The following is a 288,358-nucleotide window of genomic DNA, read 5'->3' as shown; positions in this document are numbered from 1 at the left end:
GCAGTTGCCATGGGCACACTTTGCACTTCTCATTTCCAGCATGTGCGTTTTATGTGCAAAGTTTAAGGGAGACATTTTGTGGGGTGTGAATGTGTTGGTGGAGGCTGGAAAATTACTTTGGCACATTTTTGGACATTTTGGAGTGTCTTTTGGAGGAGCTTGGTGGTGTTGGTGGAGAAGGAGGATTTTAACTACAATAGTTGTACTGGACCATTTAGAGCTAGAGAGTTGGAGTGGCCAAGGTACAGTCTAGTTCCATCTTTTGGATTATGCTGGGGGCAGAGGAGAGCTTTGTACAGTACAATACAGTAGTGTGTACAGCACATGCAGCATTTACATTTTAAACGGAGGGTGGCCATTACCTGGTATCCCAGTATACCAGGGCTGTTCAGCTTTGGCCCTCCTGCAGATGTTGGCCTACAAGTCCCATAATCCCTGGATATGGGCCACTGTGGCTGGGGATTATGGGAGTGGTAGTCCAAAAAATGCTGGAGGGCCAGAGTTGAGCAACCCTGCAGTATACCTTGGTGCAGCCTGTCATCATTTGCACAGGACACATTCTGACCTAATTAATATGTGATGCGTTTCCTGAATCACCACTTAAGACTGGACTATACTGTACTGGATTCTGGGTCATTATTCTGTATTGTTCTGGGGCAGGGGGGCTGGTATGGGAACAGTGCTTGCACATTTCCCCCCTCTGCAGTCAAGATAGACAAGCGTAAGGCAGGGAGCTTTGCTGAGGGGAGTGCTAAAAGGCAGTGCAAAGTTATGTCCCTGCACAAAAAGGTGAAGTTGCTGGATATGTTGGCTTGAGGGGACAGTACAGCTTCTGTTGGGCACCATTATGGCATTAACGAATCCACTGTGCGGTACATCTGGAAAAATGAAGCCAACATCTGTGAAAGTGTTGTAGCAAGCACCTCAGAAAGCACAAAAGTGTTATTCCATTATTGTGATTCCAACATGGAGAAGGCTGAATTGAAGACCAAGCTCAGACCAAAGTGCCACTGAGTGGACTGGTGATAAGGGAGAAAGCACTGTGGCTCTACAAGCATTTGCGGAAGAAAGTCAAGTGGGAACAACTGGTCATGCTGGGCATACTTTTCTGGCACACAAGAGCTGGTTCGAGAAGTCCAAACACCATTACAGCCTCCATAATGTGCAGTTAGCAGGGGAAGTTTCATCAGCAAACCATGAAGCAACACACAGATTCCTGACAGAGTTTCGGGAGCTGTTTGAGGCTAAAGGATACAGGCCTGAGGAGATCTTCAGGCCTGGGGAGTATGTGGCACTGTTGCTGGAGACTGCGCTATGAGACCAATGCTGCTGTACCTTATGAATTGATCCATCTGGGACCAATTGTCCCAAATCGATATCACTCTACTCCAAAGTGTCCAAAATTGATCTGAGACAAAATATGAGGCTGGCCCCCTGCAGCCTGCCTTCTTCTTCCTAGCACCAGACTTTTAGGACACATTGTTCCTGTTGTGTTCATTCTGTGCAGATTAAGCAATTCATTAATCCTAACAATGGCAATTTGATCAGATTAAGAGCTTTCTTGAGGCCCCATTAACTACACATTTTTTGGAGTTCAATCACGGAGTGGAAGAGCTAAGGTTCTTTGCTATTGAAACTTTTTTTTTACATCAAGTAAGAAAGGTATAGATCCATCAATTAAATTACTTCACCGTGAAGCCTTTTGAATTTTTTTATTTAAATACTGTAGCCCCTCATGGACTTAGTGAGAGATTGGAGTTTTCTTTTCTTTTTTTACAAGGTATTGTTACATATACACGACTGTAGATGTCTTTTATACAATATTTAATATTGGGTAACATTTTTCAAGCCATGTCAGTGTGTTCTAGCTTGCTATTGATAACATAAGCATCATATTCTATATCTTTTAAATTTATTCATTTCCATCTCAAATGGCTCTTTTGTAAAATTGTTTATTATTATGCTGCTTACCTGGGTTCTGGCATATGTCGAGCATGACAAAACCAATGTTTTCAACCATTGTTGTAATTTGTTTTGGGATTCGTACCTACTATACTAGCCACCTTAAGTGGCGCAGTGGGGAAATGCTTGACTAATAAGCAAAAGGTTGCCAGTTTGATCCCTGCTGGTACTATATCGGGCAGCAGCAATATAGGAAGATGCTGGAAGGCATAATCTCATACTGTGCAGGAGGAGGCAATGGTAAACCCCTCCTGTATTCTACCAAAGAAAACCACAGGACTCTGTGGGCACCAGGAGTGGACACCGACTTGACGGCACACTTTACCTTCACCTTTACCTACTATACCACAGTCAGCTCACCTTCAGTCTTGAATTACAATTGATTGTTACTAGCTATATAAGCCAAGTTGCAAGAGACTGGTGTATGAGCAAGTCTTGGACCTACTTTTATAAAATAAATTTCTAGAAGTAACAGAAGAAGTAGCATAACAGTAAGTACCACACAGGTTGCTGACTTTTTGTGGTGGTTGTAATATAGTTTTTGACAAGGTGTTTTTATGTTGTCCTATCTTTATATTCCTCACACTAGTTGAGTGGTTTTCCAACTCCAATATCTCTTTGCCTTTGGGATTGAGACAAGAATATGTTTTCACCACATGTGGCAATATAACCAGTCAATTGCAAGTTTTGCTTGAACTTCCTGTTTAATTTATCAATATGATAATGGGTACAAAGTATCCCTTGTGGGAATATATTGGGGATGTATGCTTCTTGAAATATGTTAAGAGGTTTATATAATGACTGCGTTTCATTTCTTAGAAGATCAAGACATTTGAGTAAATTGACCAATGTCAATTTACAAGACCTGTGTGTCCATGGGCACTTGACAAAGAGGTATCTCAAAATGCAGGTCACAGTAGTGTCTGGACTTCTTCCCTCACATTTTCATCTTATGGACTCCATTGTTCTATTTTAATATATAGTTTGTGGACTTCATCATCTATGTGTTCATTTCTATTATGGATTCCATTGCTTGTTGTTGATAATACAATTATTTTATCCATATTCATCAACTGATCCGTACTGAATAAATTTTCTAACATAATAACTCCCTTTCATATTGTGGTTATTCTTTTTTCCCCCCATTGGATAGTTTGGTGGGGATGGGTTTGGCTCTTTTTGCATTTCTTTTTCAGAGAGGCAGGAGGGGGAGAGCAAAGAACAACTGTTACCCAGCCAAAAACCCCATCCCAGGGGCTCAGGGAAATTTGTCCTCCTGCCCCTTGTTCAATTACAGCTATGCCCCTGTACCAAGACATCCCCCAATCTTGGATTTGTGGTTCCATTTTTGGGCAAGCAAAGCTGCCACTTAGGAGATTATGCCTTGAGGTTGCAAGGTGGGAAAGATGGAAAGTGCACCCAGTGCTCCTGCATTCTTAATGAACAAAATTTACAGCCTCGTCCTAGGACAAAGAAGAATCTGAATGGACCCACCCTAATGAAATCAGAACTCCTTCTTTCTGATGAGATTTGGTACATCCTGAGTCCCATCTGCTTTGTTTCACTATCCAGTAGTACTGCACCACCCACGTGGTTCCCACAACTCACAATACAGAATATTCAGATATGTTCTCTGTACATGCAGGCAAAAAAGTTGGGATTTATATGTATACACATAGTCTTTGTTCTTTCCACTGATGTATTGTATGTATATCTGTGTTGGATATCTGTGTGTCTGTACTGGATGCTTGAGACTGTTTTTTCTGTTAGGATGATCTTTCACTCAGAGTAGGACTGTTTATGATTTGGTAATAGTTAAGTAATAGCCAACGTGGTGTAGTGCTTAGAGTGCTGGACTAGGACCGGGGAGACCTGAGTTCAAATCCCCATTCAGCCATGATATTAGCTGGGTGACTCTGGGCCAGTCACTTCTCTCTCAGCCTAACCTACTTGACAGGGTTGTTGTGGGGAGAAACTCAAGTATGTAGTACATCGCTCTGGGCTCCTTGGAGGAAAGCGGGATATAAAATGTAAATTAATAATAATCATAATAATAATCCTCTGTAACTTGGTTCAAGAAACTTAACAAGCATCAGTTTCCACTTTGCTACACTCGTCAACAAAGAATAGGTATAAGAATATCTCTGGCAGAAAAATAACATGTAAACAAGAAATGAGAGTGCTAACAGAACTCTTGAGGAATTCAGCACTTTCAAGAACAGTAGAGTAGTATTATCTCAGTAGGTAGCACTGCTGTAATCATGACTGTTCTAAGGATAGAGCTTTCACCTGTGTTCTGAAAAAATGTGGTGTATGTTCAAAAAAACCACCCATAAGGCTGCATTTATTCACTTTGAATGAAAGAAAGGGGTCTTTATAGCTTGTGATTTTCAGCCCAAAGGCCCAGGAGCAGATTATTTCTGAAGCTCCTGTGCCTGCATAGCACAGGCAGTCTGTAACTAGGAAAAAGCCAGCTTTCTACTTGTTCAGACTAGCAAGCACATCCAGGGCCATCCCTAGTGGGGTGCAGGACTGGGGGCGAATCAGCATGTGCAGGGCCTCCTTAACATTTAATATCATTACAGAATTATACTGAGTGATGACATACAGTGTAAAGAGTCTGAGTGAGGTTTTTGGACATGTCCAACCAGCTTGGACATATAATGCATTTCTAAAGAAATAAAAATAAAAAGAGCAACACATGCTTCACAGTTCTCAGACCTTCTGGGTTGCAAATCAACTTGAGCATAGTGCATTCATAAATAAATAAAAAAAATATATTCTTTGTTCAAGACGTTTTTGTAATTTTCTGCCATGAAACAAGCCACATAGGACTTTTTGGATGGGTTATTTGTTTTTGTTTTAAAAACTCAACAATTTGTCCAATCCACTTCAACTTAAATATACATATTTCTCCCACCCTGCCCTACATCTTTGCTCAGTACCAAAGCCCCATGCCAAGTCATTCCAGGACAGGTAATCTAAAGGCTGGGGCTGAATGGGGGGTATTTTACCCTTTTTTAATGAAGGCAAAGGTCAGATTCTTCCATATGGGGGGTGGAATGATGGTCTAAGGCAGGGATGTCAAACTGTGGCCCTTCTGCAGATGTTGGCCTACAACTCCCATCATCCCTGGCTATTGGCCACTGTGGCTGGGGATTATGGGAGTTGTAGTCCAAAAACAGCTGGAGGGCCACAGTTTGACATCTCTGGTCTAAGGGGTGGGGGTGGGGGCTTCAGTTCTAGAAATTTTTGTAATTTTCTGCCATGAAACAAGCCCCTTATAGGACTTCTTGGATGGGTTTTTTTAAATTTTAAAAAATTAAAAACCAACAATTTGTTCAATCCACTTCAATTTAAAGATACATATTCCTCCCACCCTGCCCTACATCTCTGCTCAATACCAAAGCCCTATGGCAAGCCAATTCCTAAATATCCAAGGCGGGGGGTGGGGGGATAACCACAAAAAGGAAATCACATGTGTTTGAAGTGAAGGACTATACTCTGTCTCTTGTCTCAATGACATAGGAGGACAGGCTAGTGAGTCAGAGGGCTAGAGGGTCAAGACATTGGTCATCCCTTCTCTACTGCTCTGACACTATCCCTTTGGAATGTAGATTGCTACTCTCAGGGACACTTCCTTCCTTCCAGCTACTTCTTTCCTTTCTCTTCTATCTTCCTTTCCTTCTACCTTGCAACATGCAAGCTCCTCTCTCCCTGCACCATATGTGAAGAGATGCAGTATCCATATGCATCCAGCTAGCTAGCTAGCTAGAGTAGAGATCCCATCTCCCCAGATTGGAGTTCTCTAATAAATACCATTTATAGTTATTTGAAACTATGAACTGGCTCCAAGTTACTTTACTCTCAGCATACACGCATGCCCAACTAAATACCGCTGTGTTGTGCCTCTGTGCACTCTGCTATAATGAAAAAGGGTTTCTCCTACCAGAGAGAATTCCCAACAACATGATACCTCTATTACTAAGGCTGGGCTTGGCAGAGGGTCTGCAGAGAGCTCTGGTGCTGGACACTCTCTGCCTGCCTGCCTGCTTCCTTGCTTTCTGAGCTTCAGGCTTCAGCGAGGCCTGCATGGAGGCCTCTCTGGAAGCCCCACCCATCTGCCGAACAGCTGAGAGGCAGGAAGAGAGAGAACTCTAACAGCTTGCCTGGGAGCCTTTCAAGCTGCACACACACTCAAAAAAAAATCTGCTGCAGGGAAGGATAAGTGGCTGGGACTGGGGGAAAGAGCAGGGCAGGCTGCACTGCAGTGTGCCAAGAGTGGGGCCTGTGCCAGCGCGGGGCTCAGGGCAATTTCCCTGGTCACCCCACCCTAAGGACAGTCCTGAGCACACCTGATCCTAAGTTTCTATAGGAGCTTGGGAGTATCGCTTGACCTGAACTTTTAGTACAAGGAGGATATCATGGCTAGTCTCCCCTCATTTTTCACCTTTGGCCAGAGCTATGTCATGACATGCAGCTGCATCCGTAGCGAAATCCCTCCACCAGTTCAAGATATGTGATGTAGTGCTAGCATGATGTAGTGGGTGGCATGTTGGACTTGAATCTGAATCCATGCTCAGATGAATCACAATCCATGCTGGCCAACTGTGGATGCTAGTTGGAAGGGAATTCCTGATCCTTTTTTTTTTTTTTTTTGCCTTTTGGCTTATTTCATTTATTTTAATTCAGTGTTTTATTTATGTTTGGGTGGGTGGGTTATCTGTCCTCCCACTGGCTGTGAGTGCTGCTGAGCTGGGCCTGAAACCCCTGGCCAGGGACTCCAGCTGAAGGACGGTGAAAGAAGAAAATACCTGAGGGTAAGTCCATTCTTTTTTTCCTTCTTAACCCCTTACCCTGCTAGATTTGCGTTTTAAATAGGGCTGGCCTGGTTTTTGGGAAAGGGTTGTTGTATTTAGGACTGCCAGTTGCCAGTCAGGGCTCTGTTTGTAAATTAACTAAAAGCCCCCAGGGACTGAGTGGACTGAGTCCACTCGTCAGGTGCCAACCAAGGCTTGGACCAGAGTGGTGGGCAGAGGGAGAGATCTCCCTGCTGGTTGGGGGGGGGCAGGGGCAAGGAGGGGCAGCCACCTACTCAGCTCTTTACCCCTTGCAAAGCCTGGCCCTGCACTGCATGTACTGCCTGTGGCACCTGCTGGGAAGGGGGGATGCTACCCTGCAATGCAGTCCCTCCTGACCAGCTGCCAGAAAGAGGGACCTCCGGGTTCAACAGATTGGAGAGGTGGAGCAGAAGAGGCTTTATAGGAACCAGGAGGAGGGTGCTGGTGTACTTACTTCTAGTGCACGGTCCGTGCCTAGCAGCAGTGGTACATTCCGCCCACCCACCCCAGTCCAGCAGCACCAACACAGCCATCAGCTCCACCCATTTGTTCCACTCTGTGATTCAAACGATGGTGTATTAGCACCTTACAAGGGGTTTGGGTGGTGCCGACCAAGCCCTGTAGTGGTGCTGAGCAGAATGTTCTACAGTAACTTCAAGAGCTGGTGGAGGAGGACCTGCAGATGGGTCGCATCCAGTTTGGGGCAGCAAAGTCTGGCTTGGCTGTGGTTGCTGGATGCCTCCTTTTGTGCCTGCCAACCAGTGTCCAGAGCAAAAGGGTGTTCTCCATGGCCGAGGACGTGGTGACACTCCATCACTCATGGTTGGATGCTGGCTTGGTGGAGCAACTGGTCTTAAGGTCAACCTTCCCTTGAGCTTGGCTGCTGGGCTACCCTGAGCTGCAAGTGGAGAGTGAGGAAGTTATTCATGGGCTCCCTCACCCACTTGCAACACCACTGCCAGCTCAGAGCTCATCCCACCCTGGCCAAACAAGCTATGTCTCAGCCTCCTGCTAGTGCTGCTGACACATGCAGACATGCACACACACACACACCTCACTGGCACCACCCATGCTGCTGATGAACTGGTGCCCCTGCCCAGCAGCACTCAGGGGCCGTGGCAGAGTAGGAGGTAAGTACTGTAAATAGTTAATGTTTATAAAAGTTGATATTCTTGCTGTTAGCTGCAGCATGCATGCTCATACCCACACACACTGCCAATGATGAATGAGTCAGTGGTCTTTTGCTACCATGTGTCTATCAGCCTTGCAGCAAAGCTGTGGTAGCACTGCCAGTCTGAGGTGGAATTATTTTTAGCATGCAGACATGAAGAGAAGATGACTTCTCACCAGGTATATGATTTTAAATTTCTGTCATCTCTGTGTTTTGTATGCTTGCTTTTTTCTGCTTCCTTCCACAGGAAGAATGTTTTTGCACCGTGGTGTGTAGTCATGTAGATCTTTCTTTAGTGTGGGTTCTTGGTTTGTTTGTAGTTTGTGGTGGTCTTGGGTTGTGGTTTATAGTTTGGTTTGTGGTTTTTTGTGGTTTGTTGTTCAGTTTGCGGTTTGTTGTCGTCTTAATTTGTAGTTTGGGTAGCGCCTAGGTACTCTGAAGCAGGTTGGGTGGCAGGGCACCATGGGTGCTACCTACTTTCTCGGTTTGTAATGACTTCATAGGGAACCAACCACACTGTTCCCTGTTAAGTCCTTACAAACCGAGAATCCACACTACAGAAAAATTCATTTAATATCACCCCTTTGCCTGATTGCTTTACGAGTTGAGTGGTAGTTGGCACCCATGGGGCCCTACCAACCAACCTGTTTTGGTGTCCAAGGCACTAACTGCAGGGAATTATGGGCCAATTCAAATCCCCATTATTCTCTATGGAAGACTCTTTTAGAACTGGTTTGAGTATGTTTTGAGCTCAGACCACTACTCGAACCAGGGGACCCAGTTCAAGCCTGGTTCTAATTCAAACCAAACCACAAAATCCGGTTTTGTGCACACCACTACCTATGAAAACACCCTGAGGTTTCTGGAGTTTGGATTTTAGATCTTGCTGTTTTTCATTTCGGTTTTCCTGGTTGCTGTGAAGCTAAATCACTGCTCTTAAAAGGGCAGAGTATACAGTATATGTAACCAGAAAATGCTTGAATCGCACAAAGTATTTTATTTGCAGTCACATAGTACTGAAATGTCTTCTTCACAACACACTGCCAGCCTTGATACTGCCACCCACAACAAAACTCATTCCACTCACTGATTTTAAAAAATAATAATATGTAGAGAAGGGTTGATATTGAGTTAGAAGCTGAAATAAAAGTTGCAGATCCAGAATTGCCAAGGAAAAGATGAGCTTTAATGGTAGAGAAGCTTCAAAACCTTTTAAATAAATTCTTTGAAACTGCCCATTTAACCTCACGTGGCAGCCCTACGTCCCCGCTTGTAGAAAAATTGTGGGGTCCATGGGATCTGGTTCTATTTTCTCATGGATCCTGAGAGTAATAAGAGCATGGCAGACCCATAACATGTCTGTTTCAGATGTAAATGTTCTGGCAATAACATGTGCTGATGAGACTGTGCATTCTTTCCTGTATTCCAGTTAAGTGAAAATAATCTTGAATGCTGGTTCCAAGAATGTGCAGGGGTTCAGGAAATGATTTGGGTGGGTTTGGACAAAGGACCCAATTAAATGCAGACTTGAAGTTTTGCAAATGGAATACATGAGTAGTACTAGACCAAGCATAGAGAGTAGCAGGAAACATGTAGATCCCTGACTTTGGACAGGAGAAGTCCTAGATGTGACATAGTGTACACTGTGGTTTCCACCAGGACCTTGGGAGTGAGAAACACAAACTATCAGAACCAACCGGTTACGGTCCCACTGAGATAAAATTATCTCAGCAGCATGTAATAAATGTGTATGGATATCTGAGGCATACTTCATGTCCATAAAGGCGAAATCAGAATGCATTTTGTGGGTCATGACATCTTCAATCAGGCTAGTGCCAAAAATAACCATGGCATTTTGGAGTTTTGAGCATTAGATGGCTATGGATAAATTGCCACAAAACATGGTATATATGGGTAAGGATTTTTTTAAGAATGTCTCCTTCAGTTTGGACCCAACGTGGCAAAAGCTTTTGCTAGGTCCTTGTCCCCTGCAGATATGTGTCAGGGCATTAGATACCCCATCAGTGACCCCTTTCATGTGAGATCCTACGAAAGACAATTTATTAGCAATGACCTCCTTTCTACCTAAATGCCACTATCCTGACTGAAGATGCCATGACCCACAAAATGCATTCTGATTTGGCCTTTCATCCACTTTTGTATTAGGTGGTTCCAATGCAAGACAGAACTGATTTATTGAGTATGGTGCATGGACAGAGCCATGCTGGGGTAGATTCTACATATGCCCATGTCTTAAGAGGGAACACTTTTGGTGAACAGGAACGGCCAAGTCGCTGCTCCACCCAGCCTGGCAATAGCGCCTGCCCACTGAGCACAGGCAGCACATGACGCATCATGCACACATCTGAGCCAGCCTTATTGAATAACAGTACAGCCGGATACTATCAAAGAATTCAAGCAATATCAGTTAAGTTTATACTCAGCTAAAATTTATTTTATTCTGTTTGTTTAATTAAAATGTACATGTAGATTTGAAATACCCTGTAAACACTGAAGCCTGATATATTTTTGTAATATCAAATATTAACAATTGTTATTGTTACTACTCCACTGATATTGACATAATAGTAAAATTTACTTTTCTGAATAAATCTGGTGTTTCTAAAAATATCATTCAAATGATTCACTATTTCTATTTGTTTGTTTCATTTTCCAGCAATGTATAGGAAAAAATAAATCATATGGGGCAGAATATTGAAAGAGAAGAGCCGAAAAGGAATTTGCCATGGAAAAACATAAAGGCAGCCTCACAACATTTTTAGAGATCAACCAAAGCTTGAAGCATCCACCAGTAAAACAGCAATTAACTTGACAACAGTAGACATAAACAGTGATGGAAGCAGCCCACAAAGATTAGCTGTTGAATGTGAGAAGGCCATTGAGAATGTCTCCAGCGAAAATATTTCATATGAGAAAAGTGATGCACCTGACTCAAATTCAACTCAGCCAATAACTGACTGTTCTGATATCGCAAAGTGGCCCCAAAATACACAATCCATAACCAATCTGCTGGTAAGAGTAGGTCCCGTGCAAGTAATAGACAACTTGAGTTGTTTTAGAACATGGCATTATTGAATCAAGTAACTGAATTACCATTCAACAATAGATGAAATTCAGCAAAAACAAATTGATGAAAATACCAGACACTGAAGAAACATTCTAGAACATCTGTTTTCTATAATAAAATTACATGGTTCTCAAAATATTGTCTTGTGAGGAAATTCAGATCAATTATATAAGGATATTATAAATATCCTAACAATATTTCAATTAAGGAAAGAAGGAAATATGCTAATTTGGATATGGGGGAAGGCCTCCCGCATCCTCCTTAGTAAAAGAACAGATATATCCGTAGCCAGTCCAGATAAACTTAGAATTTGAGAGACAGGTAGGAAACCTTCAGGGAAATGGAGATTCAGAGAAATGGAAACCTTCAGAGAAATGGAGATTCATGGGGTAGAGGAAACGGGCTGAGGCAGAAGCCTAACCAACTAATGGTGGGCATCAGCATCAATTTTCTCCATTACTGGATAGTTCTGGAGATTCCCAGCCCGAAAAATGATAGAATCCATTTCTGGCTTGCATTGAGTCTGCCTGCATGGTACTGATTTAGACATTGCAGGTGGATATCTTACATTTTTTAACCGCAAATCGGAAAGTGTCATAGATGATATATTCTTTTCTAGGAACTTATTATCTCAACTAGCATGTTATAATCTAGATAGACCATATAGTGCCCATCTCCTCTTAACACTGTCTTTCTCCCTATCTTGCCCTCATATGTGGAATTCCCCAGTGGATATCACAGAGAGTACTATTGTTAATGGTCAGCAACTGAAGTGGTCTACAACTGTATCTCAATCAATCCAAGAGCAATAACATAGCCCTCGTTTGATGGAGCTGCACTCACAAGCTGTTGAAGGACATGCTAATGCTAGGGACATATTTTCAGCTGTTGTGGCTACTCTTAGACTTTTTTCAGTGAAGCCTGAAAATTTGATCCCTCTTAAGATTGATTGGTATGATAAGGACTGTAAAAATGCTAAGAAATTGCTAGCTCAATGTACTAGAAAGGTTTGGTTTTCTAAATCTGAAATAGGATAAGGACATTGGCTTCACAATGAACCGCATATAAGAATCTTCTTGGTGGGGTGGGGACATCTTAATAAACCAACAATGGAAGGAGTTGGGACTTGCAGTTGTAGAAAAGAGAGAAACTAAATTCAGGAAATTTTCTATAGGACTAAAGAGAAGGAATCTTGTTCTGGAAGTTCAAGTCCCTGTCAGTACTTGGCATGGCTATTTTGCTAACATTTTTGGAAATACCCCCAGCATTATAAATAAATGTGATATTTCATTCAAATGTTCCTTGCATCATGTCCACCATGGTCTCCCGTGACATTACAGGAAGTATGTAGATTAATTTCCTGTTTAACGAATTATAAAGTACCGGGAGAAGACATGCCCCCCCCCCAGATCAATTCTGACTGTGGGCACCCCTGTGTCGTAAACCTGTCAGGCTAATCTAGAGCTGTATATCAGCAGACAAAGTGTGAAGTAGGCAAAGAATCAAAAGGAGAATGTCAGAGCCAAGCAGTAAGCAATTTCCATGAAACCAGAGCTAGTCTGAGTTGTTACAATACCCAATCGGTCAAACCAAGTCCAAGTTGAATTCCATAAACAGAGTCCAAACGGTCCGGAGTCAAAGCACAGTCAAAACAAACAGGAACACAGCTGGAAAACTCACCAAAGCATGACGTTGCTACCAGCAATGTGGCTGAGGCAAAGCTGACTTAAATAGGCTGAAGCCATGTGCTTTCGATCATGGGTCCCTGACTCAGCAACTCTTCTTGTTAGTCGAGCTGTTCTGTGCATGCATCTCCTTATCTCCTCCTGCCCCTTCGACTGACGCCTCTCTACAGCTGAGATCGGCTGTGCCTCCTCCACAGGAGCTGTTGTACTAGGTTCTGTTTCTTTTTCAACGTCCCGGGAGTTGGTCCCGCTTGCCTCTGCAACTTCTTGCCTTTGAGGTTGCTGCCACACTGCCTGTCTCCTCCTCATCCTCGGAGTCCAATTGCATGCCCATGACACCCTGTTGGCTACACTATTAACTTATATTAGTGAGAATGGTATAATTCCAGAGGATTAGGGTTAATTGAGCATAATTTTTCCAATATATAAAGATAGGCCAAATCCTTCTATCGATTTCTCAATATTGGATGTCTACTCTAAAATCTATAATCGTTTTTTGCTCCAGAAATTAGCAGAGTGGAGGGGAAATTTCATTCTTCATCAAGAACAAGCTGGGTTTAGAAAAGGACACAGCACAATAGACCATATTTTTGTGTTATATCACTTAATATAGAAGTATACAAATGGAACTCCTGGAACATTGTATGCAGCTTTATAGAATTATCCTCAGCCTTTGATTTGATAGGCATAGTCTTTGGGACGAACATGCCCAAACTAACATAGATAAGAGATTGTTCCTGCTGATACGGGAACTATATACTGACACTAAAATAAGAGTCAGATTTTTTTTAAAAAAAACATTTTATATACCGCTCTTCCTCCAGGGACCCCAAAGCGGTGTACTACATACTTAAGTTTCTCCTCACAACAACCCTGTGAAGTAGGTTAGGCTGAGAGAGAAGTGACTGGCCCAGAGTCACCCAGCAAGTATTTGGCTGAATGGGGATTGAACTCGGGTCTCCCCTGTCCTAGTCCAGCACTCTAACCACCACTGGCTCATAAGGGTTACTTTCAGATGAAATACAGACAGCTTGAGGAGTTAAACAAGGTTTTAAGCCCCATTTTAAATAAATAAAAATGGGGCTAGTATTTTTATTTCTATATAAATAATCTTGTCACAGAATTGACCTGTTTGGATCTAACGTATTTTTATACCGCTCAAAACTTGCGACTAGGGGCATAGTTTTATATTTAGATGAGACAGGCATATGGAAAATACAGTTACAGAATATAAAACTGACAGCTCTAAAGTAAGCTAGAACTGTCTTGAAATTCTACTATTATGGGAGAGGCAGATTAGTGGCCCCAGCCCTAAAAGTCTTTGGGAAAGTTATTGCCCAAATTCTATATGGGATTGACATCTGAGGGGCAAAAAACAAGTGTTTTGAAATAGCTGGAGGTTTGTCAAAATAAGTTCCTACAGAGTGTTTTATCATTACCTCCCGGGACCCCAGCCGCCTGCCTTAAGAACGGAGAAGGAAGCTTCAGTAGAAGCTAGATACATAAAGGCAATTTTAATGTACTATAAGAGACTCTTGGAAATGCCTGAATGTCATCTCCCCAAACTCTGTTTTAGCAAGCAAGGGAAGAAAGCTGGTTGGGCCAAATTTGGTTTGGATTTGTTACATTCCAGTGGCCTGTCACAAGAGTGTCTTGATAATCCTGGATAATTAACATTTTCATTCTTAGGAGGGATCCCTCATCTGACTCTAACCAGATTATAAGGGATGCAAAAAGACAGTATAAATCACTGCTGGGCAAGAAAAAAAATACTAGCTTTAGAGCAATCCTGGCAACAGCTGATAGAAGCAGCTAGACTTGTTTATTCTTCTTTATTCTATGTTTCTTCTTCTTTATTCTGGTGAATTATTTCGGGTTGGTCTGATCGGGACTCGACATCCCTGACTTGTTGCATTCCAGCTACAGTGTGGGAGACACATTTTAATGCACTTTCTGGTAGTGCCAATTATCCCACCCCTGAGTCAGAGCTCTCACTAGAAAGTATTCAGAATTGGCCCCCAGGATCGACTGCAGAAGTCATACAACTTATTGACCAACTTAAGAGTGACAAAGCACCTGGAAATGATTTTATTCCAGCTGAGATGCTCAAGGCTAATCGCGAGTGGTGGGCACAAGTGTTGGCAGCCTTATTTACCTATATAAAAAACTAGGGATGTGCACGAACCGGTTCGGAGGCCATGTTGGAGGCCTCCGAACCGGTTCAGAACCGGACCTGTCCAGCGGTCCAGCACTGAGGGGGGGGTCTACCTTTAAGGGCAGGGGGGTAGTACTTACCCCTCCCGCCACTCTTCCCCCTCCGGCGCTGCATTTAAGATCAAAGTTTTGGGGGCGGCAGCGTTCTTCCCTGCCGCCCCTGCCGCCCCTGCCCCCGTCGTTGCCCCGAAGTTGCATAAATAAGAGCACGCATGTGCCCGTTGCGGCGCGCACGCACCTGTCGCCGCCATGCGCGCTCCGCATACCTCACACGCACGCTGCACGCTAATTGCCCCAGGAACACAACTCAGGCAAGGAATTGGGCGATCTTTTTATCCAGCAATGTGCTTTAATCGCCTGCGACCATCTCACAAAAATTTTATACCGTTTGGAAAATAAACTTGACCCTATTAAATCAATGTTTTTGGAAAAGACTGTGGCATGCTCTTCTGTTTCTCCTGAGGCTAACTTAACTGAGGGAGACCAAAGTGAAACCTTGCAGTCCGCTTGTTCCTTCGCTTTCCCTCCGATTGCTGACTCAGTTAAGCTCCAGTTACAGCCTTGTAAAATTCACCTCCAGATAGCAGACTCACCATTAAACAGGGGCAATTGGTCAAACAAAACAAAGATCCTGAACTCCTTGAGGCAATTAACCAGGCAGAATGTCCAATCTGGAGACATTGTTTCCTCCTATTTTCTGCCCAAGGTAAACGGCTGCCAAAGATTGATGCTTATTTGTAAATCATCTTGGCTGCCGAATCTGCTCCTTCGCGTTCAGAGCTGCTTGAACCGGTTCGGCATAAGACCTTTGAGATGTTTTGAAACTTCCAATGTGCTGCCCCTGGCTGTGAAGAGGCTTAAAACACAGCCTGCTAAAAGGCATTCTCCAAAGCCCTTAACCCATAAGGAAAACACTCCAAACAAATGGGACTAAGCGTCAAGGTCACTTCTCCAGTAAAGACTCACCCAGCGTTTCAAAGCCCTTTTTGCAATCAGTGGCTCTAAATATTCCTACCCATCAGGAGCCCTCTAAAGCTAAAGCTGTGGATACACAGCATCGCCTGACTCCCTTAACAAATTCCCTTAGGAATCTCCATGATACCCTTACAACTCTTGCAGATGATCTTATAATTCTGAATGAGAGCTCTGAGTCCTCCCTTCTCAACTTAACCCCTGAGATGCCTGAGAAAGCGAATAACAACCCAGAGCACTTTAATGGGGGATGTACTCAAATGAGCTCTCAGCCCCCTTCTGAGCTGCTGAAGGACCCCGATCTTGTGAAGCAAGCTACTTTGGCCTTACAAGAAGCTGGCCAAATTTCATTTGATACCCTCGCCGGTTTCTCTTTTGATCCTCACTTCGATTCGATTTTGACTCTCCTAGCTCCACCTGCCCCAATTCCTTCCCATATCAAGCCTCCCACCTCCCAGGTTCATTTCCAGCTCATGACGATTTACCCTCTACACCAGTAGCTGCTCACCCTCCCCTTTCTCGGGAGGATGTCTCCAATAAGATGGAAGATACTGAAGAGGATTCTGGTTGTATGGACATTGTCCTCCCTCCTGAGGTTAGCTGTGAGAGCGTGCAGAGTCCAGGTGGCATTAGTATAGTGCCACATCAAGAGAAGAAGGCAGTCATTGTTATCAAATCCGAGGATGGAGTGCCAGCATCCAACGAGAGCTGCCAACGGCCCTTATTTGATACAGTTGTTCCTTCAGAGTTGGAACCCGCATGTACTTTCTCCTTGAGCGAGGGCCCCAGGACGGATCCCATAGAAGACACAGATCCTCCAACTTGTACTCCCCAGGAGAATTCTATCGCTGTATCTGCCAAATGACTGCCCCAGAGAAACCCAAACATTTTGAAGATCGCCACGTGGAATGTGGCGGGCCTCAAGGCCATGTTGGCTGACCCATCATTTATTGACTATGTTTCCAAAATAGACATTCTTATGTGCCAAGAGACATGGATGGTGGAAGATGTGTCCCTGGAGAGATTTTATGTATATATGGTCCAGGCATCTTTGGGGCGGGATGGGAGCGAGAGAAAGGGGAGACCAGCTGGTGGCCTTGCAGTGTTTGTGTCGACATCACTTAGGGCACAGGCTAGGGAAATTGCATCTCTGGATTCCATTGCTATGGCCGTTTATATTCAACTGGGTAATTTATCCCTTATAGTGGTCAATGTATATATACCTCCGAGACGCCAGAAAGCCGATGTCAACCAGACCTGGTTACGTCTTGAGCCATATCTCACGGAATTCCAGATTAAATTTCCCGATGCCTCTCTTCTGATAGTGGGTGATAGGGATGTGCACAAAACTGGTTCGCCCGGTTCAGTTCGGATCCGAACTGGGTCCGAACCGGACCGGGGTGGTTCGGTTTTGGTTTTGTCCGAACCACCCCCGGTCCGGTTCGGATCTCAAAAATAACTGGTTTTAAAGGGGACCTTGTGTTCTACCTGCCACCCAAATTTCAAGTCGATTGGACCTTCCTCTGATTTTTTACATTTTTTAAAAAAAAAATTCAATTTTTGCCCATAACTCCCTATGTGGAGCACTTAGGGGCAAAAAGCTGGGGTGGGTGGTAGCCACCCATGGGTGTCCTCCACCCCAACAATCCCAAGGCAATTGGTTGCTCCTAGTATTATTGGTGAATTTTTTGGGGGAAAATTCCCATTGGCTAGAATGGGGGTTTTGGGCTGCCCCAGACCCGCCTCTGTGGGGCGGCAGCACCCCCAAAGTGGGTCCGGGGCCATGGCAAAAATGGCCTCAGTCCCTCCCATCAATCCCCGGAGAGATAGGAGTGATGGTTTTTTTAATTAAGATTTTCTAAGGCATTAAATAATATCTAATTGGAAACAATCGAATGTGTGTCAGTGGGTGAAAGGTAAAGCCACATAGAGAGACAGTTATTTAATGCCTAGGAAACCCTAATAAAAAAACCATCACTCCTATCTCTCCGGGGATTGCCGGGAGGGACTGAGGCCATTTTTGCCATGGCCCCCCAGACCCACTTTGGGGGTGCTGCCACCCCACAGAGGCGGGTCTGGGGCTGCCCCCCAAAACCCCCCAATCTAGCCAATGGGATTTTTTTATCTTCTTTTCAAGAAATCCACCAACAATGCTAGGGGCAACCCAACAATTGCCACCCCAGCTTTTTTGGCCCTCTCTCTGGGCGCCCTAACATGTAACGCCCAGTCAGTCCACCTTAATGCCTACCTTCTACCACCTATCCAAGCAACTAAGATGACACTCAGAGAGACAACACCCACTCTCTGATCTAACAAAAAGGCCACTGCTGTGCTGCCTGCCCGCACAGCAGCAGCAGCGGAGAAGCACACTAAGCACAAGAGCGGCACACACAGAGAAGAAGCAGGAGGCGGAGCAGCAGAGCAGCAGACCTGCCGCTCTGCATGATGGGTGATGTGATGCCCAAAGAAACCACCGCCTCACTCAGTGCCTGCCACTGACTAGGCCCGACAGACAGAAGCCAGCCAACCTGCTCTGCTCTGCTCTGCTGCTCCCCATGGATGATGCACACACATCTGCATCCAAACCAGACCAAGTGTGCAGAGTCAGCACAGGGGGCAGCAGCCACCAGCCCAGCAGCAACAACAACAACTACTGCTACCACCACAACCAGTGTTGCTGCTACACTAACATTCCCAGTCCAGTCACGCGCGCCACAGCCTGAGCCTAGCACACAGCCAACAGCTGCTGCCAGTCAGTGCCTAGCAAGCCAAGCCAACATGAGGAGAGAGCTAAGTAGACGGCACACGCACACCAACCCATCACGACGCAACTGCAAGGGGAGAGGGTACAGTTACAGGCAGGAGGAGGCGGCAAGGCAATCCTAGCACAGATTTGAAAGTTTAAAATCCACCAGGACATCTTCTTTCTACCACCAGCTGTAGTGTCTAGTTAGTGAGTGCTGTGCAGCTGAGCTGAGCTGAGCTGCGTGTGAGGATGATAGTAGTTAGTTAGCACCAGCGAGGATGGAGTGAACAATCTGGATGGGAGGGGGCAGGGCAGGAGTGGAGGTGGCGGTGGGGGGAGTGGGTTTCTGGATGGGAGGAAGGGGGGAAGCTAGGAGCAGGGCCACACAGAGGGGAACAATCAATGAATCAAACCAATCAATATGCAAAGTCAAAAAAAGAAAACCTTGGACCAAACTGGGCAGAAAGTCTCGGGGGGGGGGGGGACCAACAACAACCAGCAGGGAGGAAGGGAGTGGGACACACATAGCAAAACCAGAACCAAAAGAAGCTAATTTCGCAACAAAATCCAAAGGAAGGCAGGACTCAACAGGCAGCAGCACCAGCAAGGATGGGGGAACAATCTGGATGGGAGGGAAGGGGGAAGCTAGGAGCAGGGCCACACAGAGGGGAACAAATTAACAATCAGAATCCAATGAATCAATTGCAACAATAATATAAACTAAATCCTCAGTCTGAACAAAAAGAAACAGAACTCAGGTGGCCAGCAACAACACAGGCAATGGCACAAATTATTAATTAACAATCAAACCAACCAAAGCAGCAAATATATGAATTAACACAGAAGCAATAAACAATCAAATTGAATGAAAATCAAAAAGTGGAACAAAAACAAGACAGGCAAGGCACAAAACAGCAATAAATGAAAGCAATGCAGATGGGTGGGGGTGGGGGAGGGGAAGCCAAAACTTTTGGAGGAATGAGTGAGAGAGAGAGAGAGAGAGAGAGAGAGAGAGAGAGAGAGAGAGAGGGTAAAGGGAGGGAGGGGAAAGGAGAAGAGAACAGAAGAAAAAACAACAGGAAAAGTTGGGGAAAGTTGAGGGAAAAGTAAAGAAGGTAACTTTGGACAGACAGACAGACACAGAGGGCAGATGGACAAAAGAAGGTGCCACACAACAACACACAGAGAGAGCAGAGACACACACTAATATAGGACACAGTCAGGGACTCACAGACACCAGCAGCAAAAGAGCAAGGGTCTCAGATGATGATCCCACAACTGCAGCCAAAGAGAAGTTTCTAGGCAAGAGGCTTGTGTTTATATAGCAATAGCAATAGCAATAGCAATAGCACTTACATTTATATACCGCTCTATAGCCGGAGCTCTCTAAGCGGTTTACAATGATTTAGCATATTGCCCCCAACATTCTGGGTACTCATTTTACCGACCTCGGAAGGATGGAAGGCTGAGTCAACCTTGAGCCCCTGGTCAGGATTGAACTTGTAACCTTCTGGTTACAGGGCAGCAGTTTTACCACTGCGCCACCAGGGGCTCTTTATATATAGCAGGTTTGAAATTCCCTCCTTTGGGAGCCCCCACCTTTGTACTCCTGGTGGCGCAGTGGTAAAACTGCCGCCCTGTAACCAGAAGGTTACAAGTTCGATCCTGACCAGGGGCTCAAGGTTGACTCAGCCTTCCATCCTTCCGAGGTCGGTAAAATGAGTACCCAGAATGTTGGGGGCAATATGCTAAATCATTGTAAACCGCTTAGAGAGCTCCGGCTATAGAGCGGTATATAAATGTAAGTGCTATTGCTATTGCTATTGCTATTGCTACTCCCCCCACGGCCAACAGGGTGCCAGCTCTCAACAGTACACAGCCAAGCAGCCTACCAGACCAAAGGACTCATTCTGGCCAATCAAAGGATCAATAGCACAGCCAATGCAATGTCTGAAAATAGCCTCACAAAATGGATGCCAGGAGCAAAAGTTTCAGAAAGGAGCCACAAAATGGAGGACACACTCTAAACTTAAAATAAACACTCCAACCAGTCAATAGAAGCCTATGGGACATCCGAACCGGTTCGGATTCGGTTCGGATCCGGCCTGAAAGGGCCCGATTCGGTCCGGATTTGAACCTCTGAATCCGAACCGGTTTGGAACGAACCGGTCCGGATCCAAACCGAACCACACATCCCTAGTGGGTGATTTCAATGCCCGAATGGGGCATGATGATAAAACACTATTCAGCAGATTCCATCTTTATCCCCCTGATCAGTCAGTTCCTGATGGCCACCTAGTATGCCGATTTAAGGATAATGGGGTCTCTTTTGCTGGTCTAAAGTTAGCCCAGACCATCTATGATCTAAATTTGTACATATTAAATGGCACCAGTCCCCATGACTACCCAGCAGAATTTACCTTTTGGTCAGGTTCTAGAACATCGACAATCGATTATATGATATGCTCCCAAGATCTGCTAGATCTGGTTGTGGGATTTAGTGTTGTCCCTAGATTTGATAGTGACCATCTTCCACTGGAGTTATGCTTGTCATTCCCAGTTAAGATTCAGAGACATGAATACACAGCCTTTGATGCTGAGTCTCTAGAAGTTATGCCCACCAGATTAAGATGGTCTCTAACCCAACAAGAGAGATTGTCGCTCCTCTTGAATTCTGAGTCTGCTATTACCTTAAGGAACCTAATATTGATGGGCGAGGAACCTAGGGAATGTATAGATGCCTACCAAGGGCTAATCGAGTTACTCCGCCCTACCTTGTGTGTCCAGCAGGGAGCCCACAAGAGCATGGGCCCTCCCTCTTCGAGAGCCTGGTTTGATGACGAGTGTAGCAAGCTGAAAAGGGTCTTGGTTAATGACTACAATAGATACCGTGAGTCATCTGATCCAGCTCGTGCTACCAATTTATTACTTCTGAAGAGGGCATATAAAAAACTTATCAGAGCTAAAAAACTTGAGGCGGACAGAGCGGACTGGCAGCAGCTGATCTTTGCTGCCCAACAAAAAAACCACTCTTATTTTTGGCGTTTGATTTCCAAATTTTTGGGAAGGAGAATATCCAGAGTCGAACCTCAAATTCCAGCAGCTATATGGGAAGACCATTTTTCCAGACTGTATGGCTCGGATGAACGGTCTTCTTGTAATGCTGTTAAATCTGGAGGACTGTCCAGTCTGGCCGCTGGTTTCATGCTCTGATATAGTATCTCTGGTAAATCAATTTAAAGTGGGTAAGCCCCCTGGGCCAGATTATATTTCAGTGGAGTGTATTAGGAACAACTTGGAGTGGCGGGCCCCGATATTGGCAGCCCTCTTTTTGCACATCGATCAGACAGCCAGATCCCCAAAGATTGGGGGTCGGCGATTATTGTTCCAATATATAAGAAAGGCCAAAGGGACCAACCAGGGAACTTCTGCCACATCAGCCTTTTAAGTTTTATAGGCAAATTATATGCCAGGCATCTCTTGTTCGCTTCATGGAGTGGCTTGACAACAACCAGATCCTTGCCGAGGAACAAAATGGCTTTAAGGCGGGAAGGTCGATTATGGACTCGATAGTTGTGTTACAACATCTGGCAGAAAAATATTCGGGGAAGGCCCCAGATGCATTATATACAGCATTTGTGGACTTAAAGTTCGCATTTGATTCGGTCCTGAGAGGTAGGTTATGGGAGAAACTTGCTGCAACATCCATTGACAGGAGACTGCTTTACCTGATACTTAAACTCCATGATGATACCTCACTAAGGGTCCAGCTTAACAACAGAGACAGGTGACTAGGCCGATCAGCACGAGACGGGGGTTTCGGCAAGGGTGCATTTTGGCCCCTATGCTTTTTAATTTTTATATTAACTCCTTAGTCACTCACATGAAGAAACTAGAGTTCAATCTGCCTAAATTAGCTGGCAGACATGTCAATGTTTTACTTTATGCGGATGATGCTGCATTAGTTTCAAGAACTCAAATTGGTCTTAAAAGAGCGTTATGGGCATTGGCAGATTTTTGCACCACCCAGGAGCTAGCCATAAATTATGACAAAACCAAAATTATGGTTTTCTCAAATAGACCTAGAAACTCTGCCTGGTCCTTAAATGGCCATAAATTGGAGCAAGTGAGGCAATTTAAATACTTAGGATGGGTTCTGCAGGCAAATAAGAGCTTTTCTGCCCACAGGGATTATGTAAGTCTCAACGCCCAAAGAGTCGCCTCGGCAATTCAATCTTTACATATCAGAAAACGTGCCCAATCAGTACAGGTGGTCCTTGATCTTTTCAAAGCCAAAGTTTTGGCTCGACTTATGGTGGGTGCGCAGATGGGCGCTTACACTAACTTCCAGAGGATAGAAATTGTTCAAACCAAATTTCTCAGGGGTATACTGAGGGTTGCTCGGTCTGTCCCCAACGCATGCCTTAGACTGGAAGTGGGCTGGCCTACTGTTGAGGCTAGAATTTGGAAGGCCATGTTCAGTTTTTGGCTCAAGTTGTTTTTCTGCCCTGATGGGCTTGCCCCGTTAGTCCTAGAAGATTCTTTTAAGACTTGATGGAAACGGGCCATTGACAACAGATTAAGTAGGTTGGGTTTTTCATCTTCAGTGATAAGACAGATGGGCCTCGAGAAGGCCTCAGATGCCATAAACCAACGCATAATGGACATTGCCAGGCAGGAGGATGTTAGTAAAATAAGATCTGGGGTTTTTATGGGGGCCCAAATTGATAGTCAGCTCCCAGCTCGATACTTGACAAAGCCATCCTTCGTTGAACACCATAGAGCAATGACTGCGGCCAGGTTCAATGCCCTTCCTTCAGCCGTCCTGGAAGGGCGATTTCTGAAAATCCCTTATCTCCAGAGATTGTGCCTGTGTCATGCAGGAGAGGTTGAATCTACCGAACATGTGTTGTTGAATTGTTGTTTCTATAAGGAGCTAAGAACAGAATTAATTTCCCCCCTTTTTAGAGATTGCAGATTGACCTCAGGTCAGGAGAAAGTGGAGTTTTTACTTGCAGACTTGGATGATTTCATCTCGACAAAAGTAGCCAAGTTTTTTTGTATTGCAAGTAAACTCCACAGAAGACATGTTGAGAGGTTAGATGTGGGCATAGTATAGTAGGAGGGTGAACAGATTTTATCTAGACAAAATTCTTCATGTATGATACTCTTACTGTACTGTTTCTATTGCAGTTTCTTTTGATGTTTCCGAAGTGATGTGTAGTTTTGTGTGTGGTTTTGTTGTATTGAGTGGCCGTTGGCTGTAATAAAGTACTACTACTACTACAGAGCACTCCATCCCCTCCGCCCCTGTCATCTTCCATACCCTTTTTGGCCTTACAGGCTACAGCTCATGGCATACAATCGTAGTGGATAAAAACAGGATGACTAATGGAGAAGGGAAGGGGGCCCGAAAGAAACTTTTTACCCCCTGATAACATTCCTCTCAGAGGCCTTGCTCCTAGCTTGACCTTGGTGTGTGACTGGACTTGTCTCAAACTGCTCCTGTAGAAACCTAATCTCCTGGCCTTGATCTTTGACTGTGTCTCAAGCTGGCCTCTGCTCACTCCTTTGTACAACTGATTTCCGGGCTTGTGACCTCTGCTTTGTGACCTTGACTTATGCTTGGCTACCATGTGAGTCCTCGCTGGAAGACCAGCACATCTAGCTCTGTGAGGCTTGAAATAATGGGGATTTGAACCTGAGTCTCTCCAGTCTTAGTCTGACACTCTGAGCACTACATTTCTTCTGGCTCCTTAGGAACCTTGATTTGGTAAATCAAACCTTGATTTATAAAGTTCTTGAATTGCTTTGTAAAAAAAAAAATCTTTCCACTTCCATTTTGTAAAAACTAGTAAAAGTTGGACAAAAACCTTCATTGGGCCCCTTCATTGGGCCCCTTAAAAATAAAATCAGAATTATTAGTTTATCTTTTGATGGGACTGATGTGTTTAGTCTGAGAGACAAATGAGATGTGACATCAGAGATCAATCAATAGGATCTCTCCCACCACAGGCTTTCTTCAATTTAATAGCAGTTTCTGGGAGGAAGCCTAATTTGGACTGGGACTGCAGTCCTGAAGAACTGTTTAACCCTTTCCCCCTGTGTAATTTCTCCCAGTTAAAACCCTTCCAAAGCTTTATCTGCTCCATGGGGCAAAACCTACAAATATCCTACAGGTGCCTGCATGTTCTGTGCTCTATGCCAAATAGGAGCTCCAGAAAGGGACCCATTTAATCAGGGAAATTTCATAGGTGTCCTGATTCAAGTTCAATTTCCCATTAGCTGATTAAGGTTCACTGCCCCAAAGTTGCTATTAACACTTTAAAAAACCTATGGGAGATCCAATTCATAGATCTCTCATATCACATATAGCTTGGCCCTCACGTTCACTGCCCTTTGAGACCTATATAATAAACTCCATTTCTGTTTATAAACCTGGATCCAGATCTTATTTTTCAAATTCATTCTCCACTTGCAGAATGAAATGAATGTGTGTTTGGGTATAATTTCACTCTGTGAAAATCACCATGCAAGTACAAGCTGTATTACAAGTTATTATTAACTATTTTCTGTTCAGAAGTTTGTTCGTTTGTTTAAAAAGCTGGAACACCATAATTCCTGTTGAAGCTGCTTCCCCAAATGAATGCATTTTGCTTTTTCTCCTTTAAAAGCTAATTTGACATAGCCAAAGAAAGAGCTAGATATATGTGGCTCAGCATTCCTGGAAGGTGCTGCTGGGGAACTGTTGCACAACAAAATCAAAGGCACTTGGCGTGGTAGCTCTAGGACTACCCAAGCAGTAAACAACATCTTATATAGCCTCTCATACTGAGTTGCAAAAACTCCCTGCCACCATGTCTGAGCCAGCTCAACAGTTGAATTTACCTTATCGGCAGGGGCTGCTTTTAGGCCAGACATATATTCCTTTGTACTTTCTGCCAACTTCATACACCAGTCAATGATAGCACCAGTGGGTGCCACAGCCAATCTTCCTCTAACTTTTGCTCACTGTGCATGATCTAAAACAGTGAAATGTTATTACCAAGTTTAACATAGTCTTACATTTTCATTGCCAAGGAAGGAGCCTTTTGCAATTTCTTTCTGTTCCATCAGTAAGCCTATTCAGACATTGAGGCTATCATGCAAACCCTAACCCTGGCTAGGGAAGCCCAGCCTGGGTTAGGCTGAACATGCCCGATCCTGGTGGGGCAGCACCTCCTAGCCTCACTTTCAAACCCAGCCCTTAACCCTGGCTCTGGGGTAGTGTGTTTGCTGGGGCTATATTCAGCCCCAGAGAACACAGATCGGCGACTAGAGTGCCCATTTTCTGGGGAAATCCTCCAATGCACTGAGGGCATTACACAGTGCATTGTGGGATCTCTGGAGGATGGGACATGTCATCCCAGCCTCCGGAGCTCTGCGCTGTGTCATCTGGGAGTGCATTCCATGCTCCCAGCATGGAATTAACCCCTGCTAACTGGGCACAGAGGCACCTTTTACCATGGTGATTCTCTTTATTTAGCAGGGGGAAAGTAACTGGCCCTATCCACCCACAGCACAGTCCCTCCAGTGACTGTTGCTGGTGTCTATCTTGTGTTTGTTTTTTTTAGAATGTGAGCCCTTTGGGGACAAGGATCCATCTTATTTATTTATTATTTCTCTGTGCAAACCACCCTGAGCCATTTTTGGAAGGGCGGTATAGAAATCGAATTAATAATAATAATAATAATAATAATAATAATAATAATAATAAGCACCTCAACACCATAGGGGCCACAGAAATCACCATCAGCCAATTACAAAAAGCAGCTTTATTGGGAACAGCCTATATTTTGCGACGATATCTATAATAACCAACAGTATTGATGATAAAATTCAGCCATCCCAGGTCCTTGGGAAGGACTCGATTTCTGGATAAAACAAACCAGTCAATAACACCTGTCTGACTGTGTAAACAAGAAATAATAATGATGATGTCTGCAGTTGTCTAGGGGGGAAAGGGAGTATAACCAGCTTTCCCTACCACCCGCCTAGTCATGTGAACGACCTCATAATATTGTACATGCATACAGGGGCTTGTGTGAATGACTATACATGAATTCACTTTTAAAATGAACCTGGGCACAGGGCCCTTCAAATGCAAGGTATGGATAAGTGTATTACCATACATGTGCTGAACATAATGCATGAATAACTGTACATGTGGTCAGATCTGTATGTGTATACACTGTACTGAGATTGAACATAAAGTGTGACTAGAGCTAGTGTGTCAATCCAATTCAAACTCTCAATATCTTGCCGACAGTCTGTTCTAACACTTTTTGTGCAATATATAATCTGATGAACAATTATGTTTTTTTAAAAAAAATTATTTGTTTCAAACACTTGTTACATAAGCCACCCCTCATGTTCTTGTACTGAGAAGTTATTTTTAAACATCCAGTTTAGTTTTGCCATTGTGTAGATGCAGCTATGGTTTCCTTGACATTGCAGAGGCAGGCACAGTGGAAAGCACATGGACAGACACTGCCAGTCAATCAGCCTTGGTGAAGTAATTCTTCTAGGGGTGGGAGAAAGGGATATTTGTTTTGTTTTTAAATCCCACATGTCCGGATCAAACTATTTCTTCTCAGCAATATTTGTAATGGGGTTGAATGAAGACTAAGCATAAATATGTAGCAGAATGAGGTGGGAATAAGTACTAGAGCAGAATGAGGTGGGAATAAGTACTAGAGCAGACTTCCAGAATGCAAATGGGGAGTATCATCTCCCGTATTAAAAACAAAACTAAAGAAGGGTTTGGACGACACTTTGAACCTCCCTCTCAAAAGTGTGGGAATGAAGCATGCACTTGCTAAGTGGGCAAAGAGGCACCTTTTAAAAGTGGTGATTCTCTTTATTGGCTCTATCCACCCCCAGCACAGTATCTCTCCAGTGATGGTGGCTGGTGTCTATCTGATGTTTCTTTTTAGATTGTGAGCCCTTTGGGGACAGGGAGCCATCTTGTTTGTTTATTTCTCTATGCAAACCGCTTTGGGAAATTTTGTTGAAAAGCGGCATCTAAATATTTGTGGTAGTAGCAGCAGCAGCATGGTTGCACTGGTCTTTCCCCTTGCCCAGTGTGCTGACTTACAGGTGTCAGGACCCCCACCATAAGTTTCACCTCTGCACAGAGAGGACCAGCACTAAACCCAGTCCTGTGCTCTGACACTGGACCACAGCCTGAAACAAGTATCAGGAAACATCTCAGACTTGCCAAAATATTTCTTTCTGGGGGTGGACAGAGGCTCAACGTGATGCAGCACCTGCCTGCCTGCTTTCAGTGTGGAAGTCCCACACATATGAGAAAATATTGTGATTCTTCATGATGTTCTAAGTGCAGAGAAACAGGACATTCAAGGGCATTATGTACACGGTCAGTAAAATGTAATCTATGTTCAGAGGAAAGACAGACATGTCATCTGTGTCCTGAGACCCTTTATAATAAAATTTATCTGGATAGGTTCTAGAACTTATTAGGGCAAAAGGAGGAATGTAATAAATGCCACGCCCTAGACAGTCAGGATCCGCTGGAACAACTGGGGCAACAAGAGAGGATAAACTCCCTGGGAATGGAAATAGAGAGAAGGCAAGAAAGGAAACATAGTCAGGGAATAAGCAGTGTGGAGTCACAAGCAGAAAAACAAGGAACCTGACAAACACAGGATGGTTCAAGGCAGGAGTGGCAAGCGGTGGGTAAAAGGGGGGGGGTACTAAAAGATGTTATTATTATTATTCATTCGATTTCTATACTGCCCTTCCAAAAATGGCTCAGGGCGGTTTACAAAGAGAAATAAACAAATAAGATGGCTCCCTGTTCTGAAAGGGCTCACATTCTAAAAAGAAACATAAGACACACACCAGCAACAGTCACTGGAAGTACTGTGCTGGGGGTGGATAGGGCCAGTTACTCTCCCCCTGCCAAATAAAGGGAATCACCACGGTAGAAGGTGCCTCTTTGTCCAGTTAGCAGGGGTGTTGATGAAGATGTTGATGGAGGCCTATTTTGGACTATGAAAGCTCATACCGAAGAGGAACAATGTACCCAGAAACTGAACCAAATGAAGACAAAGGGAAAACCTAACATTTTGTTGTATACTATGAAAGACTCTAGCAGAGAGGCCATACTTAGGCTAACTTTGCTCAAAGAAAGGGTCTCCAAGCAAGAGAAAGGCACAGCTTGGGACTATTTAGCCAGGAAGTGCTTGAAGACAAGGCATCAAACAAATCTTGGGGTTACAGGTCTTGGAATGTATGTGAGGAGGAGACTGGAAGACCCATTCTATGTGCACCTTGTCAAGTTGGTATATGGTTCCTGGTACCTTATCCAAGAATGAAGAAAAAGAATTACAAGGCCTGATGGTAGCCATTAATTCAGGGAGTAAACAAGCCTTGTCAAAAAGTGTGGAGGGGTGGATTTTTGATGGGATCCAGATTGCATTGGTCACCACAGAATATTAGATTTCTAATAACGGTGGAAATGGGAACCCAAACAGCCAATGGGAATCTTGGGCTCAACAGGTGAAAATCATTCAAGGGCCTAAGGAGACAAAGGGGATAAGTTTGATTTTTTTAGGTATAAAATGAAAAGTCAGCAAGAAAATAGGAGGGAGTTTGTCTTTTTGTCCCTATATATTTTGTCTTCCCTTCTTGCAGATCTCTCTTTGTTTCTCTCCTCTTGATCCTTCCCTCTCTGTATCCAAGATGCTTTATTTCTCCCAGCTATTTTCTTTCTCTTCCCTTCTCTCCTTCACAACAATAGTTTCAAGTAACCTATCCTCTTCTAAGTATACCAGCTTCACCTATACAGTATTACATTCCTATTGACTTACCTATCCACTGAATCGCTAATTCTTTACTTAGTTTCTTTTAAGTTTTTTCTTCTGAATCCTTTTTGGAGAAGCCTAAAAATACCTCATGCTGCCAAATGGGTAAATTTAACTTTTATTCTAGGGGTATAGGTTAATGGGTTTCGATTCATTTCTTATAGAAAAGGGTTAGGAAACATTGGGGTGGATTTTATTATTAAAACAACATGGTTCTTAATAATGATGAAGGGAAGGGAAGAGGGAACCACTTGGGCAGGGCACTGATTGTGCTTTTTGCCTCTGCCCCACCTTCTCCAGGTGTGTATCATCTATGGGGCTGCTTCTGCTGCTTTAAAGTTCAGGCTGAGCCAGGGGCACGAGCCTCTTGGTGAGAGCCAAAGCGCGAGAGCACAAGGGCTCTCAGCCTTGGGGCAAGCTGACAGTTGGAAGATCTTTTTGACGTCTTTTCCATCAAGAAGTCAGCATGAGTCCTGGATCTGATTTTGTTAAGTAGTGGAGCTGTGGTTGGTTGGACTTAGGGATGTGTCTGGGAGAGCAGGAAAGTGGGGTTGGTGTTGGGGCAGCAATATCACTGGTAGCGGGCAGAGGGAGATATGGCAGTGAGAGTTGGGCTGGCCATTACAGGGGGAAATAGTCCAGTCAAATGAGGCCTGTTCCTTTTTCCAGCTCTTCTCCCAACCCTGAGACCCCTGGGAGCTCTGAGAACACTCCCTCGAGGATTAGGGTGCTACTGCTGAATGCCAAGTTGGTTAATGCTAAAACAGCTCTCATCCACGATCTCATCGTAGATACCAGCATGCTGACCTGATATGTGTGACAGAGACCTGGTTGGATGAGCTGGGCAGGGTTGGTCTCTCTCAGCTCTGTCCTCCAGGTTTCCCGAGCATGAAGCAGCCCTGCCTGGAGGGTTGGGGAGGGGGCGTTGCAGTCGTCTATTGAGAGATCCTCCCCATTTCCAGGTGCCCAGTCAGGCACTCTCAGAATTTTGAGTGTTTGTCCTTGAGGGTGGGACCTCCGAGATAGGCTGGGGATTCTGTTGGTGTACCGACCACCCCGCTGCACTTCAGTCTCCCTACCTGAGCTGGTGGGGGTGGTCTCGGAGGAGGCCTTGGGTTCCCCCAAACTTATTGTTCTGGGGGATTTCAATGTCCACACTGAGGACCCCCAGTAGGTGTGGCTCAGGATTTCATGGCCTCCATGGCAACTGTGGGCCTGTCTCAATTGGTATCAGGCCCTACCCACATGGCAGGACACACTCAGGGCACACACACACACCTTTCTCCAACATAATCAGTGTACTTTACAAATCATGAGTGTCCAAGGGGAGCATGTGCCTCCCTGACTGAGCTAGTCCCATTTAATTCAATGGGGCTTACTCCCAGTAAGTGGGTGTTACCAGTACGCTGATGACACCCAGATCTACTTCTCCATGTTAACTTCTTCAGGAGCTGGCATATCCTCCCTAAATGCCTGCCTAGAAGCAGTAATGGGCTGGATGAGGGAGAATAAACTGAAGCTGAATCCAGATAAGACAAAGGTACTTATTGTGTGGGGTCAGAACTCCAGAGACGATTTTGATCTACCTGTTCTAGATGGGGTCACACTTCCCCAAAAGGAACAGGTTCACAGTCTGGGAGTACTTCTGGATCCACACCTCTCCCTGATTTCTCAGGTTGAGGCGGTAGGCAGGGGTGCTTTCTATTAGTTCTGGCTGATACGCCAGCTGTGCCCGTTTCTCGAGATCAGTGACCTCAAAACAGTGGTACATTTGTTGGTAACCTCCAGACTTGACTTCTGTAATGTGCTCTATGTGGGACTGTCTTTGTAAGCAGTCCGGAAACTTCAGTTGGTTCAGAATGTGGCAGCCAGGTTGGTCTCTGGGTCATCTCAGAGAGATCACATTACTCCTTTACTGATGGAGTTACACTGGCTGCCAATAGGTTTCCGGACAAAATACAAAGTGCTAGTTATAACTTATAAAGCCCTAAATGGCTTAGGCCCTGGGTATTTTAGAGAGTGTCTTCTTCACTATGAGCCCCACCACCCATTGAGGTCATCTGAGGAGGTCCGTCTCCAATTACAGCCAACTGTCGTAAATCTGTTAGCTCGGCTCACCCAACAGGATTTACAACCCCCTTCAGCACTCCCCCTGTGAGTTAACAGAAAGCAGCAGCGAAGCTACACGAAGGAAAATAAAAGGCTCATAAAGAAAATAGTAAATGAATTAAATCCCCCTGAACTGAACTAGGTACCCCCGCTCTAACAATAACTGCGTAATAACTGAAAATAAAACACAGAGCAAAGAATGAAAGAGCGAAGGACACCAGAAACAAGGAATTAATGGAACAAAGCAGGAGAGCATAAACAAGGGCAAACTGGAATTTGGAAAAGTCAGGAATTCAGAATAGCACACGGACTGTGGTCAGCGATGTTGCTAACAGCATCTGAGCAATTGACAGACTGCTAAATATATATGGTTCAAGAGAACCAGCAGCCAATCGGGCTTCCCTGAGTCAGCACTTCTGCTTCCTCTCTTGTTATCTCCTGCGCCTGTGTGACTCCCACTGAGCCTGCCTCTTGAGACATCTTCTCAAGACAAGTGAAATCCCAGGCTCCTCCTCATCAGAAATCATGTCTGGCAGCTGTTGTGAATCCTCAGCTCCAGAATCTGGTCTCCCTGCCAAATCCTGTTGCTGTGCCTCTGAGCCCTCACTAGCAGGCAAATCCTCCTGCTCTGACTCTTCTGAGTCAGAGGTCTGAGCCATGACACCAACTCGTTTGGTGGCTACATGGAGACAGGCCTTCTCGGTCGCTGCCCCGAGATTGTGGAATGCGCTCCCTGCTGAGATATGATCCTCCCCATCTCTGGCAATTTAAAAACACACACCTGAAAATCCATCTTTTTGCCCAAGCGTTCTCAGCTTTTAAAATTTTTAGGTTTTAATCTCTGGTTTCTTTTTAAATTGTTAAATTATTTTTAGTTTTTGTATATGTTTTTAACTTGTTTTATGTTATTGCAAACCACCCAGAGACAAACGTTTGGGGCAGTGTACAAATTTGATTAAATAAATAAATAAATAATAAGTGGGTATAGGATTACATGCTTGGTGGCTGCTTCCCTCCTGCCCACTGCACACTCTGAATTACCAAGCAGAATCTTTCAGCAACAGAGCGACTAGTCAGAGGGCTATAGGCTACCTCCAGCCTCAAAGGCAGGATGCCTCTGAGTACAGTTGCAGGGGAGTAACAGCAGGAGAAAGGGCATGCGCTCAACTCCTGCTTGGAGGCTTCCAGGGGCATCTGGTGGGCCACTGTGTGAAACAGGATGCTGGACTAGATGGGCCTTGGGCCTGATCCAGCAGGGCTGTTCTTATGTAGAGTAGACAGCTTTCCATTAAATGTTCAGTCAGTGAAGGGGAAAGGGGATTAGAAATGTACCATCCTGAAATGAACGTGATACTTGCTGCTGCTGAGAGTGAGCTGATGAGCCTTGCTGCACTGCTGTGCTGCCTGCAGGCTCGTGTTGCCTGAGACTGAATCTAAGCACAAACACAAAGAGGAAGAAGAGGTGGAAGGCTTGGTGTCCCCTCCCTCAGATTTCTATTCTCACTCACACCACTAAGCGCGGAGGTTTGCCTCTTTTTTTTCTGGGCAGGCTGCTGTGTTGTGCCTTTAAACAGGCAGAAGTGAGGCTCCCTCAGCATCTTCTCACTCCTCTTCTTCTTGCCAGCGGCACTGCTGCTTTCCTCATGGTGATGGTGCCGGGTGGCATGTGTGCTGCTGCTACTGGCAGTCTGGCACGACTGAGATCACGTGGTGCCACGTAGTAGCATGCCACATGTGGCAGGCAGGGGGTTGTTGACTGCCCCAGTTGCTGCTGCGCCGCCCATGCGGAGGCCCATGCACATGACTGGTGGGCAGCACCAGGACCGAGCAGAGAGCATGCAGCTAGCAGCAGTGGTGCAGCCTCCCTGCCACCACTGGAAGCCCCCTGTCCACCCCGCCCCACAGCAACACAAGTGTCGGCAGCCTACACAGATGTCACTGGCAGCACTTAGATAGCCCTCCCTCATACTAGTGCAGACATTTGGAGGGCTTCCTCCCCCCCCCCCACTGGACAGGCCAACAAAGGAAAATGCAGCTGGCCAGCCACCATTTCAGGTGCACGGGTGGGTGGGCCACTGCAGAGACCCCTGGGGGGACTTTGGAGCCCCCCATGGCTGAGGACCAGACCTGGGCCCTAAGGTCTGGTCCTAAGTGTGCCCCTGCCTTTGCGATAACACAGGAGAGAACAGAATTTGTCAGTTTCCAAAGCCTCAAATAAAGGAAAGGAACCAACAGATTTAGGGAGGACCCACTATCCACTTGTGTAGGTCTGCACCTCAGGGAACTGAGTGGGCAGTATCAGTGATTTTGGAAGATATGGAACAGGGCTCATCAAATGGAAGGTGTCCCTCTGAATTTTTGCTTCCTTGTTAGTTAATTGGAGGATCAGATTAAACTGAATTAACTTAAATTAAAAGTAAACTAACCATTTTAAATATGGAGTTCTAAAAATCATGACATGGAACTGCAGGGGCCTTCAAGAGCCCAAGAGCAGAGAGGCAATATTTTACCAACTAAACAAATCTCAATGGGACATAATGATCATGGAGGAAACAAAATTAACAAACTCTAAATTGGATAGAGACTGCTGCTCAGATCAAAATGAATGTTTTTGCAGTTTATCCTATTGGAGTCATAATGAAAAAGGTGCTGGAGGTGTTGGAATCCTGTTTAAAGAGAGACAAGAATTGAATGTTGTGAGTACAATGGAGGCAGAACTGGGTCAACTTTGATTGTATATTTTAATCTGAAAGAAAGATCAGAACAAGGCAAAGACAATCTCATTCAATATAGGTTGTGTGGCCTGTATGCTAACTAGTCCTCAAAGAAGAGGCACTTCAAACCAACAGCAGACTGGAATATCTTCCCATTATTATTATTATTCCCATTATTCCATAATATCTTCCCATGATGATGATGATGAATATTAATGATGATGATGATGATGATGATAAATATTATTATTCCCATTCCAGCTTGCTCCCCAGCAGATAAAATATGTTCTTGAAGAAAGAGTAGGTACTCTAATACATTTCAGCAAATACAACATCATGAAACCTCAGATTTATGGGACCAGATGAAGGCTGAAGTCCAAAAGGTGGTCTCAACTGTACTCTGTAAATGGAAAAATAAAGACAATCAGGAGTACCAAAGGGCGGTACATATGTACCGCCAGTGTGGTTTGGTGGAGAACCAGCGTGGTGTAGTGGTTAGAGTGCTGGACTAGGACCAGGGAGACCCGAGTTCAAATCCCCATTAAGCCATGATACTTGCTGGGTGACTCTGGGCCAGTCACTTCTCTCTCAGCCTAACCTACTTCACAGGGTTGTTGTGAGGAGCAACTTAAGTATGTAGTATTTATTTATTTATTTATTTATTTATTTAATACATTTCTATACCACCCAAAACACAAGTTTTCTGGGCGGTTTACAAAACAATAAAAACAGCCAATAAAAGATTAAAACATTTCAACAATTAAAATTAAAAAGTTAAAACTATTGAAACACCACTAAAACAATTAGTACACCACTCTGGGCTCCTTGGAGGAACAGCAGGATATAAAAGGTAAATAAACAAACAAATAAATAAATAATATGTTTATTAGACTTCACGGAAAGCTAAACGCCAGGGTAACGATCAACCAAGTGGGACTAAAAAATGGTTTATGGTATTTGCAGTCATACCATAAGAAAAAATCAGGGGATAGATGGAAGAAGGAGCAGTGTAGGACTCGAGGATATATTACTGAAGATAATGAATGGGTATGAAAAAGAACCATGTCTTCGGGCAGTTATGATGAACCATGAGATATTTTGAAGGCAAAGACCTTTAATAGGGCTTTAGAAGAAGTGGAAGTAAGATCTGGATATGGAAAGGGGTTGACCTCTTCTGGCTGGGGCATAATCCTAAATGTACCTACTACCTAAATTATTGTTTTTGTTTCAAGTCTTACCAATTACTATATCTGCTAACATCCTGCAGAGATGGCAAAGAATTTTTCTCTCCTTTATTCACGCTAACAAAAAAACGAGACTTAGATATAGCGTTCTTTACACAGAAACAGCTAATGGCGGAATAGGAATTCCATACCTACCCGCCTATTATGAGGCTTCTAAGCGCCGAACTATCTTACGGATGCTGACAAGATGTTGAAATTAATTCTTGGGTTAAGATGGAAGTTTCCAATCAATACTCTTATAAAGTTAAGAGCTTGCCTCTATTACCAGATTGGAATATTATGTTAAAAGCAGCAGATAATCCTTTTCTAAGTGCCACTTTCAAGAGTTGGGGAAAATGGCATAAACATTTAGCACCCTTATATTTCCCTCTAATTCCAATTTTTTGCCACCCTAAATTTGATGGATTGTTTACATCTTCTCAACTGATGGAAGCTGCCGATCTGAAAGTTGCCAAATTAAGTAACTTTTACCAGCAGGGAAATCCTATTGACCTAGAGGCTATAGGGGAAATTTTGGGTCCATTATACTGTGCATGGTTACATCTTTTACAGTGCAGATCCTTTGTATCTACGCCAGAATTAACTGCACGAGCTAACAAATTGGAAGTATTAGTTTTGGAAGCCCTGGACACCCTCAAACGTGTGGTTCCTAAATTATATGATTTGATTATAAACCATTTATACTTGGAAAAATGATAAATGATACTTGGAAAAATGATACTTGGAAAAATGATATAACCATTTAAACTTGGGGAAATGATTTCCAACAGGAAATCAAAGAGCAGGAGTGGTTGAACATATGACAATGGAAGCCAGTTACTTCTTCTTCAGCAAAAATTAAGGAGAACTTTCTCAAGGTTTTCCATAGATGGTACCTGACCCCAGTAAAAATATCACACATCCAAAAAGACTGCTCTTTGCTTTGCTGGAGTAGTTGCGGGATGAAGGAGACCTATTTTCATCTTTGGTGGACCTATCCTAGGATCTCATCCTTTTGCACAGAGGTTTTCATGGAGATGTGCAGAATTACAAACCAGAAAATAGGATTATGCCCCAAGCTGGCATTAGTAAGTGTATTCGCTGGGGTCAAAACACATGTGTCATCCAAAAAATTATTTGTGTTTATGGTAACTGCCGCTAGGTTAATTATAGCCAAACACTGGAAAAATCAAACCTTGTTGATGGACATCTGGTACAAGAACCTATGGCATATCGTGATCTCAGAAAAGCTATTATTATTTGGTCTCGTGCCAACCAAACTACAAATAATTCTTTTTATATAATTTGATTTCATTCTCTACACTAATAGGGAAAAATTTTGATTGTTTTCCTACCACAGACAATATCCAAGTGTGGATGGGTTGATGAATTGAGGTTTACTGTGTTATATTTTGCTGTTTTTGTCTGGATCTATATTGTTTAGCATTGTAATTCTGTTTCTTTCTTTTTTATAATAGAAGAGGTGGAAGAATTGCCAGGATCGATGTTCAACTTGGTGTGGTGCTGTAACCTGCCTCACCTTGCTTCCTTCAAGACCTTGTGGGCTCTTGCCTGTGGGACAGGGTTGGATAGGCCAGGACAAGAACTTCCTAACTGTCTGTGGCATGGTTAATCGGAACTGTCCCCACATGATTAGAAAACAGCATGCCAGGTACACACGCATACAGCTCCTACATGTGTTTAAGCCAGGCCAGTAGTTGTATTATCTGTTCCAGAATAACAAAAAATAGCATAGCAAAAAGGAAAGAATAAGAAAAAGAAAAGCCTAGTCTTTTCCTTCAGTGCTGGTTTTCTATTTGCAAATTTTTGTTTTTATGTAGCATTCGAAAATAGGGTGCGTCAGCAGTCCATTCTCCTAACTAAGGAAATTACCTCCTCATTCTCCTGATGTAGATCCAGCCATATTTGTCCCTATTAAGGGACACTGGATGTCTCTATGCGATGAACTGCCCTTCTCCGAATGGAGAAACAGTCTTGAATGTTTAGTGGCCCCTCAGCCTCCACATCAGTGATGGCATCAATTGTCATCTGTGAATTCTGTGTGGCCCAATCAGTTGGCAGCAAAATGCTTGGCCCGCATGACCGAAGGTGGGAAAAGAGTAATACTAATCTCAATTAACAAAGCCAAGCCACCAAAAGCCACCTCAAAATACAGAGTTTTTAATATGGCACTTGTGGAAGGTACTGTTTTTTTTGCTTACTACATTTGGTTGTACAGTATTTTAAATCCTAGCACAATTTCAACCCCAAAGTGGGCTACAAACAAAGAAGCTAAGCAAGCTAAGCAAGCTAAGCTCTGCCAAAAAGAAGTTGTGGGGAAGGATCTTGATAGATAGTGGAATAGATAGATAGATATCTCTTAATAGACCATGCAATTCTGTATTTCACTTTGGACTGTTTTGGGCTAGGGATGTAATGAGCAATCTATCAGAAGTTCAAATTATCACACTTCTCTGCTCGTGAACAGGATCAAGGTAAATGCAACCTCGAACCACTCGATTGTGAACACAAAGGAGCTGGCAACACAGGGGTTGGAGCAACTCCCCCTTGCCCCAAAGCAAAGGGATGGATGCACTAGGATTGTGGGGTGGGGGGTGGGGGGTTGGGAGTTTTGAAACAAGCACGTCATTCTCAAATCCTTGAGGATTTCCTCATGTTTGCTTAGATGTGCACAAATTGTCAATTTGGGGGATGCTTATGAAGAGAGTGGCCCTTTATTATTATTATTATTTGTATTTAAAATGCTTATAGAATATTAAAAATGTGACTTTAAAAAGATCTCTAAGGTCATCTATCAGCCCATCCTCATTTCCACGGTAAGATTCTTCCGTGCTTTATCTTGTCTGAGAGACGAATTCCTTAAAGGCAGACATTTTTCAAAGAAAGATGCTAATCTCATGTCAGTCTGATATGGAATTTGACATAGAGATAAATGTTTGAAGTCAGCTATGCTCAGATCCATGTCATGTGCAGCCCCAGATCCAAATTTATCTTTTAAAAAATCGACCTGATTGTGCTAGCAAACCTTTACTGTAGACAGCTGACAAGAGATAGATTTCAGAGAGATTCAGATAAGGGGGCACAGGAAGAGCTGTATACATTCCATAATAATAATTTTTTAAAGATCAGTAGCAAAGGGGCCCTGCTCTCCCCCTTCCTTAAGGTTCCTTTGCTGTCCCATCCCTTTCCTCGGGACTCAGAGCAGAGTGGTTGCTGCATCAAAATTTCCATTTCTCCCTCTCAGCAGCTACTGGTGCTTTTATCTTCTGCTTTGGGTTGCCCTATTTCCTCAGGGCTGCCACCCCAACACCAAACAATTAGCTAACCTCATCACTAGCCTATAATACCCAAACCTCACCCTTGTACTTCTGTTCCTCCTTCCTTGCTCTTTGCAAGAGCTGATCTGAAGAAAGGAAGGTCAGATTATTAGGAAGATTAATTTTTGAGTCCAATGCCACACATTCATGGTGTTCTGCATTCCTACACAACTGACATAGACACACAGTCCTGATTATAAGCCAGAAATGACCTTATGTTGTGGTGGTTATTTTTAATCTGTTCTGTCAGGGCCCTCTGTGCATTCACACTAATAGGAGTTGTGCCTGTACAGTTGACTCTTTGGGAAATATCTTTAGTGCCTTCCTCACATGGCCAGCATGAAAGTTATGGAAACAGGGCTGTCCTTAGGGCATGGCAAGCAAGGCGACCACCCAGCCCTGCTCTTTTAACCCCCATTAGAGTTAACTGGAAGGGGGCCCACGTTGGCTGATTTGCCCCAGGCCCCGCACCCCACCAGGGCTCTCTAAGGACTCTCTAAGTAGAGTGTCGGAACCTCTGTTCCTTTCTGAGCACAGTGCTAGATTCACTCCTCATTAGAAGAGTTTGTAAAGAAAGTGAGAACTTTTATTAATAATTATTTCCTTCCGATTGTGGCTCTTGTGAGAGCATTAGGCAACCCGTGTCTTATGGACAGTAAAAAGCCATTAAAAAGTGAAGGTCCCATCTATTAACAGTCACGTTTGCCTTTTTTGTTGATCACAGGATTCATGAGTACAAAATCTATTTGGACTTCTTCAAATAAACAAGAGGAGTCGGGAGCTACAACTTACAACTAAGGGTAATTTCATATAATACAGTGTTGCAGCCTGCATCAATGTCAGGATCAATGTCAACTCCCTTGACATCAGTTTTTTCCTTTGCTGTTGACTCAGGATTTGTTAGCAATATTGGTTTTGCCTGCAGCTCAATTGTTGCTGATAAATATATTGCATAAGAGCTCTAGAATTTCCTCTAAACCTTCCACTGCATCAAAAGGTGATACAGGAGAGGCTCAAAGACATGTCCTACTTGATATTGAGGCAGTCAAGTAGAGATTTAGCAGAGCTTGCCACCAAGTAAGTAGTTCCATGATTGGAAGGTGGCACACACAAAAAATCAAAGTAGAAAAATTCTTCATCTTTGAGAGATCACCATATCATGCTCTCAACAGCATGCCTACAGCAGAAACTGCTTTGTTATCAAAGGCAACTCAATTGGTTATCAAAGGCAACTCAAGTGTTCTACTGCTCAGCTTAGACCTGATCCTGGATGCTCACAACTCCTGCTCGAGCAGCAGGTAGAGGCCATGGCCAGAGGTGCCTTTGCCCAGCTTTGGCTGGTCCACCAGTTGTGGCCTTATCTTGACTGGCACGCCCTGGCAACGGTAACTCATGCCCTCATCATCTGTTGTCTGGATTACTGTATTGCGCTCTAACTGTGGTTGCCTTTGAAGACAACCCGGAAGCTTCAGTTGGTCCAGAATGTGGTGACCCACCTGCTTATGGACTCTAGGAGATACGATAGTGTGACACCTCTCTCGTGGTAGCTGCATTAGTTACCTATTTGCTTCCGGGTCCAATTCAAAGTGCTGGTTCTCACCTTTAAAACCCTTCAGGGCTTAGCACCTGCTTACCTTCAGGACCACCTCTCTCAGCTAGTTCTGTCTCATCCTGTGAGATCTTCTCAGGTTGCCCTTCTTTTGGTCCCTGGTCTCGGAGAGGTCCGTAGTACTAGGTCCTGTGGAAGGGCTTTCTCTGTTGCCGCCCCTTCACTTTGGAATTCTCTCCCCCCCACTCCTGATTTGGTCTGCCTCCTCCCTTTCAGCCTTTAAGATCTTATTGAAAACGTTTATTTTCCACCAGGTGTTTGCCTTTTAAATCTGTCTGTCTCTTTTTTAAATCTTAGATGCTGTTCTTGCCTTGTATATACTGCCCTGAGTCTGTGGATTGGGCAGTATATTCTGTGTTTCATCACTGAATTGCCAGTTGTGAAGGACTAACATTTAGTCTCCATCTTGTGTTCTGTTACAGTTTTGTTTTATGTTTTTAAATGGTGGCCTGGGAAAAATAAAGGCTTCTTGTTGTTGTTATTGTTGTTGGTCATTTACAGGGATAAAAGTTTAAAAAAAGTTAGTCCAAAATATCAGAGATATATGAAAATGTTGCCTTAGGATTTGAGCCCCCTCCTGAGGTCAAAGGTTTAGTCCTAAAGGCAAGAGGTTGACCCAGGCCACCCCACAACAAATAGTTGGAGACTCAAAGATGCTGTGGGCTATTTGGAGCCAGCCAGGGAATAAAGTTTTCCACTTGGTGGCAGCAAGGAACTCTAAAAGGTGAGAGAAGCAAGAGCTTGGTTTGTTTGCCTTCTCCTCATAACTCACATTATCAACCTGGCCATGACACCAGTCCAAACTGTTACAAATTCCACAGGATGTACTATTGCCACTACTGTGATGGCTTGAACTGCATTGTCTTTACACAGGAGTGCCATTAGAACCACTCCAGCCAGCAGTAATCATTATATTGGATGCCTCCCTTAAGAGTGAAGGGGCTCATTGCCAAGAACAATGTCAACGGAGTAAGGTCCAGGAGAGAGTAACATTGCCAAAAACTACTAGTAATACTCCTAACAATGAAATATGTGAAGGGGCAAAGTAGTACGAATTGCTACAAACTGTACTACAAGTAGTACAAAGTGAATAACACTACAACAATTAGTTGCATAAACAAGCAGTGGGGAACTGTATCGAGGTCACATTGTAGGCCTGCAATACAGATTTGGGACAGGTAAGTACAACAGCAAATTATTCTTCAAGTGAGTCACACAAGCAGACTGTCTTAGAAGGCAATGGCTCATGGATATCTCTACAACTGTTATTCCGAGAATGGGGATTTTGAACAACAGACCTGTCTGCTACTAACTGGGATGTGCGAGCCGGTTCAACTTCAAGCTGTTCATAATTTGACAGTACAAGGAATAAAGGATATTTAGATGTGGGTCCCAGCCTCTGTTCTGTTCCAGCTACCTTACTGGTTCACAGTGCTGCTGTGATCCATATGCTCAGTTGTCATCTTCATAGCCAGTTGGGAGAGGGTTAACATGTGGATTGTGGAAAAGAGTATGATTCCCATCACCTCAAGGGAAGGGCTCGGTCCAGATTATTATTATTATTATTTATTTTATTGAGGGGTTTCAGGTTGCACCAAACCATGCCCAGTTCAGCTATAAAATCACTGGTAAAGAGGGATCCTCTTTACCACTAAATGAGGGGACCAGAGGAGCAAAAGAAAAATATTTGGGGTGGGAGGGAAGTAAAAAATTATCTTCAATTTGCAGCCAGTGACAGCTGCAGTAGTCTCACAGGTGGTTGGAGGGTGGTCCGGGATGACTGCAGGGAGTCTCCACTCCCCAACCCTGCCATAGTGGGCAGGCCCATTTCAGGCCTCCGCATCCGCGAGTGCACAGCAGCAAAAAAACAAGAAACAAAAAAAGGCTGCTGCACATGCGCAGAGGCCATTTACGTGACCATTTGATGGCAGAGGCAGCTTGGGTTTTCCTCTGCTACTGCAAATGTCCCAGGTGATTTACATAAACTTCTGCTATTCTAAGGTCTACTGTCACAGGATCAAGGCAGGATACTGCACCACAGAATAGAGCCCTTGAAGCTAACACAATGGAGAATTCAGAACTGACTCAACATTTTAAGTTACTGTCTGATATTCTGCCAAGTGCTAGGAAGGAGTTTACTAGAAAATCTTAGACACTGAAATAGAAAAGATTCAGTGTATATATACCAAAAGAATAATGAAGGAATCTGTAAACTATATTTTGTTGTAAATGTCCTGTTTGAATTCATCAGGCCTCTCAAACACCTTACTTAAAATACATCTGGCAGCTATCTGAGTATATTTCAGGATATTCTATACATCATATACTGAATATTATTATATATTATTCAGGATATTGCATATATAATATTTCAGTATATTATGTATATGTATGTTTGTATGTATATTCTCTCTCTCTCTCTCTCTCTCTCTAGCTGGCATTTTTAATAGCTTGCATATGCTTTCTTGGTTTTGTGTTTAAGTTTCACTTTGACAGTCTGTACATGTTTTATGCCATTTAAGTTAAGGTTACTATGTCTGATTATGTTCTGCCAGGTTTTTTTAGTTTCTTTCTTTCTTTCTTTCTTGCTATTAACAGCCTGGATATTTCTGGTTTTGTGCTCTATTTGACCACTATTAATCTTATTTAAGACTGTTTTACTTTATCAAAAGTTGCATGCTGAGCTTTAGAGTAGTTACTTGCTGGAGCAATTTAAATATCCAAAGTCACAAAATGTGGAAGAGCCAAAAACAATCACCACAACAAAACCCAACACTTTATTGGGGAGATGGGGTAACTGTCAGTTAAATGATTATGGTTGTACCTCCAAAATTTGAGTTCTGGGTTAATGAGTTGACTTAAGAGGCTTCATAGAAAGTCAAGGAAGACAAGTTAGGCTATTCCCTTATCTGTGGAGTGGGAAATAGGGTGATATCCCAGTGTTTAGTTTGGCTCAGAAGTTACTGGTGATGGGGGCTCAAGGGTACAGATGCTAATGAGCTTTTGATGAAGAGCTTGACCATTTGTAAAGTTGATGAGGAGGTTTGTGTATGGGAAATCTGTTTTCTAGGACAGCATAGGGCCAGTGGGTTGAATGGTTCCTCTTTAGTCCTGTGTTTGTAGGTTCCTTGAGCTTGAGAAAGGCTAGGCCCAGAATGGGTGTGGCGGACAACCTGTGGCAGAAACAGTCCGGCTAGTCCACCAAGTGAAGCTCCGCATGCTACTTTAATCCCTGCAGAAACTCATTTTGACTGTTTGAATGTATTACTGTTGTAGTGATCAGCCACCTCTCCCCTAAAGAGTTAACTGGAAGTGAGCCCTGTCCTGACTGACAGGCTGGTGAACTCTAGGTCTCAGCCAATCAGCACACCAGGTGTGTGGGAGTAGAGAGTCACTAGGAGCAAGGTGAGTTTTTTGTTAGAAGAAGCAAGCTGGGGGTGCGGAGAGGAACTCATGCGGCCAAGGAGAATGGTTGCAGGAAGATAACTGCAGCTCTTGGAAGATAGAACTGCAGGGGCTTGAATTCTCAACCAGGGTTTGGGTGAGTTCATAGAAAAGGAAGCCTGGGCTTTGGGTTTGGGAAGTTTAGTCTAGGGCAGGGGTGGGGAACCTTGGCACTCCAGCTGTTTTTGGACTACAACTCCCATAATCCCCAGCCACAGAGGCCAATAGCTAGGGATTATGGGAATTGTAGGCCAACATCTGCAGGAGTGCCAAGGTTCCCCATCCCTGGTCTAGGGAAAGTTTGTTTAGTCAGATTTTGTGTTAGACTTTCAGTTTCTTTTGTGTGTGCTTTCTATATCCCTGAAACTGTTCTATGATTGTTTACCTGTAACATAACAAAAGAAAACTAACCTTCGCCCATCCAGCCAGGGTGTTGCAAAAGACGCTGTACGCTTTTAAAGGTGCTTTTGTATTTTCCTACATACCTGTTCCTTGCAACTGGATAACCACAATTTTAAAACATCATTCGGGGTGCTTTTTGAAGTATTCTTGTAACCAACTGAGTATTTTTACCTGTAACTAAAAGCTGAGAGAGCCTCAGACGGAAGCAATCTGTAGTATTTGAATGAAACTGTTTTTCTTTTTGTTCTTTTCTTTTACAAGCCTCTCCGAGTGGGATTTTTAACTGGGGGGGGCACTGGAAGGGGGTCTTACTTGGTGCAAGCACATCCTCAGACATTCAGCAGATTACCAGTTTTCTCACCACATGTAGGCTTGCACGTGGAGGATTTTTGTGTACTTTTCCAATAGCAAGAGAAAAAGAGTTTCCTTGGGATTCTACCCCATGCCCAGGGAGGGTCAAGCTCTGTTGAAAAGCAGAGTGATGGTAGCAGCCATTTTTGAACCTACCAGAAATACAGAAGAGTTTTAGGAGTAGTCTTGGCCAGAAAGCTCAGCAGGGATGACTCAGCATTTTTCCTTCCCCACGCATGAGCTTGCTCTGAGACAAAGGCTTTATTATGCTGCACTGTTTAATAAGGTTGTGGCCATACTTATGTAAATTTATGCATTCTTTGTGTCTGTCTCTTCATTCATTTAACTCTGCTATAGGGACATATTTATTATTTATATATATTTACTACATTTTTATAATGCCTTTCTGCTTGACAAAGGCACCCAAAGAGGTTTACAATATTAAAAGAAGCAAATTACAGAATGTTAATAAAACATTTTCTCAGGCTGTTGGTCTTTTCAGGGGCTGAGGACAAGAGCTCCCTGGCCTGGGTGCATACTTTCATGCCTTCCTCTCAGGGCACACTGGTCTTTCCATACTTCTGGGAAGGTGGGGGGAGCGGCTGCCCTCACAGACCAGAGCTGATCTCTATGGGGGATGCCTTCCTCTCAGGGCACACTGGTCTTTCCATATTCAAAATCATAGTGGCTTTATTCAGAGTACACAACTAGTTGATAATATCAGGAGGATTTTGAACATAATATACTTCTGTAATAAAAACAAATGTCTTCTGTTTACTTTATCACTTAATGCAGAAAAAGCTTTTGATTGCCTAGAAAGTGTGAATCTCATAAGATTACTAGAAAATGTATATTGGAGATAACTTGTTGAAAAAATTGTGTTCTTATCCATTAGCACAGACTAATTCAATCCAAGGACTTCAAAGTCTTTACAAGAACACAGCAAGGAGATGCACTTTTGTTTATATTATCTGTGTAGTCTCTGGCAATGGGGCTGGCAATGGGGCTGTGAGGACACTGGTCAACCTATGGACTGTGAGCTCATGAGTTGAGCCAGCTCACCCATCCCACCCAAGGGCTGACAAAAAGAAGTACTTTTCCACACAACACATAATTAACCTATGGAATACCCTGCCTCAAGATGTGGTGACAGCCACCAACCCTGATGGTTTTAAGGGGGGGGGGTGTTAAATAAATTCATGGAGGACAGATCTATCAATGGCTACTAGTCTGAGGGATATAGGCCACATCCAACCTCAGAGGCAGGATGCCTCTAAATGCAGGGGAGTAACAGCAGGAGAGAGGGCATGCCCTCACCTTGTGTCTGTGGGCTTCTCAGAGGCATCTGGTGGGCCACTGAGTGAAACAGGATGATATACTAGACGTGCCTTGGGCCTGATCCAGCAGGGCTGTTCTTAGAATCCATAAAAAAATCAACCAGATTTTAATAACTTTGTAATTGGAAAAAGATTACATATTATTAGACGATCTGCAGATGATAGTTACCAAAACATCACGAGGTCTTGCAGAACTATCAACAGGTTTCAGATTTTAAAATTAACTATTCATAATCTTAGTTCTTATATTTTGCCTGCAAAATGTCAACATAAGAATGTCCTAGATATGCACCATTGGCTTATATCCAGGAGGATTGACTATGAACCCTGAGAGTCTAGGGATACAAACATTAAGGTGGTGTCATTGAATATTACAGGGTGGAGGAATAAGGTTGTATATTCAGATTCTTGTAGATTCAGATTTTATTAAAGCCTTGAATGGCTTGGGTCCGGGATATCTTAGAGAGCGCCTTCTTTTACATGATCCTCACAGCACGTTAAGGTCATCTGGGGAGGTCCGTCTTCAGTTACCACCGGTTCGTTTGGTGGCGACTCAGAGGCAGGCCTTCTCTGTAGCTGCTTCTGGGCTGTGGAATGCACTCCCAGCAGAAATTCATAATCTTAATTCTTTTCTGTCCTTCAAGAGAGCCCTTAAAACCCATCTGTTTGGCCTGGCCTTTCAGGGTTTTTAATTAGTTTTAATTGTTTTAATGTTAACCTGGTTTCAGGGTTTTAGTTGTTTTGATAGTTTAATTGTTTTTTAAGATGTTTTTAAATTGGTGCTTATATTTGTATTTCTGTTTTAATTGTTTTTAATGATTTCTGTTTTTTAATTGTAAACCGCCCTGAGCCAGCTTGGAAGGGCGGTATAAAAATTGAATGAATGAATAAATGAATAAATAAAATTAGCTATCTTTTTGCAGGAAACCTGGCTGTTAGAGAAAAATTCATTGTTTGTGCAGGGTTATAACGTTTGGGAGTAACCAGCTAGGAAATCCTCTAAGATGGAACGAGGTAGTGGTGGGGGAAGGTAGTTCTTCCTCTCTACCTCTATAGATATAAATGGATTGTTGCTGAGTGATTGGTCAGGCAGCTTTTCCAAGTGCTCTTAGTGAAAGGTTTTGGTGTTGGTTCTTGGTCTGTGTGAACCTTTTCCTGGGTACTTTTACAGGCAGTTCCAGACCTTCACAGAATGATGAAGGAACAAACATATATTATTTCAGTTCACTGGATTTCTATCTGTGCTGGATTTCCACAAAACGTGCTTAAGAAAAACATGAAACCTTTTACACCGTATATCTTGTTTCATCTATCTTTTTCAGTCTCTTATACTTTTCTTTTTTGGGTTGCAGCAACATTATTACATGCTCAGAACAAAGCAGCTCTTCTGGTCATCAACTAGTAAAGAGTGAAGGGAGAGAGTGTGGTCATTTGGTGGTACAGGAGGCATGCTTGAAACTGCAAGCCCTTATACTAGTTTACTATATAGGAATATATATCTATATCTATATCTATGTATGTATATTCTCTCTCTCTCTCTCTCCCTTTGGCTAGGCCAAATATTACCTTAGATCTGGCACAATAAGGACTTTTTCAAATGTGTGGCTAGTGTGCAGGTAAAATAGTGTGCGGGTGAAGAGAACTGAGAAGTTAGAAACCTAACAATTGTGAGCAACGTCCTGCTTGTGAAACAGGACTTTCCCATCCCTCTCTGGAATAGTGTTAAAGAGGTAAAGGGGGTGGCAGGTGGAGCGTAATCGGTAGAAATCAGAAATTCCCCTTAGGTAAGCAAGGCTCTGCTGGATCCAAGATATAGGTAAGTCACACAGAGACTGGTTTCAAATGTCAGCAGGTTACAGATCTGCCAACACTTTATCCCAAAAGTGTGCAGCTCCTGCTGACAGACACTCTTGAAGAATGCCACTCCTGAGTGCCATAGTAAACAATGCACCTGTTAAACCCGATAATGACAAGCTGCACTGGATGTGCCTGGTCCACTGCTCATGTTAATCACAGCCTGTTTAAGCTGATGACAGAGCCAGGCCTAAATATTGTCTCTATTACATCTACTCCTGTGTGCTGCACTCTCACATCAAGCCTCAAGAAGATCAGACAAATAAGATTCCCCCACACTTTGTATGCTGTTACTTAATGAAGACATCACATGACTAGATCTGATAGAATAATTGGGAATCTCTCTCTCTCTCAGTTGAAGTGGTAGTAGATTAGAACCAGCCATTCCAGGAAAAAGGAAGCTAAATATTTGAGGATCTCCTCCCTTCTGGTTTTTCTCCTCCCTGGAACCTTTTTCCAGCAGGGTTTACCACGGGTTTACTGGGAAGCTTTAATGCGAATTCAAAGTTGTCCCCCAAAACTGATACAAATATTGGATTTTTTTGCCCCAGATATACATCAGGCTCAGGGGTGTAACGAGGCTGGAGTGGGCCCAGAGACAAAATTTTAAAATGGGCCCCTCGCTGATACACACACACTCACTTCACATGTGACTTGCCTATGGGGGGCCCCTCGAGGCGTGGGGGGCCCCAGGCAGCCGCCTCCCCTTGCCTAATGGTAGTTACGCCCCTGATCAGGCTACATTTCAACATGCAGTGAAACACTCGAATTGTGTGTGAACTGTTCCTCAATAACTCGCAGGGACTTCGGGGTAAATCTAACAGATGTGTGAACGCACCCCTCCATTCCAGAGGAGAGGCGAGTTAAAGGGCTTTAAAAGCCCCTTGTGAAAATCTTCCTGATAATACTCTGGTTGCCTTGGCAAAGCCCCCCTATACACACACACAGTCTGAAAGTCCTGTGGCTGAGTTCCAGACTTATCAATTTTAATGAGCACATATAAATATGAGAAATATCTACAATCCATGTTTCTTGTAAAAAAAAAAAAAACCCACCCAAAATTAAAATCTTCAAATAATTTTTTAATTTCTGAATCCAAATTCTGGATAAGCCATTATGCTATAATCTAGCAGAGAGTTTTAATTCCCTGCACCTAAGATAAGGCAGGTAGTCAAGGTAACACATCTAAGAAAGTACTCCTACTACTAGAAAAATTGAAACTTGTATATAATATAGTTTGGAAACTTTTTTTTGATCTCTTTTTTATCCGTCTTAATATCTCTTTATTTACCATGTTCTTAATGGTAAAACTCATGGGGGTGGGTATAGAGCAGGAAATAGCGGGGAAAGGGTTATGCACTCATCTGTTCTCCTCTCCTCTCCCCTCACAATGAAATATAGGAGGCGATTACTTTCAGAATCAGACCACTGGCCAATCTAGCTTAGCACTGTCTACACTGACAAGCAGTTGCAGTCCAAAGTTGCAGATGGAAAACCCCATCTGCAGATACCAGGGACTGAACCCAGGATCTTCTGCATGCTCCTATGGGAAGCAGTTTTGCGATATTCAAAGGGCCTGTTTAATTACTGTTCCAGGTATTTTCATGTACCATGTAGTTTGGATCTCTGGTTACACTTTCAAAAAGAGAACCAAGAGGCCCCCCCCCAGCCAAGTGTGTGTGAGAGAGACAGAGGGGTGTGTTTGAGGACTGTGTGAGTGAGACACAGAACAGGCAAATAAGAAAGGTAGAAACGTTGCTAATTTATATGAATGTATGAGGTGACTGTATTTATTTATTTTATTAAAACATTTTTATACCGTCCAAAACTTACATCTCTGGGCGGTTTACAACAGAATAAAAACAAAGTAATACATTTGTTAAGACAAAAATGGTGGGGGGGGGGACGCACATTGCAACAATTTAAAAAATACACTCATCTGTAGTAGGAATGTGTGTTTTTAAAATGTTTCTGAACCAGGGGGATGCATGTGTGTAAGTATGTGTGTCAGGAATGTATATTATCTATCTGTCTATCTATCTATTTCTCTAAGGTGTACCCATCACTAATCCCATGCATGGCAGCTCTCGTGAGATTCCGTGAGCCGCCATCGAGAGAAAGTGGCGGTCAGACCGGCTGGCAAGAGGAAGCGGCAGCCAAGATGGCCAGCCGGCTACAAGGAAGCAGAGGCTAGGCCGGCTGTTGGTGGTGGTGGGGAGGAACTGGGGCTGAAGGAAGGGGGGAGAACAGGTGAAGGGATGGTGGGGAGACAAAGAGAACTAGGGGTGCAGATGCTCTGCACCGTCAGCTAGTTGTTATTCCCATAGGATTGAGAGAAAGGGCATGTTGAGACCTTTCCCCCAACCATGTCCTTATGGTTCCTCTGGAGCAAAGAAGGTGGGCAATGTGGAGCCCCTGGACCATCTTCACTTTTTGCCCCAGGGCCCACTCCAACCTTGCTATGTATGCCCCTGTCCTCCAGCCCCATAAGGAAAAACAGCCATTTTAATTCTGCAGTCACTTTAAGAATGGTTTCTCAGTGCTTTCTTCCTTAAATATTTTTTCTGCACACTGTTCCATGCTAATAATGAACAATGATGGAGATGAAATACATAAAAATAAAAGTATCTGAGACAGCAATAAGTGCTCCTAGTATATTAACAAAACTTTGCACTTACCTACTTTTATTTTTTATTTTTTGCAGTGTAAGAAATTTACTGCGGCTTAAAACCTATGACTGCACAGACATAAATTCAGGCATTTGAAGATGCAATTAAAGCACTGAAGCATAGTGAGGATACAATTTTCAAGTGCTTACTCCAGGATGGTCCCATTTCAATCAACTGAACCATTCTGGAATGAATGGATTCAGAATAGAAGCTCAGGTGACTTATATATTCAATTTTGTCATGGTGTTGTTTTGTAAGCTTGGTAATAAAAGCTTAGTAAGAAGCAGATTTGTGTATCTGCTTAAAAGTACACACATTAACTGTTTGATGTGGCATTTTGCCATCATTTCAATTATTCTGAGTGAAAAGAAGGGTATGGCTTTTACACGGCATTACAGTCTCGCTAGGGACTGGCTGCACAATATTAGCAAAGGTTTAACCAACTGCTTGAAATTCTTATGAATTTTTCAGTCCACAAAAAAAGTCAGACTAGTTTCATTACATCTAGATGGAATTGCACAACCTTAGTGAAGTCATTAATTTTTCATCTCCAACGAAGCATTCCTATGTAGCTTTACTGATGCACTAAACAGAGTGCCAAGATGGAGGTTCCTTGGCTTCCCAGGGTACAACCTCTTGACGTCAATGGCTGAAATTCAGGCTATAAATGTCAGTGTAGTATTTATTAAGGAAAAATTAGTTCCTGGGCAAGTGGTTGAGTCGTTCCCGCTTGAGCAAATGTGTTAGATGATTATCCATCTCTCAGCATTTTCCACCAGATTTCTTATGTTTTTGGGATGCTGCCAGAATCCAGTCTACAATTAGATGTTTGTAAAGCACTTCCAAGACTAAAGTGCTGCACAAGTACAAGGTATTGAGAATTATCCAAACAAATAAAGAAAAAGCCATTTCATAATACAAGAAGGATAGTTAGATAGCAAGGCTATTTAAGACATAGAAAAGTTTCAGAACTGAGCAATATCATCACATTTTAATCTGCAACACTTGACATACTACTATACTGGATATTTTTTGCTTTACCAAGACATTAGGGAAAATGACTGTCATTGGCTGACATCCAGACTAAGTTACTCAATAGTACTACTCAGGCATTACTCTATTACATTTCATTAGTATTTCCTCTAGTAATTTTCATTAGCCATTCATTAGTCATTGTTTTACTAGATAAAGCTAAAGGAGATATTCTTTCTTGGCTATTCTAAACTGTCAATTTATTTGCAGATTAGATCTTCAAACACATCTATCTAATGTCATAATAATTTCTTTACAACAAAACTTGGTTATGAACAATATGGCGGGGTTCAAGTGTAATGCAAAATCATTATTTGTTCAGCTAAACTATGTTTGTCTTAACAGCTAAACCCAGTAGTTTGGAGTCAACAAACCAGGATCTGTAACCATGCTTTGAAGTTGGTTTCCAAACCACACCTTGTGCTAACTGAGGTTTGTTGTTATGTGTGAATTCATAAAACACAGTTAGGGTCGTTGCTCCAGGCTGCTATTCCATGAAGACAAGAGTGAACTGAGACCTGACAGATGGAAAACAAAAGAAGGCAAGGAGCTCTAAACCATGGTTTGTGTATTGTACATTTGGAGCTCAAACCATGATTTGGGTTCTTATCTATGGTTATGCCACAAGCCATGATTACTCATTACATCTGACCTTAGCCTGTGAGTGAGTGCAAGTAACAAGCCCATCTCAAGCCCCTGATGCGACAGGTTTTAGCATCAGGCTGTAAGGGAGTCAAATTAAGCTTCTGAGCTCACTCCTCCTGTGCACAGTGATTCCTTTCAAGTCCAGTTAGCCTCCATTCCCCCTTTTTGCTGCCATGACGAGCTGGGAGGACGTGGAAAGTGAATGCCCTGGCTGCGATGCAGCACATTCAGTAGAGCTGCAATGAATCTGAGGTGGCATGAAGGAGTATAATAATCTGTTTATTACAGCCAGTGGACCAGAATATTAAACACACCAAGCATGAAGGAGTAGGACAGGCTATATTACAAAGCTGCTCTGCTCCCTGATCTCTTTTGATAAAAAGTGAGCAGGATTCCACCTAGGGGTTTAGGCCATGTTGATCCCCAAGACTGCAATGCAGAATGCTTGTTGGCTTTATTCTGCTTGACTATTTCTATGAAAGTCTAGGGCACTTTCATTCTGCTGCTACAAAACAGTGCAGGGCGATACTGTATCGCCTCTTTAGTAAGCTCCATTTGCTTTAATGGCACATAATATTAAAAAAAAAAAAAAGGTCCAAATCAAACAGAACACAGCAGAATTCAACATAAATCATGAGCAACAAGGAGATATTTTCTAAAATGCTGTGGCAGATAGAGGCCTGTATACTGTCTGTTGTTCTTTATACTGTATACATTTCTGTAACAGCTGAAATCAGACTTGATTTCCCATTTTGGCAGGAATCCAGAAGATTCTCAGTCTGGGAAGAGTGACCAGCTAGTGTCTTTTCTACTTACCAGACTCCATAGTTTCTCTGGTCTTCTGTGCTGTTCACATTGATGGGGCTTCTGTGCCCACATGAAGCCTCATCAGTAACTGTATAGAGCTTTACCACATATTCTTTTTTGGCAGGAACCCTGTCCCCAAGCATCCTACTCAGATAATACAATATGCGTATCTCCTGAGTTCTTTGTCAACAGCCACAGTGTTTGCTTCAACAGAGCATTCTTTAGTCAGTCTGTCTGTTTTTCTGTGCTTTAACACACCCACACAAAAAGTTTTACTATTCTCTCTTTCTTCTTTTGAGTTAGATTTTATTCAATCTGCTGTATTCTCATAGGAGAAAACTGAATACAATTTGATCTTACTCATCATATGAACTATTTGATGGTGATTTTCAAAACCCTGCAGGCCTTCCTCCTGTTAGTATCTAGTCAGGTGGTTCTCATCTTAACTCAAAATCCTACAGCAAAGGTTGATATAAATTGACAGGGAGCCAATCATTGGGACTGGTTAATTCAACATCACATCTGCTTGTCAGCCTTTCACATTCATGGAGTACAGAATATTCTTGTGGACTCCCTCAGTAGATGATACAATGCATTTCACATTGTAGTGGAGATGGAGGACAGATCTTGCCTCCCTGCAAAATATATTCATTTTGTGGGGCATACCATGGATAGTTATGTTCTCAGTGAGGGCCAACACACATTGCAATAAGCTTTGCAGCAGAATGGAACATGACCCAGGTTGAACTGGAGAGATTTTTCTCCAGTATTGGTGTTAGGGTCTCATCTATGTATTTACCCCTTTCCCTCAGTTAATATTAGAAGACGAAAGGCAAATTGTAGACTTCTGTCACTGTGGTGGCCTCGTCAACCATAGTGGCCTCGTCAACTATACTCAACCTATCTCAGTGGACTTATCTGAAGTTTCCAGTTCATCCACAACTCTGTGGATCATCCATTTCTCTGTATTTGCAGCCCAATATCTGCCACCACAGGCTACTCCCTTACATGTAGGATGTAGTGCTTTTGTCCTGCTTTGACCTAAAGGAGAAAGGTCTCAATTCTTCCACTCTCAAGCAGTGTTCCCTCTAACAGGGATTCCCAGATGTTGACTACAACTCCCAGAATCCCCAGCAGCAGTGGCTTTTGCTTTGGGATTCTGGGAGTTGTAGTCAATAACATCTGGAAATCTCTGTTAGAGGGAACACTGCTCTCAAGGCACAACCTTGCAGCAACTATAGCAAACAGGCATTTGAAGGTGCAAGGTTCAAATACTTGATGAAAACCATAGGAACCATCAGCAACTTGTGATCTGAGGTTACTTTAATGAAAAGCAGCTTTTATGGTAGCTGTCATCTTGGCACATTGTGTAGAACTCAGGGTTCTCTGCACAGATCTCATTTTTCATAAAGACAAGGTGGTATTATACCCTGGTATTAATTTTCTACCTGAAGTAGTCTTTACACTTCATGTTTCACAGGAAAGTTTTTTGCCTGTATTTTTTTTCATCTTCTGCTTCAGATGCAGAGAGGATTTTACATTCACTGGATATTAAGAGAGTAATCTCTTTCTTTTTGCATAGAACTGCATCCTTATGTAAAACTAATTTTGTATCTATATGTTACTCTAATCCTAATTTAGGAATGCAGGCTTCTGCCCCATGCTTATCCTGCTGGATCACTTCAATAATCAAACTTTGTTGTTGACTTGCTAAGAAACTGATTCCACTGGGAATCAAGATCCACTCTACTTGTGAATTGGCAACTTAGCGGCTTTTGACAGAGGAATGTCCATATCTGATATTTACAGTGGAGACCTGAGCACAACCGTCATACCTCATCAAGCATTATGTATTATATTTGAGAGCCCATTTAGACTTGGCTTCTGGGATAGTTGTGCTACATTTGTTATTCTCCTAGAATGTTGCACTCTCTGTCTAGGTGAGTTACCTTGCTATGCTCTCATTAGTATGAATAGCACAGAAGACCATGAAGGAGGAAGGCAGGTTGCTTATCTGTAACTCTGATTCTTTGTTGCTCTGTGTGTTCACAAAAACCTCCACATTGTAGCAAGACTGAACAGATATACACTCATCAGATATGCAGTCACTCAAACTGAGAAGAGACACATATTGCATTGCCTTAGAGAAACAGTTAGTGATGGGGTTCCCACCAAGAATGTACAGGATAAAGTTGTCAAGTGAGGCTTCACACAGGTGCAGAAGCCCCAGCAGTGTGAATGCACATAAAGACCACTCAAATGATTGTCACAGGTTAAGTAATCTGCCATGCCCTGACCATCAACAATATGGATTCCAAGTGGCAGCAGTGTGGCAAGGACTGATAGTTATAAGATTGTGTGATTGATACAAATGTTAAGTTAATTTTAATCTGTTTGCTAATGCAAATTGAATTTGGAGTCACAACAACAAGGCCCATAGTTATTATTTTATACTCCAAATGCAGCTTTAAAACATTCTGGCTGTAAGAGAACTAGTTTGGGGAAGACGTACTAACATTCTGGCTACTACTCATCCTTGTGCTGATGAGTCTTTTAAGAGGCCCAACTCTGGTCAATGGTAACCAAACATTATGTCAAATGGCTGTTCTGGCTAGCCTAGGAGAGGTCAAATGCAGAACAGGCTCCAATGCAGAAGCAAGAGAATTAAGAAGAAGGTAAACAAGGTATAAATCTGATAATGCCAAGAATTGGCACTAACAGAACTTGGCCTGCATGAGGAAGAGATGCCTAGGGTTCTTCAGGGCAAGACAATGGACAGGTTAAGGGAGTTAGACCAATTCCTGCACTTCCAGGCAATGGTAGACGTCATCCACATGAGCCATGAAGGGCCCTGATAGAATAACAAGAAAAGGTGGCACAAGATTCTTCCTTTCCCCCAAGGGGGCTCCCATAGGTACCCCAGACTGGCTTTGCTGCTGATTAAATTATAAGGCATTAAGCTACAAACACTGAAGAATCTAGGCCATTCAAAGAGAAACCATTTCATCCTGACAACACTGTTTACTGCCACAGTAGCTTAATAAGTTACTTTGCAGCATAAAGATGCAGCATCTGGAGTTTTAGGATTGATTTTGCTCTGTATGGCACATCCTTCTTTCAATATGAGATACTTAAAAGGTTTCCAAACTCACCTGAATAATTGATGAGGAATTTATTGCTTTCACCACTCATAATAGATGAGAAGTTATCCCTGGAGGAATGCAGGAAGCAATCATTTTAGTATTATTAATTAAATGTAGAGGCACCAGGGACCCATCTTAGAAGGGTGGAAAGTCTGATTCAATTCTTGAGGGATTTTATTTTAGTGCCAAGACACTTTTATGGAGGGTAAAAGAAGACACCTTCACAGTCCAGTTTGCAGAATATCCTGCTGGCTCAAGGCATGGGAAAAGTGAAGGAAGAGTGCATACACCCTAACTTCTGCCTTTCTGTAATAATGAGTCAAACAAAGTTTAATCCCATGAACTCTGGGTGCAGCTGCTATTCCCCCTTACCACACAGAACTAGTTAACATGCTACTTCATTCTGAACACAAAAGTATCTATTGATAATAGTTGCACATTGATCCTCATCATTAGTGTATTTTGTTTCAAATCTGGCCTTTGCAAATTTAGCCTAGCAACGTCAACAATCCCTTCCCTCCTACTTTATCTCTAATTCTGTACTGGTGTTTTGTTTTTGTTTTTCAAAGACAAACTCAGTACAAGAAATGGTCTCTCAGATCCCTTAGAATCAAGTATGTGTCTTGCATATAAGAAAATAAAACCCGAGTGTTACAACTTCAGCAATTGTTCTCATTTCTTCTTTTTAATTACTGTGTTATTAAACCCCAGATTATGAAGTTGCTAATTCATTGCATAGCAGGATCTTTGTTGTGATGGTGTCTTTTTTCAGCTCTGATCTGTGGCATTTCCCCATATAATACTATTGCAAGGTCAACCTGCCCTGTATGAACTGGAAAAGTACTACTGAGGCTTTTCAAGGCTTTGATTGATTCAGTGCTGTCAAGTCGGTGCTGACTCTTAGCGATCACATAGATAGATTCTCTCCAGGAATGATCTGTCTTCAACTTGGCCTCTCAGTGGTGCATTTATTGCTGTTGTGATTGAGTCCATGTACCTTGCTGCTGGTTGTCCTCTTCTTCTTTTTCCTTCCACTTTCCCCAGCATTATGGACTTCTCAAGGGAGCTGGGTCTTCACATAATGTCTCCAAAGTATGAGCCTGGTCATTTGTGCCTTGAGTGAAAATTCAGGATTGACTTGTTTTATGATCCCTTGGTTTGTTTTCCTGGCTATCCATGGTATCCTCAAAAGTCTTCTCCAGCACCAAAGTTCAAAAGTGTCAATACTTTTTCTATCTTGCTTCTTCAAAGTCCAGCTTTTGCATCCATAGAGTGTCACAGGAGAAACCATTGAATGAACGATTCTAATCCTTGTAGGTATAGACACGTCACAGCATCTAAATATCCTTTCCAAGGCCTTCACTGCAACCTTACCAAGTGCTAGTCTGCAGCATATTTCTTGACTGCTGGATCCTTTACTTTTGATGGTCGATCCTAAAAGGCAGAAGCTATCCACCACTTCAGCATCTTCATTGTCAATTCTGAGGCTGGTTGCTGTAACCGTTGTCATTAGTTTGGTCTTTTTTACATTTAGTTGTCCCATTTTTTCACTGTGCTCTTTGACTTTCATTACTTGGGCTTACGGATCATCCACATTGTCAGCTATCACCATCTGGAACTGATCTTGAACCAGAGGCAAGAGACTCAATGTGCTCTATCAACGCCTATATCTTCCACCACCATTTCAAATTGCTGAGCTAGCCACTGTTTCATTATGCCAGAGATGACCTCAGTCACCTCTGATTCAGACCCTTCAATGTCTTGATGTGGTTTTGAGGCAGCCTACTTTATCCACAAGGAATCTGATTTTCTTGCTCTTGTAAACTTTTGGTCTTGACAAATTGTGCTTGCAAAATCTGGTTCACAACAGTGAGCATGGGGAGAATGCACAGGGAAATCAATTTATGTGATCAAAACAGCATTTAAAGGAGCAGCAAGCAGAAATTTGCTGAACATTTTTGTGTAGAGGCAAACACTTCATCACATTCATAGCATGAATCCAAAAACCCTCATCTAGGTGATGTGTATTTGATATGTATTTTTATTTTTCAACAGTATCTCAAAATTTGAGGATTTCAGTTGAATAGCAGGATTTAAATGGTCTAAGTAAACAAACATTCTCAGATGGCAGGTGTAAGACTTGAAAAGGTTTATGATAGGCTGGATCAGCAGTCATAAGGACTAACAGTGATCAAAATAAAACAGACACAATTGGATGAATTCATGCAAGCAGCTCAAGTGGAACAAGTTGGATAACTTTTCCAAAGTCTTACAATTAATATTGCTGCCAAAGGTCTGCAATAGAAAGTGTTATTTCTGCTATAGATCATATTATTAATGCAATGAAAAATCCAAGCAATTATCCAGGCTACATTTGCAGATTTAAAGCCATGTTAGTAGAGATTTTGAGAGAATTTGTGTGTGTGTGGGGGGGGGGTGAAATAAATGTGACAACATATAATATGATTATATAAATATGAACTTAATTTCAATGATCAAATGAACTGTTTTATTCAAAAAAAATTTATTCATTACTTATTTTAATAATCTCTATATTTTCTCTCAATGGGAGAATATGGGGGAGGAAGAAAAACCACTTATTGTTAAATCTTGTTTATTATTCTGTAACGTTACTGAAGAAGATGAAATAAATCATTATTAAACATAAATACAAAAAACTGGCTACTTTTGCATTTTGGTTTTAGTGGGGAAATGGCTTGACTAACAAGCCAGAGGTTGCTGGTTTAAATCTCCGATGGTATGTTTCCCAGACTATGGGAAGATGCTGAAAGGCATCATCTCATACTGCGTGGGAGATGGCAATGGTAAGCCCCTCCTGTATTCTACCAAAGACAACCATAGGGCTCTGTGGTCACCAGGAGTCGACACCAACTTGACGGCACACTTTACCTTTAGTATTTACCTAATAATGAAAGCAAATGAATATGGAACTTTCTCTTGAATCAACAGACTATGAAAGGTACCCTTACATGAGAAAAATAATGTTAGTCAAGTTAAGAACATAAATTTCCTGATTATTCTTTTTAGATTTGTTCCCAGTTCTTGACAGAAATGGAAAGAGCTCAGGAGATGGGTTAAGTTGAGCTTGGCCTAGAAAATACAAATCTAACGGAATAGGACAGGGACATCAAGCAAAGATAAAGCGTTTTATACAGGCAATGCTATTTTTACCAACAAACACAAGAGGGCACCATTGTTTCATAGCTGTGAGTTGGGAGTCTCAAGATCAGATTTAGAAACAAGGATGGGAAGAATAATTACAGCTGCTTGTTCGCCTAATATTTGGTCCTTTAACCTAATCCTCGGTCCTAGAAGGAGTAGGACAGGCTGGAAAGGAAGCTGGTCACTTGGGAAATTTGAATGGATATGAAAACAATCACAGAACTCAAGATAGTCCCTGGGGAGCTAGGTAGCCCTAGCCCATCTCCACAGAGGCTGACATTTCTACAAAGGAACATGGCAGCATAAAGGAAGGCTGGCCAGAGAAAAAAGGGCCAGATTGAGCACTACAAGCAAGCAAACAGATGCTCTAGCCATGCAGCAAGCTTACAACCCTCTGAGCTCAAAGTTCTGAAGGAAACTGTCATCAGCAGTGGCAACTACAGAAAACAGTGGACCAAATTGAGAGCTTCATGCTAGCAGTACCACCCCCCCCACCCCGGCAGAGCAACTGTACTGGAATGCCACCAACTGCCAGCAACAGGTATGGCCAGTGTATAGAGGGAGGAGTGGAGGTTGTAAAGGCAATTGTCAAGAATTGATTAAAAAGGATTTGAATATAGCCTAGCCTTTAAAAGCCACTCTCTTATAAGTGGAATCAAATCATTATTTTAATCTTCATTTGAAAACAAATATTATTTTAATAAGATCAATATTATTTTTTAAACCAACAGTTCCCAACTTTTTCTTTATGTGACCCACTGCATAGTTATTGAAAGCTTTTGTCGGCTCCACATAAGCAAGCTGCATAGGTTTGTGCATAGTGCTCATCCTTTCTAATTTACTGTACTCTGATCAAGAAGCCACGGTAAGAATGGCATATGGAGATACAGAGTGGTTTAAAATTGGGAAAGGCACTCATCAAGGTTGCATCCTGTCTCCCACACTATTTAATATGTACACAGAAATGGTTATGACTATTTGGAAGAACCTGCTATTGGAGTGAAAATTGGTGGTAGGAATATTAACAACCTTTGATAAGCAGATGATACGACATTGCTTGCGGAAAGCAAGAAAGATCTAGCGTGGCTAATTTTAAAAATTAAAGATGAAAGTGAAAAATTTTGATTGCATCTTAACATCAAGAAAACAAAGATACTGACGACTGCAGAGAACACACAAGTCAGAGTGAAGATCAATAATGAGATAATTGTAGTAGTAAAGGAATTTATTTTTCTTGGCTCTAAAATCGATCAATGTGGTGACTGCAGCCCTGAGGTCAGAAGGCGTATAGCACTTGGAAGAACTGCAATGATCAGCATGAGCAAAATTGGAAGAGCAAAGATATTAGTCTTCCAATCAAATGCAGACTAGTCAATGAAATAATATTTCCAATAGCTACATATGGCTGTGAAACTTGGACTTTGAAGAAGGCAGATAGAAGGATGGATGCTTTCGAGATCTGGTATTTGAAGCAACTGTTGCGTATCCCATGGATAGTGAGAATCACAAATAAGGAAGTTTTAGATTGAGTTAAACCAATAATATCGCTAGAAGCCAAGATTACTAAACAAAGACTGATATATTTTGGTCATGTCATGCAAGCTGATACACTCAAAAAGACAATTACGCTGGGAATAATCAGTGGAAGAAGGAGATGGGGACAGCCTTGTACTCAGTGGCTGGATATTATTACAAATGACACCGGAATGACCATGGTGGAATTAAAGGAAGCTGTACGAGATAGGATGGCATGGAGTGCATTGATCCATAGAGTGACCGAGAGTTGGACACAACTGAACAGATAAGAAGAGAGCTCATTCTTTTTTCATTTAATTTTGGATGGTGGTGGCAGCTTTGGTCATGGTTGCCACCACACAGCTGCTGCCACCCCCCACCCCCAACAGCACCCAATATCCTCTTCCTGCCAACATCTCCAATAGAGGCTACAGGAGACAGAGCTATGCAGGCACGAGTCAGACAAGGCAGCCGCTCTCCTGCCACACTCCAACCCCATGAGCTGTTGCCGGTGCAAATGCGGTTCAGTGTTGGCAAGTATAAAGTGATGCACATTGAGACAAAAAACCCCAACCAAGTATACACTGATGGGATCTGAGCTGTCGGTGACTGACCAGAAGAGGGATCTTGGTGTTCGTGGTGGACAGCTCGTTGAAGTGTCAACTCAATGTGCGGCAGCTGTGAAAAAGGCCAATTCCATGCTAGGGATCATTAAGAAGGGGATTGAAAATAAAATGGCTAATATTATAATGCCCTGATACAAAACTATAGTGTGGCCACACCTGGACTACTGCGTACAATTCTGGTCACCACATCTAAAAAAGGACATTGTAGAACTGAAAAAGGCGCAAAATAGGGCAACCAAGATGATCAGGGGCCTAGAGCACCTTTCTTATGAGGCAAGGCTACAACACCTGGGGCTTTTTAGTTTTGAAAAAAGACTGTCCGGAGACATGATAGAGGTCTACAAAATCATGCATGGTGTGGACAAAGTGGATAGAGAGAGAAAATCTTCTCCCTCTCACATAACATTAGAACCAGGGATCATCCCATGAAATTTATTGCCAGGAAATTTAGGACCAGCAAACGGAGGTACTTTTTCACACAACGCATAATCCATTTGTGGAATTCTCTGCCATGAGATGTGGTGACAGCCGACAACCTGGATGGCTTTAACAGGGGTTTGGATAACTTCATGGAGGAGAGGTCTATCATCGGTCTATCCCTCAACTCCTGCCTGTGGCTTCCAGCGGCATCTGGGCCACTGTGCAAAACTTTGCTGGACTAGATGGGCCTTGGGCCTGATCCAGCAGGGCTGTTCTTATGTGTGGCAAAATGTCTCACAAAATATTGCCCTTGAGCAAAAAGGTGAAGCTGCTGGGCATGTTGGTTCATAGGGATAGTGTAGCATCCGTTGCATGTGAATGACAGTTTGAAGGCTACCCTCTCCACACAAACTCAACCTCAAAGCAGTAGGATCTTTAGAAAACCTACTTAGGAGTATAGCAGAAGGTAATACATTCAACCTGGCCCTAGCAAAGGCCGACCTGAATTTAACAAAGTGAAGGGAAGATAAATTTCTGGCAGCCTGGTTTCCAACTGGGAGGGAGACGCCAAGATATAAGGGGGAACAACATCTATTTCCAAGGGCAACCAGACATTGATGCTCAATATCCTTTAGTTGCTGAATGACAATGGCCTTCACCTTTATATAGCCCTTAGCACCAGTCCCAGAGGAGGAACTCTTTCGTCAATGTAGAAATGTGCAAGTTATTCAAGTGGTGGATGCAATCCTGGAACACCTCCTAGTAGCAGACTCTAATTTAACAGATGCTACAAAACCAAAGATGAACATTTGCAAAGTTATAGGTTCTGTGCATTGCATGCCACAGTTAATTTACAGAAGAGGAAACACTTCTGGGAGAGTCTTTGGGATCATATGGTCAGCAACCAACACTTGCTGATAATGAAAGGCTTCAATAACCGTTCCTGTCAACAAGATTGGACCAATGACCTGTGGGGAACACAGGGAACTGAAACTTAGACCCCTTTGGCAGGAGAAGAGCACAGATTAAATTGCAAACCAAAGGAAAGAGACCTAAAAGGTGCCACCGGAATGGTTCCCAATACCCTCAATCTGATTCCGGGTATTGAATCTTTGTCTTATTTCGCTATATATCCTAGGGTACTTGATGCTCATTTTATATATTATCATCCATTGTGTACCAACAGATGGGACAGGATTTGGATTCCAGAGGAACATAGCATTGGAGATTTCCATTTATATTTGACCCTGTGGTCAGATGATGCCATAATTCAATGTGCTATCATGGGGGGGGGGCTCCTCTACCCACGGCCTACGTAGTGACTAAGAGCTCAGCTTCTTAGAACAGAAAAGTTGAAGGAAGCAATGAAGGTTAAACTGGGACTGATTTTTGAGTTCACTGGGAGTCTGTGAAAACCACAATCAAGTGTGTACGTCCCACTTAAATGTTCAAAAGTGCCATTCAGCCCTGTATAGATATTTAAAATTGCACGCAGTCCTGGGTAGAGGGAGGACTGTTCTCAGAGCTGAGTTAGAACTTGGAGGGGACTGTGCAAGCCTTTAAGGCAAAGAAAATAAAGAGTGAATCAGCAAAGGTTCAGTAGTTGAGGATGATGAATGGGAGAAGAAAAAGACATTGAGAGAGGGCATAACATCTTTTGTGGGTCTGAGAATGACATCTGAGGGGGAGATCCAGACATTGCCTGAAGATATGACTGGGATCATGACATCCATCTTTGAAGAACTTTATGTGGCAAAGAACATCGAAGCTGATAAGATTTAATTCTGGGCCTTGGTACTGGGGAGTCTCTGACCAACGATAAAATTATTATTATGTTGACTTCACAGGTGTTGATGGAGGAAGTGGAGAAAGCAATTCAAGCCACAAAACCACAGAAGGCACCTGGAATGGATGGGTTATCTTATGATTTATATATAGTTTGAAACATAAGATTGTTTAGTTTCAAAATTGGCACAGATTTTCAAAAAGACCCTGAAAGTAATTTTCCCTCCTCTCTCATAACACTAGAGCCAGAGGTCATACCATGAAAATGAAGGCCAGGAAATTTGGGAATTACAAAAGGAAGTACTTTTTCACATAGCACATAATTAATCTATGGGATTCTCTGCCACGGGATGTGGTGATGGCCACTAGCTTAGATGGCTTTAAAAGGGACTTGGACAAATTCATGGAGGACAGGTCTATCAATGGCTACTAGTCTGGTGGCTATTGCAGGGGAGCAACAGAAAGAGAGAGGGCGTGCCCTAACCTCTTGCCTGTGGGCTTCTCAGAGGAATCAGGTAGGCCACTGTATGAAACAGGATGCTGAACTAGATAGGCCTTGGGCTTGATCCAGCAGGGCTGTTCTTTTGTTCTTAAGCAGAAGATCTGAACCTATCCATATATTTGGTTAAGCTGATATTTCTTTATAAAAATGTACATGATGTTACCAATAAATCAGAGGCCCATACCTCTCACAAATACGGATTATAGACTGCTGGCCCAAATCCTAAATACCAGGTTTTCCAAAGTAGCTGAGAAACTTGTTGGACCCGATCAGACATCCGCGGTGCCAGGAAGGAGAATGTCCAATACCTTGATTCTGCTGAGAGGTTATCTATGTGATTCAAGAAGGTAGATAGTTTGGTTCGATAATACAGATTGTCAGTCAAAAACTTTTGATTGTATAGATCAGGGTTGGGGAACCCCAATTATTGTGGCTGGGGATGGTGGGAGCTGTAGTTCAAAAACAGCTGGAGGGCCAAGGTTCCCCACCCCTGGTATAGATCATGGCTACTTGTGGGAAGTTTTGGAGAGGAAAAAAGTACCAACTTTGTTCACTGGATACCTGCACACCCTATACAAGAAAGTGATGGCTTTTGTAAATGGTCACAGAGGAAGACCACACTAGATATGCTCCGGAGCTAGCATATGAAATTACAGGCCATATGTTGTGAACCAAGCCTGATTTGTACACTAGATATGCTCCGGAGCTAGCATATACCAAATGCTGAGCATTTCAGCCCTTATATTACAGGAGCCAAAGAAACAATGTCACATGTCTTTCATTATTGTAATTTTTATAGGGTATCTGTTGTAGATAGATAGATATAGATATAGATAAATATAGAGAGAGCCTTTTAAAACCAAAATTACCAGGCCAAGCAAATCTTTGTAATGTCAGTTTTCTTTTAGCTGACAAGAATCATGAGATTTCAGAGTAGCCAAATTTTGTCTGATTGCAAGCAGAATTCATCAGCAGATTATTACTTCCAAATGAACCACCTATTATATATAACTAATATATATTAGTTATTTTTAGTATGGCAGTATTTACTAATAGAAGTAAATACATAGCACATAATTAACAATGTTATTAAGTGATAGTACTATTAAGTGATAGTACTAACATTATTAGCATTTTAGATTGTCATTGTTTTTAGTTGTTGAATCATTTAATTGTTCTGAATATGTTATCTTGTGATGTTCTCTCTTAGGGTCTTTTGCTGACCTCCATGTGTTGTTCATCCACAGTATTCTCCCCTCCCTTTTCCCCAAGGTGGGCCTCAGAATGCTGGCAGAGAGGGGCCAAAAGGGAGTGACCCCCAGTTCCATTCGTCTGTTCGCCTCACAGACCTGCTAGGGTTTCTCAGTCTCTCTGCCCTCTTTACGGATCCCAGGGCTCTTGACAAGTGGAGCCCTCCCCGTAGACTGGCCCTTCATCATCGGCCAGCATAGCATCCAACATCCTGTGCAAGTCTTGTGAGATCTTGGTGGTCTTGAGATCCCGTGCCAAGATCTCACGATAGTTTGTCGGGTTTCTCCAAGATCCCATCCCTTAAGGACAGGTTCTCTTCCAACCACTCCAAGGGCCAGCAGAGGGAATCAACCGGGCAGGATGTGCCAATTCCCTCGTCTTGAGGGGCTCTTTGACCTGATGTGGTGACAGAGGGGCAAGGTTCTTCAAGCATCCCCATCGACCACACCGGTTCAGTTGCCTCAACCTCTGCCATGCCCTCACATATCTATTGGATGTCACATCTGTGTGTTTTTTGGCTATGCATGTTTTGTCTGGTAACTGATTGCAATAAAGATGCTATTGAGACCTAAGCCACATTGTTACATTCTCCTTCTCTAGCCCACGCACCATCAACCATCTAGTGGAGCCTCCACTCACACAGTGAGTGTTGTAGTTGAAATAAAGGAAGCAATGTACAAACATTTTAAGTGCCATTAGTCTTAACTCGAGTGTCTTAAGTCAAGGCCTCCCTGTACTCCTATATTTGCTGCTGTTTGAGGCACTAGAGCAACAGTGTTCTGTATCTGTGATGCTTCTATATTTTATATCAATCTTTTCTACTCTGTTTAATATGCAGTAGAAAACTAGCATTCACCTTTTTCATCTCTTTGGATGTAATTACCTATTAAATATTTAGTGTTTTGGATAATTCTTATTCTGTACATCATGAGCAGGAATATTCATAAAGAAATCATTCATTCATTCATTCATTCGATTTCTATACCGCCCTCCCAAAAATGGTTCAGGGTGGTTTACACAGAGAAATAACAAACAAATAAGGTGGATCCCTATCCCCAAAGGGCTCACAATCTAAAAAGAAACACAAGATAGACACCAGCAACAGTAACTGGAGGTACTGTGCTGGGGGTGGATAGTAGGGGTGTGCAATTCGGATTTTCTGTGTTTCGATTTGTAACTGAATCAAAACAACCCTGATTCGATTTGGATCTGAATCTGACCCATCAGAATCACCCCAAATTCGATTCGGATCCGAATTGTGGCTGATCTGAATCAGTTGGGCAAAGGGCTGGTCATGTAGGTTTCAGCAGCCCCATAACTGCACTTGGGGGGTGCTGGGGTGGCCCAGAGTGAGTGGTGGTGTAGTGAACAGAGGGTGCCAGCCACCCCCATGGATTTCTAGCCCATGGGGTTCAGGGTTCTGTTGTTTCTGAGGTGTTCTGAGTGTAGAGTCTATGGTAGCAAATGAGATTTTCAATACAAGCCATGAATCCACTCTCATTTGCTACCATAGAATACACTCAGACCACCTCAGAAACAACAGAACCCTGTACCCCATGGGTTAGCAACCCCATGGGAGTGGCTGGCACCCTATGTGCACTACACCACCACTCACTCTGGGCCACCAAGTGCACTTATGGGGCTGCTGAAACCTCCATTATACCTTATAGGAAAAAACCTTAAAGATGAGTAAACTTCAACTATTCACCAAAAAACAGCCCTTTGCCCAATCCCTCTGCAATTTGGGTGGTAGCCTCCACCCATTAGGCACTACCACCTCACCACACTCTTCCACCCCAGATCCCACTTTATGCCCCAAATCTGCCTCAAAGACACTAAACCTTCAACAATTCACCAAAAATCAGCCCTTTGTCCAATTCCTCTGCAATTTAGGTGGTAGCCTTTACCCATTAGGCACTTAACTTAAACTGAGTAGTACCTCACTGCCTTGCGGGTGGGAGTGGGGTGTAGTTGGCACATGGCAGTTGACAATTGGCACTGTCTAAAAGACAGTCAAAATGAATAGAAGAAATGAAGGTGTGTAATGAATCCTCATAAGGATTCATTGAGTGAAAGTTATTATACACCAAAGAATCCGAACACTTGAAAAATAGTAACCACACATTTTGCTCCATAACTCCACTTCTATAAGGGCTAGAGCTAAGCTTTTTTTTTTAAATGAAGGCTGGGAATCTGGGGGAATTAGTAGGACAGATCCGAAACCTGAATCGATTCGAATCGAATCAGCCGCTATTCGATTTGTATCTGAATCTAACCAATGGACCACAGGGGTGATTCGTTTTGTCTCCGAATCACCCGAATCAGCGAGATTCAAGTATAAATCAATTTGTATCCGAATCGATTTGCACATCCCTAGTGGATAGAGCCAGTTACTCTCCCCCTGCTAAATAAAGAGAATCACCACATTAAAAGGTGCCTCTTTGCAAAGTTAGCAGGGATTCAACAGAAGACATTAGTCTTATTTTTATGGTCTTCACAATACTATGGTATTAAGGGAAATAAAGAGGAAGAAAGGTCAAATAATACCTTTCCCAAAAATGGGTGAGAAAAGAGTACCAAACTTAGAAAATATGTTAAACAGCACCAGATTAACCTAGTAGCAAAAATAGCATTTGCTATGGGCCCCGCATTTTTGAGGGCCCTGCACGAAATGTTTGCAAGCTTTTCTCCTATTCCTATAACCTCCTCTCGTGTCTGGAGATCTCTCCTCCTCTCTGCTTATGCGATCCACCCTGGGCGGGAAAAGAGTCGTTGCGGTCTTAGTGCTCACCAGTCACCCAGCCCTTGCAGTTTCACGCATTCCTCTTGAAGGGGTAGTTCGCTTTTCTGCCCAGGCAGTGCTCCAAATGGCGAAAAGCCGGGGCTTGAAGCAGCCCGAAGGAAATCGCCTGTCCATTGGTTCTGGAAAATTCTTGTCACGCTCACTCTAGGGCCCTTTTATAACATATGCTACAGGCCCCGCACTAGCTTAATCCGGCCCTGATGTTAAAAAGTGTTGGGGTTTGTGATTATTTAGCAACGTCCAAGGAAGCTACCACTCCAGTTACAGAGAAGTTTAGTTGTTGTGGCTATTTAAACAACACAAATGGAGATCACTGTAGAGTCTAAGTTACTTAATTAATTTATTGGTGAAATACTTTTGAGACAGGGAAGACCTATCCTATCTATCAACTACATAATAGTAAGGGGGGAAGAGAGAGAGAGAGAGAGAGAGAGAGAGAGAGAGAGAGAGAGAGATATGTCTCCATCTTCTCTCTAGGAGGAAAGTAAGAGGACTGACTCAACACAGGAAGTACCTGAGGAGTCAAAGCAGGAGTCATGGAGTAGAGGCAAGGAGGGACAGGTAAGGAGATGCTCACTAACTACCTCTACTCCCAATGCCCCTAGTGGTTATTAGGATAGTTGATGAAAACAGTCAATGCACTGGAATTCCATATCCAATGCTACTATCTCTTCAGTTGGGCAGTATTATTTATTATTAATTATTATTATTATTATTTTACATTTATATCCTGCTCTTCCTCCAAGGAGCCCAGAGTAGTGTACTACATACTTGAGTTTCTCCTCACAACAACCCTGTGAAGTAGGTTAGGCTGAGAGAGAAGTGCCTGGCCCAGAGTCACCCAGCTAGTATCATGGCTGAATGGGGATTTGAACTTGGGTCTCCTTGGTCCTAGTCCAGCATTCTAACCACTACACCACGCTGGCTCCAACTTGGCTTGTATTCCAACTTGACAACCCCTTTGTAGTGAATTAACGCCTTTGTCTTAGAGCAGCTCACATGAAGGGGGGAAATGCTGAATCACCCCTGGCAAGCTGCCTGGCTAGGCTTCTCCTAATATATATTTCTGGTAGAATTACAATGCTGCCACAACTACCCCTCTTATCGACAGAGCTTGAACCACCCTGGGCTTGGGGTGGAATCCCAGGGGAAACTCTCTTTATTTTGCTATTGGATTAAAAAAACAAATACCTTTCACATGTATGCCTACATGGGATGAGAAAAAGCTGATAGCTGTTGAGCACTTGAGGATGCTTTTGTGCCAGAGAAATCTCCCTTCTGCCCCACTTTCCCTGAGTTAAAAACCAATAGTGAGAGCCTTGTAAATAGTGAGATGCTTGTAAATAGTGAGAGGCTTGTAAAAAGAAAAGAACAAAAAACAAAAACAAAAAACAAAACAGTTTTATTCAATTACTAGACTCCCTCTGTTTGAGGCTTCTAGCTTTCTTAGATACACTCAAAAATGCTTAGTAGGTTACATACTTAGTAGACCACTGTGAACACCTCAGTTCTGGCTCAGGCTGTGCAGCCTCTTCTGAATCTGTAGCCACTTCTGATTCTGGCATAGATTCTTTAGATTCACTGTCTGGCTCTAGCTTCATGAGTGTCCACTTACATGGTTCCTCTTTCACCTGGAACTCTGGCACAAGTTCTGATATATCACCTCTAGTTGGCCCTTGTCTCTCATCATAATACACCACATTGCAAATTCGGATCTCTCCACTTGCAGGATCAAGGATTCTGAATCCTTTTTGGCCAGTTGCATATCCAACCAAAACTCCCAGTTCACTTCTGCAATTGAGTTTAGTTCTCTTGGCTTTTGGGACATATGTATAAACTTTTGATCTAAATACTCTGATATGGTTTAGAGAAGGCTTGCACCCATGCCATAGTTCAAATGGTGTCTTGTTTATTGCTTTGGTTGGCAATCTGTTTTGCAAGTAATTTGCAGTCATCACTACTTCTCCCCAGAATTTATTTGCCAAGCCTGCATCATGTAACATGCATGTGGTCATTTCTAGTAGAGAACAATTATTTGTGATGATTCCCACGGAGGTTGTGGAGGAAGATTCCTCAGATGAAGACCCAGAGCAGGGGGAGCAGGTTGAAACTCCAGTTGACTCAGCAGAGCTAGAACTGACAGCCCTGCAGGCCCCTCTGCCTCCTTCCCTCCCACCTCCTGATGACGTCTCCGAGGAAGTGTGGTGGTCCACATGCACTGGAGGATCATGATAAAGATCAGGTCTCAATTTGTTATAATTGTATTTATTTATTTATTTATTTAGTGCATTTATATACCACTCCATACAAAAAAGTCCCTGGTCAGTTCACAATAGAAAACCAATTAAAACATTAACATAGTTATAATAAAAAAACCTCTAAAACAGAAGTTTTTAAACTATAAACTAAAAGCTTGACTAAATAGATATGTTTTTAGATCCTTCTTAAAAACATTCAGAGAAGGGGAAACTCTAATTACATTAGGAAGCATGTTCCAGAGTCCTGGGGCAATTCGGTTTCGAGTCGCCACCAACTGAGCCCAGTGGCAACTGCAACTGGACCTCCCCAGATGATCTTAACAGGTGGTGGGGTTGATGAAGAAGGTGGCGCTCTCTTAAATACCTTGGACCCAAACCATTTAGGGCTTTATAGGTAAGAACCAGCACTTTGTATTTCACCCAGAAAATTCTTTTTAAATGAGTGTAATGTGATCTCTTCGGGCAACCCCAGAGACCAACCTGGCTGCTGCATTCTGTACTAACTGCAGCTTCCCATCTACATACAAAGGCAGCCCAACATAGAGTGCATTGCAGTAATTGAATCTAGATGTTACCAGCATATGCACCACTGTTTTAAGGTCATTTATCTCCAAAAATGGAAGTAGCTGGTGAATCAACCAAAGCTGATACAAAGCACTCCTGGCCACTGTGTCAACTTGAGAAATCAGGGAGAGGTCTGGGTCCAGAAGGACTCCCAGACTATGTGCCTGCTCTTTCTGAGGGAGTGCAACCCCATCCAGAACCAGCAAATCTAAACCACTCCCTAAGTCTCGACATCCCACAATGAGTACCTCCATCCTGCTTGGATTCAGCCTCAGTTTGTTCTTCCTTATCCAGCCCATTACTGCCTCCAGGCAGGCATTTAGGTAAGTTAGGCCATTTCCTGATGACGTTGACATGGAGAAATAGATTTGGATGTCATCAGCATAACACCCAGCACCACCACTGATAACATCCAGCACCAAATCCTCCGATGATCTCCCCAGCAGTTTCACGTAGATGTTAAAAAGCATTGGAGATAGTATGGAGCCTTGCGGGACTCCATACCAGAGCTCTTGTTTTGAAAAGCAACAGTCTCCAAGTGACACCACCTGGAACCTACTCAAGAGGTAGGAGCAGAACCACTTAAAATTCGTGCCTCCCAATTCCAACCCCTTCAGACGCACCAGAAGGATACCATTGTTGATGGTATTGAAAGCCACCAAGAGATTCTAAAGGGTCAATGGAGGCACACTCCCCCTTTCAATTCTTAATTAGAGCTCATCCAACAAGCTTAAAGATCATCCAGCAATTTTTTGGGCAGATCATCCTAATAGGTCCTTCAACTCTGAGGAGGAGTTGAGGTTGCGAATCCAACCTTAACCAGATGGTGGTCTGTCCATGACACAAGAGTCCCCACCGATGGAACACCTTCCTGATCCGAGCAAAAAAGCAAACTGAGAGTCTGACAGAAGTGTGCGTTGCAAGACCACCTGGGATAGGCCCCTAGTTGCCATGGCTGCTATGAACTCCTGAGCTGATCCTGACAAATTGGTTCCAGATTGAACATTAAAGTCCCTCAGAACTACCAGTCTGTGGAGGGAACCATACCCCTGGTTTTAGAAGATGTCCTGTGGTTAAGCGGGCCTGAGAAATCCAATCCCTTCGGATCACTCAGAGGTTCTCCTATGCTATGGCAGTTAAGAAACATAAGGAATTGGATGTGCAGGAGAAGAGTAAGGAAACACAAGAGGGGATTCCTGTTCCTTCTGGAGATAATTTTTATAATCCCTGCAATCTCTCCATATGGTTCCCCAGTTTAAGTTTTGGGGTGTAATTTTTGATTCTAAAATGAGCTGGGCTCCATATGTAAAGTATTTACTCAGCAGGTGCAAACCATGGGATCTCTGGGAGTACTTGTGGGGAAGACCAGAAGACCTTATTGTCATTTTACTGGAGCTTGGCCAGACCAATTATGGAATATGGCGGTCAGGCCTATATATTTGCGCCTAGTTCCACTCTCCAGAAGTTGGATATTGTCCAGAATAAAGCCCTTTGTATAGTAAGTGGAGCTTTTGCCACTACTTCCTGTATTATAGTTCAGAGTGTTGTTACTGAATAGTCGGGGGAATTGTGTCATTTGGCTTTAGACCTTTCTGCATGGGAAAGATTACGTAGGCTCCCCAATGGATCAACTGGTTCCATTTATGATCCCAATTGGGAGTTGGAAGACCCTCATAGGGCAGACTACATGAGCTTACCTCATGTGTTGTGGATTAGGTTGTGACAAACTTGATACCTTTGAGGGTGGATATGAACAAAATTTGGTCTTCTCCTGTTTTGATTTGTTACCCTCCAGTAATTACATTAGTAGGCCCACAAGGAAGGACCCTAAGGCCAGTAATTCACTGATGACTAAGCGTACTATGTTGGAACTTCCATCTGTACAAGACTGGTGCAATGTATATACTGATGGCACTCAGACAGTACAGGGAGACAGGGTTTCCGCTGCATTCGTTGTTCCTGAGTTGGGAATTAAGAAGAGCTACTGACTAAATGACAGGTTGAGTATTATGTCAGCTGAATTGATTGCTATTACGTTGGCCCTGGAATATGCTGAGGAAACGTCCCATTTGTATTGCTAGGAATTCAGAACGGGGGTTTGGAGTGGGCACCTTCCTTGGTTGGTGAAATTTGAAATCTTAATAACATTTTATTTATTATTATTTATTTATTTATTCGATTTTTAGATCGCTATTTTACAAAATAGCTCAGGGCGGTTCACAAACATCAAAGACCCTTTAACAATTTAAGAGCACTGGAAGGCCAGGCCGAACAGGTAGGTCTTTAGGGCTCTCCTAAATTCCAATAAAGAATTCAAATTACGGATGTTTGCAGGGAGCTCATTCCACAGTCCAGGAGCGGCCACAGAGAAGGCAGACGAGCTGGTGGCAACTGGAACTTGACCTCCTCAGATGATCTTAGCGTGCGGTGGGGATCAGACCGAAGAAGGCGCTCTCTAAGGTAACCTGGACCTAAGCCATTCAGGGTTTTAAAGGTAATAACCAGCACTTTGTATTTTGCTCGGAAACATATCGGCAACTAGTGCAGCTGTTTCAAAACAGGCACAATATGGTCTCTCCGGGTTGCCCCAGAGACCAGCCTTGCTCCGCATTTTGAACTAACTGAAGTTTCCGAACTACATACAAAGGCATCCCCATGTAAAGCGCATTACAGTAGTCAAGCCTGGAGGTTACCAGCTGTTGCACCACTGTTCTGAGGTCATCCTCCTCTAGGAATGGACACAGCTGTCGAATCAGCCTAAGCTGATAAAAAGCACTCCTGGCCACAGCCTCCACCTGAGATACCAGAGTGAGGCCTGGATCCAGGAGTACCCCCAAGCTGCATACCTGCTCCTTCCGGGGGAGTGTAACCCCATCCAGCACAGGGAGATCTAACTCATCCCTCAGATTCTGAGCCCCTACAATGAGCACCTCCGTCCTGCTTGGATTCAGTTTCAATTTGTTATCCCTCATCCAGCCCATTACTGCCTGTAATGGATTACAAATGGATTTTGAGATCCATTTTCTAATAAAATTGTGACGGATTTCTGTTCATGTGGGGATCATGGGAAATGAAGAGGCTGACTATACGGCCAAGGAAGCCTTGGGGAAGGAGTCCATTGATTTTGAATTTTCACTGTCCGAGATAAGAGTCAACATGTGAAGCTGCTGAAAACTGAATGGAAGCATAGGTGGGACACAGACTGTACAAGACATCATTTTTATTAAATTTTTCCAAACCTCCCAGAAATGAATTGCCTGGTCACATTTCACAGAACTTGGCAAGTTGCTACTCTAAGAATACCGTCTGTACACTGGTCTGCGTGAAAAACTGTTTTCACTTGGTAAAGTGGAGGATACCTTGTGCTCCATATGTGGCCTCCCTGAAACTGCTGATCATGTCCTATGGGAATGTGGGAGATACTGCGAAGATCACATTACAATTTTTGAGACTCTGAAATTATTGGGCTTTTGGGACAGTTTTTAGTGCCAGGGAGGTTCAGAACTGAGTCTTAAGTCCTTGTGGGATTTTCTTTGTGATTTGAATGTATGTGAAAGACTTTTAACAGTGGTCTTGAACTATCTGTAGTTTCTTGGCAGATATGGTCCTTATTGGGCTGCTACATCAATAAACCCTCAAAAGAAGCAGAAGCAAATGACATAATGGCGCCAACTAACAGAGAACAGGACTATTCAATGCTTCAGGAAAGAGCAGGTGTCTTTCCCTAGCAGGTGCAGGCATCCTTCTGCCAATAGAAAGGTGAGATTGGCCGCACCAATAAGAACAGCCAGAAGCATAGATGAACCAAGCCGGAGAACAGATCTTTATACCTATACCCAGCTTCCAAAGTGGTGGGAGAACTGTGAAGAAATGTAGATTCCGCTTTGAGTCTTCGCACTTGGCTTTCTCAGATAACACGAGATTCGGTCCTTACAGCAGACTATTCAAGGGAGAAGGGCAGGGTGCGACTACAGTATTGATATGGGATCTGAGTGGGTGTTTAGTTGAAATTTCTTTTGTAGGGTGTTAGCTGTATTACAGATATTTGAAGAATTATGCCACCTAATGGCACAGCGGGGAAATGCTTAACTAACAAGCAGAAGGTTGCTGGTTCGAATCCCTGCTGGTACTATATCAGGCAGCAGCGATATAGGAAGATGCTAAATAAAAGGCATCATCTCATACTGCGTGGGAGGAGGCAATGAATAAGATTTCTTTATCAGGAGAGGAGAGCTGGTCATGTGGTAGCAAGCATGACTGTTGCATATGAATGGGAGACTTGATGTGTAAGCACTGCAAGATATTCCCCAGGGGATGAAGCTGCTCTGGGAAGAGCGGAAGGTTTCAAGTTCCCTCCCTGGCTTCTCCAAGATAGGAAAAGATTTTTATTTTTTTTAATAGGACAAGATTTTTTTTTATTGAACCAACAAACTACCAAAGCATACAGTAGGGCTGAGAGAGATTCCTGCCTGCAACCTTGGAGAAGCCGCTGCCAGTCTGTGAAGACAATACTGAGTTAGATAGACCAATGGTCTGACTCAGTATATGGCAGTTTCCTATGTTTCTAAGCAAAGTCTGGTTTTTAGTGTAGCTTTGCTCGAAGTTTATCAGCTTTAAACCTAGCAACTTATTATCCTGTGACTTACTTCCTTGATGCACAAAACAAGTAAAACTTTACAGCCATCATGTAATGAAGAGTATCAAATATTTCAGAATTTAACTGGAATATTAAGTACTGAGTCTCGTATCCTGTGCTTTTATATGGGTATTGCATGCATAATATTGTATACTAGTATTTTTAAGCCCGTTATAATAACGGGCGCTAGGTTTTCTTTCTGTGTGTCTGCATTTCTTGCATTTTCTTACTGTTATTGCTATTTATTTCCCTCTCTTTCTCTTTTTTATTTCATTTATGCAGCCTGTTTTCCCGCCCTTGGTTGGAAAGGGGGGGGGATTTTCTCACTATGTGATTGGTTGGCCGGGGAAAGGGAAAGGGAATGGCGGCTGTAGTCCACTCCAGGAGCTGGGCTTGCAGATAACTTGGATTGTGCTTGTTTAACTGTGTGGGCTGGCCGCCCGCCCTCCCAGCTGTTGTTCAAAAGTAAGGGACAAATAGACCCATGTAGTTGCGGCCGCCGCCCGCGCGCCCTCCAAGCTGTTTTTTGACACACACACCCCACGTTTAAGGGCCAAATTGGCCCAGGCACTTGCACTTGCCCCTGCGGCCGCGGCCCGCCCGCCCGCCCTCCCAGCTTCCAAGACCTCTACATCCCCGGGCCACGTCCTTTGCCCGAACACAGTTGCTATTTAGAGAAGGAGAGATGAGCTCGCATGCAGAGCTCCTATCTCTTTAAAGGCTCTTCCCAAACTGGCGCTTTGGGCGCAAAGGACACCTTGCATCCTTTGCGCCCAAAGCACCAGTTCGGGAAGAGCCTTTAAAGAGATAGGAGCTCTGCATGCGAGCTCCTCTCTCCTTCTCTAAAGAGCAAATGTGTTCGGGCAAAGGACGTGGCCCGGGGATGTAGAGGTCTTCTAAGGGTAAGGAGATCTCAGCAGCTGGGAGGGTGGGCGGGTGGTTGGCGGCAACAGTCGCGGGGGCCTTTACATGGGCCGTTTTGGCCCTTAATCATGGGGGGGGGTTAAGAAAGGTGGACTCGGGGAGCTGGGAGGGTGGGTGGGCGGCGGCGGCAGCCGCGGGAGCAATTACATGGGTCTATTTGTCCCTTTGTCCCTTAATCTTCATCAACATGGCTGCCCGTGTCTGGCGGCCGTATCTTTTTCGGCAGTTCTGAGCATGCACTCTGCGCATGCTCAGAACTGCCGAAAAAGACATGGGCGCACAGGATCACACACAGGGCTTTTATTATATAGGATATCTACAATATGCCTCCAAGACTTCTATTATGGTGAATATTTATGTACTACTTATCAAAAAAGTTCTCAAATGAGTTCACACAGAAAAATAATCAGATCCCTTTTCCTGAGAAATGTATTCTTAAGATGAAATTGACAGTTTGCAAACAAAAAGTGAATGAACTGCATTCATAAGAAGTTATCTGTTTGTTTGGAAGCTCTGCAGACAGATTTCCTAAGCCACAAACAGCCTGTATAATTATGAGTAGGCAACAACCTTGGCTAGGGATATTGCATCCTATTTTATAATTGTGCTAATTATAAAACAGTCAAAGTGAATACTCCCTGCAATTAGCTTATATTTATGAAACTGCACGCAACTTTTAAAGTTGTTTTTAAAACTGTCATACCTGAGTGCAAACAAAGCTCAATCAGGCTGGCTTACTAGGCCAAAGCCATATATCTTTTGGCATATATATTACTTAAAAATATACCTTAAATAAGGTTCTGAGGAAACCCATAGTTATAGGAATTTCAGAAGCTGCCTTATACCATCTGTCCATCTTGCTCTATATTGTCTACACCAACTAGCAGCAGCACTCCAAGGTTTCAGACAGTAATCATTCTCTGCCCTACCTGGTGTTGGCAGGGATTGAACCTGGGATCCTCTACATGCAAAGCAGATGCTCTACCATTGAACTACAGCTCAAGTATTCATGAATGGAGATCAGTTGGTTTGCTGATGCAACTCATGAAATTTTAGTAAAAACTCTTCTCACAACTATGCACACATTTATTTTAGCAGCAGTGGATTGGAAAGTTAACCTGTGATCTGTGGAAAGTTAACATGTGACCATCTGGTGTCTTTGGGAACTGGATTCCAAAGCTGCAGCACCACCGCATAGAAAGTCCTGCCCTACCAGCTCCACCTCCAGACCCCACAAGATTTCATTTCATGTAGAAAATCTTTAAAAAGGCTTTTCCAGCAGATACTAAAGAATGAAAGTTCATATAGGAAAAGAAACAGCTATTTTATACATTCTAACCAACATTTTGACTAGACTAGGCTAGACAGTGTATCACCTCATAGAATTTCTAGTGCTAGTTTTTCCCTCCCATGCGTGAACAATGTATTCACACAAAGCAAAATATTTGGCACATTCCATCATTGTGGTGGTTCAGTTTCAGGTTTAAGTGTGCATGTTTGTGTATATGAAAGATGAACAGCAGGTTCAAAGCCTACTCTTCACAATGTACAAGCAGTGGCTCTTTAGACTGGACTTTTAGGCAGATGTCCAGTCCCCTGCAGGCCTAGGGGGCCCTCCAAATACTGAGCAGACCACTAATTTAAGTGGCAGGATTGGCCTTTAGTTCCAGGCTCCAAAATTACCTAGGTACACCTCTGTGTACAAGATTAAACCGGGGGCGGGGGGGAGTGTGCTGTATGTATGTGCTGCAGACATAATGTATCTTGATTTCAGTAAAGCATTTCAGAGTCTCCCATGATATTTTTGTTGACAAGATGTAAACTACGAGTAATGGAGATAAAAACCCCTTCTTGGTTCCAATTCTCACATACCAGTTTAGGGAGGGAAGGGGGAGTGGGGTCATGAGAGAAATAACAAGTTGTTCTAGTAAGAACTAATCAGGCTACTTTCCTTTCATTGTCTCTACATCTGGACTAAATCTGGTGCAAATCAAGGTCCACAAGTTAAATCTGTTGCATCTCAAGCGTTCATGCATCTGCCATCTTGGATTGGGGTGCATGACATCATTACAGACTACACCACCGAGGTGTCCCTGTGTGTGTCTCACTACAACTGTACCAAATTTGGTTCACATTGGTTAGACAGTCTTCAAATTCGTGAAATGCTCATCAAAAGTTCACACGTCCACCATCTTGGATTGGGGTGGATGACATCATCACAAACGACACCACTGGGCATCCTTGCATCCATACAGCTGTAGCAAATTTGGTTCAAATTGGTTAGAATGTCCACAAGTTAGTGCACTTGCACCTCAAAACTGTAAAGCACCTAGAAGAACAAGCCCTGCTGGGAGTGAGCCAGCATGGCTTCCGCAAAGGTAAATCTTGCCTCACCAACCTTTTGGACTTCTTTGAGAGTGTCAACAAGTGTGTGGATCAAGGTGATCCAGTTGACATAGTCTACCTGGACTTCCAAAAAGCTTTTGACAAAGTTCCTCATCAAAGACTCCTGAGGAAACTTAGCTGTCATGGGATAAAGGGACAAGTACATGTGTGGATTGCTAACTGGTTGAAAGACAGGAAACAGAGGGTAGGTATAAATGAAGAGTTTTCACAATGGAGGGAAGTAAGACGTTGGGTCCCCCAGGGATCTCTACTGGGACCGGTGCTTTTTAATTTATTCATAAATGATCTAGAATCAGGGGTAAGCAGCGATGTGGCCAAATTTGCAGATGATACCAAACTCTTCTGGGTAGTGAAATCCCAAACGGATTGTGAGCAGCTCCAAAAGGATCTCTCCAAACTGGGGGAGTGGGCGACAAAATGGCAAATGTGGTTCAATGTTAGCAAGTGTAAAGTGATGCACATTGGGACGAAAACCCCCAACTTCAAGTATATGCTGATGGGATCCGAGCTGTCGGTGACGGATCAGGAGAGGGATCTTGGGGTTGTGGTGGACAGCTCGTTGAAAGTGTCAACTCAATGTGCGGCAGCTGTGAAAAAGGCCAATTCCATGCTAGGGATCATTAGAAAGGGGATTGAAAATAAAACGGCTAACATTATAATGCCCTTATACAAAACTATGGTGCGACCACACTTGGAGTACTGCGTACAATTCTGGTCACCACATCTTAAAAAGGACATTGTTGAACTGGAGAAGGTACAGAAGAGGGCAACCAAGATGATCAGGGGCCTAGAGCACCTTTCTTATGAGGCAAGACTACAACACCTGGGGCTTTTTAGTTTAGAAAAAAGACGACTGCGGGGAGACATGATAGAGGTCTATAAAATCATGCATGGTGTGGAGAAAGTGGAAAGAGAGAGAGATTCTTTTCCCTCTCACACAACACTAGAACCAGGGGTCACTCCATGAAATTGATTGCCAGGAGGTTGAGGACCAACAAACAGAAGTACTTTTTCACACAATGCATGATCCACTTGTGGAACTCTCTGCCACAGGACGTGGTGACAGCCAACAACCTGGATGGCTTTAAGAGGGGTTTGGATGACTTCATGGAGGAGAGGTCTATCAATGGCTACTAGTTGGAGGGCTGTGGGCCACCCCCAGCATCAAGGGCAGGGTGCCTCTGAGTACCAGTTGCAGGGGAGTAATGGCAGGAGAGAGGGCACGCCCTCAACTCCTGTCTGTGGCTTCCAGCAGCATCTGGTGGGCCACTGTGCGAAACAGGATGCTGGACTAGATGGGCCTTGGGCCTGATCCAGAAGGGCTGTTCTTACGTTCTTAAAGTTTGTGTCCACCATCTTGAATTGGGATGGATGACATCGTCACAATCTACGCCGTCGAGGTGTCGCTATATGTCCTTACAGCTGTAGCAAATTTGGTTCAAAACAGTTAAGCGGTTCACAAGTAAGCCCACGTGCCTCAAAAGTTTACACGTTCGTCATCTTGGATCAGCATAGATGAAATCATCACAAACTATGCCACTGAGGTGTCTCTGTGTTGGAGGTGTCACTGCAGCTGTACCCAATTTGGAGCAAATGGGTTAAACAGTGCACTAATTAGCCAGCTTGTACCTCAGATGTTCATGTGGCCATCCTGAATTGGAGTGGATGACATCATCACACACCATGCCATTTGGACATCCCTATGTGTCCCTACAGCTGCAGCAAATTTGGTTCAAATCGGTTAAGTGGTTCACAAGTTAGCCCACTTGTGCCTCAAACATTTACGCATCCATCTTGGATCGGGGTGGATGACATCACTATTTAAGAGATCGTCTTCTTCACCATGAGCCCCAACGCCTGTTGAGATCATCTAGAGAGGTTTGCCTGCGCTCTGGAAGGTGCTCCCGGTTGAAATAAGAGCCTCCTCATCTCCGGCAACTTTTTAAAAGGTGCTGAAGACACATTTATTCACCCAGGCTTTTAATTAGATTTATGTTTTAGATTTTAATGCTGGTTTTAAATGATTTAATGTTAATGATGCCCTGGTACAAAATTGGAACAACATGCTCACCAGGGCAGTAGCCACGATTGCTCCTAAGCGTCCCCTCCGACCCGCTTCAAAACAGGCCCCTTGGTATACGGAAGATCTACGGGGGCAGAAGCGGCAAGGTAGGCGACTGGAGCGCAAGTGGAGAAAGACTCGACTCAAATCCGACAGATTACGACATAGAGCACATTTAAAGATCTATGCTCAGGCGATACATGCGGCAAAGAAGCGGTTCTTTTCTGCCCGTATTGCCTCTGCGAGTTCACGTCCAGCGGAGTTGTTCAGGGTTGTGAGGGGACTAGTATGTGCCCCTCCTTCCTTGAATCAGAATTTGGAGCCATCAGTTACCCACTGTGATGTGTTTAAAGAGTTTTTTGCAGAAAAAATCTCTCAGATTCAGGCCGACTTAGATGGAGACTCCACAATTAATTTGATGTCTGACCTGGAGGTGTCCGGCAACTCCTCTTATGTAGTTCGACTGGATCGGTTTCAGTTTGTGACTCCTGAGGACGTGGACAAGCTGCTCAGAACAGTGAGGCCTACCACTTGTTCTCTTGACCCTTGTCCAACATGGCTTGTTCTATCTAGCAGGTAGGCTATTGTAGGAGGCCTGGTAGAAATCATAAATGCTTCTCTGAGGGACAGCAGGATGCCTCCTTGTCTTAAGGAGGCAATTATTAGACCTCTTTTAAAGGTCTAAAAGAAGCCTGCATTAGATCCCTCAGAGTTGAGCAGCTATAGGCCTGTTTCCAACCTCCCATGGCTGGGCAAGGTAATTGAGAGGGTGGTGGCCTCTCAGCACCTGGAGGTCTTGGAGGAAACTGATTATCTAGACCCATTTCAAACTGGTTTTCGGGAGGGCTATGGGGTGGAGACTGCCTTGGTCGGCTTGATGGATGATCTCCAATTGGGAATTGACAGAGGAAGTGTGACTCTGTTGGTCCTTTTGGATCTCTTGGAGGCTTTTGATACTATTGACCACAGTATCCTTCTGGAATGTCTGAGGGGGTTGGGGGCACTGTTTTACAGTGGTTCCGCTCCTACCTCTCGGACAGATTCCAGATGGTCTCGATTGGAGACTGTTGCTCTTCACAATCTTAGCTTAAGTATGGTGTCCCTCAAGGCTCCATACTTTCTCCAATGCTCTTTAACATCTACATGAAACCGCTGAGATAGATCATCAGGGGATTTGGAGCGGGGTGTTACCAGTATGCTGATGACACCCAAATCTACTTCTCCATGTCAACTTCTTCAGGAGCTGGCATATCCTCCCTAAATGCCTGCCTGGAAGCAGTAATGGGCTGGATGAGGGAGAATAAACTGAAACTGAATCCAAATAAGACGGAGGTACTTATTGTGCGGGGTCAGAACTCTAGAGACAATTTTGATGTGCCTGTTCTAGATGGGGTCACACTTCCCCAAAAGGAACAGGTTCACAGTCTGGAAGTATTTCTGGATCCACACCTCTCCCTGGTTTCTCAGGTTGAGGCGGTGGCCAGGGTGCTTTCTATCAGCTTCGGCTGATACGTCAGCTGCGTCCATTTCTTGAGATGAATGACCTCAAAACAGTGGTACATATGTTGGTAACCTCCAGACTTGACTTCTGCAATGCGCTCTATGTGAGGCTGCCTTTGTATGTAGTCCGGAAGCTTCCATTGGTACAGAACACGGCGGCCAGGTTGGTCTCTGGGTCATCTCGGAGAGACCACATCACTCCTTTGTTGATAGAGTTACACTGGCTGCCAATAGGTTTCTGGGCAAAATACAAAATGCTTGTCATAACTTATAAAGCCCTAAATGGCTTAGGCCCTGGGTATCTAAGAGAACGCCTTCTTCATTATGATCCCCACCGTCCATTGAGGTCGTCTAGAGTTGCTGCCAGCTCGGCTGGTGGCCACACAGGGACGGGCCTTCTCGGTTGCTGCCCCGAGACTGTGGATAACGCTCCCTACTGAGATACAATCCTCCCCACCTCTGACAATTTTTAGAAAGCATCTGAAAACCCACCTCTTCACCCAAGCTTTTTCTGTTCTTTAAATTTTTAAGGTTTTAATTCATGGTTGATTTTTAAATTGTTAAATTGTTTTAAGTTTTTGTATATATTTTAACTTGTTTTATACTATTGTAAACCGCCCAGAGACGAAAGTATGCGGCAATGTACAAATGTAATAAATGAATGAATGAATGAATGAATGTTTTTAATGTTTAAATTAATTGGTTTACTTTTGATTTTAACTGTTAATTGATTTTGTTTTTATTTGTTGTAAACCACCCTGAGCCATTTTTGGAGGGGTGGTATATAAATCAAATAAATAAATAAATACGGGTGTGCAATTCTGGTTTTCGGTGATTCGGCTAATGAGATTTCTCATTAGCTATCATAGAATCCACACACAGAATACCTCTGAAACAACAGAACCCTGTACCCCATGGGTTAGAAACCCATGGGGGTGGTTGGCACCCTATGTGCACTACACTACCACTTGCTTTGGGCCACCCCAGCACCCCCCAAGTGCACTTATGGGGCTGCTGACACCTCAATGCTTCTCTATGGGGAAAAACCTTAAAGACGCATAAACTTTAACAATTCCCCAAAAATCAGTCCTCTGCCCCATCACTCTGAAATTGGGGTGGTAGCCTCCACCCATTAGGCACTACCACCCCACCCCACTCTTTTTGCCCAGATCCCACTCACTGCCCCAAAGACACTAAAACTTCAAAAATTCCCCAAAAATAAGCCCTTTGCCCAATTCCCCTGAAATTTGGGTGGTAGCCTCCAACCATTAGGCACTACCACCCTACCCCACTATTTTGCCCCTAGGACCCAAATTTCGGGCTGACATCACTTCAGACCTTTTTGCATTCAAATCAATGGATGCAAAAACGCGGGAAATTCAGAGATGTCATCCTGAATCACCCGAATTTTTCGGGCCTGAAATTCGGGTGATTTGGCTCGGCCCCGAAAAATATCGGGGGACATCGGGGGTGATTCGGTTTGGACCCGAATCACCAGAAATTGCTCATTTCGGGCACAGATCGTTCTGTGCCTGAAATTTTTTGCACATCCCTATAAATAAACTATGTCGTTGAGGTGTCCCTATGTGTCACTTACTGCAACTGTACCTAATTTGGTTTAAATTGGTTAGACAGTCCATAAATTAGCCCACTTGCAACTTAGATGTTCAAGCAGCCGCAATCTTGAATTGAAGTAGATGACATCATCACACACCACACCATTTGGGCATCCTTATGTGTCCCAACGGCTGTAGCAAATTTGGTTCAAATCAGTTAAGCATTTCACAAGTTAGCCCACTTTCGCCTCAAGTGTTTATGCATCCACGGATGACATCATCAAAAACTACGCCACTGAGGTGTCCCTACAACTGTACCCGATTTGGTCCAGGCATCATCAGGTTGGTGCGGGGACACACACACACACACACACACACACACACACACACACAGCCAGGTGATCTCATAAGCCTACTGGAAAGTAGGCTAAAAATGCCAAAGAATAAAAGGAAAGATGAAAATGAGAGGATAGAATAAAACATTAACAAAGTAAAATTTTAATTAGTTAATATTGCCCTTCATCCTAAGACCCCAGGTTGATTAACAAGATAAAGACAGATCAATAAAAACAGAACAAATACAGCTAAAAGTGTAAAAAGAGCAAAGGACAGCTCATTGGCCAAAAGCCTGGATAAAAGGCAGTCTTCCCTTAGAAAGTAAAGATGTAAAGGAGCGGGAGGGTTAAGTTCAAGCGGCGAGGATCAACAATTCTAGCACAGAAGTCCTCCTTCAAGGTTTACACAGCAGCAGTTTCTCTCTCGCACACCCACACCCCTATCTACTCCCCCCCACACCTATAAGAAAACCCAAACTAAATATTTGTTACCAAATCTATCCCTTAGCTGGAAAAAAACCTGACAATTGCTAAATCATTGTAAACCGCTTAGAGAGCTCTGGCTATAGAGCGGTATATAAATGTAAGTGCTATTGCTATTGCTAATTTAAATATCCAAGACATCCAGCAGGAATGTGCACATATGTGCACATAAATATAAATGCAAACAAATACAAATATAAAAACATACATTTTAAATAAATGATGCATAAATGTAAATACAGACATCAATGTAAATACACTTCAGTATGAATATAATGTAGGCATAGATACCATCCAAGGTTACTTGAGGCAAGATTAAAAAATGAACATTTACTGCTCTCCGACTATTCTATACAGCTCATATGAAATTAAAATATCCCATGCTCCTCTCAACACTTATCTTTATCTGCAACAATTTTACTATTTAGCTATGAATTTCCATTTTCCACATTCAACTTCAATATTATGTCTGTCTTTCAAAGATGTTGTCAATTTGACTAACTTTATCAGTTCCCAGCTTTTAAGTTCCCAGTCCCATACTGTTAAGTCTTTTTGAGTCCTTCCAATGGGCCATAAATGTCAGTCTTCATGTTATTAACAAATGCATACATAGGGCTTGTATCTCTTTAGGAAGTTCTCTAAGATTGTTTAATAAATGCAAATTGATCCAAGCACACCTGAAACACTTTATTTAGTTCATTAATTATCCCAGACTAAAATTTTTGTGCCCAAATGCACTTCCATGAAAAATGAATAAGCCACACTTTCCCACAATTTTAAATGCCACAACTTCCTTTCTCCCTTTTTATATCTCTTTAATTTTCCATGGTGTTAAGTGCCACTACAAACTGAATTTCAAAATATTTTCTACATTTCTTCGTGGCTACTAGATTGGTGGCTATAGGCCAACTCCAACCTCAGAGGCAAGATGCCTCTAAATGCCAGTTACAGGGGAGCAACAGCAGGAGAGACGTGCCCTCACCTCTTGCCTGTGAGCTTCTCAGATGCATCTGTTGGGCGACCATGTGAAATAGGATACTGGACTAGATTAGCGATGTGCATGGAACCAGTTCCATGCACACCCAGGAGAGTGGAGGGGGTTCCTTTAAGGGGCAGGGGAGGCACAGCTTATCGGCCCGCCCCTGTTGTACCACTTTCCATCCACTAGCACTCTTGTAAAACATGGGCATGTTGGGCTACAGCGTGCCTCCTTGCAGCCCCAGTCGGCAGCGCCCCAGAAATGGCCGACACGCATGTGCACGGCATAGTTCTAGTGTTCTGAGAGAGGGAGAAAAAATTATCTATGTCCACTCTCTCTACTCCATGCATAATTTTATACACATCTATAATGTCTCCCAGTAGTCACCTCTTTTCCAAACTAAAAAGCCCCAGCTGCTGTAGTCTTGTCTCATAAGGAAGGTATTCCAGGCCCCTGGTCATCTTGGTTGCTCTCTTCAGCACCTTTTCAAGTTCTATAATATCTTTCTTAAGATATTGGACTAGGACCGATGAGACCCGAGTTCAAATTCCCACTCAGCCATAAAACTTACTTGGTGACTCGGGGCCAGGCACTTACCTCTCAGCTTAACCTACTTCACAGGGTTGTTGTGAAGATAAACATAACCATGTACACCACTCTGGGCTCCTCGGGGGAAGAGCAGGATATAAATGTAAAAATAAAATTAAAACTAAAATACGGTGACCAGAACTGTACGCAGTACTCCAAACGTATCCACACCATAGATTTGTATAAGGGTATTATAATACTAGCATTCTTATTTTCAATCCCTTTCCTAATGATCCCTACCATGGAATTTGTCATTTTCACCGCTGCAATGCACTGAATCAACACTTTCAACAAGTTGTAAAACATGACTCCAAAATTTTTCTCCTAATCAGTCACTGACAGCTCACATGCTATCAGCATATGTGCAAAGTTAGGGTTTTTTGCCTCAACATGCATCACTACACTTGCTTAAATTGAACCACATTTGCCATTTTGTTGTCCATCCCCACAGTTTAGAGATCCTTTTGGAGCTCCTTATAAGCTGCTTTGGATTTCACTAACCTAACAGTGTAGTATCATTTGCAAATTTGGCCAATTCACTTTTTATCCCAACTTCTAGATCACTTATGACCAAGTTAAAGAGCTCTGGTCCCAGTACAGATTCCTGGGGGATTCCACTTCTTACTTCCCTCCATTTTATGACCCCTCCACCATTCATTCTGACAACAATCCTGTGAGGCAGGTTAGGATGAAAGATAGTATCTGGCCTAAGGTTACCCAGTGAGCTTCATGGCTGAGCAATGAGGGACCCAAACCGAGGCATTCCCAATCCTAACCCAACACACTAACCATTACACCGCACTGCCTCACAAGTGTTGGTTTACTTACTTTGGAGTAAATCCCATTTGGTACAATGGGGCTTACTTCCAAATAGACATGAATAAGATGCTCATGATCCAATGGGAAAGGGATAACCTGCAGAATCAAAGCTAGGCTGCTCACCTCTTTTTCTTTCCTTAAAGACTTGTTAAAAAAAAAACAATTAAAAAAAACCACAAACCACCCAAAGAGTAACTAATTACACCCTCAGAGATCCTTCCTCAATTAGTTTCTCTCCCTTCACTGCAGTGCACTCCACGCAGACTCAACTTGGTTTTCTCTCTCTTCCTTGCTCAGCCCCTACCCTACCCCACTAACCCTCACCGTCCCAAGCAGAGCCAGCCCACAGTGTGCTTTTCACCTCCTTGTTCACTCCCCGCCACCCCAACAGCAACACCATTGGGGCCAGGCATGGTCAATCAGCGAGGGGAAGCAAAAGAAAGAAAGAAAAATCATGAAACAACCTATGGAGGAGCCAAGGCTTGAGGAAGGGGATGGAAGGAAAGAACAGGCAGGTCAGGGCATTATGGCACCTTGTCAGAGGAACACTGGCAGCGCTCAGGCTCCCGTTTGTGCAGGGACTGGAGATCCCTTGTGAACCGATATAACAATTTAACGAGCAAAAGAGAGAACATTGTATCTCGACCGAAAACTTCTCCCCCCCCACCCCCCGCAAGGCTCTCTCTCTTCTGTTTGGCAGGCTGAGGGGAAAACTCAACAACTTCCGTTGAAAAATGGGTTCCTCTGCCTTCCCCCCTCCGCTCCTTCTCACCCTACTAAACTCAAATAAAACGTCCACCATCAGCAGGCAAAGTAAGACGTGCGTTAGTGCCTCCTCTCCTTCCCGGCTCTCGCACTGCGCAGGCGCGCTGTCTCTGCTTGGGCCAGGTGGAAGTGTGGAATGAGGGGGAAATGCCTTTTCTGAAAGCTGCTTTGTAATTACTTTGTTCTCATGGAATGGGAAAGTGTCTTTGCAAAAAGAGTGAGACAGAACTCAGGTTTGCACTGGTCAAGAAATGGTTAATAGAGTTTGCAAGTGTGGAATGGAAAATTCCTTGCTGAGTTACTTATCTGCCAAGGACAGACAGGGTGGGGGAAGAGGGTACGGGTGTTGCAAACTTCATTAGCATAGGCATCGAATGATCAGCTTATTCCAAACTGCCCTGCTTCTTAGAATGTGAAAGAATCTTCTCTTAATTTGCTTATCTCTTTTCTGTAAAACCGGAATTCAGAGCAAAGTCCAGCCCTGAGGCAAACACATGTGTTAATGAAATGAACTAATTGGTTCTTGGGCCAAATGTTAACACCCAGATGTGTAACAATGCCAAGGTTTAAAACCCCAAAAACCGGGGGATTCGGGGCTTCTTTCTGGAAGGCCGTGAGGCACCAGGAAGGGGTCACAGCGCTGTAATCAATAAACGGTGACATTGCTTCCTTCAACCATCCTTGTCTGTCTGGTTTGTGGTAACTGGGGTCTCCCAGGTAACAGAAGCAACTCGGTCTCACTCACCCCCACCCCGGCCAGACCAAGCGGCGAGCCTGCGGGGCTTATAGCACTGGGTGGCGGCAGCAGGCGGTGGTGGTGGCCTGGCCGCTTGGCTGGTGGCAAGGCAGGACCGGGCGCCCCTAGAGCGAAGGCAGCCCTGGCCGATGCTATTTACTTATTTATTTATATCTATCTATCTACGTAAACCGCTTTGGAACTTTTGTTGAAAAGCGGTATATAAATATTCATCATATTGTATCCTATTTTGGCCCCTGTCTCTACCTCTGGATCTTCCTCCAAACTCGGACGTTTCCCCTTTCCCATTCCCTCCCGACGGTCCTCCTCCTAGCGCTTCCATTTCACCCTCCCCAGTTTCAATTACCATCGCTACAAAGGACGTTACACTTCCCACCTCCTTCCCCGCGCCCCACAATGTTGAGAAAAGCAGCGCTGGCTGCCTATCCTACCAACCCAAAGGGAACCCCCCCACAAAGCCCCGCGTCAAGAGCACCGCCTCCTCCGTCCCGCCTCCTCTCCCGACTCCGCCTTCCGGCTTCATTTGCGTCTGCGCGCGCGTGCGCGCCCCTCTTCCTTTTGCTCAGGGCGTGCGTGCGTGCCTGGTCACTCTTCTCTCTCTTTGCTTCCCCAACATGGCGGCGGCCGGAGAGGAGCAATTCCCCTTCCAAGGGCTTCTGCCCAAGAAGGAAACGGGCGCTACCTCGTTCCTCTCTCGGTACCCGGAATATGATGGGCGGGGTGTCCTAATCGCTGTTTTAGACACTGGTGTGGACCCCGGAGCGCCGGGCATGCAGGTGAGAGGGGATGTTTTGCTTTTTGGCGGGGGAAAGAAACGCCACTATAGGATCTGATTGTCTTACACACACACACCCCCCACTGTCTGTGTCTCATTCATTCAAACACACACACACACACACACACACCCACCCCATGAATGAGATAAGAAGTTTGGGGTAATTTAGATTCTTATTCATAATAGGAGGAAGACGAATAGCTCTGTGAGAGGGGTGAGTACCCGTAGAAGGACGAGCACGTCCTGTGTATAACGGAAGCTAGGACAACTTGAGACTGAAAGAACACGGTTTGTCGTATAGAAAAAGCAGGAAAAGGATGGAGTCTTAAGGAATCTTAACTAGTGATAGAAGTAATCTAAAGACGTGCATCGAACTTTTCTGCTGCAAACACAGCAAAGAACCTTAAAGGCTGGTGCAGTTTATTCTGTGAGCATCTGTTGAATACACTGCCAGCCACATTTTACTCTTGCTTCAGGATATGCAAGTGTAAAGTCATTCATATTGAGGCAAAAAAAACCACCCCAACTTCACATATACACAGATAGAATTCTCTGTCATGGGATGTGGTGATGACCACTAGCTTGGATCGTTTTGAAAGGATCTTGGACAAATTCATGGAGGACAAGTTTATCCATGGCTATAAGTTGGCTGGAGGCCACTTCCAGCCTTGGAGGCAAGATACCTCTAAATACCAGTTATGGGAGCAAGAGAGAGGACATGCCCTCACTTCTTGCCTCTGGGCTTCTCAGAGGCATCTGGTGGGCTGCTGTGGTTGCTGTACTGTATAGGCCTTGGGCCTGCTCCAACAGGGTTGTACTTGCATTCTTAAAAGCTTGTGCTAGAATAATGGGTAATAGTCTAAAGTCAGAAGAGTGGTGTAGGAATCATGTCAATTTGTTGTGTGGAAGGGTTTGGGAGAATGGGTGGAGGGGCAGTTGGTTGTGTAAACTATGTTGTATAGGTTGATAAAGCTTAAAGGGAACTTATCTATGGTACATAGACAGGGGAAATCTGGCTTAAATTTCGAGAACATAGTTTTATATATGAAACATGATGAAGAATCCTATGACAACTCACAAATAAACTTGTGTTCGGTATTCAAGGCATGCGCCAGTGACATGCTCACATGTTTTTGATGTCCGCTCATTTAATTTTAGATTCTGCTCAGGCTGAATCGGGAAGGTCCCACTCTGAATGCATGTGCATGCACACTGCTTTGATACTCCCACCCAGAACAAAATTTATTCTGCACACAGATGAAAAAAATTAGAGAGAACACTGCTTGTGTTTAGATGAACTTTTCTGTGGAAGCTAATATCATATTAATCATCAGTATTACAAAGATACTTCTCATACACACATTCTGATGTCAGTACAGTAAGGAGAGGTTCTACTAAAATAGTTGTATAAAGTGCAATTGGGAAAGAAATGCAACACTTCTCAAACTTTCTGCACTTGGATGGCGGGGGGAGGGGGGAAGACACCCACATGGTTAGATTCAATATTGATGAGAGCTATAAAAACTCAGGAATGACATCACTTCAAAAGAACTTGTCTTGTTGCAGTGTTTTAAAAAAGCAGAATAAATGGAAAGTATAAGTGCCTTAATGCTAGTTGGTTTTTACAGTGCTACTTACTTAACTTAGAATAATAAATTTCTCATGGTGGAAGAAAGAAACTAGTTCTGCTTTACTAGAGATTGGGTCATATCCTGTAACCATGGTTATGTTTACTTTGTTTGAATACATTTATTCAACACTGTGTGTGCTAATCAGAATTAAATCTCACCTTGACTCACCATAGGCATGAGAAGAAAGGAGGTTGCATTTGTTTTGTTTGAAATTTGGGAGCTTCTCAAAAGTGCTTGGGTGGATTGTTTCTCCCAACCTGGAGAGATGGAGAGCACATGATAGGCTCTGGCAATCTCCTACTAGAGATTAGGGATGTGCACAAACTAGTTCAGGCACTCCAGGGAGGCAGGGTGGGGGCTCCTTTTAAGGGTCAGGGAGGGCACCCTCATTTGCCCCACCAGTCCTCTTTCCCCCAAACGACTGGCACGGGGCTGCAGTCTACCTCCTTGCAGCACTGGTCGGCATCGTACCAGAAGTGGCTGATGCGCGTGCGCACACACGTTGGCCACTTCCAGTAGGATGCTTACTGGGGCTGCAAGGAGGTACGCTGCAGCCCTGCACCAGTGGGGAACCTTCCCTACCCCTTAAAGGAACCCTCCCCCCTCTGAACTGGCTCAACTGCCAGACTTTTGAATCAGTTTGCCGCCCCATAAAAGGAGCGTCGAACCGGTTCATGCATATCTCTACTAGAGATGCCATGAATCTGAGTGTATACACATGAATAATAGATATAGGAGAAGTTCAGGACAGTTTTGAATAGTGAGGATGGGTTGGAATTAAGTTTGGAGTAATTGTATTAAATTTTACCTGGGAAAGCATAGCAGCTGTGTTTGGTAATTACAGCTCAAAAAATTGTAGAAAAAAAATGTCAAAGCTAAGCTGTTTAAAGGGAAAGTACCATCAGTGTTTGGAAACTGAATTTTTATTCATTAGCTTGGAATCTTCACACCCACAGTGTAAATTTTGGGTGGTAAATAGTTTCCTAACACATTTGGGGGAGGGACAAAATTCTGGTGGCTCACATACTGATTAGTGCTACTCATAGAGGATAATACGTTGCTTACATAAGAATGGAGGGACTGCTGCCCCCCTTAAAATATGTCCCTGAGAGTTAGGGACCTTCAGGGACATATTTTCTGGGGATATTGGGGAACAGCAAAATGAAGAGAGGATCAGCAAGAATTACCCGTTCCCCGCATGAGGAAAACATAATTCCCCATGCATGACAGTAGTCAGTATGCAAGCCACAGTTGCTTCCCTCAACATTGATACTCCTGAGGCTTCAAATACATTCCATTACCCTAAGATAGAAAAGTATCATCTTCTTCAGTCTTGTAGAATCTAAATTGGTGTCCAGTTGATTGATTGTCTTGTATAAGTAACATATAATTTAAAAGAAACCTGGGGCACTGGCCATTAGACAATGCTTAATCTTGGTCCTTACTTAGTATTGTCAACTTAAGCTTAGCTTGAGTTGCACTCTTACTTCATGTTTATGTCTACATCTAAAATATATCCTCTTCTTTTGGCTGATGTCAAATAGGAGATCTGATCCTAGCAACAGCTTCTTCCCAGTCGTTTCAAAAAAGATTGGCTGTGTATTTTATCTTACTGGTTAGACTTTTTTTTAGTAAATCTTGTCATGATCTTACCCTTCCTCGCAAGATCTGCCCCTGTTCCCCCCCCCATATCTTTCTGCCTATCCTCCCATGCTGTTGTTTGTGGCAGTATCCTGTTTGTCTGTTTCTCTCAGCATTAATGCTTCCTGTTCCTTCCCACACTCAGGTGGAATGCATGATCCATATCTGTAGTCAACTCGTTATTAAGAAACTCTTCTGTGATTGATGTGTAGGGCAGAAATTCTAGTGCCCTTAATACTCTAGAGATGAATAGATCACGGGTATTGTCTTTGGGTAGTGTCACAGCTTTTCCCTGTTTTGAATTTATTTTCAAACTGCCTAATAGGGCATGATGGATCTTCTTTGGTTCTAGGAGCCACACAATGGATATTTTACAAAATTATCAGACAGTGACTGACATTTTGGGTTTGGGTGGCGGGTTGGTAAATGAGCTTCTCTCCCCCACCCACCTTTATGGGTTACATACAGAACAGAAACTGAGCTTCCTCAAACAAATAAAGACTTTTTAAATAACTCCCCCTCTGATATTCTAGAAAGGAGGACTAGTGCCAACACACTCATCTGAGGAAAGTTGGGGGTGGGGCGGGATACATTTCTCCACATACCCTTTTAACTTGAGTTCTATGAATACATAACGTTTTGAAAGTGAACTACTTAAGCATTATGTACTTCAGTTTCTCTCTCTCAAAAAAGTCATAGGAAAGTTGGAAAGAAGACATTTTCTGTTCTTGGGGAGAACATTTGCATCTCTGTTAGCTTCAGCGGAAGTATCATTGTTTCAAATGAAAGTTAAAAAATTACCTTCAGTAAGAAATACCCAACTACTCCCCTTTATGTTTCCCTTTCGAAGGAGCACTCTGACACTGCTGCCGCCATCACTACCACTGCAATTCCAACCAAGCAACCTGTGACCTATTGTTGCTTTTCCTGGGGTGGTGCAGGGCAGGAGAATACAATGCTGGGGAGTCTGTATGGAGTTTGTTGCTCCTGGTGCCTGTGGGTCATAGAGTGCGTGAAGCTGAAACAGCAGTGCTGAATATCAGCTCATGAGGGAAGGCAGGAAGGGAAAAGGAGCAAAGGGCATTTCCCAGTGGGGAAGAAACATACAGTTTCCTACTGCAAAGCTGCAGAAATCAGTACTTCCTGTCTATCAACCACTCTAGCATGGAGTCCTCCTTGTCTACATCAAAAAACAGCTCCCACAATCTGGCTGCTTCTTGCAATACTGTTCCATATATAAAGAGAAGGGGCCCATTTGTCTACATGGTGAAGCTGAAGGAGCAGGAGGGCATGCCCAGAGAGGGGAGAGAAGACACAGGAAAGGTGGTGGCAGCAGAGAGTAGGATGGGTGGTAGCAGTGGTCTCTGGCCCAGGGGGTGGAATTGCTATGAAGCATTCATTGAACTGGTTTTCTCTAGGTGCCATGGTGACCTGGCATCCAGGTTTTTTGGGCGCTGACATAAGGCACAGACTTTGCTTTTTAAAAAACAACCCTAAATCAACTGTTTTTCCTGAAATCAAACAGAAGAGTTCTGTTTCTGATCACTGTATATATGTGATCAGATATACAGTATGTACAGGCTTTATGCTATACAGTGGAATAATCATAAATCTGTTAACTGCATCTTTATTTTTTGTCCTCTTAAACTTAGATTACAACTGATGGGAAACCCAAGATAATTGACATAATAGATACAACAGGCAGTGGTGATGTAAACACCTCAATGGTTGTAGAGCTAAAAGATGGAGAAATCATCGGTCTTTCAGGAAGAACTCTGAAGGTACAGTTGTTTGGAATTAAACGTGGTGACCTATCTAGTGTTGTCCTCCTGTTGAAAAATCCACAATGCCTGCTTTACATTTGAAAGCAGATAATCAATCTGGATTCCACTGATAGTTATACACAAACCCACACCCAGTGGGAGTCATACTACTTAAACCTGTATTTAAAATAGAGTGATCATTATTGGTGACCTTGAACCTCTTTGGGAGCGGCCATATCACAGGATAGAACATTTGCTTTGCATTCAGAAAGTCCCAGATTCAATCCACAGCAGTTTGAGTAGGTTGGGAAACACTTAGTCAGGCAAGAGTAGCATTGTTACTAAATTAGTCCTGTTGTGCTTTTGCATCTGTAGCATTTTTTGATCCAGTTCCCTGACCACCTGGTAGTTTGAATCTCTAGCTGTTACACATAAATGCCCAATAAAAATTCAAGAGAAGAAAAGAGACTTTTGGGGGGGGGGGGAATAAGGCAAAGATACCATTCTTATTGGTTAAATGTTAAGCTTCTTTATATACATGAATTCCCAACCATTTTGCAGATGTCATAGTTGCCCAAAGTCTGGTGCTCAGGCTGCAACTAGGTGACCAGCCTAAGATTCTGAGTGTGGAACTGGCCTTCTTGCAGACTTGTATCTCTGCTCCCAATCATACAAACTCGAAACCCAAAGGACAGAGTATAAGTTCAAGTTCTTCTACTCCCCCCGCTGATTCTCTGCAGTCAGCCTTTACTCTTAAGTATAAAGGCTTTTGCCTGGGATAGTCACATAAAGCAACCTTATCTCCTGCTAATATTCCATCCTTTTGGTAATTTATTCTTCCAGTCCCATCTCATAAAACAGAATCAACATTGCTTAATAGAAGGACAAAGTGACCTCGTGTATCTGTCAAATTATTTTTAATTAGTTCAACACAGACATCAGCTTTCTTCCTCCCCAACATATTCTTAGTTAGCCCAAATATGCCTAAACACCTAGAGTGCTTTTTCCCAGGTTTGCCTGGTGCACTGCATTCTCTTATTGATCATCATGTCCTGTTCCCCCAGTCAGCTATACCTTCATAACCTCTAAGTTAGATTTTTGAATTGTGGTCTATTTGGGACTTTGGAGACAGTTCTGAGACTTCAGTTGATCCAGTTGAATTGCTAGAATTCTATTGGGTAGAAGTTTACCGATATAGGACCATATAACATATGTCGTAAAATAACATTAGTTTAATGCTTGTTCTAGCTGAATGCAAAATGCTAGTTTTGACCTTCAAAGTTCTGCTTGGCTTTGTCATTGCTTATCTGAAAGAATGTCACCCTCCCATATATTTCCTGCTTCCATACATTAAGAGAGTTTAAGAGACTTTTGCCACAATGGGTGACCAAATGAAGTATAGTGTCTTGTGGAATTCCCCCCCAAATTATGGGTGGGGGGAATCGCCCTGTTCTGGGAGTTTGGCATCCCTTTCAGATAGCAGCTGAAAACCATTTTGTTTTCAAAGGGCTTTTTGACTGAATCTGGCTTTAAGATGGGATTTTTATTTTGTCTTTGTTTGGGACTTTTTGATGCTGTACATAATGTTGTTTTGGCTCTTTTCCACTTTTTGTATTTTATTATAAACCACTCCACTTCCTTTTGAAGTGGTGCAGCAATTTAATTTAAAAAACAAACAAAACAGAGCTCAATCCACTGAAAATTCAACAGACACAAAGTTTGTGCTTGTTCTATACCCAGTGCTATGCAAATATTTTGAAGTTTGAAGTGCAAGACTCGAGACCTAACCCTGTATTAGATCTTCACATCATACTACCAAGTTTTTAGGAGCCTAGATAGTTTGGTAGGTGGCTTCTACTGCAATCCTGTCTGTCATAGCACTTCAGAGAACCGACATGTATTTGCAGAAAAGAGCCATTCATATTCTCTGAGCATTGCTTGCTGTGTCCAGTGCAACTTCTTTAGGCTCATTTCACACAGTGCTAAACCATGGTGCACAAAGTTGTCTCTCCAGCTGTTGCTGGACTATCTTCTCTTTATATTTATTTCTCTAAGATGTACCCATGGCTAATCCCATGTGTTGCAACTCTCACAAGAGTTCAGAGAGCTGCCAGATAGCCATGGGTATGGGCGGGCGGGAAGAAAATGGTGGGCGGGACGGCCGGTGGGGGGCAGGGTGCAGAAGAGGTGGCGGCAGGGATGGAGGAGTGATGGGCGGGTGGAAGAAGGAGGCATCAGCAAGGGGGGATGATGGCGGGTGGGCCAAACGGCAGGAGCGCCGGTTTGGGGGGAGATGATGACGGTGGGCGGGAAGCAGAGAGGGTGGTGCAGCCCCCCTCTGGCCTGCCTGCTGGCCAAAGGACAGGCGCACTGGTGGGGGTGGAGGAGGGGAAGTGGCAGGTGACTGCAGAAGGGGAATGGTGACAAGGCCAGCCAGCCACAGAGGCAGAACGAGCTTGGCGGGGGGGCGCGGAGGACTAGAGCTGAAGGGGGGGGAGATAGGGAGAACTAGGGGTGCAGATGCTCTGTGCCAGGTCAGCTAGTTTTTTTAATTATTATTTTAATGCATGTGTATACTGGCCTATATAAAATCTTAGAGCACTTTACAATTTAAACAGTAACAAAAACCTAGAACTCATATAACAGTTTATAATTACCATAACTTTAAAACATAATAAACAAAAAGCCTGATGAAACAGGCTGTTCATTTAATAACAGCTCCCATTGTTCCTAGCCACTGTGGCCAATAGAGAAGATGTGAGTTGAACTCCAGCAATAGCCGGAAGGCCAAAGTTGTGCAGACCTGGTTTAGTGTTATGTCTAAAACAGGCTATTGTTTGTAGAGTTCTCAGTTGTACTTTTCCCCCGTTTCAGATCCCAACAGACTGGATAAATCCTTCAGGAAAATATCACATTGGCTTAAAAAATGGTTATGATTTCTATCCTAAAGCTCTTAAGGAGAGAATACAGGTAATGCCTCTTCCGATATTCATTCCATACATACATGCTGTAACTTTTTTTTCCCCTGTGTGTAAACTGGCTCAGTTCAGATGTAGGCCCAAGCAGTGTTTTGGCACTGTATGAATGGGCCTGAAATGATTCTTGGGCTTGCACGGTCCTTCCTCCCCCTCCTATGCTACATTGCAATATAAGTATATACCTTACCCCACTTTCTGGCTCTGGCATAAATTGTGGTTTGCTGTTGTGTGTGAACTGGCAGCCTATGGTTTGATGCAAACCAGGACACAAGGAAGGGAACTGTGGCATGTAAGGAGCAAGCATGAAAGCCCAAGTCTGGTTTATGTAGCACCAAACTGTGGCTCAGTGTTATGTCTGAATTGAGCCCTCGTCTATGCACATGGTTGGTGGTTAATTTTTTCTTGCTTTTATAGCAGTGCTTGTGTCACTGCACTCTGATTTGTTCATCCCTAGGCTTCGCTTGTGGAGCTGCCTTTCCCCACTTCTTTCAGAATAGCAGGAGTTGGGGAGAGGCACATGGCTACTCACAACTGCTATGGAAGCATTCTGAAGGCTCTCAGAGTTTCACTTTCCCCCTTCTCTTGACACTTGTTTTCATGTGTCAAAAGAACTGGGGTTTTAAGAGACAAAGTACCTTCTTGCCTCCCATAAATTTTTGTGTTGTGCTTATATTTTGTGTTGTGCAACTTAGTTGTGCTCTAGATTATCTGGATGCAAATGTTTTAAAAAGTTCCTTTCCCCCGATTGTAGAAAGAGCGCAAGGAAAAGCTTTGGGATCCTGTTCACAGACTGGTACTAGCCGAAGCCTGTAGGAAGCAAGATGAATTTGAAGCTGCTCACAACTCTCCTTCACAGGTTTGTACTAGTTGCTTTTTAAAAACAGTTTCATTTGTTGTTTAAACTCTGTTCTGGAAAACAAGTTTGGCCTAGTTAAAAACTTAATTATTTCAGTAGTCAAAATACTAGATTAATATGGAACAAACTTTTTTGTGCTTGAGAGTAGTGTCATTGGAGACCTGTATATTGATTGCTTCCTTTTGCCAGATGGTACAGTATTAGCTTTAAATCTCTGGTTTATTTTTAAATTGTTTTTTGTATATGTTTTAAACTGGTTTTATGCTATTGTTAACCGCCCAGAGACGAAGGTATGGGGCGATGTACAAATTTGATAGATAGATAAATAAATAAAATGTGTATTGCATCCTTAATTTGTACAATGTTTCCATACAGTTAAGTGCATTCTAAGGACTATGTATTAGTAGATTTCATAGCAAATAAATTCTAAATAATAACTAAGTAGCTGCTAAAATTGGTTCATGAGCCATAATTTGTTTATAATGCCCTCAGTCAGGGGATGTAGGAACTGTGGTGAGGTATTGCTTGATCCAGCCTTTTTTGTAGAGTTCCATGTCATGACCAGGGCTAGGAGTGCCTTTTACCCCTTGTTTATGGTACACTAGCTGCCCCTGGAAGAAGGTGGGTTCTAATCTTGGTAAACATCTAGTATTACTCTAGTGCAGTATATTTGGAGCTGCCCTTTCAAGACTGTACAGCAACTTTGTCCAATTAGCTGATGTAGGTCAGAGAAAGATATAATACATTTTTGTTTACTCACCTTTATTTGCTACCAGTGAACTTTCAGACACAATCCAGGGTGCTAGTGTTGACCTTCAACACCCTAATACCTTGGGCCTGGTGTATTTTTTTTTGGTTGCCTTATTTTCCTATTGACCTCTGTACATGTTCTCATTCTGGCTGTTGAGATGAGCAGGTGAGGCCCTCTTCTGGATCCCTCTTTCGTGATAGGGTAAACCTGTAGGTGTGTGAAACAGTGTTTCTTTCTCAAGTAATACCACAACTGTTGAACTCACTCCTTAAGGAGACTGCCTGGCTCAGTTATATATGCTTGTAGGAGGATGGTAGAAGCACTTTTCAATATATGATCGTGTGATCACCAATACATGATGGTCAGGCACATTTTCAACATTTTATTAAAATATGTTTATACCACTTTCCACCTCAACAGAGGGCCTAAAGTAATTCACATGTGAACTCTTTTTTGTTGTTCTAACAAAAAAAGCAGTAATCCCTTGTCTAAACACAGAGAGCTGCAACTTACTTAAAAGGAGGTCAGAGAACACTGGCAGAAATAGCAGAATCTTCAGTTTCCCGCGAGAACACAGTCAAGGGAGTAATGCTATTGCAGAGAAGGCCCTTGGTTAAACATGTGCTTGCCTCATCCCGCTACAGAGTTGGTTGAGTCTACTTTTAATATGCAATGGAACACATGAGAGAGAGGAATAAAGTCCAGCACTTCCCTCCCTCCATCCCCAACACACACACACACACACACACACACACACACACACACACACACCCTAACCAACACCCACACCCCTACCTTAATTTGCCATGCTTAGCAAGTTTAAGCAGTCTTCCTCTGGCTCACTTCTTGTTTTGGATCCGTTCTGGGAAAGTTTGGCAGTAGGGCACAGTGAGGTGGAGAGTCAGGTTTTGCTTATCTTTCTTGTGCACTCTGCTTGATTTTAAAAAATATACCTCCTTCCAGTTCACCCCTGCTTTGTCAGTGAATGGGCAAGCAAACATGCTGTTGCGACTAACATTTAGCTTGGCCCTGTGATCTGCTGCTGTGTTGTGACTGTTTTTCAATTAATATCTTGTAAATTTTAGTCTTTAATTTTTGGAATGAGCTGCTTATTAAGTTTTGAGTGCCTGTTGGGTTAGACATATTTATAGTTATATACTGTATACAATATGCATGCTTTGAAAGCAGACTCAAATCTAGCAGAACTCTTATCTCTTTGCTCCCTTATAAATGTGATAGGAAGACCATTGCCCTAATTCAGGAGGGCTGTGTGTGTGCAGATCTTTTTGCTGAATGCATATGCAGCCAGCATATGATGGAATGCCCACTTTTAAGTCACTGGGTAGGTTCAGGCAAAATGTGGAACCACAGTTTATTTTATCCAAGATTTGTTTAACCTCAATTGGAACCACAAATGATCACTAAATCTTGGTTTGTTTTGTCATATTGTGGTTTGTTTGGGTCCCACCCCTTCTTGCCTCCCACAGCCTGTGCTTGCCTCTTCCTATGTAAGAGCCGCGAGAGGGAAGAGTTACCAAAACAAATCAAGATGAAAACATGTTTGTGAGAGCAGACATCTACAAGACCATGGTTAGGACAGATAAACCAACTTTAAACCTTGGATTCAGATTGTGGTTTGACTGCCGTAGAAACCCAAAATAAACTATGGTGGTTTGGCTGCGGGTTCAGACATACAGACTAATGACCATGAGATGAAATAAATCATGTTCCCTTGTGATGTGTGAACCTGTCCACTATCTCAGTTCATTTACTGCATCTGGATTAGAGCCCATGATTACAAAACAATTTCAGTATATGCTTCCATTACATTGTGTTCACACTACAGAACTATTGGCCACACATTGCTCACATTAATTACATTACTCTGGTTCTGGTCTAGATCTAGTTGCATACAAGCAAGTGATTAACATGTGATTAGGCACAGAAAATATAGATGGGGATGTATATTGGAATGAACATCCATTCAAAACAGTGCAGATGGACTGCATAGTCATTGGGATGCCTATCCAGTTCACACCTGTAGTTCCCAATGCAGCCGGTAATATGAAGATTAAAGATCTGTCTTGAGCATACTTGATGAAGAATTTCATTTTTCAGGAAAGCAAGCTAATAAAGGAAGAGCTTCAGAGTCAAGTGGAGTTACTGAACTCTTTTGAGAAAAAATACAGTGATCCTGGTCCTGTATATGACTGCTTGGTGTGGCATGATGGTGAAACTTGGAGGTAATTTTTAAAAATTATTTCTTTTAAAATAGGAAGATTAATACCTTAATGCCTTATACCAGGGATTCTCAACGTGTGGGTCCCCAGATGTAATTGGACTTCAACTCCCATAATTCCCAACCAAAGGCCACTAGGGCTAGGGATTATGGGAGTTGAAGTCCAATTACATCTGGGGACCCACACGTTAAGAAACTCTGCCTTATACAGTCAGACCGTTGGTCCATCTAGCTCAGTATTGTCTACAGACTGACAGTAGGGATGTGCACGGAACTGGTGACTGCCAGTTTGAAGAGGCAGCAGAACATAAGAACAGCCCTTAAGCTTTAAGGACTGGGGAGGGTGCCTCCCCCCCCCCACCATGTTTTCCCCAACAGCACTGCATGCAAAATCGGTCCTGCGGGGCAGCAGTGTATCTCCTTGCCGCCCCGGTGTGTCGTGGACCAGAAGTTCCCGGTGAGCATGCACACCCGGGAGGATAAGAGCACCCTCCCCAGTCCTTAAAGCTATTCCCCTCTCCAGAACCTTCTTCATGCAAGCATGCAGATGCTCTTCCCAGAGCGACCCCATCCATACGGGCAATATCTTGCAGTGCTCACATATGTAGTCTCCCATTCAGATGAAAACCACTCAGATGATCCTGCTTAGCAAAAGGAACAATTCATGCTTCCCATCACAAGACGTAACAACTTTAGGTTGTAAAATAACACACAATTAGACTTACACCTCTGGATTGTAATGTGCTTGTGGCTGAGAAGCCTCACAATTAACTGCATACTTGGCCAGAGTTGTGCCAGCCTGTTCATGCACCTATGTCTGAAGACGGAATGAAGAAAACGCCTTCTAGTAAGCATGTGATTTGGGGCAGGGTAGGGGGGCCTTAGTTAAGGGATCCTGAAGAGACAATAGGCTATGCCATATCTTGCCCTCTAGGAACTTCTAAGAGAAGTGAAGGGATTAGAAGTACTGCTTTCCTCTTGCCTACATGTCTCAAAGGGGGAGTAGGGAGGGCAATGAACCTTTTTGCAGAGCTGATAATCTAAGGGGTGTGTGCTTCCTCTATCCATAGAGCTTGCATAGATTCAAGTGAATCGGGTGACTTCTCTAACTGCACTGTTCTACGGAACTACAGAGAAGGTCAAGAATATGGTTCTTTTGGCACATCAGAGATGCTGAACTACTCTGTCAATATTTATGATGAAGGGAACTTGCTGTCAGTTGTGACAAGTGGAGGTAAGTTTAATTCTCTGAAAGGAGTTTCTAAGTGACCTTAATTCCTATAGATAAAAAGCTTGAAGGCATGTGGTGGGTAATATGTAAAACCAATGAGAAAATAAGAGACAGAAAATCAAGTTTAGTTTAGTCAATCAAAATGAACCCATTGTCCTAACCTTTGGCTCTGGAAGTCTGCCCTCTAACTTTTAAGGCACAATTCAGGTAAATTTAAACCAACCCAGCACAGTAGGGGGGTGAGTGTTTCACACTGGAATGGCTACAATATGCCCAGATGGCATGAAGATCCGCACACAACTATACTTTAACACATGGAGCTGCATCCACATCAGGGGTGTAGGGACAAAAACTGAAGAATGCCCCCCTTGTTCCCCATCCTCTTTCTCCCCCCACCCCCATATATTTTTTGCAGAAAAACTGTAAGTACATGATGAAAACAAGATTCTTAGCACATGGTTGTATTGTGAGCATTTGCATCATTGCGGGTATGAAGCCAACCAAAAACATAATCCAAGTGGAAAATTCATATCCTGGCTTTGTAAAATGGGAGAAATTTTTCTTGGATAAGGGACAACTGCAAAAGAATACCTTTCTACATGCCACAGTCATGTTAAACATTATAGAAGGATAACATTAAAAGAGTACTGTCAGGGCTATTTAGTCAGACGGTTTTCCACCATGGGAATAATTTTTGAGGGAAGCTATACACAAGATTAGATTAAAACACTTTGTGGCACTAAAATAGATCAAATGTAAGAGGACCGCATATCATTCAAAGAGATATGAGTTCATTATTTTCACACAATGGGCATTGTATATATAAACACAAAAGCTGTGTGTGTGTGTGTGTGTGTGTGTGTGTGTGTGTGTGTGAGAGAGAGAGAGAGAGAGAGAGAGAGAGAGAGAGAGAGAGAGAGAGAAATTATAAAATATGGAATTGTAATCCAGCTAAAACATATTAAAACATATTGGCAATATGTCTGTATTATTAAACAGTTTCAAATGATCCAAATTTTTGTCTTTCGTTTCTTAGAAGAAGTGAAAACTATGTGCAGTACCCAAAAAATTAATTTAAGTTATACAGATCAGCTTAATAAAAGCAATACAGGTGAACCCCATTATCCGCAAGAGTCCTATTCTCCACTACAGCCTTGGATAGCAGACCCAGTGATAACAGGCATTAAGTCAATGGAATTGGTGTGGTTGAAAATTGGGGGGGGGGAGGCAAAAACAGGTGGAAATAATGCAAAGTGACAAAATGTCTCTTTCCCTTAAATTGCTGGCCTCTGAGGTCATTTCCTGCCACCCCAAAATGGTGGGTACATGGGAAATTGACCCCCCCCACACACACACTCTCTCACATGCTGAGATCCGCGGATGTCAGGTCCACAAATGGCGAGGTTCACCTATACAACTTAAAATGTTTATATATTGATTAAATGATTAAGTGCTGTCAAGTTGGTGTTGACTCCTACATCACATTAATTTTATTGCTGAAATATAAAATATTTTCTTTTGTGACTTTTGGATACAGAGTCATTGATGATAAGCTACAGAGTTTATCAGTTCTGAAGCACAGAATGCTTCAGGCAGACAGCTTTTACTGTGTGAAACCAATTCTTGATATATTTCACTTGTGAAAATGCTCTTTTTCCTGCGCAGTTTGTTACCATTAACACTGCCCTCCAAAATGTAACCATTTTGGAAAATGAGGGCAGTTGTATTTCATCAGTATGTTCAGCTCTCTGTATTGCTATATTTGTTCTCTCAGGAGCACATGGAACACATGTTGCTAGTATAGCTGCTGGATATTTCCCAGATGACCCAGAACGAAATGGTGTGGCCCCTGGGGCGCAAATTCTTGCCATCAAGATTGGTGATACAAGATTAAGCACAATGGAAACTGGAACAGGCCTTATAAGAGCCGTAAGTATTAGTTGGGGTATTTGGCCTTGCCATATTGAATTAATCTTGCGGTATTGAATACTATATTTAAATCTGTTTCTTGGTGGGGAATGCAATGTTCCCAGGGTGTATGTTTGACTCCTTTTCTCTTTGCAAAGGAAACAATAGTTTAGTAAGTTTTAGAAGAGAGCATGTACATTACAACATAGAAATAATAATCTATATATTTATTTCTCCCAGGTGTACCCGTCACTATTCCCATGTGTGGCAGCTCTCGTGAGAGTTTGCGAGCAGCTGCTGGGCTAGCGATGGGGACAGGGAGAAAACGGCTGCTGGGATGAGCAGGTGGCAGGCCAACCCTACCCAGATGCCAGGATGAGCAGGCGGGGGCGGGCTGCAGCCACCAGCTTGATGAGGCGGTGGCGGACTGGCCCAGCCGAGCAGGCAGGAGGAGGGGCAGGGCCGGCTTGAAAGCTGGCCAGAAACCGCAGCCAGGCGGGAGAGAGAGGTGGGCCAGCAAAGGTGCAGATGCTCTGCACCCGGCCCAGCTAGTTACTTCGTAATTTGTCTATGTATGGGAAGAACCTCTTCCTTGTGCTTTCTGTCCTGTTGTGCCACCTGAGATTGTGGAGATCTCAAGAATGGAAGTGCTGTTCTGAAATAGCTCAGCATCCCAAACTCGGGATTCCTTAGAGAAATTAGTGTATATATGACGAACACGAGTTGGGTAAAAATAGTCTTGAAATGGTCTAAAAGTAGACTCAAGTTGTAAGTCTAATGACAATAGCAAAGATCTCCATCTATCTATCTGTATATATAATTCTCCTGGGTGTGCCTTGGAATGTGCGTCCTGGTGCCCAGCTGATTGGCTGGGCAGCAGAGGCGCTTGATTGGCTGAGGCGCACCCAGGAGGATTGGTTGCCCGCGGGCCCGGCCACAGAGGCTAGGCAGCAGCGGGCCGTAAAATGCTCAGTGCGGGTAGAGGGGGAGAGAGGGCAAGAGGGAGTGGGGAAGGAGGGGGGAAGGAGGGTGAGAGAGAGAGTTGGGTGGGAGAAGGAGGGAGGGCAGGGGGGGAAGGGAGGGGGCAAGAGAGAGTAGGGCAGGGGGGAGGAGGACAAGAGAGTGGGTGGTTCCCTGTCCCAAAGGGGCTTATAGACTGAATACTAGCAGCAGCCACTATGAGGGACATTATGCTAGGGACAGTTGCTCTTCCCTTGCTAGTTATGAGATCTACTACTTTAAAAGACACCTTTACTTAATTAGGCATTAGACCAACTTGGAGCAAAGCCTGAGTGTAGTGTTGTCTTCTGGATAGCTATTTTCTCATTACCCTCCCATTTCGCCCATCTGTACCATTGCTGCCAGTGGTGGTACTTCTGACCAGTGACACCCAGCATAAAATGAATGAAGGTTTTGATTGATTGATTGATTGATTGATTAAGTGCTGTCAAGTTGGTGTTGGCTCTTAGCGACCACATAGATAGATTCTCTTCAGGATGATCTGTCTTCAACTTGACCTCTCAGTGGTGCATTCATTGCTGTTGTAATCGAGTCTATCTACCCTGCTGGTGGTGGTCCTCTTCTTCTCTTTCCTTCAACTTTCCCCAGCATTATGGACTTCTCAAGGGAGTTGGGTTTCTGCATAATGTGTCCAAAGTATGATAGTTTGAGCCTGGCCATTTGTGTCTTGAGTGAAAATTCTGGATTTTCTGGACAGTATGAATAATGCTGTACTAGCTATTTTAATGCCCTAAATCCGTTCCTGTCCTTGGCCTTCACACAGTGGCCCTTGTTTTTATAAAGCAAGTGCATGTAAGATTCTGAATGTATTTTGGGTTGGATTGCAGAGACCTTGTGTGCAGTGGATATATGGAGTAATTTTAGTTACTGTAAGGAGGGAATGCACTTGTCTATTTAAAGATATATTCTCGCCCAAGAAGCACCTGCTATTTTGCTCAGGCCTCCTCTCTTTACACCGTGATGGTTGTGGTGGGGAAACAATGTTGGGAGGAAAGCTTCAAACGCATAATGAGGCACCGGGAGAGATGCCAGAGGGTGGCACAGGCCAGGCAAAAGGCAGTACTGTTTTTAGTCTGCCCTCCCAGCTGACTGGCCTCTTTTGGGTAAGTGGTTCACAGAAACATGGGTGTGAGGGCTGAATATATATATTTTTTGCATTCATTCATTCATTCATTCAGTTTTTATACCACCCTTCCGGAATGGCTTAGGGTGGTTTACAATTAAAACAAAACCATTTATGATCATATATGATCAAATGACCCTAACTGCTACCCTAATTGAAAGGATTAATTGCTATGTATCTAAAATACTGAGTTGGGTGTTCAGGGTTTTGTGTTTCTGAAGACGTTTTATTCTAGAAAATAGTAAATGAAATAGGCCTGTCTACTTTTTAAGTATCTCTGACCCTTAGTCAAAATGCTAGTTAGTGATTAGTAACAAATACACACGTGATGTTATTACACATATTACAATTTTGAGTGATCAAATTTTAATTTTAACAGATGATAGAAGCCATAAAATACAAGTGTGACCTTGTCAACTACAGCTATGGAGAGGCAACCCACTGGCCAAATGCTGGGTAAGTGGGCTATGTGTTCTTGACCATTACTTTGTTCTATGCCAGAGATGGACAGCTCCTTCAAGTCTTGCATTCTTTAACAATTAGCTGGTCTCTTCATTTACATTCGCCGTGCCTTGGACCATTGGCGCCATTCCACTTCTAAGGCCTAAGGCATAGGATAGGTGCAAGTTAGATAACTGTGCTTAGCGAAGAGGTGGTTGCTGCTGGAGGAGAGCATACAGGGAACAAGAGAGTAAACAAGAGAGTAATCTCTTGTGACTACAAGAGAAAGATTATGAAATAGCCGAATCTAGAGTAGTTGTAATCCAGTACATTTAAGAAAAGAACTACAGAAAACTAGTGAGTTTTCCAGTTAAATGTGTCAACCAGCCACAGAGACCTGTAAAGAAACTGCAAGAAAATTGGGCTGAGCCACAGTAAAGTAATACATTTAGGGGGCTATAGTCTACATAGCAATGCCATTGGGCTGCTTAGTGGGGATTCAACTTTGGGACCACCTGTTGAAGAACCCAGTCGCCAAGTATAGTCCAGTGGCTTGAAACTGTTCTTCCAGAAATGCCATTTGTGTTAAGTCTTGCATCTGTATATACTTTGGAAGCTTCTTGACAAAAGGTGGTTACATTGCTAGGTGACTCATGGTCTGTGTCAACACCCACTTTCAGTCAGTGACATGCTTGTGTTTGCTAGACAACTTGTTAAGCAGGGGGTTTGCCAGTGATCCTGGATACTTATAGAAGAGCTGTTTATATGCCATCGCTTCCTGAAACTGCCCACTTTGCATGGGACTTTGTGCCCATTCTGCATCTCAAGAGTGATGTCATACTGCTGAGTAAGTGGCATTAACTGCAGAGAAGTGGAAGGTGTGTTGCAAATGACAAACGAGAGCCAATCGGGATGAGGAGATTTTACCGGTTCTGGATGGGGTTGCACTCCCCTTGAAGGAGCAAGTACGCAGCTTGGGGGTACTACTGGACCCGGCTCTGCTTTTAGAAGCTCAGGTGGAGGCGGTGGCCAGGGGTTCCTTTGTATGGCTTCGGCTGGTGCGCCAGCTGCGTCCCTTTCTTGAGAAGGCAGATCTGGCCACAGTTACCCACGCCTTAGTCACGTCGCGGCTGGATTACTGTAACACGCTCTACGTGGGGCTGCCCTTGAAGAATATCCGGAAACTGCAGCTAGTGCAAAACGCGGCAGCGAGGGTTTTATTCGGAGCTGCCCACTGGGAACATATCACCCCCATTTTGAAAGAGCTGCACTGGCTGCCGGTTCGTTTCCGGGTCCAATTCAAGGTGCTGGTTTTGACCTTTAAAGCCCTAAACGGTTTGGGCCCGGGGTATTTGAGGGACCGCCTGCTCCCAAGGATTGCTGCCCGCTTGACTAGGACATCTGGGGGGCCCCTGCTCCGGGTGCCGACAATGAGGGAGGCCCGGCTGTTGTGCACTCGGGACAGGGCCTTCTCTGTTGCTGCTCCTAGACTCTGGAATGCTCTCCCGGTGGCCATTCGTTCCTCGGACTCCATCACAGCTTTTAGAAAGCTTTTAAAGACTTGGCTTTTTACCCAGACTTTTGCATAATCGTTTTTTACTGCTGTTCTTGTGTGTTTTTTATCTGCTGTCTTGTTTTTATGTATGTTTTTAGCTTGATGTTTTTACTGTTTTTATTGTATGTTTTAATTTTTGTAAACCGCCTTGGGGTTTTCTTTTAACGAAAGGCGGTATAAAAATGTAAAAATAAATAAAATAAAAATAAATAAATAAATAAAAGCAGCCCAGTTGTTTCATGGAATGCAGTGCCTGCCACATGTGGGGATCTGTGCAATGAAAGCGTTCCTCTTTTGCCTGAAATGTTTTTCACAGATTAGAAGAAATAGAATGGGTTATTTAGCCAGCATTTTTGTGTGTTGATTTTTCCCATCTCTTCCAGGAGAATATGTGAAATAATTAATGAAGCTGTGTGGAAACACAACGTAATCTATGTTTCAAGTGCAGGGAACAATGGCCCTTGTCTGTCTACAGTTGGATGTCCAGGTGGAACTACATCTAGTGTCATTGGCAAGTATCTTCTTTATATATAATTTGCTACGGCATACCGGTGGCTAATCCCATGTGTGGCAGCTCTCGCAAGAGTGTGGAAAGCTGACAGATAGGGATGAGCGGAGGAAAGAAAATGGTGGTGGGCCGGGAAATAATGGTGGCAACAGATGGCAGGAGAAAGTAGAGGGGGCGGGAATGGCAGTGGGGAGAACTAGAACATGTCGGCCAGGCCAGCTGGCGAGGGAAAGTGCCGCCGGTGGGTGGTGAGGGAAAGCGGACCAGGAGGTGGAGAACGGATTTGGGCTGAAGCAGGGGGCGATGAAGATGGGGAGGAGAGACAGGGAGAACTAGGGGTGCAGATGATCTGCGCCAGATAAGCTAGTTTTAAATTATTCTCCATTTAAAATTCCATAGAGGAGATAAACAAACTGGCAAGGCAGTACCATACCAACCAGGAGTCCAAGAAACTCGATAGTAAAAAGTAATCAAGATAAACATTAAAAAACTAATTTAAAAAAATGTGACTTTGGAGCAGTGAATATCGAAATAAAGTGAGATGAAACTACTAAAAAAAACCTGTATTGGAGGAATTCTGAAGAAACTCAGCAAACTCATCGCCATCTTCGTTCCCTCCACTATCTATATATTTAATTCTCTTAGCCAGCATGCATGTCCTGGATTTGGCGGCGGGACTCTCGCAACACGTTGCGAGACTTCCGGCCTTGGGGCGAGAGTTGTGGGCAAGAGAAAATGGTGGCAGCTGCAGGCTGCTGCCTGGCCTGAGAAAGTGACAACAGGACGGGTCCTGGCCCAGCCAGACCGTCCTGGCCTGGGTGAGGAGGAGGAAGCAGCCTTGGCTGGCTGCTGGGAGGCAAAGGCAGCAGCGGGACGGCCTGGCCTGCCCAAGCCGTCCCGCGTAAGGAGGAGGACGTGGCTTCGGCTGGCTGCTGGGGGGAGGTGGCGGTGGGACAGCCTGGCCAGGCTGTCCTAGGTAAGGAGGAGGCGGCTGAGAGTGTTCCTGGCTGGTGAGTGGCTGTTGCCACCAGGCCCGAGGAGAGAAGGAAAGTGGCTAAGGGGAAAGTTGGGGTGGGGGGTTAGGCGGCGGCGCCGGTGGCGGGCCTCACCCGGCCTGCAAAAAAGCAGCTGTTGCTGGGCCGAGGAGAAAGGTAAAGCAGCAGCTTAGGGGAAAGCTCGGGGTGGTTGGTTGGTTAGGAGGTGGCGGCAGAGGAGGAAGAGGAGGCGGCGGCGGCAAGCCCGGCTGCTGAAAGGAGACGGTGGTGGACCCTGCGCGCCCGCTGGGGTCAGGTCAGGAGGCGGCAGTTCTTCTTGACTTTGGGCAGGCGGTGAGGAGGCGGTGGTGATGGTGGGGGGTGGAGAAGCGGGCTGGCCGGGGGGGGGGTGGAGAAGTGAGCCAGGCGGGCGTCAGAGACGCCCGGGGAAGGAGTCAGGGTGAAGGGCGGGGGGAAGAGTCAGGGAGAACTAGGGGCGGATGGCGGGTGAAACCGGCGTGGGGGTGAGCACGGCTGGCCCCAACTAGCGCACAGATGCTCTGTGCAGGGTCAGATAGTTGTAATTATATACCTATCTTCATAATAGTAAAAACCGTGTGGGGGCTCTTTACCCCTCTCCTGCTCACCACTTTTCCTATCCAGCTCCAGTACAGAATTGGGTACTTGTTGCCAAATGTCCAGTACTGTCTGGCTGACATGTAGATTGTTTCTGCAATGTTTTGATGTATCATGTCTAGGTGAAGGTTAGTCTGGTTGTTGGCTTCTGTATTTTGCTGAGGAACATAAGTAGTACTAATAAACTTATGCAGACATTTTAATCTACTTTGGTTTCTTTACTTATAAACTGTCTTGCCCTTACTAGCGCCCAAGGCAATTAACAATTTTAAAAAATAACCACACACAATTTAAAATGCACTGGTAATATAAAGAACTGAAATATTTACTCATCTACAACTTCACTAATACAAAAAGCTAAAGGTATAGCAGAACCTTTGCTGTAGTCTTGTCGTAGCATCTGAAGCTATAAAGCGAGTCTGTTACCTAGTCTTCCTGGGAATGAGTTAAGTCCTGCCCTGATCAGCTGCCCATAGTATGAGATCTGGAGTGGTTCTGCTGAGCTGACACTCAGACAGCTAGGACCTTCTCCTATATAAATTAACTCACTGGGCCCTACCTGTATGGTCATGAGCAATACCTTTTAGCAGGGTGAGAATGGGTGCATTTTTGCACCAGGCCTTTACCTTTTTGTTTGTTCAGGCCTTTGAATCTACTGAGGCTAGTTAATAGATGGGTGGCTTAATTCTCTGCTAGATTTTATTTCCTATTCAAGCTTGAAACGAAATGCAAAATCAGTTTCGTGTACACCCCTAGTGTACTGCCTAATAATTCCGCATGGTTACCAAAACATGGGTGACTGCACAGGTGCAGTCAGAATAGTCAGATGTAACTAATAAAATGTGATGCTTCTGAGCACAGCAGCTAACTTTGCGTGCATTTTTCTATGCATAATAAACAAGCCCAAGAAGTTATGTTACAGAGACGGGGGGGGGGTGTGTTCGTTCAGTTTCTCAAAACTCTTAATACTCAAGCAGAAGGAAACAGTATTTCAGTTACTTCCATTTTCCTTTTCTAAAGATAAACAGGCTAATTTACAATTATCAGGCCTGTATTTTGTTGCTTCAGTTGATTTGGTAAGTTAAGCATTGAGGCCAGACAGTAGCAGATGACATTTGGCTTGAGTTGAAGAATCTCTAATAATTTTACAGGTGTTGGTGCTTATGTGTCACCTGATATGATGGTTGCTGAATATTCATTGCGAGAGAAGCTGCCTGCAAATCAGTATACCTGGTCATCTCGAGGGCCTAGGTAAGCAGTGTGGTGGTTCATGAACTCATGTGGTGGAGGGGAGTGTTGCATAACTTGTATTACCTTTTTAACCTGTCTGAAAATGATTTCAAAGATGGCTTTGAAAACTATTTTTGATCTTGGGAACCTACATGTTGATGATCAAAACAGATTTCTAAGAGTACTGCAGCTTCATATTTACATCTGTGAAAAAATGATGCTATATGTAGGAATCCCAAATGCTCAAAGGTGGTCATGAGCAGAATAACTTTACATCCCCTAAAACCATTATTTCTGGCATCTGCAAAACTGATTCTCTGGGATTTTCAAAAAAGCTTTTCAGATTCTTTAAGGGGCTAATGAGCAGAAAGTACACACCTCAGTTTTTCAGGAATGTGCTTGAGAGAAGGAATACATACTTTGCGCACTGAATCAGTAAGTGAAAACAGCTATTTACTAAGTAGTAACTTAGCATGGTAATTGGTTGGTTGATCCTGCTAGGTGTTTGAGGCAGTGGTGCACCTAGGTAATTTTGGAGCCTGGACCTAAAGGCCTTTTGGAGCCTCCCCTCTCCCCCCACATAAAACTCAATGCACTCTCTTTGATACCAGAACGTGCTCAGAAAAAGCTGGAATCTCTTCCCCCACCACCACCCACTGTATTTTTAGAAGAGATTCTGAATAAGGTACTTCCCACTGACTTTTTACAATAATGTAAGGATGTGAAACAAGAATATTTTTATGCAAATATTCATTAGCAGAAGATTTCAACACACGTTAATATATTGCCAAGACCCTAACATAACTCAGTATTGCACGCGTGCACACACGTGACCATAAAGAAGCAACATATCCCTCTTGGAGTCCCAGCACAGTTTCTCTGATGGGGATGAAAAAATCACTGCAAAAACAGCAGCCGCAAGTAGGGGAGAGACTAAATTTGCAGGCAAGCCAGGAAGCCTCTTGGCTCACAGACTCTTTGCATCCCCCAGCTCCACTCGTCCTTTTGCTAGCCACCCCATAACAAATAAATCCTGGATGTGTTAATGGCTAGGTATTGTAAAAAAAAATATTGTGAGGTGAAGTGGGGAATCTCCAGGAATAGCTCAGCCAGATCTGGCCACCATTTGAGGCTGAGCCCAAGAGAAGAAACCAAACCAACGTTCAACTCTACCCTGGAGCCAAGTGCCAAATGTTCAAGAAAGATGGGGAGGAAAATAAATCATTGTAGAAGCATCAGCAGCAAGCAGGGGAGAAACTAAATTTGTAGATGTTCTGGGAAATCTTTGGCTTGGCTCTTTGCATTTCTCTCCCTCCCTCTGCTCCATCTTGTCCTTTTCAATGTATCTCCCCCCCCCCCCCGCATCAATATTTACACAATATCGATACCATCTAAATCTCCAGGACTCCATTGGAAACCATTGCCTGAGCCTTTCCATTCGGAAAGAACACTGTGTGCCCTTTCACCTTAATAGCTTAATTTCTGTGAAACAAACTCAGAGTTCAGAGCAGTAAGCAATTGAGGTCAGTAGGTGCAAAGGCACTCTGTTATTTCCTATGGAACCAAAAATTAATTGTTTAGAAATTCCTGATTAATCAACAATAAATCCTATCAATGTGGGGGTGCCTGGGGGGGGCGGAGGCTGGCCCTGCTGTTCCCCCAGACCCACTTTGGGGTGCCCTAGTACCCCCCCAAAGGGAATGGGGCATCCTCAAATCCCCATTATTCCATATGGAGAAATGCAAAAATTGAAAAAATCTTCAGAAAATCATTAATAATCACAGGAGTTTCCGATTGCTTTGGCATTCGGTGGGTGGTAGGCACCCCTGGTTGCCTACCACCCACCCCACTTTTGTGCCCCTGGGTGCTCCACATAGGCTATAATGGGCTGGTTCAAGTCCCCATTATACCCTATGAGAAAAATAATTTTTAAAAATTCAAAAAATAATTAAAAATCGTAGGCGTGTCCGATTGCATTGGGTTTCGGTGGTAGTTGGCACCCATGGGTGCCTACCACCCAACCCAGTTTTGGAGGCTCAGAACGGTTTGAACTGGTTCAAATTTGAAACAAACCAAGGGGGGTTCAAGCAAAACCGCATCTCCTCACCCTGGTTTGAACCTGGTTCAAATGCAAACTGAACTGGGCAAACTGGTTTTGTGCACACCCCTAGTGGTGGAGGCGTGTCTTGCCGACTTGTTCTTTTGATACATGACTGCTTTTTTATTATTATTATTATTATTATTATTACTACTACTACTATTATTATTATTATCTTCTATATATTTAATTCTCTTGGGACATGAGTTCCCAGGATTTGGCAGCGGAACTCTCGCGACACGGTGTGATAATTCCGAAGTGAGGACTGAGGAGGAGAGGAGGAAGAAAGTGCTGGCGGTGGCGGGGCGTGGGTGGGGGGAGAGAAAGGGGGCGGCGGGCCGTGGGGGGAGAGAAAGGCAGCAGGTGGACGGGGGCAAGGAAAAACGGTGGTGCGGGGCCCTTCCTGGCTGCCCGCCTAGGCTCTGTGTGGGGGGAGGGGAGGAGGGCTGGAGTCCTAGTCCAGCACTCTAACAAGCTTTTCTTTGACTTATAAACACGATGGGCAGTTAAAAGTTTGCATAGAAAAGCAAAACCCCAAGAGGTTTTCATTCAAAACAAAACTTTGTCATCCCCATTGGAAGAACTTTGTCGTCCTTTGGAAGAACTGAAAGTAGAAGCAGTAGGCAATAGCAAGCCGGAGATTTCCTCTTTATGATGCAAATTGGAATCCTGAAGTTTTTTGCCCCTGTTAAAGTAGGCTCTGTTTCTTCTTACGAGAAGTGCCAGAAGAGCTTTTAGGGGCATGCAACCAGCTCTCCAGGCCATGCCCATGCTGTGCTCACTCAATAACATTGGCATAGTCAAACTGTGCAACTCAATCAATCCAGGCAGTTGGTGGGATTGGAAAGGCCCTGCCCCGCTAAGCAGCACTTAGATCGCCACCCATACACATGGCTGGCACAGACATTTGGAGGCCCACTGCCCCACCAGGCAGCAAAGGTTGATGCGGACAGGCAGGCGTGCCGTCGGAGGCCCCTGCGGGGAGCGTTCAGAGCCCCCCCTCCCTCCGGCAACTGAGGACCGAACCAGATCCCCAAGGTCCGGTCCTAAGTCTGCCCCTGGTTTGGGGTCCTGTAGCTCAGAGATGGAGACAATGCATGAGGTCTCGTGTTTGATCACTGGATAAAAGCTTGGAAAGACCTCTGCTTGATTTAGGTGGACCAATGGCAGCTCCATATGTTCAACTGGTATACATATAGCCACCAGATGACAAGTTAGTCACCTGTATCATCATCCTAAGTGATGAGTATATTCTGTTCCTGATTTTTTTTTTAAAAAAACTTAAGTGTTGCTGGCAGGATAATACTCTCTGGAACTCCCTGCCCTGGGAGAGATCTCTCTCTCTCACACGCGAACACACACACGGTCTTTTGTTATTTTTACTGCTCTCTGAAGATGTATCTATTTAAGACTGCTTTAAATTTGTGGTAAGATGCTTGTCCTTATTTCCACCCAGAGTCTCTCTTTATCTCTGTATTTATGATCTATTACTTGTTCTTATCTGAAGTTTGAGCTGCCTTGAATGTGGACAAAGATGGTGTATACATATATTAAATGGCCAGCTTACTAAATTACTACATGGTAAAAAGTCGTATGTATTCACTGAAGAACTACATTGAGTTTAGAGCGGGATTTGATTTCATGCATTTCAGAAAGATCCTTCGAGTCATAGTTGTGCCCTTATTGGAAGTATATGTATAAGTAAATGGCTCAACTGCCCTGAGCCATTTTGGAAGGGCGGTATATAAGTCAAATAAATAAATAAGTTAGAAGGGACTTTGCATGACTCTAAAAGAAGTAATAGAAATGCTTAGAAGGTAACACACAGCTTATTACCACGTTAAATGTGTTTCTCTATTCTGTTCATTTCAGCACTGATGGAGCTCTGGGAGTGAGCATTAGTGCACCAGGAGGTGCTATTGCCTCTGTCCCAAACTGGACTTTGCGAGGGACGCAACTCATGAACGGCACATCGATGTCTTCACCCAATGCATGTGGTGGCATTGCTTTAGTACTGTCAGGTAGTGTTTGCAGAACATTACGCTTCCTTTAAAACATCAATAAGCAAGCAAAAAATGGAATTTCATTACCTGTAAGAAAAGTTCATTGATGATGCAGATTCATTTGTGAGGAATGTTTCTCCTGATCAGTGGATTCTGTAACGTTTTTTCTTTTGCAGGACTCAAAGCTAATGGTGTGCGTTACACTGTTCATTCAGTCAGGAGAGCACTAGAAAATACTGCAGTGAAGGTGGAAAACATACAGGTTTTTGCCCAAGGACATGGTATTATTCAGGTACTTATAAACTGATGCTCAAAGAAGAAGAATTCAACTGTTTTCAAAAGCATGTTGCTAATCTGCTAGGTCATCTTAAAAACAAATCTACTTTTTCAAACTGATGTTCTTCTCTTAGTATTTGGGATTTCTTGTTCTCTGCACCTGTTAACTTCTGTTGCTTTTGAGCTATTTCCTATGTACACTTCCTTTTTCAGTTTGCTTTAATTAGAACTTAGTGGCTTGCCAGTAAATGCGAATACTGCAAAATAAATCCTATTTATTTGATCTGAACAGTTCTTAATCTCAGAGAAGGTGCCTGAAATGCATATTATCATGTACATGTCTGTTGTATTGGTTTGTCTTTACTGGTTTCATTTATTATGTAGAATAGACAGGATCCTGATAATCCCAGCTTCCTAATTGCTCTTTTCAGTGTACTTTTGGTGTCTTCCTTATAACAGGTAGCTCATCTAGCCAGGCCTATTCAATGTCTCAGGTTGCAGAAGTTTTTAGTGCTGAATTCCTCATACCACTTAATATATACTGTACAAAACCCCCAGAGTTCTTTCTGATGCCATGTGTGGTGCTCTTACTTATTTATACCCTGTTTTTCAGTCAGAAATTTAAGCAGCTTACTATTTAAAATGTAACGATGATGATTATGATGATGATGATGATGATGTAAATTTAACTTCAGAATACCCCAGACTAAATACAGTACTCTGCTTGTACCATCTTAGTCTCATCCAGAAAGTAGCAGCTCCAGCAGAGCTTTCCTGCCAAGTGGGAAGTAGTTTTGCCTGTGAAGCTGCCACCAATAATGCCAGTTAAGGGGCTTCTGTCATGCTGCTGATATGCTCAAGAGAATCCTCTTGATGATCTTCACTTTTGAACTAATTCTTTGTTGTTTTTTAAAGGTTGATAAAGCCTATGACTACCTCATCCAGAACTCATCATTTGCCAATACCATAGGTTTCACCATTACTATTGGAAACAACCGTGGAATCTACCTCAGAGATCCTGTACAGGTAGCTGCACCTTCTGACCATGGTGTTGGCATAGAACCATTCTTTCCTGAGAATACAGGTAGGAAAGGAGTTGCTTTTATTAAATATTTTCACAACTGTATAATAGGAACTTGAATACAAGTTTGCCATCAATCACAAAAAACCTGTTCAAACAATTTAAAGCAATCTGATGTTGTTATACTTAAAACTTCTGAGTTCAAACTAATTAACATTCTAAACTTGCATGTTCTTTTTCAGAAAATACCGAAAGGATATCTCTCCAGCTTCATCTAGCTTTAACTTCAAGTGCATCCTGGGTTCAGTGCCCTTCTCACCTGGAGCTTATGAACCAATGTAGACATATTAATGTTCGTGTGGACCCCCGTGGTCTACGGGAAGGAGTTCACTATACAGAGGTAATCTCTTGTTCACCATACAGAGGTAATATCTTGGGACTAACAATGGCTTTGTTAGTCCCATTGGTGGATATTCAACATCACATGGGTTTCATCCCTATCTTCCTTAAAGTTACCCAGGACTTACAGACAAGACTGTCAGTTCTTACCAATATTGATGGACAGTTTTTATCTCCTGTAATTGAGTGGCACAGTGCAGCAGTGCCTTTCTTGTACTTTAAGTTGAATTGCTTCAGGGATGTGTCTTGACACAGGGCTGGAAAGACTGATTTCTTGAAATGTCTAATAGACTAGGTGGTAAAGGTTAAGAAGGAACATTAAAACATCATTGTGAATAAGTTTGAACTGACAAAGCCCCTAGATTTTTCCATCAAACATCTTACATAGGTGATCAAAACATAAAAGGGAACCTTTAATTGAAAGTGAATTTTTGAACATTCCTAAATTTTGAGTGGTATATTTAATATAAGTGGAGTTAATACTAGGCCTGTTCAATTAATTGGCTCCAAATAGCTGGAGCCAATTAATGTACCGTATGAAATAGGCCTGTGCATTTATTTGGCTCAATAGCCAAAACTGAATAACATGCACAGCCCTGCTGGCACTACACAGAGGCGAGCATTCCCAACCAGCATCTCCATGTGGCACATGGCTTGCTGACCAACTCCTTCCTGGTTCTGAGGTCCCCTTAAAGACCATGGAGCTGTGCTGCATTCCAGCACCGTATTGGAAGATGCCTGGGGAGCACTGAAATGCAGCAGAGCTCCATGGTCTTCAAGGGGACCTCAGGACCAGTAGGGAGTTGGTCAGCAAGCCATGTGCCACATGGAGATGCAGGTTGGGAATGTTTGTCTGTGTGTGGTGCCAGCAGAGCTATGCACTGTAGGTCAGCAGGTCGCCTCCTAGGTAAGTAATATGGCTCCATCTTCTGGTTTAGCACAATCTCAGTTGCAGTGAGGTGGGTTAAATTCTTCCAACTCTCCACTTGCCAGACCTCTCTTTCCACAGTGAAACTGAAGGAAGCCTCTACTTGGAGGACTCAAGCTCTTCCTTTCAGCTGGTCTGTTCATCATCAGCCACTGCCAGGTTAAATAGGGCAGAAAGTGCCTCATATCCTGTTTGGGTCATGACGTTCTGCTCTCCCCAAGCTTTTATTAACCCTTCCAGTAGGTTTTGCCTTGGCTTCCTGTCCTGTGGATTTGTCACAGTGTCCCTTCCTCTCCCATCCCCCTGTCTTGCCACTCCGGCTGTTGCTTTTTTGTGTCTGCCATTTCTGCCGGCCCTTTGATGTCATCAGGTTGTGCCAGAGACTTCAGTGTCAGTGGTGCCGGCTATGGGGGAACGAGCTTCTTCATCTCAGCCTCTTTTGGGACTCTGGAGTTGGGCCCTCTAGATCCCCAGTAAGTAAGGACATCACCAGATGGACCCCACTGGATGCCCAGATGAGTGGTGTGGGGGTGTTATTATTGCCTAGAAGGAGGCTTGCTGACTTACAGTGCACAGCTCTGCTGGCACCACACATAAACACATGCATTATTCAGCTTTGGCTATTTAGAGCTATATAAATGCAAAGACCTAATTTATACAGTCTCAAAGAAGTATAACTGCAGAAGATGAATATGTAACAATGTATCTTAATTGGCTCAAGCTTGTTTTTAAACGTGATTAACATTGCTGCATTTTTAATTCTCTTAGGTGTGTGGTTATGAAATATCAATGCCTAACGCAGGTCCTTTGTTTAGAGTTCCAGTAACGGTGGTTATACCAACAAGGTAAGTTTATTTTATTTTGAGCAATGCTTTGTGAAAATAAGTTTTCAAACAACCTTTATGGGGACATATGGCTTCTAGCTATCTCTACTAAATGCTGTGTAAGTTTAACGCTAACACAGGCAAACTTCTTATATACTGCAGTAGTTACACTACAAAAGTGATAGCTACTGTGATCCACAGGATAGAAAGCGAGATAGTACAGTACTAGGTTTTAGGCTCTGCCATGAACTTATCGTATTCTTATTGGTAAAATGAGCAGAACCTACTTCACAGGGTCGAAGTCTTGTATAAATTAGGATAATCGTACATCAGAAGAGCCCTGTTGGACCAAAAGTCCAACATTATTTAGAACTTGTTTCCTGTTATGTATCCTCTTGATTCTTGGTCAGGGTTGTGTTGATGAATGTGAAAAGCTATCCTAAACAAATTGTAGCCATAATCAAAGCCCCACTTTAAAAACATTTTATGTGGTTGTGACATAAAATTGCTAGCTTTTGGCACATTTAAAATAACAATATATCCAAATTCATAAGCAGGGGAAACTCAAAACCTATAGATTTCCATAAGAGGGAATTCTGCAATATCCGCGTTATTTTTGTTTACAGGACAGATGAAACTTCGCACTATGATCTTAAATTTACTGATGTTCATTTTAAACCTGGTCAAATTCAAAGACACTTCATTGAAGTTCCTTCTGGAGCAACGTGGGCTGGTAAGGCAAACCTACAAGTAATCCATTGAACTTGTTGGGATCTTGACTAGAAAAGGGAATTTATTGGGAAAGTGTGTGTAAAAAGTGAGCGTACAGTTCAAGCTTTCTTTTAGTGTTGGTATAGAAAGCATGCCACTAAGTGTCCAAACTAAAGTTGTAGTTCTAAATATCATTAATTCAGCACTTACTTGAGGTTTGTGTTTTGCTTCTAGGAATATTGGCATTATTTTATCAAGAAATTAAGTGCACATTACTTGCTAAAGCCGCCTTGCCAGTACTTTAATTCTTCTGACAGATGCTACCTTAAGGGGCAAGTACCAAAGGCCTAATACTGAAGCAGTGCATTTTCTCCTATCTAGAAGTAACAGTGTGCTCATCATCTGCTGATGTGACTGCCAAGTTTGTTCTCCATGCGGTTCAACTAGTGAAGCAAAAGGCATACCGAAGCCATGAGTTCTACAAGTTTTCCTCGATACCTGAAAAAGGATCAGTTACAGAAGCATTTCCCATCTTAGTAAGTTACTTTTTGCTCAGAATCAAAGTTTGTGAGTACTATATGTACAGTATTATAGCCACTGTAATGTCTACTGAACATTGTGCTGTAAATAGTAACTACCTACTACATAGTTTCATTGTAAAGGGCTAGCCAAGTCAACACTGTACCTCCATAAATGTGCTGTGTGCATTACTATTAATGAAACTGGTACAAATATTTCAGGTTTATTTAAACATGGGGATTGCCTGAACTCTGCATTAGGGGTGTGCACAAACTGTTTGGTCCTGAACCAGTTGGTTTCGAACTGGGCTGGTTGCACGGAGGCCAGGACTGTGCCACTGGAGGGAGTGCCGCACACTTGGGCTGTGCTGGGGGGCTTCAGGTAGCCACTGTTGGACTGGTGAGAACCTTAAACTACTTTCAAAGGTATCTTCTCACTGCTCCACACACCCCCGCCTGCCCTTCAGAAGAATTCAGTCTGAATTTGAACTGAACCGAAAATTGATTTTCATATGGATTCAATCCCTGGTGTTCTCTAGATACAGGTGGAAAATTTTGGTGTCTGAAACCCTGGAGAGCCACTGTCAGTGTAGTCGGTGATGAGCTAGATGTTTTGACTCAGTATAAGGCAACTTCATAAGTACCTTTTTAAAGGTAAAGTGTGATGTCAAGTCAAAAGTACCTTTTTAGCTTTCCCATAATTTAAAAAAAAAGTGGTACAGATGCTTTACAAAATTCAGACTAAGAAGTTTTGGCATATTATGCAGTACCATCAGTTAGGTGTTTATCATTTAAGAATTGCTAGAATAACTGCACAACCTGAGCTGTCCTAAAATTCTATTTCTCTGAGGGACTTGATGGAGAATGAGAATGAGTGTGTAAATCTATTTTTTAATTTGTTTCCCCTCCAAAGGGTGGAAGAACGATTGAATTCTGTATTGCTCGTTGGTGGGCAAGCCTCAGTGATGTTAGCATTGACTACACAATTTCCTTCCATGGCGTAGTTTGCACTGCTTCTCAGTTAAACATTGTGAGTATCATTCCTTGACTTTATTTTGCTTTACTTGTTATACCTTAATAAAATGAGGTAGCTTGGATAACTATGTCTTTTTGACATCTAGTTCTGCAGACATTTCATGGATCCTGAATCATGAAGGAAACCAGAAGCTATTAAATTTCATTATTTGTAGGTCGTCATTCTTTCCACTTAATCTTTTCTGTAGGTTGCAGGCTCATCCCAACAAACATTCCTCATAAGGGAAGATAAATACCTTTATTTTTAACCTTGCTTGCATCTTTTTCTTGCCCTTTCCAGTATGAGTACAAACTAAAGATCCTCTTGAAGCTGACACTCTTGGGTGTTTGCTTACATGGCTATTCAAAATATAAAGAAACTGGTTTATGCTACTGCATTTTAAATAACCTCTTGTACTTTTTTCAAGCGTTCTTGAGTCAAATCTATATTTTTTGGTCAGTTAGTAGTCTTAAATGTCTCTTTATGTAGATTCTTGCATGCACATCACTTAGTACTGTTGAGCAGAAAATAACCAAACACTCCTTTATTCTTAGCATGCTTCAGAAGGCATAGTCCGCTTTGATGTTCAATCAACACTGAGATATGAAGATATCACTCCTTGCATAAATCTCAAAAGCTGGGTTCAAACACTAAGGTATGGCAGCAAATTTAAATCAGAAACTAGTGTAAAAACATGTATAACTCAACTTGACACCCTTCCCCACAAAAACACTCAAGGCAGCTTACGACTCCAGAATTTAAAAAAAAAAAACCAGTTTAAACAAAACAGCTCCTTATTATGTTCCTCTTGTGGCTGCTTTTAGAATTAATGGGCAACAGCTGTTATCTGGCCAAAAGTGCTCTTAAAGAGGAAACTTTTAGCTTGGCTGAAGATGAGGAGCAAGAGCGACAAAACTCTTTGGGTGGCCATTCCACAGTAGACGTGTTGCCGTTGAAAAAGCCCTGTTGTGCTTCCAAACAGACAGTGTGGGACCATCAACAGAGCTTTAATAGTTGGGCAGAGTTGCGGGGGGCGGAATTCCTTTTGATTCTAATGCAAGTTTGAAAAGATAAGCATTGCAGAAATATGCAAATATAGTAAGTATCTGTTACTTGCAATATTTAATTTCGATTTTGTACACTGCAGATTGCTGCAGAGGAAATGCGTTATGAATTTGCTACAGTGGGTAGACAAACAACCCTGTGCCTTGTATTAAGCCAGAGGATGGCTACTTGTTTGTCATTGAATGTATCTGGTATTTCTGAATTTTGTGTTCAAATTGCATCCTCCTAATCCTTACCACTGTGTTGCTGAATTACAGGCCCCTGAGTGCTAAAATAAAACCATTGGGATCCCGAGATGTTTTGCCAATTAATCGACAATTATATGAGATGATTTTGACATACAACTTTCATCAAGTAAGTTTGTATTGTTAAACTGGAGTCCCCAAAAAGAGATCATAATATTCTCACACATAGGTAAGACTCTAGTGCATTTACTTTAGCTAAAAACAGTACAAATTCTGAATTTTATCCAGTATTAGGGAAATAGTACATAGAATTATGAAGTGTCACTGTGTTGCAGACTTATTCCTAAGCTTTTTGTATAAAAATGTACTATTAATAAAATAGTAATACTATCAAATTTGCTTAATGCTTTCTGACTTTCCTTTAGCCCAAGAGTGGAGAAGTAACTCCAAGTTGTCCCTTGCTCTGTGAACTCTTGTATGAATCTGAATTTGACAGCCAATTGTGGATTATCTTTGACCAGAACAAAAAGCAGATGGGCTCTGGGGATGCCTATCCACACCAGGTATGCAAGGTGCAGATGCACACCATGTGCAGATACACACCATGGTCGTCTTCACCATTTCCTAACCTTTCTAGTAGTAGGTTGTAATCCTCAGCACATACGTAGAATACGTACCATTTAATTCAGTGAGGGGATTTATTTCCTACACTGTATACAATTGGATAGTTCTGTGTTTAAGTTGAAAACTCCATTAATTCCTATATCTGTTTCATCTCTGTTGTATAACTTTGAAGTTTCACTAGAACAGTTTGTTAGGGGGTGGCTAACAAAGTTAGCTGCCCTATAACAAATTGTTCTAGTGAAACTTCATCCAAGACAGAATGTTCTCCTAGTGCAACAACTTTCCTATGTTAGTGTGCTACCAATGAGACTAAAGTGTCCCTTGAAAACTTCAGCCACCATATTGAAGGTATCCATCAATATCTATTTTGAGCAGGAAGACCCCATATGGCATTGATTCTCCTGTCCGCCAGTATGAGGTGGGAAGGGAATAAGGACTCCGACTTCCCTGATGGAAGTCCACACAAATAGCCCCATTTTAGATATTTAAAATAGCCGGGATGCTCTAGTTCCATACATTATCCTAAGAGCATTCCCACAAGCCCTCATTCAGAAGCTCCACCTGCCCATTGTCCATTTATAGGTTTCTCTTTTTAAACTCTATAACCATGGACAGACTTACTTCTGTAACTGGGAGGCTGTAAGGATGGACAAGTGAGCAGGTAGCGCTTCACTGCAGGAGCAAGACTTGTGGAAATTGTGATGACTCCCATGGGGGTCGTGGAGGAGGATTCCTCAGATGAAGGCCCGGAGCAGGCTGAAACTCTGGTTGACTCAGCAGAGCCAGAGCTGAAAGGCTTGCAAGCCCCTTTTCCTCCTTTCCTCCCTTTTCCGGATGAAGCTCCCGAGGCCACTGAAGTCAAGGTGCCTGCCCCAGATCCCCAGCAGCGACATTTGGCCACAGTACAGTCTGAAGGACGAACACCATAGGTTGTAGAGGCTGGCCAGAAGGAACAGGTGTTCTGACCTGGTCGCCTGACAAGGCTCAGCTGCATGATGGGCCAGACTTTAAGCGCACTGCCTATTTAGAGCAGCCTGAAAGCTGGGTCTGCGCTGGAAATAATGTCGGTGGTGACCAGCTGTACCATGAGCAACCTTGACCTTGCAATCTGAACCTGTTTATTGAGACTGACCACAAATCGTGTTTACCCCTTATCCTGTGGAATTCCTGGTGTTGACTTCTGGCATCGTTTGTGACTACTCTCCATCTCTGTTCCTGTCTGTCGACTCTCCCTTCCCCTCTGAAAAGAGTGATTTTCACAGCTGCTGGGCAGTTGGCCAAGGCAGGTCATTACAGAAATACTCTCAGGATGCGGTACTTGTGTACCTGCTTTTTAAATGCCCTAAGAAAGCTTATAAGCAGTAGTCATGGGGTGGGGGGATCAATTGTCCAGAAAGCACAGTTCCTTCCCTGACTGGGCATAGGGGAAGATGGGGTGTTAAGAACCAATATTAACTAAGCTATCTTGAAATTACAAGGAGGATACCTGCCCATGTGCTGATCAAAATGGTTATACTTGTTCTGAGACATTTCTTATGAATACGAATTAGGTGCAAAACCTGTAGATTTCAGTGACTAACTTTATATGCATAATATGAATGACAAAACTATTCAGTATTTTTTCAAAAGCGGCGAAGTTCAGTTTTTAAAGGTGGGGGGGGTGGGCTAGCAGTATTGTCTTAAACCCTATCCAATTGTATGCAATTTGGATATGTAACTCACATAGTGATCAAGCTCTAAATTAGCTAATGTAGCAATAGAACAAATTGTTCACTGCAGTGACCACACATCCTCTATCAAAGATCTCAAATGAAATGATGATATAATGGATTATCAAGAAACAATGCTGCTCATACTGTAGAGCTACAATGCTATGGAATAAGTTCTGTCATCTTTGACTGCGTAGCTAATCCTTGGAGGAAACACTATATTCCTTCTCCAAGCTAACTTAAAACTACAGTGTTTCAGGAAGTATAGTATTCACTTTGCAAAATGTTTGAATTTTGGCTCTTTTCCTGCTAGTATTCCATGAAACTGGAGAAAGGAGATTATACTGTTCGACTACAAATTCGTCACGAGCAAAACAGTGAACTGGATCGGATCAAAGATCTTCCATTTATTGTCTCTCACAGACTGTCTACTGCTCTAGGTTTAGATATTTATGAAAACCACAGTCAAGCTCTCTTAGGGAAGAAAAAAGCAAACAGTATGTCTCTGCCACCGAAACATAGCCAGCCCTTCTTTGTTACATCTTTGCCAGATGACAAGTAAGTAGTGCATGTCCTGTTTTTCAGCGTACAGTGTATAACGCTATATGTTGCAAACTGTTCTGAACCTTGAAAACTGGGTAATAAAAATAGTTTCCATACTTCATAGTGGTGGCTAAAAATGGGAAGGCTCAGGGAAAAAGTGCGTTTCCCCAAGGCCATATATGGAAAAAAGCTACAGCTTTTAGTTTTGGAGATTCAGAATTATCCTTGGAAATATTTGCTTAACAATGCGCTTGGATTTTTTGTGTGTGTCATTTTGTATTAAATGTGGACTTCATAGCCTGCAACTTTTATCTTGTTCTGAATTTTCCTTAGAGTACCTAAAGGAGCAGGCTCAGGGTGTTATCTTGCAGGATCACTGACACTTTCAAAGACAGAACTTGGAAAAAAAGCGGTGAGTAAAACATCACTAAGCTCACAATTTTTAGAAAGCTGCCATTTTGAATGGTTAACTTTCTTGTCTGAATATTTCTTATTGTATAGCGATTCGGGTCCTGGGAGGATTAGACTTCTTCTTTTTTAAAAAAACAAAAACACAGTTCTAATGTCAAATGCCAGAAGTTATTTTTATACAGCTTGATCCTTCCTTTTCATTTTGCACTTGTGCTTTAGCTAAACTTTTGCAATAACTTCCACTACTTTGAAATACTATAGAAGCAACTGTTTCTACATTGTCAAAACATTCTCAACACCGAGCAGCTTGTAAACTATGAAATACAATTTTATGCAACTTTTTCTGTATTTTGAGTTTTGTTGCAGTTTACTGTTAAACGTATTTTGTGATTCACCCTATTTTAAAGTATGCTTCCATTAAAACAGGCTGTTACTCATAGACTGCAAAACCGTATTTTTTCATCTTATCTAGAATTTATTGACTGACCAGGTTGTCAGTCTCAGAGATAACTTTGTTTGATGCTCAACTGGCATGAGATCAGTCCTTTATTAAATATGAAGCTCTAAAAAGTGGCTGACATTCAAACTAGGATAGTGTGTTTAGAGGGGTGGGGTAGCGCAATTTCAACAACCTCCCTTTCACCTGGAATCTCTGTGTCATCCAAAAATATGTCCCTGAGAACTAAGTGACCCTCAGGGGTGTATTTTTCGGTGTCACAGAGAACTTCCTGAGGAAGGGGAGGCTGTCAAAATTTACCCCCACACTGATCCAGCAGTCAAGTTGAGTTTAACTTTTCAGAAGCACCAGTACTTCTCCCGTTGCACCAGTGCTTCATTAGGAAATTGGCCAGTGATTTGCCATGCAGAGAATAAGGAGAACAATATTTCTGTTTTGAATGGATTTTCAGGATGCAAGACGATCCCCAGTCAGCATTGCCATTGAGCAAATTTTATAAATTTCAGTGGCAAATTAAATGAACTTGTAGTGCAGCAGTAGTGCTGGGTGGTTACAAAAGGCTAAGCAGTTTTCATGTTTGTTCATACCACATTTTTGAAGGATTTCCTCAGTTCATTTGCTCTTAAAAATCTTTTAAAGCTGAACAGATTAGAGGACATTTCTCAAGTATCTTTATAAATCTCTCCATCCTAAAGGGTTATCTAGGTCAATTTAAACAAATTGGATTTTAGAAAATGTGGCTGAAAATTGAGTTTTTATGGAGCTTAGCTTAATATAATTGATGTGATTTGGAAACGGCAGCTTTTAGCTAACTTTTTGTCTGCCTTCCAGATAGTCTATCAAACACCCAGCGAGAGCTGGAAGAGCAGCCGGGCCAAGTATCTGTCAAGTTATCCAATTTAACATTGGACTTTGGTTTTGCTCTGCAAAAGGTCTGACTGCATTGGGTGGGTGGGTGGTAATGGTGAATGTTTGGAACCACTTGCCAATTGTACCGGCCATCCACCTGACCACATCCCCCCCGCCCCCAATCCATAGAGGCTGTAGAAGAAGCTTCTAAATCACTGCGCCAGTTGAGCCACTGCTGCCCTTAGAATGCTCTGTAATTACACTGCAGTTTAACTTTCACCTGATTGCATAGGTGGGAAATGATGGTTGTAGTTGATCGAGGCTTCAGTAGTGAAATTGCTCAGAGCTCCTTATTTTCTCCTGGGCTCAAAATACCTTAGCAATGTGAAGTGATTGCTTAGACATCCCTCTTTGGTGTGGTGCAGCCAGGAGGAAAAATGGGTCAGAGCCTAACATGTCTTTGAAAAGGTGCTAGCAAGATCTTTTTCAACACACTACTTGTCTTCTCACGCCGGGTGATTAGTGGTAGCTTTCAGGCCAGGCAAGTTGTTCTCAAGCTTGCTTATAAGCTATTAAATTGCGTATTTGAAGAGATTTAACTCGATGTACATTTGTTTGCCTAAACCGGTGGCTTATGGATTGCTCTATGTTTATGTATGCAGAGGTGCACCTAGGTAATCTTGGAGCCTGCCCGCTCCCCCCTGCCCCAGCATGTTAAGCATCATCCCCCTACACACACACACACGGTGATAACACAGGCATTATTTTTAACATGGGTTTTTGAGGGCACAAACAGCAACCAACCTCACAAGAATGTAAGAATATAAAGTGTGTGAGTGAGAGTGTGTGTGTGCGTGTGCGCGCGCGTATGCACACACACACACACACACACACACACACTAGCAGAAACATTTCAACGCGCAACTTAACTTATTCACATCCACATATTTCTTTCCTTACTCCCCACTCTGTCTCTAGAGCAGAGGTCACAGTCATGCTCAGCCGCCCGGTGCAGTGCAGGTTGGTGGCACATCTGAGGGCTCCCAGGGAGTGTGGAGACCCTGCATTTCCACCTGGAAGTTCAGTGGTAATAGCGCTTTTGCATGTATAACTTCTGTCTGGGTTTGTTGCCAAAGGAATTGAACAATTCTAATAGGGCACGATGGTGTATGCAGTAAGGGTGGTGACTGAGCAGTAGGGTATAATGTAGTAGATATAAGCAGGTCAATACTCCTTAAAAAAACAACAAAAAACCCAAAACCCCACCTGGCACAGAATAGCCAAAGCACTTGATGTCTAGAACATTTGAGAAGAGATCTTCAAGCAGGCATGCTCTACTGTGATTGGGCGAGGTTGCAAGATGTATTGTCAAGAGTGTTGCATTCTTACCGCAACCAGCAGTGTGTTCAAAATACCCTTGGGAGACAGAAAGCAGGCTGTTTCATTTTGTTCAGTGAGCATGAATTTGGGAGGTGGGGAATAAGTTAAGAATTTCATTAACTCGCTATAAATATTGATAGCTGCATTAACTTTATTGTTGTCTTTAAGTCAAAAGCTTAATTTAATTAGTGCCCTGGTTTTAACACTTGTCTGCTTCCATAAAAGGAACAAATTTGTATACATAGGAATACATTAGTTATTAATATGCTAAAATAATGCACTTTACAAGCATGCTTTACTAGAAATGAGACACTGAGTTTAAAATCACTCGGTGGGGAACAAAAACTTAATAGGAAGAGGTGTCACCATTCTGTAGAGTTTGTGCATGTTTTCTTACAGTATGTTGTTCTAACTCCCAGGGGCAGTCTGCAGCAAAGCGACAAGGAAAGTATAAAAAGGTACTGAATGTCAGTTTTTGAAAGATGTACTTAAGTCTTTTTGCATATGACTTAAAAGTATTTTCTTTGTCCTCCGTTGTCTGTCAGTACATTTCACTGAACCATGCTTTACCTTTGAGCAGCTTTAAATAGTAAAGCATTATTGGTTTAGCTTTGTCTTTTTAGTAAGGGTGTGGATTTGCAGACAATTCAGTGATGGTGCCTTTTAGAAATAATTGCCCTAACACTTCAGCATTACAGAACCCTTTTTGTGCTGAAGAAATTTCTCCTTCATCTACATACACTTCAACAGGAAAACCCCCTCAAACCTTGCTGCTTGGTTGGTTGAGTGAGGCCAAGAGAGGTTGAGTGACTCATGGCTGTCATTTGATGTACATTTGAAAGCCACCATTTTAGTTCAGGACTATGATACAGTGAGGGGAAATTACTTTGCTCCTCACTTCCCTTGTGAGGGAAGTCCTGTCTGCATGGAATCGATCACTACTCAATTGGCCACATTCCATTAGAAACAGGAAGCATTAATTTAACTGCATTGGAATAAGACAGAGCCCTTAGTGTAGGCAGGAATCTTCAATTTCTTATGACACCTCCATAAATGGAGTTCGTATTCCCTGTGTAGCAAGGATTCATAGGTCAAAGGGCTAAGCCAAGTGCTAACACAGCTTAGGCCTTTGTATTACTATATCATTGCTTGAGTTAACTGACCCCCATGACCAATGAACAGACTAAATAAAACATATACATATAAATGGTAATGAAAGCTAACTTATGAACTGGATGACAGAGATTTGTATGTAAGGTTTTCAGAGGTGCTTTGGCTATTCAAAAAGCTATTGGCTATTCAAAAAGCACTATAAAATCAGTTCTCACAGTGGAGAAAAAAAGTTAGCTATGCGGTTTCAAATCTCTGTATAGAAATTTTTCTCACAAGTTAAGGCAGATGCCTGCTAATATGAAATAACTGTTCATAAACTAGAATTAGCCATTGAAAGGATAAAGCATTCTGCAGGCATAAATATCAAAGCATATGTACCTTTTTAAAAAATGGAATAGTCCTCAAATCAGCACAAGGTATGCAGGCCACATGATTTGTGGAGCTGAGAACACAACTCCTGCTTTGCATTGTCTGGCAGGCACTCTAAACAAACACTTGGATCTGCACTTTTTCCAAGTATATTGAGAATTATATAGGTTCAATATAATTCAAATCAGACTGCTTTAGTAAACTAGACCATATTCATTTTAAGCTTATACAAGTTGAGTATCCCTTATCCAAACATCCAAAATCCCGACATCATGCCGTAACAAAAACAAAACGCCTCAGCTCACTCGCTTGCAGATTCCCAATTTTGCTGCTTTTAAACATGCAGTCAAAACTTACTTAGGCGTGCAGGGGTTGTGGGTATGCTGGTTTCTCTGTTGTTGGTGGCTGGCGAGAGGTAGCTGGGGAAAGCAGAAGCGTGCTTCCCCGCCTTCTCCACAATAGGCCTGCGGCCTTTGCTTCTCCTGGATGCCGCTGATCGGTGGTGTCCACATGCTCCGGAGGCCTTCCTCCAGCCAGGGGGAAAAGGGCGCTGGCAAACACTGGCTCTGTGGCGGTGTCACGGGCGGCCCACAGTGGGCCTGCAGGGTGGGTAGCCGAGCTCCTCTCAGCACTCTGTGAAGCACTCTGGAGGGTCTTGCCATGCAAATAAAAGGGCCATAATGGAGGCAGGAAGGAGCAAGGAAGCAGGGTGGAGAAGAGAGACTTCCAGCCTGAGAGAGAAAATAAAAAATACAGTAACCTTTCATGTTTAGACTTGGTTGGATTCCATGCCCAAGATATCTCATTATGCAAATATTCCAAAATCTGGAAAAGTCCAAAATCTGGAACACTCCTGGTCCCACGCAGTCCGGATAAGGGATACTCAACCTGTAGCTGAAAAGGCACTATACTTTAGTGGTAGTTTATGTTTTTGTATCTTCTTGGTAAATAAAACGTACTATCCAAGCTGAGCAAAGTGTGTGCATTTTTTGCAGAGGTCTAGGTTTCCTGGAAAATACTGATCTTTTTGGTGGCCTGGTATGACTCCCAGCATTAGGCTCTGCACCTGCAAGGTAGCCACCACGGAAGGATTCATCAACTCCTCATAGTGCTCTGAAGCAACAACCTGACAGGAGCGCTTGGTGCCAAAGTGCTGTTTCCCTCAGTTCCTTTCCATCCACCATTGTGTACACTTCCTCAGGGATTTGTTCCTTGGTTCCTAGAAGAAACGATTGAATAAATTGATTCGGCTTTGGGGTCTTCTGGAATGTGTTTTACTTCATTTTTTGCCTAGTGTTTGGATTTGTCTGCTTGATTTTCTGGCTTTGGAGTTTCAGACTGCTTCTGACTTGGAATTTGCCTTACATTTGGGTTGTTTGCTTCCAGTCTGTTGGACTCAAGAAAGACCTTTTAAGAAGTATTCTTCTTGCCATTTTGTCCTCATCTGACCAGCATGATTTGTGCCTTCTGTGCCTAGGAGAGGACCATATTGTCTGCTCCTGTAAAATTTGTCTAAAACAGACCCAGAGAAGTCAGGAGTTGCATTGCACAAGACCACCTTGCACCTGCCAACCCCGATGCCGTCAACACTTTTGTCAGCACTTTAGAAGCAGAGTTCGACTCCTAAAACTCCACCCAAGTCTTCCTCCAGTGCTCTTTAGAGAGAAGCCACAGGATCTCTCTAAAGAGTCCCACCAGGAGAAGCAAAAACAGGAGGAAACCAAACTTGGACAACCCCAAAACGCCCAAAAGCACTGTTGGTGTTTTCTGCTTCGATGTCGACCCCGCCTTCTGCTGCGTTGACATCGGCCAAATAGGCTCCTCTGTTAGCTGTGCCACTCTCGCTTCTAGTTTCAACACCTTCTGCTTGGACATAGACTACTGTCAAACGTTTCTCCACATCTATGCTGTCTTCTGTGTCACAGCGTCCATTACCTTTGTCGGTACTGCTGATGCCTTTTGCTGTGTCCAAGTCATTGGTTCAAAACCGTCATCGTCTTCTCCTGAAATTGTCGAGAGATCTTCTGCACCGCTGTCAACATAGTGTCTTGAAGACTCAAACATCAATGTCCTTCGGTGCTCCAACTTTGGCATTGATCTCTATGGTCCATCCTGCTCCACGTCCAACTCTGCTGCCATCAGAGCCCCTGGTGGCACAGTGGTAAAAACTGCCGCCCTGTAACCAGAAGGTTACAAGTTCGATCCTGACCAGGGGCTCAAGGTTGACTCAGTCTTCCATCCTTCCGAGGTCGGTAAAATGAGTACCCAGAATGTTGGGGGCAATATGCTAAGTCATTGTAAACCACTTAGAGAGCTCCGGCTATAGAGCGGTATATAAATGTAAGTGCTATTGCTATTGCTATCATTGACCAAGCCCTTCGTCCTTCTTTGATACTGGGTTTATGTTGATGGCATCAAGGGATTTTCCTCTGATGCCAGACTTTGGTTCTATCTTGGGCTCTCCTTTTGACTTGGTTGGGATCAGCCTTCAAAGGATTTTCTCTACATGGACTAAATATTGAAGACGGGTCCAATGTTGGAACGAATGCCAAAGATACCGTCTGCTTCACCTGCCAAGTTGACACCTGTTGCCTCTCCTTCTCATCTTCCTTCTCTGTGAAAGGAACCACTTTGCTTCTCCTTAACAATTCATTTTCCATATTGAATGTAGGATAGGAAGTTTTCGGGACCCAATATATGGTCACTCCGCTTCCTTATGATTATGAGGAATTTCATATATGGAAGTCAAAAAAATTAATCTCCCACTGCATCTCAAGGGCAGGTCTCTGGATCCTTTCCCTTCATGCGCCCCATGGATCCTCAACCTCCCAGCCTGCCATTACACTTCCTCCGCCTGCTCCTCCATCCCATACTCCTCTTCTGCCTGAGTACCCTGCTGCACCATCATCACTCAAGATGCTCCCAAACAGATGGCTCTCGGATGAGGATTATGTCTCAGCCTTTGAATCTGATGATGATTCCACTATCACAGAAACTCCCTCAGGAGCATCGCCCTGTGATAATGTCCTGAACAACCCTTTGGACTTTCCTGCCGAAGAGACCCAAGTCTTACAGGATTCAGGTCTCTGAGATGGTGAAGATTCTTGGGCTGAAGCTGAAGTCACCTACCAAAACCTCCTCCAAACTCTTTAGTCATGGACTGTGTGCTCTCTTCCAAACTGGGTAAACATTTGGCTTGTGTTGATAAGGAGGGCAGGGAGTTGGACTTCATGGGATTAAGATCTATTCATCTTCCTCCCTCTGCATGAAGATCTCAAATTACATGGCAAGTATGGCCAAATTCCATTCTTCCTTCGGGGGGTGGGGGCGGCGGCTTTAAAACGGACATGCAGAAATATAGCAGAATTCCATTTGAGCCAAGATATTGCCCCTGTAACTCTGAGGAGATCGAGTCAGTTGCACATGTGTTCCTGCGATGTGTCTTTTATATAGGTCTTGGGAGTTGGTTAATTGACCTAGTTTTACATATCCTGACAGGACGAATTCTATGTCAGATATTTGTTAACAGATGCAAATCCATCTATCACATACACAGTTGCAAAATTCTGTTCTGCAATACAAATTTGACATGATTTGCTCACTTATTTATTTATTTATTTATTTATTTATTTATTTATATTAGATTTATATACCGCCCTTCCAAAATGGCGGTTAGATCCAATACGGCTATGTTTTAAATTTTACATTTGTGTTAGATGTTTTGATACTGGTCAAAGACCATAATAAAGACTGACTGACCGACATGGAGAATGCTCCTGTATTCTTACAAGCATGACTCAAAGAGCTTCTCTCTAAGAACCAGTCCCTCAGTACGGCCAAACATCTCACCAAGACTGAGTCTCATATGTTGGCCAGTGTCATTTCGTTGCAAAGACTTGCCCAGCTTCATTCATCCTCACTCCAGCAGGATATGCGGGACAAAATCAAATATTTGTCCTTTGATCCCAAAGGCCTTTTCAGCACTGAAATGGATGATGTGATGAAGTGCACAAAGAAGTCCAGGTTTACTGCCTAGAATTTCACTTCTACTTCTAAACCTTGCTGCTACTCCCAGTGGTTCTGTCTACGGTTCCCTACAGTCATTCAGAATGCAGGGACTACTGTCATTCTTACCCTCAAGGCCAAAGGCGACCATTCTTACCAACGCACAAAGCAAATTCCGAAGCCCGTAGGCCCAGACGCCTCTAAGCAGAACCCTTGCCCATGGCTCTTGCTTCTTCCTCTGTTCAGTTCACCCCCTACTTAGTATCCTGGGATCTTATCACCTCTGATGCCTAGGTGCTAAGTATATTCTCCACTGGCTACGCCATAGAGTTCCTTACTTTACCTCCCTTCCTGGGAATAAAATATACTTCTGCAACTCCTACACTTTGAGCAGAGGTACAAGAACTTTTATCCAAAAGACCATTATCACCAGAGACCCAATGGGCAGGGTTTTACTTCCAATACTTTCAAGTTCTGAAAAAAGATGGCGGCCTACGTCCTATTCCAGACCTCTTCTCCCTGAACACATTTCTACAGACCAGGAATTTTTGGTTGCTGACATTACAGCACCTTCTTCCCCTGCTATCCGGAGAAGAGTGATTCACCACTCTAGACCTGAAGGACACCTATTTTTACATCTCCATCTGCCAGTGCCACCAGAAATATCTATGGTTCACCATGAGGATCAGGTTTTTCATTACACCATTTGTCCATGGCTCCTCACATGCTCATGAAATACATGAATGCAATAATTGACCATTTGTGAACTTGAGGTATATCCAACGTCCCTTTTTATACAATTGGCTACTCTCCTCACACGACAGGTCATCTTCTTTTGGACCATATTGCTGAAGTTCTGTCTCTATTGGACACCCTGGGCATCCAGATCAACTGGAAGAAGACAAACTTGTCCACCCAACACTCCCTTCCTTACATAGTACCTGTACTTGCTGTGAGCCTCAAGCACGCATTTGTCCTTTGATTTCCAACTGACAATCTGGAATACTGTTTACTGCTTATGCTCCAATTCAACAGACTGCTCAATTTGCACAGTGCTTCATGGCCTCTTGTATGTCAACGATGGTATACACAAGCCTGCATATGTGTCACCTACAGCTATGGCTACTCTCTGTGTTCCAACTGAATGTAGATGACCAGGGTCTCCAACTGCTAATTCCCAGGCCTGTCTTGGACTATCTTCTTTGGTGGACTCTGCTGGAGAACTTCAGCACCACCCTATCCTTCAAACCAACTATGCCCTTAATTTCTGTCACAACAGATGCCTCTTTGATAGGCTAGGGTGCCCACTTTGTGGGCCTTCATGCATGATGCCTTTGAAACCATTAGCAGGCATCCCTGCACATCATTTTCCTCCAACATATGATGGTCTTCCTGGCTTTAAAGTCTTTTCTATCTCTCTTGTCTGGCAAAACAGTCCAGGTGATGCCGGACAGTACCATTCTTTAACCATGGTCACCAAGTCCATGTGCAATCTTGCCATTCAGATACAAGACTGGTGCATTCGCCACCGAATCCACCCTCTGGCTCTGCATATAAAGGGTACTGACAACACTTTATCAGACAGCCTCAGCAGATGAACCAGCACTTCTTGCCAGCATGAGTGGGAACTTCATGACAATGTCCTCTCTTTTCTCTCCAACAGTGGGAGACTCCCAAAGTTGGACCTCTTTGCCACCCAGGAGAACAAGAAATGTCCTCTTTATTGTTCAAGAGCTACAGTGGGTATGGGGTCTCTGGGAGATGCTTTCCATATTCCTTGGACGGGGAAATTTTTCTACCTCTTCCTGCTCCTATCCAGAGTCATGAGCAGAATATTACTTCAGGGGACGAAATGCATTCTACTCACACCATGGTGGCTGAGGCAGCCCTGATTTCTTCTCCTATTCCATTTGTCTCATTGCTCCCACCATTGTCTTGGGCACTGTCCGCACCTCCAACAGAACTACGGTTGGGTGCTTCACCATAGTCTCTGGACCCTGAATATGACAGCGTGGAGGCTGAACTTTTTGATAATATCTTTCCTCATGAAAGGAAGACCTCCACTAGGCATAATTACAGCTGTAGATGGTAACTTTTTTTATTTATGCTCGGTCCAAAGGCTTCAATCCCACCACAGTCTTTGTCAAAAATTGCTTTACCTCACTTCTATCAAGCAGATTGGTCTGTCTAATTCTTCTATCAAAGTATGTATGTTAGCCCTATCTGCTATGCACCCTGGTTGGGGCTCAACATCTGTTTTCTCTCACCCAGACTGCAAGCAATTCCTGAAGCGCCTGAACAACCTTTTCCCCACAGTCAAGACAACCTGTAGAACCCTGGAGTGAATATTTGCTCACAGAAGATCCCTTTGAACCCTAATCTTTGGTCTCCCTCAAGTTACTCACTTTCAAGACCATATTCCTCATCGCCATCACAACAGCAAAAAGGGTTAGCAAACTCACTGCTTTGAGAGTTGATGTCTCTTATACTACCTTTTATCTGAATAAGGTGGTGATGTGTACCAAACTCTCCTTCCTACCTAAGATTGTGTCAGATTTCCATATTAACCAAGGCATTGCCTTGCTCACCTTTTTTTCCTCTAAGCCAGTGTTACCCCTTGATTGTTCCTTGCATTTCTTGGATGTTCAAAGACCTCTTTTGTTTTACATGGCCCGCACTAAAGACTAACAGACTTTTTGAGACCAACCAGTCTCCAGGCATTGATTGTCTGAATGGTTGGTTCAAGCTATCTTATTCTTTTGTGAGAAACAAGGACTTTGCTGATTTCTGCTATCAAGGCTCATTCCACAAGGGCAATGGCTACTTCAGCTGCTCACCTCCAGAGTTAGCTTCACTGAAATCTAAAAGGCTGCTACTGGTCTTCCAAACAACCCTTTATTAAACACTATGCCTCTTACATCTGCTCTGAGGCTGGTTTTGGGCATTCTGTCCTAAAGACGTTTCTTTAAATCCTCCCTCCTTTCTCTTGGGAGCTAGCTACTCACCCAGTGTTGGGAATGATACTGGGCCACCACAGAGATAATCAGGTTGCTCATCTGTAACATGGTCTTTGGTGGCCTGGTATCATCCATACCACCTACCCGGCATCTCCACTCATTGGGTGCTCTTACCTTCTTTCATTTCCAGTCTCTTCTGATGAAGCTTCAACTCAATGTCTTCCATTCAGGAACTGGGGGAAACATCGTTCTGGTGCTTAGTGCGCTCTGCACACGAAGGGCAAGGCTTCACAGTGCTTCAAGGAGCTAACTTATCCTTTTGCAGTGCCTACTGCACAGGCACAAAGTCCTATGTTATGAATTATACTAGGCCACCAAAGGATCAGTCACAGATGAGCAGCCTGTTTATATTTCTAGAAAATATATTCATTCTCTGTGAGAGATCTCTGTTAATGAGTGTCTCTTGTTTGCTACTTATAGTGAATGGTATGCATTGAAAGCTCTGAAGAGAACACTGTGGGGGCAGGGAGTATAAATGCAGAAATAAAATTATCTGCCACTAGACACTCAGATCTATTTCTCCATATCAGCTTCATCAGGGAATGACATAACTTACCTAAATGCCTGCCAGGAGGCAGTAATGGACTGGATGAGGGATAAACTGAGGTTGAATCCAGTTAAGTTGGAGGTACTGGGTGGGGGGCAGGGTTGGACTCGAGCAATGGTTTAGAACCACTTTGCTTTGGGAAAATTGGAAGAAATGGCAGATCTACATATAACTATGGGTTAATTCTGATATCTGATTGGTCTGCCCTCACTTAGGGAGGACAAACAGGATGTCTACCCTCAGGTCCCTGATTCTCTGCGGCCTGTCAGATGTATCTTCCAAACTGGCCCTAGGTTACTGACTCTTGTGGACATTGTAGCCACCAATAAAACATTATGCTTGTAGCCGTATTGTGCTGAAATACTATCTGCTGGCTTGCTTAGGACTGATAGAAGTCTAAAGCATTAGACATTTACTGTTCTCCCGGTACTTTACTAGAAAAAGAAAATAGTGGCCAATATCCACAGTAACCCTGTACTGGCATGCTGGGTTTTCTGTCCCAGAAGAGAAGTGTGATCTTAAGCAGTCTTATTCACTTCCATCTGCAGCCTCCTGGGGGAAATTCAGGGACAGTTTCACGAGGCCCAACTCTCAGGGACATCCGTTTCAGAGACAGGCAGACACAGAGGGGGAAGGGCAGATTACTGAAAAATGGCACACCTTGTATAGCACATTAGAGCAGGGTTAGTCTGGATGTCGCCTGTTACTGCTGTCCATTGGCTAGTGATAGCAGCTTTATATACTTCTCAAATGTTAGAAAGTAGTATGGGAGGAATAGAATCTTATTATCTACCCTAGCAGACTGCAAGTTGCTTCTGCTTGTGGTCATACGGTTTTCACATTAATTCTTTCATGGAATTAAACTACTGTAACTGTATCCTTGCAAATAAAATGTCAAAGAGAAAATGTCAAATAAAATATCACCCCCAGCACATACCTCCAGTGACTGTTGCTGGTGTCTATCTTGTGGTTTTTTTCGAATGTGAGCCCTTTGGGGACAGGGATCCATCTTATTTATTTATTATTTCTCTGTGTAAACCACCCTGAGCCATTTTTGGAAGGGTGGTATAGAAATCAAATTAATAATAAATAAATAAATAAATAAATAAGCGGATTCCATATTTGCAAGTGCAAAGTCTGCACATAGTGATTCAGGATCTTCCCTCCTTCTTCAGGATCTTCCCTCCTTCTTGTTAGAACAGGCCCTCCTATATTAGAAGGCATTTCCTATGCCAAGTGAAGGAAAGGAAACCAGCGTGTTTCAGGGAATGCATAACACAGGCATAAAGACTATAAAACCAAAGCAAAGCAGCAAGCACTTGGCATTCTGGCTTGTGTGCAAAAAACAAAACACCACCTACTGCACATCACTTTCTGGAAATAGTATGCTCTCCCTATTCATTTAAGCAGAAGTTGGTAGTTGGTACCACTGTGCACAAATGTCCTTGTGTACTGCAACCTGGCATATTGCCTGTTGCCATTATATGCAGCAGAACCTTGTTCTATATCCATTGGTGGTAGTGTTGTCAGCTGTTTGTAGTGGCATAATGGTCGTTGCTTAATAGCTCAGCTTTTAAATGGTAAGAATACCATTCTGAGATCTAGCACACTGCTGGTTGCTGAGCCTTGTGCTCTGCTCTGACCATCTGGTGCTGTAATGATCTTGCAATGTGCTTCATTTGGAGTTGATCACTATGTCAAACTTGACATAGTGATGGCCGACCTGTGCGCCACATGAGCTTTCTGTGAAGACCCTACAAAGCACAGTGCGGTTGAGGTAGTTCTAAAAGACAGGAGGAGGAAGCTGACCTTTCTTCTTCTTCTTCTTCTTCTTTTTTGCCTGTACTTCTCTTGAAATAGCTTCTTTCCGGCTCTCCCCCCCCCCCCACTGGGATGTTTTGAATAGAAGTAGCCATTACTGGAAGATAAACACTGACAGGATGAAAGGTTCAACTCCTCAGATGCCCACACTGTACTCTACATCTTGCCCAAACCCCTCTTCAACTTTTTTGTAGGGTTACATATTGTATTGTGCTGCTATTATGATTGGTGCTTTGAGACATCTGTTTAGGGTCAGCCATGGGATGAAGGGCACGTCTTCACTGAGTGTTCTGTGATCTGAGGAGTTCTGGTGGACAAGGAGTTTCTTTTATTGGCTGCCCATCCAAGAGGGAAACATTGATAGGAACATGTTTGTAGCTGAGTATGAGAAATTGCCAAAATGGTGCATATGACAAAGTCCAGTGAGTTTCTTTATGGACACTGCTGTGCTAATGAAAGGAGGTTTCTCTTGGCTTGCTGCTGCTGTGATCTGAATAGGAAGGCACTGGTCTGACCCTGACTCTTCAGTCATGGTAATGGGTAAACAAGCATTTTAGGAAATGGAGGTGGGGTGATATCTCTTGGTCTGGTTAACACTGAAGGCTCTGTATTTGGGAGAGAGCTCACAGGTGGAATCTACTGTGGGGCAGTTGGTGAACCAGACCATAGAACTTGGTAGAATGCCCCAACCTGTGATCTGTATAGGCAAAGTTCAATGTATACAAAGGTTAAGTTTCTAAATCTTGTAGTAGTATTCTAGAAGAACTCTAGTTCACCAAATGTCCAACATTGTTTAGCATTTCTATGCTTGCAGATTGTAATTGGATATTGGGGTTGTTTAGATGCCATTTGATTCAGTTTTTAAAACTAATGTAAAACCTGTAAAAATGTTTTTTTTAATACATCACAAAGGTACAGCTATACAGGGATGGTATCTGGAATCTGTATCAGAGGCCTGATACAGACTAGACATACCTTACTCATGCATAGTTTCCCTCAACTCACAATAAGGCTGTGAATTGCTAAAACATGGTATAGAATGCCTCATATTTTAACTGCTGCATCAATATAAAAAGTGGCTCTTTTGGGACCTCTTTGCAGCTTTCGATGCCCTCAACCATGGTATCTTTCTGAGTTGTCTGAAAGAATTTAGATTGAGAGGCACTGTTTTACAGTGGTTTCTTTCCTACCTCTCAGGAGATTCCAGATCTGCCTGTTAGGGATCCTCCAATGCTTTTTAACATCAACATAAAACCAGTGGGAAAGATCATCGGGGGATTTGGTGCAGGGTACTATCAGTATGCTGATGACACCCAAATCTATTTCTCCATGTCAGTTCTCATCAGGAAATGGCATAACTTCCCTAAATGCCTGCCTGGAAGCAGTAAAGGGCTGGATGAGGGATAACGAACTGAAACTGAATCAAAGTAAGACAAAAGTATTTATTGCGGGGTGGGGGTCAGAACTTGAGAGATTGTTTTAGATCTACCTGTCCTGGATGAGGTTACACACCCCTAAAAGGAACAGGTACGTAGTTTGGGAGTACGCCTGAATCTGAACCTCTCCCTGATGTCTCTCAGGTTGAGGCAGTGACCAGGAGGATTTTTTAATCAGCTTTGACTGAGATGCCAACTGCATCCATTTCTTGAGATAAATGACCTCAAAGCAGTGGTGCATATTTTGGTAACATCCAGGCTTGACTACTGCAATGTGCTTTACGTTGGGCTGTCTTTGTATGTAATCCAGAAACTGCAGTCGGTGCAGAATGCAGCAGCCAGGTTGGTCTCCCAAGTAACCTGGAGAGATTGTATTGCTCAGATTTTAAAAGACTTTCCTTGGCTGCCAATATGTTTTTGGGCCAAATACAAAGTGCTGGTTATTAGCAGCTATACAGCCCTTAACTGCTTGGGCTTATGGTATTTAAGAAAAGCACCTTCTTCATCATGAACCAGGTCACCTGCTGAGACCATCAGGAGAGGTCCAGTTGCAGTTCTCCTTGGCTCGTTTGGTGACTCAAAACTGGGCCTTCTCCATGGCTGCCCCGGGACCTTAGAATGTGCTCCCTGACAGAATAGGAGCTTCCCTTTATCTAGCTACCCTTTTAAGAAAGCTCTTAAGACATACCTGTTTCTCCAGGCTTTTTTACTTTGTTTGTTTTAATGGTTTCAGTTGTGTTTTTATGTAAATCACCTGAAGATGTTCTTCATCAGATGGGTTATAAGTCCAATAAATACATAAAGCTGATCTTGTATCGTTGAATAAGACTGTGCTGAGATTATGCTGAGGTCACTGATACCCGACCCCCACCCCTGATAATGTGGGCATGCATGATAATACACTATTAATCAGGTCTAATTGATCCCTGTGCTTTGTTAATAATGAAATGTTCAAAAACAGGTGGGGATGGATTAAAACACCACCGTTGACTGCTAGTCTATTTCATGTAGCATATATTCTGCATAAAGAGAGTCAATTTTATAACACTTTGTGATCAACTTCTCCAAAAGCATAATAGTTGTGCAAATATATTAAACCCTATTTTAGTAAAGTCCAACAGTGTTAAATGTATGTACTGTTACCTCCACTTGATCTGTTCCTCTCCCCTGCACCCACCCTCAGTATTCCCTAACTTCCTATCCAATTGTCTGAATCAAATTTCACTACATTGATGCTAACAGGATTTTTAATTGTTGCTGTTTTGGGTAGCTCTGTTTGATGCACTACTTTATTATTTTAAAAAAGCAAGAAAGCTACAAAGGAGGACGTATGTAATTTGCATAACAAGTAGGGATGCAATCTAAACCAATCTTTTGATGTCTCTGTGATGAAAATAGTTTTCATGTAAGTCTGCTGGTTGATTATTTAGGATCACAATTTCAAATATGTAAAAGAATATGCCTGCTCATTTGAACTATTATCTGATTATAGAAACTAATCTATTCCTCTGTGACTTCAAAATATACTGGAAGCATTTATGTAGATTACAGCTCCCTTTTGCTACTTTAGGGTATGCTATTTAAGAGATGAGATTCTATTTCTGTTTTTGACCGGGTTGCATACTATATTTCTCCTAGGATGTGATTCCCGTTCATTATCATCTGATCCCATCACCAATAAAAAATAAAAATGGAAGCAAGGACAAGGAGCTAGAGAAAGAAAAAGATGCAAAGGAAGAATTTGCTGAAGCTTTAAGAGACCTGAAGATACAGTGGATGACGAAGTAAGTTTCTGCAGTTCCCCTAATGTCAAACTGTGTGCTTCATAGAATGAAGAGATACATTAATGCAGTCTGAATCTCTGTTCCACTCTCTCAGAAACTGCTCAACTGTCACTTTCACTGCCATTATATCTCTTTAGGCTCGATACCGGTGACATGTATAATGAATTGAAGGAAGCTTTTCCTAATCATCTCCCCTTGTATGTTGCACGACTTCATCAGCTGGATTCTGAAAAGGTGTGATCCATTTATTTATTTTTAAAGTAAGCCTTGTAGTTTTAAGTCTACTCTCAGCCAAACTGTTCCACCCTGAAGTTCTCTCCTTTGAAATTCTTTACAGATCCATAGGCTTGAATTTATTTCTCTGGGCAGTCTGGAGCTATGAACTGGAAAGCCTCACTTTTTGTTCATAGTATCTGTACTTGTACAGATCATTGCTTTGGCAAGGTTAATTATTTGTGGGCATGGCTATTTCTTCTCTTACAATTCTATAAGGAGAATGATTTGATTCATTTGCTGCTGAATTTCAGAATCTTCTAAAGTAAGAACTTGCTCGCAGAGGTGGCAAAAACCACAAAGCCATACACTTGTTAGTCTAAACATGGTGTTTTATGAACTGTGCTTCATAAGTGCCCACAGAAGTCATTAACTGATGACTTCTGTGGGCACTTATGAAGCACAGTTCATAAGAAACCCATATGAGAAACCCATATGGCAGCCCATATGAGTACCACCTGGGGAAACACCACAGGCCCCATAGCAGAGTACACACGTGGACAAACTTGTTGATACCCTTACAGCTCATTGAAAAAGTGTTTTATGCCTTCTGAAAAGTGATTAAATGAAAAGCAATTGTCTCATGTATACCTGCATGCCTTTGATATGTCATCAAGTAAAGCAAAGCAAGTGTGAAAAGAGATAGTTTTGTTTATTCTACAAATATATTCTAAAGTGGCCTGGACACATTTGTTGGTACCCCAAGAAAAGATCATAAATATTTGGATTAGAGTGATGTTTCAAATTAGCTGTTTTCTTTCATTAGTATCACACATGTCTCCAATCGTGCAGTCAGTCATTCAGCCTATTGAAATGGAGAAAAGTAGTCACTCTGCTGTTTGGAATCATTGTGTGTCCCACAATGAACATAAACCAGAGAAAGCAAAGGAGAGAGTTGTCTGAGGAGATCAGAAAGAAAATTATAGACAAGCCTATTAAAGGCAAAGGCTATCAAAAAGCCAGAGTGGAATCTATGGAAAGTACTGAAACATGCAGTTTCAACAAGAAGTTTCAAACAAGAAGGCACCCTTCAAACCTGACATAGCTGGAGCAGTTTGCTCAGGAAGAGTGGGCCAAACTACCTTTTGACAGGTGCAGAAGCCTCATTGAGAGCTACAGGAATCGCTGTTTGCAGTGATTGCCTTAAAGGTTGTGTAACAAAATATTAGGTTAAGGGTCCCATCATTTTTGTCCATGCCATTTTCATTTGTGTTATTATTTGAAATATTCTGTTGCACCAAAACTAAAGCAAAGTCTGACTTTTGTTAAATGTAGAATAAACAATGATGGGTGCCAATTACTTTTGTCAGTTTCAAGTTATTTCAGAGACAGTTGTGGGTTCTTCTCTTTTTCGTGGAGGGGTACCAACACATTTGTCCACATGTATATGTAAGACAGAAGGGAGTCATTTATTTTCCACCACAGAGCTTGGGATGCAAACACTGAGACCTGATTCTCAGGCTCTCTCTTCATCCACAGTGCACCTGTTAACATGGCACACAGTTGTCATCATGGGCATTTTTCCATTGGAAGGCTTGGTTTTTTATTGTTGGATAGTAACCTGTCTCTGTTTCTCCTAGCTTCCTGTTATTCCTGATGCCCCTAAATCTCAACTGGCCCCTCTCTTTTTATCCTCTGTTTCATGAATTCCACTTGTCTTAACATATATATTTTTCTTTTTAATATATGAATGAAAAGATTAAGGCTTCTAAATCTTAAGTTTTTGCTGCAGGAATAGTAAAATTTTGGCTTTCTGATTGAAGAATGTTCAACTTGAATACAAAACTGTGGAACCCTCCTTGAGTCTTCTTTCATTAAAGCTAAAAATGAACACTGCTTAAATGTTCATATTATTTCAGCAGGAGCTTGATTTGGGAAATTAGAGTAAAAGCAAGTTGACACAAGGAGGAAGTCTTTGCATTGCTATGGGCATTTCCTCTAAATTGTGGGGCATGAGTTGTGGTGTTTGGTTCTAAAACACAAGCATCACAAAGACAAAGTCATGTTCGTGTTTGCTGGTCATTGTATCCCTAAACATATGTGTAAGAAAATGTCAAGTCAAACTTCTCCGTATGTGTTTCAACTAGGAACGAATGAAGAGACTGCCTGAAATCATCGATGCTGCCAATATGGTTATCTCACATATTGATCTAACAGCCCTTGCCATTTTTCTTGCTATGAAGACTGATCCCAGGCCTGATGCTGCGACTATAAAAAAGTACCTAACCAGTAAATACTTGTTTCTTGCATCTTATTACTGCAGCCAGCACTAAGGCTGGTCCCCTCTTGAGTCTTAATTTAAAGCAAGTCTATTTTCACAATAAAATTCAACAGTGGCTGTAATCCAAAGCAAAGTTGAATGCATTTAAGCTCTTACAATCCTGTAAAGCAGGCTTCCCCAAACTGCGGCCCTCCAGATGTTGCTGAACTACAACTCCCAGCATCCCGAGCCACAATTTATTGTGGCTGGGTATGCTGGGGGTTGTAGTTCATCAACATCTGGAGGGCCACAGTTTGAGGAAGCCTGCTGTAAAGTGTGCATTTAGTGGCCCTAAAATACATTGAACTTCTTGTTAGATTGGCCAGTGACAGTTAATGCTTTGATTCAATACATCTAACTTAGATGTCAGGTGAAACTGGGTATTGGAGGCTGGGGATTTATGGAATTTGGGAATGATTATCAACAAGATTAGTATGCCAGTCTTCGTTCAATAATTGAGACCTGAGAAAGGTTTTATAGCTATTGGCCAACATTGTGCACAGAGGAATGTTGGCGTTGGAGCTATTGCATGACGTGAAAGGCAGCCCTGAAAATGCAGTGTGACAGGGCAGCTGCAAAAGGACTTAAAATGGTTTCCGGACAGTTACACAGTTCTACTTCCATTGGAAAGAGCATGTGGAACTACGTGGAAGCTGTGTTAAGTCATTCCGCAGCAGTCTCGTCACATTACACATCTGGGTCTGCCTTTCACGTTATGCAGCAGCCCTGACCGGTCCCTAACTCTGCTGTTGCTTTGCACAGAATGTCGTAGTTGCTCCTGAATGCTGAAACGCTCAGAATAATTTATGGAACGGTAAGATTAAGAAGTCTCTCCTGTGGGAATGAGGTTTTGCATTATAGTGCAAACATGACATTCAACCTTGAAATGCATCTTCAGTGCTGCAGTTAACAATGATCTGTGCTGGAAAATCGGTCGTCAAACCCTTCCCCCTCTCCCTGGTATCTGTCATAAAATAACAAAGTAGTCAATATTCTACTAGTAAAAGGGGTATGGGATGATGTGGATGCCAGATGAGTGGCAGAGCCGATCCCCCACTCCAGTTGGTGCAGGGTGGCGCACCACTCCTTAGAGCAGCTTTTTAAGTGTGGCAGTATCGGAGGTAAGCACATACGAATTTACCCTTGAAGGTGCCTCTCACCACCCACACACATACTCCCACCGGTGGCACTGCCACTGGCGCTTACCTCCCCGCTACCAAGTCCTTGCAGAGCTATCTCTGGAGATAGCCCTCAAAAAAGGGCTACATGGTTTCTGGCACCAAAACAACCTCCTTTAAGCCAGGAAAGAATTGGGCTGAATGGGGCTGATTTGGTGGCAGCTGTTGGACTAGAAACTTGGTCTTTGGAAATGAATCCCAGGAAGCACCTGCGTTTGTGCCAGAGCAACACCACTGAAGCTGGACAGTCCTTGAGTTCTGTAGGGCTGCATCTCTGGAGATGCTGAATCCTTGTATCTGCTGCCTTCTACTTCTTGATTATCCAGTATACTAGTCTCAACTGCCTGGGAATTCCCAGGAGCTGAGTCAGATGTGCTTGCCTATTGCATGGCAGTTCTGGGTTATGGGAGGTAGCACTGAGGGGAGCAAGCTGAAACTACCTCTCTTCCTGACCTCTTATCTCTGCTGTCTGCACAGACCTAAACTGGAGAAAACGTCTCTTGAGACTCAACAAATTGGGGGTATTCTAACTGCCCTAATTGTGAATAAAGGGTAAAGTGTGCCGTCAAGTCGATTTTGACTCCTGGTGCCCACAGAGCCCTGTGGTTTTCTTTTGGTAGAATACAGAAGGGGTTTACCATTGCCACCGCCCATGAGATTATGCCTTTCAGCATCTTCCCATATTGCTGCTGCCTGATATAAGTACCAGTGGGGATTCGAACCGGCAACCTTCTGCTTGTTAATCAAGCATTTTCCCATAGTTAGGGCTTAATTTGAACCTGGACTAGTAATATTAGGGGGAACTTGATGTGTGTGCATCTTTCATGTGAGAATTCTAAGTGTTCTATCTAAGACTTAACTGAGTAAAGCCTGTTCTAAGATAGTAGGAAACGGTTCTTACTTTGCGACTCACAGCTTGTTTCCTGCTCACTGTGTGTCCCCAAATGTTGATGGAGGGCGGAAGACATGGATGATGGTTTCTTCATCTATACACAGTGTTTTGTTTCATCTTGTTCTGTATAGTGCAGACATGGTTTAAATGGTCTTGGTGTTGGAGATGGGTCTATTTAATATACCAGTGGTGTAAAAAAACCTGAAATAATTGCAGAGAGAAATACTTATACAACTAGCACTGCAGTTGCTAATGTGCTACTCACTGTTCCCTCTAAGGCATGTGCACATGCGTGCGCTCACAAGTTTCTGATGTCCGCTCAGTTAATTTGAGATCCCACTCAGGTTGAATTAGGAAGGCCCCCACTCTGAATGCATGTGCACACACAGTGCTTTGGTACTGCCGCCCAGAACAAAACTTATTCTGCACAGAGACGAGAAAAATTAGAGGGACCACTAGATCTACTTAGTGTACTCCATGAAAACTCTTAACAGAAGTTTTTGTTGCACTGTAAATGCAATTATTCTTTTGTATGCTTCCAACTTAGTGAGATGGAAAAGCAGAAATCTACATTAGTAGATGCCCTCTGTCGGAAAGGGATTGCCTTGTCAGACCAGATCCTGCAGTTACAGGCCCAAGAAGGGGCTGTATCAAGTGATGAGGAAAGTAAAGATGACAGCCAGGAGAGCAGCTTGGATTCCTTGACAGAAACTTTCTGGGAAACGACAAAATGGACTGACCTGATGGACTCCAAGGTATTGGAGGTGGGGAGGGGAACAGCAGAACTTTTTATTTAAAATGATAAATGAGGGTTTTTTTGTCTTTTAGTTCTCAGTTTTTAGCTTTTTATTAACTTTTTATTTGCAAAGTTTAAAACTTGTAATTTCAAATGTGGTTTTAACCTGGCCTTTGAATTCGTTGAATTTTATTAAACAAATAAAACAATGGCAGGGGAGACTCCATGCAAATGCCACTGTTTGTCATTATTGCAGCACCCTGCTCGCCCCATTCCCAGGGAGAGTAGGATACTGCAGCAACAATACACAGCATCATTTGCACAGAACCTCCCCTGCCATCACTGGGAGTGCTCTCAGGCTGGTGAGTGCCATGGAATCAGCAACCCCGCATCCCTTTTGGATGTGTGGCTCACTGCACAGTATGCAATTGATCTTGCATGGATCCATTGCAATGTAGCTTGCAATTGATCTTGGTGATACAAAGCAATTCCATGGTATCCCTCTTCCTTCTGACACTGGACCCTTTCAGGTTTTTTAATCTGAATTTATGCTATTGCATCAATTTACCATAAGCAACTTGTTATATTAGCAGAAGCAAAACTGACCAATTAAGTCTCAGTTAGTGGCCACTGGTAGACCAATCCATCCAAGAAGGCTTCAAAGTAACAATTTCATTGAGGTTCAAAGCTAAATGCTGCACACATGGTAGAATGGCAGCAAGGAGGAACTGCAGTGCCAAGGAAACACAAGAAGCTTCCAGCTTCACTTCAGTAATCCTCCACATTTAGTCCCTGTACAATAGCCTGTGGGTGAACAAGCTTCCACTTGACCAGCAGAGGACTAGCATCCCTAGGCACTGCCTACCATTTTCTTTTGCCACTGCTGCTCCTTCTCTTCAGACAGCTCTCTAGGAGATAGTTTCTCCAAATACAGGTGGAGCAGAAAGGGCACATCACCATCCCACAAAAGAATATCCCAAGTGCCCAGTTACTCTTTGAACAGCCTCTCACTCTTGGTGTTTGGGTTTCAGTTTGGTGCAAGGCAAGAAAGAGATTGTAGATTCAGGTTTGGTTCTGGTTCATTGGGAAAAACACACAACTGAATTCTGGGCTCAGTTCAACTTCCAGTTAGAAAGCAGTCTGTTTAAAATATTTGGAGCTGTGAGTTTAGAGTTTGTGGTCTCTAACTCCAATAGTATTATGAATGATAAACCTTAGAGTAACTTTACAATACCTACAATCAGTTTGATCTGAAAGTGTCTCGCATTTCTGGGTCTGACAGTGCCACAGTAAAATCCAAGGAGAACGTGTGCAGATAAACTTTATATACCCCAGGTGCATCTTCATCTACTGGACTTTGCTTTTCTTTAAAATCTTATTTTATACACTATAGGTGTTACCATTTGCCTATAAGCATGCACTGGTAAATAAAATGTATGGAAGAGGACTCAGATTTGCAACAAAACTTGCAGAGGAGAAACCCACCAAAGAAAACCTGAAGAACTGTATACAGGTAAATGGCCATTATTACATCCCCAGACGTAATGGCTGCATGCAAATTTCAGACGTAATGGCTGCATGCAAATTTCAGACGTAATGGCTGCATGCAAATTTCACTCAAGTGTTAAAAGTTATAAAACCATATTACACTAAAATGGTGGCATTCCAATAACTGCAGGGAATCGTATATGACATTTTATAGGCTTGGTTTACAAGATATAAAATTGGGGAAAGACTTAATACTTTGCTGTTAATTTTTTCCCCTTTAGCTCATGAAGTTACTTGGATGGACTCACTGTGCATCTTTTACCGAAAACTGGCTTCCCGTCATGTATCCACCTGATTATTGTGTGTTTTGAAATATCTGCAGTTGTAAATTTGAGATGTTCTTATATTGATTGGATATAAAGATATGTGATCTTACTGGAATGCATGTTTTCATCCATTATTGAATGCTTAAATGGTGTGTATTAAAGAAAGGACAAGGGGTTGCAGTCTGTTTGCTAGCTTAGCTCCTGACACCAGGGAGCCTGTTTAGACATTTGGCATTTACTTTCTTGAGGTAGCCCTTGGTTCCTCTAGAAATAGAAACATTAACCAAACCGTTTGCATACATCACATTGCTGGCAATGGATGTTTCAGAATGGCCAGCACCAAGACTTAGGAAATGAAGGTGGAAAGGTTTTTGCATGTGTATGTGGTTCTTAAATGTTTGTAATTTTAGCCACAAGCCTGTACAAGCTGTTCTTTTTACGATGAGCAGGGTTTTAACATGTTTAAATGTAAGTTTTTTTTCCAATTTATGAAGGCCTTAAAAAAAAAAGCTACATCAAGAGTAGCAAAAACCTTATTTATTAGACTTAACAGTAATGGAACTTAATTACCAATATCACTTGCAAGAGTTTACATTTTGAATTTTTTTAAATAAACGTTTCACACTCACTATAAATGTATTCTGAATTGCTGGTGCAAAGGTGCTCTTGAATATCTTCAGCTTGGAGATATTCTGCTTCACATGGATATTTGAGTGTATCGGGATAAACTGATACATATATAATGTCAGACAATTAACACTTAATCAGGTATTGTAAAACTTATACATACAGATATGTTTAATGTTTGAGAAATGTAGAACTGCAGAATAAATGTGCAAATTTCAAGATCAAAAACTTGCACTCTCATACTTCAATTTTTAATAATAAAACAAGTAACAAAGCTGAGATCTGTCCTAATTTTTCCAGATTACATAATGGAAGCATTAAGTCAGTGTTTACTTTAGAGCAAATAGAGAGAAAGCACTAAAGAACGAGAAGCATATATGACTTCATGGAGGCCAAGTAAAAAGTTACTGGCTGGCATCCAGACTAAATTACTCATGAGTAATGCCACTGAAATTAATGAGGTTGGTCATGACTAACTTGTTTCATTTCCAAGGGGACTGCTTATGAGTATTTTAATCTGGATGCCAGCCACTTTTCAGCACTGGGGCAAATAATATTGGTCAGAACATATATTTTATGCTCTGTTAATGAATCTGTTTTAAGTCTTGTGGGGTAGGGGGGAAGAGCCCCATTTGGAATTTGCTTATTCCTGTAGTCCTGTGAAAACATTGCCCACATTTATGGCCCTAGGCCTAACCGAAATGCTCTGGCTTCATCTGCATATCTTGTGTTACACTACAGCCAATTTGGTTTAATGGGTGCTTTGTGTAGTCAGTGGGGACTTGCTGTAGAATAAAAATGGCCGTCTCCTTTGTTTTAGCAACAGTTGGAGCTAGAGCCATTACTGTGGCATTCCAGTTAAGTTTTCAAGCCTAATACAAAACATTTTACTAAAATGCTTACAATGTGATAGTGCACTTGAGTGGTGTGCTTGCTACACCTGTACATCGGGTATATCCGATAGCAATACTGGAACATTATCATTGATATTGGAGATACTGGAATATTCAAAATCCATTTTAGATTGGAATTGTTGCAATAACTATTGCAATATTGGGGCGGGCGGGCAGGACTACCAGAAGACAAAATGGTGTTGGAAATACATTTTTTGATGTCCACTCAGTTAATTTTAGATACCGCTCAGGGAAGGCCCCCCCCCCTCTGAATGCAGGTGTGCACTCACTGCCTTGATACTGCCGCCCAGAATAAAACTCATTCTGCACGCAGATGAAACAAATTAGAAAGAACCCTGCTTTAGAGAGTTAGAGCAATTTCCCCCCCAATTAGAGTTTGAAAAATGGCTGCCAGCTTCTGCCATTTGACTTCTTTGTGCAAGAACACCTCGCCAAATAGGGAAGTCTGTGAAACACAATTCGAGCAGCACATCCCCTACATCTTTAACAGAGAGGAGAGCAGGTCCATACCTGCTCCTCCACTGCTCGCTGCCACAGGAAGTTTGGGGGCGCTCCCTCCAACTATTATTGTGCACCGGCAAGGAATCTCCCAGCCGCCCTCATGTGACACCAGCACACACATGGCCTCCATGCATGCGCAGTGGTCACTTGCATATGCTGACTATGCAAATGGCGGCCGCACACCCATGTGCTGGTGTCATGCGAGGGCAGCTGGGAGAATTCCTGCAAAAGTGCACAATGATAGCCTTGGGGCAAGTGTTGGAGGAGCAAGTATGGACCTGCTCTTCTCCCTGTGTGAGGGATGTGCTGTGATTCAAATCTTGTTCTGTGCACATCCCTGTCACCAAACCCAAACCACTCCCTATCCGCTGCCATTATGGTTTTCAAAGGCTCCCCCCCCACCTTTGGTTGTCTTTGCAGTAGGATAGGTGTGGGAGAACACGTTTGGGGAACCATAATAGCCACTGTTGGGGTTTTGGGGAGGTGTGGCAATATGTTCTTGCACAACACCACCATTTTGTCAAACCTGAAAAAATGATGCTCTGCAAGAACACTTTTATCAAACCTAAAAAAAAGTTTCAGGGAACCATAATTGCAGCAGCTGAGATCTGCAAAGTGCCAGCAGTGCAGGTGACATTCCCTGTGATCCTCTGATGTGACATCACTTTTCTACCATGATTCTCAGATGTGAGTACAATTTTGACTTGATTCTTAAAAAATCATTAAAAATCAATGCATGGACCAATTTACTTAAATACACAGAGTCCTGTTATTCTGAACTACATCTGTGCCAAATTTCAGAGCTCTCTGCCCAGCCATTTCTGGATTATGGTTTTATTCTTTTCCCACTGTGGCGATTTCCCCCTGATTTTTATCAGATTTCCAATTAGAAATCTGATGATACCATATCTGATATTTGCAAGGGTCTCAAAATCTGATTTCAATACTTATCACGGCTTGGATCTGATACTTGATCATGCACAGGCCTAGTCCATGCCCTGTGAATCATTGTATGTAGAGTATGTATGCAGATTGCATGCAGAGGTAAAGTGCATTCAGAGCTAGAAGCTATGCATTTCATACCTCTTGCACACACAAACTGGGATAGCACGTGATAATTAAGTATTGTGTTCATATAAACACTTTAAAATTGATAGTTATCCTCTCCCACAGGTGAGCAAGTAGACTTTCACAACTAGTATCTAGATTCCAAGTTCCCTCCCTGGCATCTCCAAGATAGGGTTGAGAGAGATTCCTGCCTACAATCTTGGAGAAGCCTCTGCCATACTGAGCTAGATGGACCTACGGTCTGACTCTGTATATGGCAGCTTCTTATGTTCCTATGTACTTCTTTTTTTAAAATGGACCAGACCATAATGAAACAGAGGGTGTTACTTGTAAGTACTATTGCTTTGTAATCTTGAGGCTGTTACCATTGGATCAGAATTTTTTTCAGATTTTAATTTTCTCTTAATGTGCCTTTGAACAGCTTGACATTTGACTCTGGAAATTCTGCTAGATGTGTGATATTGAATATGTTGCTGAATCTGTCCAAAAAGTCATAATCTGTGCTGAATCTGAATTTGTTTGCCCATAACAAGATTGTCCCAGGCTGACACAAGTAACCCATTGTGGCTAGCAGAGGCTCCAGAGCAGTATGGTGATACACAACATCAGTAGCTATAACAAAATCATAACGGTGGGTTGACTTGGGGAAGTCTTCATTGAGATTCTCTCCCCAAATGAGCTTTTTAACTTCAGGCTTGGGGACATTTGCGTCTTGTGTGTTTCTTGAAATATTGTATTCCAAATTTGCAAGTACTTCTGGTAGATCAGTAGCTGTGACAAAGGCACCTGTAACGGAACAAAATTGTAGTCAGTATATAATCTAGCCTGTCTCTTCCTTCAGGTTAACTGTTTCTATTATGTTCAGTGTAATAATTACCGCTTGGCTTCTCTGCAGACAGCAGGTGCAAGCAAAAGGAACTAAAGGAATACAATAGCCTCTGGATAAAACTCTGCAGATCACCCTCTGCCATGAATGAATAATTAGCATTATCCATCTAGAAAGAGAATATCTTCTCTACATGTGCACCTACATCTTTTAAGGTCAGGGCAGCTGGTTTCAGTAACATTTGCAAAAGGTGTGATTGAAAAGCAGAAAAAATAAGCTCTTATTTGGACTCTACCTACAGGTTAATAAATGTAGCCATTCTCAATTTGGATAATAATCTATGGCATTTATATACACTTATAGATAGATGGACAAAATACAGATTTTCAGTAGGAAATGTGATTCAGTAAAAAATGTACTCTCCACTCAGATAAAGCTGTCAAAATGAAGGAAGAGGGAAGCTGAGCTGCATGTAGGCTGTAGTGTTTGAATTCTCTGCACCTGTTGGTTTTAAGAACTCTGGCTTGAGTCATTGCCTCAGCTACTAAAGTGTAATAAAATTCCGACTGTTCAGAAATGTAAAATGTCAGCATACAGCTAGTATATGAAGACTGATTTGATATGTGATGCTGGTAGGAAGATTTCGTTGGAGAAGGAAGTAGGACTGACCTCAGAATAAATTACTCAAGTAGTCCTACTGAAATTTGGGTGAAATGTGGCAAATTATCCATGGCATAGGACTACTCCTGGGCAACCTAAATTGGATGTCAACCAGTGTGGATAGAAAAGTGCTTCAGTATGTGTGTGAATGGGGGTGCACGGAAGGATGAAAGAGGAATGGACACAGGAGGTATTGCTAAAAAAACCACAATGTAACTTTGTAACAAAATTACCAACCTAGTATACTTGCCACTATGGACACCAGGCCAGTTCCAGCTCCAATTTCAAGCACTTTCTTGTCTCTGAGGTTGATTTCATGTTGGTTTGATTCCAGGTACTGACACAGTGCAAGGGCCTAAAATAACACATTTCTGTGTTGAATGTGGAATGTCGCTAATTAATAAGTTTTTAAAATCTGGTTGCGATTTAAATTTAACACATTTGTAATGTTTTCCCCAAACCACCATAGGATCCTGTGGGGGTTTGGGGAAAGGTTAAAAAAATAATTTAAAATCACCCACTTGCCAATTGCTTTTGTGGGTTGGGTGGTAGGAAGCACCCATCATACCCCTACCACACAACCCACTTTGGTCTCCTAGGAGCTACCCATGGGCAACAATGGGGTGTTTTGAATTGCCCCATTGTTCCCTATGGCAGAAACACTCAATGTTTTGAGTTTTGTCAAAACAGTCAGCTTAACCTCTGTTTTGACTAAATGTTTTGAACATTTTCCATTTTGTTTTGAGCTCAAAACAAAATCGATTTCAGGCACATCCCTAGTCCAAATTGCCTTTAATGCTGATTTCCCAGGTTTCAGAAAGATACAAAGATTGCAAGCCAATTGGAAGCCAGTGCCAGAAAACCAATCAGCAAGGGAAAAACAGGTCCTGACAATGGCACTCAAAACGTTTCGATCAAAATGGGATTGTTCTGCTCTGAAGCAGGCCCCTCTTTAGAGGGTGTTCTCTTTTGAGCTCTATACAGCCCGTTTCAAATTGAAATGTTGTGCACATCCCTAATTTGGACTCCACATGTAATCAGGGGATGACTCAAAAGTACTGGCCCCTTTCCAGACAACTGAAATTTTAATCACACAACAGAATAGGAAATCCTTAAAGTGATGTATACAGAGTCAATGAACAAAACGAACGGTGCTTCTATGCTTTGATTTCAGCAAGCATTTGGATTACATATCTATCAATAGTCTTGACAGTGCTGTTTAAATGAGTTTTTCATGCTAGAAGCTCTTGTTTAGGATTCTCTCCTGATCACTTGTAAGCATACAGAAATCTGATTATATTGAGTTCTGTAGCTCAATATTAGAGGTATATGCTTTGCATGCAGAAGGTCAACTACCATGCTTGCCTTACAGAAGCTTGTTTTGTGGGGGCAGAGAGTATATTTTCATATAACACTTACACCAGGCCATACTACAGCTCCCAAGCTTTCTATAGACTCTTGAATGGTGATCTGATGACCAGCGTAACAATAATGTTCTTTGTCAAAATAGTAAGAGGCTCTAGGAACCCATTTCTGCAATATTTTAAAAGTGCGTGGCCCTGTGAGGAAAGAGATCAATTGTCATATGTGAACATGAATAAATTTACTAGCACACATTCATTGTCTATTCTCCAGGGTAGGGCAGTCTCGAAAGTACCTTCTCTTGGGTGACATGCAGGGTCTATCGTCAAGAATGATGCCAAAAGAAAGAACTTGTTTGCCAGACAAATCCTGCCTGGTTATTTTGATTATAATTCTAACTGAGTGCTGAGGGGTTTTCTTTCAGACTCCAGGCTCTGTCTGCGAGCTTAGGGGAAGCACCTCCCCTTGGTGGTGTTCTTACTCAGAGTCTCTGCCTATTAACCAAGAAGAGGTAACTCCTAGAAGTAAAGACTGCCCCACCCTGAAACCCCTGAAAATGGAAATTCATAGTAAGTTCAAGCTTTTGTTTGTATTGATGTATATCCTGCCCTTCAATTATTATTATACTTCGGTGTCAGCTTACCACAGGCATTACCACGAAGCTAAAAACCATAGTAAAACAGTTTTGCCATTTTAATGCTGTAAAAATACAGCATTAAAACAAATCGGGTCCCTGTACAGGAAGCCACACATTGCACAGATACAAAAATCTGTGTGACTGTGTCTGTGCATTTAGATAAAAAGCTGGATCTTTTAAAAATTAACTTGAATGTTATAACCTTTAAAATATGAAACGTTTAAGCTTTTCATAGGAAGCTGCCATATACTGAATCAGACCATTGGTCTATCTAGCTCAGTATTGTCTTCACAGACTGGCAGCGGCTTCTCCAAGGTTGCAGGCAGGAATCTCTCTCAGCCCATTGGAGATGCAAGGGAGGGAAACTGGAACCTTTTGCTCTTCCCAGAGTGGCTCCATCCCCTGAGGGGAATATCTTACAGTGCTCACACTTCTAGTCTCCCATTCATATGCAACCAGGGTAGACCCTGCTTAGCTTAGGGGACGTGTCATGCTTGCTACCACAAGATCAGCTCTCCTCTCAAAATTGAGCACATTCAAGACCCACTGTTTTCAATTGAAATGCTTAACTCTGATTTTGCAGCAAGATAAATATAATCACAACAATATTTTTCATGCATGTGTGATGAAGAAGGTAAGCTCTCACACAGCAGATATTCTGGAAAGAATCTCCGTGTTTAAGGACAACCTGAGTCAGACGTTGGAGAACTTTCAGTGCTGTCTTGAAGTCCAGCTGCTTCTTCCAAGAGTTCTTCCTCCATTATTGTTTGGGCTGCTTTGGGGAACAAGTGGTGCTGTGTAGAAATCATTGCAGGAATGCTATGACAAGAAACAAACAGCACATCTTGAGGGGTTCTCTGTTGAAGGATACTTTTTAAAAAATCATCTCTTAACTTGCCATTTGTGGAAAACAGATGTTGAGTCCCAGTGTGGCATATTGTATTAAAAAACAAACAAAAAGTATCTGAAAACTCACCATGAGAACAATCTTAGCACAGCTTTCTTGCCTGAATAAAAAGTATTGCTTTTGTTTTTGTTTAATTTTAGGCTGCATTAATTTCCAGGTCACAAGAAGGAATCAAACTACTTTATTCTGCATTAGTCAGAACTCATTTGGAGTACTGTGTACAGTTAGCATTGCACCTTAAGGATGTAGGCAAATTGGAACAAATCCAGAGGAAGGCAATGGAGATAGCTCAGTCTGGAAAACAAATCCTATGAGGGAAGACAGAAGGAAAGGGGTATGTTGAACCTGTCGAAGAGAAGACTGAGAGAGGGCGTTACAGCACTCTTCAAATAGTTGTAGGACTGAAGAAGAGCACAAAGACTTATAGAAAGCATTGACGATAGCAAATACTTACCTGCTGTCTCAGAAGTTAGAACTAGATCTAATTGGTAGGGATGTGCATGAAACATTATTTGAGTAGCAAATCGCAGCACATCCCCGACGTCTTCAACAGGGAGGAAAGCAGGACCATACCTGTTCCTCAGCTGCTCGCCACCACAGGAAGTTCAGTGGCACTTCTTCCAGCTTCATCATGCACTGGTGAGACATCTCTTTCAACTGCCCTCAAGCAACGCCACCATGCACGAAGGCCATATATATGCTGGTTTTGTGCAAGGACAGCTGAAAGAGATCTCCCGCCAGCACATGATAATAGCTGGAGAGAGCGCTGCCGATATTCCTGTGGCAGTGAGTGGTGGAGGAGCAGGTATGGACCTGCTTTCCTCCCTGTCAAAGGTGTGGGAGATGTGCTGCACTTGAATCACATTTTGTGCACATCCCTATTAATTGACTAGATCTAATTAAGTTACAAGACTTAAATTTTGGTTGAACATCTAAGAGAAATTAGGAGGAGGTAGGAGCAGTTTGACAAGGGAAACAATTATCTAGTGGAGTGGTTGGCTCTCCCTTGAGTTCTTCACCCAGAAGCTGGACAGCCATCTGTTGGGGATGCTTTAGCTCTAGATTTCCTTCACTGACCAGGTGGTTGGATTTTGCTTTCAATGGCTAGCAAAGCCATTGGAAGGGTTCATTTGTTTCAGCTAGATGTCAGTGGGATATCAGTGAAATCTGACATCAGATATCAGCAGGACACATTATCAGCAGAGCTTAACAAACAGGCATGTCTGTGTGGGACAAGGCAGTCCTGCAGATATCCCAGTCATAAGCCATTGAGGGCTTTAGAGGTTAAAACCAGTCCTTTGTGTTGAGTTCAGAAATGTAGTAGTAACAGGATCACATGACCCCAGAATCCAGCACTAGGCAGTAGACCACAGCATTCTGGCCCAGGTGAAGTCTCCAAGCTTTTCAAAGACAGCCCCACATAGAGCTCAATGCAGTAGTCCAGTCTCAATGTCAGCCAGATTGGATGTATGTCTCCAGGAACAGTTATGAGGCTGACCATGGAAAGAGGCCTTCTATTGAGTCAGAACCTTGGTCCAGGAAGCTAATTTTGTTTACCCTGTCAGTGGTTCTCCAATATTTCAGACAGGGTCTTTTCCAGCTCTACTTGGAGATAGTAGGGGCAACCTGGCATCTTCTACTTCTGGGCTTGAAGAGATATCTGCCAAGAAGGTGGTCAAGTAATCTCATACTCTTGTGGCCTGTGCATTGTGGACATCTTTTTGCTCTGCTTCCAGCACCACAAATGAAAGGGGTGATAAGATTCTGACAGTCCTGGGAAAGACATTTTTTAAGGGATGGTCCATAACATGCCAGTTCTGTAACATGCCAGATAGATACTAACTTCCTCCACTCATTCACCCAAGGTGCCATTGTACAACGGCATGATGCAAGCCCCTTTTCTTCATCACATACACATTGAGGCTCTCCACACGAACAATGTGGAGAGCCTGCAGGGTTTGTGTAGGGAGAGCAGGTTGCTCTCCACGCTCATGAGCATTCTGCCCTCCCTGGGCGGTGGGGATGTGGACTGCCTAGCCCCTAAAGTCCTAGAATGCCCCGCATGAGAGAGACCCCCTGACACTGGCAGGCTTCTTGTCACCTCCTGGTCAAGGGTCTCATGAGTCGCCATGGTGCAGAGCTGTGCCATGGCATCTCACGGTTGAGGAAATGGGGTTAGGGAAGCGCTCGCTCTGCTAGCCTCGTTTTAGGGGAGGGTAACTTTGGTAGGCTAGTCACCATTGAACCACCAGGCTCGCCTGCAAGCGGTGGTTCTCATGATGGGGGAAAATCAGGCTGGGCTCCCTTAGCCTGGTTTCCCCCCATTGTGAGAATAGCCTCAGTGAGTGCCTGATCCTGTGGAGACCCTATTTGCAACAGCTCTCTGCAATGTTACTACACAACAAACAGACTGCCTGCCTGCCTTCTGGACAGTGCTTTCCTGGAACAGACAGATTAAGACACAGCAAAGACAAATTCCTAAAAGGAATGCTTTTGTTTTATTTTTTATACACCTATTTCTAGCATATCGATATCCTTTTAAACTATTTATTGTCTTGTGGCTAATGCACTGAAACATATAATATCATTGATCAATATTCATATTGCCAATACATGTCAATGATAAACTGCATTCATTTGTGAAAGTTACATTTTGATTTTATGAATCTGGGCTGTCAACCATCCATTTACAATCTTGGGGAGCAGAGGCAGAGGTTTTTGGGAGACCTAAAACCACTGCTTAAGGAAGGCAAAACAAGAATGCTTTGCACTCAGCACCACTTGCTCCATTCTATCTATCTATCTATCTATCTATCTATCTATCTATCTATCTATCTATCTATCTATTTTTATTTACATTTCTATCCCGCTCTTCCTCCAAGGAGCCCAGAGCGGTGTAGTACATACTTAAGTTTCTCCTCACAACAACCCTGTGAAGTAGGTTAGGCTGAGAGAGAAGTGACTGGCCCAGAGTCACCCAGCTAGTTTCATGGCTGAATGGGGAATTGCACTCGGGTCTCCCCGGTCCTAGTCCAGCACTCTAACCACGACACCACACTGGATCTATCTATCTATCTATCTATCTATCTATCTATCTATCTATCTATCTATCTATCTATCTATCTATCATTAATTAATTAATTATGTTCAGATCCCTTGAAACTATTTTGTATGGTGACCACTAGGTGTCCTCAAAAGCTTATTCCACAATAAAACTGCCTTTAAGGTGCCACAGGACTCTGTTGCTTTCCTTACAACAGATTAATCCATTTTTGTTACTCAGATTAATCATTCAGAATAGCTGCTGCACTGGTCTAATTTTATTCATTTCTAATCTAATCACAAGCCAGACTGAAAAACAGTATTTAAAGTTGATTTTATGTTGTTTTCCACTTTCAGAATGCAGTCAGTGGAATTCTATTCATGAGTGAGATGTGTGAAAACTTGCAACAATCTGAACTTGAAACAATCTGAGTAAAGACATCGCAATTCAAGTTAAGGTAGTACTGTATTTACCTGAATCCAAGAATCAACTTTTGCCAAGTTCTTTGATATTATAAATTGCTGGCATAGGTGGGTGGGTGGGGTGTGGGGTGTTATCTTAAATCCAGAGTCCTCTTCCATTCAGAAAAATACAAGTATAACCTGTATTTAACCTATATATTTAAAGGGAATTGTCTTAAATTCAGAGCCCCCTTCTATTCAGGTAAATACAGTAGTTGAACAATACTTGGCAAACAAAGATAATGTGCCAGTAGAGAAACCATCTTCTCAATGTTCTATGCTAGTGGCATATCAAGCAGAAGTCCAAGGTAGACAGGGGCTGATGTCAAACAAAAAAGCATGGATAACATCGAGCACAATCCACTGGGAAGTTCTCCTGAGCAAAACTCATTGAAAATGAATGGAAGCTCTTCGAGAAATAGGGCTAAATTCAATGGGGCCCTACACTTCATTGGCCCTAGATTCAGTTTCTACTTTTACCTCTTATTTCTGCTTAACCTGCTTATTTCTGTTAAATTAATTCCTTATGCATTACAAGTCCACTGTTTTCTTTCTTCTGCCCTTTGAAAATTAGATCTTCATAGTCTCTGGACCACTGCTGAGAATATCATGTTCTCTATAAATCTTCTGAAAAATGGTTAATTAGTCTTTCTGTAAGCTTGCCGCTTCGGTAAAAAACATAAAAGGTTCTAATCTAACCTTGCCGCTGTGAGCGATATGTTACAGGTTTGTTACAAGTCTTGCTTGACCTAACAACCACCTGTTCTACTCCTTATCCCAGATACATCATACATATTAAAAATAAGCATGAAGTTTTAAATCCCTATCACATCCTTTATGCCTCATCATATCTACTTGTCCCTTCTGTAACTTCCCAGAAAATGGTTAGCATCATAATTTTACCTGGAAAGTGAATTAATCCAGTCTCCAAGGTTCCAAATCTTAAGCTGAGAGCTGTTCAGTCAACGCAGTGCCTTTTATAAAGATGGTGTGCCAACAGATCTTGACTATGGCATGGGAACTGGGGAAGCGGGGGCGGGCTCTAGTCCATTTCAGGATGTATGAAAGCCTTTATGTGGGAAAGAGTGGTAGTTGTGATTTCCATTCTCTGCATATAAACCAACTGGAACAAAACAAACGATCTTAATGCTACTGAATCATTAGGATGATATTTTAAAAAGCATAATTTGTGGTGTGTGTATATATATTCAGTTTTTTTTAAAACCCTCTGGTTTAAGCTGAGATTTAAGATGGGCTTACATTTTCACCCATGATCTAAAAAGCATGGAAATTCCAAGTTAAGGTTCCCATCTTAATTTCCAAACCACAGAAGCCATAAAGACTTTGTACAGACTTGCATTTCATGCTGGCTTTAAAAATGAAGTTTCATGTGCCCACACTTTGCCTTGGTCCTTCAGCTGGACATTGATCTGGGGAGAGATGACTCCAGGCAGACATTCATCAGGTGCAGTTTCCCCAATCACTTCCTAGAGATGCCCCTGATGGATTCCTGCCTGATGCATCTCTACAAGGCACAGTGCTACCCCAAAAGGCCACCTATTTACCTGCAGTCCTAAAATAATCTGCAATAGATTCAATAGGTTGTTTCAGAAACTTGTCCTGGCTGACAACAGGCAAAGTGCAGCCATATCCATTCTCATTCTCATTCTCTCTCCCACTCACACACCAGTCTAGAGGAGCCCTTTGCAGCCTAGGCGAATGGAGCGTGTCTCTCCCTCCCCCATCCCTGCTTACACCCAGCTGCCCAGAGGAGCAAACAGGTTTGGGCTGGAAGTTGGGACAAAACACACATGGAGTCTGGTCTCACAATCTGTGAGACCCAGTTTGGGGCAGTGAGCAGGGAGGGAGCCCTGGGCGGCTGGATCGGCCACCCACACGATTGCCGGCTCCGTGACAGAGCCGGCGAGTGCTGGGGGGAGCGGGGGCCACGTGGCCCCCACAAGCCCCAGTATGCCCTGTGCCAGTGTGCAGGGCATACTAGGGAGACCCCTGAAGATGAGAGGCGGCTTTTCGCCTCCCCTCTGGGTGTCTACTCGTGAGTAGGTGCTGCACGAAGCCACGCCGCAGCTACTCATGAAACTAAAAACCAGGTTTGTTGGAGCACTTGCTCCGGAAACCTGGTTTTTAACCAGGGGTTCTCGAGCAGGTTACCCACTCTAGAACCACCAGGCTTGCAGCTGAGCCCGGTGGTTCTTACCATTAACAAAAATCCTAACTGTTTTGATGTTAGGAGAGCTGCTCTTGTGGTAGCAAGCATGATTTGTCCCCTTAGCTAGGCAGGGTCTGCCCTGGTTGCATATGAATGGGAGACTTGATGTTTGAGCAATGTACAGGGGCATAACAAGGCTGGACTGGGCCGGGAGACAAAATTTTAAAAGGGGCCCCTCGCTGACACACACACACACACACACTTCACAATATATCATCGTTATGTGACATGCCTCGGGGGGGGGGCCTCGAGGCTTGGGGGCCCCCAGGCAGCCGCCTCCCCTTGCCTAACAGTAGTTACGCCTCTGGCACTGCAAGATAATCCCCTCGGGGGATGAAGCCATTCTGGGAAGAGCAGGAAGTTCCAAGTTCCCTCCCTGGCTTCTCCAAGATAGGGCTGAGAGAGATTCCTGCCTGCAACCTTGGAGAAGCCGCTGCCAGTCTGTGATGACAATACTGAGCTAATGGTCTGACTCAGTGGGGCTATTCTCACAAGCAGCAACAATAAGGTTAGGAGAGCCTAGCCCATTTTTGCTGCTCGTGTAAACCACCGGGCTCACAGGCGAGCCCGGTGGCTTACAAGCAGCTAGCCCGCTTTTGTAGCCCTCCCCTAAGCCCGGGTTTGCGGAGCTTCCCAGGCATGAGTAGCCATGGTGCGGCTCCATGCCGCAGCTACTCACAAGTAGACCCCCGGAGGGGAGGCGAAATTCAGTCAAATTATTGATTGTTTTGGTACTAGATTGCTTTGGTGTTTTGCTTGCCTTTGCAACATAAAAGACAGGAAATGAAGTCTGGATACAAGATGGAAATTTTGCAAGATGATTTCAATGCAAGACAGAATCTATTGCCAAGCTCAAAACTGGAGATCAACATGTTGCAAGAAAATCAAAGGAATATAAGAGCGGGGGTGGGGGTGGGGATGCCGTATCAGACCAAAGATCCACTTATAGTCACTATACTGTAAATAATCTAACTTCTTAGATTTGCTTATTAATTGAATCAGATGTCTTTACACAGAAACTAGAGGATTTCTAGTATGTAACCATATTATACCCTTGCTAAAAGAGCAAAGAGGCACGTTTTAAAAGTGGCAATTCTCTTTATTTAGCAGGGGGAGAGTAATTGGCCCTATCCAGCCCCAGCACAGCATCCCTCCAGTGTCTGTTGCTGGTGTCTATCTTATGCTTCTTTTTGAGATTGTGAGCCCTTTGGGGGACAGGGAGCCATTCTGTCTGTCTGTCTGTCTATCTACCTACCTACCTATCTATCTGGTGGCAGTTATTAATGCCTCTCTGAGGGAGGGCAGGATGCCCTCTTGTTTAAAGAAGGCAATTATTAGACCTATTCTTAAGAAGCCTACCTTGGATCCCTCAGAGTTCAATAACTAAAGGCCTGTTTCCAACCTCCCATGGTTGGGTAAGGTGATTGAGAAGGTGGTGGCCTCCCAGTTCCTGGCAGTCTTGGAAGAAACTGATTATCTAGACCCATTTCAAACTGGTTTTCGGGCTGGCTACGGGGTGGGGACTGCCTTGGTCGGCCTGATGGATGATCTCCAATTAGGACTTGACGGAGGAAGTGTGACTCTGTTGGTCCTTCTGGATCTCTTGGTGGCTTTCGATACTATCGACCATAGTATCCTTCTGGAACATCTGAGGGAGTTGGGTATAGGAGACATTGCTTTGCAATGGTTCTGCTCCTATCTCTCGGGCAGATTCCAGATGGTGTCACTTGGAGACTGTTGCTCTTCAAAACTTGAGCTTTTATATGGGGTCCCTCAGGGCTCCATATTGTCTCCAATGCTTTTTAACATCCACATGAAACCGCTGGGAGAGATCATCCGGGGATTTGGTGCTGGGTGCTATCAGTATGCTGATGACACCCAAATCTATTTCTCCATGTCAACTTCATCAGGAGAAGGCATATCCTCCCTGAATGCCTGCATGGAGGCAGTAATGGGCTGGATGAGGGATAACAAACTCAATCCAGACAAGACAGAAGTACTTGTTGTGCGGGATCGTTACTTGGGAAACGATACTGACCTGCCTGTTCTAGATGGGGTCACACTTCCTCAGAAGGAACAGGTACGCAGTCTGGGAGTGTTTCTGGATTCACACCTCTCCCTGGTTTTTCAGGTTGAGGCAGTGGCCAGAAGTGCTTTTTATCAGCTTTGGTTGATACGCCAGCTGCGTCCATTTCTTGAGACTGATGACCTCAGAACAGTAGTACATTTGCTGGTAACCTCCAGACTTGATTACTGCAATGCGCTCTATGTGGGGCTGCCTTTGTACGTAGTCTGGAAACTACAATTAATACAGAACGCTGCGGCCAGGTTGGTCTCCGGGTCATCTAGAAGAGACCATATTACTCCTATGTTACAGGAGTTACACTGGCTGCCAATAGGTTTCCGGGCAAAATACAAAGTGCTGGTTATAACCTATAAAGCCCTAAACAGCTTAGGCTCACGGTATTTAAGAGAACATCTTCTTCTGCACGATCCCCATTGTCCACTGCATTCGTCAGGGAAGGCCCGTCTCTGGCTACCTTCAAGTCGGTTGGTGACCACTCAGGTACGGGCCTTCTCAGTTGTTGTTCCGAGACTTTGGAATGCACTTCCCGCTGACATAAGACTCTCCCCATCCCTAGCAGTTTTTAAAAGAGCTCTGAAGACTCTTTTTTTAACCAGGCCTTTTAACTTTTAAACTTTAACTTTGTAATTTTAAATACTGTAAATTGTTTTTGTTTTTAGGCTGCTTTTTGGCATTTTAATTGATTTTAATGTTTTGTGTTTTTGTATTGTTTTATTATTGTGAACCGCCCTGAGACTTTGGTTTGGGGCAGTATAGAAATGTATAAAATAAATAAAAATAAATAAAATATCTATCTATCTATCCATCCATCCATCCATCCGAGGACTTTGGTTGAAAAGTGGTATATAAATATTCATTGTATTCATAGTCATATTCCCAGAATTCTTTAATGGTAGAAACCAATGCTGAAGGAAAAATAAGTGGCATGTAAGTAAATTTTGGGAGTGGAAGCAAAAGGAAATATCTCCTCTAGCAGGAAGAGATGGAATGGGGGTATTGGAAGAGTGTAAGGCAGTGGTTCCCAACCTGGGTTCCTCCAGATGTGGCTGAACTACAACTCCCAGCATCCCCAGCCATAATAAATTGTAGCTGGGGATGATGAAAGTTCAGCAACATCCGGACGAACCCAGGTTGGGAACCACTGGTTTAAGAAAATGATTTCAAAGGTCATTCCTTTGTCCTCTTCCAGTCGTATAGAGTGTCCAAAGGCAGCCACAGTATCCTGGCTAGGACCTTTCTGGTATTGGGAAACCAAGTAGACTTTCTACAGCTTCTACTATTTTGTGGTGGATTTCTATAAAACCTACAGACCTAAGTAAATCTTGGCATCTGCAGACACCTGAAGCCTCCATTTGTAGTAGTGAAATAGAAAACAGTCCAAAGGACCACTTCTGTATCACTGCAGCTATTGCCATCCAAGGCATTTGGATAATATAGATATTTTAAAAATGTAACTGTGATCATGGTAGTGGCCTGTGGTTACTGCCTCAAGCCTTTATCTCAACTACTTTGAGCAAAAAATGTAGCACCTACTTCTGGGTTGCACAGAGTGCACACTCCATGGAGTTCTTCCATGGAACTCAAGACAGCATATACAGGGTTCCCAGTGAGCCTGCCATCCTGGCACAAACTAAATCCAGAAAGGTTTCGCTTCAGCACAGTTCCTGTATCATGTTCCTTCAGGTCACACGCACTGGGACCATGTGCAGCAAGAACAGGGTGTGAGTCTGCAGTGGTAGGAAGTGTGCCATGTTTGGGAGATCAGGCCATTACATTCCTAACGCGTTCAACCCCAGCCCTGAACAGTAACATGGAGTTACTAGCAAGCTCAGGCTCCAGCCTGAGCTGGGGGCGAGACAGGCTTCTCTGTCCCAGCTGCTCCCCTCTCCATGTTACTGCTCAGGGCCGGGGTAATGACATCTATGGGCAACTGGGCAAGATCTGGCCACTAACAAGCTAAATTCCACCACCATTCCCCCCTTATCTTTTTGTTTCTCCAGTGTTAGCATCACAAACTGTTCTGTCATATTTCTTTTCCAACTGTTTCGAATGTGTGATAGAAAATCAGCCATATTCATGTTCAGATGAGCAGCCCCACCCAGGCTTGCACGGCCCTGCCTGGGTAGGGCTGCTCTTGTGGAGCAACCGGACTGGGCCCAATCCCATCACTGCCTCGCAAGCGTGCCTGAGTATTGCACCCAAGCTATTACTGAGGGAGAAGGACACGAGTGCACCCTTCTACCCTGGTCCCCACTCGTGTGTCTTCTCAGGCTGCCTGCAGCCCTAGCAGACACAAAGTCAGCTGGCTAGAGCGCCCAGCTGGGGGGAGGGCCCCCAATGCACTGCACTGCATTATTGGATATCTGGAGGCCAGGCTGCATTCCCCAGCGTCCAGATGGCCGCGTTGCCACCAGCAGCATGGCTCATGTGGGTAAGGATTCCCACATCCCAAGACTGAGAATGAATTGTCAGCAGGGAAGGTAAGAGTGCTCCTGCCTTCCCTCCCCACCCCAACATCCTGGGTCATGCAAATGACCTTACTGTATAAAGAACAGACATTTGATTGATTCTTTTGGCTGGCATATTCTTTTTAGATTCAATGCAATAAACCAGGGCCGTACAATCTAGGCCCTCCGGTTGTTTTTTAACTACAACTCCCATCATACCCAACCACAATGGCCAATGGCCAGTTATGGTGGTAGTTGTAGTTCAATATCTGCAGAAGGGCTAAAGTTGTGCAGCTCTGCAATAAACCATTAGGTCCAAATCTGAAAAAAAGTTGCTAGTTTTTGGACTTGGCACCAAGCTTATAAAGCAACTAACTAACATCACACAACATTTTCCACTAGTTAAATTCCCTTACCACTGATCAGCCTGCCAGAGATCAAATAAATGAAATGTGCCACAAGAACAGAATTGGTGTACCACAAAAAGACACACGCTGAGGAAGTAGCTTCAGACAAGCCACACAATATAGAGGAAGCAAACACACACCCTCCCTAGCCTTAGAGAATTCTCACCCTCCACTTGACCCTGATAAAGAGTTACTCAAATTCTGATTAGCAACAAATCCTATCCCTCTTCCTAAGATCATCCAATATTCGTATTTTTATCAGAAGGTGTGTAGACCTAAGCTTACGTTTTATTTAACTTCATTGCTGCCTATAAAAACATTTGCTTTCTGCAGAGCATATTTGTTCAGAGGTGATGATAGAGGCGTCCCAGGAAAGATACTGTAGGGATTTAGCTCAGGCCTTGGCAAACCTCACATAGTCAAGTTATTTGTGTATGAAGTAAGTAACACAACATGAGCATAATATGCTCGGAATGAAACAGGCAACAATTACGTGTTCTGGAAAACACTAGTACTCTTTATGGAGATTTAAGGTCTGCCTGCCATCTCTCATAGGACTGATAAGAAAGGCAGGGTGACAATACAATGTTTACATCTAATTCAATTAGAAGGTAACATTAGAATGTCTGAGATCACTATGGGATACTTTCAACCAGCTCCTGCCACTGAAATTAGCTGAATGCACTATGTTTTACACCAGAATATGCTGGGGGAAATGATGTTTTAATTATTATTTTTAGAAGAAATTCTGAAAATAATCATCAGATTTTAACTGTTTTAACTTGGAAACTTTTGCTCTTCCCAGAGTGGCTCCATCCCCTGAAGGGAATATCTTACAGAGCTCACACTTCTAGTCTCCCATTCATATGCAACCAGGGTGGAACCTGTTTAGCTAAGGGGACAAGTTATGCTTGCTACCACAAGACCAGAATTTGCATTGTGTTGTAATAGGCTCTGTATTGATTTTCACATTTGCACCTCATATAACTTTGCACAAGTAATTCTGCAGACAGAACATCTCTGGATGTAGTTTAACTCTTCTTGTGCAACAAGTGAAAGCACAAGTAAAACCTCTCAAATGAAAGACACCTCCTCTATACAGAAACATACAGTATCTGTGGATTCAATCCACTGTCTTCTGTTAACAAAGATACCTGTGAGAGGTTTGGTGCAACTTTTGTGGAACAATGCAGTGGAAGAGGTGAGTCAAGCTGAGAGACCTAGAAGGGAAACTGCATCCCATTCCTTCAGTCTGTGCTCATTTTTCAACGGCAAGGTTGCTTAAGTCACATAGTGTCTGAATAGGGCTTTATAGGAGGGCATATGTTGCTTATTTTGCCTGATACCCATCCAGTATATTTGCAAATAAACCAAATATTATAATGAACAGAGATGAGTGAGCTTCTCTGGGATTCTCTTGGACAGACTCAGAAAAGAATTAACATATTTGCCCCCCTTCAATTAAAAATCTCAATTACTCATTCAAGACAATACAAGGCTCAAAGAAGCAGTCTTCTGGCAAAGCAAGGAACAGATGTCTCTTATTTAGCTAAGAGGTTTGTTTTAAAAGTCTGAACCCTGGAAAATAGGGGGAGGTGTGGAAAGAGAACTCCCCATGGAACCGTCCAATCCAGAGGGACTGTGGTGAGAGGTTGACTTCCTTCCTCCCTGTTTTCCAGGGTGCACCCTTCAAAAATGCCTTGGAGCTAAACAGTAGAGATTTTTCTCCTTTGTTAGCCTGGCCCTGAGGACAATTTTAAAGGGGAATATCATGGAAAATGGGAGGATGAGAGGAAAGATAACCCCCTTTGGGGTTGACTTTCCTTCCTCTACCACCATTCTGCAGGGTGTACCCCTTTAATGCTAATTTCAAGACAAGCAACATTACCTAGCTCTGAGGCTAGTTTTAGAGGTTCACCATGGATGGACAATGGGGCAAGGACGATCAATCCCACCACAGGGACCCTGACAGTCAGAGGGTTCCCTCTTAGCAATTGAACTTTGGGTCCCTGCCCCAGCTGTCCAGGATGCACTCCTGCAAAAACCTTTCTGCTCCATGAGCCCCATGCAGTCCCAGTAACATAACAGAGTCAAGGAGCTCCATTACATTAAATAAGGAGAGACAACCCACACTCCATCTCTTCTTCTCACTTGCAGCACATAGAGTGCACCACATATGGATTCTTGGCACCACCCCCACCAATTCCTCGTGCTAGTTTTTCCATCAATGCTCCCAAACACCACACTTATCTCCCAATGATCCCACAAAATCCTCCCACAAACCAGTTCTCCCAACTTTCCCCTGCTAATCGCCTAACTACCCCATGCAAATTTCCTTTTTAGCTCCACCTTGCTCTTCTTGCTCTTCCCTCTTCCTGCCACTCATTCCACTTTCCCTACTTTTGAATAGGCAGAGGTGGGACATGGAGCAGAAAGGTTTGTGTGCTGGGAAGGTGGAAAGGGGATGTGTTATCACTGGGAGGAGAGCTGGTCTTGTGGTAAGAGAAATTGTGCCATCAAGTCAGTGTCGACTCCTGGCAGCCACAGAACCCTGTGGTTGTCTTTGGTAGAATACAGGAGAGGTTTACCATTGCCATGTCCCGTGCAGTATGAGATGATGCCTTTCAGCATCTTCCTATATTGCTGCTGCCCAACAGAGGTGTTTCCCATAGTCTGGGAAACATACCAGCAGGGATTCGAACCGGCAACCTCTGGCTTGCTAGCCAAGTCATTCACCCGCTGCACCATTAGGTGGTTCTCCAGTCTTCTGGAAGCAAGCATGAATTGTACCTTTTGCTAAGCAGGGTCTGCCCTTGTTTGCATTTGAATGGGAGACTACATGTATGAGCATGGTAGGATATTCCCCTTAGGGGCTGCTCTGGGAAGAGCATCTGCATGCTTGCATGCAAAAGCTTCCAAGTTCCCTCCCTGGCATTTCCAGACAGGGCTGGGAGAGAGACTCTTGCCTGCAACCTTGGAGTAGCCACTGCCAGTCTGTGTAGAGTTCCAGGCCTGCTCAACTTAGGCTCCCCCAGCTGTTTTTGGACTACAATTCCCAAAATCCTCAGCCACAGTAGCCAATAGTCAGGGATTATGGGAGCTGTAGGCCAACATCTGCAGGAGGACCAAAGTTGAGCAGGCCTGATTAAGCTAGATTGACCAATGGTCTGACTTGGTATAAGTCAGTGGTTATAAGTCAGTGGTTCCTACCATTTGAAGAGCAATGCAGGGCCTTGCCACAGGGCCCACAACCTGCCTCTGGTTGATAAAGCAGTATAGATTTCTGTGCTAACGGGGCAAAGAGGCACTTTTCAATGCGGTGTTTCCTTTTATGCTGAGGAGAAGCAGGGCAACTGTCCCCTATCCAGCCCCAGCATAACATCACTTCAGTGACTGTTGCTGGGGTCTACCTTGTGTTTCTTTTTAGACTGTGAGACCTCTGGGGACAGGGAACCACCTTCTCGTTGTTCTTTTTCTATGTAACCTGCTTTGAGAACATTTTTGTTTTTATTTATTTATTTATGACATTTATATACCACCCTGTCCAAATGGCTCTGGGCGGTGCAAAACAATACAAATAAAATCCACCAATCAACCTTTTAAAAAACAAAACAAAACATCATTACAGAACAATTTAAAAACAGCACAAATCCATCTATATATTTAATTCTCTTTGGACATGCGTGCCCAGAATTTGGCGGCAGAACTCTCGCGACACGCTGCGAGAGTTCCAAAGTGAGGACTGAGGAGGAGAGGGGGAAGAAAGTGCTGGCAGTGGCCACTGGCTGGCAGGTGGAGGACGGGGGAGAGAAAGGTGGCGGCGGGCAGCAGGCGGGGGAGACAAAGGCGGTGGTGGGTGGGGGGGAGAGAAAGGCGGTGGCGGGCAGTGGTCGGGGGGAGAGAAAGAAGGCGGCGGGCAGCGAATGAGGGAGAGAGGTGGCGGGCAGCAGGGGGAGAGAAAGGCGGCGGCGGGTGGGGGGAGAGAAAGGCAGCGGGCGGTGGGGAGAAAGGCGGTGGCAGCGGGCAGTGGGGAGAAAGGCGGTGGCGGGCTTGGGAGGGAAAGGTGGTGGCGGGCGGGGGGAGAGAAAGGCGGGTGGCGGGCGGGGGGAGAGAAAGGCGGTGGGCAGCGGGTGGGGGAGAGAAAGACGGGCAGCGGGTGGGGGGAGAGAAATGCGGCAGCGGGCAAGGAGAGAGAAAGGCGGCAGCGGGCAGCAGGTGGACGGGAGTGAGAAAAAACAGTGGCGGGGCCCTTCTTGGCTGCCCGCCGCAGCTCTGTGTGGGGGGAGGAATGGGAGGGGAGGAGGGCTGGAGAGCATGGGCCGGAGGGAAGGGGAAGAGAGGAGAGACGGGGCAGGAGGAAGAGGGAGGGGGAAACAGCCAGCTCCGAAGGACCGCATAGATGCTCTCTGCGGGGTTGGCTATAACAATTAAAACATGTAAAACAGTGACACTGTTATAACAGAAAAAACAACAACATATAGCAGGAGCGGATTATGTGAAGAAGCTGGTTTGTTGGTACTTGAACTAGCACTGTAAGAGGATATGACTAATCTGAAGGAATGGCTCTTATAGCCAAGCTAGAAGTTATGCAGACGTTCTATGACTGGAGTTCCCCATGTCTTTTTCTTTTCCAAAAAGCGGTCGCAGGAGGGAATCTAATTTAGGCTGAGGCCTCACTGCAGGGGGAAGAGGAGTTAATCCTTTGCCCTCATGCTGCAACCTTGAAGCAAATTCCAGTGCCCCTCAAGCTTCTGCTACTAGCCCTGAAGGAAAAGCTTACAAGCACCCATATGTATGCTTGCATATTTTCTTCTTTATGCTAACAGCAGTTTCAAGAGGCTGATTTGAATCAAGAAGCAGCACAGAGGCAACAAATTAACCCCAAGCACATCCCCACCCAATCCTGTGCTGAGACCGCAATCTATTCAACGTTGGGTCCCCAGATGTTATTGGACCTCAACTCCCATAATCCCCAGCCCCAGTGGCCTTTGGTTGGGGATTATGGGAGCTGAAGACCAATAACATCTGGGGACCCAACGTTGAGAATCCCTGACTAGATCACACCCCACCATAATCCTAGCTGGTGGGTACCCACCCCCCCGCCGCCACTGGAAAAAGACACGAGAAACCCCTTCATTGAGCCCCACGCAACATCTGATTTGCCCCATAATTGCTGGTTAAAAACTGGAGTGGGAAAAGAGCACATTACCTGAACGTTTTCTCGCTGGAATTAATTCATGTAGATAGAAGGTTGCCCTGCATGTCTTTACCTAGGTGTTGACATTAAATGCAGCCGTTTTTAGACCTGTAGTCAGCTGCATACTGCAATGTCAAATTTACACTGGGGATAAATTAATAAACAAGTCATATTATTGGAGATTAAGTTACTCTTGTAACCAGAGCCTAAAAATTTCCTGAATCAGTGCCAGTATTATGGTTGAGAGCTGTGAATAGACATATCTTGCCCATCGAGAGCAATTCCTTATTTAGGCATGTGGTTAGGAATCCATACTAACCAGTGGGCAGAATCTCCCATGTTATTGATTCCTTGGTGACATCCCCCTCATCAGCAAGTATTAAAGCAGTGTAGACTATACTTTTACATAGGAATCAATATATATTTCCCACCTTATCACCATATCATAAAACAATACACACGGTGAGGAGGAGGAACACCACAATGAGTGTCCCCCCCACAAGAGAAACAACATGTGTAGGGGTACATGGTCTAGATCAGGGTTGCAGTGGGGGCAACTAATACCACATTTCCAATCCAGTTCACACACTCCCATTCATGCTGTTTAAAAATAAAAGGAAAACTTCTGGGTCAACATATACCTTAAAGTAACATCTAGTTTGACCTTCAAGTCAAACTAGAGAGCAGAGCTGGTCTTGTGGTAGCAAGCATGACTTGTCACCCTAGCTAAGCAGGGTCTACCTTGGTTGCATTTGAATGGGAGACTAGAAGTGTGAGCACTGTAAGATATTCCCCTGTAAGATATTCCCCTCAGGGGATGGAACCGCTCTGGGAAGAGCAGAAGGTTTCAAGTTCCCTTTTTGGCTTCTTCAAGATAGGACAACAAGATGTTTTGTTTTTAAGGACAAGATTTTTTATTAAACCATCAAACTACCAAAGCATACAGTACGTTACCAAAGCACAATTATAAACAAAGTGGTTGTTTGTACATCATATATATACAAAGATTTATACACAAGGATTTTGTAACCAACAGGGTTATAAAGTATATGCAGGCAGTACTGTAACTTGGGGGGGTGGATTTCAAGGCACATCAGGTAATGGGGGGTGGTGGTTTACATCCAACATCCATTTCCAAAATTTGTCCCATTGCTGTTAGAAGACATACACTTGTCTTTCGGCACATAACCATACAGACTTTTCCAGACTTATCCACATGGACCTCTTGGTCCCGTTTCCTTGAGGGCTACTTTCTGGGACCCCAAAAAGAGGTTATATCGCTTAAACCTGAGGTTAGTTCTTCCCAAGTTTGTTTTTCCAAATCAGACCACTCTAACAGCTTGCTTACTCCCTGCCACCCTCTTTTGGCTACCACACACTCTTTTAAGAAATGTGAGTGGGTTTCCCTGAATGTCTTGCCTGGCTCACTAGCTTTCTGTTTGCAGGTGATTTTGGGACACTCTTGAGAGATTCCTGCCTGTAACCTTGGAGAAGCCGCTGCCAGTCTAGCTCAGCTAGACAGACCAATGGACTGACTCAGTATATGGCAGCTTCCTATATTCCTTCATAACAGCTAAAATATAAACTGGATCCAATCATCACAAAATGTTTCCTGCCTTGGAAAATCTTTTGTATTTTGACTTGGAAAATATTTTATACATCACATCAAAAATGTGATCATTCTGTGGGAAAATGGGGTCAATTTTGATAAAGATTGATATATATAATATTTAGGGCTGCCAACTTTTTTTCTGACAGGATTCCCATCCATTTAACTGATGTATTACATGCTGACACTTTCCCAAGCATACAAGAATAGAGAGTTCTATGGCATCTTAAAATTAACAAATTCGGGGGGGGGGAGTCTATGCAAAGAAATCTGTATTTTAAAAGGTGCCACCCTTTTTTGCATTTACTATAGCAACTACCCCTGTACAACTGTTCCTGGCAAGGAGATGCAGCAATGGAATAAGATTCGCTGCTCGGTTTCTGCCTGTTTTACAGGTAAGCAAAGCACAGAAGGCTTGCCAAAACAAAACTGGCAGTTCTAATCCTAATATGTATGTTGTGCGGGAACATATTTTGCAGTGTCACCAGTTTTGTTAAATATGCACAGAAAAGCACTTGAAATATTTCCCTGTGCCAGAACTTGTGAGTTGTTCATTTGAAATGTTTCCTACAGAAACAGCTCTGAAGCAGCAGGTAAAAAGAGCCATGGGCTTTAGTAGCTCCAAGTTCTTTCGCTCTCTCTCATCCTCTTGCAATTGGCCTGGACAATGAAATGTTTCCAATGGAACTAGCAATGAAAACCAACATGCCTTTCAGATATGCATTTCCTTTGATCCTATTACTTCTAATCTGGCAAAGAACAGCAATATGGTATTTAAAGCTTATGGAAAATGAGCCTGCTATCCCAACAGCTGTTTAGTCAGATAAAATGGGAAAGTAGCAATAACTGAATTACGGCATTAGCATAGAAATGCATTAACAGAAGTCACATCACATCTCTTCCAAGGTGAAGGACTTTGAGATGGTATGCCTGAGGTTTTCAACATCCAAAGAAACGACATTCAACATGAAGTATTCTGGGTATCTAACTTCCATGAAAATTTAGTTGCATGTTCATTGGAACAACTGAAAGAGCATTTCCATGCGGTAGGTTTTGAGGATGGTTTAAGGTGTGCCCATTCAACCTACCTGATCCACACAAGCTATTCTGCATCTGTATCCAGTCTCACCCTGACATCAAGATAATGGAATACCAGATCGTGCACGTGAACAACTCACTAATAAATTCCCCAGCAATTCATAACTCCCAAACCAAAAGTGCAAAACCTTTAGGAACATATTAGTTGGTATACAGGCGATGCAATACGCATGATAAGATGACTCACAATTTCTCCTTAAGGACCTTCGTTTATTGAGTAAAAAAGAAAAGCAGAAAAAAACAAATCTTCACAATAAACGAAGACCTTCTCAGTAAACCAAGGTCCTTAAGGAGAACTATAGGAACATACTTACACATAGGGTCAAATTGACATTACCTGAAACACAAAACTGGGGCTTGTGTATGTACTTTTTTGTTTGTTTGGTACATAGCAGTGAGATTGCCCCTCTGTACATTGGGACTGCAGTGTGGAGGAAAGGGGTTTAATCATCTGTCCCACCACAATCCCAGTCAAGATTCTCCCGTGCAGATGCTATTTGGTCTGAAATGAAATGTGAGCACATTAGATCCCACCTGTCCCATACTATGGTCTCAATCTGTGGGGGGACACCGTGATGGTTATTGGAATAAAACCACCCCATCTTTCCAGGTTAATTTTATTTATTTATTCTGCTAAGCCTAGAAATTATGACCTACCTATAATCTTTTATACCTACAGTGAGGGAAATAAGTATTTGATCCCCTGCTGATTTTGTCCGTTTGCCCTCTGACACAGAAATGACCAGGCTATAATTGGAATGGTAGGTTTATTGTAGCTGTGAGAGACAGAATAACAACAAACAAACCCTCAAAAGCCCAGCGCCCAAAAGTCAGCGATGGATTTGCATTGTAGTGAGGGAAACAAGTATTCGATCCCCTATCAACCAGCAAGATTTCAGGCTCCCAGGTGTCTTTTCACTATATGCAGGTAATGAGCTGAGATGAGGAACACCCTCTGTAAGGGAGTGCTCCTAATCCCAGCTTGTTACAGTACCTGTATAAAAGACACCTGTCCATAGAAGCAAGCAATCACTCAGTTTCCAAACTCACCACCATGCCCAAGACCAAAGAGCTGTCAAAGGATGTCAGGGACAAGGTTGTAGACCTGCACAAGGCTGGACTGGGCTACAAGACTATCGCCAAGCAGCTTGGTGAGAAGGTGACTACAGTTGGCACGATAACTCGCAAATGGAAGAAACAAAATAACTGTCAATCTCCCTCGGTCTGGGGCTCCATGCAAGATCTCACCTCGTGGAGTTGCAATGATCATGAGAACGGTGACAAAGCAGCCCAGAACTACATGGGGGGAACTTGTCAATGATCTCAGGGCAGCTGGAACCATAGTCACCAAGAAAGCAATTGGTAACACACTACGCCGTGAAGGACTGAAATCTTGCAGTGCCCGCATGGTCCCCCTGCTCAAGGCAGCACATGTACAGGCCCGTCTGCAGTTTGCCAATGCACATCTGAATGATCCAGAGGAGAACTGGGCGAAAGTGTTGTGGTCAGATGAGACCAAAATTGAGCTCTCTGGCATCAACTCAACTCGCCGTGTGTGGAGGAGGAGGAATGCTGCCTATGAGCCCAAGAACACCATCCCCATCGTCAAACATGGAGGTGGACATATTATGCTTTGGGGGTGTTTTTCTGCTAAGGGGACAGGACACCTTCACCGCATCGAAGGGACGATGGACGGGACCATGTACCGTCAGATCTTGGGTGAGCACCTCCTTCCCTCAGCCAGGGCATTGAGAATGGGTCATGGATGGGTATTCCAGCATGACAATGCCCCAAAACACACAGCCAAGGCAACAAAGGAGTGGCTCAAGAAGAAGCACATGAAGGTCCTGGAGTGGCCCAGCCAGTCTCCAGACCTTAATCCCATAGAAAATCTGTGGAGGGAGCTGAAGGTTCGGGTTGCCAAACATCAGCCTCAAAACCTTTCTGACTTGGAGAGGATCTGCAAAGGAGTGGGACAACATCCCTCCTGGGTTGTGTGCAAACCTGGTGACCAACTACAAGAAACGTCTGACCTCTGTGATTGCCAACAAGGGTTTTGCCACCAAGTACTAAGACAGCTTTTGTGAAGGGATCGGATACTTCTTTCCCTCACTACAATGCAAATCCATCGCTGACTTTTGGGCGCTGGGCTTTTGAGGGTTTGTTTGTTGTTATTCTGTCTCTCACAGCTACAATAAACCTACCATTCCAATTATAGCCTGGTCATTTCTGTGTCAGAGGGCAAACAGACAAAATCAGCAGGGGATCAAATACTTATTTCTCTCACTGTACAGTCTTTGCTCCTACAACTTAGGGTTTTGCAAAGATGCTTTGAGTGCATTGCTGCAGCTGAAAATGGACCTGGTTCAGTGGATGGGGGTCTTTTTTGTTATCCATGTCACCCTGGAAATAGGGAGGTTTGCATGAAGTTACACACAACATGGGCAGTGTTAATGGAACTGCCCTGGGGTGATGGGTGAACACCACCAAATTGTGTTCGTGCTTTGTGCGGAGAAATTAGCTCAGAGTAAAGCAGTTCCATGTTAGGATAATTTTTGCAAAGCTTTGGTGACAGGAAAATGGACTGAGAAAGAGAGATGCTGAAGTTCAAAAACAAAGAAGGTTTTATTTGAGGGTAAGGGGTACAACTGAGTAAGAGAGTCAATTAAGGCAATGTTACTACTAAAAATACATTGCAAGATTAACCAGATAACTGCAGAGAGGAAATTTAACTTAGTGTTGAATTAAAATAACTCCCAGGCTGACTAGAGAAAGGAGACTGGAGAGAAACAGACGTTGGGATTTAAGAAGAGAGCAGGGATAGGAAGCCCAGAGGGACACAGGGATTACTATACAACCTCATTCTTTCTTTAGCTCTGGAGCAACCGAAGGACCTCTTTCCTCAAGGATGGACTGGAAAGCAGCAGACAGCAGCGGGGAACCAAGGGAGTTAGACAGTTGAGATAGATCCAAAAAGTGTCTGTTCTCGAGTAGCCAACTTCTGGTAGCAGCAATTTTGGCTGGGCAGACTGGGCCTGGTGAGAAGCCTGATCTGTTGGCTGGAAGGGTGATTGGCACACAAAGCAAGACACGGCCTAGTGTAATGGCGGGTGTCAGACCTAGCATCCAAATCGTGGGTGACTCACACTGGAATCCAAATGGATCACATCAAGGAGCACACGGGAGGCCAAGTGTAGCACAAAGAGGAGCGCACTGGCTCAATGAACCAGGGGTAATTAAAACTCAAATTGTGTGCTGGGGCAACATTCCAGTTGTCCTTCTTTCTTGAATACGGTAGTTCCGATGAATCTCAAAAGGTTCCATTGTCTGTGTTTGCTGTGCTGCACTACAACACAGTGCTTTGAATGGGCCAAGCGTACCCTGTTATGTAAATGGAGTGAATGGACGTGTAAATGTCCATTCTTCGGTTGGAAGGACCTAGTAAACTAATCAGTATTTTAATGGGTACATCTCTGAGTTTCTATCATGCGCTTAGCCTTCTACTGATAGGAAGGGAGTTTGCATTGCAGATCCTTATCTGACTTCCCTGCTGAGGTAATTGGTTTTTAGTTCATTTGAGACATCTATGGAGGGGAGGTAGACCAAAGTGGGGTCAATCTCTGTGCAGAGAGAGAGACCTTGAATGGAGACTTAACTTTTGTGACTTAACTCTAGAGTCTACTTAGATATCCTAGCATAGGGAAGATGTGAGGCTAGTTCCCTTTCAATTTTGCTTTGGCAGCTGCTAAATCTGGGGGTAACTGTTCCACTGCTTACTAAGTGACTGATCCCGATGTGCCAACAAACAAAGAACTTATGATCCCGTGAGGCTCCTGAGCATGTCAAAAGTGAGAATCTACAAGCTTGTGGTCTCAAGCATAAGAAGAGAGGTTTCTGGGAGCCCGCAGAAGATCAGTGCTAGCAACAGCAGCCATGTTTGTTGTTCATGTGCCTGTCCAAATCATGTTAAAGTGGTGTGGTGGTGTCTAATTAGAAGTTGTCTAATTTTGTGTGTGTACTGATCCCTTTCTTTCACGGTGGACATACCTTGCAGCACTTCAGGCATTTACCTTCCAACCCTGCCCCACAGTGAGATGGGAAGAAAACGCCTACAGCAATGGAACAAAGGTTCATTTAGTCTCACCCATGTGACCTTTTGTTGTATACATTATACCCCTCTTACACACAAATCTACAGTGCTTTATACATGAATGGGGCAGACACGTAAGTAAACAAAGTGGCTGCCCTCCCTCAGTTGTACTTTAGCCCTTATTAGCAGGCTAATTAAAATTATTATCCTGTTTCCAAAGCAAGCTAATTATGCGTTTCTCTAGTGCCACAGATTCCAAGTATCATTGTCTTTTCTCTGTTTACGTTTCTCAATGCACTCCCCTCTTCTCTTTGAACTCTGTATTAATAACCATTGCAGTATAGGAGATGCAGTTTAGTACATATTTTATGGGCCTGTATATTTGTTACTACCTTCTAGATGGACATTTTTGAAAGGATGTCTTTGGTCCTGCGTTCTAATTTTGAGTTTTTCTATAGCGATACTTGGACTTGTACCAGCTAACTGGCATTCATCTCGTGGCACAAAAATGTGGTTATTGTGGGCACTAGTTTTGGCTAAACACCTTATACTACAAAAATAGAAAGTTACAGCTGCTCCTGAGGCAGAACAATAGATTTATGATTTATTGCTGTGGGCAGCTTATGAGAGAATAACTCATGACAAGTTCCAGGTCATTTGGAAACCATTTTTTGAACTGTACACATTGGGATAGACTGTAGAAAGTGCTGTTGAGTGATTCTGTGACTAGACTTTTTTATTTAACTGCTTTTTAAAAGTGGGGGGGATAGAACCTAAATAGGAAAATGATGAATAGTTGCTTACTACATAAACTAGAGAAGGAAAATGTTTTATTGTGCTGTAAGATGAAATACTTGTATCATTAGTCATGTATTTGCCATAATGTATGTTGCTTAATTTTTTTATCCTGTCTGAAAAATTATTAATTTAAAAAATTGTTACAGTAAATGGAGATAGAGGGTTTTCTATTGCAACACATCATTGCTTCTTTAAAAAGCTGTGCAGATTTCAACATTATTCCCTGTCTAACACCTCCAAAAAAATAGCATTTTATTATGGACACTGGCTGACATCCAGACTAATAAAGCACCAGTGCCATGGGAGAAGCACCAGTGCTAACTCAGCTCAAACATTCATGCAGCGGGGCAGAGGGATGAGAGTGTGAAGCAAATGCCAACAACCTCCTCTTTCCCCAGAAGCACTCTGCACCATCCAAAAATATGTCCCTGAGGGTAGTGCACAAAGCACTTCTGGGGGAAGGGGAAATCAACAACAATGCCTCCTCCCCATGCAAGCACCTGCACAGTGTTGGTCTTGAACTCTTCAGATGCACAGGTGCTACACTGGTGTTTCTCTTGCAGCAGTGGTGCTTCACGAATCTGGACGTCAGTCACGGAAGTCTGGACTAGGTGGTACACAAAGTGGTGAACAAGAATATGACCTCATATGATAAGACAACCAGAGGCCAGAAATGCAAAGCATAATTCACAGTGCCTTTCTACTGATATATGTGAAAGAGAAGAACCAAAGACTCTTTCCTTGGCTGGTTCAGGAGCACTGTTCCAAGGTAAGCTCTTGAACCCTGCTCTGGGGTTATTATTCTTTGGACAATTAAAAATATGATGTCTCAATAGATTCCACACTTAGGACCAAACTATACATTACTTGAAACTCATTGTTAGCAGGAAGCCTGCTTCCTCTTCCCCACTCCTTTTTTGCATGTCCACATGGGGAATCAAGGACTTGTCACAGGAGCAGAGCCAGGAGAAGAATTTGGCATTGGCGCCTGAGAACCCTGATAGGGTCAGGACAACAGGAACTAGACCTAGTGAAATAGAGAAGCTTCCACTGGTGTGAAAAGGAGGCTTCCCCATTGTTGAGTCAGCTGTAACCTGGAGGAAGTCTGAGTTCTGATGAACAAAGCAAATGCTGATGTGGCAAGCACATTCAAGGTCATGAGAAGCCTCAGTCAATTCACAGGAGATGCAAAATGCAACCAAACTGTAACTTCCCGGATCCCCACTGGATCCCTTTTTGGAAATTGGTGTTACATTGGCTACTTTCCAGTCGTCTGGTACAAAGTCTGATTGTAGGGATATGTTACATATTTTTGCAAGGCGGTTGGCAATTTCACATTTGACTTCCTTAAGGACTCTTGGGCGGATGCCACCTGAATCTGGTGGTTTGTTAATTTTTATTTTTTCCAGACAGTTTAGAAAGTCATCTCCTATCACCTCTATCTGACTCTGTCCCTGAGAAGCTCAGTTCAGACACAAGTATATGCTCAGTATCCTTGGCCGTGAAGACAGATGCAAATAACTCGCTTCTCTGCAATCTCTATATCCTCCTTAATAATCCATTTCACTCCCTAAATAATCCCTAATTATTTTAATAGTTCCTCCCTAAATAATCCATTTCACTCTAACTGACCAACTACCTCGTGCTTCTGATGTATTTAAAGAAGTTTTTGTTATTCCGCTTGATTCTTTTAGCTAAATTCTTTTAGCTCCCTCTCTGAGCTGGTGGGGGTGATCTTGGAGGTGGCCTTGGGTTCCCCCAAGCTTATTGTCTTGGGGGATTTCAATGTCCATGCTGAGGGCCCCCTAGTGGGTGCGGCTCAGGATTTCATGGCCTCCATGGGCCTGTCTCAATTGGTATCGGGCCCTACCCACATGGCAGGACATACTCTGGATCTGGTTTTTGCCGACCGGGGAATAAATGATCTGGTGGTGGGGGAGTTTGAGATAACTCCCTTGTCATGGACAGATCATCTGGTGGGGTTTAGTTTGACTGCTCCGTCTGCCCTCTGCAGGGGTGGTGGACCGATTAGAATGGTCCACCCCCCAGAGGCTTATGGATCTGCTTGGATTCCAGAAGGCCCTCGGGGAGTTTCCAGTGTCCAGAGCTGGTGACCCTGTCAAGGCCCTGGTTGATCTCTGGAATGGAGAGATGGCCCGGGCTGTTGATACGGTTGCTCCAAAATGCCCTCTCCGGCTTGGTGGAGCCCGTTCGGCTCCTTGGTTTTCCTCGAAGCTTAGGGTGATGAAACAACTCAGGCGATGGCTGGAACGACGCTGGAGGAAGAGTCGTCACAAATCCGACTGAACACGGGCTAGAGCCCATTTTAGGGACTACTCCGTGGCGGTAGGGGCGGTGAAGAAATGCTTTTTCTCCACCTCCATTGCATCTGCTCAGTGCAGACCGGCGGAGCTGTTTCATGTAGCTAAGACATTACTGCACACATCCCCCCAGGTAATGGGGTAGGAACCATCCACAGCCCGCTGTGATCAGTTTGCGTGTCACTTTGCAGATAAAATCGCTCGCATCCGTGCTGACTTGGACTCCAGAGTTTTGGCAGTTCCAGCAGACGTGCCTCTGGTACCATCTGGTCCTATTGTATTGGATTCTTTTCAGTTGGTACAGCCTGAGGATGTGGACAAGATCCTGGGCAGTGTGCGGGCAACATCGTGTGTTCTTGACCCTTGTCCTTCACGGCTAATAAAAGCTGCCAGGGAGGGGGCAGGTAGATGGTTGGAGATTATCATCAATGCCTCATTAAGGGAAGGCAAGATGCCATCGTGCCTCAAGGAGGCGATGGTGAGACCATTATTAAAAAAGCCCTCCCTTGATTCCTTCAACCTGAACAACTATAGACCGGTCTCTAACCTGCTGTCTCGCCCTTGATCTCCGACAGCGAGGAGGAAGGGGAAACTGTCAACTTTCCAGCCGAGTCAGGAGTGTCTGAGGGGCAGAGCCCGGCTGTCAGCATTCATGAAACGGCTGTGGTAGATCCAACTAATGATTTAGAGCAGGCACAACAACCTGAGTCAGCAGAAAGCGTGAGAGACCAATCGGAAGAAGAACTAGGCAATGAAACACTGACACCACAACAACGCAGGCGCACTAAATGCAGAACGCAATTAGAATCTGTTAGAAGGAGCAAACGCCTCTTGCTGAAGGCTGATAAGCCGTGAATTATTGCCAGCTGGGAGCTATCGGCTTCCACTATAAATCCTGTCACCAGCCGTCTACTCCTTGCTGAAAAACAACGTACATCATTCAGTCGACAGCGCAGTGGGGAAATGGCGCCCAGGGCAAGCTCTGCCCTGAAATTGCGCCCTCCCCCCGCCCCCAGGCCCCCACATACCTGTGCTGGCGCCCCAGGCGGCAGATCGCCGGCGGTGGCGGCAATCCGAGTGCGGCGACGGCGGCGATTCGGCGGCAGCAGGTCGCTCGCCGAGTGCAGCAGCGGTGGCAGCGATTCAGCGGTGGCAGGCGGGCGGCGGCGGGTGGATCACCCACTGAGTGCAGCAGAGCAACGCCGAGGCCTGCCGTCTGGCCCGGCGTCGCTTCCCAACTGAGCGACGCCGGGCCAGACGGCAGGCTTCGGCGTCGCTCTGCTGCACTCGGCGGGCGATCCGCCGCCGCCCGCCAAATTGCCGCCAGCCGCCGCACTCGCCGGGCGACCCGCCGCCACCCGCCCGCCACCGCCGAATCGCTGCCGCACTCGGTGGGCGACCCACTGCCACACTCGGCGGGCGATCCAAGGAGGGTCGGGGGGATGCCACTTTTTGGTCCCCCCCACATAACCCGCCGGGGTGGCGCCCAGGGCACGTGCCCTACCTGCCCCCCTATCATTACGTCCCTGCGACAGTGTTCAGCCAAGCCGTGAACTTCCCTGGCATTTGGCCAGACCTTGACAACTGCCCTCCCAGCTGCAGAGAGTCCTGGATGATACGGATTATTGGGACCCTTTTCAATCTGGCTTCCGCCCCAGATATGGGACTGAAACTGCATTGGTCACTCTAGTGGATGACCTATGCCGGGAACTAGACAGGGGGAGTGCGTCCCTGTTGGTTCTGCTGGACCTCTCGGCAGCGTTCGATACCATCAACCATGGTATCCTTCTGGGCCGCCTCTTGAGTATGGGAACCGGAGGTACTGTGTTGCAGTGGTTCCGGTCCTTTCTTGGAGGGAGGGTCCAGAAGGTGGTGCTGGGGGACTACTGCTCGGCTCCGTGGCCATTGGCCTGTGGGGTCCTGCAGGGTTCAGTCTTGTCCCCCGTGTTGTTTAACATCTACATGAAACCGCTGGGAGAGGTCATCCGGGGACTTGGACTGAGTTGTCCGCAATATGCAGATGACACTCAGCTCTATCTCTCCTTATCACCTGATCCTAGGGAGGCGGTGGCTGTCCTGAATCGGGGGCTGGAGGCCGTGATGGTTTGGATGTGGGCTAATAAACTGAAATTGAATCCAGACAAGATGGAGGTAATGTTGGTCAGTAGGAGAACCAATCGGAATGAGGAGATTTTACTGGTTCTGAATGGGGTTGCACTCCCCTTGAAGGAGCAAGTACGCAGCTTGGGGGTATTATTGGACCCGGCTCTGCTTTTGGAAGCTCATGTGGAGGTGGTGGCCAGGGGTACCTTTGCACGGCTTCAGCTAGTGCGCCAGCTGCATCCCTTTCTCGAGAAGGCAGATCTGGCCACAGTTACCCATGCCTTAGTCACGTCAAGGCTGGATTATTGTAATGCGCTCTACGTGGGGCTGCCCTTGAAGAACATCCAGAAACTGCAGCTATTGCAAAAAGCAGCAGCTAGGGTCTTATCCGGAGCTGCCCGGTGGGAGCACATCACACCCATTTTGAAAGAGCTGCACTGGCTACCAGTTTGTTTCCGGGTCCAATTCAAGGTGCTGGTTTTGACCTTTAAAGCCCTTAACAGTTTGGGCCCGGGATACCTGACAAGGTCATCTGAGGGGGCTCTGCTCCGGGTGCCAACAATGAGTGAGGCTCGTTTGTCGTGCACGCGGGACAGGGCCTTCTCTGTTGCTGCCCCCAGACTCTGGAATGATCTCCCAGTGGCTATTCGCTCCTGTCACGCCCTCAATCTCAGACAGTGAGGAGGAAGGGGAATCTGTCAACTTTCCAGCCGATGCACGAGTGTCTGAGGGGCAGAGCCCGGCTGTCAGTTTCCAAGAAACGGCTGTGGCAGATCCAGCTAATGATTCAGAGCAGGCACAACAACCTGAGACAGCAGAAATCGTGAAGGACCAATCCGAAGAGGAGCTATGCAATCAACCTCCACTGACTCCACAATAGCGGCGTCTTACGAGATGCAGGACTCAACTAGAGACTATTAGGAGGAGCAAACGCCTCTTGCAGAGGGCTGATAAGCCTTGAATTCCTGCCAGCTGGGAGCTCTCGGCTTGCACTATAAATTACGTCACTGTCTTTCTACTCCCTGCTGAAAAGCAACATTTGTCAGCCTCCGTGTCGACAGCGTGCAGTCAAGTCCGGTCAAGACGAACTTTCCGAGCCGTATCCTGTTACAGCAGCTCCGTTTTGTCCCGTGATCTTCCCTGGCAGTTGGCCAGACCCTGACAACTCCTTGGTCTCCATCACAGCTTTTAGAAAAAGTGTAATATCTTGGCTTTTTGCCCAGGCATTTATTTGATTCTCAGCTGCTGCTCTTTATAGTTTTTATTGCTTTTATGCTTTTGTTTTAAATTTTTTAATCAGATTTGTTTAATATCCCCCCCCCACTTAATATTTTAATTGTGTCTTTTTTACCATCTTGTGTTAATTTTTTTTTTTTTTTTTTTTTGCTGTAAACTGCCTTGGGATTGCTTTAATGAAAGGCGGTATATAAATTTAACAATAAATAAATAAATAAATAAATAAATGCTTCTCAAGCTCTCTTTTCACCTCCCTTATTGTCTGCTTGCATTTCTCCTTTGGCATTGCACTCCTTTAGCACTCCTTTGGCATGGCACACAAGACATCAGACTTAAGGAAAGGTCAACACAGTATTTTCTCCATTTCAAACGTCATATCATATTCTTTCTCCCCTCTCCCCTTCATACCTGCATAACCATAGCTTCCTTCTCTATGTTTGGTTTGTCCACATAGTGATCAAAAGTTGTATTTCTTCAGCTGGTGCCCACATACTATTTACCTGCACAGAGTGTTTGTATTTTTGGTGCAGCCAAGATTGTCAAACACTCCTGTTTTGCACTGTACTTCTGTTGCTTCGAGAAATTTCATTTCCTGTTTCACAGGCCTAGTCCAGGCGCGGCTCGTGAACGCACCTTGGGGGGGGGCTTCTTTAGAGTAAACGGAGCCAGTGCTCCGTGCCGCCCAGCAGCCCCCGCGGCGGGGAATCACCTCCGCCACTCACCTGGCTCCCGCGGAGGCAAGCCCCCGCCAGCAGCCAGGTGAGTGGCGGAGGCGATTCCCCGATGTGGGGGCTGCTGGGCGGCACGGAGCACTGGCTCAGTTTACCTTAATGAAGCCGCCCACTGCCCCCCCGGAGGAGAGTTCACGAGCTGCGCCTGGTTTAGTCTGAGTTGCCTCTAGGGATACTCTGATATTTGCCTAGGCCCGGACTACAATTCTTTGTTCTTGCACACTTGCATATTTGGTTTCAGAGTTAATTCCCCCAACTCAAGAAAAAGCATAGTGACATGTGTCTGAGCAAATGTGGCAATGGTATAGTTTTTAATTTAATAGTTACTAAAGGGCCAGGTGAAGACCATAGGATACAGAAAGGAAGTTATGAAAGTGCAACTTCTCTTTTACCAGTCTTGTGAATGGAATGGAGCTGGGACTGGATGTTTGAAATGTCCCTCCCCATTTGGTATGTTACCCCATTTGGGATGAGGCAGGCTCAAAACCTAAAGGAGTGGTATAGATTTCTGAATTCCTTAAAGAAAAGTTGCAAAATTTCATGACTGTTAGTCTCATGTAGTGAGTGCATGAACATGGGCAGCCCCTCTGCCCTTCATGGAATGACACCATCCTTAGCAGTGCAGGCCCACCACTCACGTTGCAGCTGTGTCGCACACTACTCCCACCCTGCTCCTCCTGCCTGCTGGTTGCTTGCCAGGCTTCCTGGGCTGGTGGGCAAGAGGGAATCCTCAAATGGCCCTTGCTCTCCTTGAATGGCCCAGAGCTGGCTGGGAATGCAAGATGCCCATGCACCCTGATGCTGGCACAGAGCGCATGCATGTATTCCCATATGGCTCTGTGCTGGTAAGAAGCAGGAAGGGCCCATTTGGTGCTTCCCTGTTTCCCTCCGGCCTGGGAGGAGGCTGGTGAGTGGGCATTGAGGGGATGGCATGGTGAGTGAGTTGGTGGCCAGTTAGTTGACGGGGGAAGGGTCAGCAGGAGAAGAGTGAAGCCAACCTGGAGACAAGGTGGCATGTATTGCTTGGATGCATCCACCCAATTATAGCTCTGCTCCTACAGTTAGACACAGAGCCCTTTCTCATGACTAGTGAGAAAGGGCTACCCCATCTGTGGGAAGGAAGCCCAGAAAAAACTTGCCTCCCCGCAGATGATCCTCCAGGCTTCCCTGGGTGGGCAGTTCGCCCACCCAGATGAGCACCGGCTACTGCCAGTGGCTCTGGGGGTCGGGGTGCTGGGATGTGTCTCCCTGCATCACTCTGCCCCCTGGAAATACCATAATGCATGGTGTGAATGTGTGGTGCATTATGGGGACCCCCCCACCCTTGAGCTCCCAACAGCCGTGGCTGACAGACAATTAAAAAACAGGGTTAGGAGAGTGCTCGTTCTCCTAACCTCGTTTCAGAGGGAGGCTTCACATGTGCATGCAAAACTGGGCTGGGCTCCCTTAGCCTGGTTTTGCACGCACATGCGAATAGCCTCACAAAGTCCAAAAAACACAGGTACTTTCCGTGAAAGGCAAAGAAGCCATAGGGACCCTCAAACAGTGCTTCATTTCTAAAATCACAACTCTAGTCCCTGCCAAAATAGTATGCTCCAAATTCTTCAGACTTATCCACCCTCTTTCAGCAAATATTCTAAGAAATATGCAAGACCAATATGAACATATAGATGTTTTGGACTGGCCCTGTCCATTGCTATCTCAGTTGTCCACCCCCCCACATTTCCACATTATATTTTCAAATATGGATGTACATGAAACACATTTTGTATTCCATTCCAAGCTTGGAATGAAGCACAAAATGTGTGGAATCTTCCATTGGTACAACTGGACAAGCTGGTTGTTTCAACAGCACATCCCCATTCTGTTGGAATGATCCGAGTACCATTTTGAAATCCAAAATGGTGTTCTTCTGGCTTCTGTGCAAACACAGCCGCCATTAGCATGGTGATACTGACCATGCAGATCGCTATTGCACATGCGTAGAGGCCAGAAGAGCACCACTCTGGATTCCAAAATGGCACTCAGAATGGCTCAGAATGTTCTGACTCAAAACAAGCTGTTCCATTCTGAGCTTGGAAGAGGCCCTTCATTTGATGGGCATTCTGTTCCAAGCTTGGAACACTCAGAGTGGCCCGTTTCAAGGCAGAGTATTCCGAGTGTAGAATGTCCTGCACATCCCCTGCTATCAAAACATTAACCTATCAGATAAGCATATTGACAGTGCAACACTTCATTCTTTTTTGTTTCTCCCCCCACCCCCGCCACAACTTGCATTCAAAAAAGACAATCCATTTCTAAGCCAGAATGGGTATATATCATACCTATTGTATCATATCATCTCCACTGTGATAAAAAACAGACCACATATTCTACACACATAAATCTCTTGAGTCACTTATTTGCTTTGTGGGTCAACCGCAATATATTCAATAAAGACCAGACAAGAACTGCAATTTCTCCTCATGCTTGGAATATTATCTGGATAAACTGAGCTACATCCAACCAAGTTTCACACGGCTGCAAAGATTTCCAGAGTATGAACAAGAAACATGAGATGGACATTCTTGGGATGCAACGTAAAATTCATCATGCTAATAAGGTGTTAGGTTGCCTCGCCCTCTTGTATGTCAGCTCCCCATTCCCATTCGAAGGTTTTCTATCATTCTGGCACGTACACACATGCTCCTCCGCCCTGTTTAACCAAGGAACTGCTTTTAAAAATAAGATACTACTATATGGTATCTTGCATATGCAGCAAAATTCTGTAAAGGCAAAGTGCAAAGCCCTTCTCAAGATAGCCGTAAAGACCTCTCAGGTTAGATCTGCCTCTTTGTGACTCACATTCCCAGAAAGCAAGAGAGTTAGCACATAAGAAGCCTATAGAAGCTGTTATGTTTGGCAATGTTTGTATCAGGACTGTCTTATTGTATATAAGAAGGGTGTAGCAAAATTTCCTTCAGCTGCAAATGACCAATGTGAAGTATGGGCTGGCAGGGGAGAGTGAGCGAGCAAGCGAGTCATAGAAAAAAGTTTTAAAATGAGTGGGGAAAAAAACAACTTTTCTAAGGCTGTAGCATTCAGACACCCAACCTTCAACAACATTTTTGTATATAGGTACATGTGATTGACCAGAAGCCATCAGTGGTGTAGTGCAATATACTAATAAAAATAGATTTTCACAGACTATAAGCAATAATGCCATTTTACAGGAGATGCTTATATCAGTTTTTGCATTTCTCACATCTGAAAATCGAATGAAAGATGACACAAGCCCTATTCACATATTATGGGCGCCAGCCGCGCTCTTGTTTACAACTGCAAAAGCAGGCAGGAAGTCCCACCCTAAGCTGTCACTCACTCCCTTTTAGCTGTCCTTCTCATACTTATGGCCCCATTTGTCTGAAGGTGAAGGTGCCATAAGCATGATGGCTGGTGCTTCCATGAGCTGAAACCCCAGGCGATCTAGTAGGGAACATCACATTTGTCTTGTTTGTTTAAATATAAGTGATGCATTCCAAGCAAAAAGGGATTTTCAGGGCACATTGATACGTACTACTTGTTTAAACTGGTTTAACTTCTCAAACTTTAAGTCATATATATTAACTCACCTGTGAGAGGAGGACAGAGACCTGTCAAAAACAGGTTTTTAATTTGCTACAAGTAACGTCAAGGTAACTTGTACTGTGGTTTTAATTGTTCTGGCTTTAGCAAAATGTAGAATTTGTTCACCATCCGGTTATCAATTATGTGGAGATTTAACAGTTTCTGGTTTTCAATAACTGATTAGGTGGCACGTAACCAGCACATTTTGCTATATTGTGTATTGTGGCGAATAACTAGAACAGGGGTTTTCAACCTTGGGGCCCCAACTGTTGATTGACTACAACTCCCATCATTCCCAGCCACTCCCATCATTACAATGACCATTGGCTGGAGATGAACAGCTGGGGACTCAAGGTTGGGAAGCCCTGGACTAGAACAATAAAACTGAATGGAACTAAACTCATCCTACAATAACATAAGATTGATTGTGATTACTCCCATTGCACCGATGGCAAGAGAATACAAATATGAATATGATGAATATTTATATACCACTTTTCAATAAAAGTTCCCAAAGCAGTTTCCATAGATATAAATAAATAAAATGGCTCCCTGTCCCCAAAGGGCTCACAATCTAAAAAAGAAACTTAGGACAGACACCAGCAACAGCCACTGGAGGGATCTGTGCTGGGGATGGATAGGGCCAGTTGCTCTCCTCCTGCTACATAAAGAGAATCACCACTTGTAAAAGGTGCCTCTTTTGTTCAGTTGGCAAGAGAGACCTGAAATTGCTCAAGCCCATCCAGTAAGTGCATGGTTAACCTGGCTTTTGTACTTACAGTCATTCAAGCCCCAATGAGCTTAATTAAATATATAGCTTAAGATAAATTATGAAAAAGTATAATAAAGCCCAGTTCAAGAATGCATGCCCATTTAGGACTGTCTCACTTTTTGCGCATTTACAATATCAAGTTTGCATTTTAAATTTCACTGAACTGTGGGATGCATTCTTAAATCCAAAACCCAACTTGCAGTCGCATACTATTTTCAGAGCCACAACAATGAAGAACTGGCATATAGACATCTTAACAAGATAGCATTATGACCACTAGAATGTTCAGGACTTCTAAGGGTGAGGGTTGAACAGCCCCTCATCTTAAATTGGTAGCTATAGATGTAAACAACTCTAAATACACTTTCCCCAATCTACGTGTAGATTTTGGTACTCTTTTCTTTGAAAGAAGAGTGATTTGCCAAAGTGTACAAATAATCCTTCCTCTCTGTCCTAGATATCCTTGACCATACTACAGACGGTAAGTCAATCTTCAGGTTCAGTGCAAGGGAATACCAGCAAAGAAAAATGGCTTAGACAGTTTATGATCAGCAACTCAAATTACCGTCTTGGGAGCCCGAGCCAGCACCATGCCATTTCATATAAACAGTGTGATAGCATATTTACAAAGTGAGGATTGGTTTTTAGTTTCGGAGGGGAAGCCAAGTTAGAAATTGCAAAGATAACTTGGTGGCATCAAATAGGAGAAAGCAGATTGAGCTCTGACTAGCCCAGTAAGGTTAATAATTTCCCATTGACCTAAGTGGAAAATAATGATCTAATCTATGTGTACTTCATAATTCTCAGTTGGGGAATGCTTTCTAAGAAAAGTTCAAGTTAATGTCACATGCTTCTGGTTGCCAAGTGTTTTTAATTGGTCCAGCTCCTGTGCCTAGAACAGCAGCCTAACCTGCTGAAATTACATCATTTATACTTTCCCCATCATTTTATTGCCATGTCTGAAAAAGCACTAAGACATAAATTTCAGGCTGCTGTTCAAGGCAGAGCATCAGATCCAGTAACATAATTGGTTATTTTGTTACTGGCTGGTTATTTTGTTACTGGCTGGTGTCCAAGCTTGTATTTTTCCAGAAGGCTTAATTGATTAAGCTAACTCTAATCCTGATTTTATTAATTTTAAATGGTTATGTCATAAACCGACAATCGTGTTTCTGTCCTTTGATCCTAAGCATTTCTGTCATCCTTTGAAGAGATTTTGGGAATTTTCAAAGTGAAATTTGCCTCAAAATAGTTGGCAGCAGTTGAACATACATACAGCCAATCTCAAATTGGAAGGAAGGAAGGAAATCTAAAAAGCACTTTCCTCAAAAGACTAGAGAACCCTCAGAAAATGTAAATCCATTGAAGAACAATAATGTCCTAAATTGTGGGAAGTGTAAGAGGTTGGATTTTATTCCCTTAAACCTGATAGGTAAAGTAAAGTGTGCTGTCAAGTTGATTTCAAATCCTGGCACCACAGAGCCCTGTGGTTTTCTTTGGTAGACTACAGAAGGACTTTACCATTGCCTCCTCCCGTTCAGTATGAGATGAAGCATTTCAGCATCTTCCTATATTGCTTCTGCCCAATATAGTACCAGTGGGGATTCAAACCAACAACTTTATGCTTGTTAGTCAAGCTCCACTTAAGGTGACTATAGGTAAACTATACCATTGAGTCAGTGTTGACTCCTGGAGACCACAGGGCCCTGTGGTTGTATTTGGTAGAATACAGGAGGGGTTTACCATTGCCTCCTCCTGCACAATATGAGATGATGCCTTTTAGCATCTTCCTATATTGCTGCTGCCCAATTTATTTATTATTATTATTATTATTATTATTATTATTATTATTTCTTGTTTACACAGTAAGACAGGTGTTATTGACTGGTTTGTTTTATCCAGACATCGAGTCCTTCCCAAGGACCTGGGATGCCAGAATTTTATTGTCAGTTGTTATAGATATCGTTGCAGAATATAGGCTGTTCCCAGTAAAGCTGCTTTTTGTAATTGGCTGATGGTGATTTCTGTGGCCCCTATGGTGTTGAGGTGCTCTTCAAGATCTTTTGGAACTGCACCCAGGGCGCCAATTACCACTGGGATTATTTTGGTCTTTTTCTGCCACAGCCTTTCAATTTCCATTTGTAGATCTTTGTATTTGGTGATTTTTTCTATTTCTTTTTCTTCTATTCTGCTATCCCCTGGTATTGCTTTGTCGATTATTTTGACTTGTTTTTCTTTCTTCTCGACTACAGTTATATCTGGTGTATTGTGTGGCAGATGTTTGTCTGTTTGTAGTCGGAAGTCCCATAATATTTTTACATCTTCATTTTCTTCAACTTTTTCAATTTTATGGTCCCACTAATGTTTGGCTACAGGTAGCTTGTATTTTTTGCAGATGTTCCAGTGTATCATCCCTGCTACTTTGTCATGCCTTTGCTTGTAGTCAGTCTGTGCGATCTTTTTACAACAGCTGATTAGGTGGTCCACTGTTTCATCTGCTTCTTTACAAAGGCGGCACTTGCTGTTTGTTGTTGACTTTTCTACTTTTGCTCTTATTGCATTTGTTCTTAGTGCCTGTTCTTGTGCAGCCAGTATTAAACCCTCTGTTTCTTTCTTCAAGTTGCCATTCTTAAGCCATTGCCAGGTCTTGGTGATGTCTGATTTTCCACTTATATTGTGCAAATATTGACCATGCAGTGGCTTATTTCTCCATTTTTCTGCTCGGTTCTTGACTTGTTCTTCTTTCTTTCCTGCTTTGTTTCATTGGTGTTGAATAGTTTCTTGTTATTGACCATTTTAAGTGCATCTTCTTCACTGTCCTTTATATATTCTTCAAGGCCGCTTTTCTCCTCCTCTACTGTTTGATGGACTTGCAGCATTCCTCTTCCACCTGAGCTGCGAGGGAGGTAGAGCCTATCTACATCACTGTGGGGGTACAGAGCATGATTGATGGTCATGATTTTCCTGGTCTTACGATCTAGCGTATCTAGCTCTGCCTGGGTCCAGTCTATTATTCCTGCAGTGTATCTGATAACAGGTATAGCCCAGGTGTTTATGGCTTGTGTGGTGTTCCCGCCATTGAGTTTGGACTTGTTAGGTGTTTAAGCCAAAAGCCATGCAGTTCATCGTCACCTGGAGCAGTCCAATTTTTAATTTTCTTTGCTCTTTCACTTATTAATTCTGGTGTTATTATTAGATCTTGCATTTGTTGGTTACATTTTTTGACCTCTTTCATCCAGCCTGCTTTTTTATTATAATCTATTGGATTGTCCCATAATTTCCCCCAGAATTGCACTGTTTCTTCTTTATTTGGTGTTTCTAGGTTTCTTGCAGTTTCTCCTTCTATGCTTTGGTAGAAACGTCTCTGATTCGACTGGAATTGGAGATTCTGCCTGTGTTGTGTAATTCTGGCTTCATACCTGCTAATCTTCTTTGATACTGCTGTTATTTGCTGCTTTATTATTTCCAGGACTTCTCTAATTTTCCTTGAATCTAGGTGGTATTTTTGGATCAGATACTGTTTGGTGTTTTCATTCTTCAGCTTCCTGTCTTTCATATCTTTCAATTTACTAGCATCTGATCTAAGGCTGGAGATTTTATTTTCTAATCTAATCTTCCTTAGGTGATGTACTACTTTCTTTTTTGACAGGTCCATTGATCTTATATCTGAGCTCTTGTGTTGTTATTGTTGCTGCACTGTACATTAGTTGGTTTGTTTCTTGTAAATTATTGTTTGTTATTTCTGCAAGTGCAGCATTTATATCTTTTAATGCCTGAGCAAGTTGTTTTTTGGCAACTGTTTTTAGAGCTGGAAGTCGAACCCTGGTGGTTGTTTGGTTCATGTGCTCAGTTATTTTTTGTTTTAATTCTTGTTGCTTTTCTGTTAAACGGCATTCGGGTTTTTGAGGTGAAGGCAAAGGGGAGGTTGCCTGGTTTTGATTCTGAAAGAGTTCAGCAACAGTGGCATCCTCTATTTCCAACACCTCCTCCACCTGCGCCTGAGCAACTTCTTCAGTTGATGGTAATTCTTCTTCCATATCTTGAGCCTGTGTTGCTCTTTGCAGTTCTTCCAGCTCAACTCCTGTGAATACTTTATTTCTTCTTATAAATCTTCTCTGATCTGCTAGCCTTTGTTCTGTGATTTCTGTATCTGGATGCTTCTCTTTCCAAATTTGGTACATTCTTTTAAAATAACCTCTTCGAGTTGGACTAGACTTGTAATAGCAGATCATTATCTCCTTGTTGGCATTTTTCGTATATTTTTTCCGGTTAGGCGACGTTTCTTCCAGTAACCTTGCAGTCTCCAGCCCTGGTTGCTCAACTGAAGATCCTGAATCCTGTTGCCCACTTGCCACCAGATGTCCAGGGACTCCAGCACCTGGCGCGGTCCTTGTTGACCCGGGCGACGACTGATCCGGTATAGATTTATTAAAGTTATGTCTCACCATATTGTTGATGGGAGAGGCACTCTTTGTCGGGCTCCTCTGGTTAGACCTGTCCAGTATGGTTGGACCTCTGGCATAGCTCTCACAATAATAATAATAATAATAATAATAATAATAATAATAATAATAATAATAATAATCAGCTTGTGTGCACCTTCCTCAGAGCACACAAGCTTCTTCTTCTTCTTCTTCTTCTTATTATTATTATTATTTAGGTACCAGTATAGGTACCAGTGGGGATTTGAACCGGTAACCTCATGCTTGCTAGGCAAGTCATTTCCTGCTGCGCCATTAGGTGGCCACTAAACCTGATAGATTGGTGTATTTCCATTCCCACCTGCAGACAACCACAACTGTGTCCTGTTTTTTCTTCCCTAGCTTGTTTAGATGATAGACTTTAGGCATGCATAATCATTATTGCTATCTCCTCAGTAAAAGGCAGCTGTTGGTGTTCCCTGTTGCCTCAGGAGTGCTGTAATCAGGGAAGCAGGGAGATGGCCAGGTATTCCTGTGCATGGGGCAGCACAGACAGGAACAAGAGGGAAGGGGAGAGCGGTGACCGGGAATGGTCCCTCAGCATTCATATATAGCTCTAGTCTCAGCATTTATATAGTAGCTTATTCTCTTAAATAAGGTACCTAAAATTCAGAGCACTTCACATAATGATTCATAACAACCTAGTAAAATAGTGCAAGAGAGAATAGGCACTTTCCTAAGGCCACCTACTTTGTGCATCGGTAAAGAAGATTTGACACAGGGACTTCCTAACTCACAGTTCACATTAATAACATTATCCATACATTAAACCAGTTTTGTAACATTTTTAAATCCACAATGCAGCAGGAACTAGGAATGTGCACAAACAGGTTCCGAGGCCCTTTTATGGGCCTCCGAACTGGTTCGAACGTTGCCCGGTTCAAGGGTTCGACAGCGGGGGTGTTTGTGGCTTTAAGGGTGGGGGAGGATACACTTACCCCACCTCCGCCATGTTTCCCTTGCCAGCGCACGTCTCACTAAAAGCCTGTTGGGGTAGCAACGTACCTCCCTGCTGCCCCGCTCCAACATTATCTGGAAGTAACGGGAACTAGCAGCTGCAACTGCGTGCGTCATTCGCGCACACACGTTGAGTGTGTGCATGCGGCGTACGTGATGTGCGTGCATGAGTGACGCATGCAGTCGCAGCTGCTACTTCCAGTTACTTCCGGATAACATCGGAGTGGGGCGGCAGGGAGGTACGACGGGCTTTTAGCAAGTTGTGCACCGGCGGGGTAAACACGGCGGTGGGGGAGGGCAAGTGCATCATCCCCCACCCTTAAAGCCACCACCACCCCCGCCGGTTCCGTGTACATCCCTAGGAAGGACAATTCTGGCTGCCACAGCTTCTCCTATCATAACGCTTAAATTCTCTCTGCTACACAATTACATAAGCTGCAGGAGCTATTCTGTACTGAATCTAGAAACCCTGTACCAGATTTAAGGATAAATAATTAATAGAAGTTCCATCACTCCACAGTGCTTTTTATTCCTAGCATTGGTGGTACATTTGATGGAGTTGCTCTAGCTCTGGATTTCCTGCATAAAGCAGGATGTTGGAGTAGATGACTTTCAAGACCCTCCAACCATATAAGTTCATTCACATGTTCAACACTCGTACAATGAGTGTGCCGTGCACCCAGGTATAGCTATGTTGAACACAGTTATAGCAGTGCACTTCCTATCTGTACTATGCCTTTCAGGAAATTATACCCAGGTTCACTTTTAACATGAACTCAGGTATAGTCACTCACACAAAGACATGTATGAGTTTACAGACATCTTACACCTGTACAGCATAATGTCTGAATTGGGTTTTTATGATTTTATGCAATTCTGTCTCACACCTTCTCTCTGCATCCTGCCTGCCTGTATATATGGGGCAGGCAGCAATTGAGTTATGAGGGAAATACAGTCTGCACATCCTAGTGTGCAATTTGGAGCAAGGATGCAGCATGTGGAGGAGTAAAACCCTTCCCTCCACACTGATTCCCTGACTTAAACATTTTCAGGCAGCTGCCTTTGTATAGGTTTTTAAAAAAATTTTAAACCAGTACTGTATAAGCATATGCTTTATGGATTTAATTATATCATATTGTGAGCTGCCTTGTACTAATTGCTAACAGAAAATAGCAGGATATAAATCATTTAAATAATTAATAACTAAATACATACAAAAAGTAAAAATCCCTAAATCTGCTACTGGCCATGATGTGGAAAAGTTAAACTGCAGAAGTTTCCCAACCCCACTAGTGATGTACTTCACAAGTGTCAGTGAACACTTTGCCCCTACATTATGCCTCATTTTAACTAGTCAGGGTGAAGATAAATTCAACCTTTAAACAGTGGTCACACAGAGTTCTTCACCTACAGTGTCCTTTCACCTTTGCAACTTGCTCTTCAAAAGTACATATAAGCTAGTCCAGGGGTGTTGTTGGACTGCAACATCATTTCCATCCACAATGTGAGTGGGGATGATAGTAGTCCAACAACATCTAGATACCCACGCTTGGCAACCCCCGGACTAGTCAAACACTGGATCAGCCATCAGTCTTTTCACCCCATTTGTCAGCTGACCTGTCCACTTTTTATGTATTATTTTTAAAAAGCAGCACATGGGGTTGGATCCTAAGGGCTGCTTGTGTGAACTGAAGCTATGTCTCGCAGAAGGTATTGTCAGGCACCTGATGAGAATGAGGAGGATGCCAACCTTTTCTGCTAATCCAGCTTCTGGCCTCCTGGGGTGATCATATGCCTCAAAGTGACACAGTGCAGGGGCGTAGCTGGGGGAGAGGGGTCCTGTGTCCATCCCTCTCTCTGGCAGCCCCCCAGAGTGAGGGAGATAATGAAGAAAATAGGGAGGGTGGAGCTGGAGGGCCCTCAGGAGCTGGGGGCCATGTTCTTTGAAACCTTTTGCTCAATTATAGCTATGCCCCTGAGTGGAGGGGGTTATACCATCACCCTGGTCCCTCCACTTATTCTGCTGCCCTTTGCCAGTTCCCTCTCTAGGGGAACGCTGGCCCTGTTCTAAGACAGCAGCCCTCATCATCAGCTGCCACTCATTTAAATAGCCCTGTACAGAGCCAGTAGGGCTCCAATCCTCCTCCTGACTCCACCCCCTACCACATCCCATTCCCTGCTTCAATTTCTCTGCAGTCTCACGCTGTTGCTGTTACCGGCATCGTTGCCAGTAGCAACTTGTCCCAGGGGCCCTCGGCTGAGCAAGGGCGCACTGGTCCAACGTCAACCCTCCTGCTGCGCAGCTGAGGATGAATGGGGCCCCGAAGGAGGGATGTCGTGCTCCTTGTGCACCTTGCCGTTGGCTGAAGGGCCATGAGGGAATCTGGGCAACGTGGCACCCTGACAGGCATTATCATATTGTGTGAATATTTATATACCACTTTCTAGCAAAGGTCCTCAAAGTGGTTCACACAGAAAAATAAATAATAAATAAGATGTTTCCCAAGGCATTATTTGGGCAGGCGGGGGGAGGGGGAGAAACATAAGGTGGACACCAGCAACTAGAAGGATGCTGTGCTTGGGTTGGAGAGGCCATAGAATATGCATACTGTTTGTGTGGACTAATTCAGAACAGGAAATTTTTCATGTATGATTTGACTCATGTGTGTAAACTGAAATAATTTTAAACCAGCCCTTGTATATATACATAGTTATGTATGTTTATGTGTTTGCACAAGGTGGAGCAATGGCCCTGCCAATTTATAACTTCCCCTTCCTCATCCCAGCTCCTGGAGAGATATGCATGGTCAGTTGTCTCTAAATGCATGACATAGGACAAATCAGCCCCCAGAGAATTATGGGACATCTGACCAGCATGGTCAGAAGAAGAAACTCTAGTATACTCACTTCTGCAAGGAACTGTAGTATCTGTGCTGCACATGGAAGTAAACTATCTCATCTATAAGTTAGTAAGAACACATACTCAGTGAGAGTTATTAGTTCTGTTATAAGAGATTGTGCACACTGCCTTTTTATGAAAAAAACAACAACCACCCTTAAACAACTTCTCTAGCCAAGCATTAGCCAGTACGGTAAAATATTTAATGCAGATATTCCCTGTCCCTTTTGTACCACTTCTTTTCTGTTATGATTAGCATTTCTTTAAAGCATATATGTGAAACCATATACACAACAATACCGTACTGTGTGTAGCAAAATGTCACCCTATGAGAAGAGAAGTCAGGCCTACCTGTAGCTATCCCCTCCTTTCTCCTGGCAAGGCCTTCAAGCACTCCTCAGAGCAGCAGGGAAGACTGGCAGCTGTGCATTTATATGTGGAAAGTGAAACCCCTGCTCCTCAGTCTAACCTGCCGGGTTGGTAATCTCTTTATGGCAGCAGCTGCAATACGATCAGGAGTGTTATTCTCCCACCCCACATCCTCCAACATCAGAAGGGTGACTTCTCCTCCTCCTCCATCAATCACTGCATCGACCATCTATTTAAATCCAAGAAGGATCAGCATAGGCGATCCCCTTTTTTGCAGAACATAAACTTGGCCAAGTTTGCAATGAAAGTTTACTGTTGAGGAATGTGATTCAATGAAATATCCCAAATCCAGAATGATTCAAATGGTCTCTTTTATAGGATCAGATCTGCTCACAAGCTGGCAAGCATTTTCTTTAATAGCACGTAGGATTGCTGGATTCCAAACCCTGCAAGGACTGTGATGTAAAAGTTGCACAAAAAGGGGAATTTTTCAAGGGCAGTTCCACTGCAGCACAGTGATGAGATAAGTTGCACCTGACTAAAGTGACCAGGAGATGATAAGGTGAAGCTTCTACATGTGTCAAAACATTCCCGAGGTGGCTGGCCATCCAAAACAAAGTGAACCCACAGTGACCTGACATACTATAAAAGATAATTCCATCATAACTGGTTTACTAAAGCATTGGTTGGCGAGTAAATTCTAATTGGTGAAACTCTAAATTAAGGGCTTGCTTATTTTCAAAGCTTTTTTTCCTAGTATATTACTATAACTAAGAATAAATAAGAAAATGTTAAGGATGGCATTTCCTTCTAACAATGGACAGAATGGACAGAGACAGCTTTTGTTTATTAAATTATAAGTTGTCTTACAAATCCTTCAGTATCAGTATGGATTTGCTTTTTGAAATATGCACATCTACTGAAATTACATTGATTAATTGGTTAATAATTAACTAAAAATTCCACACCTAAAGAAGGAGAAAGCCTTTCTGGAAGGGCGGTATAAAAACTGAATGAATGAATGATTAAAATGTCTTGAAACGGTAAGCATTACAGGTGAATAGTTTAACTTGTGTGTCTGAACTAAACAGGACAACAGGCCTTGCTTCTTTCCTCTGGCTGCTTTCGTTTTGTCCATTTTATACCCATATAAGAACATATATAAGAGCATATAAGAACAGCCCTGCTGGATCAGGCCCAAGGCCCATCTAGTCCAGCATCCTGTTTCGCACAGTGACCCACCAGATGCCGCTGGAAGCCACAGGCAGGAGTTGAGGGCATGCCCTCTCTCCTGCTGTTACTCCTCTGCAACTGGTACTCAGAGGCATCCTGCCTTTGAGGCTGGAGGTGGCCCACAGCCTTCCGACTAGTAGCTATTCCTGCTTTGGCCATTTACGTGAATTGACCATTTACATCACAAGAATATAAGAAAAGTTCTGCTGGATCAGGCCCAAGGCCCATTGAATCCAGCATCCTGTTTCACACAGTGGCCCACCAGATGCCTCTGGAAACCATAAGCAGGAGTTGAGGGCATGCCCTCTCTCCTGCTGCTACTCTTGACACTGAACAGGGCTGCAGTGAGGTACACTGCAGCCCCACACCAGCGGTTTGGGGGAGAGTGCTGGTGGGAGAGAAATGGCAGAGCAGGTAAGGGTACTCTCCTTGCCCCTTAAAGGACCCCTCGCCTCCGAACTGGTTCAGCGCTCCAGAAAAGGAACCCTAACCCTAACATGCACAACCCTACTGTGTTGTCCAGATTGAGATTTTATCCCAAACCAGAGTAAGCTGTTAAGAGAGGAAGCAGGCTTCCCTTCCTCCAGGGTCGGACGAAGCCCACGCAGCCAGTCCCGGCTCCTTTGCTGGCACCCAGATTTAGATTGTGATAGTCTGGGAGCGTGCAGTGGGGGAGGGAAGCAAACTTCAGGTCCATTGGACCCGCGATTTGCCATTATGTGTGAAAGGAGCCATTGAGTCCATGGTCTCATGGAGATCACAATTGACTAGGAACATAGGAACATAGGAAACTGCCATATACGGAGTCAGACCATTGGTCTATCTAGCTCAGTATTGTCTTCACAGACTGGCAGCGGCTTCTCCAAGGTTGCAGGCAGGAATCTCTCTCAGCCCTATCTTGGAGAAGCCGGGGAGGGAACTTGAAACCTTCTGCTCTTCCCAGAGCGGCTTCATCCCCTGAGGGGAATATCTTGCAGTGCTTACATATCAAGTCTCCCATTCAGATGCAACCAGGGCAGACCCTGCTTAGCTATGGGGACAAGTCATGCTTGCTACCACAAGACCAGCTCTCCTCTCCTGACTGAGGAGACTGAGCTGATCCTTAGTTGTAATGTCACCATCAAAAATTTAAAGCCAAAGTGAAATATTCACAGCATTTGGAAGTCCTTTGAGTTCAGCACTCTAGCTAGAGTCAAACATTACAGGATTGATCAACAAATGTCTGATTCTCCACAGTCAGAAACAGGAAAACTCATTGGCTTGCTGCTTCTGCTGAAAACTGAAACCAGGAGTAATTAGGTCAAATTGCAATGCTACTATCGTCCTTATCACTATGGGTCAGGACAGAGTGACTGTGCCAGGACTGATCTGAATATATCACAGCCTCTCCGTAGCTGTTAAAATAAATATTGCAGACCAAGAAGCAAATGATTGGGAGAGTGCAGCTGGAGAAGGGCGTATGTTTCTCTGTATCATCTCCAGTAAACCTGTTGATTTTGGTAATAAATCATGGCATTTCACTGCTTGTCACTATTGAAATGTGTTGTATTCACAGGGCAGAAAAACATTTACATTTTCCTTACTTGATCCTCAGTTTTAACTTTTTCTGTCTCTGGGCACACTATGTCGGGCTATTTACATTTCTCACCTGGTGGTGGTTGTTGTTGCCCCTCCTCCTCACCACTGTTGCATATTCACTTGCCAGAGAGAGAGAGAAATGGTGGGGATATTACTAAAAATTTGGTGGCAGCTGCTGCTTTTCCTTCTCACTGCCCTTGGTTTGTCCCACTAGGTCAGAGGGAAAGGGCAGGTGTGTGAGCAAGCGGCAATGGTAAAACAGGGAACTGTGGAGGCCCAGGGGCCCTTAGTGGGTGGCCCCTGCAGAGATGCGAGTCATGCCCAGTCATATCAGCCGACACTGGCCATGTTTGTGACAATTTGTTCTGTCATCTTATGTAAATTATCTGCAGGAAACAAGAAGCTCTATTCAGGCATCATATCATATCTGCATTCAGGTGTGTGTACACATCAGTATGTTTTTATGTAAATGAATGACTGTACCTGCATTCATTTTAAAAGTGAACCTAGGTACAGGCCTGTCAAATGCATAGTACAGAAAGGAAGTGTACTACTGTCCTTGCATTCAGCATAAGATGTGAATAATTGTAGCCATGTACAGATCTGTACCTGTGTACACTTGTAGTGAACAGCCATCCCCTCCCCTAAAGAGTAACCGGAAGTGAACCCTGTCCTGACTGACAGGCAGTGACCTCTAGGGATCAGCCACTCAGCACACGGTGGGTGGGAACTTGAGGGCCATGTGGCAGGAAGAGAACTTCTCTTTGTTCTCAGATGTAGCCAGGCTGTGCTTGAAACAGGTTCTTTGCCAGGCAAATGGCTGCAATGAGGAGGATTGCAATCCTGGGAAGTTAGGACTGCAGGGACCTGAAGTCTCTATCATGGATTTCGTGAATTCAGGAAGGAAGCTAGGGCTTTGGCTTCGGGGAAAGGTTTAGCCTAGGGAACAGTTTGTTAGTTAGCTCGTCTTAGACTTATTATTTTCCTTTGGTGTGCCTTGCATGACCTTGCAACTGTTTTATTGGGTTTCATCTGGAACGTAACATCCTAAGAAACACTAGCCTGCACCCAGCTATCCACCCAGGGTGCTGCAAAAGTCTCTGTAACTTGTAAAGTTGCTTTTAAAGGTTCCTATATCTCTGTTCCTTACAACTGGGGTGCTTTTTGAGGTATTCTTTCAACTACTGAGTGTGTCTTTTACCTGCAACTAAAAGTTGAGAGAGCCTCAGACTGAAGCAGTCTGTAGTAGTTTAAATAAACTTTATTTTTCTTTTTGTCCTTTGCCTCTTTGAGTGAATTTTTAAAACTCAGTTAAGGGGCGGGGCTGGAAAGGAGTTTGTCTCTGGTGCAACACATGTCTCAATTTGATTGCTCAGGAACTTTACTAAGTTTTCTCATCACACGTAGACTGCATACGGAAGGGTTTTTTTGCACTTTTCATTGGTAAAGAGGAGAGTTCCCTGGAATTTCACCAACACCAAGGAGGGGATTAAACTCTGTTAAAATGTAGGCTTGCTGGCAGCGATTGAGCTACTTAAGGAACAGTTTAAGTTCTTTGTGGGTGAATGCAAGAGAGAGGATAATTCAGCAGTTTTCTTCCCTTCACATGTGCTTTCTTTGAGACAAAGGCTGGGTTAAATCCGCTGCAACACTGTACAAAGATTGTACAGACGTTGAACATAATGTGTGAACAGAGCTACAGCCCTTGTATTTTTAATCAATTTTTGTCCAGAATGGTTTCCAGATAGCAAACCTTACAATACAAAAAGTGGTATAAACTGCAATGTTTTGTGTGCCGAATTCAATTGCAGTTGAAATCCGTTGTAAGCTACAATGGGGAAAAACAACTATTTTTCTTCGACACATATGTGAAGTTATAGGGCTACAATGCAGCAACAAAATCTGAAAGAAGGCATCAGAAATGTGAATGGCATCTTGCTTACAGCGCAGGGTCAGCACAGAAGCACACTTAAGGGATATGTTGTGACACTGTGGTAGCGTGCAATCTGGAAAGTGCACAGGATACCTTACAGAGTGAATGGAATGGCAAACCATATAGTGATAAGTAAAACAGGAGAAGAACTTGAAGACAAGACAGGTGCACCTATCTCTAAAGTAAAGTAAAGTTATGCCAGTGAGTGAGTGTTGACTCCTGGTGACCACAGAGCCCTGTTGTTTTCTTTGGTAGAATTCAGGAGAGGTTTACCATTGCCATCTCCCGCGCAATATGAGATGATGCCTTTCAGCATCTTCCTATATTGCTGCTGCCCGATATAGGGAAACTATAGTCCGGGAAACATTCCAGTGTGGATTCAAATCAGCAACCTCTTGCTCCCTAGGCAAGTTATTTCTGATCTAAAATCAGTGCTGGCTTAAGGGGCTTTGGCACCTGTGGCTTGTTCATCTCACTCAAGGGTGGATGCTTGGTGCAGGAAGCTGCTGGGAAGCCTCTTTCAGTGACTGTTCCCTGACGATGCTGCCTCTGCTCCTGCAGCAGAGCCAATTGTGCACTACATATACTGAGTGGGGGGCAGGCCAAGAGAGGGGAGGTTGGGCTGGGCTGTCTTTAGGGCATGGCAAGCAGGGCGAGTGCCCCAGGCCCTGCTCTTTTAACCTCCGTTAGAATTAACTGGAAGAGGGCCCCACACTGTCTGATTTGCCCTGGGCCCTGCACCCTGCCAGGGCTCTCTAAGGACAGCCCTAAGGTTGGGAGCTGCTGGCTGAATGCTGCACTTCAGAAAAGCCGGACATTTACCCTCTGCCATTGCTGCTGCTGCTAGGGATAGTGCAGCAGCCACCACAGTCCCTGTTCTCCCTCACAAACCTCATTAGATGAGGAGATCACTTCTTCTTAGATCACTTCTTAGATCACTTCTTAGATCACTTCTTCTTAGATCACTTCTTCGACTGTGCTACTGCTGTGCTTCATGCCAATGCATTATTCCTTCTCTCTCTCTCTCCCCACTCGCCAAAATAAAAACAAAAAATCTTCAAAAACTCATAGATCTTTGGTGAAGTTTAAACACAGTTTCTTATGCCCTTCTCAGTGGTCATCTCTCTCCCCACCCCACCCGAACCCGTCCCTTCAAAACTGAGAGACAGGGATCACGTGGATCCGAGAGTAGTCACTTTACACACAAACTTTTTCCTTTTTCAACTTTTAGCTGGGTGAATTTTAGGAGCATATTAGATGTAGGCAGATGATGAACTGCCTGTAGTAATTAAAGCAAGATCAAAGCTCCATGGGCTTTGGGTAGGGGGGATCTCAAACCTCTTGTCCTCTCAAGAAGAAGGGAGGGGAAATAGTTCCCAGTCAGGGGTGGGGCCACTGCCCAGGATAGCGTCCATTCGGACCCTCTTCCATCCCTCCCTAGTCAGCATTTAATTGAAAGCTGGCTGGGTAGAAGAGGGGTGTGCCTCACGCAGGAGGGTGCCTTGGCTTTGGGCATGTCATGGCTCTTTTCAGCACCCATTAACCCTCAGCACCCCTTGTCGGGATCAATCTGGCCAATGCCCTGTCGAAAACATATTTATTTTATTTATGTATTTATTGTTTTTGTACACCACCCCAAACTTGCATCTCTGGGCAGTTTACAGCAAAATAAAACAAATTAAAACCTTAAAACAATTTAAAACCACAAGTTTAGTTAAAATGTTTTGGTGACTAAATGTGTCTTTAAAGACTTTTAAAAGTCAGAGATGGGCAGGCTCTTATTTCAACAGGAAGCACATTCCAGAGTCTCAGGGTGGCAACAGAGAAGGACTGTCCCTGTGTAGCCACCAGATGATCCGGTAGCAACTACGGATGAACCTCTCTAGATCAGTGTTTCTCAACCACCGGTCCCTGGACCGCTGCCGGTCCCCGAAGGGTTGAGTGCCGGTCCCTGACTGGGAGTCAAACCCCCCCCCCCAACTGAAATCAAGGCACTCACTTACTCAATTTTGCACATGGCACGGAAGAGGAAGAGTATCACGGAGGCATGGGACCCTTCTTGTGCCTTGCCTCCACGTGCTGCTGAGATCTTCCTACAGCTATCTTATTCCCTATCTTTACAGCTTCAAACTGTATGCGATGCGGGGGCATGGAGGAAAAAGTATGGCAGTGGGCGCCACTTGAAGGGCTGCTGGTTCTTGCATGCTCATTGTTTGCAGCCAAAGGTTGGTTGATTGAAACCCAGCTGCCTGTTGTGATCGAGGCACCTTGAGAGGGAACGCTGTTTCCCTCTTGCATCAGTGGGGCTTGCTTGTATGTTGTTTTCATTGGCCCCATGTAGCTTTTGAATTTTTCTAATGGCCCAACATCCCCTCTCCACTGAGTAATCACAAGCACCTCCACTCCAGACATACTGGAGACAAATTTGTTCACCCAGGCTTTTAGATTCAGGGGTTCTCAACCTTGGGTACCCAGACGTTGGTGGACTTCTACTCCCATAATCCCCAGCCATAATGGCCAAATGCCATTGTTGCTGGGGGTTATGGGAGTTTAACTGAGGGACCCAAGGTTAAGAACCCCTAATATTCCATGTTTGCAAAAGATTCCAAATTTAATTATTTTAATGCTTATATTATTTTCATTCTAAACTGCCCAGAGATGCAAGTTTTGGGCAGTATAGAAGTCTGATAGATAGACAGATAGATAGATAGACAGACTTGAAACCCCTTTACTAACTGCTGGTCCGGGAAACTGCACATGAAGAATGTAGCGGTCCTTGAAACTCTGCACGAAGAATTTAGCGGTCCTTGACTCCAAAAAGTTTGAGAAACACTGCTCTAGATGATCTCAATGGCAATGGGGCTCATAATAAGAAGACATTCTCTTACAATACCCTAGGCATAAGCTGTTTAGGGCTATGTATGTTATAACTAGCGCCTTGTATTTTCCCCAAAAACGTATTGGCAGCCAGTGTAGTTCTTTTACTCTTTTAATATAGGAGTAATATGGTCTCTTCGAGATGACCCGGAGACCAACCTGGCTGCCGCATTCTATATCAACTGCAGTTTCCGGACTACATACAAAGGCAGTTCCATATAGAGTGCATTGAAGTAGTCAAGTCTGGAGGTTAACAATGTATGTATTGCTGTTGTGAGGTTGTTTACTTCAAGAAACAGATGCAGCTGGCATATCAGCTAAAGCGGATAGAAAGCACTTCTGGCCACTGCCTCAACCTGAGACACTAGGGAGAAGTTTGGGTCCAAAAGCATTCCCAGACCGTGTAGCTGTTTCTTCTGGGGAAGTGTAACCCCATCAAGAATTGGCAGATCAGAATTGTCTCCCGAGTTCTGAACCCACACAATAAGTTCCTCTGTCTTATTTGGATCAAGTCTCAGTTTGTTATCTCGCACCTAGCCCATCACTGCCTCCAGGCAGGCATTTAGGGAGATTATGCCTTCTCATGATTATGCTGACATGGAGAAATAGATTTGGGTGTCATCAGCATACTGATAACACCCTGTACCAAATCTCCTGATGATATTTCCCAGCAGTTTCATATAGATATTAAACAAGCATTGGAAACAGTATGGAGCCCTGGGGGATGCCATATAAAAGTTCACATTTTGAAGAAGAACAGACTCCATCTGGAATCTGCTTAAGAGGTAGGAGAAGAACCACTGCAAAGCAGTGCCTCCCACTCCCAATGCCCTCAGATGCTCCAGAAGGATACTATGGTTGATAGTACTGAAAGCTGCCAAGAGATCCAAAAGAACCAACAGAGTGGCACTCCCTCTGTCAATTCCCTGTTAAAGATAATGTATTAGGCCGATCAAGGCAGTCTCCACCCCATTCCCATCCCCAAAAATCAGTTTGAAATAATTCTAGATAAATAGTTTCCTCCAAGATTGTCTGAAGCTGGGAAGTCACCACCCTCTCATTTACCTTGCCCAGCCATGGAACATTGGCGACAGGCCTATAGTTCCTTAACTCTGAACCAATGCAGGCTTCTTGCCTCCTTTTGACAGGAAGGCATCCTGCCTTCCCTCAGAGAAGCATTTATAATATCTAACAGATCCTCTACAACACCCTCCCTGCCAGACAATATAAGCCATGGCAGACAATGGTCAAGAGAACAGGTGGTAGGCCACACCGCTCCAAGCAGCTTATTCATATCATCTGGAGTCACAAACTGAAACTGATTCAGCCTAACCGCATAAGAGGAGTTGCTGGATACCTCTGCATCTGACTCTGCAATAATTGTGGGGTCTGAGTCTAAGTCAGCCCAAATACAAGAGCTGTTATCCACAAAGAACTCTAAATAAGACAATATAACGGCGATGAAATATGGATATTCCAAAATCCACAAGGTCTCTAAAAAGCGTATTTAATGGATAAAAACATATAACAGATGTCCAGAATTAGCAAATGTTTCGATGTAACACATCAGCTTCAGTGCTATACACTAGTGGTTAAAGCATGCTCTTAAATACAGTAGTTAGATATCATGACTCAGCAAACTGCTGACCTGCTATTAGGGGTGCGCACAAAACTGGATGGCCCAGTTCAGTTCGAGTCCAGGCCAGTTCAGTTTGCCTCCCATCGGAAAACCAGTTTGCTGGTTTTGTTCACAAGCCATTTTGAAGTGTTTCTTTCTTTTTCTTTTTTAAAAGTACTTATGCCTTCTGGAGGGTTTCTCCAAGGTCACCAGGGGTGGGGTGTCTCCCAAGGTTCCCACTCCCCGCCACCGGCCTTATACCAAAAATCACCAGTTTGGATGTTCTTTGGTGTGTTCTGGGCCTTTCCTCCATCACGGCAGCCATTTTGGAGGCCACCGCACATGCACAATGGGCCTCTGCGTGGCCTGGATCATGACCCAGCGATGCAGAGGCCCATTATGCATGCGCGGCAACCTCCAAAATGGCCACTGTGATGGGTGAAAGGCCCGGAATGGACCAAAGAACACCTGAACCAGGCAATTTTTGGTATAAGGAAGGCCAGCAGGGAGGAACTTCCACAGATTCCCCTACCCACAGCATCAGAGAAGCTAAAGTAATACCTCAACTTTTGTATGGCGTTCAGTTAGGCCCTTACAATAATTTTGTTGCTTTAGAGAGCATACAGACAGATTGTTTGATAGTTCTTTTTGGCACACCGAGATGTACTGCCAATGTGGTTATATGCAGGGAGGCTGGCCTACTAACGGTAGAGGTGTGGGCCTGGCTTCAAATTATTTATTATTGGCTAAAAATACATCTGTGACTGGTAGGGCTAATTCCCATGTTTCTCTCGGTGGACCCACAGCTGGCTAGTGATGTGCCCAGACCGGTCCGGAGGCCATTCTAAAGGCCTCCGGACTGGTCCAGACCTGGACGGTTCGGTGTTCGGGCAATTCAGGTGGGGGGTTGCTTTAAGAGCGGGGGGAGGGTTTACTTACCCCTCCCGCCACTTTCCCCCTCCAGTGCCCGTAGTTCTTGTAGTAATTGGGACAGCAGGATACCTCCCTGACGCCCCTTCCCCCGTTTCACTTCTAAAGACTCCCAGAAGTCTTCTGCGCGCGTGCACATCATGGAGACGTGAAGCGCACACACAATGTGCGTGCGTGCATTAGACTTCTGGGAGCCTTTAGAAGTGAAACGGGGGAAGGGGCAGCAAGGAGGTATCCTGCCGCCCCAATTACTACAGGAACTACATGCGCTGGAGGGGGAAAGCAGAGAGAGGAGTAAGTAAACCCTCCTCCTGCTCTTAAAGCAACCCCACACCCCAGTGCCGGACCACAGTTCGGTGGTTCCATGCACACCCCTACAGCCGGCCTGGTGCCTAACAGTGATCAATAAACGTTTTTCTATGGGATTATCCTCTGAGCTGTTATTGGAACTGAACTTAGTGAGTGCTAAAAAAGTAGTCCGCCAGAGATTAGAAGACATTGAGATTCAAAATGATTGGGCTTGTTTGCCCGAGTTTTATAAAGTTTTATAAAGTGCGCACTTCCCTGACTGTTACGAAGGGAAGTTAAATTGTGTATGTGCTGTATATTTGTGTTATGATTTGGTCAATGACCGTAAATAATAAACTGTAACTGAATTTTTTTTTTAGTACTTACCCCGAATTGGTGGTTCTTCTTTTTTTAACTCAAAATGGCTCATGAACCCACCCACCCCCGAACAGCTGGGGTGGTGGTGGTCCAGGATTGAGCCAAATCAGGGGTGGTTCAGCTCAACGCCAAACGGAACCGGTTCAACGTTGAACCAATTTGCACATCCCTACCAGCTATCAGTTTGCTGAGACATGGGGCCTAGCTATTGTATTTAAGAGCATGCTTCAACAACTAGTGTTTAGCACTGAAGCTGATGTGTTACATCGAAACGTTTGCTAACTCTGGACATCTGTTTTATGTTTTTACATATTAAAAAGGTCTTTTAGAAATCACAAAATCACAAAAATTATTTGGAACATAATTGATGGTTCCAAATTCTGATTCAAGGGAGGAGGGGCACGTACTAGCCTTCTCGCAACCCTAAACAACTCATTTAGTGAAATGGGCATGAACTTGCAGGTGAAATGGGCATGAACTGGGCATGAACTTTCAGGTACAATATGGGCAGAAAAGAACCACTTGTTTGCTACATGTATTGCCTGAGCACAGCTCTTCAAATGTACTCTATGTTGTAATCTGTTGGATCCGAGTCGAGTTTTTCTCCACTTGTGTACCAGTCATCTACCTTCCTGTTTCAGCTCCTGTAGTTCTTCCATATACCAAGAGGCAATTTTGAAGTGGGTTGGAGAGGACGCTTAGGAGCAATCACATCTATTGCCCTGGTAGGTTTGCTATTCCAGTTCTCCACTAGGTTATCAATAAGATCACCGGCAGAGCCAACACTAAATCCTTCCAAGGCTTCTTGGAATCCTACTGGATCCAATTATCCTTCTTGGCTGGCCCATCCTAATAGGCCCTTCACCCCTGCAGAGGTGGAACATGATTGTGAGTCCAACCTTAACCAGATTGTGGTCCGTTCATGACAACGGGGAAATCACAGGAGCCCCTACCCATGGAACACCACCCTGATCAGAGTGAAAGACCAGATCAGGCATGTGACCAGCAATGTGCGTTGGTCCCAAGACCCCTTGGGATAGGCCCACAGTTGTCTTGGCCACTATGAACTCCTGAGCCACCCTGGACAAATTGGTCTCAAAGTGAACATTGAAGTCCCCCACCATCATAAGCCTGGGAGACTCCAATGCCAATCCTGAGACCAAGTCCGCCAGCTCAGTTAGGGAGTCTGTTGGGAAGTGGGGTGATCGGTGCACCAACAAAAGTCCCAGTCTATCCCTGGTCCCCAAACCTAAGTACACACATATGATATGATATGACACTTAAACAGGGATCCTGGTAAGGGAGATGTTATTCTTATAGACAACAGCAACTCCACATCCCCACCCATGTCCTCTCACCTGCTCCTCAACAGAGGGGGGAGCTAGGACCAGACTCCCCCAACCAGGTCTCTGTGATACATACCAGATGAGCCCTTCATCCATAATAAGTTTGTGGATTATTTCTAATTCATTCTGGACCAACCTGGCATTACAGAGGAGTAAGGTGAGGTTCTGTGGGTAGTTGGCACTGCTTCCCAGTGCTCATATGTATTAAAAGAAATAAAAGAACCAAAAATAAGCCTATCCAAGGGAGAGAAAGGTCTCAGACCTGAGCAGGACCTGCTCTTGCAATCCTTAAACTAGGTTAATCGGCAGTAGCTCATTGAAAGATCAACACAAGCTACACAGCAGTAGTGAGGAGGAAGCAGAGATTGCTTCAGTTTCTTGGTAGCATTCTGTATAACCCTCCTTGTGTGCCAGTAAACTGATCTGATTCTTGGAAACTTTGTTTTTGCTGTCCAAAAGAGAAGACCGGATTCCAGCATCCAGGATATATTTTGGGTAGTCATCCATCTCTAGGTGTACGTGTGGGGGGGGCGGGGTGGTGGTACAAAATTATCCAATTCTAATTTGCAAATGATTATTATTACTAACAGCAATTTATTTCCAACTACAGAGGCTTAAATTGCCAGGAGGTCAGCATAAGTAAAGCTGACATGTGGTCAGGGATATTTGGATTTGGATGTAAAATTTAAATTAATTTTTGTATTCTGCCTTGTTATAATTATTGTCATAATCTACGCGGCTTTTTGGATATTTGTGTATTGTGTGTAATAGGTTCTTTATGGTAGTTAATTTTGTATAAACAAACATTATTTTGAAAAAGCTAACATGCAGTCAGACAAGGAGACTTTCAATTATATAGTGAGAGTAACTCTACATATTATGATTGCCCACTGCAAATACGCAAAATATGGGCATAATATTTTCTGTACAAAACACACATGCACACATCAGGGTACACTGGCCCAATAAGAACACAAAATGTAGCAGCAAAAATGTATGGAGATGTCCTAAGAATTCATCACAGATCGGTACTAAGCCTATGACAGAGAATATTGTGTAGTACATCCAGTGTTAGGTTTTGATCAAAATGACACTGGTTCAAATTCCACTCAGCCATGAAGCTCAGTCAGAGGTGCATCTAAGTAATTTTGGAGCCTGGGCCTAAAGGCCTTTGGACCCCTTCCCCTCCCCCTACTGCAAGTTAAGCATCATTTTTTAACATGTAGGTTCTTGAGGGCACAAACCACACCCAAGACAGATGAAAGGTGATTGGGGGGCCCTCAGGTGGTGTGGAGGTCCTGGACTTCAGCCCCAAAGTCCAGGGGTAAGAGTGCCTCTGAGCTCAGTGGGTGAGTCCGGGCTCTCAACTGAATCTACCTTGCATGAATGTTGTCAGAACTCCTTGGTGGGATGGTTAGATAAATAGAAATACATGTCTGTTCATCACAGTAATTCACATTTTGTATGGATGCAAAAAAAAAAAAATCTTCTGTAGTATTTGAGAATATGAAACTAAACAGTTAACCTAAAAGCGGGGAAGGGTGTCTTATATAATCCTTGCAATAAGGTTCACAAACCAGTAAAACCTGGATCCAGAGATCTAAAAATAAAACACTACCCTTGTTGTTGTTTTAAATCTTAGTATAGCAGTCAGTGGAACATCATGATGGTGAAATCATCCATTCACAAAGAGCCGCTTTGCCCTGAAAGGCACCAGTCACCTTCCCAATGCTGTTGCTGTCCATCATACATAAAATTCCAGGCTAAAATCTCATTGCTAAAGCCAAAGGTGCTGGAGTGTTGGAACATGTGGAAGAAAGTTAGCCAAGTTCCTCAACCTCTGACATTAATATCAAGCTGTGTTTGACTTCTCTATGGAGGCCTTGCACAAAGTTTCTTGGTCAGATGGTAGACTATGAGGGGTGCCTTTCTTTTTTTCTGGATGGCAAGGGCCCAGAAGAGAAAAGGGTAGCTCTTCTTTTTCACTTTCAAGCTTCTAGCTAAATTGTTCCAGAGGCCAATGGAAGATATATGAGCTACTCTCTGAAATCTAAAGAATGTCCCAAGGCTTCAAACATAAGACTAACCAGGTGATCTAGGAAAGACCATGGATATTCAAGATAAGTCAGAGGTTAAAACTGGATCTGTTTTATGCCCCATAAATAAAACGTGGTTTGGTAGCGAGCCATTTGGAATTGCATATCTCTTTGGAAAAAGAACTGTTTCAACTTTCTTGTGAACTTGTGCTTGTCATAAATGTCTGATTTATAATGACTGGGAAAGCCATGCCAAACACGTCTGGTGCTACAGCCTGTCATGTGGATTCCAAAAATCTGCTGTCCATGGCAGGTTTCAACTTGGCACAAAACAAACTCTTGTAAATAAGGAGATATTTTGTGACATACTGTCACTACCTCAAGATGGAGGCCTAACCACCTGATAGTTTGCTAACTCACATAATAGCCCTGCTCAGAAAAGAAGTTATGAAGGGAGAATTTAACATTTGAAAGGGATTGATGCAAAGCTTAATCAAATTTAACACCCCACAGAACCTGAAACGATATTAAACCCTCCAGCATGTCACTGATGCAAATGGGGACATGACTATGAATGGGGGGGGGGTTGAGGGGGGCATGGCCTAGCAACCTGGGAATTGTGGTGTACAGTTCTGGCTACAATTGTGTAACAAATGGAAAGCAAGTAATAAAGTGCATGTAGAGCACTTTATTCCAGATTATCAAAACAGATGAACCAAGCCCAGGAACACTGGGTGAATATTGTTGCTGGTTAGAGCTGAAATGTTGTTAGTAATACTGATAGAATGTTCTGCTCTCGGCTCAGTTAGATTGATGTTGTTATTCTTTTATACTCAATAAAGCCCACTGAATCCTTTAGGATTGGTATGATCTCCTTTCTTCCTTGCGTCCAGATCCTACATGGTCACTATATAAAAGAACTTGGTCACTTGGTTACACTGTGAGACAGGCCTAATTTTGTATGCTAGCTAATGAGCATATTTAGTATATAAATCAGGCCTGGACCATAACAGTAGCTTTTACACTGGTTCTGGATTTGAATGACACAGTTGTTTGATAACAGAGGTCAGTTTCCTCCCTGGCACCAAGTGCTCTTCCATGCTTCACTTCATTCAGCCTTGCTTCTATAGGAAACCAGGGTTCCAAAGTGAGCAGGGGAAGGGGAGGCTGCTTGGCAACATTATTTTGTTCTATGGCATTTTGACATTTCTAAATATGTAACATAACGAGTTATACATAAGAACAGTAGTACAATAATGTAGATATTAGCTGAAATATTAGTAAGAGGTGGATGGAAGGAAAGAAGGAAGGCTATGAAAGTCACTGAGAAAAACATTTCACAAGAATCTTATACACACACACACACACACACACACACACACACACACACACACACACCCCGCATGTGAGAGTCCATCCTACTCCAGGGTGCCTGTTTGCTGCCACCACTCAGATCTATATGACTGAATCTCAGATCCTTCTTCTCCCTCTGTAGTAGAGTGGGGAAGGGGCTCTCTTTTGGTGGTGTGGGAGAGGAAATAACCTAAGATGTTAAAGAGAGCAAGATTTTATAGTTCAATAGATGGTTTAATTAGCATAGCAATAGATGGTTCAATTAGGTTACAAATTCAAGTACTACTGAAGCGTATTGGTTTCAAATTCAAAAAGTACAGAAATGTAGTGATTACACAACATTTACACAGATTAAAAAGATGTTGATGATAGACTCTCTCCAGACTGGGGTTCAGGTACCTTGCTTCCGAGTTACAACACTGCCTCCCACCTTGGGTCTGCTGTGGTTATTCCCTAAACATTTTCGGGCTTCTCACACCAGCTAAATCCACCTTGTTCAGAAACCTTAACTCCACAAGCCTACAAACAACGTACCTTTCCCTTCTCCTTACTCAGACCAACAGTGCTCAACTTCCTTTAGCAGTCTCTTCTCCCTGTCTGCCTTCCCCAGCATTCCAAAGGCAGGGTTCCCTGGTCCCTCCTGCAGCGATCTCTCTCGTCCTGCTGCCAGTCATCCTGCATAGACTTAGAACCACTGTTTATGCCATGTTTTATACATATGCCATGTTTTATACATATGCATATACATATATATGCAATTAATATATAACACTTACCATCATACAGCAGCACTGTCATTCTATGCAAACTGTGGATGAGCAATTGAGTCCTGTGTATTCTACATCTGGAAAGAGGTTCATTTGCAAAGCCAACAGTACTGCCTCCAACCCTCTAATATAACATCATCATACAAAAATTAATTAATGGAAGTCTAAAAGGCATTTCACACAATGATAAATAGGGTCGGAGTCCTACCTTCATTTGGGAGCTGTGCACGATCCCATTTTCTGCTCTTGTGTGAGTGAAAAAATAAACTCAGAGGTACTGATTCCTCCTATCTCACCAAAAAGTACAGCTGCAAGGTAGGCCAGAGCCCTCCTACTCAGCAGCCGCTTAAGACTATCACCGTCAGCACTTCCAGCCTTGTTTTTTACTCACAGACTAGCAGAAAATGGGACCATGCACAGCTCCCAAACTAGGGTAGGCTGTTTCTCCTACCCTGTGTATCACAGTATAAATCAGCTTTGAATGTTTATTTCAGTGAAACTGTAAACAGAATATTTTGTGAGCAGTCTGATCTTATGGATAGACATTAGCTGCAGGTGATGAATTAGTGCTGAAAGCTCAGATAGTGAGTGAGCAAAGCCAGTCCTGCTGCTCCAAAGGGACAAGTTGATTGCTGATACCTGGACCCTCCTGTCCAGTCATATAAACCATTTTGTCAAAACAGGGTACTGTGCTGTAAAGCAAACTGAGAGAATAAGGTGCTGGATGAATCTAATTTTAATGTTTGTGAGCACAAGATAGGAGAATCTCAGAGTATTTTCCACAAGATGCGTTTATTAGTTGTAGCATGTGTGAATGCATTGATCTGTTGTTAAATACATGCAAGGGAGAATCAGTGGGACTGTGTAATCAGAATACATGAATTATTGAACCAAATGCATCTAAAAAGACTTTTAGATGCTACTGTTTTTTGGACCTTACAGAGACAGAAGGGCTAAGGTAACCTACAGTTATATAAAAATAACTGTAAAATAAAATAAAAGCCAGTTTACGTTCATATGTAAGGACCTTTACCATGGTCATAGAAAGGAATGATATTAAAATAAATAATAAAACATGAAGATTTGCAGAAAATCCTTGGTTGTGCCAAGTTACCCCTCAAAACTGAGGAGCGCCAAGAGAAAAGCACTGAGGCAAACCCATTCCAACTGTGGCCTGCCAAACTCTGGTTGCAGGAGAGGAGAGCCCCTCCCTGCTGCTTGGCCACCAAGGCCGATCCCAGCAAGCTCCATGGCCAGACTGTGGGCAAAGCACCAGCCTGCCGGCAGAGCAGCCTCGATTGACCACAATCTCGAAGGGGGCGTGCCAAGTGTGATCATACATTTTCAGAGTGCTCCGTCCGCCCTCAGCAGGAAGAGTGCCAAAAGATATGATAGGGTAACACCTCTCCTGCAGACGCGGCACTGGCTACCCATTCGCTTCCAAATTCAATTCAAAGTCCTGGTTCTTACCTTCAAAGCCTTGCGGGGCTTGGCGCCTGTTTACCTACAGAATCACCTCTCCTATCCAGTTACATCCCATCCTGTTAGATCATTTCAGGGGATATGTATATGAGCGAAGGCAAAGGATCTTGGGGGATCTTCGGTAATGTCCCACCATGACCTAGGATGCCGTTGTGAGGGATCACCCTGTCAAAGCAGTCCATGCCAACCAAATCAAACTCCTGCTCTGCTAGCAGCTTGTTGCCAGTGGGGTCGCCTTCATGAGAAGGCCAATCTACTGGGGAGGACCATGGGGTGTGAGGCCTAGGTCTCCCTCCAGACTGTGCTCATGTGCTGAGCTAATCCCTCAAAGGGGACCCGGCTTGTATGGGCCCCCCAAATCTCTATGGTAAAAAAAACACACACAGAATAACAACAACAAAACCTGCTAAGCAAAGAGGTGGTAGTTATCAAGACAGGGAAAGCAGTCACCAGGGTACCCATCCCTGTGGCTTTCCTCCACCCAGCAACCCAGTTTGATATAGAGCCTCAATAAGCTGGCACTCTTGTAAGAGAGCGCTCTGTGGGAGAAGAGGATGTTTTGTTGCCACACATTATTCAAGATTTTGCTTGGCAAGTCTCTTTCCTCCCTTCTGATGGTTTTTCTAATGAGTTGTGAGGGGGTGTCCCCTGGCACTCTCTTGAGCGAGCGTGGTCCACCCTGGATCAGCATACTCCTTCTTCACAGCTGCTGTCTCTCCTTTGACTGGAGCAGTGCTGACCCTGGTGACTGGCTCTGCTCATGAATAACCCTAGGGACTGCAAACACCAAGAGGGGAAGGGGTTGGGGGCTCCTCCACCTTTATGTGAAAAAACCAGAATGTGGCTGCTCAAGAACCCGTGCTTGGGCCTGACTTTAAAAAATCTTTTAAATTTAAAAAAAACAATTCCTGCTTGGGGCTGGCCAATCCCAGCAACACCCCCTGCCAAATGTCCCCCTCCCAGCACTGTGATGGGGTGCCCTGCTTATGTTGCCACTTGGAGTTTTTGTGCTTGTGAAATACATTGTTGCCACATCCTTCTCAGGGAGCAATGCACTTAGTACCCATCCTGTCATCCCGTCCCCTTTCCTTCCTTCCTGCAGAGAATGAGAGCCAGGGACAGAGTGGGAAGAGGGAATGCCCTTATGTGACCATGCTGCTTGAGAGGCCAGCAAGTCTGGGATGGGGCGTGGCAGTGTCCCTTTTGCCAGGCAACTCCATAGCATAGGTGACAGGATGGGTGGGCTGGTGCTTGAAGAGGCAGTCAGCAAGAAGAGCCACAGGAATGGAGCGGATGTGATCCTGGGTTTCAAAATTGGCACAAAGCCACAGTTATGGTGACATATAGGATTGGACATAACACTTCAGCGGCCAAACTGGAGGTCCCGGCAGCAAACCTTTGTGCAAACCAAAGGTTCAATTTGGAGTTTGGTGGGACAAACCACAGGACCTTTCCCCTAACTTTGGTTTTGTGTTACATCTGAATTCAGCCGGAATGTCTATAATTATTTCACTTACTTAGAAGTTGAAAAAACAGCAGGTGAGGAAAGTGGGATGTTGGGGAAAGGTACAGAAAAGTGATGAGGAAGTACTATAATGGGTTTTTTAGACTGTCTGTGTGAATGGTTTCATGTGGGAGTGAAATCTGAATTGGATGTGAGTGTTGTCTATGTTGTGTGTGAGTGGTATGAATGTGCATGTGCCACAGTAAACATAACAGAAACATAATCATCATCATTAAATAAAAGGCAGAGCTTTTCTTTCTGGAAGGGACAACACAGAGAGACATGCCAGCCCCCTCTTTCTTTCCATGCTGATAGCTCATTGCACACAAGTTGGCCACTGCATGGGCCTGCACCACATGCAGTAGCAGGTCCTGTGGCTATCCTATCAGATCAAAACACAACTGCAGTGTGTTTTGTGTGGTATGCCGATGTCATGGGGTATGACGATATCAAGTGTAGTTTGGCTCCTTCTATGCCTGACCCAGATGTGGGCTTTGTCAGCATGCCTCCCCCAAACTGATGAGTGCTGGTGGTATTGCTATGCATGCTGAGGCAGTGGCCCTATTCGGCTACAGGACAGCATCCTTCCAGTGGTAGTTTCTGGTCTCTACCTTATGTTGCTTTAAGACTGAGAGCTTCTATGGGACAGGGAACCATCTTTATTTATTCTCATTTTTCTATATAACCACTTTGAGAATTTATGTTAAAAAGTGTATATAAGTAGCAGTAGCAGCTCTGTGTCTCTTAGAGGCTTTTTTTCTCCAGTTCTTCTTTACCACTCCTATCTTGTGCTGAACTGGTATAAGAACCTGGTATAGGACGACATTAGGCTAGCATTGTCGAAAGCATAGGCAAGAAGCTGGCCAAAGCAAAGTACAGGATTTCCTGGTAGCATCCTGATTCAGACTAGCTTTATTTATTTATGCTATGCTTCGAAGGAGAACATTTCCAAATCTAACTATAGAGCATGTGCTGCAAATCAACTAAGGGAACAAGTAAAAATTGTAGGCTGAGAGTCTGTTTTGGAAGTATGTGAAATACCTGAGTGTTTGCTGCTCAGTTGCAGATCCAGAAGCCCAGAGGGATTTGTTTACTGGCATTTACTCTGATTAGCTCACTGAGAGTACAAGAGTGAACAGCCATAAAATGTTAGATGCTGCCAACCACTCCTGCCTATCTCCAGTGAAAGGTATCAGTGAATTGTAACAGCTGCTGCTTGCACATGAGTGGGTGCATCGTGTCACATAATACTATCACAGGAATGCAGTACCCTTAAATAGGGAGTGACAAATTTATAGCAGCAAGGAGCAATCTCTCTCACAGCATAAAGGCATGTCCATCACCTGGTCCAATTAAACAAATAAACATACCAGTTTGATTCACTTGCTCTCAAATAAATGTAAAGCATAACTACAAGTCAGTAGATAAACTCACTTCTGTTTGAGGTGCTTACTTACAGAAAATTCACAAAGAGAATTGTTGTGTTTTTTTTACTCTATCCTGTCCAGGTGTATTCTGTGCCACTAGAAGTTGTGCTGTTCTGGGAGCAAGTGGGTTATTATGTGTAGGCATGATGAAGGAGATGTATTCTCTGCAGACGAGTACAGAGGATATACAGCTAGTACATGTGTAAAGGTCACGCTGAGAGTGTATCTGTAACATGGGTGGAGCGCATTCCAGCACACTCTCAGGGTGTCCATATAGCACATGCAGAGGCTGTCCATCGGAATTGCCCCTCGACGTGCACTCCAACTGCCTATTTAAATATGCTTGTGTTTGTGCAACAGTTGTGCAACTGCAGCACACCTCATTTATTCCAATAGGAATCTTCATGTTCTGTACAATTAAGCCATCTTCTTGCACTAGCGCAACAGTGCAGTTTTCCAGATGGAGAGGTTTATTGTGGGAGCAAGTGTGATGTAGATTGATAAATAACAGTGGGAGTCATCATGGGACATCCACACCTATAGCTTCTCTTGCTACATTTCTTCTCCTTTATTTGTCCACACAGGAGCCTTTTCATGAGGAAACACTGCAAGTTTTATTCCCCTTGCTTTTCTTTACCCTGCCTATCACTATCTACTGCCTAAAATTTGAAAGGGTACCTCCCCCCCACCCCGATTTCCTACCAATTCCCCTACCTGGGAGTGATGGCTCCACTGGCATGACCCTCATTTCCACACCAGGGCACATTTCTGCAATCCTCTTTCCTGTAACATGCCGTTTGCTTCCAGTCACCTAACTAGGTGGGTCTAGAAGACCTTCAAGTGAAGGTTGGAAATGGCAGGCATAGAATTGCTGCTGCAGCACCCTTTCTGGGGTTGTTTTGATTTGAAAATAAAAATGCTAATATTATAATGCCCTTATACAAATCTATGGTGCAGCCACATTTGGAGTACTGCATACAGTTCTGGTCACCGTATCTTAAGAAGGACATTGTAGAACTGGGAAAAATGCATTATCCATGAGGAAAAAGTAGGCTTTAGGAAAGGCAGATGTACCATCGACCAGATATACAATATGTCTTACATCATTTAATCTCAAAATATACTCAGGGTCCAAGTGTGTGTGTGTGTGTGTGTGTGTGTGTGTGTGTGTGTGTGTATACACACATACATACACACAGCCTTTATTGATTTTTCTGCGGTATTTGACCTTGTGGATAGGGATCGGTTGTGGCTTAAATTAGCTACAACCAACATTGGTAAAAGACTTCTATGACTCATTCAGGGGATATATCGAGACAATACAATATGAGTTAGAATGGGGTTTCAAGGTACTTTGACAGAACCAATGCAGATTACTAGAGGAGTAAAACAGGGCTGTATATTGGCCCCTTTCTTTTTAATATATAAGTAAACAGCATAGTTAAAAGTATGACATCCCCTGCTTTGTTCTCACTCTCAGTTAAAACCCGAAAAGTAGAAGCCTTGTTGTATGCCGATGACTTAATTTTATTTCTTGAAATAGACTAGGTTTAAAGAGAATGTTGACTAAGTTTGGGAGTTTCTGTAAAGAGGAAAAACTTTCAGTAAATTATTCCAAATCTAAGGTCATGGTCTTTAGGGGGGGAAACCACAACGCTTCAAGTGGCTACTGGGGTGTTTGCCTCTTCTCTTCTGCCCTCCTTGGCTGCCATCTGCTTCCCCCAGGACTGCTTGTGAAGAGGCTTTGCAGGACTGGGGTTGTAAGGGTGAGTGGGCAGTTTTTTTTTCCTGGTTCCACCTGCTGAGCTTACTGCTCAGCCTATAAGCTTCTCCACAAGCAGTCCTGGGGGAAGCAGATGGCAACCAAGGAGGGCAGAAGAGAAGAGGCAAACACCCCAGTCTCTCACCCTGGGGGAGATGGAATCCTCTTCTCCTCTTCTCCAGCAGGTTGCCCTCTTGTGGGCCTTTCCCCTTTCTACCCTGGAGGCCCCTTCCCAATATCTTAGGGGCAAGTGGGGTGGTAGACAATGGGCCACCAGTTGCCGACTGGGCCCAATCATCCTTGGAGCCATGGCTGGAATCAGTGGTAGTTCTCCTGGAGCACCTGGGCCCTGACATTTGTGCAAGGGTGCCAGCGTGGTGTAGTGGTTAGAGTGCTGGACTAGGACCGGGGAGACCTGAGTTCAAATCCCCATTCAGCCATGATACTAGCTGGGTGACTCTGGGCCAGTCACTTCTCTCAGCCTAGCCTACTTCACAGGGTTGTTGTGAAAGAGAAACTCAAGTATGTAGTACTCTGGGCTCCTTGGAGGAAGAGCAGGATATAAATGTAATAAAATAATAATGATGATGATGATGATGGTGAAGATGAAGATGATGATGTGCTGAAACCAGCCCTGGGTTTTCTCTTCACTGGAGACTGGTTCTGCCATAGAACTGCCCTACACAAGTTATGACCCATCAAGCCAATATATGAGTCTTGTATGGCAACCCAGTGGGGTTTTTTAAACCTTCAGGTATTTGACAGAATTTTCAGAAATGATGGGAGTGGGGCTGACAAATACTTGCCAGCCCACAATATGCAGCCAGTGGACTAAGCTTAGGCTGGTGTGTCATACATTTTGCAGGCACACCAGATAGCATTTCATAAAGCCACAAGCAGAGAGAGACAGCATTTGCATATATATGCCTCTTCTAACATTCCATGTTAGTCATTTTGCCTAAGCATATGTGTACCTCTGATTATCAGCAGCAACATAGATAAGAGAAATCCTTAGTGAGGTGTAACTGTAACAGATAACTGAAATCTTGCTATTGAAATATTACAGGACTGGATCAAGGATCAATTGCCTTTCATTGATAAGTTATTCTTGTAATAGAATTTCTGCTGGAGTGAACTAATCCCAAGCATTAGACTCTAATGTCTGTTTTCTTGGAGCTTTGTTACTCTGGAATCTTAAAATGAAAGGGTGTTGTGTCATTTTCTTCCCGCCACCCCAGATAATGGTTAAAATGATGAAAAAATATGCACAGGGGACTCCAGCATAAGATGGTCGTGGCAAAAGTGTCATCCCCTGTTGGCTGTTGCAAAGAGATACATACCTGGGGGATACTATTGGTATCATCTTGCTTGAACTGAGCCCGAATCCAGATTTCATCAGAAAATGAAATAATTTGGTGTGGTGTCAACTGCATTTCTCGCAGGCAATGTCTACTTCATTATCACTGAGGAACTTCTGGCAGCGCAATAAGCTTCCATAATCCTTGCCTACACTGCAGTTGAGCTGGAAATAAAGAGAAAGCTTTTCAATGTTTACTGCAGTGTTTATAGAACTATTTTTTAAAAAATACAACTGTGAAATAGACAGGTTCATCCATTCAAGCTTGAGTGATGGTTACAGGTGAAACGATAGGGCTAGCTCAAATCCAGAATATATATTTAGACAATTAATAAAAACTAACTGCCTAATACTTTAAGATGAAGACTGCTGGAAATCAGCTCTCTGTCCAAAACAAAGTTTTAGTCACACTGAATGAATATGGAATGTACATTGCACATAGAAACATGCCATGGAAAATCTTTAGGACTGGAGGGCAAATCTATGGACCTGGATTGGAATTGAAAAGGGGGTTCATGGTGTGATTAAGGCCTGTGTATTGATTTGTTCCCTGGAAACGGTATGTTTTCTCCCCAAAAATCACTGGTTGGCATCTTGATTAATGAAATACCAATGGGAGAAGCAGCAGTGCTTCTCAAACGTTCAAGCTGACTCAGCTTGACTGCTGGCTGTGTTGGGGACAAATTTCAATGACCTCCCCATCCCAAAGAAGTGCACTGTGTCACCTGAAAGTATGTTCCTGAGGGTCACACATAGGCAAAGTAGGCACTTGTCTATGGCAGCAAATATTGTGGGGCATTTTGAGGGGCGGTAAATTGTCTGAGATTGTCTCCAGGAAACCACGGAGAATGATATCTGTATGTGTCAAAGGAGCCACGTGTGAGCCTTTCTTATCGCTAGGGAAATTGAGACCGAACTTTCTGCATTGTCCCCCTCGGCTGTAAGAGTCTGCATCTCCTTTCCGGTCTCCTTTCCAGTCAATGATAGTAGACTTTAGTTGACACTCAACTAAAGTCTACTGTCATTGGGCAGAAAGGAGACCAGAAAGAAGATGCGGACTGTTGAGTAGTTTGTGGCCGCACACAAAAAAATTCTGTTAGAAATCTATTTCTATGCTAGTGTCAGTGCAGAAATGAGTGCAGGCAGAAAGAGACTCAGTGGTAATCAGTATAGCAAATTAAGAAAGGTAAGGAAGGCAAAGGAAGAAAATGTAAAAAAAACACCTCCCAGGATTAATGCATTTTTCACAGTTTCCCAGGATTAATGCATTTTTCACTGTTTCCCACATCAGCAGCAAATCGGCAGGGGAAAGTTCAGTTGACACTATTTCTGAATCTTGTGGTGGCAGCATAAATTCTGGTGGCAAAGAGAGTGTGAAGAAGTTTGAGGTGTGGGAACTGGTGACAAATGATATTATTACTAAAGATGTGGAAATCAGTCATGGTGAAGAAGACATGGACAGTGATCCCACAAAATGGCAGATAATAAATTAAAGTACATGTGATTTCATGGCATTGAACGGTTTCAATCAGATTAAAAATGTGGACTTTACTAAGTCAAAGAGACACTATGGTGATGGCACTAACAAAACCCTCACTTTATATATGTTTGAATGGACCCTTGTTAACATAGAGAAAATGCCCAGAACATGGTTAGTATACAGGTGAAACTCAAAAAATTAGAATATCGTGCAAAAGTTCATTAATTTCAGTAATGCAAATTAAAAGGTGAAACTGATATATGAGATAGACGCATTACATGCAAAGCGAGATAAGTCAAGCCTTCATTTGTTATAATTGTGATGATCATGGCGTACAGCTCATGAGAACCCCAAATCCACAATCCCAGAAAATTAGAATATTGTGAAAAGGTTCAACAGTCTAGGCTCCAGGTGTCCCACTCCAATCAGCTAATCAATCCATAACACCTGCAAAGGGTTCCTGAGCCTTTAAATGGTCTCTCAGTCTGGTTCATTAGGAATCACAATCATGGGAAAGACTGCTGACTTGACAGTTGTGCAGAAAACCATCATTGACACCCTCCATAAGGAGGGAAAGCCTCAAAAGGTAATTGCAAAAGAAGTTGGATGTTCAAAGCACATTAATAGAAAGTTATGTAGAAGGGAAAAGTGTGGAAGAAAAAGGTGCACAAGCAGCAGGGATGACCGCAGCCTGGAGAGGATTGTCAGGAAAAGGCCATTCAAAAGTGTTGGGGACTTTCACAAGGAGTGGACTGAGGCTGGAGTTAGTGCATCAAGAGCCACCACACACAGACGGATCCTGGACATGGGCTTCAAATGTCGTATTCCTCTTGTCAAGCCGCTCCTGAACAACAAACAACGTCAGAAGCGTTTTACCTAGGCTCAAGAAAAAAAGAACTGGTCTGTTGCTCAGTGGTCCAAAGTCCTCTTTTCTGATGAGAGCAACTTTTGCATCTCATTTGGAAACCAAGGACCCAGAGTCTGGAGGAAGAATGGAGAGGCACACAATGCAAGATGCTTGAAGTCCAGTGTGAAGTTTCCACAGTCTGTGTTGATTTGGGGAGCCATGTCATCTGCTGGTGTTGGTCCACTGTGCTTCATTAAGTCCAGGGTCAACGCAGCCATCTATCAGGAGATTTTGGAGCACTTCATGCTTCCTTCTGCAGACGAGCTGTATGGGGATGCTGACTTCATTTTCCAGCAGGACTTGGCACCTGCCCACACTGCCAAAAGTACCAAAACCTGGTTCAATGACCATGGGATTACTGTGCTTGATTGGCCAGCAAACTCGCCTGACCTGACCCCATAGAGAATCTATGGGGCATTGCCAAGAGAAGGATGAGAGACATGAGACCAAACAATGCAGAAGAGCTGAAGGCCGCTATTGAAGCATCCTGGTCTTCCATAACACCTCAGCAGTGCCACAGGCTGATAGCATCCATGCCATGCCGCATTGAGGCAGTAATTGCTGCAAAAGGGGCCCAAACCAAGTACTGAATACATATTCATGCTTATACTTTTCAGAGGTCCGATATTGTTCTATTTACAATCCTTGTTTTATTGGTTCCATGTAATATTCTAATTTTCTGGGATTGTGGATTTGGGGTTCATGAGCTGTACGCCATGATCATCACAATTATAACAAATTAAGGCTTGACTTATCTCGCTTTGCATGTAATGCGTCTATCTCATATATCAGTTTCACCTTTTAATTTGCGTTACTGAAATTAATGAACTTTTGCACGATATTCTAATTTTTCAAGTTTCACCTGTATTCTGAGAGTTTGAGATGGGTGTTTTTTGGTTTTTGCCTTCTCTTTTAGAGTGATACGGCAGCATGTACCCAGTTTTCTGAAGGAGGTTTTAACGACTGGAAGAACACATCTATTAAGTTAAAAGAGCACAAAAATTCTGCAAATCACAAAACGTGTTAATCTTCTAAAATCCAAAGCACATATTGCTGGCCAGATAGAAAGAAAGTTAATAGAGCAAGTAGAAGAGGAAACAAATTATTGGAGAAAAGTACTTCAGCACGTTGTTGTAGTAGTAAAAACATTCGCTTTGAGAGGTTTACCCTTCCGGGGTCACGAAGAGAATTTTGGTTCCAGATACAATGGAAATTATATTATGATGCTAGAGGTTATTGCTGAATTTGATACTTTTCTCGCAGATCACATAGAGAGGTTTGGTAACCCAGGAAGAGGAAACATTTCCTCTTCCATTATTTGTCTTCACTGGTTGCCGAGCAATTTTTTCAAATAGCCATTGCAGTTGAAACTGCAATAGTGAGAGAAATAAAAAGAGCAATGTCTTTTTTCAATAATCATGGACTCTTCACCTGACATATCACATGTAGATCAACTCGGATTATAATTAGATATGTCCAAGAGAATGGTTCTACTGTGGAACGATTTGTAACTTTTCTTCCCTAGAAATGTGTGCTGCAGTCTGTAATGTTCTGGCAAGCCGTGATTTGGATATTCCTAACTGTTGTTGCCAATCTTTGACAATGCCAGCATCATGCCTTGTATGTAGTTTGGGCTACAGGCACGCATTAAGAAGCAGAATCCTTATGCGGAATACATTCCTTGTTCTGTCTATTCCCTGAATCTTGTGGGTAAAAACATTGCAGCTAACTGCGATGAAGTATTTTTCCCTCACGTTTGTTCCCTTGAGACCAAGGTGGCGGATCTGGAGAAGCTCAGAGAGACATAGAGTAATGTGGACGAGACCTTCAGGGACGTGATAGAGGCATCTCACTTCAGGGCTGATAGCTCTGCTGCTGTCAGGGCGAATGAAGGTCTCGGGGAAGGAGGACATGAGTCTGAGGAAGAGGGAAACCCTCCTTTAGAAGGGACCCCTTCTGTGGATGATGAGCCCATATCCTCTTGCACAGGGGATACTCTTCCAGGGGTGGGGGCCTCCTTGTAGTGGGTGATTCTATCATTAGAGATATAGAGAGATGGGTTTGTGACCTGTGTGTTGACCGCACGGTGACTTGCCTGCCTGGTGCGAAGGTTGTGGACATCACACAGTGTCTAGATAGGCTGTTAGGCAGTGCTGGGGAGGAGACAGCTGTCGTGGTGCACATCAGCACCAACAATGTGGGGAAATATAGTCGGGAGGTCCTGGAAGCCAAATTTAGGCTGATAGGCAGTGTTTTGAAGTCCAGGACCCCCAAGGTAGCATTCTCAGAACTGTTACTTGTTCCACATGCAGGAACAGTGAGACAGACAGAGCTGAAGGGTTTCAATGTGTGGATGAGACGTTGGTGCCGGGAGGAGAGGTTTAGATTTGTTAGGCACTGGGACACATTTTGGGGCAAGCAAGGCCCCAAACAAAAGGGACGGGCTGCACTTGAACCAAGATTGAACCAGACTGTTGGCTCTTAAAATCAAAAAGGTTGCAGAGCAGCTTTTAAAATGACACCTGGGGAAGCTGGACAGTATCTGGTTCAGCAAATGCCATCCCTTAAAGTGCGAGGGTGCAGAGGATTCAAATAAAACAGAAGGGGACAGAGCAGAACCACATAAAGATCAGACAGAAGGCTGAACCAGCTGATCAAAGAGTCAAAAGAAAGATGGCAGACACCAGGTAAGAGATTCAGCATATAGGTGCTTATATGCCAATGCTAGATGCCTCCGAGCCAAGATGGGCAAGCTGGAGTGCTTGGCTGCTAACACAGATATAGATATAGTGGGCATAACAGAAATATGGTGGAACTGTGAGAACCAATGGGACACTGTTATCCATGGATAAACTCTATAGAAAGGACAGGGAGTGGCACCTTGGAGGTAGAGTAGCACTGTATATTAAAGAAGGGAAGAGATAACACTAGAACCAGGGGTCATCCCATGAAACTCATTGCCAGGAAATTGAGGACCAACACAGGGAGGTATTTTTTTCATACAATACACAATCAACTTGTGGAATTCTCTGCCACTAGATGTGGTGACAGCCAACAATCTGGATGGCTTTAAGAGGGGCTTAGATAATTTCATGGAGGAGAGGTCTATCAATGGCTACTAGTTGGAGGGCCACCTCCAGTCTCAAAGGCAGGATGCCTCTGAGTACCAGTTGCAGGGGCAACTGGTACTCAGAGGGCACGCCCTCAACTCCTGCTGTAGGCTTCCAGTGGCATCTGGTGGGCCACTGTGTGAAACAGGATGCTGGACTAGATAGGCCTTGGGCCCGATGCAGCAGGGCTGTTCTTATGTTCTTATGTAACTTTACGATTTTTTTAAGTTCATCAACCAATAGATGAGAAATCCTTCAAAATTTGAAACTTGTTGAGACAGATGCGCATAGAACTACTTTAAGAGCCTCTCAGGTACAAGGTGGTCAGCTCAGGATGAGGCATGACAAACACTGAGGAGATGTTTCCATGCAATCAAATCTATAGAGTAAGACTGCCCCAAAATCTGTAACTCACACTGAAGCTTGAGAGCTCTGTAAGAAACTCAGTTTGCTGGAGACAGTATTTATGGCTGAATTTTGGAGATTTATTCTAGAGATACTCAAAGCCACTAACAAGAAACTTCAAAGTGTTGATACTGAATTTTTGCAAGTCATCAAACTTTATGATTCCCCCATATTGCTGTGTGAAAACATGCAAGAACAATTTGAGTTCTATGAAGAGAAAGAAGTTCAGATATCCACTGTCAAGGGTTTCAAAGGTGATCTTGCAATGAAACAGAAGGGTTGGGTGAGTGAGAAATCTACAGAATGATGAATTAGAGGAAGAGGAAGGTGAAGTGTTGTCCACAGGAAGGGACAGTTTTTGCATCAACACTTTTCTCATACTCCTAGATAATATATTAAATGAACTGAAAAAGAGAAGAGAAGCGTATGTTCAAAATAATGAAAAGATTAGAGCTATTACTCAAATAACAGAATTGCCATCCATATCCCTCAGAGGAGCAGGATAATATTTGCATTCAAAGTATCCTGAAGACTTAGAAGAAACATTGGCTGAGGAAATGCGTCACCTGAAAGCCCACCTTATAAAATTAGGGGCGGGGGTGTGTGTGAACTTATTCCTCTTGAGCTTTGTCAATGGCTGTGAAAAGAGTTGCATATCACTTACAGACATCAATATTACCCTCTGTATGTTTGTGTGCACTCCCACAGCCAACTGCATTGCAGAATGAGCCTTCTTTTGGCTAAAAAGAGTGAAGAACTATTTGCATTCAAACATGTTGCAAGATTGGTTCAACACGCTGGCCATAATCTCCATGGAATTGGACGTTTTGAATTTCGTGGACTACAGCAGCATAATCGAGGGCTTTGCATGTTGAAAGGCAAGGTGCAAAGCTTTCTGAAACAAGTTCAGCAACTGAGGCAGAGGTAAATCTCTAGTTACTTATTTATGAATAATGAGTGAGCTTATCTCATTTGACAGTAAATGAAGCTATTCTCACAATGGGAGAAAACCAGGCTAAGGGAGTGCAGCCTGGTTTCCCCCCATTGTGAGAAACACCGGGCTTGCGAGCTCACCCGGTGCTTCCCTGGTGACTAGCCCACCTACCAACCCCTCTCCTTAAACAAGGTTAACAGAGCAAGCGCTCCATTAACCTTGTTTTGTTGATCATGTGCATCCGGAGCACGCCTCCTGGCCTTGGGGGTCTCTCCGGGATGCCCCGTGCACTCGCATGGGCCATTCTGGGACCTCCAGGGGCCAGGCGGCCTCCGATCCCCGCCGCCCTGCTCTGGAGGGAAAGAAAAGGAAATAGATGCTTTCAGGCAGCAAACGCTGCCTGAAAAGGATAGGGAAACACTCACTTGGGGCTCTTAGCAGCCCGGGTGTGGAGAGTTAGCTTGGATCTCTTCCGGAGCCTGAGCCACGCCCCCCTGGGGGCTTCAGCAGCCCCTACCATTGGAGGCCCGGGTTCTTTGAACCTGTTCACACAATAGTAGCTACACGCGTGGTTGCAGTTATTGCTACACAAGAAGGAAAGGTTCACATACTTTGCCACACAAAGATGCTTGTTGTTGAATCTTTCTGTTGGGTGAACATTCTTTTGCCTTACTTATTCATTGGGGTTGCTTTTCTCTCTTATCAGGGTTTAGCTAGGATCTAATCATGTTCTGAATAAGAACTATACTGACATACAGACCAACCTACGGGGTTCACAAACTTTTTCTCAGCCCTGTAGATACAAAACAGAAAAATAAGTTGTATGCAGTCAGCCTGTTACCCAAGGAGCTGGTTGTCTGTGCTACTGAAGTACTTGCCTATGATTTATTGGTTAGGAAGGACACATCTTTAGGAGGTTTTTATTGTTAAATTATTATATAGTGTTTCTTATTATGTCTGCTACGCTCTCCCAGAAGAAAGGTAGTTTTGAATTAGATTTCTCAGTAGTGAAAGAACTGAAGCAGCTTGTTGAATCTCAACTTAATACATTAAAACAAATATAGACAGACTTCAATAAACTATGAACAAGATAAAAGATTGGAAAGATTAAACAGTTGTCTTATATTAAAAGAAAGCTCAGTAAGCAGACAGGATTTGGGTGGCGTGGTTAGGGGTGTGCAGAACCGGCCTGGTTCAGACCCAAACTGGACCGGACGCCCCAAAAAGAGTCCGAGTTGAGCCGAACCAGTTTGGAAGCATGTTTGTAAAGGGGAATCTGGTGTGGATGCCTCCTTACAAGCAGGGTGGGGGACCTTAAAACAACCCTAATAGTGGTGGCAAGAGGGCACTTGTACTCAAAGAGTTGGGGCCGGTGTGGCTCCTCTGAATTCTCTGGACTGGGCCTGATGCTCCAGCACGGCCCGATTCTGGCCTCCGCGGAGGCTAGAATTGAGCCGGAGGTGCGGCCAGCCTGAAGAATTCGGAGGAGCTGCGCCACCACTAACTCCAAATACAGGTATCCTCTTGTCACCTCTATTAGAATATTTTAAAGATAGGCAGGGTCCCCACCCCTTTGCTTGTAAAGAGGAATCCTCACTAGATTTCCCTTTACAAGCATGCACCCTCAAACAGCTGATCCGGTGCAGTACTGGTTCATCCTGGTTCAACACTCAGGCCGAATTAAGGGCCAGATCGACTTGAATCAGCTTGCGGGCTAGCAGGCCACTTGGAGGCCTCCCCCTTTTGCTTGTAAAGAGGAATCCACATCAGAGACCCCTTTATGAGCATACCCCCTCACACCGCCAAACCAGTTCAGAAGTGGTTCAGCACGGTTCAACACTCAAGCCAAACCAGGGGCCAGTTTAACTCGAACCAAAGGAATCAGTTCATGCACACACCTGGGGTGATATGTTTGGGGGCTGTTCTCCAACCCTAGACAGAACTAAAGAGTGAGATGGAGAATTCTAGGATTAGTAGTTCTCTTGCTCCTAGTACAAACTGTTTATCATTCAAAGAGCTGTAACACACCTCAACAAAATCAACCTGAAATATCAGATTTTTAAAATTAATGTATTTTTGGAAGCTGAGTAATACTGATTCAGTCAGAAACATCTAGGAGAGTTCAAGGCTCTCAAGGTTTTACAAAGACCTTGACATGTGCCAAGGTTTTACAAAGACACATGCACACCTACTGGAACTGCATTTGGATCCTTTACCTCTTTCTAAGCATATAATGCAGCACACAGAAGGCAATACATTAGAGAAAGACTATTTCCATCTTGACTTACTCTCTCCCTGTTCCATTTCCCGTTTCCCACCAGCAGTGAGGTAGAACAGCCAACAGCTGTGTTTAGTTTCCCCTTTGAGGAATATCAACAGAGCAAAATAAACAAACGCTATTTGTTAGCTGCCCCATAACAAATTGTTCTCCAGGCAGCGCACAACACCACAATATTTAAAAATATCCAATAAAAACACATAACACAACAAATTACAGCACTTAAAAAAATACAATACTTCATTGTTGAATTACAGCACTTAAAAAAAAATACAATACTTAATTGTTGAATACAAACAGTGGCTCAAAAATTATTATCCAACCTATTGTTTATGAACATGTATTTTTTTTTAAAGGCTGATAAATTCATGCATCCCCAAAGGTCAGCTTGTAAAAAGTTATTGAACCTGCTATTTACTCTTAAAACAATAACAACCAAAAATGGTCACTAGCTGAAACAAAGAATTGGGAAAATGTGGATGAACTAAATCTAAGAGGTAAAGTTCCTTACAGAGGGAAGAGGATTAGGATTTCTATCTAGTTATTAACTGGGGAAAGTGTGTAACTAATGCCATTAGCATTTGCTAAAAGAGGAAGAAGCTTTGCAGAGCCACTACCAGGAATTAGAAGCTCAAAAGCTTGGAAAGGACAATCCAGTCCCACTGCAATGCGACAGCCTTCAGAAGCTACCATAGCACATGCCAAGAAGCCAGTGTACCAGAGCCCATGGGAATTACAAAGATAGCAGTGAAATGAAGATAGCAAAAGCATCATCTCAGAGTAGGGCATCGCCTACAGTCTAGCCATCTGTGCATTTTTTCCTTTAATGGAAGTAACCACCTGCACCTGCTGCACATGCAATTCCATCTCCACATTTCCTATGCTGTGTTATACTAGAAGCTAAGCACCAGAGTGCTATACTAGCACTCAATTTCTGCAAGCGTAGCCTGCTAATACTCCTGGAAAGCACACAAGCAGACCACTAAGCAACAATTTTCGGCCATTTTGAGCAGTTCGGGAACCTAACTCCCCGATTCCCATAGATCTAATGCCGTACTCAGATACATTTAATACACAGACCTACATAAAATGAGTGCATATTGTATTAAAAAGAAAAGCCATAAAAATGGACTTGAATAACTATATGCCCACTAAAGTCAGTTTCAAAAGGAACAGAACCTAGAAATGCAGTGTTGTAATTGTGTGTGTATAACATTAATATTAAATATTGACAAGTTTAATATTTATCATTTAAAATAGTTAAGTACATCTTTTTTACAGGGATGGCATGATTTTATTATCAAAATAAGGAGACAGTAGGTTTGTGCCCATCTTTTAAGTACTTAGCAGGAATAACCAAGCAGAAACAGTTAGGAACATAGGAAGCTGCCATATACAGAATCAGATCGCTGGTCCATCTAGCTCTGTATTGTCTACACAGACTGGCAGCAGCTTCTCCAAGGTTGCAGGCATGAGTCTCTCTTAGCCCCCCTATCATGGAGATGCCAAGGAGGGAACTTGGAACCTTCTGCATGCAAATACAGTATGTAATTGATCTTCCCAGAGTGATCCCATCCCCTAAGGGAAATATCTTACAGTGCTCACACTTGTAGTCTCCCATTCATATGCAACCAAGGCAGATCATGCTTAGCAGAGGGAACCAGTCATGCTTGCTACCACAAGTTGAAAGAATAACTGGCAGCATGCTTCAGCCATTTTAAGAATTCTTCCTAACAGGTCAGGAACAAGAACCTTCCTATTTTTGTTTGCTGCATTCAGTAGATTTTGTATATCTTTCTCCAAAATCCTCAACCTCTACTAGATACATAAATTTTTATAAAGCTTAAACATAGTTTTCTAATCACAGACCTAGCCTAATGAACTCTATCACTTTCTTCTCATTTGTCCAACACCACAGCACCCAGCCCATCTGAATACAAGTTCACTAGAGGAAAAAAGGAGAGGACCATACTAATTCAGTAATGAGAAGGGGTGGGAAAGTAGAGTTACTCTCAGTCCTTGTTGAAGATAAATCTGACCAAAAGTGGCTCATGGCCTCTCTCAATACTTTTAATTCTATCCTTTACATATGGGTGAAGTTTTTAATGCCTTTGATTTCCCCAGCTGGTGTGTCTGTCAGAACTCTTGCCTCCTCCAACTTTTAGTAATTGTTTGGAACAAACCATTCTATCCACTGACTGTTTTGCAAGTATGCAGCAGGTGCAATGCTATACAGAGTTTCTGCAGAACTCCAGCACGAATAAGTGGACCCAGTATTAACCACTCATTCCCCTGCTGTGATGCAATAATTTTGCACAGCATAATCTAAGCAGTTTACTGCCAGATCCTGTCCAGAGATAGCACATCCATATCAGTTGAAATCAGTAGGTTTCATCACTCTTCACACTGTATAGAACTGAGTTGCAAATATTCACATTACTGGGAAGCAAGGCTAATTGAACACATTACATTTTGAATGAGGCCTGTAGGGACGGGCCTTCTCTGATGCTGCCCCGAGACTCTGGAATGCACTTCCTGGAGGCTTTACAGACAGGGCTGTAACCCCGAATCTCCTCCAGAAGAGAGTGTGTGCGTTCACACACCAGTCAAACTTACCCCGAAGTCAATTCGAGAGCCTTAGAAGCACTCCACACACAAATCGGGCTTTGTCTTTGAATTTTAGCTTATCTCAATGTAGTTCCAGGTTTTTAAAATGCTGGTTTTTAGCTACTTTTTCTGAAAACGCAAATTGGGAGAGGCACTGACGTAGAATCATTAACATGATAAGAAGGAAACCTTGTTTAATAATGCAGATCTAGGCTTTAGAAATCTATCTCTCCCCTCCCCCCATGCAATTGGCTAGAAGCAGAGGCGTAACTAGGGAAATCGGCGCCCGGGGCAAACACTGAAATGGCGCCACCCCACCGCGCCCCCCCCCACATACTACATTATACTTAGGTTTTTCCTCACAAGCGCCCGCCGCCACTGCCAAGCCAGGCCACTGACTGGCCGCCAAGCGCCAGCAAAGCAATGTGGGGGGGGCGCAGGCAGCGTGGAAGGGACCGCTCGTGGGGAAGGGGGCACCGACGCGCTCCCTTGACTGCTGCAGCACTGCTGCACTGAGCAGGAAACATTTGTATTAACAAATTTTTTTAAAAAAATTGGTCATGGCGGCGCCCCCCACGTGACCAGAAAAGATGGCGCCCGGGGCACGTGCCCCCCCTGCCCCCCCTATAGTTACGCCTCTGGCTAGAAGGAAAGCACGGAGGCATGCGATGTGAACCTGCACCAAAAAAAATCCCAAGAGCAGGCGGGAGGGGCTGCTTCCCTCAATGCCGCGAGTGTAATTCGAAGTGGCTTTGCTCAACATTTACCCCGCAGCATGAAGCCATGTGTGAATAACTCCCTGCTGAAATAAGAGCCTCCCCTCATCTCTGAGAACTTTAACAAAGTCTCTTGTTTTCACCCAAGCTTTTTAACTGGACTGTCGTTTTAAATTGTTTTAAGGTTTTTATTTTTAATCTGTTTTATGTTGTTGTAAACCATGCAGAGATAGAAGTTTGAGGTGATATACAAATTTGAAAAATAAATAAATAAATTTTACCCTCAAGTAAATCTATTTAGGAATGTGCTGTGAGTTACTGAGGAGTAAGTCTCATAGAATTCAGAGGGGGAGGTATTTCTGAGTAAATAGAATTGGGCTATAGAGTTGCCATCATTATGCATACTTAATTTTTTACCTGTAACTTTTAATTTGAAACTGTAACTTTTAAATGTGTTCTTAGCCTGATCTTTTAACTTTTTAAATTAATTTTTATTATAAAGGTAAACGGTAAAGTGTGCCATCAAGCTGATTTAGACTCCTGGAGGCCAAAGAACCCTGTGGTTTTCTTTTGGTAGAATACAGGAGGGGTTTACCATTGCCTCCTCCCATGCAGTTTGAGATGATGCCTTTCAGCATCTTCCAATATCGCTGCTGCCCGATATAGTACCAGCAGGGATTCAAACCGGTAACCTTCTGCTTGTTAATCAAGCATTTCCTCACTGAGCCATGAGGTTATTGTACTATATTGTATTTATTTGATTAATGTTGTGAGCCACCCCTGAGCAGTAGTGACTGAAGAGATGGGGTATAAATATTTTAAATATATAAACAAAATAAACTAGGAGTGGACACATCAGAGGATACTCTTCCTTCTGCCCTCCAAGGCTGGAAGGGTAAAAGCTTCATCCCCACAAATTCTCCCCTTTGGAGACGGTAGGAAGAGCTGTCACTGTGTCTACCAGTAAGGGTTGGGTGCATGGAAGCTATATGTATCATTGGGCAGGTGGGAAACCCAACATACAGGCATGAATCTGAGAGTTAGCAGGATTTTTCCTCCCCACCCGTCCCAAAAATATTTCCCACTCCCCTATCCACCAGACTGGAACTTTACAGCAATGCATCAAACAATTCAGTAATGGTGTAGTGGTTAGAGTGCTGGACTAGGACCGGGGAGACCTGCATTCAAATCCCCATTCAGCCATGATACTTGCTGGGTGACTCTGCTGGACCAGTCATTTTTCTCTCAGCCTAACCTACTTCACAGGGTTGTTGTGAGGAGAAACTTAAGTATGTAGTACGCTGCTCTGGGCTCCTTGGAGGAAGAGCGGGATATAAAATGTAATAAATAATAAATAAAATAAATAAATAATAAATAATAATAGTATATTATGGTCCTATAGCTGGAATTAACCATTTTAAAGGCTGCAGTTGTTTAAAGAAGCCTCATTCACTCACTCTTCTACCCCAGAACAAGTTGCAGAAGACAGTGAAGCCAGGTAGATAGGAGACTCATTAAATACTGAATTAACTAAATTCATTACTCATTATGAAAGTGATTCCCAGACAATTTAGGACTGACAAAAGGAAGCACTTCTCACACAATGCACAGTTAACCTATGAAATTATCTGCCACAAGATGTGGTGACAGCCACCAGCCTGGATGGCTTTAAGACAAATAGTCTGAAATGGATATGAGTCTGAGGGCTATGAGCAAATTTCAGTGATCTGCTCTGCCTCCGGAAGTGCTCTGTGTCACCCAGAAATATATCTCTGACAGCTGTGTGACCCTCAAGGACATATCTTTGAGTGGCACAGGGCACTTACAGAGGCAGAGCAGATTGTTAAAATGTGTTCCTTCCCTGCTACACACAATGCTATGCAGCTAAGGAAGACCTCTGCAGTGTAGACGCATCTTCCTGGCATATCCACCCCTGCTAACTTGACCCCTGCTAACTTGGCAAAGAGGCACTTTTTAATGTGGCGATTCTCTTTATTTAGCGGGGGGGAGTAAATGCCCCTATTCACCCCCAGCACAGTACCTCCAGTGACTGTTGCTGGTGTCTATCTTATGTTTCTTTTTAGATTGTGAGCCCTTTGGGGACAGGGATCCATCTTATTTATGTATTATTTCTCTGTGTAAATCGCCCTGAGCCATATTTGGAAGGGCGGTATAGAAATCGAATAAATAATAATAATAATAATAATAATCCTCTCTAATAAAACGCTTGGTGTCCGTCCGTGGACGGACACCAAGCGTGCGTTCGTGCCTAGCCTGTTCTGGGCATGCGCAAAGCGCATGGCCAGAACAGGGCAAGGGAGGCACGAAAGGCAGGACCCGGCGGCCATCTTGGGCGGCCAGAAGTGGCCGCCCCGAAGAAGCCGGAGAAGCGGCAGCAGGGGAAACTGACCGAGGCGGCGGCAGAGCCGCCGCCTCGGTTGAAAGAGACGGAGGCCAGGGGCAGAGCGGAGGCCATGCAACTTTTTAGAAAATTGCTCCCGCCGCCGACCGCCCACCTTCCCTCCCAGCTGCCAAGTCCCCCTTACTCTGGCCAGCTGCTGTCGGCCGAAGACAGCCCTTAATTTAAGAGGCAGAGAGGAGCTCGCAAGCAGAGCTCCTCTCTGTGCAAAGCCTCTTGCCGAACTGCCGCTTTGGGCGCTTGCGTCCCTTGCGCCCAAAGCGGCAGTTCGGCAAGAGACTTTGCACAGAGAGGAGCTCTTCTTGCAAGCTCCTCTCTGCCTCTTAAATTAAGGACTTCCTTCGGCCGACAGCAGCCGGCCAGGGTAAGGGGGACTCGGCAGCTGGGAGGGAGGGTCGGCGGCGGCGGCAGCGGAAGCAATTTTTTAAAAAGTTACATGGCCTCCGCTCCGCCCCCGGTCCCGGCCTCCGTCTCCCCGGCCTGGCGGGGGCAAGTCCCTGGGCCGATTTGGCCCTTAAAGGTAGGGGGGGACACACAAAGGAGCTGGGAGGGCGGCTGGATGGCGGAGGGAGGGGAAATGGCGACGGGGGGCCAGGAGCGCCGTTACTAGCGCCCGTTATTCAACGGGCCAAAATTCACTTGTAATAATAATAATATCCACACTGTGTTAGTCAGGATGTCAGTCACTGAATTAACTGGAACTCACTTCCTGGGAAATGATGCTAGGAATTCCAATGCGAAATTCCATTCTAAACATGTCGACATGGATGTAGGTCTCATGGTAGTCATTTGCCCTTACTCCCTTGCCCTTAATGACATGAGATTACTTACTGTCTTATAAGTAAGTCTTCACTGTGTCTTAATTTGCAGAATGAGGTGGACTTATTGCAAGGAATCCTTGGTGGAGGTAGAACTTGAGCCCAGATCTCCCAGGTCCAAATCCAGTGTCATTTATCCACAGAATCTGATCAGGCAGCAAGCATGCAACTGTCAGCAAAAACAAGGAGGTATTATAAGATGTTTTATCAAGAATTGAAAAGCTAGACTGTTCTAGGTACTATACCATAATACCTTTATTAGTACCAACTAAAAAAACCCAGAGTCCTGCATGAGGTAAGCTTTTAAGTTCACCAGAAGTCCTCTTCAGTCTGGATGTTAAGCCAAAAAAGAAAAGAAAAGAAAAGCAGGGGAGAGGAAACCAGAATTTGGACTGAACAAAAAGGTCAAGTCTGCAGTTTGCTATAGGGCCAAGTGAAATATGATGCAGAAGGCACATCAGTGCATTTTCCAGTGTCTTGGAAGGATTTTGGATCAGGGCCATGGCGCTGAAGAAGGGGAGATAACTGTTCCCCCTCGCTTACCATGGCCCTGACCCAAATCACTGCCTCCCAGTTTGGCAACTGAGGCAACTGCCTCAGGCTACTCATGGATGGGTCAGCCCTGATTCCAAGCCTGGAACCAGAGGCATGTCTAGGTAATGGGGACCCCATTGTTATGAGGCCCAGGGCAGACTGGAGGGCGTGCATGCTGCTTCTTCTGTTAAGAAATGTTTATACATGCTCAGAGGCTCTCTCATTTTTGGTATTTGTTCATGCCTTCCCTCTTACTGTGTGTCTAAGCTAGAGAAAAAGTCATCTGACTAACCACCTGATTAACCCACCCCCCTCAACAGAAACGTGCATGATTTAAAAGCTTCTTTAAAATATATGGCATGAGAAAAATATGACAAAAAATCCGATTTTACAAGAAGCTGAAGATTAGTAGCCCTCACATCCAAGACCAGTCAGCTTTAAAAACGCAAAAAACTTTGCAAATCCTGCTTCATTCATGACTCAAAAGCTATTGTTGGGTCAAGGAGATGATACACTTTTGACAACGAAAACAATTAGCACCTTCAAGATGCACAGGGGACAAGCAAGCTACTCTGCAAATGGCTTGCAGGCAAATGGCTCTTGTTTGTGGTTTAATAGGCTTTTTTCTTTCATATTCATTGAGAATGTTGATTTTAAACAGCAGGCTGCTGGCCAAATAGCCACTCCTGAGGACACCACTGCCACCTAATGGCACAGAGGGGAAGTAACTTGCCTAGGGAGCAAGAGGTTGCTGATCCGAATCCCCACTGGTATGTTTCCCAGGCTATGGGAAACACCTATATCGGGCAGCAGCGATATAGGAAGGTGCTGAAAGGCATCATCACATACTGTGCAGGAGGAGGTAATGGTAAACCCCTCCTGTATTCTATCAAAGAAAACCACATGGCCCTTCAGGGATGTGCACGGAACCACGGAGGCACGGTCCGGCACTGGGGGGTATGGAGCTTTAAGGGCGGGGGAGAAGTACTTACCCCTCCCGCTGCTTTTCCCCCTCCAGCACTCGACTTTATTGCAAAGTTTTGGGGGCGGCGGCGTTCCTCCCTGCTGCCCCTGCCCCTGCCGTTGCCCGGCAAAACAGGAAGCTGCGCATGTGTACACTCAACTTCCTGTTTTGCCGGGCAACGACAGGGGCAGGGGCGGCAGGGAGAAACTCTGCCGCCCCAAAAACTTTGCAATAAAGTCGAGCGCCAGAGGGGGAAAAGCGGCGGGAGGAGTAAGTACTACCCCCCCTGCCCTTAAAGCTCCATACCCCACCCCCTCTGGCCCGGCCTGGCCCGGCCCCAATCCAGACCGGTTCGGAGGCCTCTACCATGGCCCCAGACCGGTCTGGTGCACATCCCTAATGGCTCTCTGGTCGCTAGGAATCAACACTGACTCGACAGCACAACTTTACTTTAAATACACCACTGCATAGAACTTACAAACATTGGCAGCCTTTGAAGCATTAGTGTACCAAAGGGCTTTCAAACATCTAATTGTTTATGTGTATGGTTTGCATGCATCTCACCAGTTACCCAAACCATAATCAGCGATAACAGTGCACCGACAATATTATCCTTGTGTGTCATGGCATCAGACTGCATGTGAAGCAAGACTCTTTATCAAAGTATCTTATTGTAATGATGTTATGTTTAGAAAGGAAGAGACATAATTAACTTTCCTGTTACATTTGAAAAGACCACCTTCGTGCATGTGTTTGTTTAATTTCCAGGATCTTGATATGAGATCATGAAGTATCCAGGGAAGGAGGTGCCAACGTTTTGATGCATAAAGCAGTGATTGACAGCTGAGAAGCCAGGTAATTAGTAATTAATTAATTAATAGTTTATTTACTACTTTTATATCAGTTCAGTTCAAGCTTTATTACACTCAGAGACCAGCATAAAATTACACATACTTTTATATCCTGCTCTTCTTCCAAGGAGCTCAGTGGTGCATATGGTTATGTTTATCCTCACAACAACCCTGAAAGGTAGGTTAGGCTGAGAGATAAGTTAGGCAGAGTCACCTAGTGAATTTCATGGCTGAACAGGGATCTGAACTCGTCTCCCCGTCCCCGGTCTTAGTCCAACACTCTAACCACTGTACCACCCTTAAGTTTAACCCAGCTTTTGCAGATGGATCACCCCATAACGCACCAGTAAAAAATAAGATTAAAAATTGCGAGGTGGCTTTGCTGTCCTCCTAAACAAAATGCTCCCGGTGGGAGGGGGGCAGTATGTCCCATAACACCCACCCACCCTTGGTGTGGGTGGGAGAAACACATCGCACAACCTTAAAGAGCATGACAATCGATGACACTAGCATAAAATCAGCCCGAGAGATGAGGCTCTGAGTGAAGCCACAAAGCGACCGCCGCAAGCCTCTTTTTCGAGGGGGGCGCGCGTGTGTGGAAGCTTGCGATTAAAGCGTGTACTACAATTCCCAGCATGCACTTGGACCTCCTAAAAGGCGGGGAAGGCATGGAAGAGCAGCCAAGTGAACCAGAAGAAAAAGAGAGGTTTCCTGGTTTCGGTGATTGTAAAACCTGGGGAAGGGAACTGGTTTTGAAAAGCGGTGAGGTGAGGGATTTCACACGAAACTAATGACCTCAGTTCGTGACCCACATCTTCTCCCACGGCAGCCCACTTTTTGGTACGAACTTTTGAGCTAGTTGTGTTTTCTGATCCTGTATGTCTGTAGGTTGCAGAGGAGCAACCGTGCTGTGGCACCTTAAAGAATGATATATTTATTGTAGAAGTCGCAAGTATTGAAGCTATAACACCATGCTCACCTTCTCCCTTCCTCTCCCCTTGTTTAACAGTCAGGCTGACGAAAAGAAAATTCAAAAGTAGAGTACACAGCTTTTTGTATTTTGGTTGGGACTAATAAAAGATACCTACACTGTATATTGTGGCATTAAGTTTCCATGGACTACAGACCACTTTGTAAGATGTGTGAAGTTTTATCCTCAATTTGCAGAGATATACATCGATGAGGTGTGTAAACAACAGGATCCAAATGGCCAGGAAAAGCAATATTTGTGTAGTGGTGGCAAAATGTGGCATGAAAGCTGCTTGTGAGTTGTTTATGGGGCTACTTCCCTTTTCATTCTCAGAAGTGCACACACATACTGGCTGGTACTTGAGGCATAACATCCAAATTGAGCTCCTTCATCCGTTCCTGTGATAAGGATAATCAACAATTTGCTGCCCTTTAACAGTACTTCCAAACCCTGCCTCCTTCTGCTCTGAGGGGAGAAAGCCTAATGAGAACATAAGAACAGCCTTGCTGGATCAGGCCCAAGGCCTATCTAGTCCAGCACCCTGTTTCACAGTGGCATACCAGATGCCTCTGGGAAGCTCACAGGCTAGAGCTAGGTATTGCTCAGCATTTCTCCCAAATATAGTATTTTTAGTAGTAAAAAAGGAAAGGTTGTGCGGTCAAGTTGGTGTCAACTCTTGGTGACCACAGTAGAAGTAGTAGTAGCAGCAGATTTTCTTTTTTGCTTCTGAGTGAAGTAGTTTTTGTTATATCTGCAGATGTTACAAACCAGTAAACCAGCATTAGTTTAGCTTTCAGGGAACCTGTATAATTTATTCTGCCAACTACAGAGCTAGAGGAAGGCCCTTGTTAACTGTCAGTCATGTTCAAGAGCAGTGTGCCTCTGAATATCAGATATAGGGGACATACAGCAGGGACTATTGTTATTATATAACAAACTAGCTTATATGTGCAGGGCTTTCTTGATGGATTGCAGCAATTTTCACTTTTTGTCTATCATTTTTTAGTAGGACTTTCTGAGACACAAGCTTGCAAGATTATAAAAGGAAAATGGAGGATTATATAGAGGTATGTTATAAATGTTTATATTGCTAAGCAGATAATTTTAAACTTAAATATTCTTTTATTCAAGAACACTGTGATAATAAATCCACAAAAGTTACTAGTACATAAAAATTAATACTGATATTTGTGACCCAGAAGGGACAAAATTGCTAATTGCAATACTCACTTGGCTTGGTTGCTTGGACGCAATTCTGTTTCACCGTAAGTGACCATGCTAGTTGGTAATTATAAACCTGCTCTACAGTCTAATGAAATGTGTAGATTTTGAATTGGCAGGACTTTTGACACCTAATTTTAAATGTCTTATGTTTCATTAGACACCCACTGGAAAAAAGAGTTAAATAATGTGTCTTGTCATTACTGAAAAATGTGATTCACAGCAGTGGAACAAACTTGATGTTCTGAATAACTATAAGTGTCTTCATTACAATAATAGTTCTTCTTATGTTTTAGAATGTAGTTATTAAAACATGGCTAATATGGCAGATAGTTGTGAGCATTGCATTTTGTATATGTAGGCTGTAACTGTATTTGGTGTTGTTTTTTCTAGACTAAAGTGAAAATACCATTTGGAGCTAAATACTTAGATGCCGTTTTCTCCATCCCTGACAAGATGCCATCATATGCTGTGATTCTTACTCATGGGGCATCTGGTGATATGAATTTTCCTCAGCTGATATCTTTGGCAAATTACCTTGCTTCTCATGGATTCCTGTGCCTGCGATTTACATGCAAAAGCCTTAACCTTATCTATAGGACTAAAGCATATAAAGCAGTTGTGGTATGAAACATCAAGTTTGGGTTTCTGTTCCAAAAGCAGAGAATGTCTAGGTTTCTTCTAGCACTCACAAATGGTTCAGAGTCTCATGTAACCCATTTGTTGCTATTTGTACACAACATTTACTTTATATGCAACAGATAGTAAAAATTACACTTTCATGACTTACAGATAGCAAGGGATGAATATGAGCAAGTGCAGTTGCATATACATAACATGGACTTCATGTTATTATTTTTGTTCTTAAAATCAGGCTCTATCCCCTCCCTTATTTGGGTTGGGAGGGACAGACTTTATTTGAATAAACAAGTTGGACACTGTCATTGTGCTTTTAGCCTCAAAGGTACTCTGTCACCACTATAAATTATTTGGAAAACAATATTAGAAATGCAGAATACAAGAGTATTCTGGCTCAAAATGGCTTTGTACCCAGACATATTGATAAAATCTTCCAATTTTTTTTTAATACTTGCTTAAATTTGCACTGTATAAGCAAGAGCGTGTTTTAGCTGCATTTCCTGTGTACCTGTATGTAACTATCTTCTCCCTACTTAATAGGGTGAATATCTCTAAAGTAGGGTTCACATTCTGCATCTTGTGGTGCACATCTTTTAAGAGAGATCAGGTTAACAGATGCTAAATGAAATGGTTTTCTTGTATTCTTCTTACTGATGGTCCATGAAGTAGTTTAATCTTTATCCTTAAAATGAATTGTTGAATAAACTAACAGTTTGTTTATACAATTATTTTTAGGACTATATAAGATCTGCTGGTGACTATAAGCTTTCTGGCATTTTTATTGGAGGTAAGAAATGTATTTAGTTTTCTGTAAAAACTCTAGTTTGAAATGAAAATTATTCACTATACATTCTGTTGCATTCTGGGAAAATAGATATATATTTGAGGCAAGAAGCTTCGTATTCCATGCAGGTGTTACATTTTATGTGTATGTTGTTTTAATGTATGTATGGATTAGGATAGTGCTACTTTAGTGCCAAAAATAAAATACAACTTGGTCCTCACCTATAAACAATTACTTCCAGACCAAATAAACAATTACTTCCACCCATTTTGTCACTCCCCGCTGCAGTGTGCGGCTTGATGGGGGGTGGGATTGTACACCCGGCCCCTGAGACTGACACAAGGGCTTCCATCTTGTTTAAGCGTCACGTGGCGCGGACCAGCCTATCATTCAACAGGAGTGGCTGCTTGCTGCTCTTCCTCAGTTGCTTCCGACTGAGCAGCCCTCACTCCCTCCCACTTCAGTGAGGGTTGTACAATTGTCTTATGGGGCCAAGTAGGAATTTTGGGGGTCACACCTGATTGGCCTAGGTGTGGCTTTTTTTTTTTTGCCTACTTCTCACTGAAGCTGTCCATAGGGGGCAGGGGCGGCAGGGAGGACTGCTGCTGCCCTGAAGATTTTAATTTAAAATAGAGCACCGGAGGGGGGAAAGTGGCAGGAGGGGTAAGTACAACCCCCTCGCCCTTAAAGAGCCACCACCCCCCGGGCATCTGACCACCGGACTGGGCCACCTGCGAACCGGTTCACAGGCCTTCAGCATGGCCCGCAGACCGGTTCGTGCACATCCCTAGCAAGTATAATGGCTGAATGGGGATATGAACTCAGGTCTCCCTGGTCCTAGTCCAGCACTCTAACCACTACACCTCGCTGGCTCTCTTTTTGATGGGTGTCTGACTGGAGGACCGTTTATGCTGAGTGGGCAAGCCGAGGAACAGTCCTTGCAGGTTTGGAGGCCTTAGGGCTGAGTCTGCCCCTACTTGGAGGCGAGCCAGCACCCACCACTCAAGAGTTTTGCAGCCTGGGTGGGTCCCCTCCCCAGGGTTATACCCCATGGCTGTTATGATGTCCAGATTCAGTCTGGGCAGAAATAACACCCAGTCTTTCACTCTGGAGTTTCGCCCCAGCTCACCAACCACCTATTTGGTAAAGAGATAGGGCCGGTTCAAATGATGACAATGGCAGCATACGTAAAGAAAGAGAGGACACACCAAGAGTGCACCCATTGGTACGTTCTTCACTAATGTCCTGATGCCCTCCTAGCATGTCCTGTGATTGTGTATGGGGATATTCCTTTGAAATGCCCCTAAACACTCTCTCCAAATACTTGTTTAAATGCCGCTATCATTTGAACCAGCCCATAATGAAAGCTGAACATAATCTTATGCACACATGTGGTAATGAAATTAATGTGTCTAGTACACAAGTGACAATGCAACCACTGACACATGATTTTCATTACAGCATTTGTGCTGAAATTTGAGTTTGGTTTTCAGATAGAGTAGACCTGTAAAGGAAGCTAGTTAATTTTTTGAACCATATGCTACAAGAACTTTAAGTGGATCAAGTTGGCATAAGTATCTGTTTAGCACAAGCAGGTTGTGACGTTAAGCTTATTCAGACATTAATATTCAAATAGCTGTACATGATTATAGCATCTAAAACGAGGCCAGATATCCTGCCCGGGTCCCATCACCCCCCCTTCCCCGCCCTCCTCAGACTGCAACTTCAATTCTTCTGATCAGGTAAGCGCCTGCCATCATGGAAGTAGTGTTTGTCTCTTCAAATGAACACCACCGTATCCGTGAGCAGCGAACTGTGGGGGTGGGGACAGAGCAAGACTTCTGGCTGCATTTTAGGTGCTGTAATCATGTATTATCTGAATCTGAATCTGAATATTATTAATATTAATATTCAAATAATTAACTTATTTATTAACTTATTTAACTAATAATTTAATAATAATTAACTTATTATTATTTGAATATTGATGTTAACATCTGAATGGGACATTTGTCAGGGTGCATTGAATTTGGGAGACTACTTAGAAACCTGTCTCTAGACATAAGTTGACTAAAGATTAGAAGTTCTCAAGTATTGAATCATCTGATGTTGTACAGAATGTATAAATAGAAAAACATTCCTCCCCGCCCCCCCCATTCCTAATTGGGATGTAGGTCGTTCAATGGGTTCACGCGCTGCTGCCTCCGTGACACGTGAAGCTGATCAAGATAATGATAGCTTCATTCAAGGTCTGATATGTCTGTCTTACCCACTGCACCGACCAAAGCTTCAGAACAAACTTCGGGATGAAGATTTATTTCTTATTAAATCCCCTGTGCTATTTTTGTCTGGAACTACAGATGAGATGTGTGATAAAGTAAGTACCTATCTATAAGCATTGGCATTGAAAGGTGAAGGGCATAACAGCATTATTTAAAAGTGTGACTGAAATCAATTTTTCAAACACTGACTAACATCCTGACTAACACAATGTGTGCGCTTCAAGCCCCTGCAAGCACAAAGCACTAGGGTCCACTTGTAACATTTATACTGCACTTTATACGGCATTTACACTGTACTTATAACACGTCCACTCTTGCAAAGCAGTTCCAAAGTGAGGGAGCACTCCAAATTCTATGCCCTCTTTTGCAACCCTGCCCATGCTAGAGCACCCAGGGAGTAGCACAGGGGTGTGTCTGCAGGGGCAAAAAAAGCACACACGTTTCATTAGGATGTCAGCCACAAGCTGTTTATGACAACCTGCTTTTGAGCGGCTGGGCTATGGGGAATTTTAGGATTAGGCACACTAAACCTAGCTCAGCAGTTACAAAGTCAAATGGTGGCATATCCTTGTGGCCTGCTTCAGAAGATTGCATGTTGAGTCTTCAGGTTCCATGAGGCAGACTGACTCGTTGTCCTTTCAGTTAGACTTCCCTGGGCACTATTGGAGGTAGGGCTACAAGAACTGGAAGTGTCCGGAAGTGCCCACTGCGCATGTGCAACGGGTACTTCCGGTCTGAGGAGGCACCGGGGCAGTGAGGAGGTACACTGCTGCCCCATTGGACCATTTTAAAAGACAGTGCCAGTGGGGGAAACACAGCAGGAGAAGTAAGAGCACCCTCCCACATCCTTAAAGTTTCCCCACCACCACCTTTGAACTGGCAGGGACCAGTTCCATGCACACCACTAGGGGGAAGCAGGTTTTTCATAAGTTTTTCTTCTGTCACCCACTAGAGTGCAAAACTAATATTGCTGCAGGGAGCTGACCCTAATTTTTCTGCAGTAAGGGTTTTTGTGCTGAAGCCACTACTTATCATGGCTCTTACATTCTGTGCTGTGGAAATTGAGACAATATGAAAAATCTCCTTAAACTGTGCTTCAACTTACTGATTGCCTTATCCAAGCAGGATTAGTTGCTGTTGGAACTGAGTTCTTGATGGATCAGAATGTCAAATAATTCTATTAGTCCCTTTGTTGTTTTGAATAGCAATTGCTGGAAGGTGTTGCAATCAAAATGAAAGCACCTAACAAAGTCCATTGGATTGAAAAGGCAAATCACAGCATGACAGTAAAAGGACGAACTGCAGATGAGATCTCATTGGAAATAAACATCCAGGTTTTGTCTTGGATCAAAGAAATCATTTTGTAAGAACACAAAATCACCAAATACTATATATAGTCTAGCATGACGACAGTCTGGATATATGATTAATAACTCCTTTGTATAGGAATAAAATGTTTCCATCTATGCAGGAGTAATGGATTGATAAAGAGTAAACCTATATTCTGTGTGTGTGTATGTATATATAATGGGGTATATGTTTTGTCCTAAATATAATTCCTTCTTTTCTATATTATATAGTTAATGTTCAGTGATTACTGAAATAAACTTTTGCATTTTTACTGAACACTTTCTAACATATCTGACACTTGTATACACAAGCCACGGTCTAGCAATACCTTTATTAGGATCATGCAAGATGACCAAATTCTTGAGCCAGTTTTTGAGTTTTTCAGACCTCTTCATCAGACTAGATAGTAAGCAAAGCAAAATGTGGGTTGGGAGTATGTGTAGCTGGCTGGGCATGTTTTAAAAGCCTGCAGTTTGTAACAGTCTTCAGATGGTATGGGAGGAGCTAAGCAGGCTCAGGCTAATCAACAGTCTATAACAATGTTCAGATGGAGTACTGGAGGAGTTGAGACCCACGTTGATTAGCCCGCTTTTACTTACAGGGCTGTTACAAACTGCGGACTGGTCAGACATGGCCAGCTAGCCACCCTTCTTCCCTTTTTGCTTTCCTTAACATCCAATCTGCCTCAAGAACTCAAGATTCTTGCTTAAGAGTCTGTATCTATCTGGATGGTCCTAATAAGACTTTATTAGACGGGGGCTTCTAAAACTATGCCCCCCCGCCCCAATATGGACCAACACAGCTACCTATTATTTTTGCATATTTAGGAGTAGATGACTTTTTAAACTACTTTAATATGTTGAGCCACTCCTGTAAAACTGCCCTTTTAAATACTATTAAATATCCATCAGTGTTTTCTCATTTTTCTTGTTTACATGTGTGTATATTGGGTAATTCCTAAATCTAGGATGTAATGTGATATTGTAGAAACAGTTCATCAAAGAACAACTTTTGTGTCTTGGTTAGAATAAAACATGTGCTTTCTGTACAGCTGAGTTTTCATTAAACAAAACAATAAGTGCTGTACATATCCACTGTGTAGGGAGTGCCCTGCCCTGCATGACCTGTTTCTTCATGAACTGTTATCTTTATTTGCCCATACCTGTTGTCGTCCTTCTGCTTCAACACTCTTTACAAAATGAACAAGAACAGATTAAGTAATCTGGTGATAGAAAAAAGACAGATTTTCATATGTGCAATACAGATAATTGTCATGTGTTTCCATATTCCAGAGAAGGTCAGGTGTATTCTCCTGAATATTGTTTAAGCACTTTAACTATTTTTTCTTTAATGTAACTTTCACTTAACACCACAATCTTATTGTCTGAAAAGCAGTATAGGATTCCATACAGGATGCTCTGCTTGCTCAGCAAATTGACACTACTACAAACAATGTACAGGACAAGCCCCATAGAATATAAAAAGGGGGTTGTGGAGGTGGACAGCTGGGGCGGGGGGGGGGACAGATTAGCTCTAGCCTACATGTCCAGCAACAGTGTTCAGTATAGTTTCAACTTAGAATTCTCCCTGATATACTAGTTTTCTGCATGTAGAGTGTTAAAATGAAGAAATATGTAAACTTGATCCGGCATCTCCAAAAAGTACTATACTACATGCTAAATGTGTATGATAAATAGGATACTGAGCCACCTAATAGCACAGCGGGGAAATTGATTGACTACCAAGCCAGAGGTTACCGGTTTGAATCCCCGTTGGTATGTTTCCCAAACTATGGGAAACACCTATATCGGGCAGCAGTGATATAGGAAGATGCTGAAAGGCATCTTCTCTGTGCTGGGACCGAGGGCACCTCTGGGTTATCCTTCCCGTAAGCTCCAAGGCAGGACAGTTGATTAGATAGAAATAGAAAGCTACGCCTACTTGAAGCTGAGGGGGATAACCCCGCCCAGTTCTTTTCTGTCCTTGAAAGCTCCAGGCAGCGATTTTTTCCTTCTCTCATATCTTTGCTAATTCTGATTGTTTCCTTACTGATTGCTCCTTTCTGATTCCCTTCTCTTCTTACCTTGAATATGTTACAACTTTAAAAAACAAAAACCTAATTTCGTCTTTCTTCTGCTGGTCCCTCTGTTTCCCTTACTCACCTCCCTCGCTGCATGTGGTGATCAGGGCGATTAACACGCTACAGCGTTTGCCTTCTGAAGGGAGAGGCCCCCACGCTGACTTTCCAGGAGGGCCACATTCAGTGAAAGCACAGTTGTCATGGGCCGTTCGTGTGCCATGGGCCGTTCGTGTGCCATGGGCCGTTCGTGTGCCTGACTTTACTGCGTTTTCCCCAGTCGGCCACGGCCGCTTCCGGGCCATTCATGCGCCTGACTTCCTGCATATTTCCCAGTCGGCCACAGCCGTCTCCGGGCCGTTCGTGCGCCTGACCCTGGATGTGGAGAGTTCCTCAGCACCAGATACGGCCACCTGCAGGCTGCTCGTACTGGCTGCGTCTCCGCCCCCTTCACAAGCACTGGCAATCAGGCCGCCTGCTGAGACCGCGCCTCACTCGCTCCTCATGGGCCCAGCACCAACTTTACGAACAAACTGTGGAAAACTGTGTGTCCCCTGGGCAGTGGCTTTTCCTAGGTAAAAGGCGCCCAGTAGCTAATCCACCACCCTCCTCGGCTGCGATCAGGGCACTGAGTGTTTTTAAAGGAGCAGCTACACCTAAGATGGTGGCAGGAGTCCTTATAAAATGGCTCAGGGTATCTCAGCGAATTTGGCGGGAAATGGAGAGAACAGGCCAGAATCCTCCCAATCTACCAGTTCTAATTTACAAGCAGCAGAGGGCACTGCAGGGACTGAGAATCAACCATCTCCCTCTGTCCCACAATCTAATTGCCCAGGTCTGTTCCCCCTGAGTAGCAGGCATAGTCTAAAAATGCCATAATTGACACTATTTACCAGATAAGACCTGCTAAGAAACAAAGTGGATCCAGAAAGCGCAAGAGGTGGGCAACTTCTTCAGAAAGTTCGGCTCCACCTAGCTCTCTGTGTCCCTCTCCCTGCAAGTTGAAGGCCAAAACCAGACATCTTAAAAAACATAAAAAGTCCAAGGATAAGGCTTCTGCCACCAAGGACCACCATTCTTCTGAAAATTCCAAGCACCTGGGGGGATCCAGACCCCCTTCACCTGAGGCTCTTAGTTCAAAACAAACTAACCTTAGGGACAGTGCCCATTGGCATTGGTGACACTGGCTTCGGGGATGATGTGGGCAATTTGGAGGCAGACATTCAGGATCCAGACTCCCTACCTAAGGAGGAGGGCTAGTGGTCTGGGGGTGAGGGTGTGGAACCTTGTAATATTTCCCAACGCCTATTTATTGCAGATGATTTTTCTCCCCTGATGTCAAGGGTCCTCAAGGCTATTGGCCTGCAAGCTAATTAAGGACCTGACCTTATTCAGTCTGGAAAGGGAGATTTAGTATTTCCTAGGGTGGTGCCAAGAGAAATGCTTCTACCTTTACCGGAATTGTTTTCTGAAGTTATAAAGCAGGTGTGGGCATCACCGGCGGCTAGTAGAAAAACCCTTTTGGCTGCCAATTAATTTCTATTCTTACCAAAAAAGGAACATGTGGATCTCTTAAAGACCCCCAATACCGATGGTCCGATAGCCCGGTTGGGCAGTGGCTCCTTAGTGCCAAAGGATGGCGAGGTCACACTCAAAGATCACGCTGACAAAAAGGCAGAACTATCGTTTTGCAAGGTCCATGATGATACATCCTTGACCACACGGGCTGCAGCTGCAGCGTCGATGGCAGCCAGGTCTTCTCTGCTGTGGGTGGATGACCTTTTGAATGACACACCCACGGATTCAACAAAGCTGAGGCTGCAACTGCTTAAAATCCAAAAGGCTCAGGCCTTCATGGCCAACGCCACTTCAGATTCAATCAGGTTTGTCTCACGGGCATCTGCTGCTGCGGTTGTAGGGCGCCGACACTTCTGGCTTAAACATTGGCAGGTCAATGCCACTTCTAAAAATAATCTGACCACTGTGGCATACGACGGAGTGCAAAGCAGTTATTTTGAGAGAATGCACTTAAGGATGTGCTAGTAGAATCCAAAGACACACAAAAGGCGGGGGGGGGGGGCATGCCAACAGCCCCAGGATAATCAGAAAAGCCATTTTTCAAAAGACTCTATTGACAAACTCAGTCCTCCTTTCAGCCCTTTCATGAATTCCGGTTCTTTAGGGGCCGGGGTCAAGACTTTAGAACCCAGAGGTTCAACTGGAACAGACAGGGCGGTTCCTATAGGAACACTGGTTCCAATAAGCAGCCCTTCTTCCAACATAGGCAGGCCAAAGGCCAACAGTGACTTGCCACCCCAAAATTGGGCAGTCTGACAGAGCACTTCCATGCCTGGGAAGCATCCGTTCCAGACAATTGGACTTTAAAGGTGATACGGGACAGGTACAAAATAGATCAAGTAGCTCCCCCTCCTCACAGGTTCCTCGAAATCCCACATCTGCGCTCTATTATTAGGCACTCTAAGCTTCTTTGAGCGATTCATCATCTACAGGAAATCGGTGCAGTAGAACATGTTCCACCCCTGCAGTGGGGGGAGGGCGTCTATTCTATTTTGTTCACCATCCCCAAAAAGAACGGAACAAAAAGAGCTGTTTTGGATTTAAAATTCCTAAACAGGTGGGTGAAAAGGGAACAGTTCAGAATGGAAACTTTAAGATTGGTTGCAGAGGCCCTTCATCATCAAGACATCATAACATCCATAGATTTGAAGGAGGCTTATCTGCATGTTCCCATCCACAGTCACAGTCGGTCCTTGCTCAGGTTCCACTATGCGGGTCGGCACTGGCAATATATGGCACTTCTGTTCAGCCTATTGTCGGCTCCACGAGTCTTTACCAAGGTGTTGTCTCCACTGGTGGCACATCTCTGGCTTCAGGGGATCCGGATCCTGGTGTACTAGGATGGTCTACTTCTCCTACCCAAATCAGTACAGACAGCACATCGAGATTTAAACACCACTCTGCACCCTCCGGAATCACGGCTTCTGCATAAACCTATCAAAGAGTCAGGTATCACCGACCTGCCGTCTGCAACACCTGAGTGTCCTTATAAACACGCAAATTGACCGTCTTGTTCTTCCACATGATTGATTATTACTGCTCACCTCAGAAATCAGGCAGGCTCTCCAGAGACCTATGGTGTTACTATCCACCTTGGCGAGGCTCCTAGGGCTCATGGTCATGACCTTCAAAGCAGTCCCATGGGCGAGGTTTCACTCCTGTGCACTCCAATGGTTCCTCCTGCCTTATCAGTGAGCCATAGCTGTGAAACGGATCGTACAGCTACACCCCCCAGATTCTGCGCCCAGCCCTCAGGTGGTGGCTGCTTCCGCAAAACCTTCTATGGGGGAAACAATTTCTGGACCCAACAAGGGTGATTCTAACCACAGATGCGAGCAACGGGCTGGGGAGCTCACTGTCTCAATCTAACTTCACAAGGGACATGGTCTGTACAAGAAAGGAGCCACAGCATCAATTGGAAAGAGCTGCAGGCAATTTGTCTGGCTCTATTGGCATTTCAACTCCACCTCCGGGGCGCTCATATCTTAGTGCGAACAGACAATACCACTGCAAAGGCCACATAAATCGGCAAGGCGGCATGCGTTCCAAGTCGCTACATCAGGAGGCCTCCTGTCTGATCACCTGGGCGGAGGGCCACCTGGGCTCTCTGACAGCACATCACATAAAGGGAGAAGACAACCTCATGGCCGATTAGCTGAGCCAAGAGGACCTGTTACTGGGGGAATGGACACTCTCAACGCATGTGTTCACCAGGATCACAGCACGCATGGGAATACCGGTCATGGATCTGTTTGCAATGACAAAGAATACCAAAACTCCACGGTTCATGTCCTGTTTTCCCTGCCAGGAAGCGGAAACAGTGGGAGCCCTATCCAGTCCTGGCCACGGGGATTGCTGTATGTGTTCCCACCAATGCCTCTTCTGGCCAGAGTGTTGCGGAGCATCAGCATGATGCAGACAACAGTCATTCTGGTGGCACCCTTCTGGCCAAGATGTCCATCGTTCCCATAACTTCTTCATCTGGCAAAGATCTTCTTACTCAGCATCCAGTGCGGCACCACAATCCAGCCTGGTTTTGACTAGCTGCCTGGAAACTGAGCGAGGTCAGCAGGGATGTACCAAACAGGTACTTCAAACAATGCTAGCATCCTGCCGATCCTCAACGAACAGGATATATCAATACACCTGGTGCTGGTTAACCAGACATTCTTCTTGTGCTGGTTAACCAGACATTCAGTACCTAAGACCGATGTCTCCTTGAACCATCTCCTCCAATTCCTACAGGAAGGGATGGACAAGGGCCTACGTCCAAACACTTTGAAAAGACAAGCAGCTTTGCTACCAGGGCTCATTTCCAGCATTTCGGGCATGGCGTGCCAAAACCATCCACACCTCCTACGTTTTCTTCAAAGGGCAACCATGTTATCTCCCCTGACCGTTCATAGGTTTCCATCATGGGACCTACATAGTGTACTATAAAAGCATTGCAATCTTCTCCGTTTGAACCACTGGCAGACATATCTTTAAAGTTATTGTCATTCAAACTGGCTTTCCTGGTGGAATAAACTTCGCTAGACGTGTCTCAGAATTAATTGCACTCTCCATTTCTAAATCTCTCTGCATCTTCTAGGAAGACTCGGTTTGACCCAAAGTGGCTACACCATTTCATCAATCACAAGACATTTTTCTGCCTTCCTTTTGTCCTTATCCAGTTCATCCTAAGGAAAAACAATTGCATAAATTGGACGTTTGCCGCTGTCTCAAAAAATATATTAAACCGACGATGGATTTTAGGACCACAAATATCTTATTTGTATCTTTTCATCCTAGTACTATGGGGTTGGCTGTGTCAGCTCCGACCATCGCATGTTGGATTAGAGCTTGTATAATGTTGGCTTATGAGGTCCAACATCTGCAGCCGCCTACACAAGTTCTTGCTCATTCCACCCAAGCAGCGGTCACCTCAGCAGCATTCTCTACAAATGCTCCTGTCCACGAGATTTGTAGGGCAGCTAACTGGAAATCGCCTTCCGCTTTTATTAGACATTATAAAATTGACCTACATGCATCTTCTCAAGCGGCCTTTGGAAGGCATGTTTTGCAGAGGGTGCTTCCCCAAGAATAGGCATGGGTCTTCGCTATGGTATGTCCCAGAGGTATCCTTGGTCCCAGCAACAGAGAACGGAATGTTGGTTTCACATACTGTGAAGGCTTCTTCTTGTTGCTGGGACCGAGGACACCTCGACCCACCCTCTTGAGGTCTTTGCCTGTTCCTTGTTGACCATCTTAGTTCTTGGTATTAATGTTTTCATGGGAATTAAGCCCAGCTCTGTATTTTATCTTACTCTGTATAATTCTGCCTTGTTATGATCTGTTACGCTTCTGTATGGTATGTTGAAGTTAATGTTACATTTACATTTGTGCCTTTCGCACCTCGGACCAAAAGAACTGGGTGGGGTTATCCCCCTCAGCTTCAAGTAGGCATAGCTTTCTATTTCTATCCAATCAACTGTCCTGCCTTGGAGCTTACGGGAAGGATAACCCAGAGGTGTCCTCGGTCTCAGCAACAAGAAGAAGTCTTCACAGTAAGTGAAACCAACACTCCAATCTCATACTACACGGGAGGAGGCAATGGTAAACCCCTCCTTTATTCTACCAAAGACAACCAGAGGGCTTTGTGGTCACCTGTAGTTGACACTGACTCGATGGCACACTTTACCTTTTACTTTAAATAAGATACCAGCTAACAAGGAACATACTATCCCAGGATCGAACAAATGTCTTTATACATGCAATTCTGCATGGAAAAAGCATAGTTAGCTCTGCTTCAAAACAAGCCTATAATTTTTTAAAGCCTATTGTCATGGTTCTGTAAAATAACTTAAAAATAATTTATTTTTAAAGAAAGATTTGTTGGGTAATCAGCAGAAGCCCAGTGCAGCTTGTTTTCCATCCATATGAAAGAGGCTCTCTTTGATCTAGAAGTTGGGGTAAGAAGCGAAGTGGCCATATTTGCAGATGACACTAAACTATTTAGGGTAGTGAAATCCAAAACAGATCATGAGGAGCTCTAAAAATATTCCTCCAAACTGGGGGAGTGGGAGACAAAATGGCAAATGCAGTTCAATGTTAGCAAGTGTAAAGCGGTGCATATTGGGGCAAAAAAACCCAACTTCACATATATATTGATGGGGTCTGAGCTGTCAGTGACTGGCCAGGAGAGAAATTTTGGGGTTGTGGTGGACAGCTCATTGAAAGTGTAGACTCAGTGCACAGCAGCTGTGAAAAAAGGCAAATTCCATGCTAGGGATCATTAGGAGGGGATTTAAAATAAAAAAACTAATTTTATAATGCTTTTATAGAAATCTATAGTGCAGCCACATTTGAAGTACTGCATACCGTTCTTGTCACTATTGTAGAACTAGAAAAGGGGCAGATGGGGGCAGGCAAGATGATCAGGGGCCTGGAGCACCTTCCTTATGAGTCAAGGCTACAGCTTCTGGGGTTTTTTAGTTTGGAAAAAAGGTGACTACAGGGATACATGATAGAGGTGTATAAAATTATGCATGAAGTAGATACAGTGGACAGAGAAAAATGTTGCTGACTCTCCAACACTAGAACCAGGGGTTATCCCATGAAACTGATGGCCAAGAAATTTAGGATTGACAAAAGGAAGTACTTTTTCCACCCAGCACATGGTATATGGTATTCTCTGCCAGGGATGTGGCCACTAGCTTGGGTGGCTTTAAAAGAGGCTTGGACAAATTCACGGAGGACAGGTCTATCAATGGCTACTGGTTTGGTGGCTACAGACCATCTGCAGCCTCAGAGGCAAGATGCCTCTCAATACCAGTTGCAGGGGAGCAACAGCAGGAGAAAGAGCATGCCCTCACATCTTGCCTGTGGGTTTCTCAGGGGCATCTGGTGGGCCACTGTGAAACAGGATGCTGGACTATATAGGCCTTGGGCCTGTTCCAATAGGGCTTGTTCTTATGAACAGCTGTTTCTGACAAAAGAGAATACCGAATTAAAACAAGCTTATTATAATCCCTGTTAACTAGTTTACTTGAGAAGAGCTGGCACAGTTTAATCACGCTACAGCCAATTATGTTAACAGTTACTTATTTTAAAAGGGTTCCACCTATTTTTGTTATAGCCTTACTTATTAGGCATTGAAATCGGTTTCATTCCACACATCCTTTCCCCCCCTTCACAGATTATTTTAGCTGGGTGGCACATAATGGTTCTACTCCAGCAACAGCAATCCATGTAGATTTGCTACGGCCTAAAATGAAAAGCCTGCTGCAGAAAGAGGACAACACAATACCTGCTCACATCTAGCTGCCTTTGATTCATATTTTCTGGCCTGGTTCACACAATTACAGCAATGTCCAGTGCCCATTAAATTTGAGATTCTCCCTCAGAAGAGGATTGTATCCGATGACAGAATGGGTTGTCATGACCTACTGCTCCACAGACAGGGCCAATCAGAGAACTTTGTGGCTCCCCAGGAGGGAGGGACCAACCCCTCAGACCTCAGTTCTTTGTCCTGTCTTGCTCCAAGCAGGTGCTAGTTTTTGTTGCTCCTTTTAGCTGTTTGGCCTTGCTATTTCTATACTTACCTGTCTTCCTTAGTGCCAGTGAAAGGGGCTATCAGGGAGGCAGAGCACTGTTTTTCCTCAGCCGCTGCTTTGATTTGCCTGAATATGGTGTTAAGAGCTCACTCGCGGTGAGAGAGAGGTATCTCCCTCTCTCTCTGAGGATTCTATGGCGCACTCTGTGTGCCAGGCCAAGTGGGCGGCGGCGACCTCTCCCACCTCCGTTGCTCGCCCCTCCCCTGATTCCTGGAGGGAGAAAAAGAAGGACAAAGGGGACAAGAAGAAAAGCAAAAAGAATTCCGCAGCTGATTCACAGATCACCCCTGCAGAGGGAACTGGGTGGGCTTCATCTCCTTGTACGGAGACTGTTTCCACCGCGACAGTGGCTGCCGCTCCAACCCCACCACAGCTGGTACCCGCCGAAGGGGCGCCCAATCTCCCCGCTCCGCCTCATTGCTCTGCCACGGCTTCTGCCGTTTCCGGGCAGGCCATGGCACTGGAGAACCTGCCGCAAGCCTCCGCGTCCAGGTCCTCGGGCTCAGATGTGTTGGTGGCTGCTCCGCCCACCCAGTGTCCCAGCACCTCCTCTGCCCACCAGAACAGTGCCGGTGCCAATTTGGGCAAGGAGGAGAGTCCAGCTGCCTTTGCTGCTCTCCTTTGTTGGGTGGTGGCTGAGAAACTCGGCAGGTTTGCCTGGCTGGTCATGGCAGTTCCTCCTTCCCTCCCCGTTTCCATTCCTGCCCAAACTTTCCCTGCTCAGGCCCAGACGGGCGCCTTTTTGAGTGCTGGGGGAGCTGTTTCGGGTGCGGCCACCATGTTGGGAGCCAGGGGAGGAGTTTCGGGTCCCTTGGGGCCTGTTCCCACGCCGGCCTCTGTGCCTGAGCACGATCTGCCTCCACTGTCTCCTTGTACCTCCCCCGTTAGGGTGCATCAGAGGGTGCCCCTTGTAGTGGTTCAAGGCAGCCATGTAGGTCCTTCTGAGGACTCTGACTCAGGAAGGGAGGAGGGAGAGTTGTCGGGGGACAAAGAGGATTCAGTGTCTTCTTCATCTTCCCCCTACTATCTCTTCACTCCTGCAGACTATCCAGTACTATTGCATAAGGTCCGCAAAAGCCTTCGATTGGAAGGGGTGGTTCCACCACCTCCTGAGGACCTGGTGGGGATCCTGAGGTCCTTCTTTCTTTCAGGCGCCACGAGGTGACCATCCCTTGCCCTCAACTGTTTCTGGATATTATCCAGTCTGAATGGGACTGGGCTATTGAGTGTAAGGGTCCGCCTCCTGCTATCTGACGTTTTTACAACTCTAATAAAGCTGTCATGGACAAATTAATGTTGCCACTTGGTGATGCTGAGGTGGCCACCTTGATCATGGGGGCTGTCCTCCCCAGGGATGGGAATAAGGTTCTCAAAAATCTAGACAATCAAAAGTGTGATGCCACCTTGCGCAGATCGCATGAGGTGTCTGCCTTGTCCCTGAGGGCTTCCATGGCGAATTCCATGTTTGCTAGGGCAGCTATTTTGTGGGTGAAGGAGTTGGCCCCATTGGTTCCCCCTGACTTGACTGCCCTAAGGCAGGGTCTTAATAAGTTGGGTAAGGCATCAGCCTTTATGGCAGATTCCTCCCTGGATGCGGTCCAACTTTCGGCCTGGGCATTGGCATCAGACATTACTGTTAGATGCCTTCTGTGGTTAAAAAACTGGAAGGTGGACCAAAGGTCCAGGAGCAATTTAGCTAACTCAGTCTTCCGGGGAGATAAGCTTTTTTGGGAGGTTTTGGAACTGGTTCTGATTGAAACCAAGGAAAAGAAGAGGGCAATGCCCTAAGCTGTTTCCCGTCAGGAACCCAAAAGTTTCCCTTCAGCGTCATTTTCCAAAGGATATAAACTCTCATTTCTTTACAGGCAGAATAGACAGGAGCGAGAGCTGTGGTCGAGGGCCCAACCCTCCTTTCGTAACAACTCCTTTCGTTGCCCTCAGCATGCCAGTCAGCAATCCAAGCCCAGCTTCAAGAAAGGTTCCAACCAATGACTACCCCATGCTGTCGCTTCCTTTCCAGGTAGGGGGCATGTTGCGGGCATTTGCACTGACCTAGTCACAAACATGCACGGATGTTTGGATTATCAGGACAGTGACCCAGGGCTACACTCTGGAGTTCGACCATTGCCCTCCTATTTCCCCACCCTTTGGTCTCTCAACTGCACCGAGTGTTTACCAAACTCATGGTGGCACTCGTGGCACTTGAGGACCAAGGGGGGTCATCTTTATCCTTATGTAGACGACCTGTTGATATGGTAGTCATCCTTTCAGAGGGCCCAGGAGGATGTACAAGTGACCCTGGCGGTCCTGGTGTCCCACGGTTTCATGGTGAACTTCAAGAAGAGCTCCCTAGTTCCCCAGACCAGGGTGGTTCATCTCGGAGCTGTTAACATAGTCAAAGGGACTGTGTGTCTCCCACCCAAACGCAGGGTCAAGCTGGCATCTAGGTGCCGCTCTCTAGTCCTGCGTCTCAGGTCCGATTTCCTATCCCTGAGTCAGCTGCAGGGGCTTATGGTATCCACCATAGGGATCGTGCCCTGGAATCGGTTCCACTCTTGTCCCCTCCAGTGGCTGTTGTTGCCGATTCAAGAGTGGATTGCCAGTCAGTTCAGGCTTTGGATCAACCTGACTCCACGGGTCCAGCAGTCCCTGCGGTGATGGTACTCCCCAGCAGCGAAAAAGGGGGTGGTGTTTCTATGACTTGGGTCCAGGTGACAACAGACGCCAGTCTTCAGGGCTGGGGCGGCCATTGTCTCCATTTGTTCGCCCAGGGATGCTGGTCGGAGAAGGAGTGTTTAAACTCCATGAACTGGTTGGAGTTGGGAGTGATCAGGCTAGTTCTACAGGAGTTCCTTCCTGTAGTTCAGGCCCAGCATGTTCTGGTTCGCATGGACAGTGCAACAGCTAAGGCCCACGTCAACCACCAGGGTGGGATGAGGTCCCGGTCCCTGATGCAGGAGGCCTCTCTCCTGTTGAACTGGGTGGAGGAACACCTTCTCTCCTTGGAGGCGGATCACATCAGCAAAGTCTCCAACACCCTTGCAGATTGGCTCAGCCGGTCTCAGATGGACCCTGCGGAGTGGTCGGTGGACTCCCGGGTCTTCCATCAGGTAGTTTGGCAATTTGGGCATCCAACCCTGGCCCTGTTCGCCTCCCCAGCAAACACCAAGTTAGACCGCTTTATCACACGATACCAGGCCCCCAGGGCCGCAGGGACAGATGCCCTGACCTTTCCATGGCCATGGGAGTCGCTATATGCCTTTTCCCCCTTTGCCACACTGCCTTAGACCATTTGGAGGGTACGCAAGTTTCAGGCAGAGGTTCTTCTAGTTCCGCATTGGCCATGGAGGCCATGGTTTTTGGACCTAGTGGCGCTATCATCCGCTCCACCGATGCCCTTGGGGTCCCATCCTCAGCTTCTCAGTCAGGGTCCACTCTTTCATCCAGATCCGGCGTGGCTCAGTCTCTACGTGTGGAGATTGAGCGGGACTCTCTAGTGGTCTCTGGTTACTCTAGTTCCGTTCATCAGACTATTTTGGTCTATACTGGTACTATGTTTGGTACTATACAGTCCGGATCTATCAGTCCACTTGGAAAGCATTTGCGATCTGGTGTGCTTCCTTTGGGATTCCTCCACTTTCGGCCCCTGTTGCCTAGGTGTTGGGGTTTTTACAAAAGGGCCTTGATGCGGGGCTTTGGCCCAGTACTCTCCGTCGTCAGGTTTTTGCTTTATCCACTGTTTTGCAGGTGCAAAGGGTTCCAGCCCTTTCAGCACATCCTCATGTTCAGAGGTTTCTGAAAGGGGCGGCAGTTTTGAAGCTGTCCACGATCCACAGGTTTCCCATCTGGGATTTAAATTTGGTCCTCAGGACTCTCACAAAGGCACCCTCCGAGCCCTTGTGTTCAGTTCTCCTACGGTTGTTGACCTTTAAGGTTTTGGTTTTTGTGGCCATCACTTCGGCTCGACGGGTGTCTGATCTGGGTGCATTATCTATTCGTAAGGAATTGTGTTTAATTTATCCAGACTATGTTTTGTTGCGCACTGATCCTTCTTATTTGCCTAAGGTGAATTCAGTCTTCCATCAGGAGCTGATGTCACCTTCTTTCTGCCCTCACCCTTCCCCCCCCCCCGCCACTGAAGAAGGAATGGCATACCCTGGATGTGCACAGGGCTGTTAAGATCTATCTAGGGTGCACGAAAGCGATCAGGTCATCTGAGTCCTTGTTTGTCTCATTCAGGGACTGCTCTCTGTCTGGGCAGGAGAGTTTCTACCTCCACATTGTCTCCTTGGATATGTCAGTGCTTCCTGTTGGCATACTCCGCTTCCGGTGTACCTGCTCCTGCCGGGGTTACGGCCCACTCTACTCGAAATGTTGCTGTGTTAGCCGCCTTTTCCACCTTGGCGCCTCTAGTTGACATATGCCAGGCAGCTACCTGGGCCTCCCTCTCCACCTTTGTTAGACATTATAAGATTCATGATTGGACGTCGGCTGATGCATCCTTTGGCAGGTGGGTCCTACAGCAGGTGGTTCTGTCATAGGACCAGACGTTGTAGCTCCCACCCTGGGTTTTTCGTAGTGGCTATGGCAGGTCCCATCCTGTCATTGGATACAATCCTCTTCTGAGGGAGAATGAATCATTGGCACTTACATGAATGGTCATTCAGTATGGATTGCATCCAACCCTCCTGCTTGTGTGACTGGTCTTTATCTTCTTCTGGCTGTCGTCTACCTGTCCTCAACATATCTACTATGTGGAGCAGTTTCTTTCTTGGGCGGTCTGTCCTCCCTTGGGGTTCTCCAGTTAGTGCAACGCTCATTCCTGACGAGTTCTCCCATGTTCTGTTTCATTCTGTTCTGGTTGCCCTTCTTTTGGGCCTGTTTGTTGTATTTTTACTGTTTATTGGAGTACGTTTTCTCTGGCTAAGTACTGAGGTCTGAGGGATTGGTCCCTCCCTCCTGATGAGCCACAAAGTTCTATGATTGGCCCTGTCTGTGGAGCAGTAGGTCGTGACAACCCATCCTGTCATCGGATACAATCCATGCTTCTGGAGGAGAATAACCATTCAGGTAAGTGCCAACGATTCACTCACAGTGTGCATGCTCCCATGAAATGTATTGTGAGAACATAGGATTCTTTGATCCCCGATCCACACTATGGCAAACCAACATTTAGCTGGGATCACCCAGCTAACTTCAGATCTAAGATTAACTATCCTGGTTAAATATCAAGTTGGTGCAGTGCCAACTGGGATCCCACAAAAAGCTCTGAGGGATCACATGCACCACGAGAATCTCAGAGTTAACAGTTACCAGGCATTACTATAATCTTGTGAACCAATCCTCCCTCTTTGGCCAGAGGGATAGCAATAGAGGTTCTAGACTCTTAGAGATGTCCCTTTCCCTCTACCTGCCCTTTTCTTGATCTCACTTAGTATTGCTGCTCTCAGACAACCCTGATACTTCTAAAGTGTAGGACAGAGTTTGGAAAGGCTTCATGAACACAACAGCAGAAATACATACTTCTGCGACACTGCAGGTTCCCTGGACAGAGAAAGACTGTGAATGGCATTAATTTCATTTAACAGAAATAAAAATGTCTGCAAAGTACATTAAAAAAAGGTTCCTGGACTTTGGCAGGAATGATTTCTTATGGCACTCTGTTAAACATAATACCGTCAATTTTGCAGGTTGTGCAAGAGCCCAAAACTCAGTCCAGGCTGACCGTTCTCTCCAGAATGTCATGGCTGAACAAGCCCTTAGGCTTTGTACATACAGCAATAGCATGGACTGCTTCAGTTAGAAATGCAGATCAGTGGACTGTTAGAGCCACATATTGGATTTTTGATTGTCAAGGGAATACTGACACCTTTTTTGTTGAAAAGCAGTATACAAATATTTTTTGTTGTATAGAAAAATCAACATGGGGGTCTTTAAACAACAACAGCCTTTATGGAAAGAATATTTATTTTTAAAAAAATATTATAAAAACAAAATTATAGTAATACTGCAGAACAGAATTCATTCAGACGATTTCACACCTAGTATTTTTTTTTAAATTGAAATGTGGAAATCCCAAGATAGGCTAATATTGCAAACAGCAGTTTCCCTTCTTGTTAAAGTTCCTCTTTGACCTGCAAGAAAGAAGAAAACACAACCATTGGTGCTTTTACTGATAGTCCTGAATAGATTTTGCTTTGTTTAAAGAGTACTCTAGTCATGCTGTTCTGTTAGTGTCCTCCTGTGTTTTTGCAGAGATCGTTAATGGTGTACCACAGAGAGGGTCCTGATTTGTGGGCTTTGATGGCCTGTTACTATTCCAAGCTCCTAGAGTGCATCACATACACTTTGCTGGATGGGGAACAGAAAGGGTCCATTTGTGCATTTGAAGCTTATGTCTGAAAAAGTGTTCTCTTAGTACTGTGTGTGTATCAGGATTCTGCAGGAGCAAGCAGAGAAAGTAGTACTGGGTGCATAATTCAGCCTCCTGGCAGCTTTAAAAAGCACGTTGATAGTCCTTAAGCTGCTTGAATTCTGAAGCCAGAATGGGTCCAAATAAGATTTCCATTGGGAAAAGGGCTTCAATGCCCTGAATATCTCCTTACTGTTCCCCATAACTGCCAAAACCAGAGTAAATTATGAAAGTCAGTGAAAAACAAACCACAGAATTCTAGGAAATTTTTCTTTATCAAGATTTGCTCAATTTGCGTTCTTTATACAGGTCGCAGAATCCAGCTTTTTCTTGACATGGAATTTGCCAAGTACATACATTTCAGCTTGGCTGGTTAAAGACCGTAATAAAGTTATTCATTCATTCATCCACACATTTCAGTATTATTATTTTTTTAGTGTACATAGCTGTGGTTTCTTTAAACGTGAAGCTCCTGACTTTCCCTGATGCCCCAATGACTTGGCAGGATTTAACTACTTCCAAACATGATCCGTTTTCTATTGCGCTACTGGCATCAAAGTTATGAAAATCCTTCTCTCCTCCCTTCCGCAATATATGGAAAAGCAACAAGGGATTCTGTTTGACCACCTGCAGTGAAGTCAGTGTTTTTCAACTTGGAATCTGATCGAGTGAGGCATACAGTGTGCCCATTAAATCAGAATCAACAGACCATATAGTAAGCTCCTAAAATGTTATCTTGTACGTACTGTACCTTTTTTCTATGGCAGCTGCAGGGGAAAAGGTCATCATCAGGCTGTTCCACTTTTTCCATGCCATCTCTAACTTCTGGCTCATTCACTTGTCGTTTGGCATATTCCTAATTTAAAAAAAAAAAAAAAAGTTTGCCAACCTAACTTTAGTAGCCTTTAGATGATAAGTCTACAGCCAGTGAATTGCCCATTGTTCCAAGAAATTCCCCAGAGAACACGAGACTCAGTATCACTGCATTTGTAAGCTGATCCAAGCCCCATCTGGTGACTTGCTGAAATATCAATACCTCCGTGTTAATGCACAGACATTTTCAGCTGTGTTTTGGGAGGGGTTTTTCTAAGTCTGGGTTCTTTGATCTTTGCAGATTGCTCCTTTGAGAAACCTATCTCTCTACATTAGAATGGGATTTGTGAAAGCTGGAATACGGCTTTAGAGAAATACCAACCTGATTTTTAGGACATAGCTTTCACACAGAGCTTAAGTATACGTGTGGATCTTAATTATTAAATTCCACAGATGATAGTTTATTAAAAGCTGTCCTTTAATATGAAATGCCTGCTTACCACGAGTATTTTAATTTATTACCACAGGACCAGTCTTGTTATATATAACAAAGGTGGAATTAGGGGTTGTGCAGATGCCTGAAGACCTAACCCCCCCACCCCCATCTCATATGAATTTAGCCAAACACCCACTATCTAATCCAGGTGCCATTCTGCGCCTTATCTGCAGACTAGCAAAAATACCATAATTATGACAGGCATGATGTATGTGGAGAGAAGGGCCAATGTATTACAAAAGCACTGGTGTGGTAGTGATGAAGTGCATTCTGCACAGAGAAAGACTGGGCCTCTGTTGGATTCCTGTCTGGAAGGGTCACAAACTGCCCAGGGAAAGGGGTGGGGGGCATAGTTTGTGCTCACTCTTATTAGTGTGCTTCATCTGTCCCCAGAGGAGAGGATGGAAATAATTCTCTTAAATGGGAGTTCTTTAAAAAGGGCATGCAGAGATACACTGGGGTAGGGGGTAACCTGCTGGCTGCCCTGGTGATCCTCCCAGTGACCACAGTCATGCATCAACCCTATTTCTATTTTCATAGCAGCATATAAGTCCTGTTTCTCAGTCTTGCCAAAGCAAAACAGAATTTGGTGGACTACCTTTTATATATGTTCGTGTTCACAACATGGAATCTGCCCGTGGTTAAAAATCATTAAAATCTGGGGAAGATTTTACAACGCATGAGAAGGGTGGGGGCAGGGTGGCAGAACAACAGGAAAAATCCTTATGTTTCTCCATCCAGCTGCAGAAAATGGAAGTGAGTATACTTCACTTCATGATGTTATACTGAAATTGCATTTGAGTAGTCAAAGAGAAACTGACCTGGAAAAGTTTGAAGTAATAACAGAATATATGGTCTCCCATGAGGTTGTTCCTTGCAAATTCTTGCCCTGCTTTTGCAATATTCTTTGCCTGCCAGGGAGGAGATGGGGGAAAAACACCATTAAAGTATGTCCATATTTGAACTTTAGTTTACCCCCCACCCCAGTTCCCGTAGTTAATGTTACATTTCATTTCCTCCCATTCCACCCAAATAAAATATGTTCTCAATTGTTATGTGCACTTTACTCTATCAAAATGAATCAATAATAGGAACAAGAAAGAATATCACAAAAGCCTAGCATTCCTGGAAGTGACAAAAGTGGTTCTTAAAGGCACAAATGTAACTTTATGTAATGATTCCAAACAGTGACAATGGACAAGGTTTCTCTTAGGAGGCTTGACATTAAAAAGAAAAAAATGGGCTGCTGGGGACAGAACTGGTTGAGAGGGCATGGTGGAAGGCTATTCTATTTTTTACACACAGAGAGGCTGTGAGGGGAAGGGTTAACTCTTTTCCTGTCCAAATTGCCCCCTCACATAACTATTTTGCTGCAGTAGCTTGGGGGCAAACAGTTAACCTCCCCCTACCCCGCATGGCTCTGTGTGTGTGTGTGAAAAAACAGATGCTTCTGTCTAGAAGCATGCTTCTTAACAATGCATTCCTGTGTGTTCGAATTTGGCAGATCCAACAGACATATCAGACTTCTGAAGGAATTCTGTGACAACAGCAGGTAGCCTCACAACAGTTCCAAATGTCAGAGGATCCCTTGATTTAACTGTGGATCTCTCTTGGGAATAGCCGGCAGAGGGCGTGTCAGTTCTGCTGTGTGTATCGTACCGTACACAACACACAGTCCTAAAAATGCTCATAATAGATATGATCTTGCTTTAGCACTATGCTGTTTCCTGCTAGCAGATCAGACGTTCATTGAATTCAATGCAGCAGGTACTACTCATACAGCAGAAGCTCTTTTAAACTGAGTGTGAACTTAGAAAAAGTGAACAAATTTAGGGTAGTTGTCACCTGCTCATCTGTAAATTAGCATATATGAATAATACCGTCCACTGTAAAAATGTCAAAGCCCACCTTTGGGAGCATAACATATCCACATAATGTATCCAACATCACTACACTACAGCTTAACCTTGGGAGGCCAAACACTTCTACCTGTAACTACTGGTGTCATTATCCTAGGCTTGTAAATAACTTGTTACCTGTGGCAACTAACTATTAATGGTACCTCCTCATCATGCTCCTTTGCCCACTGTAGTTTCTCCAAGAGATCACTCAGGTCACTTTTAAATGGAATGTAGTGTTTCCAAGGTTGGAGCTCGTTATAAAAATGCTCATAATAGATGGAGTCCTGCTTGAGCACAACGCTGTTTCCTGCTAGCAGATAAGGCAGTCTATATGCAGCCACTGTGCCATCAATATTAATTTGGTATTTATACTGCAAAAGATATAATACATAATTAATAGGCAAAAAGCCTGTATGTCTGGGCATCAAAATCTAATTAGAAAATATAGGATTTCAGGTAGCTGGTGAGCCATTTCACACTTTACTTAGCAACAAACCTGGGTTTGTCACAAAGTATACATTCATATACAACAGGGAGCTGCAGCCAATCTTGGCTCTCTTATGATCACAGCTGTAAGATGCAGTTCCAAGCACTTCTTTGTTGCATTCAAGCTCTGTGTTTTTAGGAGCACATTTAAGATTTCTTACTAATTTAATGTTCCGAGACTCTACATTTTAGACATCCTACATATACAAATATATATTTGCACACAAATATACATTTTAATTATAAGATTATGCTTATGCTTAATGTTTTATATTCTAGAAAAATCTCACATAACAATAAAGTCCTATTCAGTGTGACCCTAAAAACTGAATGTGCAACACATGCCTCCTTAATTTTTTGAGATAGGTTCACTGCCATAGCTTTCTGTATCCTTGAGGTTCTGATTTATCACAAAACTAATCCAAGCTTAAATCTTACAGAAGCAGTCATGTCAATTACACTTTGTTTGTTTGTTTGTTTGTTTGAAGTGTAAAGAAAATCTAGACCTTTAGTTTAAAATCCCTTTGCTCTTGGTATCTCTACTCAATTAGCCTGTATGGGCAGATAAATGGATCTAAAGCAAACACATGTAGGGCACAAGCTTTGCTTACATCTGGTTCAGACATGAATCCTCTCACACAAAGATCATCAAAATACATTCATGTAGTAGTGCTCTGTGATTTAACATTCACACTGGGTGTATACTATGAGTCAGATAAATGAATGGCATGGAATTTTTACACATCAGCACTAGACACCATCAGGGATGGGTGGAATTGGCACAGAAACATTACATGTGATTGGGCCAACTGAAATAGTAAAGCTAATACAAATGTTATCCTTCCATCAGGCAAACCAAGAAGTGGAAGAGGTTTTTATATGACCTCCACATCAGAGATTTAAAACCTTTAACAAGCTGTGTTGTTTCTGCCATTTTCCTCCACCAAGACACATACAGTGCAGTAAACTGGGCAAAACCCACCTGAACAAATTTTCTCATCCACATACAACAATGTGAGGAAAAAAACATCAACATGTTTGCTACTAGATCCAATGATAGCATCTTCTAGCCTCTGAAGAATTATAATCTGTATAAAGCCTCTGGTTATAGCACTGGGTGCAAGAATAATGGTAGTTTCCATCTTGGAGCTAATGGCAGCTTTGAGAATGCAATTTTTGTTGGGACCACAGTGTGGCAGTAAAGGGTTAAATATCCTCTTCACAGACCATGCATCCAGTGTTCCCTCTAAGGTGTGTGAACTCTTACACATTTTTTGATGTCTGCTCAGTTAATTTTAGATCCCGCTCAGGTTGAATCAGGAAGGCCCCACTCTGAATGCAGGTACACACACATACTGCCTTGATACTGCTGCCCAGAACAAATCTCGTTCCGCACACTGATGGAAAAAAAAAATAGAGAACACCGCATGCATCCAATCCTTCCCTGCTCCCCAAAGCTACTATTTACAAGAGAAAACACAGATACAGGGCCATACTACATATTTAACTTAACATGCTGTTTGGCCCTAAATTCTATCAATATGTAATAACTATTGTACATTTATATCCTACCTTGAAGAAATCAAAAAAGGAAATATGCTTCACAATGGGACCATAGAGACTTTCATCATGCTTGAAAAAGAAGAAGTTTGTAAATGCTGCGTCAATGATTTCAGGGTGTTTTCTACTCGTCTTCACAAGTTCAAGCCTCTCTTTACGACTGTCTCGGCCCCTCCATATTGCTGTGGTGTTCTTTGCTTCCCATGGTGGCCCAGTGTTTGCTTGAACAGACATCATATCTAGACTTACTCTGGATGAGAAAATGAAACAGAACTTTTTTTGGCATAAAAGCTGCATTTTCCCCCCTTAAAAGCCATTCTTTCAAAATATGAAAACAATGAAATATTTTCGGTCTATCTCATCTCACAGCAGTGCAGGAATAGAGTTAAATTTCTTTCAAAGGAGGTAATCCAAAAATGCATGTCTAGCTGGACATAATTAATCTTCTGGAAAAAAGATCATTACTCTTTTATGAAGGATCACAAATATGTTCAAGGTTTATGTGAATTAGTTTAATTAGAAAAAGCAAGGCATGGCAGAATGATTTGGCCATTAATTATACATAGACCAGCAAGCAGGAAGAGAACTGAGGAGGGACAGAAGTGAGAAGGTCATGGGAGATTCTGATGGAGAACAACCACTGAATAAAACATTATGAGATTTCAAGTATCAGCATAAAGTACATACAGTGATTGTGGAATTCCTTTTCACTGAAGACTTGAAAAAGTCTTCATTGTGGATGTTCATCAACTGATGGCTTCTTATGTGTGAATTACCCATCACAGATGGTGAACAACATACAGAACTTTCACGTCACCTCATTTCAAACATGTTACTAGATGCCCTTAAGGCTGAGTCGTGCAGCAGAATGAAGAGGAAACCACTTCATACCAAGGGTGGGGCATACCACTTTTTAATGCCCCCTACATTACAAAATTAAAAGTGGTTTGCAGAAAACCAGCACATCAGGGAGAAAAACTGTCCAGTCTTTTATCTGCCATTCTGGTTTTCTATTTGAAGGGAGTTACTGTAGGTCAGCATTCAAAAATACAACCCCTTACCTGCAATTGGAAGTGGGGCAGTCCATTCTACCTCCTCATAAGAACAGCTCTGCTGGATCAGGCCCAAGGCCTACGCCTATCTAGTCCAGCATCCTGTTTCACATAGTGGCCCACCAGATGCCTCTGGGGAGCCCACAGGCAAGAAGTTTGCCCATGCCCCGCTAACTTGGCAAAGAGGCACCTTTTAATGTGGTGATTCTATTTATTTAGCAGGGGAGAGTAACTGGCCCTATTCACCCCCAGCACAGTTCCTCCAGTGACTGTTGCTGCTGGTGCCAATCTTATGTTTCGTTTTAGATTGTGAGCCCTTTGGGACAGGGATCCATCTTATTTATTATTTCTTTGTGTAAACCGCCCTGAGCCATTTTTGGAAGGGCGATATAGAAATAGAATTAATAATGCTAATAAAATAATAATAATAATAATAATAATATTATTATTATTATTATTATTATTATTATTATTATTATTATTAATGCCCTCTCTCCTGCTGTTGCAACTGGTATTGAGAGGCATTGTGCCTCTGAGGCTGGAGGTGGCCCAGACAAGTAGCCATTGACTAGTAGCCACTTCATTCTTCTGCTTGTGCAGACCTCATCAAGGCAAATATATCAAGCAACTAGCATGGATTTATGAACCAGAACAGAGGACCCACCCATTTCAGCAGACGTATTACTAAAATATGAGTGTAGAATTGCTCTACTGTGACTTTTTCTGAGAGAGCTGACATGTCCTTAGAATGGCACATTCATAAGTAGAAGTGGCCCTGCCTCCTTTTCACCTCTGCCTCATTCCATCAATACTTGTGAAAATTTCAGGCGTTCCCATTGTCACCCCAAAGGCAAGCAGAGAAAATGGCCTCAATTGGAGGGAGCCAGGATTATTTTACTTTGACTTCTCAGAGCTTGCAATCACAGACTTCATGCCTTTAGCTGAAGCTCTCCTCAGTTAGCCACTCAGTTGTCCTGGTTAATGTCAGCTCAGGCTCCCTTGGCTCCTGGCTTCCTCTTCCACGCATCTACTGTATGGTGGACCTATGCACCTAACCTAGTGAGCCCTTTCTCACAATCTGTAAGGAGGGCTTCGTGGGCAGGGAGGAAGGTTTTGTTACCTTCCCTTCCCCGCAGATGATCCATGGAGAGCACTATGTGTGCAGCTCATGCACCCAGGTGATCCTCCACTACATCCAGCAGCATGGAGGGTTGGAGTCTGGAACGTGTTGTGTCCCCCGCAAAAAACTCCCATAATGCACTCCCCGAGTGTGCAGTGCATTGTGGGTATCCCTGGTGCCAGCCGGGAGCCCCACAGTCTGCCAGACCTGGCTGCAAGCACCTGGGGCTGGCAGACAATTTTTTAAAAAAGACTACGGGAGAGCTTGCCCCCTTAACCCCAATTAAACTGTGTGCTTTGCAGGCAGGTTTGCAGAGACTCCTATGGGGGTTTGCGGGAATCCTAGGATCCTGTGGGGGTTTGGAGGAAAGGTTGCCCATTTCTTTTGTGGGTTAGATGGTAGGTAGCACCCATCATGGCCTACCACCCAACCCACTTTGGTGTCCCTAGGAGCTACCCATGGGGGGAAATGGGGTGTTTTGAATTCCTGCATTGTTTCCTATGGCCGAAACATTCGAAACATTTCAAGTTTTGTTTCATTGAAACAGCCAGTTTGACCACTGTTACAATGAAACGTTTCAGCCATTTGTGTTTCGTTTTGAGCTTGAAACAAAACACAAAATCCCTTTCATGCACATCCCTAAAAACGGGCTTGCAACAAGCTTATACTCCATCAACGTGGATAACATGAATTGTGCATGGTTTTGATCCAGCTGGTTTTGGAAAACAACAACACTTCTGGTTACTATGTAAATTGTAAGGAGCATGGATGTAGTGTATTCACCCTTTCCTTGTACCCTAAGAAGGAGTATATCACTAAACAATCTTCTTCCCTACTCCTTGCACACTAGGCTTCCTATTTCTCATATGCTTGTAGCTATCACCAGCACTGGTCACTGTAATACTGAACAACAAAAAATAATATTCTTTGGGAAATTCTTTATGAAACTGTAAGTGATTTTTAAAAAATGCATAGAAATTCTTACCGGCCCATTGTTTCTAAAACAGAGTCTGTCAGGTCATAGGTTGGCATTACAATATCTTTTGAATCAGTGGATCCACACCACGAAAATATAGGATGAATGTCTTGAGAGGATTTCTTTTTTTCCAAAGGCCAGTCTCCCAAATTGACAAAAAATTCTACATCTGGCATTTTCACCTAAGACACATTGAACAACAGCATTCATAACATACTACACATTGGACTACTCTTTCACAGTCTCAAAAATCTCATCTGTTTTTAATGAATAATACTGTTATTACTGCCATTCAAATATGACAAACAAAGATTTCTGAAATAGATTCCCAACTTTGAAGAATATTTGGAAAGTGCCACTTGTATAGCAAATAGAAAATTAGTTCATATTAGTGGGCGAGGCCCATCATTGACCAGGCAAAATCATGTTGCGTAGATTATGTATAGGAAAGTTCAAGAAATTAAATATGTAATTTATTTTTCTATTAAAAAGTAAGAGAACAGCTTGAAATGTATAGAATTTCAACTTCAAACATTATTCATTCTATTGAATAATGACCATAAATGGTAAACGTAAATCACAGTAAATTTGAATCTAGGGAGGTCTTCTGCTTTTCTTGGGCATGGTGTTGTTTTTGAATTGAACATTAAAAATCTGTTGAGAACAGCAGCAGTTAAAATATGATTATATTCAGAATTTCCTCTTTAAAGATACTTAAGCCTTTCCTGAGCATATTCTGGTTTAAAAATAGTCCATTCAGCTAATTGTGTGTATCAAATTTTGTATCTGTAGGTTATCAGGAAGTATGATATTCAGAATTTCTTTTTAAAAAACTATACATTTTTTTAAATTTTCACCAAGCATATTCCAGTGTAAAAAGTGTGCATTCAGCTAATTTCAGTGGCAGGATGCATAGGCAAAATTTGGTATCTGTAGGTAACCTGGAAGTATGACTCTATTTCACATAAACAAACTAATTCTTCAAAATATATAGTAGATGTTATTCTGTCTTTTTGAGACAAAAAGGAAGATGTGCTTCAATGGCTATTGGCTAACAAGTCTCAAATCTTAAAGAGCACAATGCCATCTGCTGGTCTATATTATCACTGTAAGTTACATAAAGTAAAGTGTGCAGTTGAGTCGGTGTCGACTCCTGGCAACCACAGAGCCCTGTGGTTTTCTTTGGTAGGAGGGGTTTACCATTGCCACTTCCCACGCAGTATGAGATGATGCCTTTCAGCATCTTCCTATATTGCTGCTGCCCAATATAGGTATAGGTGTTTCTGGGAAACATACCAGTGGGGATTCAAACCAGCAACCTCTAGCATGCTAATCAAGTCATTTCCCCGCTGCGCCGTAAGGGACTTGTAAGCTAGCATAGCTGCTAATAAATATCTTCAGGCCATATTTGCTCACAATTTTTTCAATACGTTTCTGGGCCATGACGGATGTTTCCCTCAAGATTTGAGGGAAAGTCCTTCTGAAGCAACAATATTGAAACTGTGTTTTAAGGAACCTGCGGTTCCTCAAATGTTCCTCAGTGACTATCAGTAATGGCAAACATGTTACCACAAAGAGAAAGCAATCTTGGGTAACTTGTTTTTGGACCACATCTCCTATCATCCCTGGCCTTCAGCCATTGTGGCTGGGGATGATGAGAGTTGAAGTCCAAAACATGTTTCCCAAAACTGACTCATACCAATCTCCCCCTACAATGTGTAGCCAGACAAGAGTACTGTACTGTATTGGATTCTAGTGCCATGTTCCATAAGAACAGCCCTGCTGGATCAGTCCCATGGCCCTTCTAGTCCAACATCCTGTTTCACATAGTGGTGCACCAGATGCCTCTGGGAAGCCGCCCACAGAGAAGTGCTGAAGGCATGCCCTCTCTCCTGCTGTTACTCCCCTGCAATTGGTACTCAGAGGCATCCTCCCTTTGAGGCTGGAGGTGGCCTATAGCCTTCCGACTAGTAGCCGTTGATAGACCTCTCCTCCAATTCATGTTAACAGTGAGGCTCCAGAGTCCTGTCCCATGCCCAAGGTTGACACAGTGCACCCTAGAATCTGCCCTAGACTCTTCTGTAACTCTCCAGAACTTCTGGGGCAAACATGCAGTTCATAGAAATTGTTCCTTTGCGGCAGCAAGTTTGAAAACCACTGACCCAAAGTGACAAAACTGCAACATCTAGAAATGGGATATTGAACACATTGGGTTTGGGCTTACTAAGGCTTTGGGGGGTGGGTGTGTGGAAAGGCTATGCACCTCATTCTTTCCAGTTTTATGGGGGTAAGGATAAGGTAACCAACGCTTGCCTGGAAGGCAGCTCCCAGATATGTGGCAGTTCAGCAGATCGTAAATTCCCGCAACAGCCCAGCACTGTATTAGGAGAAGCTGGACTTGCAGCACTCCACATGGCTATTGAAGGCTGTATTTTTTGGTCTGGAGCCAAGCAGAAATTATTACTCATGCTAGGGACCCTGGAGGCTACTGCTCCATGTAATAGCATGAATGCAGCTCCCTCGCCCAAATCATCTGGATTTGTTTTTTGCTATACTTATGACACATCCTGTAGGCATCTATTATTTATATCAGCTGGGATTTATAGAGCTGTACACAGTGTTCTGTGCATGCAGTGGGGCTTTTCAGGGCCCCCATTCCCAGCACAGAACCTGAAATAACACTCCTGAAGGTCAAGACCCTCCATTCAATGTGGCATGAATAGTGCATATGCAACTAATAAAAGTTACTTTACAAGAAACAACTGTGACACATTCTTCTCTTAAGAGCTCCAGTGATGGGGAGAGAAACAAAAAGGTGGTCGAAAATGGATGCCATACAAAAGAAAAGAATGAAATAGTTGTACACTTGTTTAGAAAAATGTGGACAATTATAAACCATTCATGTTACAAACAATGCTTAAGACTGCAATCTGAAGTTCATTTAGCTGCAAGTGAGAATGAAGTCAGTTGGACTAACACTAGGACTGCGGAGACCTGAGTTCAAATCCCCATTCAGCTATGAAACTTACTGGGTGACTCTGGGCCAGTCATTTATCTTTCAGCCTAACCACAGGGTTGGTGTGCGGATAAGCATAACTATGTACACTGCTCTTGGCTCCTTGAAAGAAGAACAAGGACATAAATGTACAAAGAGAGAAAGATTGTTTCAACATGTTCAGAAGCAAGATGCCTCTCTCTTTGGGATATGGGTATTCTGCTCAAGGAATCATTAGAGAAGGGGTTTCATAGTATTTTGACAGAAGCTGTGATCGATCCGCTCCTTTAAACAAAAAAACAAACCAAAAGACACTTCTCCTGGGACCAGGCTGAGCAATTACAGGCTGGTGGAGAAGGTAATCATGTGGGCACTAGTGAGACATTCCAGGAGTTCATGGATGAGATGGATTTTCTGGACCCACACCAATCAGGATTCAGAGATGGATTTGAGACTAATGTTGATTTGCTTGTTCTGGTTAATGATTTTTGTCTAGAGCTGGACAAGAGTGTATCTGTTCATTTTTCTAGATTTGTTGAGAAAAAGCAACGTTTGTAATTATACAGACCATCAAATCTATCTCGATGATCTGAGATAGTGGGAATAGGGGGCACTACTTGACAGTGATTATGCTCCTCCCTGACAGGTTGTTGCCATTTACAGATTGCTGCTTTATCCTGAGAATGTAACTATGAGGTAGCACAGGATTCATCTTGTCCCTGATCTCTGGGAGAAACCATTCATCTGTCTGAAGTGTGATATCATCAATTTGAGGATGACAATCAGTACTATTTTTCATTTCCATCAACTTTAGAAGCAGCAATTCAGTTCCTGAATGAATACCTGGACATAGTTATGCATGAGGGTCAACAAGATGGAATTCAATCCAGAAAAGGCAAGGATTACAAGGGTGGGTCAATTTGGGGCTCAAGTAATGTTGGTGTCACCTGCCCTGGATGGGGTTCCCTAAAGGACAAGGTTTGTAACCTGTGGGTTGCCCTGGACCTCATGTTGCTGCTGAATTCCTAGGTGGTAGCAGTGGCCAGAGAACGGCTCTTATCAGCTTAGGCTAGTAAATTGGCTGCCATCATGTCTTTCATACACAGATCTTACCTCAGTCATCCATGCTTTGGTAACTTTTACAACTGCAATGTACTCTACATTAGTCTCCTTTTAAAGATGTTTTGAAAGCTTCAGTTAATACTGAGATGCTACAATTCATCTTTTAATAGGAACAAGCCACAGGAAATGTATTTCTCCTATTCTGACACAGGCTTCCTATCTTCTGGCCCAGCTTAACATGCAGACAGTGATGGCCATTAAACAAGCTGGGCCTGTGTACCTCAGGGAGTATCTCCTCTCATACAACCCTCCTCATTCCCTCAGATTTGAATGGGAGGTGCCATAAAACACCATGTTCTGTGTTTCAGTTTTATTCATTAAGCTATGTATATTCTGTCTCCCCAGACAACATAATAATTAAAATACAGCAACCAAGCATGTGAGATCTATGAGGGCATGGGACTGTGCCTTCTCCATAGTGGCAGTCATTCTGTGGGACACTCAGCTCAGCTGGCCACATTTTTTATTAACTTCCTGGGAGTCCTTCCAGACAAAGAAGTGACATGTTTGAAAACGCAAGTGGTTTTCGCTTATCCACGTGGCATCAAGATTACATACTTGCCTATCCCACAACTTCACAGTGCCATCTGCTGGCTATATGTGATGAGAATCAGATTATCTTAAACATACTTTTAAGGGGAACTGTTAAAGAGGAGATCTTCATCATGGATTGCCAGCAAATGGCCAGCAGGTGGTGGTGTGAAATTGCATGATGAGTAAGTACGCCACCTAGATGGCAAAAGCAACTTGTGTTTTAAAATGCAGTATTTCTGCATATGGAATGACCTCTGGTGTTCAGTTAAAATGTTGCTTTTCTAGAAAGTCTTTTCTAGAAAACATTCTTGTTAATGACAACTGGAACTGATAATTTTGCTGGGGCTGATGGCTTGGTTTTTTGCCACCTAACTCTGGTATTCATTGGGTTTAATGTATATTTCTTGATCTTAGAACTAGATTTTATTACTGTTTGTATGGTTTATTGTACATTGTGCTTTGGGTGCAGGTTCATGGCAGTGAATGTTGCATATAAATTTTGTATACACCAAAATAAAAATAAACTAAATGATTTGTCACTAGAATATATTTAAGATATACTCACTTTTCTACTCAAAGAAAGTAGAATGGCATCCATGAAAATTCTAAACCCTACATGCTCTCCATAGGTCTTTATATAAACCTAAGATAATACAAAAATTGTTGAATTAGTTGCCTTATTTCCAAATAAAAGTGGCTTATAGTTTTCAAAGCAACTCTATTTTCTAACATAAATAAATGTGACATTCAGTCTGATTTCAGTTTCTATACACAGGACTATGCAATGCAACAACACAGGATATTGTCATGGCTTAGACGTCTGACTCAGAAGAGTCAGAGCAGGAGGATTCGCCTGCTAGTGAGGACTCAGAGGCAAAGCAACAGGATTTGGCAGGGAGACCAGACTCTCGAGCTGAGGATTCACAACAGCTGCCAGACATGATTTCTGATGGGGAGGAGCCTGGGATTTCACCTGTCTTGAGAAGGCATATCAAGAGGCAAGCTCAGTGGCAGTCACACAGGTGCAGGAGATCACAAGAGAGAAAGCCGAAGTGCTGACTCAGGGAAGCCTGATTGGCTGCTGGTTCTCTTGAGCCATATATATTTAGCAGTCTCACTTACTCAGATGCTGTTTGCAACTTTTCGCTGGCTGCAGACAGTGTGCTATTTGAATTCCAAAACTTTGTCCGAGTTCCAGTTTGCCTTGTTTATGCTTTCCTGCTTTGTTCTGTTAATTCCTTGCTTCTGTCTTCCTTCGCTATTTTCATTCCTTGCTCTGTGTTTTCTTTTCACTTATTACTCAGTTATTGTTAGAGGGGGGTACCTAGTTCAGTTTAGGGGACTTAATTCATTTACTGTTTTTCTTTGTGAGCCTTTTGTTTTTCATTCATGCAGTTCCACTGCCACTTTCTGTTAACTCACCGGGGAGTGCTGAAGGGGGTTGTAAATCCTGTTGGGTTAGCCAAGCTAACAGACTTACGACAGATATACAGTTGCTATTATTCCTGTTGCTGCTGCTACTATTTAACAGCAGCAGCAGTGGATTATATAGTTCTAATAGAGAACATTCAGTAAGAATTTGTCACTCAGAACTGGCATGTTTCACAGCATTAGATGAAATTCATAGAAACAATAAGTGGTGGGGGGGAGGGGCGGGATGAGAAACAGCCTTTGTAACAATAGTGTCAGTTACTCCACCAACTGTGAAGAGGTCTAAGTTCTGGGGCATGAAGCAACATGGGAGTGCCAAATGCCTTGGAGATATTTTTAGTACTTCTGTTGTGCAATATTACTACAGCCTTTCTTTGGAGAAAAACCTCTTTATACTGCTTGATGCAGGAAATCAAGAGCAAGATTATTCCCAACAGATGCTTATCCAGCTTCTGCTTGAATACCGTCAGTGATGAGAGACCCTTGATAATTAGTGCATTGTTGAATGGTTCTTACCATTAAGAAGTTTCTCCTGATGCTCAAACAAAATGTAACTCCTGTAACTCAAGCCGATTAGATCTAATCCTGCCCTCTGGGAAGCAGAGAACAAGACTTTGCTCTCTTCTGTTTGACAGCCCTGCAAGTATTTGAGGAGCAACATGTCCCACTTCAGTCTTTTCTTCTCCAGACTAAACATATCTAGTTCCTGCAACTTTTCTTCACAGGGCTTATTTTCAAGACCCCTAATAATCATTGCTACAATTCTATGAACTTGTTCTAGTTTGTCTATACCAGTGATTCTCAAACTTGGGTCCTCAGGTGTTATTGGACTTCAACTCCCATAATCCCCAAACAAAGGCCACTGAGGCTGGGGATTATGGGAGCTGAAATCCAATAACACCTGAGGACCCAAGTTTGAGAATCCCTGGTCTATACCCTTCTTAAAGTGCAGTAGCCAGACCTGTACACATTTCTCCAGCTAGTATGGAGAAAAGTCAAACCATTACTTCATGTGACTTGCTGAAATCAAGGTAAATTATGTCCCCAGAACTCCCTCAATCCACTAAGCTAGTAACCTGATTTTTTATTTTTTTAAAGAGAGATAAAATTAGTCTGGCAGGATTTATTCTTGACAAATCCATGCTGGTATCACTTGTCAGGAATTCTTAGGTTCTCTCTTTAGCCTAAGGTTGCCTGTTGGTCAGAAGAGAAGCTGATTTGACTGAGATTTGCTATTATACTCCTTCAGCTATGTCTCTCTCATTGCATGCCTAGCCCTTTCTGCTACCTGGCTGCCAGGCACTTGCATATTGAAAGCAGTTGGCATCTTCCAGCTGCTTGAGCCTCAAAGTAGTTGCAACAAGACCCACAACTGTATTTACCATCCATTGCTCAAGGTTCTTACCATACATTTGCTTGCAAAACAGCCATTTTATTTCTGATGACACAAGCCTTAGCACAGAATGTACCTTGTTGTCTTTTATGGTGTAATGGCACAAGCTCTGTCTCTGTCCAAACCGTTGTGGAATTTCTTTGGCAATTTTATCAGGATCCACTGTAGGAAACTGTGTCAGATCTCTTTGAATTTGCAGAATGGCTTGAGGGCAACTCATCTCTTCCAGCCAAGCACTGCCATCTTCCTGAGGGCAATCACAGTTCTCATGATAGACAGGTCCTGTACACAACAAATTGTTTTAAATATATATATTAGAAGTCTTATGTTACACAGCATTATCTGGCTCAAATTCAGTACAGTTGGAAGCACTGTGATTTATGTTTTGTCCCAATCTCTTCTATGATAATACGAAATCACACTATTATCACTTATGTTGGAGACCACTGTGTAGATCACCTTCTTTACAACATGGCCTATATGCTACATTTAAACAGTAAAGGTACATAGGGAATTTTCAGTTGGTTGTCCACAACTATAACCAAAGTATGAACCTGAGCATTTTCTGGAGCCAGTAATAGACTTGTATATTTTTTTGGCTTTTGGTGGCTAGATGTTAAGTCAGCAGTGGTTTTTGAAATATAAAAAGTTATAAAAAGAGCCCCTGGTGGTGCAGTGGTAAAACTGCCGCCCTGTAACCAGAAGGTTACAAGTTCGATCCTGACCAGGGGCTCAAGGTTGACTCAGCCTTCCATCCTTCCGAGGTCGGTAAAATGAGTACCCAGAATGTTGGGGGCAATATGCTAAATCATTGTAAACCGCTTAGAGAGCTCTGGCTATAGAGCGGTATATAAATGTAAGTGCTATTGCTATTGCTATATCTCTTTCATTTCATCCAGGCCACAAACTGTCAGGTGGTCAACAAGACCTGGGGCAGGTACAGATGACTTGCTGAAAGTAAGTATGAGGCAACTGTAGGTTCCCAGTGCACATGTGCTCCCAGTGCAAGCCAGTACTTTATTGTCCCTTTTTCGCCTGAACCTAGAAATATCAGGTAGAGCATGCCAGCTTCCCCAATGATCTCTGCCCAACTTCAGCTCTTGGTTACCAATGTCACGGTATAGAAATATTCATAGTAGTGGTAGTAATAGTAGTATTAGAGAAGCCAAAAAGTAGTATTCTTAGAGGCTAAAAATTTGAATAAGCTGTCCTTAAACATTCACTATTGTTTATAGCGGCATCTTTATGTTCTCTAATTGGTATGAAACATTGCCTGCTGTGCTATAATATCAATATAGTTATATGTTACTTAGAGAGATGAGACTTTGATGGATGTTCACTCTATTGAGCAAGCACAAAAATCCCTTGATTAATGTCGGTATGACACATGAGTTCCCAGCACTGTCTAAGACAATGTTGAATTTTAGTTGAATTTTATTGATGATTTAATTTTAAATATTATATATGTTTTAAATGTTTAATCTTTTGGGTTGTTTTGTTATTGTAAATCAGCTACAGACTTTGGTAGTGGGTGGTATATAAATATGTTAATTAATTAATCAAACAAACAAATAAATAAAAATGTGTAGCACTGTGTTTTGATACCTGGGGTACATTTCCCCACTCACCCAGAGACCCTCTTCACTTCCACATATTATAAATATATATGATACATATATACTGTGTTCTTCAGCTCCCAGAACTTGGACAGGCATCCTCCTTGCAACTATAGCAGATATGAGGGATATATTGGCCAATTCGTTGGAATCATTAGGAAGGGATTTGAAAATAAAACTGCTAATATAATGCCCTTATACAAAACTACGATGGGGCCACATTTGGAGTACTGCATACAGTTCTGGTTACTATATCTTGAGGACATTGTAGAAATGGAAAAAGTGCAGAAGAGGGCAACCAATATGATCAGGGGCCTAAAGCACCTTCCTTATGGGGCAAGGCTACAGCATCTGGGGCTTTTTAGTTTGGAAAATACTTTTTTACACAGTGCATATTTAGTCTTTGAAATTCTCTGCCAAGGGATTGTGGTAACGGCCACTAGCTTGGAGGGCTTTAAATGTGGCTTATACAAATGCATGGAAGACAGGTCTATCAATGGCTACTAGTCTGGTGGCTGTGGGCCCAGCCTCAGAGGCAAGATGCCTCTAAATGCCAGTTGCAGGGGAGCAACAGCAGGAGAGAGAGCATGCCCTCACCTTGTGTCTGTGGGCTTCTCAGAGGCATCTGGTGGGCCACTGTGTGAAACAGGATGCTGGACTAGATAGGCCTTGGGCCTGATCCAGCAGGGCTTTTCTTATGTTCTTGTAGAGAGGGGAAGAAATCAGTGCTACAAGGGACTTCCCCACTCTGAGGGGCAGACACATGGTGGCTTCATTTTTCACCAACATAGTGGCTTCATCTTTCAAGGCAACTTTCAGTCCCTCTTTTGTGCCCCAGCACATTTTGTGACAAACAAGTGCAGCTGTATACAGCACTGGCAATGACTATTTTAAAAACAACTCACTTTTCAAATTACTGTTATCATAGGATGCCATTTTTGTACCTTTTAAAGTATACGGTGATTTGGCAATGTGTTTGTCTTTGGTCTGAACCTCAATCTTCAGGTTTCTGTAGCTTGCGTACATTCTGTACCTCACAATGAAGGAACCATCTTTTCTGTCCAGTATCTGCACCCCTACCCGGGTAAACTGCTCCTCAGGAGCTGTGATCTTTACTTGAAATGCATTTTCACCTGGCGAAACAGTAAACCTACGTAGAGAACAAAGACAATGGCAATGAGGAAATCAAACAAGTTTTTTAAGGGCTGCAACTAAAGATTGGATGTCACCTAGAGTTGAAACATCTTGTAGCCACTTCATACTCTCTTGTAAACCACCCAGAGAACTTGTGTTTTGGGCGGTACAGAAATGTGTTAAATAAATTTTAAAAATAAAAAAAATACTCTACGCAAGGGGTTTCCAACCTTGGGTCCCCAGATGCTGTTGGACTACAACTCCCATCACCCCTTTGGCCATTGTGGCTGTGGATGATGGGAATTGTTCTCCAGCACCACCTGGTGAGCCAAGTTTAGGAATCTCTGCTCTATAGTACTGAGGATTCAAAGTTTTTTAAAAAAACAAACCTGAAGGAAAGCCTTTCCGCATTAATTTGTCTGCTGAGGAATCTTTGCATTTTGCAGAGGATCCTGTAGCCTATTATAGGCTGCCTATTTAATTAATGTGGTATGCTGGCTGACTCTGTTGGGCTTTACCATCACCCTGCATTAACTGGACTTGCACTATAGAATGTATACGACACTCCATTTGAGTTCCAAATGACAAGGTAAATAGGTATTGATGGGCAAGCTGCCTTTCGGATAATCTGTCTGCTATTATTGATCTTATTCATGAATCCAAAAAGGGCTCTAAAGAAACCCAGGGTTCCTGGAACACAGTTTAAGGTCACTGTTCTATGCTGATCCAGGCCTGGATGATCTAACTCAGAAGATGGTTACTGAGGTAAGTGTAACAATCTGAGTAACTTTTAAAATTTATTTTACAGATGTGAACATATTCTAATCCAGCCTGCCTCCTAGCTAGCATAGTGTACGGAGTCCCAACTCACTGGCAGAGCTTATAATGAATGTCACATGTCATACTTAATTCTGAAAATGCATTTAAGAACTTTGAAGGATCCGATTCCTTGTGGCCTTAGGAAACTGCCTAATTTAAACCTTTTGCCATTTTAAAAGAAGAAAGAAAAATTAAATCACACTTGTAAGGTAAAGGTAAAATGTGCCATCAAGTCGATTTCGACTCCTGGAGACCACAGAGCCCTGTGGTTTTCTTTAGTAGAATATAGGAGGGGTTTACCATTGCCTCTTCCCGTGCAGTATGAGATGATGCCTTTCAGCATCTTCCTTTATCGCTGCTGCCCAATATAGGTGTAAGTGGCTGACAATTCTTATCAAAGAACTAAATCAGGTTTCCGGCTGCCTTTGAAAATGGTCTGGAAACTGCAATTGATACAAAATAGGGCTGCAAAATTATTAACTGGGACAGGGCATTTTGATCATATTACACCAGTGCTTCATCAGCTGCACTGGCTCTCAGTCCATTTCTGGGCCCAATTCAAGTGCTTAACCTTTAAAGCCCTAAATGGCTTGGGACCAGATTACCTGAGAGAACACCTTGCCCCATATTTATTTATTTATTTATGTTATTAGATTTATATACCGCCCTTCCAAAATGGCTCAGGGCGGTTGTCCCAATTTGGACCTTAAATATTCGGAGGCCCTCCTCTGAGTGCCCATGCCAAATGAGGTGAGGTGGGTGGTTACTAGGAAGAGGGCCTTTTCAGTGGTTGCATCCCATTTATGGACTAGCCTCCCCAGTGAGGTTCAGCTGGCCTCATCACTTCAGTTTTGTAGACACCAGGTAAACACACTTTCTGATCACTCAGGCCATTTAAATTTGATTTTTAAAACTGACTTAAAAGTTTTTAAATTGTTTTGTACTGTATTTTGTTTTTGTTTTTAATGTGTTGTGATTTCATGAGTTGTCTGTGTTTTTACTTGATATTTTAATACTGTGTTGTAAGCTGCCCAGAGAACAATTTGTTATGGGACAGCTAACAAATAAAGGTTATTATTATTATTATTATTATTAAGTTTGTGCCCATGTATTCTTTCTAAACCATGCTGTCTGCTAACAAATATGATGGCTTTCTTGTTCTAACAACTTCTTAGACCAAAAAAAGCAACAGTTATTTATTTTTCTGACCACAAAGTCTGGCCACTCCTGCCTTACTGAGTATACACTTGGTGCCAGTGCCTCATGGGTTCAATGGCCCTCAGTTGCCCTACCAAAGAACAGAGCTGTTTTGGGCTGCAGACAGAAGGGAGGCTACACAGAGGGGTACAGTACACACACACACACTGCTTTTAATTGCAAAATTCTTAGGGCCTCTTCCATGTTCTTGAGTCAGGCTACAGAATGGTTTTGTCATTCCTTTCCTCCTACATCCCCCCCACCCCCCAATCTTTTAAAGTTGTCTGAAGCAGCTGTGCTTACCTCTTCCCTTCAGTGTCTACTGCCTGGACATAAAAATACCGCGCAGGAAGGACAACATCTGCTCTCAGACCAGGTCCCCATATTAAACTGTTCTCAGGGCTTAGCTGGCTTCCTCCAGCCGGTTCGGAAATCCCAAGAAGAATTGTCCCCAAAGGCAAACAGCAAGTCAGCCAAATGCTACACATTTACAGACTTTCCTGTAAATGTGTACAACACAAAAGCAGAACAAATGCCACAGAGATCAGAAGCAAAGAAGTATTTGTTGCCCCGGTAGAGGCAGAAGAAAAGTACAGCGTGGTAGTGTCCTAAGAAGGATGTACTCAGTTACACATCATCATCTGCCTTGCCCGATGCTTTCCTTACAGCAAACCGCAACGAGACTCCTGCAGCAAAGCCTACGAAGGAAAGGCTGCTTTGCGCTGCGCAATTCATGAGGAACGAGAGAATAAAAGCGCTCCACCGCGGCACCCACGTCCCAGTTCCTTTGTCTCGCGTGCGGCGCCTTTCTCCTGCCTCTCCCCCTTGCCTCTCGAGCGGGATCTTCGCTTCAGCCCTATTGCCAAGCGCAGTCGGATGGAGACGGGATTGGGGATGCGATCATTGGTCCAACAAAACTTCTTCCGAATGAATAATCACGGCGAGTCACTTCCCAGGCTCAACAGCAATGCTGGGAAATGTAGTCCAACAAATCCTGTAGTTTGGAACAGTGTGCATTTGAACGTCGGCCAAGCGGATGGGGCGCAAGATACATTTCAGATACTCGGGGGAATCCTTAGACCGTTTTGCAGCAGGCGGCTAGGAAGGGAGGAGGAAGGACGATCCGTAACAATATGTCTTACAGAGGGCTGGGAGAGGGGGAGAAAGTGCGGAAGTTGCGACTAAAATGGGATTTAAAATTGGTTAAATGGGGCAAAGGGTGACATGGAGGGCAGACTTAAAAATAAAGCTGTCACTCACTTTAATTAATCTTGGTCGGCGACGGCTAAACATATGTTTTAGTTAAATAAATTAACTCCTCAATTAAATCTGCATGAATTTGCATATAAGAAGTCGTCTTAAGGACAAAAGGATACTTTCTTGTTTCTAAATGATACACGCATCTGTTCTTTCTCACAACAGGAGTGCCTGCCGCTTCTACGAGGCACCCATAGTTTTTAGAACTAATTATATTAAAAACAAAAATCCAGTTTCTTCGTGATTAATTG

General features: G+C 43.6%; 4 protein-coding genes and 1 long non-coding RNA gene across 32 annotated transcripts; 2 read left to right on the top strand and 3 right to left on the bottom strand.

Annotated features, from left to right (window-relative positions):
• The first annotated feature begins 89,490 nt into the window (after positions 1 to 89,490).
• On the top strand, positions 89,491 to 151,368 carry TPP2 (tripeptidyl peptidase 2). Of its 4 annotated transcripts, XM_053308620.1 has the most exons (30): positions 89,494 to 89,717; positions 94,641 to 94,769; positions 97,626 to 97,721; positions 98,481 to 98,585; positions 101,455 to 101,579; positions 102,646 to 102,809; positions 104,581 to 104,735; positions 107,237 to 107,313; positions 109,237 to 109,364; positions 112,123 to 112,222; positions 116,172 to 116,320; positions 116,479 to 116,594; positions 117,494 to 117,662; positions 117,842 to 117,999; positions 119,695 to 119,771; positions 120,377 to 120,483; positions 120,843 to 120,997; positions 121,893 to 122,009; positions 122,549 to 122,649; positions 123,317 to 123,413; positions 123,670 to 123,807; positions 125,891 to 126,135; positions 126,454 to 126,532; positions 129,637 to 129,675; positions 143,164 to 143,309; positions 143,447 to 143,543; positions 145,670 to 145,800; positions 148,460 to 148,667; positions 150,042 to 150,161; positions 150,418 to 151,368. In XM_053308620.1, the coding sequence occupies exons 1-30, from the start codon at positions 89,556 to 89,558 to the stop codon at positions 150,505 to 150,507; spliced, it is 3,780 nt and encodes a 1,259-aa protein (XP_053164595.1). In that variant the 5' UTR covers positions 89,494 to 89,555; the 3' UTR covers positions 150,508 to 151,368. The 4 variants fall into 4 exon arrangements, 3 of the variants coding, with proteins under 3 accessions (XP_053164597.1, XP_053164595.1, XP_053164596.1); XM_053308621.1 differs by lacking the exon at positions 129,637 to 129,675 and having other exon boundaries at positions 89,495 to 89,717; XM_053308622.1 differs by lacking the exons at positions 150,042 to 150,161; positions 150,418 to 151,368 and having other exon boundaries at positions 89,493 to 89,717; positions 145,670 to 145,811; positions 148,460 to 148,625.
• METTL21C (methyltransferase 21C, AARS1 lysine) lies at positions 150,985 to 201,019 on the bottom strand. 4 transcript variants are annotated; one of them, XM_053308625.1, is made up of 6 exons: positions 200,888 to 201,019; positions 162,372 to 162,537; positions 157,746 to 157,876; positions 156,478 to 156,617; positions 155,296 to 155,413; positions 150,985 to 154,358 (listed from the first exon to the last, which is right to left on the bottom strand). In XM_053308625.1, the coding sequence occupies exons 3-6, from the start codon at positions 157,864 to 157,866 to the stop codon at positions 153,964 to 153,966; spliced, it is 774 nt and encodes a 257-aa protein (XP_053164600.1). In that variant the 5' UTR covers positions 157,867 to 157,876; positions 162,372 to 162,537; positions 200,888 to 201,019; the 3' UTR covers positions 150,985 to 153,963. The 4 variants fall into 4 exon arrangements, with proteins under 4 accessions (XP_053164600.1, XP_053164599.1, XP_053164601.1 ...); XM_053308624.1 differs by lacking the exon at positions 200,888 to 201,019 and adding an exon at positions 173,848 to 173,978; XM_053308626.1 differs by lacking the exon at positions 200,888 to 201,019 and adding an exon at positions 173,848 to 173,893 and having other exon boundaries at positions 162,372 to 162,591.
• Positions 201,020 to 215,795: 14,776 nt separating this feature from the next.
• Positions 215,796 to 243,495, bottom strand: LOC128351616 (uncharacterized). 5 transcript variants are annotated; one of them, XR_008319915.1, is made up of 5 exons: positions 243,278 to 243,495; positions 240,462 to 240,617; positions 224,758 to 224,939; positions 217,010 to 217,159; positions 215,796 to 216,665 (listed from the first exon to the last, which is right to left on the bottom strand). It is a non-coding gene; the product is annotated as an uncharacterized LOC128351616 (long non-coding RNA). The 5 variants fall into 5 exon arrangements; XR_008319913.1 differs by lacking the exon at positions 243,278 to 243,495 and adding an exon at positions 242,901 to 243,121; XR_008319914.1 differs by lacking the exon at positions 243,278 to 243,495 and adding an exon at positions 242,901 to 243,121 and having other exon boundaries at positions 217,010 to 217,150.
• On the top strand, positions 240,501 to 251,091 carry TEX30 (testis expressed 30). Of its 14 annotated transcripts, none has more exons than XM_053311305.1 (7): positions 240,501 to 240,637; positions 242,715 to 242,801; positions 244,774 to 244,834; positions 245,382 to 245,612; positions 246,363 to 246,414; positions 248,586 to 248,788; positions 249,899 to 251,091. In XM_053311305.1, exons 3-7 carry the CDS (start codon positions 244,817 to 244,819, stop codon positions 250,058 to 250,060), a joined length of 666 nt encoding a protein of 221 aa, XP_053167280.1. In that variant the 5' UTR covers positions 240,501 to 240,637; positions 242,715 to 242,801; positions 244,774 to 244,816; the 3' UTR covers positions 250,061 to 251,091. The 14 variants fall into 14 exon arrangements, with proteins under 14 accessions (XP_053167280.1, XP_053167284.1, XP_053167278.1 ...); XM_053311309.1 differs by lacking the exon at positions 240,501 to 240,637 and adding an exon at positions 242,101 to 242,216 and having other exon boundaries at positions 244,777 to 244,834; XM_053311303.1 differs by lacking the exon at positions 240,501 to 240,637 and adding an exon at positions 242,101 to 242,216.
• Positions 251,092 to 265,739: 14,648 nt separating this feature from the next.
• On the bottom strand, positions 265,740 to 287,805 carry POGLUT2 (protein O-glucosyltransferase 2). Of its 5 annotated transcripts, none has more exons than XR_008318925.1 (10): positions 287,154 to 287,805; positions 284,645 to 284,850; positions 282,161 to 282,366; positions 279,826 to 279,903; positions 274,619 to 274,791; positions 271,474 to 271,711; positions 269,551 to 269,786; positions 268,336 to 268,425; positions 266,957 to 267,061; positions 265,740 to 265,927 (listed from the first exon to the last, which is right to left on the bottom strand). XR_008318925.1 is itself a non-coding variant. In XM_053306433.1 (10 exons), exons 1-10 carry the CDS (start codon positions 287,336 to 287,338, stop codon positions 265,910 to 265,912), a joined length of 1,509 nt encoding a protein of 502 aa, XP_053162408.1. In that variant the 5' UTR covers positions 287,339 to 287,797; the 3' UTR covers positions 265,740 to 265,909. The 5 variants fall into 5 exon arrangements, 4 of the variants coding, with proteins under 4 accessions (XP_053162408.1, XP_053162410.1, XP_053162409.1 ...); XM_053306433.1 differs by having other exon boundaries at positions 269,577 to 269,786; positions 287,154 to 287,797; XM_053306435.1 differs by lacking the exon at positions 287,154 to 287,805 and adding an exon at positions 285,954 to 286,092 and having other exon boundaries at positions 269,577 to 269,786.
• Between the last annotated feature and the right edge of the window lie 553 nt (positions 287,806 to 288,358).

The sequence above is a fragment of the Hemicordylus capensis genome, chromosome 3 (assembly GCF_027244095.1).
Source record: "Hemicordylus capensis ecotype Gifberg chromosome 3, rHemCap1.1.pri, whole genome shotgun sequence".
Taxonomy (NCBI): domain Eukaryota; kingdom Metazoa; phylum Chordata; class Lepidosauria; order Squamata; family Cordylidae; genus Hemicordylus; species Hemicordylus capensis.
This window is presented reverse-complemented; position numbering and strand designations above follow the sequence as displayed.

Coding starts and splice junctions, on each gene's coding strand:
- TPP2 (XM_053308620.1), top strand. CDS start 89,556: ATGGCGGCGGCCGGAGAGGAGCAATTCCCCTTCCAAGGGCTTCTGCCC. Junction 112,223..116,171: donor TGGTCATCTCGAGGGCCTAG/GTAAGCAGTGTG, acceptor TGTTCATTTCAG/CACTGATGGAGCTCTGGGAG. Junction 116,595..117,493: donor AAGGACATGGTATTATTCAG/GTACTTATAAAC, acceptor TGTTTTTTAAAG/GTTGATAAAGCCTATGACTA.
- TEX30 (XM_053311305.1), top strand. Junction 245,613..246,362: donor AAGCATATAAAGCAGTTGTG/GTATGAAACATC, acceptor AATTATTTTTAG/GACTATATAAGATCTGCTGG. Junction 246,415..248,585: donor TTCTGGCATTTTTATTGGAG/GTAAGAAATGTA, acceptor ATTGGGATGTAG/GTCGTTCAATGGGTTCACGC.
- METTL21C (XM_053308625.1), bottom strand. CDS start 157,866: ATGATTTCTACACAGCACCACTTGTTCCCCAAAGCAGCCCAAACAATA. Junction 156,618..157,745: donor TTCTCCAACGTCTGACTCAG/GTTGTCCTTAAA, acceptor CTTTCCTCACAG/GGCCACGCACTTTTAAAATA. Junction 155,414..156,477: donor GAGCTGTAGTATGGCCTGGT/GTAAGTGTTATA, acceptor GTGTTATTTTAG/GCCCTTGCACTGTGTCAGTA.
- POGLUT2 (XM_053306433.1), bottom strand. CDS start 287,338: ATGTGTAGCATTTGGCTGACTTGCTGTTTGCCTTTGGGGACAATTCTT. Junction 282,367..284,644: donor ATCACCGTATACTTTAAAAG/GTACAAAAATGG, acceptor TGTTGTGTACAG/GACCTGTCTATCATGAGAAC. Junction 268,426..269,576: donor CAAAGGAGCATGATGAGGAG/GTACCATTAATA, acceptor CCTCCCTGGCAG/GCAAAGAATATTGCAAAAGC.